The sequence below is a fragment of the Bos mutus genome, chromosome X (assembly GCF_027580195.1).
Source record: "Bos mutus isolate GX-2022 chromosome X, NWIPB_WYAK_1.1, whole genome shotgun sequence".
Lineage (NCBI taxonomy): Eukaryota > Metazoa > Chordata > Mammalia > Artiodactyla > Bovidae > Bos > Bos mutus.
Window position 1 is genome coordinate 131,859,377 of NC_091646.1, and position 288,358 is coordinate 132,147,734.

At 48.3% G+C, this 288,358-nt stretch overlaps 3 protein-coding genes and 1 non-coding gene across 7 annotated transcripts; 3 read left to right on the forward strand and 1 right to left on the reverse strand.

Annotated features, from left to right (window-relative positions):
• The first annotated feature begins 20,566 nt into the window (after positions 1 to 20,566).
• ZBED1 (zinc finger BED-type containing 1) lies at positions 20,567 to 39,106 on the forward strand. The gene is made up of 2 exons (XM_070366092.1): positions 20,567 to 20,699; positions 34,889 to 39,106. Exon 2 carries the CDS (start codon positions 34,899 to 34,901, stop codon positions 37,020 to 37,022), a length of 2,124 nt encoding a protein of 707 aa, XP_070222193.1. The 5' UTR covers positions 20,567 to 20,699; positions 34,889 to 34,898; the 3' UTR covers positions 37,023 to 39,106.
• Positions 20,567 to 168,040, forward strand: DHRSX (dehydrogenase/reductase X-linked). Of its 3 annotated transcripts, none has more exons than XM_070366094.1 (8): positions 20,567 to 20,699; positions 63,403 to 63,510; positions 70,463 to 70,531; positions 128,534 to 128,635; positions 141,224 to 141,431; positions 150,724 to 150,931; positions 164,596 to 164,839; positions 167,558 to 168,040. In XM_070366094.1, the coding sequence occupies exons 1-7, from the start codon at positions 20,591 to 20,593 to the stop codon at positions 164,818 to 164,820; spliced, it is 1,029 nt and encodes a 342-aa protein (XP_070222195.1). In that variant the 5' UTR covers positions 20,567 to 20,590; the 3' UTR covers positions 164,821 to 164,839; positions 167,558 to 168,040. The 3 variants fall into 3 exon arrangements, with proteins under 3 accessions (XP_070222195.1, XP_070222197.1, XP_070222194.1); XM_070366096.1 differs by lacking the exon at positions 167,558 to 168,040 and adding an exon at positions 166,418 to 167,537; XM_070366093.1 differs by lacking the exon at positions 167,558 to 168,040 and having other exon boundaries at positions 164,596 to 165,085.
• On the reverse strand, positions 26,899 to 27,027 carry LOC138986574 (small nucleolar RNA U109). The gene has a single exon (XR_011463386.1). It is a non-coding gene; the product is annotated as a small nucleolar RNA U109 (small nucleolar RNA).
• Positions 168,041 to 170,764: 2,724 nt separating the features above from the next.
• Positions 170,765 to 270,927, forward strand: LOC138986416 (uncharacterized). Of its 2 annotated transcripts, XR_011463269.1 has the most exons (7): positions 170,765 to 173,502; positions 206,080 to 206,169; positions 209,043 to 209,470; positions 239,772 to 239,856; positions 246,378 to 246,490; positions 261,215 to 266,533; positions 269,913 to 270,927. XR_011463269.1 is itself a non-coding variant. In XM_070366097.1 (6 exons), exon 6 carries the CDS (start codon positions 264,926 to 264,928, stop codon positions 265,712 to 265,714), a length of 789 nt encoding a protein of 262 aa, XP_070222198.1. In that variant the 5' UTR covers positions 170,765 to 173,502; positions 206,080 to 206,169; positions 209,043 to 209,470; positions 239,772 to 239,856; positions 246,378 to 246,490; positions 261,215 to 264,925; the 3' UTR covers positions 265,715 to 269,891. The 2 variants fall into 2 exon arrangements, 1 of the variants encoding a protein (XP_070222198.1); XM_070366097.1 differs by lacking the exon at positions 269,913 to 270,927 and having other exon boundaries at positions 261,215 to 269,891.
• The last annotated feature ends 17,431 nt before the right edge of the window (positions 270,928 to 288,358 follow it).

The window sequence follows — 288,358 nt, forward strand, 5'->3', positions numbered from 1 at the left end:
ACTGCAGGGAAAACAGATCCGCAACCATGAAGACAGAGTCCCGGGAAATGTGCGTTTTTCCCCCAAGGAGTTTATTAGCAATACATGATTCAAATGGATAAATTATTTTCCAGACATATCTGGAAGCCTGTATCCAGTGTGGTTCAAGGGCGTAAGGAAAGCAGATTGTAACGGGTTCTGGGGATCAGAAAGATACACACTTGTTTCAGTTTCTATTTAATTTACTTTAAGCCAGAGACGTCCATGCTGATCTAAAGCCTCATTCCTCAATTCTAATTAAAGGGAGGAGTAACTAATTCAAAGCAGTGACTAAAAATGCGCCTGCCTTTTAGAATGGACGCGTAGGATCCTCGGACTCGGACCTACAACACAAATTACATTTTAGGCGCTGTTATCGGAGTTTGAATTCCATGACTGATTGTCTGAACCAGACAACCTGAGAGATGAGGGGAAGAGGGCATGCAAATTAAGTAAGTGTGCAGAGTGGGTTGGGTATTTAGCGCTGCGTTTGCACTTGGCAATTTTTATCCTCCTCATCCAGCTCCTTAGGATTTATGTCTAGAAAATATGCAAGACAGTGAAACCAAATTTTCTGAATATTCTGTACAAGCGGTGGAGAGCCTGCATCATACAGCCTGTTTCGGGTGACTTGCAATCGACTTGATACAAAATTTCTCACAATAAAGAAGAAAAAAAATCAGTGTAGCACAAGCTACAGCCTCAACACCAAATACATTAGGGGTAAACGAGATTGAATCAGGGAGGGTTTATTTCTAAGTGTTCTGGCGGGAGGTGAAATGTAAAAAGGATCCTTTTACACTTGGCACTTACGTATGTCAACCCCGATCTCCCACTTTGTCCCACCCTTCCCTGTGAGAACGTAAGCATAGGAAGCTCAGCTCAGTTCTCTGAGATGACCTAGAGGGGTGGGTGAAGAAGAACTAAAGAGCCTCGTGATGAAAGTGAAAGAGGAGAGTGAAAAAGTTGGCTTAAAGCTCAACATTCAGAAAAGAAAGATCATGGCATCTGGTCCCATCACTTCATGGCAAATAGATGGAGAAACGGTGGAAACAGTGGCTGACTTTATTTTTAGGGAGCTCCAAAATCACTGCAGATGGTGATTGCAGCCATGAATTTAAGAGACGCTTACTCCTTGGAAGAAAAGTTATGACCAACCTAGACAGCGTATTCAAAAGCAGAGATATTACTTTGCCAACAAAGGTCCGTCTAGTCAAGGTATGCTTTTTCCAGTGGTCATGTATGGATGTGAGAGTTGGACTATAAAGAAAGCTGAGCACTGAAGAACTGATGCTTTTGAACTGTGGTGTTGGAGAAGACTCTTGAGAGTCCCTTGGACTGCAAGGAGATCCAACCAGTCCATCCTAAAGGAGATCAGTCCTGGGTGTTCATTGGAAGGACTGATGTTGAAGCTGAAACTCCAATCCTTTGGCCACCTGATGCGAAGAGCTGACTCACTGGAAAAGATCCTGATGCTGGGAAAGATTGAAGGTAGGAGGAGAAGGGGATGACAGAGGATGAGATGGTTGGATGGCATCACTGACTCAATGGACGTGAGTTTGAGCAAGCTCCGGGAGTTGGTGATAGACAGGGAGGCCTGGCGTGCTGCGATTCATGGGGTTGCAAAGAGTCGGACATGACTGATCGACTCAAGAGGGAGGGGGGAGACCTGATTCACTTCATCGTGCAGCAGAAACTAGCCCAACATTGTAAAGTTACTATGCATGTGTGTGTCTCACTCGTTCAGTCGTGTCTGACTCTTTACCTCCCCGCCCCTGGACTGTAGCCCACCAGGCCCCTCTGTCCCTGGGATTCCCCAGGCAAGAATACTGGTGTGGGTTGCCATTTCCTCTTCCAAGGGAATCTTCCCAACCCAAGGATCAAACCTGGGTCTCCTGCTCTGCAGGCAGACTCTTAACCAGCTGAGCCACCAGGGAAGCCCAAGAATACTGGAGTGGGTAGCCTATCCATTCTCCAGGGGATCTTCCCGACCCAGGAATCAAATCCTGCATTGCAAGCAGATTCTTTACCAGCTGAGCTACCAGGGAATGAGCTACTCCAATAAATGCTCCGATAAAAAAAAATAATAATAAAATAGAAAATGTCTTTATGGCTCCCAAACAGCCGCTAAGCTAAGAACACCTTTCACGTTCCTAAATGGCTTCATTTTCTTTTTTAAAAAGTTTTTTTTACATTTTAAAAAATTCCTTCTTTCAGTTTTACTGAGAGAACGGACATACACCACCGGCGGAGCTGAAGGCGTACGGCATAGCGATGTGACTCACATCAAATTGTTTAGTGAAGACTCCTCTTTTCATACAGATGATTCAAATTCTCCAGATGAAAGAAATAGAAAAAACACCTTTCCGTCCGTCCTTGCAATGGGCTCCAGCTGCCTGGCCCGAGAGGTCACCCCACACGTCCCCACCCTGGGGCAGCCAGCCAGCTACGAATGACCCATTGTGCAAAAGAGCAGCTCGGCCGTGCAAACCAGGCTCCGGAACACCCGCGGGATCATGCTGCAGAAATCATGGTTTTTTGTTTTTTGCTGGACTGTCCCTCCCACCCTGCTCTCCGTGAAACTCCCAGCAACCCAGAGGTCAGGGGACATGAAAGCCATCAAGGAAGGCATGTGACCAGCCTCTGCAGTGAGGGGCGCTTTGCACCTGCATTGCAGACAACGCCGAATGCAGTAGCAGTTTCCAGTCTGAAGCTGCAGCGCGTGTCCACACAGCTCTGCTGACTCCTGACCTGCAGAAGGAGCCCTCGATCTGGGGCTCGGGTGAGCCGAGCTGTCACTTGACTGAATCCCTTAACACCTACGGATATAGCCTTGCAGTCTGTGTGTGTGTGTGCTGTTGTTCAGTTGCTCAGTCGTGTCCGACTGTTTGCAACCCCACGGACTGCAGCACTCCAGGCCTCCCTGTCCATCACCAACTCCTGGAGTTTACTCACACTCATGTCCATTGAGTCTGTGATGCCATCCAACCATCTCATCCTCTGTTGTCCCCTTCTCCTTCTGACCTCAATCTTTCCCAGCATCAGAGTTTTTTTTCCAATGAATCAGTTCTTCGCATCAGGTGGCCAAAGGATTGGAGTTTCAGCTCCATCATGCGTCCTTCCAATGAACACCCAGGACTGATTTCTTTTAGGATGGACTGGTTGGAGCTCCTTGCAGTCCAAGGACCTCTCAAAAGTCTTATCCAACAGCACAGTTCAAAAGCATCAATTCTTCAGTGCTCAGCTTTCTTCACAGTCCAACTCTCACATATATACATGACCACAGGAAAAACCATAATCTTGACTAGACGGACCTTTGTTGGCAAAGTAGTGTCTCTGCTTTTTAATATGCTGCCTAGGTTGGTCATAACTTTCCTTCCAAGGAGCAAGCTTCTTTTAATTTCGTGGCTGCAGTCACCATCCGCAGTGACTTTGGAGGTGAAAAAGAGGTGAGCTGAGCTGTTGCTTTATCGAATCCCTTAACACCTACGGATACAGCACCAAGCTCTGTGTGAGTGCGTGTGTGTGTGTGTGCCTGGACAGTATTTTTCCACTTGCGAAACAGACCATCTCTGCTGCATAATCTTTTTAAGCTAACGACAGGGGAAAAAAAAAAAAATTCCTAGCCGTGAAATGTTAATGGGATGCCAAACTCAATTTTCCTGCTCCAGAGAAATCTGTGTCTTCCTGGGCACAGAGGGAAGAGGAGTTGGCAGAGACTTAGTGCCCCAGGCAGGACACTCAATTATTAAGGCCGGGTCAGGACACCCCATGACACCCACATCTTGAGGGATGTCTGGCTATTGGCAAACAGAGTGCGAAAACTCAGAGACAGGGCTCGTTTCATGACAGTCATTTGTATGGTGGTTTTTTTTTCAAGTTATTCAGACACTAAGCTGCCCTGATGGCTCAGATGGTAAAAAATCTGCCTGCAATGCAGGAGACCTGGGTTCGATCCCTGCTTTGGGAAGATCCCCTGCAGAAGGGATAGGCTACCCACTCCAGTGTTCTTGGGCTTCCCTGGTGGCTCAGCTGGTAAAGAATGCGCCTGCAAGGCGGGAGACCAGGGTTCAATCCCTGGGTTGGGAAGATCCCCTGGAGGAGGGAAAGGCTCCCCATTCCAGTATTCAGGCCTGGAGAGTCCCATGGACAGAGGAGCCTGGTGGGCTACAGTCCGTGAGGTCACAGAGAGTTGGACACGACTGAGTGAGTAAGACAACAAACATCATTTTATTTCTTAACATTATTTGTATGTCTGAATTGTCTTTTTTTTTAATTTATTGATATTGATTGGAGGGTAATTACTTTCCTAAATTGTGATGGTTTTTGCCAACATCAGTATGAGTCGCCCACAGGTGTACAAGTGTCCCGTGCATCCTGAATCGCTACCCAGATTTTCCCTCTAAGCTGTCACACAGTGGGGACTTCAGGTGCCTTTGCTTCATCAAACTCACCCTGGCCATCTACTTTGCATACTGTAATGTCCTGAGAGTCATTTTAAAAAGAGACAGACTTCCATGCCACAAGGCACAGCCAGATAATAATCATAATAACAGAAGAACATAAATAAATCAATAATAAATCAAATCAAACCAAGTAATAAAAAAAAATTAAAATACTAGTGCAGGGCTTCCCTGGTGGTTCAGTGGTTAAGAATCCGCCTGCTACCGCAGGAGACATGGGTCCAATCCATGGAGACGTGGGTTCAGTCCAGGAAGGTTCCACGTGCTGTGAGGCAACTGAGCCCGGGGTCCCGAAACAAGAGAACCCGTTGCAGCTTGAAGACTGTACACCGAAACTGCAGAGTAGCACCCCCTCATGCAGCTAGAAAAAGCCCGTAGACAGCAGGAAAGACCCAGGCCAGAGCGCTGGGGTGGGTGGCCTTTCCCTTCTCCGGGTGACCTTCCCAACCCAGGGATCGAACCCAGGTCTCCCACATGGCAGGCGGATTCCCCACCAGCTGAGCCACCAGGGAAGCCCAAGAATACTGGAGGGGGTAGCCTATCCCTTCTCCAGGGGATCTTCCCAACCCAGGGATTGAACCCAGGTCTGCCGCATTGCAGGAGGATTCTTTACCAACTGGGCTATGAGTGAAGCCCCCAAGAAAGGCCCAGTGCAGCCCACAAACAAATAAACAAATAAATAAAAGAAATAAACTTGCTTTATCTTTCAAGAATTAACAGCTGTCTCTTAAGACCCAATCCATGATGACTATCGTTTAATAGCCCATGAGGTTGATTCTATCCATATTCATGAACTGGTAAGGCAGGCTGGTCAAACACTCCAGGGCAGGTGTGCGCAAAGTAATTTCAGGCGTGTCCGACTCTTTGCGACCCCATGGGCTGTAGCCCTCCAGGCCCCTCTGTCCATGGGATGCTTCAGGCAAGAATACTGGAGTGGGTTGCCATGCCCTCCTCCAGGGCATCTTCCCGACCCAGGGATGGAACCTGCATCTCTTACACCTCACGCCTTGGGAGGCGGGTTCTTTACCACCCGGGCAGGTGCAGTAGAGAAGAAAAAAAGAGACAGCAGCCCATTGTTATGTATGCCTCTTCCTTTTCACAAACGAATCAGTAAGGGAAAAATAAAAAGAATTGCCCGAGTGTAAAAATAAACGAGAAGGCCCGCACACCTGTGCCTTGTGTGCATTCAGATCAAATATTTACACAGAGGTAAGCTGAATTTCTAAGTCCACGTGCATGGCACTGTTTTCTGTTTAAAAATATTTTTTTTAAAAAAAGGGCTGACTCGAAGGCGTCACAGCCCAAAACAAAAAAAAAAGAGGCAGTGTGGAAAGTTGCAAGTGGAACAGAAGAACAGGTCTTAGACGCCATCAGAGGCAGACACGCCAGACGCAAAGGCGGAACCCTCCTCTGGGAACCGGCAGCGAAGAGTCCTAGGCCAACCTCTGCGGACACAGCGGGGTGTGTACGACGTTGCAAGAAGAGATTCAGCACTGGAGGAGGCTGGGGAAAGTGGGGCTTCAAAGGGATGGATGTTCATGAAATAAAAATCTGTAGGGCTTCCTAGGCAGCTCAGATGGTAAAGAATACGCCTGCAATGAGAGAGACCCAGGTTCCATCCCTGAGGCGAGAAGATCCCCTGGAGGAGGGCATGGCAACCCACTCCAGTATTCTGGCCTGGAGCATCCATGTACACAGAAGCCTGGTGGGCTACAGTCCAGGGGGTCTCAAAGAGTCGGACCCGACTGAGCGACTGAGCACACACGCAGACTGTGAGGCGAATTGAATAGGAGAAAACTGGATAAGACGAAAAGCAAAAACAAAGCCCGAGGTGTCAAAGCTGCCACTACAGGGGGAGATCAAGAAATTTTAAATCATACATGGTCAGTGCAGGAATTACTCTTTATAAACTTTTTTTTTAAAAGAGGAGAAGGCAATTACATACAAAAATTCCTCTTATTTGAAGGGAAAGACATGAACGTCTTGCAGCAGAGTTTCATGGTTTTTGAATTGCACTTTAGTTTATGCCAAGCTGTATATTATGAAGGTTTTAAAAACTGAACTATTATCGCATTAGAAAGGGAACACGAGGGGCCTCAGTGGTCCGGTGGCTAAGACTGTGCTTCCAGTGCAGGGGCCCAGGTTCGATCCCTGGTTGGGGAACTAGGCCTACGTGCCCTAACTAACACCCAGTGAAGCCAAATAAAGAAACGTAAATATTAAAAATAAATAAAGGTGACATGCTGTGTGACCTTCTGAGACTGGTTTCTTTCACTTCACTTGGTGCTTTTCGGCTTCTTCTGTGTGGCGGAGTGTGTCAGGGGCTTGTTCCTTTATTTTTAAATTAATTTATATTTTAAAAATTACACCTTCATAGACTGGAAAAAAAATTTTTTTTAATAAAGGTAATACACTATTAAAGTACTGATGGGTAGTAGACCTGCAGGGACCTGATTCAGTTAGTAAAATAAAATGCGTTATAATTAGCTTTTCAAATAGTATCTCGTTCTAATGAAGCACACTGATTTATTTCCTAAGGAGCTAAGTCAGAGCATCTAAAATCTCTCGCTTCTTGTAAATCACAAAAATGGGCAGAAGACCTAAATAGACATTTTGCCAAAGAAGACACACAGATGGCTAAGAGGCACATGAGAAGACGCTCAGCATCACTCATTATAGTTGGTATATGTGCGGGTGGAGAGGGAGGGGTGTGTAGGTGCAGGTGGACACGTAGGGGTGCGTAGGTGCGGGTGGACACGTAGGGGTGTGTAGGTGCAGGTGGACAGCTAGGGGTGTGTAGGTGCAGGTGGACACGTAGGGGTGCGTAGGTGTGGGTGGACACATAGGGGTGCATAGGTGCGGGTGGACAGGTAGGGGTGTGTAGGTGCGGGTGGACACGTAGGGGTGTGTAGGTGCAGGTGGACAGCTAGGGGTGTGTAGGTGCAGGTGGACACGTAGGGGTGCGTAGGTGTGGGTGGACACGTAGGGGTGTGTAGGTGTGGGTGGACACATAGGGGTGCGTAGGTGCGGGTGGACAGGTAGGGGTGCGTAGGTGCGGGTGGACACGTAGGGGTGTGTAGGTGCAGGTGGACAGGTAGGGGTGCGTAGGTGCAGGTGGACAGGTAGGGGTGTCCAGATGTCGGCATAGATGTGTGACTAGACACACCTCTCGAGAGCAAAGACTGAAAATAAGCAGAGTGGAGAGGAGGGGTCAGCCAGCCCGCTGGGCAGGGCAGGCCCCGCTTCGCTGTGAGGGTGGGCTAGACGGCTCCTCGGTGGGGCCTGGAGGGTCTCTTGGCCCGTGGGGCAGACGGGAGGGGGCTCCCACTGGGGGTCCTCCAGACCAGAGGAGTCCTGGGCTGTGGGAGTCACGGCTGCAGGGGGGAGGGGCTGACCTGGAGGTCGGACGACCTGGGTCCCGGATACCCTATTACCCATCAGAGCCCAGGACGCCAGAGGGTTTCGTCATTTTCTTCCACTCCCTCCTGTCCATCCTGAGCTGCTGAATCTTAAACACCTGGGGTCGGTGGGGGGAACGTGGTCTCATCTGCACCTGGATGCCTGCCACTGGGTTGGAAGCCAGGGACCCAGGAGTGCCTGGTCCCTTGTGTGGAGGTGCCCACAGCCTCGGAAGACGACCACCCCAGTCTCTAGATCCAGCCTTGGCCGGGTGAGCGATGCCCTCCTCTCTGCTCCTTCGGTCCTCGCCTGGGGGACCCCCTACCCCCACTCAAGCCTACAGTCTTCGGTTCTTCCGCCACCAGCATCTTTCCAAAATGCCCACCCAGGACGCAGCACATCGCCCTGCAAAGGTGAGGCTTCCTCAAGGCCCTTGGATCACAACAGGCCGACGGATCCGCTGTGATGACTCAGCAGCGTCCTCCCCGGGAGAGCCGGGAGATGAGTAATTGGCCCAGGAGATGCTCTGTTTCGAAAATCAAGGGTGGCTTTCAAGACAGACTTGCCTTTTTTTTTTGCCTCCCTCTCTTTTCTTTCACAGAAGGAGCTACACCAACAGAGCGCAGCTTTCAGGATGTCAAAATATTTTTTGTAGCTTTCCTAGGAGCCAGGGAACCTTTTTTGAAAAATCTTTAGCTGGGGTTCTGCCACCTTGGCTAGTACACTTCCGCGATTTCTTCATCGCTGTCTCTCGTTTCGAGAGCCTGAAAATGCTTCAGAGAGCCAGGACTGAGACTACCCAGTTACACTGAAGTCTGTTTGCAGTTGTCTAACCCTTTTTAATTTTTTTTTTTTCAAATATACCTTTTCAAATCAGGAGATTTCAATGCACAAAGCCAAGGGTGAAAGATCGAGTATGGACTTGCAGCTTTCAGCGGGAGCCGGGGCGTGGAAAGACTACCGATTTGGCAGTCAGATGTGTTATATAAATCACTTTCATCTGTCTCCGTAAAAACAGGAAATCGGCTCAGATGAATAATTTATTTGTTCAATTAAAAAGATTGGCCCCTTCACACACATGCCCTGGAGACCAAGCTCAAATAATTAACACGGCAATAAAAAGTCAGATATCATGAGAAGAAAAAATAAAAGAGTGGTTTACATACACACAGACTCCACTGACGGAATTTTAGATTCTCAGTCAACAAGCTTCCTGCTTCTTAAGGGTGATATTGGTCCACACTTCAAGGCTGAATGAGGACCATGTCTCTCAATGACTCCTGGATTTTTAATTTCCATGCACGTTGCTTTCAAATTCTGCATTTTCCCCAGGAAAGAGGATCTAGAGGAAATCAACCCTGAATATTCACTGGAAGGACTGATGCTGAAGCTGAAGCTCCAATACTTTGGCCACCTGATTCGAAGAGCTGACTCACTGGAAAAGACCCTGATGCTGGGAAAGATTGAAGGAGGGAGGACATGACTTAGCAGCTAAAAAACAACTATATATATATATATATACACTATATATATAGTAGTTCAAGGAGCTCTGCTCAATATAATGTCACAACCTAACCAGGAAAATAATTTGAAAAAGAATGGATACATATATACATATAAAGCGAGTGAAGTGAAGTTGCTCCGTCGTGTCTGACTCTTTGTGGCCCCGTGGCCCCCGTGTAGCCTACCAGGCTCCTCCATCCATGGGATTTTCCAGGCAAGAATATAAGGGATACATATATACATATACTTTGCTGTATACCTGATAACCTTGTTAATCAACTATATGTGCCGATATAAAATAAAAAATTTAAAAATCATAATAATAAAACTTAAAAAATGCATTCAGCATTGTGTTTTATAACTGTGTTGCTGTAAATACGAATATCATCCGGGCTGGATTCCATTCACATCTTTTCCTTTTCATTGTAAAAGAGATGAAAACAGGACTCCCCCGGCGGTCGAGTGGTTAAGACGCTGCATTATGAACGTATGGAACAGGACCTCAATCCCTGGTCTCAAAACTACAAGGTCCCGAGTGCCATGCGGCCAAAAATTAAAAGTAAGTAAACGAAAGAAGCGAAAGCGTTTTCACGGGCCCCTGAAGCTTTCACAGACGCTAGGAACAGCAAGCGCTTGCTGAAATTTACTTCATTGTGCTTTGCACACATTGCACTTTTTACAAAAGCATTGTCGCAACCCTGCCTTCTCACATAACGATCAGCATTTTGTAGCCACAACGTATGTTTTTTTTAAATTGAGGTAGACACATTATTTTGATAAGACTCAATGCTTACTGTACGCTTAACCCACTACAATCCAACATGTACCTAACTTTATTCAAAATAGGCAAATTTCAAAATATTCAAAGCGATACATTTATTTTTAATCGGAGGGTAATTGCGTTGCAGTATTGTGTTGGTCTCTGCCATACATGCAGGTGAATCGGCCACAGGTAACACACGTCCCCTTCCTCTTGAACCCCCCCTCCACCTCCCACCCCATCCCACTCAGCTAGGCAGTCACAGAGCCCCGGGTTTGAGCTCCCTCGAACGTGACTTTTATACACACTGGGAAGCCAAAGGTTTTGTGTAACTCTCTTTCTTGTCAGTGCTGTTTCTAGGAAATATTATTTTTACTTTTTAAATTTCTTAGTCAATATTTAAAGGTTTTGCTCCAGTGTTTAAAGGTTTGCGGTTATTACAAAGTTGTAATACAAAGTTGCCTTGGCGGTAGAATGTATCCTTGTGATTTTTACTTAGTTTTATGCATAACAGCTTGTCCCTCTTAAGAACCCCATCCCTATCTTGCCTCTCCCACTGGCCGCCTTCCCTACTGGTCACCACGAGTTTCTTCTCTGTATCTGTGAGTCTGATTCTGTTTTGTCATATTCATTAGTTTTTAACAAGCAACTCAGTTACACACACACACACACACACGCTTTTCCAGGTTATTACAAGATATTGAATATAGCTCCTTGTGAGGTACAGTAGGTCCTGGGTGGTTATCCATTTTATATATAAAGTGAAAGTTGACCAGCTGTGTCCGACTCTTTGCGACCCCATGGACTATACAGCCCATGGAATTCTCCAGACCAGAATACTGGAGTGGGTAGCCGTTCCCTTCTCCAGGGGATCTGTCCAACCCAGGGATCAAACCCGCGTCTCTTATGTCTCCAAGACATCGGCAGGCAGGTTACTTACCACTAGGGTGACCTGGGCATCCACATTGCTCCAAATGATGTAATTTCCTCATTTTTCACGGCCGAGTGATAGTCCATTGTATCTGTGTAGCACTTCTTCTTTACTCATTTCTCTGTCCGTGGACACTTAGGTTGCTTCCATATCCTGACTATGGTAAGTACTGCCTTGTAGAAGAAAATGTGAAAAATGCCAGCCGTTCTCTTGAAAAGAAACCCCTGCAAAGTGGACCAGACGTGGGTGTGAGTTGAGACAGAAGATTAACCTACACCAAACCTGTCCACAGAGCCTTCAGATCCTCAGGCTACAGAGGCTACTCGGAAAGGACTTTAAAAAAAGAAATAGTCCAGATGTTATTTCCAGCTATCAATGCCTCGGCCGTTTCAGTCGAAAGTGGGACAGGCGCTATATATAAACACATCAACAAATGAAAATCCTTTTGTGACTTTAACCGCCTCAGGAAAAACACCTCGGCTTCGAGCTGGATATCTGGCATCAGGTTAGAGACGGCGGGGCGGAATCTTCTTTTCATGCTCGCGTTGAAAACACAGCTCTCAGACAGTGTGAAGCTTCCGGAAAAGGTGAGAGCGTGTTTAATTTCGCTGAAGATGAAGACCCTGCTCTGAGGAATAGCAAACTCAGAGCCAAAAAAATACAGAATCACTGGATCCTTGAGTGTGTGTGTGGTGTGTGTGTGTGTATGTGTGGTGTGTGTGTGTGTGTATGTGTGCTCACTCTGTTGTGTTGCCCTTTGGAGGTGAGATACGAAATGCTAAAATGCAATATATCTATATTTTTAAAGTGAAGTCGCTCAGTCGGCTCTGACTCTTTGTGACCCCAGGGACTGTAGCCCTCCAGGCTCCTCTGTCCATGGGATTCTCCAGGCAAGAATACTGGAGGGGGTTGCCATTTCCTTCTCCAGGGGATCTTCCCGACCCAGGGGTTGAACCCACATCTCCTGCATTGCAGATAGATTTTTTTTACCCTGTGAACTAACAGGGAAGCCCATATTTTTAAAAGCTTTCCTGTGCATACATTTGAAACTAATGTAATATTTTAAATCAGCCATACCTCAATAAAAACAACATCTGTAAAAAGATGCGGTGGGGATTCCCAGGCGGCACGGTGGTTAGGAATCCACCTGCCAATGCAGAAGACACAGTTTTGATCCCTGAGTTAGGGAATACCCCCTAGAAAAGGAAATGGCAACCCACTCCAGTATTCTTGCCCAGAGAGTCCCATGGACAGAGGAGCCTGGTGGGTCACAGTCCATGGGGTGACAAAGAGTCAGACAGAACTTATCGACTAAACAGCAGTATATATATTTTAAAATTTTACTCTATGTCCACCTGAAACCAATATAATATTCTGGATCAAATTTTATTAAATAAAATTGCAATTTTGTAAATCAACCATACCTGAATAAAAACAACCCTTGTAAAAAGTATAACATCACCTATTGAGAAACAATACCAAAAAAAAAGTTTTATTGTGATAATATATGTGGTGTTATAAACATACATATTATATACACTATAAATATATCTACATTATATTTATTATATGTATATTATAAATGTATATTATAAATATATTTACATTATATTATATATTATATATTTATAGCAATATATTTATAACATTATGCATATTATCACAATAATTTTTATTTATATATACAATCAAGAAAAATAATTTTGTGATTTTAACCACTTAAAAATTTTTTTTATGTGCACCATTTTTAAAGTCTTTATTGAACTTGTTACAATATTGCTTCTGTTTAATGTTTTGGTATTTTGGCCACGACGTGTGTGGGATCTTCGCTCCCCGACCAGAGATCGAACCTGCAAGCCCCTGCCCTGGAGGGTGAAGTCTCAACCACCAGACCACCAGGGACATCCCCATTTTAACCATTTTAAAGTGCAACATTCAGTGGCAGGAAGGACTCTTAATCTATTGTACAACCACCCTTGCTATCTGTTTCCAAGTATTTTTTTTTTTTTTTTGTAGGAATCCAAAGAGGAAAAATGCTTACTTTCTAAAAATGTGTTTGGACAAAGGCCTTGAGAACAGATGCCAGTGTATCTTTCTAAAAATGATGAAATCGTCAGAGTCAACTGGAGTCCATGGCATTTGGGAACAAATGAGCTTAGATGCTGAAGCTGAAACTCCAGTCCTTTGGCCACCTGATGCGAAGAGCTGACTAATTGGAAAAGACCCTGATGCTGGGAAAGATTGAAGGCAGGAGGAGAAGGGGACGACAGAGGATGAGATGGTTGGATGGCATCACTGACTCGATGGACATGGGTTTGAGTAAACTCCGGGAGATGGTGAAGAACAGGGAAGCCTGGCGTGTGACCATGGGGTCCCACAGAGTGGGGCACGACTGAGCGCCTGAACTGAACTGAACTGAGCTTTGTTCTGCTGATCATTGTTCTGGGATCCAGCAGAAACTCTGGGTCCATTTGGCACTAAGTCATCCTTGATGAAGGAAGGAAGGACCGTGTAAAAGTTCAGTAACGATCAAGATCATGGCTCCTGAGATTTGAACCATCAGATTCCTCAAAAACGCGTTCAATGATCCCCACGACGCTCTTTATTATTGCCTTTAAATAGCTGAGACCCCCATGTGTCCTGGGACATGCAGACCAAGGATGGGTCTAGTAATACTCCCCAGGGACCTCCGATGCTACCCAGAAATGGTTCGCTTACCCCTTCCTCTCCTGTGCATCTCAGCAGAGACTCTGTTGGCTGCCCACATGTTTTCTCAACGGCATAACCACCCTTACATTTTTTTTTTTTTAGCAAAGAACACGGCTTAGATTATTTAAAAAAAAAAAAAAATGTCCACTAACAAGCAGATTTGTTAAGTCTTCCTACACGTGTGTGGGCTTCCCTGCTGACTCAGTGGTAAAGAATCTGCCTGCAATGCAGGAGATGGAGGAGATAAGGGTTCAGTCCCTGGGGTGGGGAAGACTCCCTGGAGGAAGGCATGGCAGCCCACTGCAGTATCCTTGCCTGGAGAATCCCACGACAGAGGAGCCTGGCGGGCTGCAGTCCATGGGGTCACAAAGAGTCGGACACGCCTGAGCGACCAAAACGCCGTCTATACGCTGAACATATAAGTATGTAAAGGAATATCTTCCCAGCATTTTACTTTTCTGAACTTTTTTTTTTTATGGCTTTTAAAGGGACAGCAGGATCACAATAAAAATCCTCATCCTTGGGGTCTTCCCTGGCGGTCCGCTGGTTAGGAGTCTGCTCTGTCAGTGTGGTGGACCTGATTCAATCCCTGTCCAGGGAACTGACAAGCCTTTAAGTGCAGACAGGGGGGAAAAAAAAAGTCAGTCTGTTACCATAAACCCAGCTGCAGTAGAAAGGGGCTTGTTAGGAATCATACGGCTTCCATTTAAAAAAAAAAAAAGAGAGAGAAGCCAAACTTGAACTTTGGATAAAACACACGTGAAACCATCTCTGGCGATTGAACACGTGGCAGAGACCCCGGACGTGGTGTCTGGGGGCATCCGAGGCTACAAGGAAACTCGGGGAACAGCCCACTCTGGGGAAGGAGCCCAGCCAGCTAGCTGCACCTGCCTTCTTTGTCCTGCGGGACACAATAGCAGGAGATAAAACAGGGCAGCAAATTTAGAAGCGGAATTTAAAGACGCCCTCTCATGCACCTTCCCCCTAGAGATATACAATACTGCGTTGCACGCCCACAAAGGGCATTGACAATCCTCACAGCTGCTTCTAGAAAGAGGTACCGCAAAATGCCAAAAAAAAAAAAAAAAAACAAACCAAAATAAAAAACAAACCACCAAACATCTTGACGACGCCCCTAGTCTGAAGTGTTCTAAGCAGTTTTCTAAGCAGTTCCTTGGGAACACAGTCAGCACAGCGTCCCCGTGGGAAACACCAGGATACTCTCTGTGTTCAGAAGAGAACCTTGATGCTCCTCCGGACATCTGACAGTGTCCTCCTAACACCAGCTAGGGACAGATTTGGCCACCTGATGGCAAAGAGCCAGCTCACTGGAAAAGACCTTGACGCTGGGAAAGATTGAAGGCGGGAGGAGAAGGGGGCAACAGAGGATGAGATGGTTGGATGGCATCACCGACTCGATGGGCATGAGTTTGAGCAAGCTCCGGGAGTTGGTGATGGACAGGGACTGCAAAGAATCAGACACGACTGAGTGGCTGAACAACAACGAAAAAGGGATAAAGTAGGTGATTAAATAGTTAATCCCACAAGGGTATTGTAAGTAGGAAAAATATGTGAGACCTCTGTGAGTTAATTGGAGGAGGGCATGGCAACCCATCCAGTATTCTCGCCTGGAGCAACCCATGGACAGAGGAGCCTGGTGGGCTACAGTCCGTGGGGTCTCAGAGAGTCCGACATGACTGAGGGGAAACGCCTCATCTGTAGGAACGATCACTCAAGCCAGCAGGTTTGCTGAATCAGAAAACCAAGAAGAAAACACAAGACCTGCCTGTGAACGATAAAACAATGATGATGTGAGCCCTATACCCTATCCGGTGAGTTCAGTGGGTTAATGACCCTTCAGACGTGCCCTCTGCACGCATGAAAGACAATTATCTGTGGACTAGCTGAACCACACAGGCACAGGAAAACCCCCCTGCTCAACGTGCAGGAGGAGCTGATGATGGAAGCGCCATGTCCACTCGAGAAAGACAGAGAAGATCTTCTTTCCTTTTCCTACTTTTCCTTCGATTCTAAAACTGTAGCCCAGTAAGGGGCTTCCCAGGTGGCCCAGTGGTAAAGAATCCGCCTGCCAATGCAGGATACGCAAGAGATGCAGGTTCGATCCCTGGGTCGGGAAGATCCCCTGGGGAGGAGGGCATGGCAACCCACTCCAGTATTCTTGCCTGGAGAATCCCAGGAACAGAGGAGCCTGGCGGGCTACAGTCCACGGGGTCGTAGAGTCGGAAACAACTGAACGACTAAGTATACGGCTCAGTAAGTTCGCAGGGTCCGGCACCCTGTAAAACCCACCTGCTTGTTAGACTCACAGCTTCCTATTCTAATAAATCATTTTGTATCCATCACTTTGCTCTCACCGAATTCTTCTCTGGGGTGACGTTAAGGACTGTGGTTCCAGAGCTCTTTGGAGACCCCCAGAATAACAGCTAACACTTTCATTAGGAAAAGAGTGTTTCCCTGGGACCCTCTCGCCTCTCAAGGTAGCAGGTCCCAAGAAAGACAACCAGGTGTGACTTTCTTTGTCCTGGGTTACTGATTATCCTGTTGCCGTTTAGTCGCTCAGTAGTGTCTGACTCTCTGCGACCCCATGGACTGTAGCCCACCAGGCTCCTCTGTCCGTGGGATTCTCCAGGCAAGAATACTGAAGTGGGTTGCCATTCCCTTCTCCAGGGGATCTTCCTGACGCAGGGATCAAACCTGCATCTCCTGCACGGGCCGGCGGACTTTTTTTTTTTTTTTTTTACCACTGAGCCACCAGGGAGCCCAAGGGACCTTGCAGATATAATTAAGGTTGAAAAGTGAAAGTCGCTCAGTCGTGTCCGACTCTTTGCAACCCCATGAATTGCAGCATGCCAGGCATCCCTGTCTATCACCAACTCCCAGAGTTCACTCAAACTCATGTCCATCAAGTCGGTGATGCCATCCAGCCATCTCATCCTCTGTCATCCCCTTCTCCTCCCGCCCCCAATCCCTCCCAGCATCAGAGTCTTTTCCAATGAGTCAACTCTTCGAATGAGGTGGCCAAAATACTGGAGTTTCAGCTTTAGCATCATTCCTTCCAAAGAACACCCAGGACTGATCTTTAGAATGGACTGGTTGGATCTCCTTGCAGTCCAAGGGACTCTCAAGAGTCTTCTCCAGCACCACAGTTCAAAAGCATCCATTCTTCGGTGCTCAGCTTTCTTCACAGTCCAACTCTCACATCCATACATGACCACAGGAAAAACCATAGCCTTGACTAGACGGACCTTTATTGGCAAAGTAATGTCTCTGCTTTTCAATATGCTATCTAGGTTGGTCATAACCCTCCTTCCAAGGAATAAGCATCTTTTAATTTCATGGCTGCAGTCACCATCTGCAGTGATTTTGGAGCCCCCCAAAATAAAGTCTGACACTGTTTCCACTGTTTCCCCATCTATTTCCCATGAAGTGACGGGACCAGATGCCATGATCTTCGTTTTCTGAATGTTGAGCTTTAAGCCAACTTTTTCACTCTCCTCTTTCACTTTCATCAAGAGGCTTTTTAGTTCCTCTTCACTTTCTGCCATAAGGGTATGACACCCTTATGCATATCTGAGGTTATTGATATTTCTCCCAGCAATCTTGATTCCAGCTTGTGCTTCTTCCAGTCCAGCGTTTCTCATGATGTACTCTGCATAGAAGTTAAATAAGCAGGGTGACAATATACAGACTTGACGTACTCCTTTTCCTATTTGGAACCAGTCTGTTGTTCCATGTCCAGTTCTAACTGTTGCTTCCTGACCTGCATACAGGTTTCTCAAGAGGCAGGTCATGTGGTCTGGTATTCCCATCTCTTTCAGAATTTTCCACAGTTTATTGTGATCCGCACAGTCAAAGGCTTTGGCATAGTCAGTAAAGCAGAAATAGATGTTTTTCTGGAACTCTCTTGCTTTTTCCATGATCCAGCGGATGTTGGCAATTTGATCTCTGGTTCCTCTGCCTTTTCTAAAACCAGCTTGAACATCAGGAAGTTAACAGTTCACATATTGCTGAAGCCTGGCTTGGAGAATTTTGAGCATTACTTTACTAGTGTGTGAGATGAGTGCAATTGTGTGGTATTTTGAGCATTCTTTGGCATTGCCTTTCTTTGGGTTTGGAATGAAAACTGACCTTTTCCAGTCCTGTGGCCACTGCTGAGTTTTCAAAATTTGCTGGCATATTGAGTGAAGAAGCACTTTCACAGCATCATCTTTCAGGATTTGGAATAGCTCAACTGGAATTCCATCACCTCCACTAGCTTTGTTCGTAGTGATGCTTTCTAAGGCCCATTTGATTTCAGTCCATGGAATTAATCCTCCAGGCCAGAATACTGGAGTGGGTAGCCTTTACCTTTTCTCCGGGGGGAATCTTCCCAACCCAGGGATCGAACACAGGTCTCCTGCACTGCAGGTGGATTCTTTACCCGCTGAGGCACCAGGGAAGCCCGAGAATACTGGAGTGGGTAGCCGATCCCTTCTCCAGGTTATGGAGCTTAAAATAGGGAGATGATCCTGGATTAGCCTGGTGAGTCCACTCTAATCCCATGAGCCTTCAAAAGCAGAGAACGTTGTTGGGCTGGAACAGCAGAGAAGGGAAGGCAGGAGGTGCTAGAGATGCCGAGGGTGGGATGGATGCCCTTCCCTCCCCACCACTGACCACCAGTTCAGAAGCGGGGAATTCAGCCTTACAGCCCCAAGGAAGTGGGGGTCCTGCCATCCACCAACCCAAACAAGCTGAGAAACAGGCTCTTCCATGTCACTGCCAGGGGAGCCCAGTGGGTAGATGGCTCTGCCTTGACCGTGTTAGACCTCGAGCCTGGGATCACAGGAGAGACTTCTCACCCACAGGGCAGTGAGATGGATCAGATATTGGTGATGCTGCCCTGGGTACACGTGGGGTCACCTATTGTTGTTCAGTCACTCAGTCGTGTTCGGCTCTTTGCGACCCCATGGACTGCAGCACGCCAGGCCTTCTGTGTTCATCACCATCTCCCGGAGCTTGCAAAAACTCATGCCCGTCAAGTCGGTGATGCCATGCAACCATCTCAGCCTCTGGGGCTGCCAGGTTAGGATTTCTGCAACGTTCTGGGTAGGGGTCTGTGTGAGGTCTCCTTGGGGGTCTGGGTTAGGGGGAGTTATCGAGAGTGGGGTCCCAGCTGTGATCTGGGTGGGGTTCCCCGGCTCCTGGAGAGTCCCAGCTGGGAGTCCACGTCCAGTCTGGGTGGACTGGGAGGGGGTCCCACCATCTGGGCAGGATCCTCCAGTCTGTGGGAGGTTCAGTGCTCTAGGCTGGAAGGTGGGCGTTGAGAGTGGGGGTGGTTAGTGTATCAGGAGTCCATGGTCAGAATGGATGGTTTGTGGTCCAGGTTAGGCTCTCAGGGTCTGTGAGCCAGGAGAGGGGCCCTGGGGCAGGAGTCCAAGGTAGGGGTTGGGTCCACCTCTGGGTGGCAGGTCGTGCAGTCAGATGGAGTCCTGGGGGTCTGAGTGTGGTCCCAGGGGTGAAAGGGCTTTGGGACCTCAGGGGCTGTGTCCCTGGGGACTGTGGTCCAGACAGGGGATGTGTGTGTGTGTGTGTGTGTGTGTGTGTGTGTGTGTGTGTGTGTGTGTCCCTGGGGACTGGTCCAGACAGGGGACGTGTGTGTGTGAGTGTGTGTGTCCCTGGGGACTGTGGTGCAGACAGAGGGTGTGTGTGTGTGTGTGTGTGTGTGTGTGTGCTTGGGGACTGTGGGGACTGTGGTCTAGACAGAGGGTGTGTTTGTGTGCATGTCCCTGGGGACTGGTCCAGAGGACTTGTGTGTGTGTGTGTGTGTGTGTGTGTGTGTGTGTGTGTGTGTGTGTGTGCGTGTCCCTGGGGACTGTGGTCCAGACAGATAGGGGACCTTGGTGTATGTGTGTGTCCTTGGGGACTATGGTCCAGACAGAGGGTGTGTGTGTGTGTGGTGTGTGTGTGTGTGTGTGTGTGTGTGTGTGTGCGCGTGACTGGGGACTGTGATCTAGACAGTGGACATGTATGAGGCAGTCTCTGGCCTGGACTGGGGTCCTTGGGTTCTATGATTGGAGAGGGGTCCCAGGGTCCGGTCAGGGGTCCCTGGAGTCTATGATCTGGGAGTGGGGGTCCCTGGGTCTGGGAAGGGGTCCTTGGGATCCATGATCCTGGGGGCTGTGGTGGTCCTGGCGTCCAGGTGGGGGGTCCCTGGGGTCTATGATGGGGGGGGGATGTCCCCGGTTCTGGGAGGGGGTCCCTGGGGTCCATGATCCTGGGGGCTGTGGTGCTCCTAGAGTCCGGGTGGGGGTCCCTGGGGTCTATGATCCGCGGGGGGATCCCGGGGTCTGGTCAGGGGTCCTTTGGGTCTATGATCCACGGCGGGAGGGGGGGTGGTTCCGGGGTCCCCGTTCGTGGCGGGGGTGCTCGCCCCCAGGGGTCGGACGGGGGTCCGGGAGGGGCTGGGGGCACGCGCGCGCGGGGCGGGAGTCCGGGGCACGCGCAGGAGGCGCTGGGGGCGCGCGCAGGAAGCGCTGGGAGAGCGCGCGCGGGGCACGAGTCGGGGGCGCGCGCGCGCGAGGCGGGAGTCGGGGCGCGCGCAGGAGGGGCTGGGGCACGCGCGGGGCGGGAGTCGGGGGCGCGCGGGGCGGGCGGGGCGCGGGCGCGCGCTCGGGGCGGGAGTCGGGCGCGCGCGCGGGGGCGGGCGCGGGCGCGGCGCGGGGCGGGCCGCCGCGGGCGCATTTCCGCCGTCCGGCCCGGGGCTCCGAGTCCGGCGGGCGGCGCGGAAGCGGCGGCGGAGGGGCAGCCATGTCGCCTTTGTCCGCGGCGCGGGCGGCCCTGCGGGTGTACGCGGTGGGCGCGGCGCTGATCGTGGCGCAGCTGCTGCGCCGCTGCGTCCGGGGCTTCGTGGAGCCAGGTCAGCGGCCGGGGAGGGGCGCGGGGAGGCGGCGAGGGGCCGGGGCCGGGCGGGGCTGCGGCGTGGGGCTGGCTGGGGACCGCGCCGCCGGGCCCGGGGCGCGCCCTCCGCCCGTGGAGAGGACCCCAGGTTTGGGGCGGAGCTGGGAAGGGGCGCGGGGAGGCGGGCGCGTCGGGCGCTCCCGGAAGCAGGGCCGGGCGGCCTTGGCGGTGGGAGGAGGCGCGCCGTCCCCACCGCCCCGCCCGCTCCGCGCGCCCCGGGGCCGGGGTAGCCAGGGGGTCCCGCGCGCCCTGGCCTGGGGGTCGCAGGTTCGTACGCGCCGCGTCGGGCGCTCCCGGAAGCCGGGCCGGGCGGCCTGGGGGGTTGGCTTGGGGGAAGGCGCGCCCTCCCCAGCGCCCCGGGGGCTGGGGTCTCTCCAGGGGACCCGTGCGCTCCCCAACCACGGCGGCAGCCCCCCCGGGTCCCTGCGCTCTGCAGACCCGCGTCCCGGAGGGAGGCGGAGGGCGCCCGCCATCCCGGCCCCGCGCAGGCTCCAGTAGAACGGGGCCTGCCCGGGTTTGCAGGGACCGGGGAGCTGGGGCGGGGGCGGGGGCGCGCCGAGGGGCCGGCGGCGGCTTCTAGGGCTTCTAGGAGCCCTAGAGAGGAGAGCTCCCGTTTAGGGGCCGCCGGTTTCTCTGGCCTGCACCACCTGCGCGGAGCCTCGGGGCCCAAACTTGGCGGTGCGGGGACCCATTCGCGTCTTCACGCATATTAGGGACCCCCCGCCCCCCGACTCCCTTTCCCACCAATCTGGGGGGCTCTCTGGCTGTGTGGCCACCTCGGTGTTCTCAGGACTTCGATCGAGGAAACCGGTGTTGTTTCTGTCTGCTCTTGACTTGCAGGATATCAAAATAACTCTAGGGTCTGTGAGCCGTAAATGACATATCAATTTTTTTAGGTGAAAACAAAGTATTCTCTGGGAAGCGTGGTGCCCTGTTACCTTGTAACGACTCTGTTTATCGTCTGGCGTAAGAGAGATTCTTAAGTCCAACTGTTTTTTCGGGGTGTTGGCATAGCACCCCCACACCCCCTCCCCCCGGGCAGCCTGTGGGTAACGCCCCTGACCACCCCCGGGAGATTGGGCTGGAGAAACAGACAGGCTGTTACTAGGCTTGTGCAAATGCCTTCCCGTGCCTCCAGCACCCCCAGGAAGGCCCTGCAGGGCCCAGGCCTTGCACACCTGCAGCTCTGAGCACAAGGACTTCTTTTTCTCCCCTCCCTGGGTCTTCACCCAGGGAGATACATCTTCCCAGGTTTATGTGAGCTAAGCATTTAGTTTTCTGATCAACTGCATTTTGGTGCTTTTTTAAAAAGCACATCAAGCGTGACCGGAAAAGACTGCAGTGGAAGGCAGAGGACAGCTTTGACGTCTGGGCTGACTTGTCTACAGTGAAGGACTGTGCAGAGCTGTCCCGTGTTCGCCCCAAACTGGCCCGAAATTGCAGTGCACCCAGGGGTGGAGAAGGCAATGGCACCCCACTCCAGTACTCTTGCCTGGAAAATCCCATGGACGGAGGAGCCTGGTGGGCTGCAGTCCATGGGGTCACTAAGAGTCGGACACGACTGAGCGGCTTCACTTTCACTTTTCACTTGCATGCTTTGGAGAAGGAAATGGCAACCCGCTCCAGTGTTCTTGCCTGGAGAATCCCAGGGACGGGGGAGCCTGGTGGGCTGCCGTCTGTGGGGTCGCACAGAGTCGGACACGACTGAAGCGACTTAGCAGTAGCAGGGGAGGTTGTGGGCTTCCCTGGTGACTCAGACAGTGAACAATCTGCTTGCAGTGCAGGAGGGAAGATCCCCTGGAGAAGGGAATGGCCACCCACTCCAGTATTCTTGCCTGGAGAATCCCACAGACTGAGGATCCTGGCGGGCCAGACATTGAACTTTGCCCAGGTATGCAGCTAAATAAACTAACCCAGAGGCCCAGTTCAGATGCAGAGTAGCTGGGATTTTTTGTTTTGTTTTGTCTTTATTGAATTGGTCACAGTGTTGCTTCTGTTTTTGTTTCTGGGTTTTTTGTTCACTGAGTCATAACGGATCTTAGCAACCCCACCCAGGATTGAACCCGGTATCGAAATGGCCAAGTTGTACCCATTGGACCTCCAGGGGAGTCCTGGTTTTTTGCCTTTAGACATCAGATGTTTTCTTTTTTAATAGTATGTATGGGCTATATAAATATGTACAAAGTATAAAATAATTAATGTGGAAATGTTACAGGGAGAAAGTCACCAATTCTAACTCCATGTTGGAAGCTGTTTCTTTGACTTGCTTTTTGTTATTATAAAGAAAAAAAAAGAAAGTCGCTCAGTCCTGTCTGACTCTTTGCGACCCCACAGACTGTAGCCCACCAGGCCCCTCTGCCCATGGGATTTTCTAGGCAAGAATACTGGAGTGGTTGCCATTCCCTTCTCCAGGGCATCTTCTTGACCCAGGGATCAAACCCAGGTCCCCTGCATTGCAGGGAGATTCTTTACCGTCTGAGCCACCAGGGAAGCCCCTTTATTATTATAATCGTACTCAGTGGCTTGCCTGGAGGACCCTGCCTCTCTGACTGTCAAGTAAAGTGCCTTTTTGGGGCTTCCCTGGTGGCTCAGCTGATAAAGAATCCACCTGCAGAGCTGGAGAGCTGGGTTCCATCCCTGGGTTGGGAAGATCTCCTGGAGAAGGGAAAGGCTACCCACTCCAGTATTCTGGCCTGCAGAATTCCATGGACTGTATAGTCCATGGGGTCGCAAAGAGTCCTAAACGAATGAGCGACTTTCACTTAAAGTGCATTTATTTAGCTCTGGAGAGAGAGTTTGTCCCTGCCCACCTGTGAATAGATGAGTTTAACACAGCGCTTAGGAAGGCTGGACATTTCGTGGGAGATGTTTAGCAAGAGTGCAGACCCTTTCACGTGACTTCCGCACTGTCTCTCCCTCTGGATGCAGCCTTTTGACTTCAGTTCCACATGGCTTCTTCCTCTCAGATCTATATAAGAACCTGGCATCCAGACCCCAGTAAGATACTTGCTTTGAGGTGCTAGCCTGCCATCTTCTCGGTCTGCAGGCTCCCTGATTAAAGTCTCTTTCTTGCCTCAACAGTTTGTCTCTTGGATTCGTGGCCTGTGGTGTGGAGAGTGGAGCAAGCATGGTCTCAGTGACAGAAACACTTTCTTATTTACATATTTTAAAGTGATAACAACAAACCACAGCAATGATTGCTAAAGTGTGTTTGGTTGTGAAAGGTCTTTTTTTTTTTAATATTGTTAATTGAATGATAATTGCTTTACAGTGTTGTGTTGGGTTTTGATGTAAAACAGTGTGAATCAGCTGTAGTTCAGTGCAGTCGCTCAGTCGTGTCCAACTGTTTGCGACCCCATGGACCGCAGCACACCAGGCCTCCCTGTCCATCACCAACTCCCGGAGCTTGCTCAAACTCATGTCCATCGAGTCAGTGATGCCATCCAACCATCGCATCCTCTGTCATCCCCTTCTCCTCCTGCCCCCAATCCCTCCCAGCATCAGGGTCTTTTCCAGTGAGTCAGTTCTTCGCATCGGGTGGCCAGAGTATTGGAGTTTCAGCTTCAGCATCAGTCTTTGCAGTGAACATTGAGGACTGATTTCCTTTAGGATGGACTGCTTGGATCTTGCAGTCCAAGGGACTCTCAAGTCTTCTCCAACACCACGGTTCAAAAGCATCCATTCTTTGGCGCTCAGCTTTACGGTCCAGCTCTCACATCCATACATGACGACTGGAAAAACCATAGCCTTGACTAGACGGACCTTTGTTGGCCAAGTAATATCTGTGCTTTTTAATACACTGTCTAGGTTGGTCATAACTTTTCTTCCAAAGAGTAAGCATCTTTTAATGTCACAGCTGCAGTCACCATCTGCAGTGATTTTGGAGCCCAGGAAAATAAAGTCAGCCACTGTTTCCACGGTTTCCCCATCTATTTGCCATGAAGTGATGGGACCGGATGCCATGGTCTTAGTTTTTCTGAGTGTTGAGTTTTAAGCCAGCTTGAATCAGCTATAGGTTTACATACATCTGCTCCCTCTTGAGCCTCCCTCCACCCCCATCCACCCCTCTAGGTCATCACATAGCCCTGAGCTGAGCTCCCTGTGCTACAGGGCAGCTTCCCACTAGCTGTCTGTTTTACGCATGGTCGTGTGTGTATATATAACAACGCCACTCTCTCAATTCGTCCCACCGTCTCCTTCCCCCACTATATGTTCACAAGCCCATTCTCTGTCCCTGTGTCTCGGTTCCTGCTCTGGTCTCTGATCACCCACCCGGAGAAGTCAGATCACACATCAGACTTAAAACTTCTTTGCTTACGCTCATTGCTAATGTTTGCACGTCAGGTGTTGAGTATCGGGTGAATCTGTCTGTGGATCATCTCAGCTCCTCAACGGTGGCTTGCTTGGGCAAATGTGGAGTTTTCTGGAGGTGAGCTGTTTCTCGTCTTTTTCGTGGGGGAAAACTCGCAGCACATATTCATTGCACTTGAATCACTTCTCCCGGTGTGACTGCGATAAGATGGAGGTTTCTCTCCCACGTTTATGACCCTCCCTTTGGAATTGTGCATGACCCTGTACATTTTATCCACTGGGGCAGGCGTGCCGTGTGCGTGCCCGTGGGTTCTGTGAAAAGGATGGAAGAAGATGCTTCAAAAAGGAGCTGAGTCCTGAAGGGGACGCTTTCTTAAAATGTATTGCTACAGACAAGAGCGTGAGAAACTCACGGCAGTTGGAGGTCTGTGCGTGGCTAGAGACCTATGTGGGCAAATGAAGAATTCCTCTAGTAGAGGAATTAGAAGAATTCCTCTAATACAGTCTGACTTCCACATTCTCTATCGTCATTGTCTGTTCCAACTTGTTCAGTTGCTAAGTCATGTTCAGTCTGCAGTCCCATGGACCACAGCACACCAGACCTCCCTGTCCATCACCAACTCCGGGAGTTTATTCAAACTCTTGTCCATTGAGTCCGTGATGCCATCCAACCATCTCATCCTCTGTCGTCCCCTTCTCCTCCCGCCTTCAATCTTTCCCAGCATCAGGGTCTTTTCCAATGAGTCAGCTCTTCCCATTAGATGGCCAAAGTATTGGAGTTTCAGCTTCAACATCAATCCTTCCAATGAACACTCAGGATTGATTTCCTTTAGGATGGACTGGTTGGATCTCCCTGCTGTCCAAGGGACTCTCAAGAGTCCTCTCCAACACCATAGTTCAAAAGCATCAATTCTTTAGTCAAACCATTGCTTTGACCAGACTCACCTTTGTCAGCAAAGTGACGTCTCTGCTTTTTAATACACAGTCTGGGTTTGTCTTAGCTTTTCTTTCAAGGAGCAAGAGTCTCTTAATTTCATGGCTGCAGTCACCGTTTGTGGTGATTTTGGAGCCCAAGAAAATAAAGGTACCATGCAGATTTTCCCGTAAGAATTCTGTTTCAGGGACCCCCTTGGGGGCCCCATGGTTAAGGCTTCTTGCTTCCACTGCAGGGGGCTCAGGTTCCATCTGTGGTTGGGGAACTCTGGTCTTCCATGCCTCAGACATGGCCCCCCCAATTTTTTTTTTTTTTTAAAACTTGATGAAGAAAAAAAAAATCCATGATGAACAATAACCACAAAAATTAAAAAAAAAAAAAGCTCTGTTGCAAATAGGAGTCAGGCCTTCTGATCTGGAAAATGGACTTTGGTCTGGAAAATGGACTTCTGCTGATGGACTGACAGTCCAGCTCAAGAACAGAGGTCAGCTGGCCCATTTACAAAGCCATTTTAGGGCGGATTCTAGTTTTCAAACTGTAGGATTTTTTAAAAAGTCTGTCAAGAGGAAGTAACATCTGGCTGGTTTTGTGTACATATGAATAGTTGGGAGCTGTCACTCCAGGGAGGCAAAACCATAGTTCGGTTGACCTTTGGCTCTTTTTAGTCTTAAAAAGAAATGAGGACTCCCCCTTCCCCCAAGGCTTTGGTTTGTGTGGCTTTTTCTTGTCTGTATTGATCCTATTCAGTTCCATGTTAATAAAGTAAAAACTTAAAATTTTTTTTCGATGATGTTGAGAAATTCTTGTCACAGTTGCTTAGCTGTGGTCATGGTATTGTGGTTATGTTTTTTATCTTTTATCGGGAAATACAGTTTTCTCCCAGGGAGGGGCCACGGTTTTGTTTTTTTTTTTGAAATGTAAGAGAAAGATAGAACTACTCAACAGCTATTGTAACATTGCCAGCCCTGAGAACTCCTTTATTATTCTAGCACATTATAGATTCCATCTTGCAAAGGAATGAGGAGCCGACATTCACATGCAAGAAATGAAAAAAGAACTTTAAATGGTCAACACGGAAATCTACAACGTGAATTTCAGATCACATTAACGAGACACTTACATGTGATTCCCAGTAACGTTTCTTTGCTATTGTTGCTGAGTCATAACCAAGTCTTTGTGACCCCGTGGAGTGTAGCCCGCCAGGCTCCTCTGTCCATGGGATTCTCCAGGCAAGAATCCTGGAGTGGGCTGCCGTTTCCTCCTCCAGGGGATCTTCCTGACCCAGGGATCCATCCCACATCTCCTGCATATTAGCAGGTGGGTTCGTTACCACTGAGCCACCTGCGAAGCCCAACACTTTAATTTTTCTTCCTTTTACCCATCGAAAAATAACAAACCGCTTACATGTTATTCCCAGTAACACTTTTTTTTTTTACCCAGCGAAAAATCAGAAGCCACTTACGTGTGATCCCTAGTAACATTTTTTTCCACCCAACAAAAAGACAACTATATTCTCCCCAAACAAATACCAAATCAGGGAGCATAGTGGCTGTTTTTGGTCCTTGCCGGCTCCTGGAAGTCCCAGTGGAGCAGAGTGATGCTGGCCCTCCACTTGCTGACTTCATCCTTTTTCTTGGGACACGGTCATTATGTTTGTGGATGATCTGGCTGGTGCCACTGCTGTGAGCAAAGGCAAGACCTCCCCAGGCCCCAGGTAGCATCTTGGCGATGGTTTCCCCCCGAGAGATGCTAGGGTTGCCCACTTGGCGTGGAGGCTGCTTGGACAGAACCTTCATTCCTGACTCTGAAAGCGGCCGTGGACCATGCAAGTCTTGCTGTGACCCGCCGTGGTTAGTGTATACGCTCCAACCCATCACACGCGACTGGACAGCTCCAGAGAAAAGAATGGAATTGGAATACGCGCTAACGCCATATGCAGACATAAACTCTAGGGGCTTCGCTGATGGGCCAGTGCTTAAGAATCTGCCTTGCCACTCGGGGGGACACCAGTCCGATCCCTGCTCTGGGGATCACTCTACGTAGCATGTCAGCCCACGTGCCGCAGCTGGACAGCAGCTGCCACTCACGACTGGAAAAAGCTTTCATGTGGCAGTGAAGACCCAGGGCAGCCAGAAAAAAGCACAAAACCCCCAAAACTCAAAACAGATTAAAGACCTAAACGTAAGACTCTGGAAACCATGAGACTCGTAGGAGAAAACACAGGAAGAGAGTAATTTGACTTAATTCTTAGCAGTAGCTTTTTGGTCCTGTGTCTTGCGGCAAGGGAAATAAAAGCAGAAATAACCAAATGGGACCGAATTAAACTGGGACAAAACAGAAGGACAGCCAGTGGAAAGGGAGAAAGTGTTTACAAATAATGTGACCGATGATGGGCTTCCCAGGTGGCTCAGGGGTAAAGAATCTGTCTGCAGTGCAGGAGATACAGGAGACCTGGGTTCGATCCCTGGGTTGGGAAGATTCCCCTGGAGGAGGAAATAGCAACCCACTCCAGTCTTCTTGCCTGGAGAATCCCCATGGACAGAGGAGCCTGGCGGGCTACAGTCCGTGGGGTTGCAGAGAGTTGGACATGACTGAAGCGACTTAGCATGCAACCCAATTAAAAATAGCCAGAGGACCTCAGTGGACATTTTGAGTTGACATTTCTTCCAAGAAGACAGACAGGTGGCCAACAGATAAACTTGAAAAGATGCTCAGCCTGGTTGACCTCAGAGAAAGGCCAGTTAAAAGCAGAGTGGAAAAACAAACAAATAAACTGCCTTCCTGTGTCCCCGTCTCCTTAGGGGGCCTCGGGAAATCCTGCCATCATTTGTCCATTGGTTGTGAAACTGCAAGGGGGAGACTCCCCACGGGCGGTGCCTCCTTAAGCTGTGGCTTTGTCACGATGCTTCCTGCAGGACCACAGACCTCAGGCTGCCTTCAGCCCAACAGCACCGATCGTTCATCGTGGTTGGCATCACGACGACCATGTAGTAGGAAACTCTGATGAGACTGAATTGCGTTGCCCATGTAGGACGGAAGAGCTCCATGCCAGAGCCCAGCTGTGGTGCCTGCTTCGAGGTTCCCCTCGCTTTAGGGGACGGCCTTTCCCATGCCCAGGCACCCCCCCACTCCTAGTCCATCTGCAGGAGCTGTGATCCTGGGGTCCCTTCTTTCTCGACACATCCTGGCCTTGTTGGATCGCCACCCCCGGGGCCCCACCTCTGAGCCCTCTGGCCCGAGCAAAGCATTTGAAATCACACGAAGGCATCCTGTCTCTTCCTGGGGACCAGGCGTCTGAGGTCCAGGGGTCCCAGGGCTGGGCTCCCTGCGGAGGCTCCAGGGGAGGGTCCTTCCCGCCTCTCCCAGCTTCTGGGGGCTCCAGGCATCCGTCCCTGGGCTGGTGGCCGCCTCCCTCCCGTCTCTGCCCCTGTCTCCACGTGGCTGCTCCTCTGCATCCATGTCTCCCTCTTCTGTGTCTTATAAGGACCCTGTCCCTGGGTTTAGGGCCACCCCCATCCAGGAGGACCTCATCTCAGACCTTCACTCCATCATGTCTGCAGAGAACTTATTTCCATGTAATGTCCTCTTCTGAGGTTTTGGGAGGACATGAATTTTCAGTGGAGGGTGATTTTCAGCCCACTGTCGTTACTGAGTTTTGAATATTTGCCCCCACACTCAGAAAATGCCTGGTGGCTGCAGTGTGTGATTTAACTGTGAGTGCTGTACAGTAGGCTGAGCAAAGTCCGGGAGACGGGGAAGGACAGGGAAGCCTGGCGTGCTGCGGTCTATGCGGTCGCAGAGAGTCGGACACGAATGAGCGACCAAACGACAACAGGAGATTGAAGGCTTGCAGGTTTAACAGACACGTTTTTAAATTTGTTTTAATTAAAGAATTTTTTTAACAAATTGATGTTTGATTTACAGGGCTGTGTTAGTTTCAGGCGCACAGCAAAGTGATTCAGTTGGGCACACACATATATATTCATATTCTTTTCCATTACAGCAAGATGATAGTGTATTATATAGTTATCTGGGTATATAATCGTATAATGAATGTAGTTTCCTGTTATATACAGTAACTAGGTCCCTGTCGGTCATCTAGTTTATATATAGTCAGAAAGTGAGAGTCGCTCAGTCGTGTCTGACTCTTTGCGACCCGGATTCTCCAGGCCAGAATACTGGAGTGGGTAACCTTTCCTTTCTCCAGGGGAATCTTCCCAACCCAGGGGTTGAACCCAGGTCTCCCACACTGCAGGCAGATTCTTTACCAGCTGAGCCCCCAGGGAAGCCCAAGAATACTGGAGTGGGTAGCCTATCCCTTCTCCAGGGGATCTTCCAACTCGGGGATTGCACCCAGGTCTCCCACATTGCAGGTGGATTCTTTACCAGCTGAGCCACCAGGGAAGCCCAAGAATACTGGAGTGGGGAGCATATCCCTTCTCCAGGGGATCTTCCCAACCCAGGAACTGAAATGAGGTCTCCCACATTGCAGGCAGATTCTTTACCAGCTGAGCCACCAGGGAAGCCCATAATGAATATAGTTTCCTATTACATATGGTACATAGGTCCTTGTTAGTTATCTATTTTATATATAGTCGTGTGTATCTGTTAATCCCAAACTCCTAATATATCTCTCATCCTTCCGCTTTGGTAGCCATACGTTTTCTATGTCTGTGAGTAACAGACACCTTCAATTCTTTTCTTGATATAGTCTTTTTTTGTTTGTATGCTCTTGGACTGCATGCAGGATCCTAGTTCCGCATGCAGGGATCCACCTGTGCCCCCTGCCATGCATAAAATAGCTGTGGAGCTGCCATCTATAAAGTAGGTGACTAACAAGTTCCCCCTGGGAGCATGGAGCCTTAACCACTGGCCGACCAGGGAGGTCCCTCCCCTGACACCTCTTAAGAAAACTCAGCTAGCCTTTCGGGTGTCCTGGCCCTCTGACTGGCAGCTCCACGGAGCTGAACGTGTGAGCATCGCCAGCAGTGGGAGCCTGGGGGCTGAGCTCTGAGAATCCAGGGACGCTGCACCACGGCTGGTTGGCTTCTCAGTGTCCAGATATTTGTGGCCACGAGGCGGGGGGCATGCTGAGACATTCCAGGGATGGAGAATTCCCTTCCTGCCCCAGTCTGGCATCCATTCCCAGATGCTCCTGGGGAGAAAAATAGAGCCTGTGAAGTACCAGAGTCCTCTTTCTAATTTTTTCATGAGTTATCATTGATGTCGTTGTTGTTCGGTAATGCCTGACTCTTTGCGACCTCATAGACTGCAGCACACCAGGCTTCTCCATCCTTCACCATCTCCTGGAGCTTGCTTAAACTTATGTCCATTGAGTCGGTGATGCCATCCCACCATCTCATCCTCTGTCGTCCCCTTCTCCTCCTGCCCTCAGTCTTTCCCAGCATTAGGAACGATTTTCCAATGAGGCAGTTCTCTAGATCTGTGAGTCTGCTTCTGTTTTGTTGTCTTCACTAGTTTCGTATACGTGTGTGTGTGTGTATATATATATACATGTATGTATTTGGCTGCTTTGTGTCTTCGTTGGAATATGCAGCGTCTTCAGCTGTGACATGTGGGATCTGGTTCCCTGACCAAGGATGGAAGCCAGGCCCCCTGCATTGGAAGCTGGGAGTCTCAGCCACTGGGACCACCAGCAAAGTCTCCATATGCACTGGTTTTAAATAATATTTTTTATTGGATCGCCATTTGTCATCCACTTTCTTAACTTCACTCAGTACGATTATCTCTAGGTCCGTCCATGTCGCAGCAGGGGGTATCAGTTAATTCCTTTCCGTGGCTGAGTAGTCCTCCGTGGTGTACACGTACCACCTCTTTATCCATTCCTCTGTTGACGGACACTTAGGTTGCTTCCGTGTCTTGGCTGTTTTGAATAGTGTTGGAATGAACGCTGAAGTGCACGTATCTTTTTGAATTGTCGTTTTGTCTGCATATTATGCCCAGGAATGGGACGGCAGGATCGTATGGTAGCTGATTTTAGTTTCTCAAAGAACGTCCGTACTGTTCTCCATAGTGGCTGCATCAGTTCACATCCCCACCAACAGTGTAGGAAGGGGTCCCTTTTCTCCACATCCTTGTCAACATTTGTTACTTGTGGTTTTTTTTTTTTTCATGAAAGCCATTGTGACAGGGTGTGAGGTGATACCTCATTGTGGGCAAAAAGGCATCACTGAAAATTTTGTTTGTATGCTCTTGGACTGCATGCAGGATCCTAGTTCCGCATGCAGGGATCCACCTGTGCCCCCTGCCATGCATAAAATAGCTGTGGAGCTGCCATCTATAAAGTAGGTGACTAACAAGTTCCCCCTGGGAGCATGGAGCCTTAACCACTGGCCGACCAGGGAGGTCCCTCCCCTGACACCTCTTAAGAAAACTCAGCTAGCCTTTCGGGTGTCCTGGCCCTCTGACTGGCAGCTCCACGGAGCTGAACGTGTGAGCATCGCCAGCAGTGGGAGCCTGGGGGCTGAGCTCTGAGAATCCAGGGACGCTGCACCACGGCTGGTTGGCTTCTCAGTGTCCAGATATTTGTGGCCACGAGGCGGGGGGCATGCTGAGACATTCCAGGGATGGAGAATTCCCTTCCTGCCCCAGTCTGGCATCCATTCCCAGATGCTCCTGGGGAGAAAAATAGAGCCTGTGAAGTACCAGAGTCCTCTTTCTAATTTTTTCATGAGTTATCATTGATGTCGTTGTTGTTCGGTAATGCCTGACTCTTTGCGACCTCATAGACTGCAGCACACCAGGCTTCTCCATCCTTCACCATCTCCTGGAGCTTGCTTAAACTTATGTCCATTGAGTCGGTGATGCCATCCCACCATCTCATCCTCTGTCGTCCCCTTCTCCTCCTGCCTCAGTCTTTCCCAGCATTAGGAACGATTTTCCAATGAGGCAGTTCTCTAGATCTGTGAGTCTGCTTCTGTTTTGTTGTCTTCACTAGTTTCGTATACGTGTGTGTGTGTGTATATATATATACATGTATGTATTTGGCTGCTTTGTGTCTTCGTTGGAATATGCAGCGTCTTCAGCTGTGACATGTGGGATCTGGTTCCTGACCAAGGATGGAAGCCAGGCCCCCTGCATTGGAAGCTGGGAGTCTCAGCCACTGGGACCACCAGCAAAGTCTCCATATGCACTGGTTTTAAATAATATTTTTATTGGATCGCCATTTGTCATCCACTTTCTTAACTTCACTCAGTACGATTATCTCTAGGTCCGTCCATGTCGCAGCAGGGTATCAGTTAATTCCTTTCCGTGGCTGAGTAGTCCTCCGTGGTGTACACGTACCACCTCTTTATCCATTCCTCTGTTGACGGACACTTAGGTTGCTTCCGTGTCTTGGCTGTTTTGAATAGTGTTGGAATGAACGCTGAAGTGCACGTATCTTTTTGAATTGTCGTTTTGTCTGCATATTATGCCCAGGAATGGGACGGCAGGATCGTATGGTAGCTGATTTTAGTTTCTCAAAGAACGTCCGTACTGTTCTCCATAGTGGCTGCATCAGTTCACATCCCCACCAACAGTGTAGGAAGGGGTCCCTTTTCTCCACATCCTTGTCAACATTTGTTACTTGTGGTTTTTTTTTTTCATGAAAGCCATTGTGACAGGAGTGAGGTGATACCTCATTGTGGGCAAAAAGGCATCACTGAAAAACGTAAAATTTGAAAAAAACACTTGAATGCTGGTCGGCCAGCCTAGTATCTGCTTGTGCATGCTCAGTCACTCAGTCGTGTCTGACTCTTTGTGACCCCGTGGACATCAGCTTGCCAAACTCCTCTGTCCATGGGGATTGTCCAGGCCAGAATACTGGAGTGGGTTGCCATGCCCCGCTCCCCAGGGTGTCTTCCCAACCCAGGGATTGAAGCCAGGTCTCCTGCATTGCAGGCCGATTCTTTACTATCTGAGCCACCAGGGAAGCCCAAGAATACTGGAGTGGGTAACCTATTGCTTCTCCAGGGGATCTTCCCGACCCAGGGGTCTCCTGCATTGCAGGCAGGTTCTTTACTAGCTGAGCTACCAGGGAACCTCAAGAATACCGGAGTGGGTAGCCTGTCCCTTCTCTATGGGATCTTCCCGACCAAGGCATCCAATCAGGATTCTCCCACATTGCAAGCGGATTCTTTACCATCTAAGCCACAGGGAAGCCCAAGAATACTGGAGTGGGTAGCCTGTCCCTTCTCCAGGGGATCTTCCCCACCTGCATTGCAGGCAGGTTCTTTACCAGCTGAGCTACCAGGGAAGCTCAAGCATACTGCAGTGGGTAGCCTATCCCTTCTCTAGGGGATCTTCCAAACCCAGGCATGCAGCCAGGGGTCTCCTGCATTGCAGGCGGATTCTTTACCAGGTGAGCCACAAGGGCCGCACAGGCCTGCTTGAGAACCCCCACATGTGCTGCTCTTATCTGAGCCAGTTTTCTTGGTGGCCTTTGACACGCCTGCATCCTGACCAGGAGTCTTTAGGAGTGGGGGACGTGGGTCCTCTTGGCCTGGCAAGGGGGTGTTTGGGAACCGTGGGGTCTGCTGGGGAACAGACCCACCTGCTTGCCTGCTTATTTGCGGGGCTGGTTTATTTCCCAGAACAGGATGTAATACACCAGCTCAGGTGATGAAAGAGCTGTCATGAGGATTCCAAAGAGGATGGAAACACTTAAAAAAAAAAAAAAGGCAATCAATAAATGCATGTCTCCGAGGCACCTGGATGGAACAGCTGCTCGCTTTTCAGACTGAGCCCTTGCTGCTTTGCCACCAGCTGGAGCGGCGGCCTCGGGGTGGTCCCCACCTCCGTGCGCCCTCGTTTCCAGAGCCACCCCGCTCCCCCCGCCCGCCGGCTGGCCGGGCGGAGCCGGGCCGTCTTCTCACGCTCTCTGTTCTGCTGCTTCTCGGCAGGTCGTCCCGAATGAGCGGAGGCCCAGCCGGGGGCGGCGCGATGGAGTGCAAGAGCCTGGAGGGCGGGCAGAGCGACCTCAAGCTGGTGGCGCACCCGCGCGCCAAGAGCAAAGTGTGGCGCTACTTCGGCTTCGACACGAACGCCGAGGGCTGCATCCTGCAGTGGAAGAAAATCTACTGTCGCATCTGCATGGCCCAGATCGCCTACTCGGGCAACACCTCCAACCTGTCCTACCACCTGGAGAAGAACCACCCCGACGAGTTCTGCGAGTTCGTCAAGAGCAACACGGAACAGATGCGCGAGGCCTTCGCCAGCGCCTTCTCCAAGCTGAAGCCGGACCCCGCGCAGCCCGGCGGCACGCCCGAGCCGCTGGCCGCCAAGGCCGGCACGCACGGCCACGAGAGCCGCAAGCAGCAGGAGCTGACCACCGCCGTCATGGGCCTCATCTGCGAGGGCCTCTACCCGGCCTCCATTGTGGACGAGCCCACGTTCAGGGCGCTGCTGAAGGCCGCTGAGCCGCGCTACGAGCTGCCGAGCCGCAAGTTCTTCTGCGGCAAGGCCATCCCCGAGCGCTACGGCACCGTGCGCGAGGCGGTGCTCAAGGAGCTGGCGGACGCCGCCTGGTGCGGCGTCTCCACCGACCTGTGGCGCAGCCAGACCCAGAACCGCACCTACGTGACGCTGTCGGCGCACTTCCTGGGCCGCGCGGCCCCCCACGGGCTGGCGGTGGGCTCCCGCTGCCTCAAGACCTTCGAGGTGCCCGAGGAGAACGCTGCCGAGACCATCACGCGCGTCCTCTACGAAGCGTTCATCGAGTGGGGCGTCCACACCAAGGTCTTCGGCGCCACCACGGACCGTAGCAAGGACTTGGCCCAGGCCTGCTCGCTGCTCGACATCCCGGTGCACATGCCGTGCCTGGGCCATACCTTCGACGTGGCCATCCGCCAGGCCTTCCGGCTGCCCAAGCTCGGCGCGCTGCTGGGCCGCTGCGCCAAGCTGGTGGCATACTTCCAGCAGTCATCCGTGGCCATGGTCATGCTCCACGAAAAGCAGAGACAGCAGAACGCGGCCCCCTGCATGCTGGTGAGCAACCGCGTGGCCTGGTGGGGCAGCACGCTGGGCATGCTGCAGCGGCTCAAGGAGCAGCAGTTTGCCATCGCTGGGGTCCTGCTGGAAGACACCAACAACCACCACCTCATGCTGGAGGCCGCCGAGTGGGCCACCATCGAGGGCCTGGTGGAGCTGCTGCAGCCCTTCAAGCAGGTGGCCGAGATGCTGTCGGCCTCCAAGTACCCCACCATCAGCATGGTCAAGCCGCTGCTGCACATGCTGCTGAACACGACTCTCAACCCCAAGGAGACGGACCCCAAGGAGATCAGCATGGCCAAGGAGGTGATCGCCAAGGAGCTCGCCAAGACCTACCAGGAGAGCCCCGAGATCGACCTGTTCCTCAACGTGGCCACCTTCCTGGACCCGCGCTACAAGAGGCTACCGTTCCTCTCCACTTTCGAGCGGCAGCAGGTGGAGAACCGCGTGCTGGAGGAGGCCAAGGGCCTCCTGGAGAAGGTCAAAGAGGGCGCCTACCGCGCTTCCGAGGACAAGGCGGCCGCGCCGCCCGAGGAGCCGCCGCCGGCCAAGAAGCCGGCGCCCTCGCCCACCCCGCCCCCAGCCAGCGTCATCAACGACATGCTGGCTGAGATCTTCTGCCCCACCGGGGGCGTGGAGGATCAGGAGGAGTGGCATGCCCAGGTGGTGGAGGAGCTCAGCAACTTCAAGTCGCAGAAGCCCCTGGGGCTCAACGAGGACCCGCTCAAGTGGTGGTCGGACCGCCTGGCGCTGTTCCCCGTGCTGCCCAAGGTGCTCCAGAAGTACTGGGCCGTGGCGGCCACGCGTGTCGGCCCCGAGCGCCTCTTCGGCTCATGCGCCACCGTGGTGAGCGCCAAGCGCAACCGCCTGGCCCCCGCGCACGTGGACGAGCAGGTCTTCCTGTACGAGAACGCGCGCGGCGGCGCCGACGCCGAGCTGGAGGACGAAGACGAGGGCGAGTGGGGCCTGGACCACGAGCAGGCCTTCGCGCCCGGCGAGGCGGCCCACGCCGGCTTCTTCGGCGTCAGGGACGGCAGCTTCGTGTAGCCGGGGCTGGGGCTGGCGGGCACCGGCAGGGCGGGGGCGGGTGCACAGCCGGCGCTGGGGGGCGGTACCCTTCTGGATGCTCGGCTGTTGGGACTAACGGCCCCGCCACCCCAGCGCGGATGGGCGCACTGCTGCTGGGAATGCGGGAATCGAGCAGAAGACACGGATCTTTGTGGGTGCGTGTGTGTGTGTGTGTGTGAGCCCCAGAGGGGAGACGCGGACTCTGGGTGTCTCAGACAAGAGAGACGGACTCTGGGTGGCCCCAGAGGACTGAGATGGACGCTGCATGGTCCACAGAGAAGAGAGACGGACTCTGGGTGGTCCACAGAGAAGAGACACGAGGCTCTTGAGTGGTGCAAACCTGGTGAAAACAAGTGTTTCCTCTCCGGGGGGCGGCGGCTGTGGTGGGGAACCCCCTTGTATTCCAGGAACGGGGAAAGAAATGACTTGTAAAAACCGGAGGCGTCCGCCCATCGGATTACCAATCCTCAACGCCCCTGATGCTAGCATGGCCGGCGGGGGTGTTCTGACTCCCTCTGCTAATTCCGTACCTACAGTGTCCATGTCCTCATGCCAGGGAGGGTTTGGGGTGAATCAGAAACAAATGGAAATCAGGGGGCCGCTGAGGACAAAAGCCCCTTCCGTGTTCCCCAAAGCCCACCTCCCCGTGAGCACCATTTGCACGCCCCACCCCCGCCCGGGGCACCATCCGCGGCTGTTAGCCCCTTCGGTCCGTAAAGGAATACGACCACCTTGTCAATTACCAGGGAACCTGGAGACACGCTTTAGCCACCCGCCCTGTTTTCAAGGCGTGATGCAACATGTTACCCTTGAGCCCGTAGTGCCATCGCTTATAAAAAAGCCGAAGAAGAAATATTGGGTGTGGTTTGTTTTCTGCCACCCACGAGTGTTGTTTTTTTTTTTTCCTCCCCGCCCTTTCCCGAATTCACGGTCCTTGCCAGGTTCTCTAGCTCTTGTGTTCTCCAGGTGGTGGTCGTGCGTCCCAATGCTTCAAAGACGCTTCCCAGGGGCCTCCGTGGTAAAGAACCTGCCTGCCAAGGCAGGAGACCTGGCTTCAATCCCTGGGTTGGGAAGATCCGCTGCAGGAGGGAATGGCAGCCCACTCCAATATTCTTGCCTGGAGAATCCCATGGACAGAGGAGCCTGGTGGGGCTACAGTCCACGGGGTTGCAGAGAGAGATGACTGAGCAGCTCTACAACAACAATAGCCAGTTAACAATGTTGGACAGTTTTAGGTGGACAGCAAAGAGACTCAGCCACACATACACATGTATCCATTCTCCCCCAAACTCCCCTCCCAGCCAGGCTGCCACATGACATTGAGCAGAGTTCCCTGTGCTGTCCAGCAGGTCCTTGCTGGTTCTCCACGTTAAACAGAGCAGTGTGTCCATGTCCATCCCAGACTCCCTGACTATCCCTTCCCTCATCCTTACCCCTGTAATAAGGTTATTACAGAGGATTGAGCAGAGTTCCCTGTGCTGTCCAGCAGGTCCTGGCTGGTTCTCCATGTTAAACACAGCAGTGTGTCCATGTCCGTCCTGAGTGACCATGGACCATGTGTACCACCAGGGCATCCAGGGTTTTTCCATCTCCTCCTATCTTTCCCTGCTCCCTCCCTCGCTCTCCTTTCTTTTAAGAAAGCAAGCTACCCCAGAAACAGCCTCGGAGGTTAGCATCCGTCGTCTTTTTCCTTTTCTGTGTTTTATGGGTTGCCTCTATTCCAGGGTGGCTCAGGGATGCCACATCTACACAGACGTTTTGAGCTTAACTAGGCCATTTTTCAGTCGTGAAAACCTGCCACTTTCAGAGCTTTCTCCATTGAACACAAAAGTGGAACGTGTCTGTAAACGTCTCAGATAAGAGGTCATTGCCGGCATCCAGAACTTCTCGTAAAGACACGGCCGCTAACTGTCACGCACGTGTCTTATCTGGGTCTGCCCGGGACTCTGCTTCCAGGAAATGGAGTGTGTTTTGCGCTCAGGTCTTGTCGTCAAAATCCTGATTCTCTGCTTCATCTAAGTGGTGTTTGTTCCATGCTCAGTAAAGTCACAATGACGTCACGATTCTCAGATGTTCCTTTTTTTTTTCCTTGTGTGCGGAAGGGTACTGTTCCCTTTATTCCGAGCAGCCCCTAGGAGGATGGCAGGACTGGGCTGAAAGGAAGCATGGATGATGGTTGTACATGTTTGTTTTGAGTGAAGGGGCTGAGGATGTGCTCCCGGCCCCTGGTCGTGGGATGTCGGGCTGATTTGCGGGTGGACAACCTGGGTGGTGGTAGCCGGGGAGCCCTGGGAGCTGTGTCTTGAAGCCCTTGTAATGCGAGGTGGTCACAACAGTTGTGATCTGGAGGGGAGAGGGCGGGAAGCCTTCCCTGAGTGGTCCTCCGGCCGGGGATCAGTGGAGTCCTGTGGTAGCATCTTACTGTGGCCAGCCTCTGGACAGAGAACAGGGGAGCTGTCCATCCAGCTTCCCGAGGACCGCCTCAGCTCATCACGCCTGCTTTCTCTTCCCGTCCTTCCCCCCAGGGGGGTGTGACTTGCGGGGGGTGGGAAGGGGCGGGCATTCATGTTTTGAGTCTTGATCAAATCTCCATGCTCCCTTGATCCCTATCGATGTCATTTTGGGTCCGAGGGACATGGCTGCTTCTCACCGAGGCTCGGGGAAGCAAACAGCCGAGCGTGTGGAGAACAGGGTCAGTTTTCACAGCTTTGTGCTGCTTTTCGGATGGGCTTCCCTGGTGGCTCAGCTCGTAAAGAATCCGCCCATAATGCAGGAGACCTGAGTTCAATCCCTGGGTTGGGAAGCTCCCCTGGAGAAAGGAAGGTCTACCTACTGCAGTATTCTGGCCTGGAGAATCCCACAGACTGTATAGTCCTTGGAGTCCTAAAGAGTCGGACACATTGTATACTACTAATGTAGTAGTTTGTATATCTTAATCCCCTCCCCTCATCCTGACCCTCCAGGGTACCCTTCCTCCAGTGGTAATCACTAGTTACTTCTCTCCATCTGGGAGTCTATTTCTTTGTGATATATTTATTCATTAAATGTTTTAGATTCTGGATACAGGTGGTAACATGCTATTTCTCTGTTTGTGATTTATTTCACTTGATGTAACACCCTCTGAGTCCATGTGTGTTGTCACAGGTCGCAAAAGATTTGTTCTTGTTTATGGCCGAGTAATATTCCATTGTGTGTGTTTGTGTGTGTGTGTGTGTGTGTGTGTGTGTGTGTACTCAAATTATTTATGTGTAATTCTTCAAATACAGTGAAGTGCTACATCATTCTGTGATGCTTTCTGATTCAGTTTAACATGTACCTACTTTGGCCACCTCATGCAAAGAGCTGACTCATTGCAAAAGACCGTGATGTTGGGAGGGACTGGGGGCAGGAGGAGAAGGGGACGACAGAGGATGAGATGGCTGGATGGCATCACCGGCTCGATGGATGTGAGTCTGAGGTGAACTCCGGGAGTTGGTGATGGACAGGGAGGCCTGGCGTGCTGCGATTCATGGGGTCGCAAAGAGTCGGACACGACTGAGCGACTGAACTGAACTGACCTATCGTCTATCCATATGTCCATATTCCTTTTTCATATTCCTTCCCACTGTAGGTTATCGCAAGATACTGAATCTAGTCCCCTGTGCTATATGGTAGCTCCTTGTTTCTTATTTTGTATACAGTAGTATGTATCTGTTAGTCCCAAATTCCTCATGTGTCCCTGCTCCCCTGTCCCCTGGGAACCAAAAGTTTGTTTCCTACATCTATTTCTGTCTTGTAACTCAGTTCATTTGTATCGTTTTTTAGACTTCACGTGTAAATGATCCCATATGGTATTTGTCTTTCTGATCTAGTTCACTCAATGTGATCGTCTCTAGGTTCGTCCTTCTTGCCTACAAGCGTGTATTATTTCATGCCTTTTCACGGCTGAGTAATGTTCCATTGCACATAATAAGTACCGCCTCTTTTTTATCCCTTCCTCTACGGATGGACATTGCTTCCATGTCTTGGCTATTGTGATGAGTGCTTCAGTGAACATTGGGACGCATGTATCTTTTAGAATTATAGTTTTCTCCAGATATATACGCCCAGGAGTGGGATTGCAGGACCATACGGTAGCTCTATTTTTAGGGTTTTTTTTGAGGAACTCGCGTACTGTTCTCTGTGGTGGCCGAATCCATTTACATTCCCGTCAACTAGTGTGAGAGGGTCTTCCTCTTCTTTTTGATCGTGTTTCTGTTGTTGAGAAACATGAAATGCATTGATAAACATACTCGCCATCTGACCAAGAAGGGTGGTAAGCCCCAAGGCCCGGAGCTTCCCCATCCTCCCCCAGCACGAGCTTTTTCTGCCGTTTTTCCTTCTTTTCTGGGACAAAAATCTGAGTCCGTGCAGTTCATCTGGTTGGAGAAGCAGCCTGCGTCTGTGTCCAGACACATCTTGTTTCTGCATCTGTATAGCCTGCTCCCTTTGACCGTTGATTCTGTCCTGTACGCCGATGCTTAACCATCTGGCCGGGGGCCGTCTATGGGCTCCTAGAAGTAGTAATAGCATCAGTTGCTCAGTTGTGTCCAACTGCCTGCAACCCCATGGACTGTAGCCCGCCAGGCTTGTCTGTCCATGGCATTCTGCAGGCAAGAACACTGCAGCGGGTTGGCATGCCCTTCTCCAAGGGGAATCTTCCCGACCCAGGGATCCAACCCAGGCCTCCTGTGTTGTAAGCAGATTCTTTTACCATTGGAGCCACCAGAAAGGTCCCGTGGCTTGTAAGCACAGCTCAGTCAAAAAGCCACTGGGCTGAGCCCACGTCAGTTGAGGTCTGATTCAGGTCCCTCCAACGTCCTTTCCCTCAAGTTGAGCCGAGCTCACCAGGTTATGCGTTCTCTGTCGGCAGTCTTTCCAAGCGAGGGGAGAGCTTTCCCTTCCAGTTGCTTTGGGCAGCAAGGCTGTAACTGTCACTGAACCAAACCTGAGTCTTTTCCCCCTACATGTGGTTAAGTGAGTCTGCAGAGCCCAGGTCATAGTGAAGAAAGTGTAGTGTTTATTGGAGGCCCCAGGCAAGGAGGATGGTCAGTGTACGCTCAAAAGACTGTGAACTCCCTGCTGGATTTTGGCAAAGCGTTTTAAATTTTTTTAATTTAAATTTATTTATTAATGTCTGGCTGCACTGCGTCATCTTTGCTGCACAGAGGGTGCTTCTGTGGGCTGTGAGCGGGCTCTGCTCTACCCGTGGTTTGGAGGCTTCTCACTGCTGTGGCTTCTCTTTGAAAGGTTGCTGCTGAGCTGTGAAAGACGCCGGGATTCTTGGCCTCTGGAGGAGACAAATTCAATCCGGGCCCAGTGACTAGGCTTGATTGCTCAGAGCTTTTGTGTAATATAGTTTTATTAAAGTATAAAGAGAGAGAGAAAGCATCTGACATAGACATCAGAAGGGGGCAGAGAGAGTGCCCCCCTGCTAGTCTCTAGCTGGATCTTATACAGCTACTAGCAGTCTGCTAATTAGAGAAAGGAGCTGTCTCAAAACTCAGAGAGTGGCACCAGGCCCCTCACCCGCAACCCACATTTTGAGGTAACATTGGGACCAGGTGAGTCATCCCGGGCCATTAAACGGTTGACCTGAATCATGAAGAAGGGCAGGTTTCCAAGCAAATAGATAGTTTCATTAACATAGATTAGGAGGACAATGTGTGAATAAAACATACTGGTTTGCTGAGCCCTTATCGGTTCTGAATCCTAGGCAGAACCGACCTGAATAAATCAGAGTCTAATAATTCATTCACATAGCTTAAGAGAAACATTTCCCTAAGAAAATGCATTGGTTAGCTCAAGGTTTGAGAAAAGTTAAGTTCAGGTGGAACCAGGTGTCATCGTGGCAACACCGAATTTTAAAAGAAACCTTTTAATTTTGTACAGAGAAGGGAAAAAAATAATCTGACACATGTAGTTTGTTTGCTCCTGCCACTTAAGAGAGAGAGAAAAAAACACCCAACACTTGCAGCCTATTTCCTCCGTCTGGAGACCCCTGGCCGTCCTGCCAGTTACCCTCTTCTCTTGTGGGCTGCGGGCTCTAGGGTGTGTGGCCTTCAGTAGTCGCAGCCCCTGGGCTCAGCAGTTGTGGCCCATAGGCTTTAGTTGCTCCAAGGGATCCTCCCGGGTCAGAGATCAAACCCGTTGTCTCTTGCATTTTTATGGCAGGTGGCCTCTTTACTGCTGAGCCACCAGGGACGCCCCAGGAAAGCATCTTGAAAGGCCAGGTGGTGGAGGGACGTTCTGGGTTCTGTAGTTGGCTCGTGCATGGGGCCTCTGACTGAGGGTGAGGTGACAGGGTGGGGTCACAGGGGTTGACATTACCCACCCTCGGGCACTTGTAGCTCTGAGGGCTCGTGATCATCAAATAGGTAACGTCTTCCTCTCTGATGGGAGTTTAAGCATCTGTGTGTGAGTCGCTCAGTCGTGTCCGACTCTCTGCGATCCCATGGACTATAGCCAGCCAGGCTCCTCGTTCCAGGGGATTGTCCAGACCAGGATACTGGAGTGGGTCGCCATTCCCTTCTCCAGGGGATCTTCGCAGCCCAGGGATAGAACCCACGTTTCCTGCATCGGCAGACAGGTTCTTTACCACTGAGCCATCAGCAAAGCCCATTTCAGCAGTTACTTCTTCCTTGATTGTTTCTTTGAGTTCCAAATGATGCTGGGACTTCCCTAACTCAGGCTACCTTCGGAGTTCCGCTCTCACCTCCACTCGGGAAGGAGGGCAGTGCTGGGCGGATTTGGAAAGAGACCCTGATGGTCTCGGTCTCGCCCGCCCTGTGAGCAGGACCTGAACCTCTGAGAAGGTGGGGAGTCTACAAGCTTCTGAAATCACTACAGCCATTGCTCTGACAGCTTGTGTTCCTGGGTTCCCGGAGCAGGGCGGACCAACCCTGACGCTTAACTAGAATCCTTCTCCTTGGGAATGTGCAGCCCTGTGGGTCCCTATCCTATAAATTATACAGAATTCAGACACAATGCTGCATGTTCTGCAGCTGTTACGGACATACAAGCCCTTCTGTGCCTCATCCTGCAAACGCGTGGCTGGGAGCTGTACATGGTGGGGTGCCGTTGGCCACCTTCTGAGCTCTGGCGGCTGCCACCCTGTGGTCCCACGTGAGTGAGAGGCGTCTCCTGCTTGCTGTCTCGTGATGCTTCCAGGTGGTGCTAGTGGTAAAGAACCTGCCTGCCAATGCAGGAGACTTAAACACGGGTTCGATCCCTGGGTGGGGAAGATCCCCTGGAGGAGGGCATGGCAACCCACTCCAGTGTTCTTGCCTGGAGAATCCCATGGACAGAGGAGACTGGTGGGCTACAGTCAAAGGAGTTGCAAACAGTCAGACTAAGTGATTAACACATTTTCATTCACATTTGGAGGCCAGAAATTGCTGATGGCTGGGACATTTCTTATTTATTGCTGTGACAGGAGATATTTTCATTTCATGATACAAATATATAAAATATAATTATCAGTTCAGTTCAGTTGCTCAGTCGTGTCCAACTCTTTGCAACCCTGTGAGCTGTGGCACGCCAGGGTTCCCTGTCCATCACCAACTCCTGGAGCTTGCTCAAAAGAACATAATTATAAACATATATAAATGTAAGTGTACATATTTATACATATGAATATGTGCACTTTTATATTCTATGTCTTTTTTATAGTCAATTATTTATCATCTATGTATTACATATCTGTCTATGCACTTTTTTATCATCTCAGTTCAGTTCAGTCGCTCAGTCGTGTCTGACTCTCTGCAACCCCATGAATTGCAGCACGCCAGGCCTCCCTGTCCATCACCAACTCCCGGAGTTCACTCAGACTCACGTCCATGGTGTCTGTGATGCCATCCAGCCATCTCATCCTCTGTCGTCCCCTTCTCCTCTTGCTTATCAGCTACTTACTAGTAAATCTATGCATCTATTATCTTTCATCTATTCATTGGAAGGAGTGATGTTGAAGCTGAAACTCCAATCCTTTGGCCACCTCATGCGAAGAGCTGACTCATTGGAAAAGACCCTGATGCTGGGAAAGATTGAGGGCAGGAGGAGAAGGGGACAACAGAGAATGAGATGGTTGGATTGCATCACTGCCTCGATGGACATGAGTTTGAGCAAGCTCCAGGAGTTGGTGATGGACAGGGAGGCCTAGCGTGCTGCGGTCCACGGAGTTACAGAGTCAGACACGAGTGAGCCACTGAACTGAACTGAACTGATGCATATATCTCTTTTCTATTTATTGAACATCTATTTACCTTTTTATCATTTGTATCTGATATCTTTATCATCTGTGTATTTTTGTGTCTATGTATCTGTGATTGAACATCTATTGACCTTTTATCACTTGTATCTAATATCTGTATCATCTGTGTATTTTTGTGTCTGCATCTGTGATCTGTCAGTTACTCATCTCTCTCTTGGTGTCTATCATCTTTCTATGTATCTGTTACTAGTCATCTGTATTGTTATTGCTGTTTATTCACTCAGTCGTGTCTGACTCTCTGACCCCATGGACTGCAGCATGCCAGGCTTCCGTATCCTTGACCATCTTCTGGAGTTTGCTCAGACTCACGTCCATGGAGTCGGTGATGCCATCCAATGCCAATATATCATTTATATATTTATTGTTAATTCATCTTTTATGTGTATCTGTGTATTTTCTTCCTTGATGGCTTTCCTGGTGGCTCAGATGGTAAAGAATCTGCCTACCACGCAGGAGATCCAGGTTCAATCTCTGGGTCAGGGAAGATCCCCTGGGGAAGGGAATGGCTACCCACTGCAGTATTCTGGCCTGGAATTTCTGGACAGAGGAGCCTGGCGGGCTACAGCCCATGGGGTTGCACAGAGGTGGGCATGACTGACAGACTAACACACACATAACCACTCTTTTTGTTAAAATTCTTTTCCTGTATAGGTTTTTACAGAGTATGAATAGAGTTCCCTGTGCTATACAGTAGGTCCTTATTAGCTATTCATTATATGTAGCTGCTTTAGAATAGCAAATGGTAACCCACTGTAGAAATGTTGCCTGGGAAATCCCATGGACAGAGGAGTCTGGTGGGCTACAGTCCATGGGGTCGCAAAGAGTCGGACACAGCTGAGCAACCAACACACAGATGTAGTTTGTGTTGTCATCTCTATATTTATTTCCCTCCATCCCTCTATCTGTCTTTACCTACCTGTCTGTCCCTCTGTCTCTGAGTTTGTCCATCTTTCCATCTGTGGATGGACATCTGTCTATATCTGTCTATCCATTCATCTGTCTCTCTGTCTCACATCTCCACCATCCATCCATCCATCCTGTATTTGAATGGTTAAACTGAAGGCATGTTGAGCAGCTTTGATTTTCTCTGCAGGAAATTGAATGAAGCCATACGTTTCTCCTTAAAGGGAAGCTGTCGTTGGTTCGCTTGTCATGGGTTTACACATTTCCCTGCTGCGTAAGACGGTTTGGCAGGATCCATGGGGTTCCTGTAGTGCACTCTGCTTGTGTGCCTGGGAACCGCTGAGCACTCGACATTTCAAGCTTCTCACCCAGAGGAGTTGGGGGGTGGGTGTCGACCCCTCTGAGCTCAGTGCCCGGTCCCCTGTCTCCTAGGCTGGTGTGGCATCCCCTCTTTCACACGGACTTGGCCAGAGAGCAGGGAGCACCCCTCAGGGCCAAGACAACAGACCCTGGAGCCGGTAGTCCAAAGTGGACGCTAAGGCAGGGCTCTGTACAGTGGGGTTGAGTGGACATGGGCCTGCCTGGGGGAGCCTGGGGTCTCAGATGAGGACCCCATTCCTGGGCTGTGGGTGGTGAAGCTCAGATGCGGGTCTCCAGGTGGGGTTCAGATGATGAGGGTCTCCAGGTGGGGCTCAGATGATGAGGGTCTCCAGGTGGGCTCAGATGATGAGGGTCTCCAGGTGGGGCTCAGATGATGGGGGTCTCCAGGTGGGCTCAGATGATGAGGGTCTCCAGGTGGGCTCAGATGATGAGGGTCTCCAGGTGGGGCTCAGATGATGAGGGTCTCCAGGCGGGGCTCAGATGGGGGTCTCCAGGTGGGAGTCAGATGATGAGGGTCTTCAGGTGGGGCTCAGATGACGAGGGTCTCCAGGTGAGGCTCAGATGATGGGGGTCTCCAGGTGGGGCTCAGATGATGGGGGTCTCCAGGCGGGGCTCAGATGATGAGGGTCTCCAGGCGGGGCTCAGATGATGGGGGTCTCCAGGTGGGCTCAGATGATGAAGGTCTCCAGGTGGGACTCAGATGATGGGGGTCTCCAGGTGGGCTCAGATGATGAGGGTCTCCAGGTGGGCTCAGATGATGAGGGTCTCCAGGCAGGGCTCAGATGATGGGGGTCTCCAGGTGGGCTCAGATGATGAGGGTCTCCAGGTGGGACTCAGATGATGAGGGTCTCCAGGCGGGGCTCAGATGGGGGTCTCCAGGTGGGAGTCAGATGATGAGGGTCTTCAGGTGGGGCTCAGATGACAAGGGTCTCCAGGTGAGGCTCAGATGATGGGGGTCTCCAGGTGGGGCTCAGGTGACAGAGAGTCTCCAGAGGGGCTCAGATGATGAGGGTGTCAGGTGGGACTCATATGATGAAGGTCTCCAGGTGGGAGTCAGATGATGAGAGTCTCCAGGTGGGGCTCAGATGACGGAGAGTCTCCTGGGCTGTGGGTGGTGAAGTTCAGATGGGGGTCTCCGGGGGGGCTCATATGGTGGGGGTCTCCAGGGGGTGCTCAGATGATGAGGGTCTCAGGGTGGCGCTCAGATGATGAGGGTTTCCAGGGGGGCTCAGATGATGAAGGTCTTCAGGTGAGGCTCAGATGATGAAGGTCTACAGGTGGGGCTCAGATGATGAGGATCTCTGGGGGAGCTCAGATGATGAAGGTCTTCAGGTGAGGCTCGGAGAGGATGGTCTCTGCATGGTGCTCAGATGATGAGGTTCTCCAGGTTGTTCCCAGATCAGGGTCTCAGATGATGAGGGTGTCAGATGATGAGGGTCTCCAGATGGGACTCAAATGATGGGGATCTCCAGGTGGGGCTCAGATGATGAGGGTCTCCAGGTGGGGCTCAGATGATGGGGGTCTCCAGGTGGGGCTCAGATGATGGGGGTCTCCAGGTGGGGCTCGGATGATGAGGGTCTTCAGGTGGGACTCAGATGATGGAGGTCTCCAGGTGGGGCTCAGATGATGGGGGTCTCCAGGTGGGGCTCAGATGATGAGGGTCTCCAGGTGGGCTCAGATGATGAGGGTCTCCAGGTGGGGCTCAGATGATGAGGGTCTCCAGGTGGGACTCAGATGATGGGGGTCTCTAGGTGGGGCTCAGATGATGAGGGTCTCCAGGTGGGGCTCAGATGACGAGGGTCTCCAGGTGGGGCTCAGATGATGAGAGATCTCCAGGGGGGGCTCAGATGGTGGGAGTCTCCAGGTGGGGCTCAGATGGTGGGGGTCTCCAGGGGGGCTCAGATGGTGTGGGTCTCCAGGTGGGGCTCAGAGAGGATGGTCTCTGCATGGTGCTCAGATGATGGCCTCTCCAGGTTGTTCCCAGATCAGGGTCTCAGATGATGAGGGTGTCAGATAATGAGGGTCTTCAGGTGGGACTCAAATGATGGGGGTCTCCAGGTTGTTCCCAGATCAGGGTCTCCAGGTGGCAGAGTGTCATGTGTGAGGACCAGCTCTGGGAAGCAGTAACTGGGTCACCTCCTTTTCTGCTCGCGTCTAGGATCTCACGCCTGGGTCCTCGGTGGCCAGACCCAGGGGTGTGGTCAGACCTGCCCAGGCTGCCGCAGCGTGCTTGGCCTCGGGAAGGAACCCGGCCTGGGATCCCAGAGAGGGTGTGGGTGTGGTGCCCGAGCCAGCAGCGAGGCTGTGTGCCTGGCGTCTCGCAGGACGGACGTCCCTGGGAAGCTGGTGGTATCCCTGCCTGGTTTTGACCTGATCACCCTAGTGGGGGGTTGGTGTGTATCGGGGCTGGGAAGGTGGGATAACGGGAGGAGCACAGCCACAGTCAGGGGTGACGGCAAGTAGGTAGGGATCTGCTGACGGCTCAAGAGAAGCCCTACCAGGTAGCCCCCAGCCTTGGCTTTCCTCCTTCACCTCCAGCCTTCCGAGGTCCACACCTCCAGCTGAGACGGTGTGAGCTTGCTGTGGACTGAGTCTCTGTATCCCCCTGGAATTCATATGTGGAAACCCTGGCCCCCGAAGGGGATGTGCTGGGATGTGGAGGGGCATCTTTGGGAGGTGATGAGGGTTAGATGAAGCCATGAGGGTGGGGTCCCCATGATGGGATGAGTGGCCTTGTGAGAGGGGGGAAGAGAAATCAGAGCTGTCTCTCCATCACACGAGGATACAGCAAGTGTGCAGGTGTATGGACCAGGAGGAGAGCTTTGCCTCCTGGCAACGAATCTATTCTCACTGTGATCTCAGACCCACAGCGGGCAGGACTCTGAGAATCACGCCTGTGGTTTAAAGCACCTAGTTTCGGTAACTTTGTTATAGCAACCAGCATTTGCCTTGTTGCAAGAAACCACCTCCCCCAAAAAAAAAAAAAAACCAGAAGCAGTATTGTAACAAATTCAATAAACACTATAAAAATGGCCCCACATTAAAAAATTGAAGTTAGTAGACTTTGAGTTAACTGAATTATCTGCCATAATGTGGGTGGGCCTCATCTTATCAGTTGACGATGTCAATTTGAAAAAGACTGCGGTTCCCTAAGTGAAAGTGAAAGTGAAGTCCCTCAGTCGTGTCTGACTCTTTGCGACCCCATGAATCACAGCACACCAGGCCTCCCTGTCCATCACCAACTCCCAGAGTTCACTCAAACTCATGTGCATTGAGTCGGTGATGCCAGCCAGCCATCTCATCCTCTGTCGTCCCCTTCTCCTCCTGCCCCCAATCCCTCCCAGCATCAGGGTCTTTTCCAATGAGTCAACTCTTTGCATCAGGTGGCCAAAGTACTGGAGTTTCAGCTTCAGCATCAGTCCTTCCAATGAACACCCAGGACTGGTCTCCTTTAGAATGGACTGGTTGGCTCTCCTTGCAGTCCAAGGGACTCTCGAGAGTCTTCTCCAACACCACAGTTCCAAAGCATCCATTTTTGGTGCTCAGCGTTCTTTAGGGCCCAGCTCTCACGTCCAGACATGTCTGTGTCTCTCTCTGTCTTGCTCTCTGTGTGTGCTCTTGATGTGTGTCTCTGGAGAGACCTGTAAGCACTACATACTTTATGTGCATAGGTTGTACTACAAGAAAGCCAATTAGGGATGCCAGTATTACAGAAGCTGAGTCCCTGTCAGCTGTGAATGCGTGTGTGTTCAGTCGCTCAGTCGTGTCCGACTCTACAACCCCATGAATCACAGAACCCCAGGCCTCCGTGTCCATCAGCAACTCCCGGAGTTCACCCAAACTCACGTCCATCGCGTCGGTGATGCCATCCAGCCATCTCATCCTGTGTCACCCCCTTCTCCTCCCGCCTTCCATCTTTCCCAGCATCAGGGTCTTTTCCAATGAGTCGGCTCTTTGCATCCAGTGGCCAAAGTATTGCAACTTCAGCTTCAACTTCAGTCCTTCCAATGAATGTGCAGTGTTGACTTCCGTTAGGATTACTGGCAAATAATCCACCCATTAAATCGCATAGTTCAGTAAAATTTTCTGGGGCCCTGCCATCTGGTCCTTCAGCTTATGGTTGTGTTCCCCCCAAAGCAAGTTTCCTGATCACTTGGAATATCCTGTGGACTTGGGCTTATTTAGGGTTTAAAAAATATGCCTGCGATGTATTCATTACAAAAGAATTCTGAAGAGTGTTCTTGCCTGTGAAAACCATTCCTTTGGTGTTATGTGGCATACGGCTAGGGAGGTTGCAGAATTTTCCTGTAGACACCGCCACTGACACTGTTTTTCTCTTGTCCTCTCTTCTTTTGGAAGGTGGGGGTGGAGATCAACGAGCCTTGTCCTCGGGGTGACCAGGGAGACGTGGGTCTGTTGGCAAAATTCACTGGAAAATGTGATACGTTTAACACATTGAGACTATCATTCCTCAGACCACTGCTCACAGCACTGAGTAATTTAAATTGTTTTTTTAATATTCAATTTAATGTTATTATTTTTTAAATTGGGGTATACTTGCTTCAGTACCTTGTGTTAATGTCTGCTATACAATGAACCGAAATTTACCTCAAAACGACCATGAGGTACCACTGGTCAGAATGGCCATCGTCAAAATAATCTACACCCAATAAATGCTGGAGAGGGTGTGGAGAAAAGGGAGCCCTCCTCCACCGTTGGTGGCAATGTCCATTGATGTAGGCTCAAGAGCATGGAGGTTCCTTAGAAAGCTAAACACATTATTACCGTGTGATTCCGCAGTCTCACTCCTAGGCACACAGCCAGACAAAACCCTCATTTAAAAAGATACACGTGCCCCAGTGCTCACAGCAGCGCTGCGTTACAATAGCCAGGATGTAGAAGCAGCGTAGACGGCCGTCAACAGATGAATGGAAAAGAATGTGGTATATACATACAGTGGAATATTACTCACTCACGAGAAAGGACGAAATCAGGGCATGGGTAGAGATGTTTGAGGACAAAGGAACTTTTTAACATAAGGTCCGGACAACTCGGTGGGCTGTTTCCTTTTCTGCCAGCCTCCTTTGAGGGTTGATGGATAGATGATGTGATCTAACCGTGCCCTAAGCCTTCCCATCTCTGCCCCCGCTTTGCTGTCCCGCCTTAAGGCCTGGAGATCAGTCTGTCCCCAGAATGAATGACTGTCGTGTTCCTCTTCCGTGGTCACAAGACGGGTCACAGGCGGGTACAGTGTCCGAACTGGACACTTTATCCTTCAAGTCCGCTTCTCACGGTGTGTCTATCAGAAGATTCTCACTAGTGAGATGTGTAAGCTTCTTAATTGTCGTGGTTTACCGACACAGCCTTTCTCAGTGATGCTGTGTTTCGGGAAAACAGAATCCTGCAGCCAGTTGAGTTAGAAGGGCAGACATGCATCACTTTAACATTATTTCCTCTCAATTTTGAGGACTCTTGAGACAGGACTGGCAGCCCACTCCAGTATTCCTGCCCGGAGAGTCCCCACGGACAGAGGAGCCTGGTGGGCTACAGTCTATGGGGTTGCAAAGAGTCAGACATGACTGAGTGGCCAAGCACACCATACCCACATGCATAGTAAAGTAGACAGTGTTGGTAACAGCAGCAGGAAAGGGTGGGTAATGTAGGTTATTATTCATCTTTGAGAAGAATGCCAGAGCTTCCAAGTACCCACTCACCCCCATTATTCATGATTAAACACGCGTCTCCCCCATTTTAAACCGAGACTGTGTTCACCATACAGTGCACCCTTTCTATGGCGCAATTCGGGGCTTCTTAGGGTATTTGCAGAGTTGGACAAGCACCACCCCTACGTCATTTTTGAACTTCTTTTTATCAGCTCCTTCCCACGTGGCTCAGTGGTAAGGAATCCTCCTGGCAATGCAGGAGACGCAGGTTCGACCCCTGGGTCGGGAAGATTCCCCTGGAGGAGGAAATGGCCACCCACTGCAGTGTCATTGCCTGGAAAGTCTCATGGACGGAGGAACCTGGTGGGGCTACAGTCCACGGGGTCGCAAAAGAGTCGGAAATGACTTAGCAACTAAACACCAGCAACCACAAAAAGATTCCTGTACGTATTAGCTGTATGTTCCTCACTCTTCTCCCTCCTCTCCAGCCCCTGGAAACCACCAGTGTGCACTCTGTCTCCATATGTTTGCCTATTTCTGCATTTTGTATAAATTGGATCATGAAATATATGGCCTTTCACGTGTGATTTCTGTCTCTGAACATCGTGTGTTCGGGGTCTCCATCTACATTGTAGCCTGTGTCAGAGCTTCACTCCTTTTCATGGCTGCGTCATATTCCACCGTGTGGGTGGACCTCATGCTGTTTAACCATCCATCCACCCATCCATCCATCCATCATATACTATCTTATCATCCATCCATCTATCCATCCATCCATCCACCCATCCATCCATCCATCATATACTATCTTATCATCCATCCATCTATCCATCCATCCATCCACTCATCCATCAACCAACCATCCATCCATCATCCATCCACCCATCCACCCATCATCCATCCATCATACAGCATGCATGCATGCATCCATCCACATATCCATTGATCCATCCATCGTCCATGTACCCATCCATCCATCCATCCATCGATCTGTCCATCCACCCACCCATCTATCATCCATACATCCATCTATCATCCACCCATCCATCCATCACCCCTCATCCATCCATCATCCATCCATCTACTCATCCATCATCCATCTATCCATCATTCGTACACCCATCATCCACCCACTCATCCATCCATCCATCATCCATCCGTCTATCCATCCATCAATCCATCATCCATCTACCCATCTATCCATCATCCACCATCCACCCATCCACCCATCATCCACCCACCCATCCACCCACCCATCCATCCATCATCCATCCATCCATCCATCATCCATGCATCATCCATCATTCCTCCGTCCACCCACCCATCCATCCAACATCCATCCACCCACCCAGCCATCCATCCAACATCCATCCATCAATCCATCAACACTTGGGCTGTTCTCACTTTTCTGGCTATTGTGAATCAAGCTCCTCTGAATCAAGCTTCATCATGCGTGTGTGAGCGGATGCATGGTTTCATTTCTCTGGGATAGACTGATACCTCGGTGTGGCACAGCTGGGCTCTTGTATCTCCATGTTTAACCTCTTGAAGAGCCACTGTCAGACTCTTTGCCAAAGTGGCCACTCCAGCTTACGTTCGCGTCAACCTTGCGTTGGTTCTGATTTCTGTACCTCCTCGCTAACTTTATAGTTTCTTCCTTTCTCCCTCCCTTTCTTTGTCTCTCCTTTCTGTCCTCCTGTCTCCCTTTCTTATTTTACCTCTTTCTCCATTTTCTCCTTCTTTTTTCCTCTTTCTTTTTCCTCTCTCCCCTCCCGTCCTCCACTCTCCCTCCTCCCTTTAACATAGCCGCCATCCACACAGCTGTGAACCACTGACTCACTGTGGCTTCGATTTCTCTTTCCCTGATGCTCTCCTAGCAGACTTCTGTTGTTTCCCAGGAGAGCACAGGAGCAAAGATTTAAGGGGTGAAGCAGTGAATAGGCGACCCACATGCTCTCACAGAGAATTCACAGCAGCTTACACGTGTCTGCAGAAGATAGGAAACGCGGAACATAAATCAAAGTCCAGGAACCTCATAGATAACAGAGGGGAGACAGTGTTGCCACTGTGCTGGGCTTTCAAAACCCCTGTACCTGGCGCCCACTCCTGTCTCATGACAGTGAGGAGCCTCGGCCGGGCGTCCAGCCGCCGGTATCTGATAAAAAAGGGACCAGACATGCAGTAGGCCCCCAATTCTAAAAGTGGCCACAAGGCTCGGGTCCTTTCAACATAGCTGGACAGGGGCCAAGATGGCAGAGTTCTTGGTTTTGAGGTTGTTTTTTTTTTTTTTTAAATTTCATGTATTTCGTGTGTATTTATTTTTGACAGCACTGGGTCTTTGTCGCTACACGTGGGCTTTTTCTCTAGTTGAGGCGAGCGGGGGCCTCACTGTGGGGGCTTCTCTTGTTGCCGAGCCCGGGCTCCAGGGCACGCAAGCTTCAGTAGTTTGGCTCCCAGGCTCTAGATCTCAGGCCTTAGGAGTTGTGGCTCACTAGGCTTAGTTACTCCCTGGCATGTGGGATCCTCGTGGACCAGAGACTGAACCCGTGTCTCCTGCATTGCAAGGCGGATTCTTTACTGCTGAGCCACCAGGGAAGCCGCGTTTTGCTTTATACTGTCAGTTCAGTTCAGTCGTTGAGTCATGTCCGACTCTCTGCGACTCCATGGATCACAGCACGCCAGGCCTCCCTGTCCATCACCATCTCCCAGAGCTTGCTCAAACTCATGTCCATCGAGTTGGTGATGCCATCCAACCATCTCATCCTCTGTCGTCCCCTTCTCCTCCTGCCTTCAATCTTTCCTAGCATCAGGGTCTTTTCCAGTGAATCAGCTCTTCACATCAGGTGGCCAAAGGATTGGAGTTTCAGCTTCAGCATCAGTCCTTCCAGTGAATATTCAGGACTGATTTCCTTTAGGATGGACGGGTTGGATCTCCTTGCTTTATACTTTAAGAAGGCTATATTCTTTTTTTTTTTTTTGAAGGCATGAGTTTAGGCTTTTTACAAAAAGTTCCTGGGACTTCCCTGGCGGGCGGACCAGCCGTTAGGACTTGGTGTTCTCACTGCCGGGACCCCGGGTTCGATCCCTGGTTGGGGAACTGCAGGCTGGGTGTAGTGGCCAAAATGCACATATAAATAAAAGCAGCTAGTTTGAGATAGTTTTAGATTCAGGTACAGTTATAAAGAATTCAATGGAGCAACAGTGTTCCTGCTTTTCTGCAAGAGGAACCCTCTTGTATCATGACGGTTACAGGTACCATATCCCAGACCAGCAGGCTGACTTTGACGCAATGCAGTGCTTTCAGCCGCATCTCCTGCCCTAACTTGTGTTCGCTCCTGTGTCTGTGTGATCCTTGCGATTTATGTGTGCGTGAGGGTTTGAAAATTCCCCATCATGGTTCTCAGTGGTAAAGAATCTCCCTGCAGTGCAGGAACCCCACGTTTGATCCCTGGGTTGGAAAAGACCCCCTGGAGGAGGGCATGGCAACCCACTCCAGGATTCTTGCCTGGAGAACCCCATAGACAGAGGAGCCTGATGGGCTACAGCCCACGGGGTCACAGAGAGTCAGACCGGACTGAGCCAGTTCCAACATCCTTGTCTACATCTGTGTCTTTTTCGGTCTCGGTGAATTTCTTGTTCGTTTCCTTCTTTTCTCTTTTCCCGAGAGTTGTTAAATGGTTTCAGATTATTTTGCAAGAACTCTTTGTAGACAAAGAACGTGACCTTCTTCCCACATGGCACCGTTTCTGTTTTTCCTTTTGCTGTCTTCTGAGGCAGTTTTGGTTCCCTGGGATGAAGCAGTCTTTTCGTGGTCCGAGTATTTCCTGCACAGTGTCTGTGTCTTGCTTAGAAAAGCCGTCCTTGCTTTCCTGGTTGTTTTTTGTTTTTTTTTTTTCTCATCATTCGCGAAAAAACAACCAGCATCACCACATCTTCTGCTGTTTTTATGAGTGAATTACACACACACCTTCCTCTTCTGTTACTGGATACAAGTCTGTCTGCTCAGTGCACAGTGAAGATGAACAAGCCGAAATGTTGCGAGTTTGGAGCAGAGAAAGCTTTACTGCAGGCTCATGCAAGGAGTCAGGTGTCTTGTGTCCTCAAATGCTGAACCTCCTGAATGTTTCAGCAAGTCTTGTTAAGGGCCAGGTGAGGGAGGGGATGAGGTTAGTGGTTGCAAACTTCTTGGTTCAGCAATCCGTGTCCATTGTGATGCTCATCTTAACCTCCAACAACCCAAGTGTTTTTCTCTGTTCTGCAACCTCCTATCTCCCTGTGAATGGAAGTGTCCTCCCCTTAAAGGTCAGAGCCTTGAGAATGGACTGTCGTGTCTGTTTATAATGTTACTCTAAACCTCCAAGCAGACAAAGGTTATTCTCTATTCTGCAACTTTTTAGATCTCTCTGTGAATGGAAAAGGGTTATACTCCTAAAGATCTGACACTGAGAATGTTTTTGGTGTTAGAATCCGACAGGACTGAGGGACTGAACTGATGACCCTCCAAGAAGACAAATGTTATTTTCCATTCTGCAACTTTTTATCTATGAATGTGATACCCTTAAAGGTCAGAACCTAACAATGAACTATCCTGTCTACAATGTTACTATAAATCTCCAACCAAACAAAGGTTATTCTCTCTTCTGCAACTTTTTAAATCTCTCTGTGAGTGGAAAAGGGTCACACCCTTAAAGATCAGAACCAGAGAGTGAACTGTCCCTATTTCAGGCTATGGGCAACATTTGTAACGCAAAGCAAAAGAGGACAAAGGTTAAAGTAAAAGAAAGATCCAATAGGGATGATTTTGAGCAAGTTCCAGGAGGAGGTGGTGAAGGATAGGGAAGCCTGGCGTGCTGCAGTCCACGGGGTCGCAAAGAGTCGGACACGACCGAGCGACACCAAGAGACGGAGTCAGATTTGTTCTTCCCCGTGACTTTAGGGGCGGCTCTCACGTGTCGCGAGCTCGGCGTACGGAGCCCTGTCATGCTGCTATTTTCCCAAGCTGCTGCCCATCCCCGAGCCGTGAGGTCAGCCCTCCGAGTTAGACAGAAGCATGACCGCGGAGCGTCTAAACATAGCTGGCAAGGGAGCGCTCGGCGTGCTCTGCAAATGCTATGCCTTCGCCAACCGTTCGTTTGCCAAGATCTGAACTGCCTTTTTTTTTTTTTAATTGCTTTTTATTGATTGATTTACTTTTGGCTGTGCTGGGTCTTGGTTGCTACACGTGGGCTTTCTCTCGTTGCAGAGAGAGGGGGCTGGTGTCTAGTTGGAGTGTGTGGACTTATCATTGCGGTGACTTCCTGGTTTGTGGAACACGGGCTTCAGGAGTTGTGGGTTCCGGGTCCTGGAGCACAGTTGTTGCCCCCGTGGCATGTGAGATCGTCCCCAGGTCAGGGCTGGAACCCGTGTCTCCTGCCTTGGCCCGGCCAGTCCTTTACCTCTGAGCCAGCTGGGAACCCACGGTTGCCTTTCTTCATGAGCGCCTGGCTGTCCAGACCCAAACCCTGGGGCAAGCAGTTGTCTTTTGCAGTGTCGGACCAGGAGGCTGCAAAACTGAATGGTTTTAGAATTAGAGGAGCAGGTGAGAGCTTTGACAGGGCGGCTGGTACGCTTCCGTCCGGGATGGGCAGCTGGCGCCGTTGGGGTCAGGTTAGCATCCTGAATTTACACAGCCCTGGAGACGTAAGACTCGGGTGTGATCCCTGCGTCGGGAAGCTGTCCTGGAGGAGGGCATGGCAACCCAGTCCAGGATTCTGGCCTGGAGAATCTCACGGACAGAGGAGCCTGGCGGGCTACCATCCACGGGGTCACAAGAGTCAGACACAAACCTACAGAAACCCATGGACAGAGGAGCCTGGTGGGCTGCCATCCATGGGGTCATAAGAGTTGGACACAAACCTAGAGAAACCCATGGACAGAGGAGCCTGGCCGGCTACAGTCCACGGGGTCGCATAGAATCAGACACGACTGAGCGACTAAACAGAATACCACATGCTCCACTATTATGAATAGACCCTTACATCAACTCTCAATGGGTCAAAGACCTCAAAAAGGGAGTTTAAAAATACAAAGCTCTTGCAAGAATGTGTAGGGTTTAATCTTTGTAAATTCATGACGGTCCGTGGGGTCACAGAGAGTCAGACACGACTTGGAGAGCGAACGACTACAACGGCAGCTGGCTGATACATGGTTTCTGCGTGGAGACGCAGTGCTGTTGCAAAGAGCTCTGAGTTGCCACCTGACCTGGCCTCTTCACAGCCGATTCCTAGAAGTGACTTTGCAAGATCAAACGATACAATCACATGTAATTGGGGTAGATATTACAGAGTTTTCCCCGACGGGGACTGAGCCGTTTTGCACTCCTATCCACTTTGTGGGTCAGAGCGTTGTCCCCGTGGCCACACCGGAGAACGTGATGTTGAAGTCTTTGAACTCTCACCAACCTGCTGGGTCAGATGGTACCTTGCAGTTTTCATTAGCTATTAACATGTCCCTCACTGGGTGTAAAGTTGGACCTGTGATTTGAAGGGCCATTTCAGTATTTTTTTGTTTTTTATTTTTTAGGCATTTAGAATTTTTAAAATATATTTTTATTGTTTTAAAGCCTTTACTGTATTTGTTTTGGGCTTCCCTGATATCTCAGTTGGTAAAGAATCCTCCTGCAATGCAGGAGACCCCGGTTCGATTCCTGGGTTGGGAAGATCCCCTGGAAAAGGCTACCCACTCCAGTATTCTTGGGCTTCCCTGGTGGCTCAGATGGTAAAGAATCTGCCTGCAATGAGGGAGACCTGGGTTCGATCCCTGGGGTTGGGAAGATTCCCGTGGAGAAGGGAAAGGCTACTCACTCCAGTATTCTGACCTGCAGAATTCAGTGGACTGTATAGTCAGTCCATGGGGTTGCAAAGAGTCAGACACGACTGAGTGACTTTCACTTCACTTCATTGTGTTTGTTATAATACTGTTTCTGTCTTAAGCTTTTTTTTAAGTGTTTACTGATTTTGTTACAGTATTGTTTCTGGGGCTTTCCCGATGGCTCAAGCATTAAAGAATATGTCTGCAGTGCACGAGATGTAAGAGACGCGGGTTTGATCCCTGGGTCAGGAAGATCTGGAGGAGGCAACCCACTCCAGTATTCTTGCCTGGAGAATCCCATGGACAGAGGAGCCTGGTGGCTGCAGTCCATGGGGGGGTGGTCACAAGTTTTTGTTTTTAAATCTTTGTTGAATTTGTTGCAGTATTGTTTCTAATTTAAGTTTTGATGTCTTGACCCTAAGTGCCGAGGACCAGCCCCGGCTGATCCAGGGTATTCGAAGGAGAGACGGCATAGGCGAGGATCAGGATACAATAGCTTAATTAAATATTAATAAAAGATATAAAGAGTAATAGAATAAGGATAGCTCAGTAGGAAAATTCAGTGGAGAAAAGAGGCTGAGTAGCTTGGTTTACGCGGGAGACCAATAAAACTTCAAAACAAGAAGTTTGCACCACTTACGTAGGCCGCAGGCGTCCTTCCGTTCTCCCGAGGAGAGGAGACACTGAGGCCTCCCGTTGGATCTTAGAAGCCCAGGCATAATTAGTAAGCATGGTGGGTTCCGCGCTCCCAGATGGAGACTCAACCAGAGTGAGAGAGAGAGCGACATGGGGAGACCAGTCTTTCGAGAAACTGATCCCAATTCTTTATTTTCCATGGTCTACTTTTATACACTGAGATGTTATGCAAAGTCACGCTGGGGTCAGCAGTCCTGACTTTTATCAAAGTCAGGTGCTTCATACAAATGTATACAGAGGTCTTAGGGTGTTACATCATCTTCTGGCCAGGGGGCCTGCTGACAATTCTGACCCTCTCCTTGGACAGCGGTCAGTCAAGCAGGACACTTATTTCTCCAGGGCTGATTATTCTCAAAACAGACGCCACCCAAATAAAGTTACATTCCTACAGGGTGAGGGTGTAGTGGGTCTTAGTTAAGGAAAGAATTTACTTAGCCTAAGGTCTAACGTGATTAATATCAAAGGTTAATACTTATTCCTTGTATATATTCATTAATGTGTGTAAGGGCAGGGGATATGGAGACTTAGCAACAAAACATTGGCTCAACAAATGAAAAACCCTTCACCAATACAATTTCTAATCAGCCCATTATACTTATACTAATAGTTTTCTAACTTTTCTAAGGAACCTGTTTTTAGAAGGTTTAAAGCATCTCGTGCCTCTCACGGTTGGGAGGCTGTGAGCAATCACATGTGGCCGGACGAGCCTGTCAGGCAGGCTAGAGAACCTTCAGAGGAGTTTGTAGGTTAAAACACTCTTGTCACACCCAAGAGTTTTTATTGACTGGAGCTCTAGGTTAACTCCTTCTCCGAAAGAGGTGGTGGGGGACAGCCCCCGTAAAGTCAGAGGTGTAGGTAAGAGCACAAAGTAGTAAAGCAGGCAGGCTCTGGTTATGGGGGTAGATGCTTGAGGATTTCCAGGGGGACTCCTGAGGCTCGATCCTGCCTTTGCGTATGTCGAGCCTCCTTCTTCATGACCTTTGTCACGGGCGGAGTACCTCACTCTGGCCCCCAACACCTAAGGTGGGAACTTAGCCCCTGACCAGGGATCAAACCCACAACCCCTGTATTGGAAGGCGAAGTCTTAATCAGTGCACCACCAGGGAAGTTTCTTAAATATGTTTTTATGTCAACAGACGCTTTTGTCCTTCTTCTCTGTAGAGACTTTTATTTCTTGGCTTTTCAGAACTCTTTGCATTTTAGGAAAATACTTCTTTGAATGCAACGAGGGTTGCAGACTTTGTCCCAGTTCATCGTTTCTGTCTGATTTTGCTTATGGTGTTTTTGTACACATTTATTTAAAATAATTAATTTTAGGGGGCCCTGCTGCCAGGCATGTGGGATCTTAGTTCCCTGAGCAAGGATTGAACCTTTGTTCCCTGGAATGGAAACACAGATTCTTAAGCCCTTGGTATTTTTTTTTTTTTTTTTTGGTCAACAATGTACATTTTTTTTTTTTTTTTTTTGGAGTGAAATTGGTGTTTTGCCTTAGAATTAGCAAACAGTTTCCTGGTCTGAGGTTAAAGGTACATTTTTGCGTTCTTTGAATATTTTCAGTGTTTAGTATTTTTCGTCTTGGAGTCTATTTAGATGTGTCTTAGGAGTTATGGATCTAATTTTATGTTTTCAAAGCCTCTATTTCGATGTCCTAACAGTATTTATTATGGCTTCTCTGGTGGATCAGTGGTAAAGAATCTGCCTACAATACAGGAGACACAGGTTTGACCCCTGGGTTGGGAAGATCCCCTGGAGGAGGAAATGGCAACCGACTCCGGTACTCTTGCCTGGAGAATCCCGTGGACGGAGGAGCCTGGTGGGCTACCGTCCATGGGGTCGCAAAGAGTCGGACATGAGATAGTGACGAACACACAGAGAAATGGAGTATAGCTTTTAGAAACGGTGACTCTGTTGTATCGCTGAAACTTATAAAAATATCGTAAATCAAGTGTACTTTGCTGAAGAAAAGGAATTTTGTAACATAAAATACAGGAGACAGGGAAGATACCAAATTCATGTTTGCTACGTTGATCCTAAAGGAAATCAGTGAGACCAGCCCATCCTAGAGGAGATCAGTCCTGGGTGTTCATTGGCAGGACTGATGCTGAAGGTGAAGCTCCAGTACTTTGGCCCCCTGATGCGAAGAGCTGACTCATTTGAAAAGACCCTGATGCTGGGAAAGATTGAAGGCGGGAGGAGAAGGGGACGACACAGGATGAGATGGTTGGATGGCTTCAGCGACTCAATGGACATGGGTTTGGGTGGACTCCGGGAGTTGGTGATGGACAGGGAGGCCTGGCGTGCTGCGGTCCATGGCATCGCAAAAAGTCAGACACGACTGAGTGACTGAACTGAACTGACCGGCGTTGATCCTATAGTAAACCTCCTAGGACCAGCCACTTCCTACACATAGCAACTCACTCACCTAGAAGCCTACCGCTCAGATGCAAAGTGACCCGTCCATCCAGGTCTCAGCCCTGTGCCTTCCTGGCAGGGGCTCCCAGACTCTGGGCCTCCATCCACCTGTACCCACCCCCCTCCCGTGGACTGTAGCCCTCCAGGCTCCTCTGTCCACGGGATTCTCCAGGCAAGAATCCTGGAGTGGGTTGCCATGCCCTCCTCCAGAGGATCTTCCCGACCCAGGGATCAAACCCGGGTCTCCTGCATTGCAGGCAGATTCTTTACCATCTGAGCCACTAGGGAAGCCACATATATATAATCCACACACACACACACATACACACATATACACACACACACATCTTGTTACATATCCTTTTCCGTGATGGTTATTACAGGGTATTGAATACTGTCCCCTGCTCTGTATAGTAGGAACTTGTTGCCCCATCCGATATATAACAGTTTGCATTCTCTAACCCCAAGCGACCAGCCCTTCCCTCCCCCGCCCCGTCTCCCCATCTAGACCACCCCACGTGTGTTCTCTCTGCCCGTGAATCGGACACAGCAAGCTTTAGGTCGAAACATCAACCGCTGTGTGTAAGACCTCCAGTTCACAACACAGACAGCCTGGCCCGAGAGGACTCATCCAGGACTCGCCACCCAGGGTCCTGGGCTATACCCCTCGTCTCACCCTTTCTGCGCATCACGTTGGCAGTGTTCATTCTTGCGGAGGTGTCTGTGGGGGTTGAGCAAGGCTTTGTGAGGTGTGTACACCAGGCTGTCACAGTGCAAGTGTGCTCTGCCGTGCAGTCGTGTCCGACTCTTTGTAGACCCCGTGCACTGTAGCCCACCAGGCTCCTCTGTCTGTGGGATTCTCCAGGCAAGAATGCTGCAGTGGGCTGCCATTTCCTCCTCCAGGGGGTCTGGAGTCAGAGATAGAATCTGTGTCGACGGCTGCTTTACCCCTAGGGCCCCCTGGCAAGCCCAGGCAGTCATCAGTCAGGGCGACGGTCTTGTGTTACCCTCTCCCATCCTGAGCCTGTAGATAACTCACAGGAACAAAACCACACGTATCAAACCACAGCTCCTGTTGGCATCCCGCCCTCTTTTGTGACTTCATTAGGACCGACACGTCCTCTGCTTCTAACCCTTGTTTTCTTTTTCTTTCTTTCTTCTTCCGCAGTCTTCTCTCCGCAACCCGAACGTGTTGCCATAGTGACCGGAGGGACCGATGGCATCGGATACTCGACCGCCAAGTACCTGGCGAAGCTGGGCATGCACGTCATCATAGGTGATGTTTCCTTTGTTCAGGACCTTACGTGTTAGGGTGACTGGGAGACACGCTGTCGTCTGCCTCTGTGTGAGGCAGATATTGGTGTGGTTACAGATCCAGGGGGGTTTCCCAGGAGGCCCGGTGTTAAGAGAATCCGCCTGCCAGTGTAGGAGACACAAGAGACCTGGGTTTGATCCCTGGGTTGGGAAGATGCCCCGGAGGAGGGCACGGCAACCCACTCCAGTGTTCTTGCCTGGAGAATCCCACGGACAGAGGAGCCTGGTGGGCTGCAGCCTCTGGGGTCTCGAAGAGTCCGACACGAGTTAGTGACCGAACAACGTATTCCACTATGGGCTTCCCAAGTGACTCAGTGGTAGAGCACCGTCCCGCCAATGCAAGAGACCTGGGTTCGATCCCTGGGTTGAGAAGACCCCTGGGAGGAGGAAATTACAACCCACTATTGTCGACTGGGAAACCCCATGGACAGAGGAGCCTGGTGGGCTTCGGTCCAGGGGGTTACCAAGAGTTGGACCCGACTTAGCAACTAAACAATGGAGCCAGCAGGTGCAGAAGGCGTCAACGGTCAACCTGAAAACCTGAAACAGACAGCAGATTGTGATACTCTTTCTTTCTTTTTGGACAGGAGGCTAGCTTCTCCTTTAATGTGGATCATATATTTTTTTTACCTGTGTGACTCACTGCAGTAAATGACAATAAGTGTGGGTTAGCCTCCCAGACCTGTCATAACAAATTACAGCACAGACTGGATAGATGAAACGGCGCACGTTCACCCTCCCGCAGTCCTGGAGGCTGGAGTCTGAGAGCCAGGTGTGGGCAGGCCTGGTTCCTCCCGAGGCCTCTCTGCTGGGTGCGTAGACGGCCATCTCCTCCCCGAGTCCTCACGTGGCCGTCCCTGTGTGTGTCTCTGTGCCCTGACCCCTTCTTACGAGGACCCCAGTCCTACGGGATCAGGACTCACCCTACTGATCCTGTTTCAGCGTCATCCCCTCTTCAAAGACTCTCATCTCCTAATACAGCCTGATTCTCAGGTCCTGGGGGTGAGGACTTCAATATGTGCCTTTGGGATGTCACGGAATCAGTTCCTAGCCGATTTCAAGCATCTTCTGTTAGCTGCCCAGTGAAGACGCTCTCAATTTTCCCTTCTTTCTGAAGCTTTCTAGTGGCTTATGAAAGTGAACGGGAAGTCGCTCAGTCGTGTCCGACTCTTTGCGACCCTGTGGACTGTAGCCTACCAAGCTCCTCCGTCCATGGGATTCTTCAGGCAAGAATACTGGAGTGGGTTGCCGTTTCCTTCTCCAGGGGATCTTCCCAACCCAGGGATCGAACCGGGTTTCCCACACTGGAGGCAGACGCTTTAACCTCTGAGCCGCCAGGGAAGCCCATAAAGCCCTAGTGGCTTATCAGATCAGATCAGATTAGTTGGTCCCTAAATCAACTTTGGAAATGAAGGGACTTTCTTCTGCTAGGAAAGTGGAGACACTTCAAGTCAACTCAATTTACATTTGTGAATATTGCAGCTGTTTAAATCAGCTGGAAGAAAAGATACAGGGAGATGAGCTTTGAAAAAAACAAAACAAAATATAATATTGATCACATTTTCCCGGACATCCTCTGCATGTAATTAATCCTTTTTATCCTGTCCGTTTTGATAAAAATTGTACTATAGGTCTGGTTTTACCTCTTTCAACTGTTGCTGTTCACTCATGTCTGACTCTTTGCAACCCCACGGACTGCAGCAAAGCAACTCCTTCCCTGTCCTTCACCATCTGTTGGAGCTTGCTCAAACTCATGTCCATCGAGTCGGTGATGCCATCCAACCATCTCACCCTCTGCCGTCCCCTTCTCCTCCCACCTTCAATCTTTCCCAGCATCAGAGTCTTTTCAGATGAGTCAGCTCTTTGCATCAGGTGGTGAAAGGACTGGAGTTTCAGCTTCAGCATCAGTCCTTCCAATGAACATTCAGGACTGATCTCCTTTAGGATGGACTAGCGATGACCAGGGCTTGTGTTCCAATAAAAGTTATTTTTTTTTTACAGCAGGAAATGAACCAGGTTAAGCTTCAGGCCCATTGTTCACTGGCCCTAATTTGGGTCAAAATCTTTTTTTTTTTCCCCTAACAAGTGGTACTCTCCTTCCTTCCTGCTGCTGCTGCTGCTGCTAAGTCGCTTCAGTCGTGTCTGACTCTGTGCGACCCCATAGATGGCAGCCCACCAGGCTCCCCCGTCCCTGGGATTCTCCAGGCAAGAACACTGGAGTGGGTTGCCATTTCCTTCTCCAATGCATGAAAGTGAAAAGAGAAAGTGAAGTTGCTCAGTCGAGTCCAACTCTTAGCGACCCCATGGACTGCAGCCCACCAGGCTCCTCCGTTCCTAACAAGTGGTACTTTCCTTCCTTCCTGCAGACCTTTACAATCTGGTGAGCAGGGTTCATCCTTCCCAGAGCAAATCTGAACGTGGGAGTTTGCCCTTCCCCCATGACTTGGTGCCGTTGAACCCTTGCTTTGTTTTATACAAAACAACCTCCATGGAACAGAGCTTGATGGCAAGGCAGACCCACCGTGTCTGTGACCTGCTTCCTTTAGGGGAGTGTTTCCGGATATGCCAGTGGATCCCCAGTAGATGTAGACGCAACATTAGCAACCGTCTAAGGTCAGGCATGGGCTTCCCTGGTGGCTCAGACCGTAGAGAACCCGCCTGCAATGCAGGAGACCCACGTTCGATCCGTGGGTCGGGAAGATCCCCTGAAGAAGGGCGTGGCAACCCACTCCAGTATTCTCGCCTGGAGAATCCCATGGACAGAGGAGCCTGGAGGGCTACAGTCCACAGGGTCGCAGAGAGTCAGACACGACTGAAGCGTGTTAATGCATACACATACATAGCTGATACACAGTGTTGTCTTAGATTCAGCTGAACAGCAGGCATAGAGTTGTATTTGTGCATTTGTGTCTTCTTTCATCAAACTCTTCTCCCAGGATAAGCTATTGCAAGATACTGCATTTAGTTACCTGTGCCATGCAGTGGGTCCTTGCTGTATATCTGCTTTAAATATAGTCATGTGTCTATGTTTGTCACAAACTCTTAATTTACCCCTCCTGAGCGTTCCCCTTTGCTAACCATAAGTTTGTTCTTTATGTCTGAATCTATTTCTGTTTTGCAAATAAGTTCGTTTGTATCGTGTTTTGATTTTTTTCTTTACATTTTTTTAGCACCAAAAATATTTTTTATTGGGGTTCAGCGGATTAACAATGTTGTGATAGTCTCAGGCGGACAGCAAAGGGACTCAGCTGTACATATATGTATACACGTTCTTCCCCAAACTCCCCTCCCATCCCGGCTGCCACGTGACACTGAGCAGAGTGCCCTGTGCTGTCCAGCAGGTCCTCGCTGGTTCTCCATGTGAAATACAGCAGTGTGTCCATGTCCATCCCACACTCCCTGACTATCGCTTCCCCCCTCCTTCCCCCTGGTGACCATAAGGTTATTACAGAGGATTGAGCAGAGTTCCCTGTGCTGTCCAGCAGGTCCTTTCTGGTTCTCCAAGTTAAACACAGCAGTGTGTCTGTGTCCATCCCAGACTCCCTGACTATCCCTTCCACCAGGGAACTATAAGGTTATTACAGAGTATTGAGCAGAGCTCCCTGTGCTGAACAGCAGGTCCTTGCTGGCTATCTGTTTTATATATCGCAGTTAATATATACCGATTCCAAGCTGCTAGTTTCTCTCTCCCAACCCCGTTCCCTTTTGGTAACAGTGAGTGTGTTTTCTACATCTTTCAGTGCGTGTCTCTTTTGTGAATGAGTCCCTTTGTATCTTTTGTGTTTTTTAGCTTGTACGTACAGCCAGGGGCATACGCTGCCTGCCGTGGCTGCCTGATCTCTGAGTGAGCTCTCCGTTGCCGGGGGCACGTGCGTTGCCCTGGGTCTAGTCTGCGCTGCGGGTTCACTGCCTGCCCCCTCCCCACCCCAGGTCTCTCAGGACCCCCTGTGTGTTTTTTAGGAACTCGGGGCTTCTTTCTTGCTTCACTGGAGCCTCCGCTCTACCAGCTCTCAATGCCAATGTGGCCGGACCCCGCCAGGCAGCCTGGCAGCAGATGGCATTTTAATAGCACGTCTCACTATGATGGTTTACTTTTTTCTTTTCCCGTCCATTCCTTCTGATTTTTGCTTTATTTGTCTTCGTTTCTTTGCCGTTAAGGTGTCTAAATGGTTTATGATGTCTGTCTTCCTTATGTTGTCTCTTGTATTGTTAAAAATATTCATCTTTGTTTCATTTAAAATAAATACACTTAAAAAAAAATTCTCACCGATTTCGGAAGCAAGCTCATACATGCCCACATCCCCACTCAGCCGTGAATTCTCTTTCTCGGAGGTGGCGGTCTTTGATGTGTCCAGTGTTTAGAGATGGAAGACATGCGTTCTTTCCCTTCGTGCCCCTGGCCCCCCGCTTGCAGGAAGAATCTCTGAGCAAACCAGTCATAACCACACAACAATGATTTCTTTAAGGCGGCTGAGGTGCAAATCACTTTTGCAGCTGCGTCATCTTGATGTCCGCGGCTTTGAACTTCTCTAAGGGCGGCAGCAGTTTCTAAATCCCTTTCGTTCACCTCCCCCAAAGGTGTCCTCTGCCACTGTTCACTTCTCTGTCTCCAGCTGGAGCTAAAACTATTTCTGTTTTCTCTGAGTTCACCACCCTGACGCTGGGAAAGATTGAGGGCAGGAAGAGAAGGGGGTGACAGAGGATGAGATGGTTGGATGGCATCGCCGACCCAAGGGATGGGAATTTGCAGAAACTCTGGTGCCGAGGTCCAGCCCCGGCTGATCCAGAGAGTTCGAAGCGGGGATGGCGTCGGCGAGGATCAGGATACAATAGCTTCAATTAGATATTAAATAGAGATATAAAGAGTAATAGAATGAGGATAGCTCAGCAGGAAAATTCAGAGGAGAAAAGAGGATGAGTAGCTTGGTTTACGCGGGAGACCAATAAAACTTCAAGACAAGAAGCTTGCACCACTTACGTAGGCCACAGGTGTCCTAACATTCTCCCGAAGGAGAGGAGACACTGAGGCCTCCCCGGTTGGATCTTAGAAGCCCAGGCATAATTAGTAAGCATGGTGGGTTCCGTGCTCCAGATGGAGACTCAGCCAGAGTGAGAGACATGGGGAGACCAGTCTTTCCAGGAACTGATCCCAATTCTTTATTTTCCATGGTCTACTTTTATACACTGAGATGTTATGCAAAAGTCACGCGGGGTCAGCAGTCCTGACTTTTATCAAAGTCAGGTGCTTCATACAAATGTATACAGAGGTCTTAGGGGTGTTACATCATCTTCTGGCCAGGGGGGCCTGCTGACAATTTATGACCCTCTCCTTGTGACAGAGGTCAGTCAACCAGGACACTTATTTCTCCAGGGGTGATTATTCTTAAAAAAGACTCCACCTTCCAAAGGTACCAGATAAAGTTAGATTCCTTTAGGGTGAGGGTGTAGTGGGTTTTAATTAAGGAAAGAATTTACTTAGCATAAGGTCTAACGTGATTAATATCAAAGGTTAATACTTATTTCTTCTATATATTCATTAATGTGTGTAAAGGCAGGGGATGTGGAGACTTAGCAACAAACATTGGCTCAACAAGTGAAAAACCCTTCACCAATACAATTTCTAATCAGCCCACTATACTTATGCTAATAGTTTTCTAACTTCTTTAAAGAACCTGTTTTTAGAAGGTTTAAAGCATCTCGTGCCTCTCATGGTTGGGAGGCTGTGAGCAATCACATGTGGCCGGACAAGCCTGTCAGGCAGGCTAGAGAAACTTCAGAGGAGTTTGTAGGTTAAAACACTCTTGTCATGCCCAGGAATAATTATTAACTGGAGCTCTAAGTTAACTCCTTCTCCGAAAGAGGTGGTGGGGGACAGCCCCCCGTAAAGTCAGAGGTGTAGGTGAGAGCACAAAGTAGTAAAGCAGGCAGGCTCTGGTTATGGGGTAGATGCTCGAGGATTTCCAGGGGGACTCCTGGGGCTCGATCCCGCCTTTGCATATGTCGAGCCTCCTTCCTCACGACCTTTGCCACGGGTGGAGGTCCTCACGCTGGCTCCCAACACTCTGGGAGATGCTGAAGGACAGGGAAGCCTGGCGGGGCTACAGTCCACAGGGTCGCAGAGAGTCGGACACGACAGAGCGACTAACCCTTTCCTTTGATCTGTTTTGTGTATTTTTCTGGTTGGCCGTGCAGTGGCTTGCGGGGTCTTAGATTCCCCCCAGCAGGGATTGAACCCAGGCAGCGAACGTGTGGAGTCCTTGCCACTGGGCTGCACGCATTCCCTCATGATGCTTTTCACAGCTCCAGCCACCCGTGAGTGGAGGGGTTCCCTGGACCACAAGGGTTTTGAAAGTTCTATGTCCTGTGGGACATGTCCTTCGACAATTTCAGGCCCATAGTCTTCTTGGCTTCAACGTGGTTCTCATGCCATAAGCTGACACGCGTGTGTGGAATCAATGAAAAGTAGGATGCCCCAGAAATGCATACCGGTGTGTGTGTGTGTGTGTGTGTGTGTGTGCTCAGTCACTCAGTCGTGTCAGATTCTCTGCAACCCCGTGGACCATAGCCCGCCCAGCTCCTCTGTCCATTGGATTCTCCAGGCAAGGACACTGGAGTGGGTTGCCTCACCCTTCTCCGGGGCATCTTTGCAGGCGGATGGCATTGCAAGCGGATTCTTTGAGCCACCAGGGAAGTCCCCCAGACAAGCATGCTTTTGGCCAATGCAGGCTGGAGAAAGCGTATCTTCAGCAGATACATTGAATCAGCCACAGTTGCTCTGAGCTGTTGGCCGAGTCCCAACAGCAGAAATGGAAGCAGACACTTGGTAGGCTTCTCTGTTCACCGTCTCGAGGAAACGTTGTTCCACGTGGAGTGGTTTTCTTCCTCTGAGTCGTGTGTCTTTCTTTCCCTTCTAGCTGGAAATAACGACAGCAAAGCCCAGGAGGCCGTGAGGAGGATAAAAGAGGACACGCTCAACAACCAAGGTACCTGACTGATCTCCCCCAGACAGATGGCACTTCTGCTTTGCTCTGGGTCCGGGTTCCTGGTGGGGCTCATGGAAGCAGCTTCGGGGAGGGGGCCATGTCTCTGCTCTGGAGCGTCTCTCTGAGGGCCTCTGGTCCTCCTTGGCCGGTGCAAGGCGGCAGCAAGCACGGTACCCCCCATGAGGGAGAGTGTTCCTGGTGAGATCGGGCCGTGTTTTCATTCCTTGTCCATCCCCAGGGTCCTCCGAGGCCCGTGTCCACTCAGGACTCTTTGGATGTGCCTAATGGCAGGTGCATCTGCCTCCTTCCGCTTCTTGTTTTTTTTTAATAATGTTATTTATTTATTCATGTGTTTTGGCCATGCTGGGTCTTTGCTGCTGCTCCGGGTTTTTCTCTGGTTGTGGCGGGTGGGGGCTCCTGTCTAGTTGCCGAGTTCCAGCTTCTTCTGCGCTGCCTTCTGTTGTTTTGGAGCTCAGGTTCTAGAAGTTGTGGTTCACGGGCTTAGTTGTCTCCCACGGCACGTGGGATCGTCCCGGATGAGGGATTGAACCTCTGTCCCCCGCATTAGAAAAGACCCTGATGCTGGGAGAGACTGAAGGCCCGAGGAGAAGGGGGCGACAGAGGATGACATGGCTGGATGGCATCACCAACTCGATGGACGTGAGTTTGAGTGAACTCCGGGAGTTGGTGATGGCCAGGGAGGCCTGGCGTGCTGCAGTCCATGGGGTCGCAGAGAGTCAGGCACGACTGAGTGGCTGAACAACAACAGCTTACCAGAAAAAAGAAAAAAGACAAACCCATGCCACCCCAAAATGCCAATAAACCCCCAACGTGAGGTAAACAAGCAGCAAGATGCCACTAAGAATGTTCAAAGGAATCCAAACGGAAGTAGGTATGGAAAGTGAAAGTGAAAGTCGGTCAGTTGTGTCCGACTCTTTGTGACCCCATGCTCTGTATGGGATTCTCCAGGCCAGAATACTGGAGTGGGTAGCCTCTCCCTTCTCCGGGGCATCTTCTCAACCCAGGGATTGAAGCCAGGTCTCCCGCATTGCAGAAGGATTCTTTACCAACTGAGCCACCAGGGAAGCCCAACAATCCTGGAGTGGGTACCCTATCCCTTCTCCAGGGCATCTTCTTGACCCAGGAATCGAACCAGGGTCTCCTGCATTGCAGGAGGATTCTTTACCAACTGAGCTTTGAGGGAAGCCTAAATGGATATTGGTCGTCAGTAATTACATGCTAATAAAACCTCTCTTATTTGGACCAAATAGTCATGCTGCTGCTAAGTCGTTTCAGTCGTGTCCGACTCTGTGCGACCCCATAGACGGCAGCCCACCAGGCTCCCCCGTCCCTGGGATTCTCCAGGCAAGAACACTGGAGTGGGTTGCCATTTCCTTCTCCAATGCATGAAAGTGAAAAGTGAAAGTGAAGTCGCTCAGTCGTGTCCGACTCTTAGAGACCTCATGGACTGCAGCCTACGAGGCTCCTCCACCCATGGGATTTTTCCAGGCAAGAGTACTGGAGTGGGGTGCCATTGCCTTCTCCAAATAGTCATGCTCATTTAACAACAACAACAAAAAAACCCACGCCACACCACAATACCAATGAAAAAAACCCAACTCCACAAAACAAACAGGAAAATGACTTAACAATGTTCAAATGAACCCAAGTGGAAATAGATACTGGTTTTGAGTAATTACATGCTGAGAAAAGCTCTCTCATTTGGAGCAAACAGTCGTGCTAATTTACCAAGGAAAAAAAAAAAAAAGAGCCACCCCTAAAATACCAATAAAACCCCTAGCGCTAGAAAACAAACAGCAAAATGGTTTGCTACTATTCAGGCGGACTCAAATGGAAATAGATAAGTGACATAGTCTTCCAAGCAAACCCAGGAAGGTCGGCTTTGCTTTTGCGCATTTCACTGGTGACTCACACAAGCCACGGTGGAATTCCCTGGTCGCGAATCCCAGGAAATGTGGTTTCTGAGCTTTGTTTTGTTTTTTTAATATTTCTTGTTTGTCCCTGTGGATCTTAGTTGGGGCCCACGGGATCTTGGACCCTCGCTGAAGCGTGCGGGAGCTTTTCTTGCAGCGTGTGGGATTCTAGTTCCCTGACCAGGGATGGAACCCGGGCCCCCAGCTTGGGGAGTGGGGAGCTCGGACTCTCAGCTGCTGGGGCACCAGGGAATTCCCCTGTCCTTTGATTTGAAAGGGAAGAAGGCGTCCCTTGCTTTCCATCACAGTTCTGCATGTTTCACCATCAAGAGGGTCTTCCCGATCAATTTCACACCTTTCCTCATATTCTCTCTTAAAAATGTTTTAGAATTAAAGATTATCATGTTAGTTTCAGCAATACAACCCAGCGACTCAGTGATACATATACATGTATTTCTTTTCAGGTTCTTGCCCCATGTTGGTTTCTGAGAGAATGTTGAGTAGAATTCCCTGTGCTATGTAATAGGTCCTGGCTGTGTATCTCTTCTCTATATAGTCGTGTATGGGCTTTCTAGGCGGTGCTAATGATAACCCGCCTGCAATGCAGGAGACGCAGGTTTGATCCCTGGGTCGGGAAGATCGCCTGGAGTAGGGAAATGGCAACCCACTCCAGTATTCTGGCCTTGGAGAATCCCATGGACAGAGGAGCCCGGTGGGCCACAGTCCATGGGGCTGCAAAGAATCAGACGCGACTTAGTGACTAAGCAACATTGAGAGCTCAGAAGGCCAAAGACAGCTTCTGAAAGGCAGGAGGAGGAGTCCAAAGGGTTTGAATGCAGGTCCCCGGAAAAGGTCTCCAGGAATCTGGTTCTGAGTGGACCCCCTCCGGTTCTCCTCTGCTGTGTGTTCCACATGGAGCGATTCTTCTGGGCCATGGTTCGCCCGCTGGGTGAAGCCGGCCGGCCGGAAGGGGTCTGGCAAGGATGCCACGTGCTCAGAGGCAGGCGTTGCCACACCTCCGTCTTGGAGCTCCAGGTGCGGTGCTCTCTCTGTCTGGGCAACGGGCCGCCCACCTGTGCGTGTCCTGAACCGCCCTCCTCGCCTGCAATCTGCCTTCTAGGACTCGCTGGCTTACACTCGGGAGAGGTTTCAGCTCTCCCCTTGTTCCAGCCTCATATTGGCATCAGTCCTCCGCTCCGTGCCTGCGGATAAGCGGGGGCGTGAACAGGGAGGGCAGGCCATGGGGTTTCCAGGGTTGGTGCATCGCTGCCTTGGCCATCTGCCTGATCCTTGTCCTAGGCGTGGGCACGTGCCTGTCAGACGCCTGCCCTGACGTGCCCTCGGAGGGTTCTCGTTTCAAGTGCTTGATTGACGTGCCTTTAAAGGCATCCACATTGGAGACCTTCTGAAGGAGTCCACGTGGCAGCCTTGGATGGCAAGCCATATCTAAATGATGCCCGTCATGGGTTTTCTGGGCTGGACTTATCCTTGGAAACCCTCCCTACAGAAAGATGTCTCCCGTTCAGAGCAAATTGCACAATCACCTGCTCATAAAATGGTACTCGAGATTATGTTAAGATTCCTTTAGGAGTTGTTCAGTCGCTAATCGTGTCTGGCTCTTTGCAGCCCTGTGGACTGCAGCATGCCAGGCCTCCCTGTCCATCACCATCTCCCAGAACTTGTTCAAATTGATATACATCGAGTCAGTGATGCCATCCAACCATCTCATCCTCTGTCACCCCCTTCTCCTCCCACCTTCAATCTTTTCCAGCATCAGGGTCTTTTGCAATGAGTCAGCTCTTCGCATCAGGTAGCCAAATATTGGAGTTTCAGCTTCAGCATCAGTCCTTCCAACGAATATTCAGGACTAACCCTAACTGGTTTGATCTCCTGTCAGTCCAAGGGACTCTCAACACTCTTCTCCAACACCACAGTTCAAAAGCATCAGTTCTTCAGCGCTCAGCAAATTCTGGGTGTGTGCAGGAGGCTGATGCATTTGAGTGGATCCTAAGCTCCAGAGACGGAAATGGCAACCTGCTCCAGTATTCTTACCTGGAGAACCCCACAGACAGAGGAGCCTGATGGGCTACATGGGGTTACAGTCCATAGGGTTGCCAAGAGCTGAGCGACTAACTGCTAAATTCATAGAGACACCGTTATGGGTTACATGGTGGTGGTGGGTCCCTTCAAAAAATATCATCCATGGATGAGACAGTAAATGAAACATGGGTCCATGCGTACAAGGGAATCAGCCATAACGAGGAAGGGAATTCTGACACCTGCTTCTGCGTGGGTGAAGCTCGAAGTCATGATGATGAATGAACTAAGCCAGACCCAGAGGACAAGTCCTGTAGGATTTCCACTGTTAGGACATCCCTAGAGGAGCCTGGAAAATCCCATAGGCGGAGGAGCCTGGTAGGCTGCCGTCCATGATGGGGTCACGGGGAGTCAGACACAACTGAGTGACTTCACTTTTCACTTTCATGCATTGGAGAAGGAAATGGCAACCCACTCCAGTGTTCTTGCCTGGAGAATCCCAGAGATGGGGGAGCCTGGTGGGCTGCTATCTGTGGGGTCGCACAGAATCGGACATGACTGACGTGACTTAGCAGCAGCAGCAGCAGCAGAGAAGCGTGGGAGTTCGAGTGGTAAAAGAGACGTGGGTTTGATGCCTGGGTGGGGAAGATGCCCTGGATGAGGGCATGGCACCCTACTCCAGTATTCTTGCCTGGAGAATCCCATGGACAGAGGAGCCTTGCAGGCTACATTCTGTGGGGTCACAAAGAGTCAGACACGGCTGAGAGACTTCATTTTCACTTTCACCGAATTTACAGTCTTTACCTTTTACTTGGATTTAATTTAATTTCCGTAACCACACAGCCTTTAACAATATGAGGTATCAAGTTTTAGGAAAGCCCATTCTTTTTCCAGAAGATTGCCAAAAAAAAAAAAAAAAAAAAGAAAGAACATTCGAATAAGAAACAGAAGTGCTTGCCTAATCTAAGAGGGTAAGGAAAATGAAAGTTTTAGGTGCTCAGTCGTGTCTGACTCTTTCTGACCCCATGGACTGAGGATGATGGTGCTGATGAAAGAGTGGCCATGATGGGGATGATGGGATGACGGGGATGATGGGGGTGGGGATGCGCTGAGGATGGTGGAGCTGAGGATGGTGCTGATGGTGCTGATGACAGAATGTCAGTGATGACGACGATGGTGCTGTTGCTGCTGCTGGTGGCGGTGGGGATAGCGGTAATGATGACATGGTGATGCTGATATAAATGATGATCATTACGGCTCTCTTGTCCACCGCAGTTATTATCACGTAAAATCAGTTAATTCTGGAGGTGATGCCCAGAGACATTAATGGGCTCCCCGGGGATGCCAGGGTAGCTGCTGATTCTATCTGATTTGTGTCTGCCCTCCACAATTTGCTTTTTCCGCTACGTTATGCCAGAGACTCATTATTTCAGTGGATTCACGGTGTCCTGTGTGGTGACATGCTTAATTTAATTGTCAGAAGCGACATCAGCAGGAGCTGATTGGAGCTGTCTGTTTGACCTTGCAGACAGCACTTCCTTAATTTTCGGGTCTTCTCTCCTGAGCTGAAATTTTGCAACTTTTGTTCAACTGCGAGAACCAGCTTTTCCTCTGATACCCCCCAGAATGAATGAATTCATGTTCGTCTTCTGTTCGTTGAAACCTTTGTCCCTGGATGAAGAGCTTGCTGCTGAGAAATTTGATCTCGTCTCACCTTCATGGCGTTTCAGCCTTGCTTTTGCATAAAGCATTTATCAGACTTATTTCTAGTCAACTGTGGCCGTTGGATATGGTTTGTGTTGATTAAAATACGCCTTTCAGGATAATATAAAAGTAGAAACTCCTCCTTTACTTCTCAATTTTCTTATTTTACAGCTGCAATTGTAACCTTATCCTTCCGTCCATCTCAAGGCTGGAATTTGCAGGGTATAAAAAGCTTCTTTTGAAAGCCCTTTCTCGATGAAATCAATTGCACCCCAGATAACTTCTTCATGTAGATACGTGGTTACTGAGACAGGACATTTCCTCCCAGGAAATGTAAGGCAGAAAAAAAGAATCAATTTCTTCTTTAGTCTGTTCCCTAAAGAACCATCTGAAGGTTGCAGAGACAAATTCAGGGAGGGATGGTCGCTCTTCTCTTTTTATTCTTTTCTGAGTCCTATTTTGTCCAAATCTGAACGACATGAATTCTGATAAGAAAATACCTCTTGTCTGGCGTCCCTTCCCAGCTACGTGGAGAGTGTTCGACAGGGAAAGAAACTTTGTCCACGTTTCTAGTACACGTGGGCTTCTTAGGAGAAAAGAAAGTGAAGTCGCTCTGTCGTGTCTGACTCTTTGCGACCCCATGGACTGTAGCCCCCACCAGGCTCCTCCGTGTATGGGATTTTCCAGGCAAGAATACTGGAGTGGATTGCCATTCCCTTCTCCAGGGGGTCTTCCCCACCCAGGGATCGAACCCGGGTCTGCCACGTTGCAGGCAGACTCTTTACCAACTGAGCCACCAGGGAATCCCATCTTCTTAGGAGGCTCGGTGGCAAGGACTTCCCTGCCAATGCAGGAGACACAGGTTCCATCCCTGGGTCGGAAAGATCCCCTGGAGGAGGGAATATAAATCGACGCCAGTCTTCTCTCCTGGGGTCGCAAAGAGTCGGACGCGACTGAGCGACTTTGCTCGCGTGCATCCTGGGGCGAGCACCTCTTCAGTGGTAGCTTGATTCAGGGTTATCGCTGCCGTGGTACGGGCAGAGCTAACGACTGACGCATTCTCGGGAGAAATCGTGAGGTCAGCTTTTCAAAGGAGACGTCTTGCCCTCCTGAATTGTCTTCCTTGTCATCGGAGACTCTTCTCTGCTGTCCCGCTGTCCCGGGAGTCTCAGGAAGCCGGTCCCATCCGACGGTGTCCTTCCTACTCTCCCTCCATGGCTGACCCCACCCTGCAGCCCACAGACCCGACACCCGCTTGCGTTCAGTGGCCGTGCTCAGCCAGACAGAGACCATGGCTGATGGAACTTGAGAACAGTTCTCCAGGGCTTAGAGGTTGTGTTTATGAATTAAAAAAAAATTTTTTTTAAAGCCTGCTAGATATGCAGAGTACATCATGAGAAACGCTGGGCTGGAAGAAGCACAAGTTGGAATCAAGATTGCTGGGAGAAATATTAATAACCTCAGATATGCAGATGACACCACCCTTACGGTAGAAAGTGAAGAGGAACTAAAAAGCCTCTTGGTGAAAGTGAAAGAGGAGAGTGAAAATGTTGGCTTAAAGCTCAACATTCAGAAAATGAAGATCATGGCATCTGGTCCCATCACTTCATGGCAAATAGATGGGGAAACAGTGGAAACAGTGTCAGACTTTATTTTTTTGGGCTCCAAATTTTTTCACACTCAATACTAGGTTAATGAAGAGACCTACGTTAAGGAAACTTAAGTGTTTGTTTTTTTTCCCAGAGAGACATCAAAGTGAATCCGTTTACCGCAGACTAGGACTTGAGCCCACGTGGCTAGGACTCAAACCTAGCCCAAACCCCCGGTTACCTGCTTTTGGGAGCTAATGCAGCTCAGGTTCTTGATATCTCATCACAGAAAGAATTCAGGGAGAGACAAAGTGGTCTGTAAGAAGTGGATTTACTCAGATGCAGAGAGAAGTGCACTGCACAGAGTGTGGACCGTTGCAGAGGGCGAGTGCAGCAATATATACTTTTTTATTGTATATTTATTTTACTGTCTGCTGTGCTGGGTCTTCACTGTTGCATGGGCTGCTCTCTAGCCGTGGCGCACGGCTTCTCACTGCCTGTTGAGGGTGTCAGGAGTTGTGGCTCCCCGGCTGAAGAGCACAGACTCACTTGTTGTGGTACACGGCCTTAGTCGCCCTGCTTCCTGTGGGATCTTCCCGGATCGGGCACTGATCCAGCGTCTCCTGCATTGGCAGGTGGATACGCAACCGCTGAGGCACCAGGGAAGCCCCTTGAATGTTTTAATTCGGCCCGCTGAGCCCAGAGGGCCCATGGACAACCTTTTTCTACATCCTCTGGGCCACGTTTCGCCTTTGAAGGCAATGCTTTGAAGGCAATGTGGCCGTACAGAAACGTGGTTATGCTTCCCCATCAGACTGACTTGCCCAAATGGACTTACTTATAAAACAGAAACAGAGTCACAGACTTAGAGAAGGATTTTATGGTTGTCGAGGGGAAGGATGGGAGCAGGGATAGTCAGGGAGTCTGGGATGGACATGGACACACTGCTGTGTTTAACATGGAGAACCAGCAAGGAGCTGCTGGACAGTGCAGGGAACTCTGCTCCATGTCACGTAGCAGCCTGGCTGGGAGGGGAGTTTGTGGGAGAAGGGATCCTCATATATGGACGGCTGAGTCCCCTGCTGCCCGGAGCAGGAGCTCCGCCCCTGCAAAGGTCATGAGGAAGGAGGCTGGGCATACGCAAAGGCGGGATTGAGCCTCAGGAGTCCCCCTGGAAATTCTCGAGCATCTACCCCCAAAACCAGAGTCTGCCTACTTTCTGCTTTGTGCTCTCACCTACACCTCTGACTTTACGGGGGGCTGTCCCCCACCACCTCTCTCTGAAAAAAGAGTTAACTTACAGCTCCAGTTAATAAAGTTCCTGGGTGTGATAGTGTTTCAACCTACAAACTCCTTTGGAAGTCTTCTAGCCTGCCTGAATAGGTTTTTCTGGCCACATGTGATTGCTCAGAGCCTCCCAACTGTGAGAGGCATGAGATGTTCTAAACTGTCTAAATACAGATTCCTTTGAGCAGTTAAAAGATTGATTAGAAATTGTATTGGTGAAGGGTTTGTCACTTGTTGGGCCAATGTTTGCTGCTGAGTCTCCATATCTCTTACCTGCTGTGTCCCTGGCAGTGTATTGATTAATATAATTGGTGTAAGTAGTAGCTTTAATGTTTGTAACCTTGGACCCTTGAGTTAATTCTTTTTCTTGTTATAGCCCACCACACCTTTGCCCTATAGGAATGCAACTTTAATGCTTTTGGAGGGTGGCGCCTGACTTTAGAATAATCACCTTTAGAGAAAAATAAGTTTCTTAAAATGTTAACAGGCCTCCGGGCCAGAAGATGATGCAAATCACCTAAGCTTTTGCATATGATAAGCTTGCAGGAAGAAAGCCTGGCTTGCTGCATGACTCTACCCCTTCCCCCCATTATCCTCTATGCATAACTTAAGGTATAAAAACTACTTTGAAAAATAAAGTGCAGGCCTTGTTCACCGAAACTTGGTCTCCCCATGTCGTTCTTTCTCTTACCTTCTGGCTGAATTATTCAGCCTCTTTTCTCATATCCTTATTTCAGCCTCTTTTCTCCACTGAATTCCGTCACTGAGCTATCCTTATTCTATTACTCTTTATATCCTCAATTAACGTTTAAATAAGCTGTTGTTTCCTAATTGCCGATGCCGTCTCCCCTTCGAAACCCCTGACTCGACCCGGGCTGGACCCCGGCACCCTGCTGTCCCCCTGAAACCATCACGACAGTGTTCATCGCCTGTTCCGTTCAGTTGCTCAGTCGTGTCCAACTCTTTGAGACCCCGTGGACTGCAGCACGCAGGCTTCCCGGCCCAGGCTACACTCCAGTACAAAGTAAAACGTTGAAAATAAGGAGAAGACTGGCTCGTTCACGGCACTGGGCAGGTGTCACCCGCCGGCCACCAACTCCAGGTTTACGCAGTCAGATGCTTAACCGAGTCGTGCACCCGTCAGGCGGGAACTTGACAGAGGTCCTGTCACCCTGCACGTCTGGCCTGCCTCCCTCCGGCCGTGGGGACCTGTAGACCTGGGCTTTGTCTTGGGTACCACAGAGATGCTCTCTGACTCACCCCTCACATCCGCAGAACGGGAAGTGCCGTGGTGGGAACGACATTGATGCGGGTTTTGCTTTCATTTATTACTCGCCAGATCCTTCACATCCATTCTTTGCCTGCTATTCCTGTGGCTTTTATTTATTTTATTTAAAGCATGTGTTTATGGGAGGATAATTGCTGTACAATAGTGTCATGGTTTCTGCCATACAGCAACATGAATCAGCTATAGTTCAGTGCAGTCGCTCAGTCGTGTCCGACTCTTTGCAACCCCGTGGACTGCAGCACGCCAGGCCTCCCTGTCCATCTCCAACTCCAGGAGCTTACTCAAACTCACGTCCATTGAGTCAGTGATGCCATCCAGCCATCTCATCCTCTGTCGTCCCCTTCTCCTTCCGCCCTCAATCTTTCCCAGCATCAGGGTCTTTTCCCATGAGTCAGTTCTCAACATCAGATGGCCAAAGGATTGTACCTTCCCAAATTCCGTATGCCGTTGATTCTGGGCACTGATACAAACTTCATGGAGACACAGCCTGTGTCTGTCACCAGGTACGCGGGGCAACACGGCTCCTCTGCCTCCGCCAGTGACGGAGAACTGTTTTTTCAGATTTACAGATAATTCTCTCCCTGCCTTCCCCTCCTTCTGCCTTCGGCAGTGAGCTCACATATTCTGATGATGTTTTTGTAAAATAACAGACTTAATTTTCATTACGGTTGAAGAAATTTTTGTTTTAGAATGTTATCAGCGCGAAAATTGAAAATTCAATTTAATGGAAGTGTGTCTGTGCGTCTGTATCTGTGAGTTTCTGTGTGTATGTATCTATATATTTCTCTTTTTACTTGTGTCTATCTATAGATTATAATATCTATTCAAGCTAAATAGGTGTCTATTAAGTATAAATAGGTATTTAAATTGTATCTATACATGGTACTTGTAGATATCTATTTGTAAACAGATGCAGTGATTATTCTGTGTATATTTTTATTCTAACATTTTTTTTGAACATTTGTATTTTATATTACAGTATAGCTGATTCACTTGTAGCTCAGCTGGTAAAGAATCCTCCTGTAATGCAGGAGACCTGGGTTCGATCCCTGGGTTGGGAAGATCCCCTGGAGAAGGGAAAGGCTCCCCACTCCAGCATTCTGTCCATGGGGTCCCAAAGAGTCACACACAACTGAGCAGCTTTCACTTCCATAGCTGATTCACAATATTGTGTTATTTTCAGGTATATAGCGGAGTGATTCAGTTATACTGAATGCATGAATCTGAATGTATGTATCTATTCTTTTTTCAAATTCTTTTCCCATTTAGGGTATTACAGGATTTTTTTTTTTTTCAGTGTTAATTCTATCACAGAATATTGACTAGAGTTAACCGGTGCTATACAGGAGGTCTTTGTTGATTATCTGTTTTATATATTGTAGATTCTGTATTTTATCCCAACCTCCTAATTTATGCCTTCCCATTTTCCCCTTTGCTAACCTTAAGTTTGTTTTCTAAGTCTGTGACTATGCTTTTTTTTTTGTAAATAAGTTCATTTGGGTAATATTTTAAAAACCGACATTTAAGTAATAGTATATGACGTTTGTCTTTCTCTGACTTCCTTCGCTCAGTATGATAATATCCAGGTTCATCTCTGTTGCTGCAAATGGCATCATGTGGCTGTTTCTGATGGATAATATTCCCTTGTACATGTGCACCATGGCTTCCCTATCCAGTCATCTGTGGATGGACACTTAGGTCGCTTTATTTGAGTTGTTTAGGTTCTTAGCTTTGCCCGGTTTGTACAGAGAAGCTGAAGAAGGAGAACGGTGGTTTGGATGAGCTTTCTTGAACAGACACGGAGGCCGAGGTGGTTAAGACAGAGAGTGACTTGTTGATCGTGGCCGTGTAGTTGCTCAGGCATGTGTGACAGTCTTTCAGCTGCGTGGACTGTAGCCCGCCAGGCTCCTCTGTCCGTGGGATTTTCCAGGCCAGAATACTGGAGTGGGCTGCCATTTCCTCCTCCAGGGGGTCTTCCCGACCCAGGGATTTGAACTCGGATTCCCTGCATCGGCAGGTGGGTTTTTCATCACTGAGCCCCCGAGAAAGCTGAGGGGTGAGTACCCTTACCTGCAGCCCGTCTTCGTGCCTGGTTGATCGGTGGTTTGGAAAGCTGGGTTTTCACCCGTTTTTCCCTGGACACAGAAATCCGCCTACATCCATCCCACGTCCTGCCACCTACACGGCCTCTGTGTATCTTGATGATTTTCCAGAACAAGAACAGTTAATCTGTTCAAATTCCCCTCTAGCATCTCACTTACCCGAGTCAATCACAGCCGCCTCTGCACGAAACCTGGAAAGGTGATTTCAGGACGAACATGCTGGGAGATCTGATCACTCATGCCTGCCAGAGTTCTCTATGGTTTCGCTGCGAGATCTTCATTCTCTTCTGTTTCATCTGATTTTTTTGTATCTCGTCTTATTTCTTTTCTTTAAAGGAAGGATAGCTGGTTTACAATGCTGTGTTAGCTTCGGGTGTATGGCAAAGGGACTCTTATATGTATGCATAGATTCTTTCTCAGACTCTTTTACATTGCAGGTTATTTCAGGATATTGAATATTCTTCTTTGTGCTATACAGGAGGACCTTGCTGCTCATCTGTCTCATATATTTCTTGTTGTTCAGTGGCTCAGTCGTGTTCGATTCTTTGTGACCCCATGGACTGCAGCACACCAGGCCTCCCTGTCCATCACCAACTCCCGGAGTTCACTCAAACTCATGTCCATCGAGTCAGTGATGCCATCCAGCCATCTCATCCTCTGTCGTCCCCTTCTCCTCCTGCCTGCAATCCCTCCCAGCATCAGAGTCTTTTCCATTGAGTCAACTCTTCACATGAGGTGGCCAAGGGATTGGAGTTTCAGCTTCAACATCAGTCCTTCCAATGAACACCCAGGACTGGTCTCCTTTAGGATGGACTGGTTGGATCTCCTTGCAGTCCAAGGGATTCTCAAGAGTCTTCTCCAACACCACAGTTCAAAAGCATCAATTCTTCTGTGCTCAGCCTTCTTGATGGTCCATGACTACTGGAAAAAACCATATCTTTGACTGTATAGACCTTGGTTGGCAAATTGATGTCTCTGCTGTTTAATATGCTGTCTGTGTTTGTTATAGCTTTCCTTCCAAGGAGCAAGTATCCTTTAATTTCATGGCTGCAGTCACCATCTGCAGTGATTTTGGAGCCCCCCAAAATGAAGTCTGTCACTGATTCCATTGTTTCCCCATCTATCTGCCGTGCAGTGATGGGACCAGATGCCACGATCTTAGTTTTTTGAATGATGAATTTTAAACGAGCTTTTTCAGTCTCCTCTTTCACCTTCATCAAGAAGCTCTTTAGTTCCTCTTCACTTTCTGCCATTAGAGTCATATCTGCTGCTGCTGCCAAGTCGCTTCCGTCGTGTCCGACTCTGTGCGACCCCATAGACGGCAGCCCAGCAGGCTTCCCTGTCCCTGGGATTCTCCAGGCAAGAACACTGGAGTGGGTTGCCATTTATCTAGAAAGGCACTAAATCCCTTCATGGTGACGTCAGCTACTCAGTTACTAGCAGGAAACCTTTTGTAAAGTCAGTGCTTGATGGCATGAATGCGTCCTTCACCAAAATCTTATATCCTGACCTTGCCTCCCCCGCCTCTCTGGAGCCATCTCTCAGAGCTATGTGAGGTGCTGTCTCCTGGGCTACAGTCCTTGTTTTTCCCCCAAATAAAAGGTAACGCACATTGTGCGTTTTTTTTTTAGTTGAGATAATAATATTCGAAACAACGCCTATGACAAGTGTCACGTGCTTGAGACCTCCCCAAACCATCTCCCTTAAGCCTGGTCCATGGAAAAATCCTCATCCACGAAACCAGGAAGGTTGGGGGCCGCTGGATTCGAAGGGACATCCACCTGTGATTTCAAAACCAAGAGGAAACACAGCCTTTGCGGTCGTGGGTTCCAGCCTGTCTCGCTTGGATGGGATCACGCTGTGCTTTCTCAGTTAATTAGCCTCATAATGGGTCTATGTGCTTTTATTCTGCAAATATTCCTCTGGATTCATATAGCTTTGCAATGCCGGTTTCTCTAAAGTTGATTTAAGGAAGTGCCTGGAGGTGGTTGGGCTTCCCAAGTGGCTCAGTGGTGAAGAATCCACCTGCCAATGCAAGAGAGGCAGGAGACACAGGTTCCATCCCTGGGTCGGGAAGATCCCCTGGAGGAGGGCATGGCAACCCGCTCCGATATTCTTGCCTGGAGCATCCCATGGGCAGAGGAGCCTGGTGGGCTACAGTCCACGGGGTGGCAGAGTTTTGGACATGAGTTAGCGACGCAGGACACACGCGGGGTGGAGGTGGCCGGCATCGTTTTTATTCAGCCCAAGGGGGCTTTTCTGTCTTGCAAGATTCTGCTTTGTATTCTTCTGCTCACCGATGGGGGTGGTATCAGAGGTTGCCTCTGACAGCCGGATGGGGAACGTCAAAGCTTGTTCTAAGAAACAGCACAGGCTAGCAGATTGCCCCCCGCCGCCCCGCCCCCTGGTACCAGTTCCTGTGTCGCTCTCTTTATGCTTGGAAATAAATTCCTAGTCCTGGAAAGTGTTCTCCGAGGTGCCGTTCCACACAGTCCTGCGTCATCCCGTTGGTCTCTTTATGATGGTCTTTCAAGGAGGTTGGCAGCGTTCCAGGGTTATTCCAGCAGGCTCAGATATTTTTTTTTTTCCCTTTGTAAATGTTTGATGCTTTCAAACTGTGTTGCTGGAGAAGACTCTTGAGAGTCCTCTGAAGTGCAAGGAGATCCAACCAGCCCATCCTAAAAGAAATCAGTCCTGAGTGTTCATTGGAAGGACTGGTGCTGAAGCTGAAGCTCCAATCCTTTGGCCACATGATGGGAAGAGCTGATTCATTGGAAAAGACCCTGATGCTGGGAAAGATTGAAGGCGGGAGGACAAGGGGACGACAGAGGATGAGATGGTTGGATGGCATCACTGACTCGATGGATGTGAGTTTGAATAAGTTCTGGGAGATAGTGAAGGACAGGGAGGCCTGGCATGCTGCAGTCCATGGGGTAGAAAAGAGTCCGTTTATGCGATACAGTTAAGACTTATAAGATACAATTAAAGAAATTCAACTAGGTGAAGCAATATCATTGTAGTGATCCTCTGTTGATGGGATTAACTTGATGGCATGGCAGCTCGCCTCAAGAAGTCAGAATAGTTCCAATGACCAGAGACTCCGTAAGAGCTCTGCTGACTAAGTGAATACTGAGTGCGAAAATCTGAAACATGTCCGAATAATTGCTTACAATTTTTGAAATAAGCTCTGCCTTGTTACTGAAATTTCTCCCATTTCTAATTCTGCCAGAAAGAAAATTAACATCAGCAACTTCCATTTATTAAGTCTCTACAAGGTGTCAGGTGCTGTTCTGATAGTCTTCTATGCGTCAGTTTATTTTTTTAAATTATTGATTTTATATTGGAGTAGCGTTGATTAACAGTGTGGTGAAGTGACTCAGTTACACATATGCACGGACCTATTCTTTTTCAAATTCTTTTCCCGTTTTGCTTATTACAGAGTATTGAGCAGAGTTCCCTGTGCTGTCCAGCAGGTCCTTGCTGGTTCTCCATGTTAAACACAGCAGTGTGTCCATGTCCATCCCAGACTCCCTGACTATCCCTTCTCCTATCCTTCCCCCTGGTGACCATAAGGTTATTACAGAGTATTGAGCAGAGTTCCCTGTGCTGGACAGCAGGTCCTTGCTGGTTCTCCATGTTAAACACAGCCGTGTGTCCATGTCCATCCCAGACTCCCTGACTATCCGTTCCCCCATCCTTCCCCATGGGAACCATAATGCTATTACAGAGTATTCAGCAGAGTTCCCTGGGCTGTCCAGCAGGTCCTTGTTGGTTGTCCATAGTGTTTTGGTTTTTTTTGGTCTGACTGCAAGGCATGTGGGATCTTAGTTCCCCAACCAAGGGTCAAACCCCCGTCACCTGCATTGGGAACGTGGAGTGTTAACCAGTAGGCGACAAGGGCAGTCCCTGGTGATGTGTTTTACATACAGTATTAGTGGTGTTTATATTGCTTTTTTTGCAGCATCTTAAAAAAGTGATACATATAACCATGTGTGCAAAACAGAAACTCACTCACAGACATCGAAAAGAAACCTGTGATTAGCAGGGGGCAAGGGGTGGGGAGGGGTGAACATTGAAAGCTGGAGGTTGACATATGAGAGATTTTTTATTTACTATTAACCTATAGTTGATTTTACAGTGTTGTTAGTTTCAGCTGTACAGCAAAGAGATTCATTTATACGTTTATATAGGCATATTCTTTTCCATTATAGGTTGTTAAAGTGAAAGGGTCTGTCATTTCCAGCTCTTTGCAACCCCATGGACTATAGCCCACCAAGCTCCTCTGTCCCTGGGATTCTCCAGGCAAGGGTACTGGCCTGGGTTGCCATGCCCTCCTCCAGGGGATCTTCCCGACTCGGGGATCGAACCTGCGTCTCCTGCATTGCAGGCGGATTCTTTATCGACTGAGCTAGCAGAGAAGAACCAGGGTGGACATTAGACAGCTCTCGTCGGCAGTTATGGGGTGCAAGCCTTTCTCCATGGCCACCATATATATAGTCAACACAGCATCTTGTTTACATGGCAGACACCAGCCTTGCAGCTGACTCTGGGCTGGCATCCTTCCTTCTGACAATTCCCTTCAGTGCCTTGGTTAGTGTTAAGAGCAGACACACACACACACACACAATACCCTTTAGTGCCTTGGTTAATGTTAAGACCATGCACACACGCTCACACACACACACACACACACACACACACTCTACAGCTTACTAAGCCTCCAATACACACTGCCTTCAGCCCCGCAGCTCCATAGAATCTCGGCGTTGGCATGAGTCACCTAATTCCATCTTTCCACCTGGTTTACCGGCGCCTGTGTAGAAGCAGCCAGGACTCTTTTTTTCTACAAGAAAAAAATGAGATCCTGGGAAAATTGCCCTTTTTATTTGTGTTTTCGTGACAACACTGTAACGACAGTCACAGCCCTGGGCAGCTCAGTAAAAGAATAAAATAACAAAACTACAGTGAGGCCAATTCTGTGTCCGGGGAACCCTGGGGATTCTTTGAAAAGCCACGGAGCCCTGTGCTTCCTGAACCAAGATGAACTAACCGAAAATCAAACAGACAGACAAAGATTGCACAATAGCCGAGGCCGGTCCCTGCGGGGGTGGGAGGGTGGCACGGAAAAGAAAGTAGGGACGTTGCTGGGGTTTTCCAGACAAATAGAAATAGATGGAGAGAAGCGGGATGCGATTATGGGAAATGGCAGGCGCTCTGCGGGAGAAATAGCTTTCATTTATTGTATTATTTTTTTCCCTCCCCTCATGCAGTCTCTCAAACTGGAAGCCCAGAAATGCATTTTAGAAGTATAACGTGCCCAGACCACATGGGCTTCCCTGGTTACTCAGAGAGTAAACAATCACCTGCCGTGTGGGAGACCCGGGTTCGATCCCTGGGTCGGGAAGACCCCCTGGAGGAGGGCATGGCTACCCACTCCAGTATTCCTGCCTGGAGAATCCCATGGACAGAGGAGCCTGGCGGGCTACAGTCCAGGGGGTCGCCAAGACTCAAACACTGACACTTTCATTTTAATAACCTATGATGGAAAAGAATATGGAAAAGAGTATGTATATATGTGTGTATAAACGAACCTCTTTGCTGGAGCCCTGAAGCTAGCAACCCTGCTAAATCAACTATAGGTGGATAGGAAAAAAAATTCTCTTGTATGTCAACCGCAGACTTCCACTGTGTCCCCCCAACCCCTCTCCCCTTTGGGAACTGTGCTGATGACGGTAACGATCAGAGGGTGTTGGAAAGCACCTGTAGAAATAGGAGGAAGGATGGCTCTCATCTTAGGGACCGCAGGGTGCAGTCGTGCAGCAGAATCTTCGCAAGGGCAGTGTTGGCGTGGGAATGTGAGAGCCGCCCGCGTCTCCCCTTGCGAGCAGCTGGTTTCCAGATGGGTTGTTCTGCCTTCTGATGCCAAGTCAGCCGTCCAGCGGCCTGGGGGCTGCGGGGGTGGACAGGACAGGAGCTGAACAAACGGCCAGCCAGTCCAGACAGCAGGCATTTGGTTGGGCTAGGTCTGTGTGTGTGCACACGCTCCAGCTCAGCCTTTGGGAGCCTGAGACCAGGGAGTGAAGGGTCTGCATGTGTGTGGCCTTGTTCTCCAAAACCAAGGGGCTTCCCTGGTGGCTCAGATGCTAAAGAATCTGCCTGCAATGCAGGAGACAGACCCGGGTTCCATCCCTGTGGTTGGGAAGATCCCCTAGAGGAGGGCAGGGCAACCCACTCCCGTATCCTTGCCTGGAGAATCCCACGGACAGAGGAGCCTGGCGGGCTGCGGTCCACGGGGTCGCAAAGAGATGGACACGACTCAGCAACTAATGCCCAGCACTCTGAACCTTGGCTGAGGGATGCAGGGAGTAAGTGATGGAGGGACAGAGGTTCTCTGAAGCACAGCGGTTTCTGGAACACACAAAGAGATGCGGGTATTTGGCTGTAGTTTTCCAGCAGCATAGAGTGTTATGGATTGCGTGTGTGTGCATCACCAATGTTCATAGCTGGAAACTGTGACCCTTCCAGTTGGTGTTAGGACCTTTGTCAGGGGCGGTGGTGGTGATTAGGGTTAGACGAGACAGTGGAGGTAGGGTCCCTAGAGCTGATGGCGAGCTGCTGCTGCTAAGGCTCTAGTGTTCCCTAGAATGGGAGTCGGACACGACTGAGCGACTGAAAAACAAATGCTTCTGTGAATTTACACACAGACCTTGATTTATTGCTGCCTTTTTTTTTTTTTTAGTAAATTGAAGTTTTCTAAAAATGAACCTTTTGTTAAAATGGTTTAATAAAAACTGAAAGTGGAAATCTTTATAAAAGTGAAATGAAACCATAGTAAAATGAAATTCTTCTAAAGGGCAGTTCATTTCCTCATTTCTTTTTTTTTTCTTTCTTTGCCTCTCCTGTATAATCTTTTGGCTCAAACTCACCACCCTCTGCTTGCAATTCTCAGGGAGGCAACGTTCGCCCTCAGACGGGATTCATTTTTCTCGTTCTAAACAAATTTAACCACCGTCTCTTCAGCTGGAACGCTGGAGGATTTAGGAACGGCTGACTCAGATTCTGATAAACTCATCGGAAAGTGAAATGTTCCCCACTCAGGAGGTTGGTGGAGTCTCTCGAAGGTGATGGTGGGTTATGCCTCAACAGAGGGCAGTTAGACCCGGTGCAGAGCGGAAAGCTTCCGTGGGGTTTTCGTTTATACAGAGGCAACATGCCTGTCAAATTATTCTTTTTTTTTTTTTTTTGGAAAATTTCTTTTATGGAAGTAGAGTTGATTTACGGTGCTGTGTTAATTTCGGCAGTACACCAACGTGATTCAGTTATATATATTTATATTCTTTTTGTATTCCCTTCCATGGTGGTGTATCACAGGATAGCGAACAGTTTCCCGTGCAAACCAGGAGGACCTTGTTCATCCATCCTATACATTATAGTTTCGTTTCCATTTCATGAGTAACTAAAAAACAAAAAAAGGAAGACGGAGCAGAATATCCTAACGTGGATTGCCTCAAGGTCCTAGTCCTGAACCTCTCCCACTTGGCAGCCAGCCGGCTGCTCTCTGTGTCTGCGAGTCAGTCTGTTTTCATAGAGTCATTCGTTTGCATTATGTTTTAGCTTCCACATATAAGCGATGTATCTGTCTTTCTCGGTCTGACTTCTCAAATTACCCTTAGAGACTGAAGGCAGACCTTGGTAATAATGCCATGGGGTTCGGTTTCCAGACCTCCACAATGAAGGAGACATCGCAATAAATTGATGTTGTTCGGTCGCTCGGTCGTGTCTGCCTCTTTGCGACCCTGTGGACCGTAGCACGCCAGGCCTCCCCGTCCTTGACTGTAAATGGAATCACACAAATGTTTTGGCTTCCCAGTGACTTTAAGAGTTATGTTTGCAGTAGACTGTGGTCTGTTAAGTGGATGATGAAGCCTCCCCGGTGGGTCAGTGGTAAAGAATCTGCCATGCAGGAGACCTGGGTTTCATCCCTGGGTCAGGAAGATCCCCTGGAGGAGGGCATGGCCACCCACTCCAGTGTTCTTCCCTGGAGAATCCCATGGACAGAGGAGCCTGGTGGGCTACAGTCCACGGGGTCGCAGAGAGGCGGACATGACAGAAGCAACTTAGCATGCAGGCATGCAAGTGTATCATGCCATCATATCACAGCAACCAACATTCATTCATTCATTCAGAATACTTTGTGGCTGAAAAATGGCTCACCATCGTCGAGCCTTCAGGGAGTCATAGTCGTGACATCAAGGGTCACAGACACCGTCACAAATTGAGTCAGGATGAAAAAGTTTCAGATATTTCGAGCATGACCAAAATGGGACCCAGAGACAGGAAGTGAGCAGATGCCGTTGAAAACACAGCATGCATAGACGTCTGGCTCAATGCAGGGTTGCCCCGAGCCTTCAGGTTTTTCTAAAAAAGAAATCACAGCATTTTCGAAGCCCAGTAAAACGAGCTGTGCCTGCAAATTCCCATCAAGCGTTTGATCCGGACAAATTAGCCTGTTCATTTTGTAGCAGCGATTTGAATTTCAATGTGCTTTTAAAATAATTCTATTATAAAATACTTCATGCATACAAAAGATGGGGTCGCCAGGAGTCGGAGGCGGCTGAAGCAGCTGAGCGTACACAGGTACAAAAGACACAGAGAAGCGTATAAAGAAAGGCTGGGGACCCGACATGCAGGTTTATCAAATATCCACATTTTGCCACATAAATTTCAGATCCTTTGTGTGTATGTGTGTGTCTGAGAAATGAAACATTTCAGAAACCATTCTGCTACTATATATATCCCTCTTGGGGATTCTATTATTACACGGAAAAAAAAAAAAAAACCCTGCTAGGAAATCAACCCTGAATATTCAATGGAAAGATTGATGCTTAAGCTGGAACTCCAATACTCTGGCCACCTGATTCGAAGAGCTGACTCATTGGAAAAGACCCTGACGCTGGGAAAGATTGAAGGCGGGAGGAGAAGGGGACGACAGAGGATGAGATGGTTGGATGGCATCACCGACTCGATGGACATGGGCCAACTCCAGGAGATGGTGAAGGACAGGGAAGCCTGGTGAGCTGCAGTCCGTGGGGTTGCAAAGAGTTAGACATGACTGAGTGACTGGACAACGACAAATAAGACCAATTTCAAATAAGACCAAACAACGATAAGACCAACTTCAAAAGTACTTTTGCATGCCTTAAAAGCTTTTCATCTCCCGTTCATTGAGAGCCTAGAAGAGAAAGGTGTCACTTTCCAGTTCTTACTTTCCATTTCCCCGCTGGTGCTTCCATTTAAAACTCATTATCTAAGGAGGTAGCATCTCTCCGCCAAAGGAAGCTGTGCTGTGAAAACTGGGCTCCCGCTGTCAGCGGTTTCTGGGTGTCTCTAGGGCGAGTCCTGTCATCCCCTCCTGGGTCACCTTGATGCAGAGTTCGGGCACAGCCTAGGAGTCTTTGAAAGCGGCCCCATTTGAACCAGAAGCGGGGTCACGAGCCTCTTCAGCAAAGCTCCGATCTCAGCTCTTTTGGGTACTGTTTTACTCTGAGTCCCTCTGTACTTTGCCACGCGGTACAAAAGATAAGACGGGTTCTCTCGTTTGCTCAGACGGTAAAGAATCTGCCTGCAGTGCAGGAGTGAGTGAGTGAGTGTTTGCTCGGTCGTGTCCGACTCTTTGCGACCCCTTGGACTGTAGCCCACGAGGCTCCTCTGTCCGTGGGATTCTCCGGGCAAAGAACGGATTTTTTTTTTTTTTTCGTAATAATATAATCACCAAGAGCCATTTGGAGGCTCTGCCAAACTCCGGCTGATGGCGATGGACAGGGAAGCCTGGTGTGCTGCAATCCGTGGGGTCGCCAGGAGTCGGACGCGACTGAGCGTTTGAACAACCCCAGCAAACGATGGGGGTAAAAAATCAGACGTGAAAATGACCCAGGATGTTGGCAAAGACCCGTGGGATCGCGTGATGACACTCCAGATTCCCCTCCTATGTAGAGAATACTTATAATCTCCTTATGGCACGTAGAAATACAGTTTTAGGGCATTATCGTATGTTTTCATGTATGTGTTTATTTATGCGGCCGTGCTGGGTCTTGGATGCGGCGTGCAAGCGCTTTCGTCGTGGCCCGTGACGGCTTCTGGTTGCGTTCACTTACTGGCGGCTGCGCTGGGCGCTCACGGCCGCCCGCGAGCTCTCTGTCGTCGAGGCGGGCTGCTCTCACCAGCAGGGCCCAGCTTCTCATCGCGGGGGCTTGTTGAGTTGCAGAGCGCGGGCTCGCGGGCTCGCGGGCTCACGGGCTTATACTTTCTGCCTCGCCCCTTTAGTTGCTCTTTGCCGCATTTGATCTGCTCGGACTGTGAATGGAGACCCTGTGCCTCCTGCCTTTTGAGGCGGGATTCTTACCCACCAGACCCCCAGGGAAGCCCCCCGTGTGGACTCTTCGTTGCAGCATGTGGGGTATAGTTCCCTGACCAGGCATCGAACCCAGGGCCCCCTGCTTTGGGAGCCTGGAGTCTTCACCACTGGACCACCAGGAAATCCCTTCCTCGCGTGTAGGATTCATGCTTTCCTGGTCTACGGTCGGTGACGGCAGGCACGCGAGATGCCCTGGAGATTCCAAGGGGATAGTCAGCTGGTCTGTGATGCTGAGGACAGCGTTGGGTGAAGAGACCCCGATCCAGGGAGGATGCTGGTAGATGGGAGGGCTGTCATGGGACCCCCAGCCTTCCTCGTAGGCTTGGCTATTGGGGCAACCAGGTCCACCCACTTCCCACCTCGGACCTGACCCTCTAGAATGGTCCCGGGAGCTCACGATTCCTTAAATCACTCTGGGTTCAGGATCACGCCTGCTGGGATTTTTCTGTTTGCACCCAGTTTGTGGAAATCCTAGGTCTGTCCTAAGAGCTTGGTGGCCCTCAGGATTCTCTGAAGTGTGGAGGAGGGTGGAAGGTTGCCTGTCTCAGGAGTGTTATGGGAACCAGCTCTTAGGCGGAAGGAAGGACATGTCCGTGGAACGTGGGGTAGTGGCCCTGCGTGGTCTCGAGCGGGGTCCACTGTCTTTCCCTCTGCGATGCTATTTCCATGGACACGTGATTCATTCTGCAGACTTCTCTGTACCAGTCAATCCAAGATGGGCAGAATAATGAAATTCTACTGAGGGCTTCCCAGGTGGCGCTCATGCTAAAAATTTCACCTGCCAATTGAGGAGACGCGGATTCAATCCCTCCATTAGGAAGGTCCCCTGGAGGAGGGCATGGCAACCCACTCCAGTGTCCTTGCCTGGGTAATCCCCATGGACAGAGGAGCCTGGAGGGCTACAGCCCACGGGGTGGCAGAGAGTCAGACACGACTGAGCGCCTGAGCACGTTGATGGCTCCAGTTGCCGCATTGCAGCTGGCCATCATGCAAAGACCCCTGTTGCTTTGAAGGTGGGGAGGGGGAAGATACTGCCAAAGATAATCTGCAGTTGTCTAGGAAAGCTCTCCAAACAGCCCTCCGTTTTCCAGCGACACGTCTCTGTGAGCTTGCATTTTCTTCGATAGAAACGCCATATGGCCACAGATGGAATGCAGACATCGATAGGAGGATTGGGCTGTCTTCCTCGTAAGCCAGACTTTGGCAAAAACGTCAAGACATTTGCAGAAATGTCGTGTGGGTTAGTTACTCAGTCGTCATGTCCCACTCTTTGCAGCCCGTGGACTGCAGTCCCGCCAGGCTCCTCTGTCCACGGGATTCTCCAGGCGAGAATACTGGAGTGGGTTGCCGTGCCCTTCAACAGGGGATCTTCCCCACCCAGGGATCGAACCCACATCTCCCGCACTGTAGGCAGATTCTTTGCCATCTGAGCCCCCAGGGGAGCCCTGAGTGCTTTTCGAAAGTGCATCAATTCGTAAAGTCCACATGCTAGTCTTGAGTGAGTTTAAAAATGAGCTTGGCTAGGAGACCTTGGGCGTCTCCTGTAGACCCATCGCCTTGTTTGAAGTGCTACCAGCTAGTCAGAGGCGCCGGAGTGGCTGTCTGCTTTCCAGCTTTGGCTCAGTCAGCCCACCTCTGGGGTCCTTGTCTGCTGGAGCTCTTGCAGACCATGCTCTGGACTTGTATGCAGTGGGAGAAAATGTGGACCTGACTCTTGAGAGTCAAGTCTGAGGGTCACCCCCATCCTGAAACGTCTCTGATGAGGGCTTGGGTCCAGAAAACCCATTGGGTGTCCTGTGGGATTTGGAGAGGGCAGACTTGGACATGCATGCAGGGAAGCAGTCCAGGGGTTCAAGGAAAGATGCAGGGTCCTTGGGTTCTGAGTCAGCAAGGGCTCAGCTGATGGAGAATGATGGTGCGTCTCAATGAGGAGATGCAAGTACCAGCTGATGGTGACTTTGCAGTATCAGCACCTGCTGTTCGTTCATTGCAGAGCTCCCAGGGTGCCCCGGGCGTATCTCAGGATGTTGCCGATGCTTGGGGAATTTGCGGAATTGCAATCCGTCATGGTGCTCAGGAGGGTTGACAAGGTCACTTGGGTGGCTGACAGACAGAGGCTGCACCTCCCTTTCAGACAAGAGCAGAGTAAGTAAGGGATTCAGCTGATCTTGCTAGCAAGATTGCTCTCATTTTTATTTTTAAAACAACAAGGAGACTTACTGTTTGAGATCAGTCCTTTGGCCACCTGATACGAACAGCTGACTCACTGGAAAAGACCCTGATGCTGGGAAAGATTGAGGGCAGGAGGAGAAGGGGACGACAGAGGATGAGACGGTTGGATGGCATCACCAACTCAATGGACATTTTTGTCGCTCAGTCGTGTCTGACTCTCTGTCACCCCCATGGACTGTAGCCCACCAGGCTCCTCTGTCCATTGGATTCTCCAGGCAAAAATACTGGAGTGGGTTGCCACGCCTTCCTGGGGAATCTTCCCGACCCAGGGATTGAACCCTGGTCTGCAGTCTCCTGCATTGCAGGTAGATCCTTTACCACCTGAGCCACCAGGAAAGCCCCAGTGGGCATGAGTTTGCGTCACATCCGAGAGATCCTGAAGGACAGGGAAGCCCGGCGTGCTGCAGTCCATGGGGTCGCGTGCAAAGAATTGGACACAACTTGGAGACTGAAGAACAGCTAAAAGTCCTTGGTGGTGGGTGAGCTGTGTGCCTTTGCAGCTTGAGGTGCCCACCGAAAACCCCTTTGCCCAAACTTATACAGGGCGCATGAGTCATAATGGTAGGTGTTTCTGAGGCAAACATAACTCTCTGGTTTGCATGGCTGGTCCAGCTGAGATCCTGATTGCTTGAGACGAAGGGTTTCTCAACCTTGCCGCTATTGACAGGTCCGAAGGGTGGAGATCAAAACGTAAATTGGGGAAGTGTGTCCAGCAAGTAGAAGGCATGGAGGAAGGAAGATGGATGAAGAAGGCAGGCTGTGGTTCTGGACCACTGATAGGAATTTAGAACTGACTGTTCACATAACACGGGCTTCCTGGGTGGTGCAGTGGTAATGAATCTGCCTGCGATATGGGAGACGTGGGCTCCGTCCCTGGGTGGGGAAGATCCCCTGGAGGAGGAAATGGCAACCCACTCCAGTGTTCTCGCCTGGACAATCCCCATGGACAGAGGAGCCTGGTGGGCTACAGTCCACGGGGTCGCAGAGAGTTGGACATGACTGACACGCTAGCGTGTGGAAAACAGGGATAAGGAGAGTGGAAAGGAAGGTTGGATGTCAAATATGAGAGCGATGGCTGTGGTTAGGGGACCAAGTGGCGTGGGGTTTAGTGTTGGAAGGAAGAGGCACGGGTGGAAGTCACGAAGGAAAGGAGGGAGGGTCTCCCCAGGCGCCAGCAGTTGGGGAAGTGCTGAGAAGCTCGGACTGGGTTAACTCAGCCGTCTAAACTTGAGTTCGAAGCTAAATATGGACATAGACTCGCTGACCTCTCGGCAGGGTTGTGAGGTGACCTTGAACCTGAGAACCTCATGGACTTCTCTCACATCCTTTCTCCTTGGAAACGGAGGAGGTGCTTTCTCGAGAGGTGCCACGGAGGGTGATGTGGACAGAGGTGAGGGAGATGTTTCCACGCACAGCCTCTCCCCGCAGAATCCATCCTCAGCCCTGGGTCCACCTCCCGGGGCTGCAGTGAACAAGGAGCGGGCGGACTGCCCGAGGTCGGGGCGCTGTCTTTGCACACAGAGCGGAAGCGCAGGCCTCGCTGGGGGCTGGGGATGGAGGTTTGCTGTGCTGCCATGCCCTGCCGGCTGTGTGTGCCCCCCAGGGCACAGGTGTCCACAGACACCAGGGTCCCCCAGACACGAGTGTCCACAGACACGAGTGTCCCCCAGATATGAGTGCACCCCAGAGTTAAGTGTCCCCCCAGACACAAATGCTCCCAGACACAAGTGTCCCCAGACACCAGAGACCCCAGACACAAGTGTCCCCCAGACACAAATGCTCCCAGACACAAATGTCCCCCCGGACACCAGTGCCCTCAGACACAAGTGTCCCCCAGACACCAGTGCCCCCAGATACCAGTGCCCCCAGATACCAGTGTCCTCCAGACACCAGTGCCCCCAGATACCAGTGCCCCCAGATACCAGTGTCCTCCAGACACCAGTGCCCCCAGATACCAGTGCCCCCAGATACCAGTGTCCCCCAGACACAAGTGCCCCAGATACCAGTGTCCCCCAGAGTTAAGTGTCCCCCCAGACACAAATGCTCCCAGACACAAGTGTCCCCAGACACCAGAGACCCCAGACACAAGTGTCCCCCAGACACAAATGCTCCCAGACACAAATGTCCCCCCGGACACCAGTGCCCTCAGACACAAGTGTCCCCCAGACACCAGTGCCCCAGATACCAGTGCCCCCAGATACCAGTGTCCTCCAGACACCAGTGCCCCCAGATACCAGTGCCCCCAGATACCAGTGTCCCCCAGACACAAGTGCCCCAGATACCAGTGTCCCCCAGACACAGCTGCCCCCCAGACACAAGTGTCCACAGACCCAATACCCCACCAGACAGTACAATGTGTGTGAAGTCAACTGCATCATGACATTTCGGATTTTATTTGCTCACATTCTCAGTGTTCTCACCAAGAAAAAGGGAAAGCACGAGGGCTTCCCTGGAGGCTCAGATGGTAAAGAAGCCGACTGCAGTGCAGCAGACCTGGGTTCCGTCCCTGGGTCGGGAGGATTCCCTGGAGGAGGAAATGGAAATCCACTCCACTGTTCTTGCCTGGAGAATCCCATGGACAGAGAAGCCTCGTTGGCTACACTCCTGGGGTCGCAGAGAGTCGGACATGACTGAGCGAATAAGCAGGAGCAGGGGGCAATAGAAAATTGGATCTGCTTCCTCGTGGTATTTATGTAAATGACATTGCTGGGGTTGAGTCTCTCTCCCCTCTTATTTCTTTCACTGTTTGTGCTGTGATAAGCTTGTTCTAGGGAGCGTCTCTTCTCTTTCTACAACATCTTCACTGCAGAAAAGTACGTAACCTTGGAAGAGGAACACAGTTGGGGTTATAAGCTTCCCAGACAGAAGCCCCACGCTGTTTGAGAGTGAAAAGTGAAAGTGAAAGTCAGTCATGTCCAACTCTTTGTGACCCCGTGGACTGTAGCCCACCAGGCTCCTCTGTCCATGGGATTCTCCAGGCAAGAATACTGGAGTGGGTTGCCACGCCTTCCTCCAGAGGATCTTCCTGCCCCAGGGATCGAACCCAGGTCTCCTGCAATGCAGGTGGATTCTGTACTGTCTGAGCCATGACAAGGGGTATTTGGGGGGAAAAAAAAAAGAAAAATGAACTTTCCTGCTGAGCAGTTTCCCCGGTTGTGTGCATAATCTCTGGGGTTTGCTGTAAAGACAGAGGTTGGAGTTTGGTATGATGAGGCATTGCCCCATGGCGTCCTGGGCAGGTTGGTGTCTGAGCATCGAGAGTGTGCTGTTTGAGTTCAGTGAAATCCCAGCAAAGGGACTGAACATTCTGTGTGCATGTGGATTTGAGTGTGAATGGAGAGGAAGAGAGCTTTCAGGAGTCCCCAAGCTGAAGGAGATTGTCAAAGCGATCACAGAAGCTGGTTCTTCTACAAGTTAAACAAGTGAGTTAACACATCAACAGAAGAGTTGAACATATGTTACCATTTGAGCATCTCTTGGTATTTACACAAGAGAACTGAAAACAGGTGTCCACAGGAAAACTTGTGCCTGACTGTTCATAGCAGTGCTGCTCACAATCGCCTAAAGATGGAAGCAATTCGAGCATCCATCCAGGGATGGGTGGATACACAGAATGTGGTCCCCACAGTGGAATGAAAAGGAGTGAAGCTCTGACACAGGCTACGATGTGGGTGGACCCTGAACACGTGATGCTCAGAGAGAGAGGCAGACAGAGAAGGACACATGGTGTGTGACTGCATTGATGGGAAACGTCCAGAATAGGCAAATCCACAGAGACAGGAAGTGGGTTCGTGGTTGCCAGGGACTGGAGGAGGCAAGTGGATGAGTACATGGATGGATGAATGGATGGATGGGTGTATGGCTGGGTGGGTGGATGGATGGATGGATGAGTGGATACTGGGTGGGTGGGTGGATGGATGGATGGATGAGTGGGTGGATGGGTGGATGGTGGATAGACGGATGAATAATGGATAAATGGATGGATAGATGGATATATGAGTGAATGGATGGATGGGTAGATGGATGGATGGATGGATGGGTGGATGGTTGGATGGATGGATGGGTGGGTGGATGGATGGATGGGTGGATGGTTGGATGGATGAACGGGTAGATGGATGGAAGGATGGGTAGATAGAAGTATGGATAAATGGATGGGTGGGTGGATGATTGGAAAAGTAGATGGTGGATGGATGGATGGATAAATGGATAGTGGATGGGTGGATGGATGTTGGATACATGCATGGATGGATGAATGGATAGGTGGATGGATGGGTGGGTGGATGATGGATAGTGGATGGATGGATGGGTGGATCAATGTATAGATGGGTGGATGGATGGTGGATGGATGGATAGATGGATGGTTGGGTGGATGGATGGATGAATGGATAGGTGGATGATGGATAGATGCATGGATGGATGAATGGATAGGTGGGTGGATGGATGGAGAAGCAGAATGGAGTCCATACCGTGGAATGAAAGGAGTGAAGCTCTGACATAGCCTACAATGTGGATGGACCTTGAACACATGATGCTCAGAGAGACAAGCAGAAACAAGAGGACACACATTGATTCCATTGACAGGAAATGTCCGGATCAGGCAGCTCCATGGAGACAGATCATTGATGAGTAAGAATGGGGAAAGAGGAAGGAATACAGGGTAATACCCATAGGACTGGTGGTTTCATTTGTAGATGACAGAAATGTTGTGGAGCTATGTTGAAGTGTGGGTTGTACAGAACTGTCATGGTGCTAAATGTCACCAAAGTATTAAAAATGTAACAATTTTTTAAATGATAATTTTTGATGCAGCTTTGTTGAGATATAATCCTATACCATAAACATCAGCCCTTAAAGCATACAATTTAGTTGTCTTCAGTACGTTTACAGAGTTGCATAACCATCAGCACTGTTTGATTTCAGAGTATGTTCATGGCGCTAGAAAGAAACTTGTGTGCTCACCAGCAGTCACTCCGTTAATCTAGACACTCATGATGTTGGCAGCCTTGAATCTGCTTCCTGTCTCTGTGGATTTGCCTGGATGTTTCCTGTCAATGGAAGGGCACGCCGTGTGTCCTTCTGTGTCTGCTGCTCTCACTGACCGTCGTCGTTCAGGGTCCCTCCATGTTGTACCCCGAGTCAGGACTTCACTCCTTTTCACACCTGCGTAATATTCCACTGAGTGGATGGATGCTGTGATTATCCATGATCCATCCATCCACCCATCCATCCTCTGTCATCCATCTATCCATCCATCCACCCAGGCATGCATCTGTCTGTCCACCCACCCATGCACGCATGCATCCATCCACGCATCCATCTATTTATCTATCCATCCATCATCCATTCATCCATCCACCAACCCATCCATCCATCCATCCATCCACTCATCCACCCATCCATTCATCTATCTACACATCCATCCATCCATCCATCCATCACCCATTCATCCATCCACCCACCCATCCATCCATCCATCCATCTATTCATCCATCCATCCATCATCCATCCATCTATCCATCCACCCACCCATGCATGCATGCATCCATCCACGCATCCATCTACTTATCCATCCATCCATCATCCATTCATCCATCCACCCACCCATCCATCCATCCATCCATCCACTCACCCACCCATCCAGCCATCCATCCATCTATTCATCCATCCATCCATCATCCATCCATCTATCCATCCACCCACCCATGCACGGATGCATCCACCCATGCATCCATCTACTTATCCATCCATCCATCATCCATTCATCCATCCACCCACCCATCCATCCATCCATCCATCCACTCACCCACCCATCCAGCCATCCATCCATCTATTCATCCATCCATCCATCATCCATCCATCTATCCATCCACCCACCCATGCACGCATGCATCCACCCATGCATCCATCTACTTATCCATCCATCCATCATCCATTCATCCACCCACCCACCCATCCATCCATCCATCCACTCACCCACCCATCCAGCCATCCATCCATCCACTCATCCATCCATCCATCATCCATTCATCTATCTACACATCCATCCATCCATCCATCATCCATTCATCCATCCACCCACCCATCCACCCACCCATCCAGCCATCCATCCATCTATTCATCCATCCATCCATCATCCATCCATCTATCCATCCACCCACCCATGCATGCATGCATCCATCCACGCATCCATCTACTTATCCATCCATCCATCATCCATTCATCCACCCACCCACCCATCCATCCATCCATCCATCCACTCACCCAGCCATCCATCCATCTATTCATCCATCCATCTATCCACCCACCCATCCATCTATTGACATACATTTGATTAGTTTCCAGTTTAAATAAATCATTTTATAATGGTGAATTTTACATTGTGTACCACTTTATCACACACACACACAAGCTAATAAGTCCCGAGAGCTTCTTACCTCCCAGGCTCTGTTGCTAGTATCTCACGATGGGAGCCATTTCACTCCACAGGTATTCTTTGCGGCAGGCGCATCTGTGATCCATAGTTCACAGATGAGGAAATGAAAGTATTGAGATGCCCAGGAGCCCAGGACGCCCCCAGATAGTCAATGGTGGGGCTGCAGTGAGCATAGACACCTACAGTGTCCCCACAAGACACCCCAGCTCCACCCTAAACAGGACGCACCATGGCTGAGTGCTGTTTTGTAAAACACAGACACTACAGTTGTCATGACGTCAAGAGTAGAGCTCAGTTCAGTTTAGCTGCTCAGTCGTGTTTGACTCTTTGTGACCCCATGGACTGCAGCGCACCAGGCCTCTCTGTCCTTCACCAACTCCCGGAGCTTGCTCAAACTCATGTCCATTGAGTTGGTGATGCCATCCAACCATCTCATCCTCTTTTGCCCTCTTCTCCTCCCGCCTTCAATATTTCCCAGCATCGGGGTCTTTTCCAATGAGTCAGCTCTTCCCATCAGGTGGCCAAAGGATTGGAGTTTCAGCTTCAGCCTCAGTCCTTCCAATGAACATTCAGGACTGATTTCCATGTCCATTGAGTTGGTAATGCCATCCAACCATCTCATCCTCTTTTGCCCTCTTCTCCTCCCGCCTTCAATATTTCCCAGCATCGGGGTCTTTTCCAGTGAGTCAGCTCTTCCCATCAGGTGGCCAAAGGATTGGAGTTTCAGCTTCAGCCTCAGTCCTTCCAATGAACATTCAGGACTGATTTCCTTTAGGATGGGCTGGTGGGATCTCCTTGCAGTCCAAGGGACTCTCAAGAGTCTTCTCCAACACCACAGTTCAAAAGCATCAATTCTTGGTGCTCAGCCTTCTTTATGGTCCAACTCTAATATCCATATGTGACTACTGAGAAAACCATAGCTTTGACTAGACAGACCTTTGTTTGCAAGGTAATGTCTCTGCTTTTTAATATGCTGTCAGAAAGCTTCCATAAATCTCTTACCCTTATCCCTTGGAGGGCAGACAGAATTGAGAACCACAATCACAGAAAACTAATCAAACTGATCACATGGACCACAGCCTTCTGTAACTCAATTGAAACTAGGAGTCATGCCACGTAGGGCCACCCAAGACGGACGGTCATGGTGGAGAGTTCTGACAAAACGTGGTCCACTGGAGAAGGCAATGGCAAACCACTCCAGCATTCTTGCCTTGAGAACCCCATAAACAGTACGAAAAGGCAGAAAGATATGACACTGAAAGATGAACTCCCCAGGTCGGTAGGTGCCCAGTATGCTCCTGGAGAAGAGAACAGACCTGGGTTCCTACAAAGCTGGAGACATACATCGCAACTGCCCAGACTGCGAGCAGACAGGCGGTAGCGATGATGAAATATTCCAGAATGAAGGATGAGTCAGAACCTTGTTGAGTGATTAGGGCGCACACAGCGGGCGGGGGAGGATTGTGGAGACAGATGGCGTGGGAAGTGCTGTACGTTCAGCACGTTGAGTCACGGTCACTGGTGGTGGAGAAGCTTCCGGGAGTTCATGAGCGACACCTGTGTTGAGTGAGGCGTGTTGAGGGTGAGACATTTGCGGTGGAGGAGGTTGGCTGGCAGCACTGTCTCTGTCTCTTATGTTCTCTTGCCTTAGTCATTCTTCGGTGACTTTCTGGCAAGGAGACGTGAGTCCAGAAGTCTGGACACCCCACACTTTTACTTCACATCAGGTGGCCAAAGGATGTGAAATGTCAGCTTCTGCATCAGTGCTTCCAGTGAATATTCAGGACTGATTTCCATTAGAATTCACTGGTTTGATCTCCTTGCCGTCCAAGGGACTGTCAAGAGTTTTCTCCAACACCACAGTTCAAAAGCATCAATTCTTCAGAAGCAGATGTTCCCTATTTGTCTTTTCAAAGTCCTTCCTTCCAGACACCCTTCCCCTGTCTACCCCTAACCTTTCCTTCTTTGACTCTGGGGATGGACTTTGGAAATTCATGCTGATGCAAGCAAGCCACCACAGCGAGTATTCTTAAGCTCTTTCCCAAAGGGCATCGAGAATTTGCCGGGGGTGTGGAGAAAAAGGGCACGCTCTTGCACCGTTGGTGAGAATGTAAATTGATACAGCCACTATGGAAGATGGTATGGAGATTGCTTAAAACACTAGGAATAAAACCACTGTATGACCGAGCAATCCCGCTCCCAGGCATATACCCCGAGGAAACCAAAATTGAAAGAGACACGTGTATCCCATTGTTCGTTGGAGCTCTATTTACGGTAGCTAGAACATGGACGCGACCTAGATGCCCATCGACAGACGAATGGAGAAAGAAGTTGTGGTACAGATACACAATGGAATATTACTCAGCCATGAAAAGGAATGCCTTTGAGTTCTAACAAGGCGGATGAACCTAGAACCTATTATAGAGAGTGAAGTGAGTCAGAAAGAGAAAGATACATACCGTATTCTAACACATCTGTATGGAATCTAGAAAAATGGTACTGAAGAATCTCTTTCCAGGGCAACAGTGGAGAAACAGAGAATAGACTTATGGGCATGGGGAGAGGGGAGGAGACGGTGAGATGTATGGGGAAAGTAACATGGAAACTTCTATCACCATATGTCAAATAGAGAGCCTAGGGGAATTTGCTGTATGGCTTGGGAAACTCAAACAGGGGCTCTGTGACAACCTAGAGGGGTGGGATGGGGAGGGAGATGGGAGGGAGTTTCAAAAGGGAGGGGATATATGTATACCTATGGCTGATTCCTGTTGAGGTTTGACAGAACACAGCAAAATTCTGTAAGGCAATTATCCTTCAATAAAAAATAAATTAAAAAAAAATATGCCGGAATGACCCCCAGTATCCGCACTCCTGTAACCCCGCCCTCTGGGATATGGGATCCCAGGAAGTGTGGCAAACTGGAGCCCGTGTTGTGAATCCGAGATGTCTCCCAGGGAAGGAAATTACGCACTAATTGAAGGAAGACCGAGATGCCCTGAATTCACAAAAATGCAATCCCACCCTGTAATTTAGTTTTGAAGGGAAGAAAATGAAGTGCTTTGCTGCTGGCAAACCATTTCCAGCATCCTGATTAGAGCTGGCGTGTTTGACGAAAATGGTTCTCGCCGTCCCGTCATTCAAAAGTAGGAATCCCAGCTTGTCTCTGTAGTTCAGGAACCGTCCCCTGATCTGCTCAGGAGTGAGCCCGGGACGCTACCAAGAAGACAGGGTGGAATGTGTGGTGTATCCCCAAGGCCACCTCCTCCTTTGGGCTTCCCGTAGGGCTCAGATGATAAAGGATCTGCCTGCCAGTGCAGGAGATGTGGGTTCCATCCCTGGGTCGGGAAGATCCCCCTGGAGGGGGGCATGGCAACCCACTCCAGTCTTCTTGCCTGGAGAATCCCATGGACAGAAGTGCCTGGTGGGTTACAGTCCATGGGTTCACAAAGAATTGGACACGATCTAGCGACTGATATCTCCAGATCCCTGCTGAGATTTGGGCAGTTTTTGTCCCTCATTGAGAATTCAATAAAAATGGAAACATCTTTTAAAGTCCTTGATAAATCACAGATTAGGGTCTTTGTAAGACCTTTGTTAACACTAGCAGACTCTGCAATGCATACATGTCTTCAGCTGTCGTAATCACCTCTGTTAGCGTCTCTAGCGGTCTTCTGAAAAGTTCTCTTAAAATGTGTATGAAAAGGGTCTCTTCTAAGTCATGCATTTGCACCAACTGAAGATAGATTTTCTTCTAGCATGTGGAACTCAGCGGGGAGGGGTTTTAATTACTGGTGTTGTCATTGTAATCACTAAATCCATCCCCAGATTTCAGCTCCATCCTTCTCATAGACAAGCCATGGAGACCAGTATTCCTGACTATAGATATTTCTTGTTTAAAATTAATTTTTAATTGGAGTATAACGGCTCTGCGCTGTGTGCTAAGTTGCTAACTCATGTGCGACCGCATGGACCACAGGGCTCCCTGTCCATCACCAACTCCTGGAGTTTACTCAGACTCGTGTACATTGAGTCAGTGATGCCATCCAGCCATCTCATCCTCTGTCGTCCCCTTCTCCTCTTGCCCTCAATCTTTCCCAGCATCAGGGCCTTATGCAGTGAGTCAGCTCTTTGCATCAGGTGGAATTGGAGCTTCCGCATCAGTCCTTCCAGTGAATATTCAGGACTGATTTCCTTTAGGATGGACTGGTTTGATCTCCTCGCAATCCAAGGGACTCTCAAGAATCTTCTCCAACACCACAGTTCCAAAGACCATGGGAGAGTCTAATATATAACACTTAATGGATGTCATGAGTATATACTCAGACTGCAGAGTTATATGAGGGAAAAAGACCCTGTTTCTTCAACAGACACGTTGTAAGATGGAAATAAAGAGATGGAGTAGCGTTGAGTGCTCAGTCGTGTCCGATCCCTTTCAACCCGCTGGACTGTAGCCCCCAGGATCCTCTGTCCATGGGATTTTCCAGACAAGAATACAGGAGTGGGTTGCCATGCCCTCCTCCAGGGGATCTTCCTCACCTAGGGATCGAACCCAGCTCTCCAGCATTTCAGGCAGAGTCTTTAAAGCTTTTTCCTTTTATACACAGTGATTGATTCCTCTTAATCCTCTAGTGAGGCTGAGTTTTTTTGGTTGGCCTGGGAGTCCCAGGGAGTTTGAGCCACGTGTCTCGTTACAGTTTCTGGGAAACAAACGCTGACCCATTTTTATTTCCTGATTCTTGAAGTTATCTGACGCTATCTCTTGCTCTCCTGCCTGCATGATCTGCCACCTGGATCTTCAAGTATTTGCAGAACCGCTTGCGATTCAAGACTCTTGTTGATGTCTCTTCTCTATTGACTGAAACCTAATAGCAGGGAAGCGGCGTCTTGTCCGTATTTGATTTTCCCTTTGTGAGATGGCCTGCCGTCTGCTCCATGGATGCTTGGAGAACTCAGTCTCTTTTTAATGCACAATCGGTTCACCAGGATGTGGTTGCTAGACGTATGGGCCTTTAAAAATAATGTTTCCAGTCTGTAGTAGCTCTTTTTGTTGCATATTTGAGTCTGTATCACAGGACTTTTTCTTTTACACTGAATCCTTCCCTAGTTTTTCATTCTTCTATCCTGCGGTTCATTTCCTTGGGGTTGCTCATTATCTTAACATTTTAACCATTTGTTGAAAACTGAAGTATACCTAGCCAATGGGGCTTCCCTGTGGCTCAGTTGGTAACGAATCTGCCTGCCAACGCAGAAGACATGGGTTCGATCCCTGGGTTGGAAAGATCCCCTGGAGAAGGAAATGGCAACCCACTCCAGTATTCATGCCTGGAGAATCCCGTGGACGGAGGAGCCTGGTGGACTACAGTCCTCATGGTATCAAAGAGTCAGACTCGACTGAGCAACTTTCAGTATCATTGTCTTAGAGTCACCTTATGAGTTTGTGACTTAGTCACTCATTCATGTCCGACTGTTTGAGATCCTGTGGACTGTAGCCCACCAGGCTCCTCTGTCCATGGGATTCTCCAGGCCAGAATACTGCAGTGGGTTGCCATACCCTCCTCTAGGGGATCTTCCCAGACACACGGATCAAACCTGGGTCTCCTGCATTGCAGGTGGATTCTTTACTGTCTGAGCCACCACGGAAGCAAGAAGTGAAAGTCGCTCAGTCGTGTCTGACTCTTTGTGACCCCATGGATTATACAGTCCATGGAATTCTCCAGGCCAGAATACTGGACTGGGTAGCCTGGAGTGGGTAGATCTTCTCCAGGGGATCTTCCTGACCCTGGCAAGAACATAAGTAGCTGAATAAATAAATTGTTGTAGACAGGGCTTCCCTGGTGGCTCAGATGGTAAAGAATCTGCCTGCAATGCAGGAGATCTGGGTTTGATCCTCGGGTTGGGAAGATCCCCTGGAGAAGGGCATGGTGACCCACTCCAGTATTCTTGCGTGGAGAATCCCCTTAGCGTGCTATACAGTCCTTGGGGTCACAAAGAGTTGGACACGACTGAACCACGAAACACAGGGACGGCTTTGGGTGTTGCAGCAAAACGCAGGCCCTTTGGGGGTCCGCTGTGGTCTGTGTGACCGTGCCACCCACGGAGAAGTCATGATGGCTCCTTTCAGACGGCTGCAGGTTTGTTCTGGCCCAACTCCACGGGACACGTGGTTTTCTCTACGTAAACCATTGCTCACTTTAAAAAATAATTAATTTGGCTTCATGGGTGCTAATTGTATCGTGGAGCATCCTCAGTCTCTGTTTCCAGTACTCTTGCCTGGAAAATCCCATGGATGGAGGAGCCTGGAAGGCTGCCGTCCATGGGGTTGCAATGAGTCGGACATGACTGTGCAACTTCACTTTCAGTTTTCACTTTCATGCATTGGAGAAGGAAATGGCAACCCACTCCAGTGTTCTTGCCTGGAGAATCCCAGGGATGGGGGAGGCTAGTGGGCTGCCGTCTATGGGGTCGCACAGAGTCGGACACGACTGAAGCAACTTAGCAGCAGCAGCAGCAACAGCAACCTCTTAGTTGCAGCATTTGGGATCCAGTTTCCTGACCAGGGAGCGAACCCGCACCCCCTCCATGGGGAGCCGGGAGTCTTAGCCTCTGTACCACCAGGGGAGTCCCTCGCCCGTGGCTTATTATTGTCCACCTGCCACTGGGTCTGTCGAGGACCTGGACGGCCACCGCTGATCGTCAGCATCATTGTACAACCCTCTCCTGGTCCATGTTGAAAGCTGGAGCTTCATGCCTAGGGAATCTTGCGTGGCCATCACCTCCCTGCTTCTGAAGGAGGAGGGAGTATCCCTGAGCCTAGGGAAACATCACATACGCATTAAACATTCATGAGTGAAAAACAGCAGCCGTTGTCCAGACCTTCATTAGACATTCATGCGGGGGAGTCACGCTGCAGCTTCCAAGTGACGTTAAGGCTTTTCTTTCCAGCTCATTGAATGTCACTGAATGTCACCATCTCCAGCTGAAGGCACAAGGACTCTAGACCCCAGTGCTCGAGCATCTCACAGTCTGTTTTAAATTCTCTTAAAATAGTGCATCTCTTTTGCCGGGGAAACCAGTATGCTGCCTGGGAAACCTAGCTCTCCTTTTTGATTTGCCAAAAAAAAAAAATATTAAAAAAATATTAAAAGGAAGATCTCTCTGGTGGTCCAGTGGTTAAGACTCTGTGCTTCCAATGCAGGTGGAATGCGTTCTATTCCCTGTCAGTAAATTAAGATTCCACATGCCCGCCCCCCCCCAGCCAAAATAAAGAAATAGAATAAAACTCCTCTCAGAAAGAATACCGCCCTCCCTCCCAGAATTTTTTAAAAATTGTGTTTCTAAAACAATGTAAAAGTAGATTTTGTGTGGCTCTCATGAGGCTTCCCAGGTTTCACTAGCGGTAAAGAACCCACCTCCCAACGCAGGAGACTTAAGAGACTCGGGTTCAATGCCTGCTCAGTCCCTGGGTCGCACACTCCAGTCTTCTTGCCTGGAGAATCCCAGGGACAGAGGAGCCTGGTGGGCTACAGTCCCTGGGGTCTTGAAGACTGAGACACGACCAAAGCGACTTAGCATGCACGCTTCTTTGCACGTAGTGAATTGAAGATAATTATATCAAATTATCTACAATTAAAAACCTCGTCTCTCGGAATCGAACGACACTGCTTGTGCGTGAGCTTGTGTGTGCATAATGAAGGCTTCGTTTAAGAGCGAGGGTACACTTTGCTTTTGTGGGTTTGCGTAGAAGGAGCTATGGGTCTTCACGTCAGGAGGTATGCGTTTTGGTGGGCATGGTTTGCAATGGGACCCTAAGTACCCAATAGCCAATTAATCTGGGTTTGGTTTTTTAGTTGCTCTGTCATGTCCGACTCTTTGTGACCCCATGGACTGCAGCCCGCCAGACTCCTCTGTCCATGGGATTCTCCAGGCAAGAACACTGGAGTGGGTTGCCATGCCCTCCTCCAGGGCATCTTCCTGACTCAGGGATCAAACCCGGGTCTCCTCGTTTTCAGGCAGAGTCCAGCGTTGCAGGTGGCTTCTTTACTGACTGAGCTATGTGGGAAGCCCCAGCCTATTAATCGAATGGAGTTCAATTTAAGTGACTCTATTAATACTGAACGAAAAAGAGTTATGAGGTCAGTAGATATTGTTGGAAACACTTGCCTTTAAAATGATGTATGGCAGCCTTCCAGATGCTAAGAGGTCTGTGGCAATCTGAGTTAATAGAAAACCCTACAAGTGTGCCTGCTAAGTCACTTCAGTCGTGTCTGACTCTTTGTGACCCCCTGGGCTGTAGCCCGCCAGGCTCCTCTGTCCATGGGATTCTCCAAGCAAGAAGACTGGAGTGGGTCGCCATGCCCTCCTCCAGGGGATCTTCCCGACACAAGGATTGAATCCAGGTCTCCTACACTGCAGGCAGTTTCTTTACGGTCTGAGCCACCAGGGAAGCCCCTATTGAATAATCTGGCTAGAATTTGAAGGAAAAAACTTGACGTACTTTTGCTACCATATGAAATTGGGAGTCTGATGATTTGGGGCTGGACTGGGGTGGGCTGGTACCAGGGGGTGGTCATGTCCCAGAAAGGAGAAGCTGGAGGCCAACAGAGTTTTCGATTCATATTCACAGTGCAGCCATCTCTTCTCTGCTCACGTGAGAAGCTCCAAGTGTCCGGCGGGGTCTGTTTACCCGGAATCCTGGCTGGCACTGGGCGGGTTATCTGCCCACACTATGGCCCAAATCAAGGTCTGATTTGGCCAGTTAGAAACCTAATTTTAAAAGCTCTAGGAAAACATCACTGCACACGTTCTGGCCTGTCTCTTCCCGTCCTGACACGTTTCTCCAGAGCAGTTTTTCCTTCGCATCTTGGGTTTCTCATGACTTACTCACTCCCTGGGGCCTCGAGTTAGCTGTTCAGTCCATCCGTCTGTTCTTTTTCTCCCTGTCCTTCTGCAATGCCTGTCTCACCTCTCTGAGGAGCCCCTCGCCCTCCTATGTAATGAAAACAGGACTTGCACCATGAATGAAGTTGTTCAGTCGTGTCTGACCCTTTGGGGACCCCATGGACTGCAGCATGCCAGGCTTCCATGTCCTCTGCTATGTCCAGGAATTTGCTGAAACCCATGTCCATTGAGTCACAGATGCCATCCAACCATGTCGTCCTCTCCTGCCCCCCTTCTCCTCCCGCCTTCAATCTTTCCCAGCATCAGGGGCTTTTTCAGTGAGTCAACTCTTTGCATCAGGTGGCTGTAGCACTGGAGCTTCAGCATCAGTCCTTTCAATAAAAACCCATGACTGGTTTCCTTTAGGATGGACTGGTTGGATCTCCTTGCAGTCCAAGGGACTCTCAAGAGTCTTCTCCAATAGCACAGTTCAAAAGCATCAACTCTTCGGCACTCAGCCTTCTTTATAGTCCAACTCTCACATCCATGCATAACTGCTGGAAGAAGCATAGCTTTGACTAGAAGGACCTTTGTCATATGAATGAAGTGGTTACTGGGTATGTAGCATATGTTGGATGTGATGCTGAGAACATTGCATGGCTTATCCATACAACATCCCGATGGTAGGTGTGATCCTAAGCTCCATCTCACAGATGAGAAAACCAAGGCTTTCTGAGACGAAGGGGTCCAGCCACCTAGGGTAGAGGCATGGACTGCAAGCCCACTTCTGGCCATCTCTCAAGCCTCTCCTCCCATCTGCTGTGCCCCACTGGCTCCTCCGTCATCAGCTTGACATCCTTTGGGCTCAGTACTTCTGGTACTCGGGCTTACCTGCTCCGCAGCATGTGGGATCTTCCCGGACCAGGGATGGAACCCTTGTCCCCTGCATTGGCAGGAGGATTCTTATCCGCTGGGCCACCAGGCAAGTCCTTCTTACTGTTTTATGTTCTGTTTTGGTTTTGGCTGCAAGGTGTGTAGGATGTTAACTCCCCGATCACGGGTTGAACCCACAACCCCTGCGTTGGAAGGGAAAGTCCTAAGCACTGGACTGCCAGGGAAGTCCCCCATCAGAGACACTTAGAGCGTCCTGGACTATGTCCCTTCCTCCTTTGTCTAGGTGACATCGAAGCTTTCCTTGTCTCCTTTCTGGTTGACCTCCCGATCAACACTTCAGGGAGCAACATGGTGCCCTCTTCGCTGGTTGTATAGACGCTGCCTCTTGCCCTTGGGTTCGCTCTGCCTTTTCTGTCTGTTTTGACTGGGTGTGTCGTTGGCATCAACAAGTGTGTTCTCTCTGTGACAGCAAACTGTGAGCTGATTTTGGTGTGGTCCATAGGTTACTAAGGACATTTAAAAAATTATTTTTATTTGCTTAATTGCAGTTGATTTGCAGTGTTGTGTTAATTTCTGGTGTACAGCAAAGCGATTCAGTCATACACACACACACACATTGTTTTTCATATTCTTTTCCATTATGATTTATCTCAGCTTATTGAATATAGTTCCCTGTTCAGTGCAGTAGTTTTTGTGTTTATCTATTCTGTATATAATCATTTGCCTCTGATAACCCCAAACTCCCAATCCCTCCCTCCTCCGCCCGCCACCTCCTTTTCTGGCAACCACAGGTGTGTTCTGTGTGGCTGTGAGTCTCTGTTTCATCAATAGGTTAATTTGTATCATAGTTTACATCCCATAATTAAATATCCATGTATAAATTTATCACGTGATATTTATCTACATATAAATTCCACATGTAAATTATAACATGATATTTGTCTTCCTCTGTTGCGTTGGCTTTAGCGTGATCATCTCTGGGTCCACCCACGTAGCTACAAATGGCATGGCTTCATCCCTTTTCATGGCTGTGTAGTATTCCATCGCATATGCGTTACCACGTCTTCTTTATCCATTCCTATCACCCATTCCTGTGACCAAGGACATTTTTTATGAGGTGAATCTGAAGTATTTGCTTAGTGGGTTATAAGAATGACACCCCAGAACACACACCACACACACACACACAAAAACTAAAAGATGCTTCCTTGGGGTCTAGAATTTGAAGGTCACTAAAGCGGTTAACTGTGAAGAATTGGTGTCACTGCACTCTGTTTCAATAACAAAAGGGCGATGGTGTCAAATGATTTGTCACATTACAGGCTTCTTTTCAATGATCCAAACAGTAGCCAGGACACTCAAAGCAGGCCAGGTGGAGAATAGTTTTCAGGAGCATCTCTAAGTATTTGTTTAGTCACTACGTCGTGTCCAACTCTTTGCGACCCCGTGGACTGCGGCCCACCAGGCTCCTCTGTCCATGGGATTCTCCAGGCAAGAATACTGGAGTGGGTTGCCATTTCCTTCTCCAGGGGATCTTTCTGATCCAGGGATCGAACCTCAGTCTGCTGCATTGCAGGCAGATTCTTTACCATCTGAGCCAGCAGAGAAGCCAGTAAGAGTACTGAAGTGGGTTGCCATGTCCTTCTCCAGGGGATCTTCCCCACCCAGGGATCGAATATGTGTCTCTTGCATTGATAGGCGGATACTTTACCACATAGCCTCCAGGGAAGCTCGAAGTATTGGGTCTGCCAAAAAGTTACTTCACTTACATCTTACGGAAAACCCCAAACGAACTTCTCCACCAACCCAGTGGTTTTCCAAAGGTAGCGGGGTGTGTCTGTGTATCTCCCTGTCCATCCTGGTAACAGATGGTGACCCTGGCAAGCTGAGGGGGGCACCCACATCCGTAATCCCCAGCCAGTGGTCCGAGCTAGACTCCACAAGCATCACTGTCCCCACTGCTGTCTTGCTGGCCGTAGGTTCGTCTTTGAGTCTCAGGTCAGCCTTAGGGCTGCCGACTGGGGGAGCTGGGTAGAAACCATCATGGCGCTTGAGATGAGAGACCCAAAGACATCATGGGAGCTGGGTGGAAAGCATCATGGCGCTTGGGACGAGAGACCCAAAGGCATCATGGGAGCTGGGTGGAAAGCATCATGGCACTTGAGATGAGAGACCCAAAGGCATCATGGGAGCTGGGTGGAAATCATCATGGCGCTTAGGATGAGAGACCCAAATGCATCATGGGAGCTGTGGTCCATCGGTTGTCTGGTGGTGAATTTTCTTCCGGATTCCTCAATGCCTTCACTGTGAGCCCGTGGTCTTCGGAGGAGCTCATTGTCCTGCGGTATCCGAGGTTGCCTGAGGTGGCTCTGAGTGACCCCCACGTGGTACCTGGACCCCAGTGCCTTAGACAATTCCTGCCCTAGATAGGGGGCCCCAAAAATACCAGGCAGCAGCTTCCCAGGTGGCTCAGCAAGTAAAGAATCCGCCTGCCAATGCAGGAGACGTGGGTTCGATCCCCGGGTTGGGAAGAACCCCTTGGAGGAGGAAATGGCAACCCACTGCAGTATCTTTGTCTGGAGAATCCCATGGACAGAGGAGCCTGGCGGGCTACAGTCCATGGGGTCACAAGAGTCGGACACGACTAAGCGATTAAAGCTTGCATTTTCACTTTGGCTTTTTAAGCCGTTGTGAACATTTTTTGCACTAGTCTTTTTTTATAGATGGATGCTGTCATTTCTCTTCAGTAAATGGAATGGAAAAAATATATATATATATATATATCAGTTCAGTTCTCTTTGCGACCCCCATGAACCGCAGCACGCCAGGCCTCCCTGTCCATGACCAACTCCTGGAGTTCACCCAAACCCATGTCCATTGAGTCGATCATGCCATCCAACCATCTCATCCTCTGTCGTCCCCTTCTCCTCCTGCCTTCAATCTTTCCCAGCATCAGGGTCTTTTCCAGTGAGTCAGCTCTTCATATGTATTTATTTAATTATTTGGCTGCACCGGTCACAAAGTTTGTACGCGTTTCTTTACCCACGACATGGGACTTGTTTAGCTGTAGTATGTGCGATGTAGTTCTCTGACCAGGTATTGAACTTGGGTCCCCTGCATTGGGAGCTCGGAGTCTTAGCCACAGAACCACCGAGAAATTCCCTGAAAAATCCATCTTAATAGGATTTCTTTGCCCCGAAGCCCTTTCAAACATGATTTCCTGGGGTCGTGACTGTAGGAGACAGGAGGCGATGTTTATTCCAATGTTCTTTTTTTTTTTTCTTTTTTCCAAGCGTGCACCTGAGCATTGACAGGGCGGATGGATGTGGCAACACTTGCTTACACCATCAGCGGCAGTCCCCGGGAGGCCCTGCGTGGATCGTCGTTAGGTTGAAATTGCAGGCAGGTGCAGAGGCGGGCTCTAAGGAAAAATAGGATGAGTGGAAGGAGCCGTCAGGGACCGTGGGCACACGGGCAGCTTGCGGGAGAGACCCGAGGCCCTGGGGGAAAAAGGCGGGCAGTGCACCGTCAGCTCCGCCTTGGGTGCGGCACACACGCAGTTACTTAACCCTGCGGCTGGGACCCGTCGTTTACACACAACGGGGACGGCTGCAGGGTCGCGTCCGCTGAACTCGCCGGGACAGCCTAGAGACCCGGCTTGCTCCCACCCTTGTGTTCGAGGCGTGGCTGCAGCTGGGGAGGAGGGGTGCGAGGTCTGTCCTCCCGTCAGACTGACAGAAGCACTTCTAAAAAGGAGCGGCGTAAGTCTGGCGCTGCCCTGCTGGTCAGCACAGAGCTTCATTTGTGGTTGTTCAGAGTCGCTCAGTTGTGTCCGACTCTTCGGACCCCATGGACTGCAGCGCACCAGGCCTCCCTGTCCATCACCAACCCCCGGAGTTTGCTCAAACTCATGTCCATTGAGTCCATGATGCCATCCAACCATCCTCTGTCGCCCCCTTCTCCTCCTGCCCTCAATCTTTCTCAGCATCAAGGTCTTTTCAAATGAGTCAGCTCTTCGCATGAGGAGGCCAAAGTATTGGAGTTTCAGCTTCAGCATCAGTCCTTCCAATGGATATTCAGGACTGATTTCCTTTAGGATGGACTAGTTGGATTTCCTTGCAGTCCAAGGGAATCTCAAGAGTCTTCTCCAACACCACAGTTCAGAAGCATCCATTCTTCGGCGCTCAGCTTTCTTTATAGTCCAACTCTCACATCCATACCTGACGACTGGAAAAACCGTACCTTTGACTGCACAGATAAGTGATGACAAGTCACATTTAGCACCGAGACCTTTCTAAATGCCTTTCTAAAGTGGGTTGCGATTTCCTCCTCTAGGGGATCTTCCCAACCCAGGGATCGAACCTATGTCTCCTGCACTGCAGGTAGATTCTTTACCATCTGAGCCACCAGGGAAGACTTTTATAAAAGGACTTATTGCAAATTAATTTCTAAAAACTAAGACTTTTTTTTTTCCTAAATGAGAGAGCACTTCTTTTCTTTTTCAGATTTTTTTTTTTTTTTGATGTGGTTAAAGAATATTTTTTTGATCTGGACCACTTTTAAAGATTGTTATTGAATTTGTTTCAATATTGCTTCTGTTTTGTGTCTTGATTTTTTTTTTTGGCCAGGAGGCAGGTGGGATCTCAACTCCCTGCCCAGGAATTGAACCTCCTACTCCCTGCAGTGGCAGGTCGAGTCCTAACCGCTGAACCTCCAGGGAGGTCTCAAGAGAACATTTCTTTTCCAGGGTACTGTGTGATGTTGATAGCATCTGAGAAGAAGAAATGAACAAGGCGACCTCTTTTTCTTTTTTTTTGGTTTGTTTTGTTGGTCTGGAGTAAGATGGTAGCTCCATCTTCGAGGTGTTTTGCTAGATAAATGCTTGAAATGGAAATTCAAAACAAAGGGTGGTCAGTGCCTCACGGGGCAAGAAATGCACAAATCCGAGAGATCCGGGTAGGGTTTTCTGCCAGCAGAAGGAATCCGCCCGAGGGAGGAACAAGATGGCAGAGGAGTCGCTGCCCGTGGACTACACGTCTCTCTACGGACACATCAGGGATATGCCTTCAGACACATAAGTGCTTGCAGAACCCCAGCTCAGAGCTGACAGCAGTCAGTCCCTGACACCCGCGGAGGAATCTAGAGACGCACGCAAGACTCCGTAGGACGGAGGAACGGCGGAGCGGGCGGGACAAGAGTGTTAGTGGGACTGGACCCGCCCTCGGCAGCTGGGGGAACCGAAGCAGGGTCCCACCTCCCAACCCATCAGGACGATCGCCTGCGTCAGAGCAGACGGGATCTGCCCGTTTGCTCGGCCAACTTTGTCGACATCTCTTCTGTCCTGCTGTCTTTCTTTATGCCTTTTTTTTTTTTTTTTTTTTAATATTTACTTATTTGGCTGGGCTGGGTCTTCAGTGCAGCACGTGCGATCTTTCGTTTCAGTATGCCAACTCTAGTGCGATCTAGTTCTCCAACCAGGGATGGAACCCAGGCCCCCTGCACTGGGAGTGTGGAGTCTTAGCCACAGGCCCCCCCGGGAGGTCTTCATTGCTGTTACATTGAGGCTGGTGCGACCATAGGTATTCAGTCCCCTCAGGCAAGGAGGACAGTTTGCCCCCTCCAGCCATCGTGGGGGTGCACGCCTCCCCTGGATCTTTTGGACTTCCGAGTGACCACCGTTTGTGGCTAATGAGTACATGCCGGAAGGTCCCTGGGCTGGAGGTCTTAGCTCTCCTGGAGTCTAAAGTTGAAGTCCTTCTGGAGTCTCTAGGCCAGTTATGGAGTTCTTTGAATATCCTGATATAAATACATGTATATATTTGTTATTTCAATGAATGTCCTGAAATGTGTATTTTTTTGCTTTTCAATTCCGGTCAGTTGTGTCCGACTCTTTGCGACCCCATGGACTGCAGCATGCCAGACCTCCCTGTCCATCACCAACTCCCGGAGCTTGCTCAAACTCATGTCCATCGAGTCAGTGACGCCATCCAACAATCTCAGCTCTGTTTTCGCTTTTCGAATACTCATAAGTCTGGAAGTTCCCTGGAGGTCCAGAGGTTAAAACTCCTTGCTCCCAGTGCCGACGGCATGGGTTTGATCCCCACTGGTTGGAGAACTAAACTCTCACACTTCAAGGCAAAAAAAAAAAATTCATTACTCTAACAAAATAATCTCTTTTAGTTTTTCAAGTGTTGGTGGTGGTGGTTATGGTTCGAGTCAACAAAGTCGTGTCTAAATCGTGTCTGGCTCTTTGAGTCGCCATGGACTGTAGCCTCACCAGGCTCCTCTATCCGTGGGATTCTCCAGGCTGGGTTGCCATTTCCTCCTCCCTCTTCCCGACCCAGGGATCGAATCCAGGGAACCCCAGGGTCTCCTGACTTCCAGGCAGATCCTTTACCATCTGAGCCACCTGGGAAGCTCTGAGTGTTTGTGACTCGGTCGTAAGAAAGGGTTCGGTCTCACTGATGCACTGTCTTCTTTGTGTCTTAATCTCCGAGGAGAGGAAAGCAGGGCTTCTGTGAGTAAGCACGCTTGGACGACAGGACTGTGTTCCGTGTGGCCCAGCGCAGGAGGCCTTGTTTACTGAACAATGTATGTGTCACCGTATGTCCGGACTTGTCTGTCATCTGTGGGCATGTCTCTGTGATGTTATGCAGAAGGAAACTGTCTCTTAAAAAAACAACCCCCAAAACAGTGAGGGCAAAGAAAGAATTGTGGAAGGCAACTGTCTGCCTATAAAAAAAAAAAAAAATCCACTGTTTGAATATTGTAATTATCCTCCAATTAAAATAATTAATTAAAGGGCTTCCCTAGTGGCTCAGCTGGTAAAGAATCCACCTCAATGCGGGAGACCTGGGTTTGATCCCTGGGTTTGGAAAATGTCCCTGGAGAAGGGAAAGGCTACCCATTTCAGTATTCTGGCCTGGAAAATTCCATGGACTGTGGGATCGCAAAGAGCCGGAGACGTTTCTTTTTTTTTTTTAAAGTCTGTTTAAAAGCAGAACCGCAGATATCCAGAGAAGATGAAAGCACATTTTTCCGTCTTGACGCTGCTTGTTCTTTGGGGAGGTTTAACAGCCTTGATGAACAGGTTCTGCCAAATCCGTAATGTGTTCTTTACAACCGCAGGAGGGAAATGGTGCAGAAAATCACTGTGACATCCCCAGGAAGATGATAGTCATTACCGAGAGGATGCTGAGACCTCGGTCGTGACTGCAGCTTCGGGCTCTGCTCATGGAGGCGGGGGGAGGCGTCCGATGAGGACTGGGGCGCTGGGGGGGCGGGGTTTGGAGCAGGATAAAGCGGGGGCATTCCCTCTTTCCCTCCACGGGACACATACTGGCTGAAGAGACAAGAACTGTGCTCACTTCCTTCAAGAAATGGTCTTGTTGCTTTTCAGTTGCTCAGTCATGCCCAACTCTTTGTGACCCCATGGACTGCAGCATGCCAGGCTTCCCTGTTCATCACCAACTCCCGGAGTTTACTCAAACCCATGTCCATCGAGTCGGTGATGCCATCCAACCATCTCATCCTCTGTCATCCCCTTCTCCTCCTGCCCTCAATCTTTCCCAGCATCAGGGTCTTTTCTGATGAGTCAGTCCTTCACATCAGGTGGCCGAATATTGGAGCTTCAGCTTTAGCATCAGTCCTTCCAATGAATATCCAGGACTGATTTCCTTTAGGATGGACTGGTTGGATCTCCTTGCAGTCCAAGGGACTCTCAAGAGTCTTCTCCAACACCACAGTTCAAAAGCATCAATTCTTCGGCGCTCAGCTTTGTTAATAGTCCAGCTCTCACATCCATACCTGACTACTGGAAAAACCATAGCCTTGACTAGATGGACCTTAGTTACTAAAGTGATGTCTCTGCTTTTCAATATGCTGTCTAGGTTGGTCACAGCTTTCCTTCCAAGGAGCAAGTGTCTCTTAGTATCATGGCTTCAGTCACCATCTGCAGTGATTTTGGAGCCCGAGAAAAGTCTTGAGATACTGCCAGAAGAGAAAATTGCAGGCTAACATCTTTGATGAGTATTGTTGTTATTTTTCAGTCGCTCAGTCGTATCTGACTCTTTGCGACTCCATGGAATGCAGCACGCCAATCCTCCCTGTCCTTCACCAACTCCCAGAGCTTGCTCAAACTCATTACGTTGAGTCGGTGATGCCATCCGAATCTTCTGCCTCCTCCTGCCTTCTGTCTTTCCCAGCATCAGGGTCTTTCCCCATCAAACCTATATTTTTGACAAGTATAGATGCAAAAATTCTCAACCAGATACCAGCACACTGAATCCAAGATCACATCAAAAAGATGGTGTACCACTGCTGTGCTGGATTCATGCCAGAGTCACAGAGATGCTTCAACATACGCAAACCAATCAGACTGTCGATTAAAGAAAGTGCAGTCACCTCCTGAAAGCAGAGAGGTGTTTTATTGGGTGGGCATGTTGAGGACTCTGAGCCCGGGAACAGCATCTCGGTAGCTCTGAGAAATCTGCTCCAAGGAGGCGGGAGGGGGAGTCAGGCTGTATACAAGTTTGCAACAAAGGGAGCAGGTGGTCTGAAGAGCAAAGATCAGATATCAGTGAAGGAATTGAGCATTCTAGGTAGGGGAGGATGCAAGCCTCTGGGCTCACTGAATTCACTCCTTTCCTATGCACCTCGGTTGTCTGGGGTCAAACTCATTTCGTTGTTCACCTTAAGGAGAGATAGATGTCTGATTCTTGCGTCCTCGCGGCCCTCGGCAGTCACTGTCGGGGGAGGGAGCACCTTCTGGATCACAGCTTCGGGAGCCCTCCTTCATGTCTGGAGGCCAGACCTCGCTGCTGACGGCTTTGACATTTCTCGTTTATTGATACGGCTGGAGACATTTTCATTTGACAACATCCGCGGAGGAAAAGAGAATCACAGGACCGTTAAAAAAAAAAAAGTAATTTAATTTTTACTAGTTTATTTGATAAAACGAAAACAAGGTGAATGAACAGACAGAAAACACTGGCACCCTCCTCCGCAATCACCATCATCAAAATGTGAGCGGATGAAAAGAATTCTTCTGTATTAAAAAGAATCCAAGCCCAGGGGGTTCCTGTTCGCAGTAGAACCACAGTAATGACACATTTCCCTCTCGTGTCTCCTGTCTTCTTTCTTCTCTGTCTCCTTTCCTTGCTTCCCTGTCTCCCTTCCTTGCTTCCTTTTTTTTTTTGAAAACCAATATTCTGTACAATAGAATGGACAGACTTCCCTGGCGCTCCAGTTGTTAAGACTCTGTGCTTCCCCTGCAGGCGCCCGGGTTTGATCCCTGGTCAGATAACTAAACTTGTGCAAGCCACGCGGCATGGCCAAAATATAAAGTTATATTTAAAAAAAATGAATGCAACAACAGCATTGTAAATCAAGTATACCCCAATAAAATTTTTTTTAAAAATAAAAAAAGAACAGTGAGTAACACATGCCTTGGGTGTCTCCTGTCGGTTACTGGAGGAACGAGTGTAGCCGGAGACAAAACGAACCAGAAACCTCCCTGTTCTTGTGTGTTACTCACTCAGTCGTGTCCGACTCTCTGCGACCCCATGGACTGCAGCCCACCAGGCTCCTCTGTCCATGGGATTCTCCAGGCAAGAATACCAGAGTGGGTTGCCATGTCCTTCTCCAGTTCCTGTTCTTGGGTAATGTAGAAACATGAAAACCTTTTATTGAGTCGGTCCCAACTCCAGTTTTTAGGAGATCCACGCAAGAACTTTCCAAAAGTGCAGCTGTGGTAGGCCACAGACACTGTTTATGAGGCCACAGAGTTCTACAGTTTTGCTTGATGCCCAAAGCATTTTTTATAAATACTGAGCTATTTAGAGGGCTTCATTCCAGTCTTTTCCCAGGTCGGTTATCACAGCATGTTCAGTAGAGTTTCCTGTGCTATACAAGAAGTCCTTGTTGGTTATCTAGTATATTTAATTTAGAGGACGATGTATGTTGTTCACGGGATTCTTGAGTGAAGGCGAGAGGAGAAGGGGACGGCAGAGGATGAGATGGTTGGATGGCATCACCGACTTGATGGACATGAATCTGAGCAAGCTCCAGGAGCTGGTGATGGACAGGGATGCCTGGCGTCCTGCAGTCCATGGGGTCGCAAAGAGTTGGAGTGAACTGAGTGATTAAACAACAATATTAGTGTGCATCCCAAATGCCTAGTTTATCCCATCTCCACTTTCTCCTTTGGTAACCATAAGTTTGTCTTCTATATCTGTGAGTCTGTCTCTGTTTTGAAAATAAGTTCATTTGTATATTTCAGAAAAGCAGATGCCACATATAAGTGATATCATATGGTGTTTGTCTTTCTCTGTCTGTGTGTCTTACTATGATCATCTCTGGGTACATCCGTGTTGCTGCAACTGGCATTATTTCATTCTTTTTTATGGCTGTGTAATATTCCACCGCTGGCTTCCCAGGTGGCTCAGTGATAAAGAGTCTGCCTCCCCATGCAAGAGATGCAGGTTGGATCCCTGGGTTGAGAAGATCCCCTGGAGTATGAAATGGCAACCCACTCCAGTGTTCTGGCCTGGAGAATCCCATGAATAGAATAGCCTGGCGGGCTACAGTTCATAGGGTCAGAGGTGGCTCCCCACTCCAGCGTTCTTGCCTGGAAAATCCCACGGACGGAGGAGCCTGGTTGAAAGGCTGCAGTCCATGGGGTCGCTAAGAGTCAGGCACGACTGAGCGACTTCCCTTTCCCTTTTCACTTTCATGCATGGGAGAAGGACATGGCAACCCGCTCCAGTGTTCGTGCCTGGAGAATCCCAGGGACGGGGGAGCCTGGTGGGCTGCCGTCTCTGGGGCCGCACAGAGTCGGACACGACTGAAGCGACTCAGCAGCAGCGGCAGCAGCGAGTAGAGAAGAGCAGTACCGCATTTTATTTATGTACCACGTCTTCTTCGCGTACTCATCTGACGACGGGTTGTTTCACGTCTCGACTATTGTACACAGCGCTGCCATGGACTCTGGGATGCGCGTTTCCTTTTGCGTTTTCTCCGGATAAACACCCAGGAGTGGGATTACAGGGTCATCCGGGTCACTCTATTTTTAGCCTCTTACGGAACCTCCACGCTGTTCTCCGTAGTGGATGCGCCCACGTGAATCCCACCCGCGGCGTAGGCGGCTTCCCTTCTCTCCACCCTCTTCCCGCCTTTGTTTTGTGTTACCTTTTTGAGCATAGCGCTCTGACAGGTGCGAGGTGATACGTCAAGGCAGTTAAATTTGCATTTCTCCCGTGATTCCGTTCGCAAGCTCCCCGGGGTTGATGGTGGGGCCATGCTGACTTCATCTGGGTGGCGTCATCCATACACAGTGGGGGGAACACATTAAACCCACGCTAATTAGGGGCTCTGATCATCTGGGCTGGGCGGAAGCTTCTTTTGGCCCTGCCCTGTTGATGGAAGAAGTAAATAAGATCCCCAGGAGAACCATTTACCTCCCGGGAGTAGGAATTGCTTTTGAAGCTCTTTAAACATCACTGTTTCCAAGCATGACTCTGATTGCTTCCCAACCGGCTGGCTTCTGAGTCAGTCCAATGACACTCTTTTCTCTTTAGTTGCGAAGTGCTTTGGGGACATCTGTTAGGTGCCTTGGGGTCAGTTAGCGTCCGTCGAGAATGTTCTCGTTTTAATTTCATCTTCCAAACACCCTTGGGGGTCAGAAACATTTGAATGGTCTGTAATCTGAAAGTTGCACAGATGTTAGCAACTTTTACCAAAGTTTTTTTTTTTACCTCTGCTGTTGGCTTTTTGGGTGATGGTGGTTGTTTAATTGGTGAGTCGTGTTTGAGTCTCTGTGACCCCATGGACTGTAGCCCACCGGGCTCCTCTGTCCATGGGATTCTCCAGGCAAGAATACTGGTGTAAGTTGCCATTCTCTCCTCCAGGGGATCTTCCCCACCCAGCGATCGAACCCACATCTCCTGCATTGGCATGCGGATTCCTTACCCCCCAGCCACATGCAAAGCCCACGGTGGAATTCTATATGTGTGCTCAGTCACTCAGTCGTGCATGACTCTCTGCGACCCCAGTGAGCTGTAGCCGTCCAGGCTCCTCTGTCCATGGGATTCTCCAGGCAAGGATACTGGAGTGGGTTGCCATTTTGGTGGTGGTGGTGGTTTTATGCTTGAGGCTCTAGGGCTTGAGCTTTACTGTAACACCTTCCTGAGATGGCTCTGCGGTGGGGGTGAGGAAGTGGGAGCCTTAGGTCGACACGTGTGTCCTGACCATATCGCTCTGCAGTGAGGGGTCTGTGTGATTCTGAGGACCTGGTCGTTGCTTGATAGGGATAAGCTTGAGGCTCAGGTGGGCACAGAGGGACGTTGTAAGAGAGGTTTTCCCAGGTGGCTCAGTGGTAAAGAACCTGCCTGCCAATGCAGGAGACTCAGGAGACCTGCGTTCGATCCCTGGGTGGGGAAGATCCCCTGGAGGAGGGCATGGCAGCCCACTCCAGTCTTCTTGCCTGGAGAATCCCATGGACAGAGGAGCCTGGCAGGCTACAGTCCACGGGGTCGCCAAGAGTCAGACACGACTGAGTAACACATTCACTTGCACTTTTCACTGTTCTTTTTGTCCCAGTGGAAACGTTTTAATTTGCCTTTTCATTCATGGTTTTCTTTTTTCATCTGTAGTTATTAATGTGAGCTCTCTCTTCCCATTCTGGTGTTTTTTTTTTTTCATTGTCTTCCCCTCCCCCCATTTTTAAAGTCTTTATTGAATTTGTTACAATACTCCTTCTGCTTTATGTTTTCATTTCTTCCGTCGCGAGGCATATGGGATCTTGGCTCCCCAAGCAGGGGTCGAAGCTGCGCCTCTTGCATTGGAAGGCGAAGTCTTAACGACTGAACAGCAGTGAGATCCTCTGATGTGATTTCTTGGCAGCTTTTTGTATCAGAAACATGCACACGTCATAAGGAGAATCAGTTCAGGCTCCCCTCCACCCCCTGTGTTCTAAGTTAGTCAGTTTAGAGCTGGGGTTGTCTGGTTTTTGAAAGTAGGAAAGGATTTGATAAAATACCGTCTGATGCCCTCCCCTGTTTTTTCTGAGTGTCTTTCCTTCATGAATTTTTTTCCTATTTATCCCATATTTGTTGGCCTGATTAGTCCTAATTTGCTTGATTAGATCGTAACAGACAGTCCTTTTCCCGATTAAAGTACTCATTTCCTTGAGATGTTCCTATTTTACTTGTAAATCGAGCCTATTATTCATTCGGTTAGAAGTACACACCTATCACTTTAAAATCTTCTTCATATCATAGACTCGTCCCTGTGTGCTAATTTGTATTCCCAACCTTGTCAGATGTATTATCCACAGTCTTCTCTGGGTCCTTGTTTTTTGTTTTTTTTTTTTTAATCTGTCGATTCCTCAGATGCTCAAAGATATACATGGCGTTCTCCCAGAACCATTTCGGTTCTGCCCACCTCTTCCTGCGTTTCTAATGGGTTTTGCCAAAGAGCCTGTGATGTTGCGTTGTTAGAAATCTTCTGATGAAGAAATGGCAGCAGAGGATTTCGCTGCTTAACTATAACCATCATGGCTTCAACATTTTTTATTGATCTTTGTTGGGATATAGTAGCTTCACAATGTTCTGTGGGCTTCTGCTGTGCAGCAAGGTGTCAGCCGTATGTATACACAGAGCGTCCCTTTCTGGCTTCCCTTCCCATTTAGGTCTTTACGGAGCACTGAGTAGACTTCCCTGAGGTATACAGTCGTGCTTGTTACTTATCTATTTCACACAGAGTATTTCACACAGAGTGCAGATGTGTCAATCCGAATCTCGCAAGTTCTTCCCACCTTCTCTCCCCACCTTGGTGTCCACACACGTGTTCTCTACGTCTGTGTCATGCCTTCGAGTTGCCTGAACACTGGACCCACAGGTAACGATCCGCATTGTCCCATTGGTATTTTAGCCCTGAACCACTTCCTCCTTGTCTCAAAAGGGCCAGCCCTGCGTGGTGTTTCCTTGTTAGCCTGACACGTTTCAGCCTTTTAACTTTTAATCCCTGCCTTAAAAAACTCCATCGTGAGTTTACAGAAGAATCCTCCTGTGTCCTGCCTTCAATGTGGTCTCCCAGTGGGAGGCCACCATCTTGGTTTTGTATCATGACCAGCCCCTTATCATTCAGTCTCACTCTTTCCTGCATCAGGATCAGACCCTTGACTTAACTCTTAACTCTTTCAAACTCCACCCCCTACCTGTTATCTGAGTTTCTGGCTATTTTTTGCTACCCAGACAACTGGTATACCTTCTGTGTTCCAGCCGCCTGCATGACAGATGTTCTATTTCTTGTCCCCTAGGGGACGGAGGAGCCTGGTGGGCTACAGTCCATGAGGTCGCTTAGAGTCAGACACGAGTGAGCGACTTCACTTTCACTTTTCACTTTCATGCATCGGAGAAGGAAATGGCAACCTGCTCCAGTGTTCTTGCCTGGAGAATCCCAGAGACAGAGGAGCCTGGTAGGATGCCATCTATGGGGTCGCATAGATTCGGACACGACTGAAGTGACTTAGCAGCAGCAGCAGCAGCATCAGGGGGTGCCCTGAATATTCTCAGAGCATGGCAGCCTTCGTTTCTCTATAATCATGTAGCTAGAAATGAAAGGTTAGGTTAAAGGCACCCCAGGTCAAGTGAAAAATGTCAGCTACAGGGCTTCCCTGGTTGTCCAGTGGTTAAGACTCTGAGTGTCCAATGCAGGGGGGCTTGGGTTCAGCCCCTGGTGGGGGAGCTAGATGCCCCATGCCCACGACTTAAAGATCCTGTGTGCTGCAAGAAAGACCCACAGTAACCAAATAAATAATTGGAGGAGGAAATGGCAACCCACTCCAGTCTCCTTGCCTGGAGCATCCCATGGACAGAGGAGCCTGGTAGGCTACAGTCCGTGGGGTCGAAAAGAGTCGGACACGACTGAGCGGCTTCACTTTCAACCAAATAAACAAAAAGGCAAAAATATTGTTTAACTGTCACCGGTTGTCTCCGCCAAGAGCCCTGCTGCGTCAGTTACTCCAGCGCCTCTCACTGTGTCCATCGCTGCGGGTATGCAACCCCTAGCTGCATGTTAGGTGAAGCCCTAACGCCCGTGAGTGCCTTGCCCTCTCAGTGGTCAGTCCTGCTGCCTCTGCTGGATGGAGGCGGGGGTCACACTGTGTAACCTGTCTTCTGTACTGCTCTTCTCAAAGACGGAGCTCTTCAAGCATTCTGCTCTGCGGGGAGCAGTCTGCCCTCCCCAGCAGCAGGACTTGATTTAGGGGCTCCTCTTCCTCACTGGAAAAGACCCCGATGCTGGGAAAGATTGCAGGCGGGAGGAGAAGGGGATGACAGAGGATGCGATGGTTGGATGGCATCACCGACGCGATGGACATGAGTACGAGCAAGCTCCGGGAGACAGTGGAGGACAGGGAGGCCTGGCGTGCTGCAGTCCATGGGGTCGCAGAGAGTCGGACACGACTGAGCGACTGAATGACAGACCCCCTGTGCAGTATCCCCCGCTCCTTCCAGTGATGCTGTTGTAGAGGTGAGAGACAGGGGCAGCTCCCGAGTGGATGTGGAAACTGGTGCTGATGACGAGACTGGGCGTAAGGAATTTCCGGGCATTCCTGTGGTTAGGACTTGGCGCATTCACTGCCAGGGCCCTCATTCGATTCCTGGTTGAGGAACTAAGATCTTGCAAGCTGTGCAGCACGGCGATAAAAAATGAAAAGATTCGAACCAGCGGGTAGAAAGCAAGCAAGATGCAGTGACCCGCTCACAGGGCAGTGCTCTCAGCACGAGGCATCAGTGCTTGTGTTGCTTATGAATTATGGCCCTTCTGGGGCTTCCCACAAGGCGCTAGTGGTAAAGAACCTGCCTGCCAAAGCAGCACACTCAGGAGACTCGAATTTGATCCCCGAGTCAGGAAGATCCCCTGGGGGAGGGCATGGCACGCCACTCCAGTACTCTTGCCCGGAGAATCCCATGGACGGAGGAGCCTGGCGGGCCTCAATCCACGGGGTTGCAGAGAGTTGGACAGGACTGGAAGCTGAGTGTGTGGGTCCACGCATCCTTTTTTTTTTTTTACCATCGGTTGTAGTTATTAGCAATCGTGTGGGTTTTCCTCTTTTTTTTTTTTTTTTTTTAACATTCTTGGGAGTGTTTCAGGGGGAAATTAGAACAGCGTGTTGGGAATTCCTGTGCAGATGGCACCGACTTCTAGAGCAGAAATTCCCAACTCCCTGCGGCAAAGCTCCGTCTTCCCCAATCTGCCACAGCCTGCTGCCATGGAGAACAGAATCAAAAGAGCAAAAAAAAAAAAAAAAAAAAAAAAAAAAATGCATTTAAGAAACATGCAAGGGACTTCTGCTTTATAAGACAAGGGGTATGGGTTTCATCCCTGGTTGGGGAGGTAAGATCCCACATGCCTCTTGGCCAAAAAGCCAAAGCATAAACCAGAAACAGTATTGTAACGAGGTCATAAAGATTTTAAAAGATGGCCCACATTTTTAAAAAATGTTAAAAAAGGAAACATGCAAAAGATAAGTGCCTAATGTTGCTTTTTTTTTTTTTTAAACCCCTGGGCTCAGCCGACATACAGCAACTATTGATTTTTATTTGTTTTTTAAATTTCTAAATGCATACAGTAAAGAGTCTGCCTGCAGTGCAGGAGATGGGTCCTGCTCTTTGCAACCCCATGGACTGTAGCTCACCAGGCTTCCTCTGTCCATGGGGATTCTCCAGGCAAGAGTACTGGAGTGGGTTGCCATGCCCTTCTCCAGGTGGTCTTCCAGACTCAGGGATCAAACCGGGGTCTCCTGGAGCATCCCCATGGAGAGAGGAAGCCTGGTGAGCTACAGTCCACGGGGTCGCATAGAGCAGGACAGGACTGAGTGGCTAACACTTCAACTTTTCAAATGCATCCTCACCTTCCCAGGGTGTATTCGGCAGAGGGGTCACCCACGATTCGCAGGACGATGACCGTGCTGAGTAACTGATCCTGGACTACGCCCACCCCTTACGCAGGCTCCCTTTGTTATTTTTTTTTAGGGAAAGCATTGAAAACGCGCACTCCCTTGTTCTCAGGGGCTGGGTGACGTGGCACACACAGCTTCCTCTGTCTGTACTCCAGAGTATCCTAACATGTCCCTCCCGAGTGAACGCTGATGGACTGTATCGTGTGTGGTGCATTGAAAGCTGACCTCGCTTCTTTGTCCTCCTCCAGTGGAGTTTCTGTATTGCGACCTGGCGTCCATGAGGTCTATCCGGGAGTTCGTCCAGACGTTCAGAATGAAGAAACTGCCCCTCCACGTCCTGGTGAATAACGGTGAGTGATGCAAGGCTGTTCTTCGCGTCTGCAGCTCTGTGTCTTCCCTGCAAATAGAGTCATCGGTACCGTTTTTATAGAGCCCATATATATGTGTTCATATATGATGTTTATTTCACTCCTCAGACCTTCCTTTACTCTGTGTAACAGACTCTAGGTTCGTCCACATCCCTACAGCTGAGTCCGTTTCACTCCTTTTCGTGACTGAGTGATATGTCTTCACTCTGAATAAGAGGCTGATGCTCGAGAGGGTGGAATGGTGTGGGGTGGGGGGAGGCTCAGGAGGGCTGAATGTATATTTATGGCTGGCTGATTCACGGTGTTTACAGAAAAAAAACAGCATTGTAAAGTCATTTTCCCTCAAGTAAACAATAAATGTTTTTGCCAACAAAGGTCCGTGTACTCGAAGCTATGGTTTTTCCAGTGGTCATGTATGGATGTGAGAGTTGGACTGTAAAGAAAGCTGAGCTCAGGAGAATTGATGCTTTTGAACTGTGGTGTTGGAGAAGACTCTTGAGAGTCCCTTGGACTGCAAGGAGATCCAACCAGTCCATCCTAAAGGAAATCAGTCCTGAATATTCATTGGAAGGACGGATGCTGAAGCTGAAGCTCAATGCTTTGGCCACCTAATGGGAAGAACGGACTCATTGGAAAAGACCCTGATGCTGGGAGAGACTGAAGGTGGGAGGACAAGGGGGCGACAGAGGATGAGATGGTTGGATGGCATCACCGACTCGATGGACGTGAGTTTGAGCAAGCTCCAGGAGTTGGTGACAGACAGGGAAGCCTGGTGTGCTGAAGTCCATGGGGTCGAAAAGAATCAGGAACTACTGAGCAACTGAACTGAACTGAAACAGTAAATTGGAAAAATAATGGTGAGGTCTGGTGAACTCCAGAGGTTAATTCGGGCACAGACAGGAGCTCTGGCAGTCCTTGGGGAAAGCGGGATTACCATGGAAATATAGTTTCAGTTATTGCTGAAGCTGTGTTCCACTGATGTGTTTGGCCTTCGCTATCAGGATAATCGATTTTAGGGTGTTGCTTTAAAATGAGGTAAAGTGTGCTCAGGGCTTCCCTGGTGACTCAGACGGTAAAGAATCTGCATGCAGTGCAGGAGACGTGGGTTCAATCCCTGGGTTGGGAAGATGCCCTGGAGAAGGAGATGGCAACCCACTCCAGTGTTCTTGCCTGGAGAATGCCACGGACAGTCACGTCTGACTCTTTGCGAGCCTGTGGACCGCAGCACGCCAGGCTTCCCTATCTTCCACTACCTTCCTTCCTGTCGCCCCTAGGAGCATGGTGATGGTATATGATCCTTTTAATGTGTTCTTGGATTCTGTTCACTACAGTTTTATGGAGGAATTTTGCATTGAGGTTCATCAGTGACACTGGCCTATAATTTTCTTTTTTTGTGAGGTCTTTGTCTGGTTTTGGTATCAGCGTGATGGTGGCCTCGTAGAATGAGTTTGGAAGTGTTCCCTCTTTCCCTTTTAAGTATAGCAGTATGTGCATGTCCATCCCAAACTTCCTAACTATCCTTTTCGCACATCCTTCCTCCCAGTAACCATAAATTTTTTCTTTAAGCCTGTGTGTGTGTGTGTGTGTGTGTGTGTGTGTGTTAATTGGTCAGTCGTGTGCGACTCTTTGTGGCCCCATGGACTGCAGCCCACCAGGCTCCTCTGTCCAGGGAATTCTCCAGGCAAGAACCCTGGAGTGTGTTGCCATTTCCTCCTCCTCTATACCCGTGAGTCAGTTTCTGCTTCATGACTAAGTTCAATTGTATCATTTCTCTTTAGACTCTGCATATAAGGGATATCATATGCTGTTTCTCCTTCTCTGTCTGACTAACTTCACCCAGTATGACGATCTGGAGGTTAATGCTTGTTACTTCCAATGGCTTTCTTTCATCCTTTTTTTCACGGCTGAATACTCCTCCAATGCACATATGTACCCCATGCCGATGGACATTTAGGTCAAACCACAACTCTAAAGGGAACGATACTGGGAATATTCTGAGTCAGCAGCTGCAAACCCATTTCCTGAGTTCTGGGACCAAGGCCCTGTCCATGGTACTGATGGTGTTCAATAGAATCCGCTGAGTTAACCAAAGCTATTTGCCCGGGACCCTCCTCTGGGATAGCAACTCCTCCTCACAAGGCGATTGGTTCAAAGGAGTTGGATTCAGACTCCCCTGGTGGTCCAGTGGTTACCAATCCCCCTCACCCCGAACCCAGTGCTGAGCACGCAGGTTTGATCCCTGCTCTGGGAAAAATTTCACACACCCTGGAGCCACTAAGCCCGTGTGCTACCAGTACTGAAGCCCTTATTCCCTAGAGCCTGTGATCCGCAATAAGCCTGAGAGTTGCAGAGAGTAATCCCCGCTCAGTGTAGCGAGAGAGAGCCAAGCAGCAGCAAAAACCCTGTGCAGCAAAAAATAAATGAAATTTTTAAAAAGGTGGATGGAGCTTGTGTTTGTAGGACCAACTCCTGTTAAACCACCCCAGGCATCAGGTCTCATGGAGAACACCCCCAGCCGCGTCCCACAGGAAAGCTTTCCGAGGGTCATGGCTAGCTGGTGGTCCTCGCTAGCTTTGCATATTTAAAATTTATTGATTTATTTTTATTACCATTCTTGATGGAGATCACTTTTCTAGTCTTTCTTGAATTTGTTACAGTGTTGCTTCTGCAGTATCTGTCAGAGCAAAGTTTCATGTTCTAAAGAAAGCAGTCATGTTCTGAAGCTGTAAATTATGTCCATGACAGTTGGTGAAGTGAAAGTCATTCAGTCGTGTCCGACTCTTTGTGACCCCCATGGACTATACAGTCCGTGGAATTCTCCAGGCCAGAATACTCGAGTGGGTAACCTTTCCCTTCTCCAGGGGGATCTTCCCAAGACAGGGATCGAACCCAGGTCTCTCACATTGCAGGTGGATTTTTTTACTAGCTGAGCTACCAGGGAAGCCCAAGAATACTGGAGTGGGTATCCTTTCCCTTCTCCAGGGGAATCTTTCCAACCCAGGGATCGAACCCAGGTCTCCTGCATTGCAGGCAGATTCTTTACAAACTGAGCCACCAGGGAAGCCCACAGTGCAAGGAAAGTCCCTAAAATTTATTATTAAAGAGAGCAATCAGGATTTTGCAGATGTTCGGCATTCCAGTCGGGGAATATTTGTGCACACAAATGGCAGGAGACTGCCTCTCTCCGCTGGTGGGGGAACTCGTGATCGAGGCTGGGGCTTCGTCCACCCCGAGAATGATTAATAGTGGACGTCCTGCAGAGCCGGTCAATATTTATCATTTATTCCCGTCCAAATTTGATGGATCTCGTTTCCCATCCTTGTGCCGGAACTTGGACAGGTTTGTGTTCACTGCTCAGAATTTATGCTTTGTCCTTGCAGGAATACATCCCATCACTCTCCCAGATGAATCTCCCAACATCAAGGATTACTAAAAACTGTGTGTTCCCCCCGCCAAATAAATGTGTCAGTGGTAACCCTGAGAAAGACAGAGATGGCTTGCCTGGCCAGATACACAGTAACCCAGTTTTCACTGTTGATCTTCATTAGTTTAGGAACTCATAGCATAAATCAGCTCATGGACCAAGGACCGTTAGAGCTGGCCTTCCGGGCACTGGCCCCAGGGGGCCTCGGTGTCCAGAGCAGTCAGGAAAGCGGGGACTGGGGTCCGATTATTGAGGAGCAAGTGCCCAAATGTTGTCATTGTTCAGTCGCTCAGTCGTGTCTGACTCTGTGTGACCCCATGGACTGCAGCATGTCAGGCTTCCCTGTCCTTCACCACCTCCCAGAGTTTGCTCAAACTCGTGTCCGTTGAGTCGGTGATGCCATCCAACCATGTCATCCTCTGTCGTCCCCTTCTCCTCCTGCCTTCAATCTTTCCCAGCATCAGGGTCTTTTCCAATGAGTCAGCTCTTCTCATCAGGTGGCCAAAGGATTGGAGCTTCAGCATCAGTCCTTCCAAAGAATATTCAGGACTGATTTCCTTTAGGATGGACTGGTGGGATCTTTCAGCTTTGGTAATCATCATCTTGTTCTCTACATCTGTGACTTTATTTTGTAAATAGGTTTGTTTGACTGTGTTTTTAGATTCCATGTATAACTGATACCACAGGATATTTGTCTTCCTCTGTCTGACTTACTTCAGTTAATACGATAATCTCTAAGTCCGTGTTGCTACAAAAAGCATATGTCATTCTTTTTCATGGCCGAGTAATATTCCACTGTATATATGTACCACACCTTCTTTATCCATTTTTCTGCAACATTTAGGTTGCATCCACATCTCGGCTCTTGTAAATTGTGCAATGCAAAAGCTGTTCACAAGGCTGGGTGTTTCCGATCCTGCCGACCCCAGGCATCCTGGATGTACGTACATCAGAGGCTGTGAGGTGCTTCCAGCCAAGAATAGCTGCTGGTTGGAGAAGCACGTCTGCCCTGCTCCTGGGGCATGGGGCAGGCATGGTGGTCTTCCCTCCGTGGTGACAGGCAGATGATGTTATGGGGAGCACGGTGGATGCACTGAGCCGTGGACCCCTCCACACGGTGCTCTCATTAATGATTTCCCCATTGACTTAAGGTAGATTCTGATCACCGTCGTTTGCTCTTTGAACGTCTACATTTTCCCTGGTCCATGGTGAGACTGTGTGTCTACTACCCCCAACCCTGGGGTCACTCAGCCGCCCACCCCCTGGGTCCTGCTTGTGTGACGAGGATCTGGGGTCACGGTCACCCCCCTGGTCCTGACTCGCGTCACACGCTTTCTCTCCATTTATAGCGTTTGTGTGTGTGTGTGTGTGTGTGTGTGTGTGAAGTCGCTCAGTCGTGTCTGACTCTGTGTGACCCCACGGACTGTAGCCCTCCAGGCTCCTCTGTCCGTGGGATTCTCCAGGCAAGGATACTGGAGTGGGTTGCCATTTCCTTCTCCAGGGCATCTTCCTGATCCAGGGATCAGACCGGCGTCTTTTACACCTCCTGCACTGGCAGGCGGGTTCCTGACTCCTGAACCACCTGGAAAGCCCAGCGGCAACTCACTTAATCATGGGTTTAGTCATGAGTGGGGACCCTGGGAGTTTTGAACCCAGCATCCAGGGTGCTGCCGTCCACACCTGGCTCCCCCAGTAGATGAATCCCCAGATGATCCCATGCGTCTGGCACGCGGTGGGGTGTGGGGCTGTAGGCACAACAGCGATGCCCGGGCCACCGCTGTAAAAATATATTTACGCCCACCATGCTCTTGCCCAGGGCTTGCTCAGATGACCCTTGAAGATTTCCCAGGTCACCTTGAACTCCCCCTGCACCCGGAGCTTCCTCGCTGTCGACTGGAGTCAGAGAGTTTCTGCTCGAATCTGTCAGCGGAGTTTGTGTGTGGAGACCATCCGAGCTGGCACAGCCCTCGGGCTGCACGGGACCTGTCTCGTCCGTGATCGCTGGGAAATGCATAATCCGAACGGACTGAGTGAATAGGTCCAGCCTTAAAGAGATGGCTCAGGGGGTTGTCCTTCAGCTCAGATCACCGAGCACCTGACCGCAAGTGCCCCAGCCAAAAAAAAAAAAAACACGAATGAGTCCAGTGGGTCTGTCCAGTAGCGTTAGCTCCAGAGCCCATCAGCTGGGCTGAGGTCTGGCCGTCCACACTCTCCTGGGTGGTTTCTCTGCTGCCAGTATCCGAGAAATCAAAGACCATTTTCCCCTCAGCTTCGTCAACAGGGATGGAACCCAGACCCCCTGCATTGCAAGCGCAGACTCCTAACCACTGGACCACGGTGGAAGTCCCCCAAGAGCATCTTGAGGATGTGAGAAGCAGCACCAGCTTTTTTATAACCTGGTCCTCAACTCCACAGGCTGAAGCACTGGAGATACCTTCAAATTCAACCCGCAATTCCTGCCGACCCCCGTGTCCCCTTCAGCGCCCCTGTTCCACGACGTGGCGTGTTTTCCGATGGATGCGGATACAGCAAAGGGCTTCCCTGGTGGCTCCGTGGGCAAGAATCCACCTGCCAAGCAGGAGATGCAGGTTCGATCCCTGGGTCGGGAAGATCCCCCGGAGGAGGAAATGGCAACCCACTCCAGAATTCTTGCCTGGAGAATCCCATGGACAGAGGAGCCTGGCGGGCTGCAATCCGTGGGGGTCACAAAGAGTCAGACACGAATGAGTGGCTAAGCACAGCACAGCACAACTGGTTCATAAATACCTGCTTTCTTGTTAATAATCATCTTTTATGAAGTACAATGGGTGTACAGTGTTATATGTTGCAGGTATACAGTATGAAATGAAACTCGTGGTCCCTCAACTGTGTCTGACTCTTTCTGACCCCAGGGACTGCAGCCCTCCAGGCTCCTCTGTCCATGGGATTCCCCAGGCAAGAACACTGGGGTGGGTTGCCATTTCCTCCTCCAGGGGATCTTCCTGACCCAGGGATTGTACCCGGCTGTCCTGCATTGCAGGCCGACTCTTTACCAGCTGACCCACAATGTAGAGGGTAGTGATTCACAATTGGTAAACTTGTAGTCCATGGATAGTTATTATGAAATGTTGGCTGTGTTCCCTGTGCTGTAAAATATATCCTTGTACTTTATTTTATACTAATGTGAAATGAAGTGAAAGTCGCTCAGCTGTGTCCGACTCTCTGCGACCCCATGGACCGTACAGTCCATGAAATTCTCCAGGCCAGAAGACTGGAGTGGGTAGCCTTTCCCTTCTGCAGGGAGATCTTCCTAACCCCGTGGTTGAACCCAGGTCTCTTGCTTTGCAGGCCGATTCTTTACCAGCTGAGCCACCAGGGAAGCCCAAGAATACTGGAGTGGGTAGCCTATCCCTTTTCCAGCAGATTTTCCCGACCCAGGAATTAAACTGGGGTCTCCTGCGTTGCAGGTGGGTTCTGTACCAGCTGAGCCACCAGGGAAGCCCAAGAATACTGGAGTGGGTAGCCTATCCCTTCTCCAGCGGATTTTCCCGACCCAGGAATTGAACTGGGGTCTCCTGCATTGCAGGCGGGTTCTTTACCAGCTGAGCTATGAGGGAATTTTATACTAATACATACTGGTTTGTACCTCTTAACCCTCTCCCCCCTCTTGCCCCCACCCCTTCCTTCTCTTCTGCTGGTCACCACCAGTTTGCTCCTTGTACATCTGAGTCTGTTTCTTTGTGGTTATATTCACTACTTTGTGGTATTTTTAAGATTCCACGTACAAGTGATATGATGCAGTGTTTTATCTTTCCCTGACTTATTTCTGGTAGCGTAATACCTTCAAGTCCATCTGTGTTTCAGCAAATGGGATTATTTCATTCCTTTTTTTGTGACTGAGTGATATTCCATTTGACTGAGTAATATTCTGAGTAATGGGCTTCCCTGGTGGCTCAACTGGTAAAGAATCCGCCTGCAATGCGGGAGACCAGGGTTCCGTCCCTGTGTTGGAAAGATCCCCTAGAGAAGGGAAAGGGCTACCCACTCTAGTATTCTGGCCTGGAGAATCTCATGGACTGCATAGCCCATGGGGTCGCAGAGAGTCGGACACGACTGAGCGACTTTCACTCACTCACTCAATATCCTGTTGTATCTATGTCCACATCTTCTATATCCATTCATCTGTCGATAAGACACTGAGGTTGCTTCCCTGTCTTGTCTGCAGTGAGCATTGGGGTGCATGTGTCTTTTGAAATGGTTTTCTCTAGATATATGCCCAGGTGTGGGAATGCTGGATTAGAGATGGAGATTTTAGATTTGACATATAAGTGATACTAAGCGGTATTTGTCTTTCTGTTTATACCTTAGTTAGCTTAGTATGATCATCTCTGGGTCCAGCCATGTCTCTGCAAATGGCGTTATTTCATTCTTTTTCATGGCTGAGTAATATTCCATTATATATATATATGTGTGTGTGTGTATGTATGTATGTATGTGTATATAATGGTCTCCCACATTGCAGGCGGATTCTTTACCAGCTGAGCCACCAGGGAAGCCCATGGAATATATGGAATATTACTCAGTCAAATGGAATATCACTCAGTCATAAAAAAGGAATGAGGGAACACACACACACACACACACACACACACACACCACATCTTCCATATCCATTCAGTGTCAATGGACACTTAGGTTATTTCCACGTCTTGTCTGTTGTGATTAACACTGCTAGCAACCTGCTCCAGTATTCGTGGCTGGAAAACCCCATGGACAAAAAGAACTTGGTGGGCTACAGTCCACGGGGCCTCAGAGAATTGGACACGAGTGAGCAAGCAAGCATACAGATATATTGAAATAACTACAGTCCTTTGCCTGCATTTTGGACCACTGTCCCTCTGGTCCTCCCGTGGGGTTGTACCCAGAGCTGCTGTTATCTGAACGTGCCACAAGGGTCTCACGTCCAGAGTGGCTTTCTCCTGTGGTATGAAGTTGTCGTCATTGTTCACTCACTCAGTCGTGTCCGACTCTTTGCGACCCCATGGACTGCAGCACGCCAGGCCTCCCTGTCCATCAGCAACTTCTGGAGCTTGCTCAAACTCATGTCCATCGAGCTGGTGATGCCATCCAACCATCTCATCCTCTGTCGGCCCCTTCTCCTCCTGCCTTCAATCATTCCCAGCATCAGGGTCTTTTCAAATGACTCAGTTCTTTGCATCAGGTGGCCAAAGTATTGGAGCTTCAGCTTCAGCATCAGTCCTTCCAGTGAATACTCAGGGTTGATTTCCTTTAGGATGGACTGGTATGCTCTCTTTGCAGTCCAAGGGACTCTCAAGAGTCTTCTCCAGGCATGAAGTTAGTCCTGCCTGGCTCCTGGCCTCCGCTGGGCTGGTTGACGAGATCCCCACGTGTGGTCTCTGCGCCAGAACAGAGGTCTTAGGAGTGCCAGCCTTCTCTCGGGAGGCTAGCTCTGCCCCGAGAGACAGAATTCTGAAAGCTGGGGTCTTTTCTGAACATGCCCTCGGATGCTCTACGACCTTGTCACCACCGCCAAGTTCCACTCATGACAGCAGAGTTCAGGAGGCCACCGCGACTCAGGAAATGTGCTGCAGACTCTGTCTCCCGAGGGAACACGTGTCCAGACACTGAGCAGGCTGGCTGTCCCTCTGCCTGGAGCCCTGGGTCCTTTCCCGACCAGCCTCATGTGTGCTCTACGACCTTGTCACCACCGCCAAGTTCCACTCATGACAGCAGAGTTCAGGAGGCCACCGCGACTCAGGAAATGTGCTGCAGACTCTGTCTCCCGAGGGAACGCATCTCCAGACACTGAGCAGGCTGGCTGTCCCTCTGCCTGGAGCCCTGGGTCCTTTCCCGACCAGCCTCATGTGAGCCTCGTGCCCCTGGAATGTACGCTGAGTACCCTCCCTTCTGCGGGCATGCACACAGCTTATTGAACGCAGCTTCGTCCCATCCACCTTCGACATCCAGGGAACTTATCTCCAGGGAACTGTCCACATTGTCTCCAAGATGCCTCTTGACCACCTCTGCCTGGATTCTTCCAGACAGCTTCTGAAGGGCATCCCCGACACACTCTTCAGAAACGTTCTTATCACACACCTTACTTTTCATCACATGTAAAACAGATATCCAGTGCGAGTTTGGTGTATTCTTAACAATTTTTTTGTTGGGCTATAATTGATTTTCCAACGTTGTGTTTGTTTCTGCCATAGAATGAAGTGAACCAGCCGTGTGCTGGCTTTAGTCGCTCAGTCGTGTCCGACTCTTTGCGACCCCGTGGACTGCAGCCCGCCAGGCTCCTCTGTCCATGGCATTCTCCAGGAAAGGATACTGGAGTGGGTAGCCTTTCCCTTCTCCAGGCGCATCTTTCCAAACCAGGGATGGAACCCAGGTCGCCTGCATTGCAGGCAGATTCTTTACCAGCTGAGCCCCCAGGGAAGCCCAAATGAGCTAGACTATGCATATATCCCCTCCCTCGTGAGCCTCCCTCCCAGCCCCCACCCACCCCTCTAGGTCATCACAGAGCCCCAAGCTGAGCTCCCTGGGCTATACAGAGCTTCCCACTAGCTGTCTGCTTCACACGTGGTTGTGTGTATATCAGTCCTTTACGCCGGCCCTTTTCTCTTCTATTCTTCCCACCCTCTCCTTCCCCAAGCGTCCCCCAAACTGTTCTCTGCGTCTGCATCTCTATTACTGCCCTGAAATTAGGTTCCTCTGAACCGTTTTTCTAGATTCCGCATATATGCGTGAATGTAGGGTACTTGTTTTCGTGACTTACTTCGCTTTGTATGACAGACTCTAGGTCCATCCACATCTCTGCAACTGACACAATTTTATTCCTTTTTATGGCCGAGTAAACCCACTCCAGTACTCTTGCCTGGAAAATCCCATGGACAGAGGAGCCTGGTAGGCTGCTGTCTATGGGGTCGCATAGAGTCTGACACGACTGAGCGACTTCACTTTCACTTTTCACCTTTCATGCATTGGAGAAGGAAATGGCAACCCACTCCAGTGCTCTTGCCTGGAGAATCCCAGGGAGGAAGGAGGCTGGTGGGCTGCCGTCTATGGGGTCGCACAGAGTCGGACACGACTGAAGCGCCTTAGCAGCAGCAGAATATTCCATGGTGGGCTTTCCAGGTGGCTTGCTGGATTATGAATCTGCCTTTGATGCAGGAGACCCCGGTTCGATCCCTCAGTCTGTAAGATCCCCTGGAGGAGGGCATGACAACCCACTCCCGTACTCTTGCCTGGAGAATCCCATGGACAGAGGAGCCTGGTGGGGCTACAGTCCATGGGGTTGCAAAGAGTTGGACACGACTGAGAGACACATTCATTAGACATTCTATTGTATATATGTTACTTTTTATAGACTATGGTTTAATACAGGACAACATTTTAAAACATCTTTGAGCTTAACATCATATAATAACAGCAAACTCAGTTGATATGTGAAACTCGTAGCAAAGTTTCTCATTTCAGAACCACACACGTCTAGACCCCTGACCACTGTGCAGAAAATGTCTCTAGTTGAGGAAACCTGTTCTGTTTATATAGAGGTTTTGGGAAGAAAGACGATGAGTGGGTGTAGTCTTAAAATAATGGATATTGGTTCTATGTAATTTACTGGTGTGAACTTTCCCAACCCCTTGACTTTTTTTTTTTTTTATATTTAAAAGGCATTTTATTTTAAGGGGCTTCTCAGGGCTCCCCCTGTGGCTCAGCTGGTAAAGAATCTGCCTGCAATGCAGGAGACCTGGGTTCGATCCCTGGGTTGGGAAGGTCCCCTGGAGAAGGGAAAGGCTCCCCACTCCTGTATTCTGGCCTGGAGAATCCCACTGACTGTATAATCCATGGGGTCGTAAAGTCAGAGACAACTGATCGGCATTCACTTTCACTTGTCACCTTCAGGTGGTAAAGATTCTGCCTGCCAATGCAGGAGATGAAGGTTCAATCCCTTGGTTGGCAAGATTCCCCTGGAGAAGGGAATGGCAACCCACTCCCGTACTCTTGCCTGGAGAAATCCCATGGACAGAGGAGCCTGGTGGGCTGCAGTGAAATAGTCAGAGATGACTGAGCAACTGAGCACAGTTTAAAGCACATTTTATTTTAACTATAGCTATACGTATACATCAGCCCCAAACTCACAATCTATTGGGTTGGCCAAAACATTCTTTTGAAATTTTCTGGAAGATCTTACAGGAAATGTAAACAGTCTCTTTGGAAACCCAATATTTTGTTCATTGGATTTTAGGTGCTATATGAGTGTTCCCCAGCCTGTTTGGCACCAGGGACAGATTTCACAGAGGCCAATTTTCCGGAGACTGAAGGTAGAGGGGAGTGGTGAGGGTTTCGGGAAGACCCAAGTGCAGTTGCATTGATTGAGCACCTTATTGCTGTTCTTCGGTGGCTATGTTGTATCCGACACTGCAACCCCATGAGCCGCAGCACGCCAGGCCTCCCTGTCCATCAACAACTCCTGGAGTTTACTCAAAGCCATGTCCATTGAGTCGGCGATGCCATCCCAGCATCTCATCCTCTGTCACACTTTCTCTTCCCACCTTCAATCTTTCCCAGCATCAGGGTCTTTTCCAGTGAGTCACCTCTTCACATGAGGTGGCCACAGTATTGGAGCTTCAGCTTCAGTCCTTCCAATGAATCTTCAGGACTGATCTCCTTTAGGATGGACTGGTTGGATCTCCTTGCAGTCCAAGCGACTCCCAAGAGTCTTCTCCAACACCACAGTTCAAAAGCATCCATTCTTCGGTGCTCAGCTTTCTTTATAGTCCAAACCTCACATCCATAATGACCACAGGAAAAACCATAGCCTTGACTAGACGGACCTTTGTCTGCAAAGCAATGTCTCTGCTTTTCAAAATGCCGTCTAAGTTGGCCATAACTTTCCTTCCAAGGAGCAAGCGTCTTTTAGTTTTGTGGCTGCAGTCACCGTCCTTGGTGATTTTGGAGCCCAAGGAAAAAAAGTCTGTCACCGCTTCCACTTTGCTCTCATCTATTTGCCGTGGACAGGGCTGGACACTGAGGCAGGAAGGGGTGCTGGCTTCCCCATTGTCTGGGGGACAGCGTAGAATCTCATCTCTCCCCACCCCGCCCCCACTCCTTTCTGACTGTCCTGAGGCCCCCTTTGTCCCCAGCTGGTGTGATGATGGTGCCCCAGAGGACCACGGAGGACGGCTTTGAGGAGCACTTTGGCGTCAACTATCTGGGGCACTTCCTGCTGACCAACCTCCTCCTGGACACCCTGCGGGAGTCGGGCGCCCCTGGCCGCAGCGCCCGGGTGGTGACCGTGTCCTCGGCCACTCACTACGTGGGGGAGCTGAACCTGGACGACCTCCAGAGCAGGTGAGTCGGGGAGGCAAGGGACGTCACTTGTCCCAGGCGACGTCACTTCCCACCTCCTGGTCTGCAGCTCAGCCTCTCTCGTGGCAAAAATCTGCAGTGACCAACAGAGGCAGACCTGGGAGAGGCTGTGCGTTTTGGTTCCAGACTGCAGTGATAAAGCACATATCACGTGAAAGCGAGGCGCACAAATTGGCTTTTCTTTCTACTACATCTGAAAGGGATGCTTACTCTAGCCTGTAATTTCTTAGATGTGCAATAAATAGCATTGTGACTAAAATAACAGGGTGCAGACCTTCATTTAAAAAAATCCTTTATTGCTGAAGAATGCCAACCGTCCCCTGAGCCTTGAGTGTTCAGTTCAGTCGCTCAGTCGTGTCCGACTCTGTGCGATCCCGTGGACTGCAGCACGCCAGGCCTCCCTGTCCATCACCAACTCCCGGAGCGTGCTCAAACTCATGTCCGTCGAGTCCGTGATGCCATCCAACCGTCTCATCTCAGCGACCTGTAATCTGTAAGAGTTCTTGTGTGGTCAGTACTTCTCTAGTGGCCTATTTTATGCATAGTATCAACCGTGCATGTGTATCAATCTCTGTCTCTCAATTCATCCCACCCGGACATCCCCCTTTGGTGTCCATATGTTTGTCCTCTAGGTCTGCGTGTCTTTCTGTTTTGCAAATAAGAGCGTCTATACCATTTCTCTCCCTGGAGAAGGGAATGGCAACCTGCTCAAGTACTCTTGCCCGGAGAATCCCATGGACGGGGGAACCTGGCGGGCTGCAGTCCGTGGGGTCGCAAAAAGTCGGACATGACTTAGCTACTGAAAACCTACCGTTTCTCTACGTTTCGTCTAAGTGTTAATACACGGTATTTGTTTTTCTCTTTCTGACTTCACTCTGCATGAAAGTCACAGCCTTTTTGCAGTAGTCACATCACAGGTCACTCATCACAGCTCAGCGTGACAAATATGATCCTCATGCAAAGGTTTAAAAGACTGTGAGAAAGCAGACCTTTAATTTAGATTCAGCTGGAAATATGCCCCTGAAGAAATGATAATACGAATCTCCTGGCAGCCTACATTTTTTATATTACTTGTTTCCATCTCGTGTACATTCACAAAACGAAGCTCAACATTCAGAAAACGAAGATCATGGCATCCGGTCCCATCACTTCATGGAAAATAGATGGGGAAACAGTGGAAAAAGTGTCAGACTTTATTTTTCTGGGGCTCCAAAATCACTGCAGATGGTGACTGCAGCCATGAAATTAAAAGACGCTTACTCCTTGGAAGGAAAGTTATGACCAACCTAGATAGCATATTGAAAAGCAGAGACATTACTTTGCCAACAAAGGTCCGTCTAGTCAAGGCTATGGTTTTTCCTGTGGTCATGTATGGATGTGAGAGTTGGACTGTGAAGAAGGCTGAGCACCGAAGAATTGATGCTTTTGAACTGTGGTGTTGGAGAAGACTCTTGAGAGTCCCTTGGACTGCAAGGAGATCCAACTAGTCCATTCTGAAGGAGATCAGCCCTGGGATTTCTTTGGAAGGAATGATGCTAAGGCTGAAACTCCAGGACTTTGGCCACCTCATGCAAAGAGTTGACTCATTGGAAAAGACTCTGATGCTGGGAGGGATAGGGGGCAGGAGGAGAAGGGGACGACAGAGGATGAGATGGCTGGATGGCATCACTGACTCGATGGACGTGAGTCTGAGTGAACTCTGGGAGTTGGTGATGGACAGGGAGGCCTGGTGTGCTGCGATTCATGGGGTCACAAAGAGTTGGACACGACTGAGCAACTGATCTAATCTGATCTCTGATCTCGTGTACACCTTGCTTATAACCTAGCAACTCACAGCTGTTAAATGTCATGTCAGAACTTGAGAGCACCATTTTCAACTGGCCCTTCACTTCTATTTGGGATTAGGGCACTGAAATAAAAATTCTGTCAAATTTAAAAAAAGGATACGGCAAGAATGACAGAAATGTGACACAGAGATATCAGGGGGACACACGCTGTTTTTAAACACGGCGCCAGTAGATTTACTCAACACGGAGCTCACCCAGACCGTCAGTGTGCACCAAAACCCAATATCGCTGACCTGCAGGAAAATGAGATCTGCCCAGGTTAGGAACTGTTTGCTGTTTTGCGGTCACACATGTAAGCACTGTCTGCATATCAGACTATTTATATTTACGCTTTGAGGCAAACCCTATTACATTCTTCAACACGTGAGAAAACCGTGCAGCATAGTTCAAATTTAGTCTATGAGGCATAGCTGATGTACAGTGTTGTAATTTCCACCTTGGAGCAAAGTGCCGTCTGTATACATGTATGTCCGTTCTCTTTTTTTTTTATTCTTTTCCGTGATGGCTTATCAGGGCTTCCCTGGTAGCTCAGCTGGGAAAGAATCCGCCTGCAGCACAGGAGACCCCAGTTCGGTGCCTGGGTCTGGGAAGATCCTCTGGAGCAGGGAAAGGCTTCGACATACACATATTATATGTTATTATATATAATCATATATGGTATACATTTAATATATGGAGCTTCCCTGGTGGCTCAGATGGTAAAGAATCTGCCTACGATATGAGAGACTGGGTTCGATCCCTGGGTTGGGAAGAGCCTCTGGAGGAGGGAAATGGCAACCCAGCCAGTATTATATCATTATATATGACATATATTAATTTATATATACAACAATATTTATATAAGTATATAGCTAATATATAGCTAGTCTTAATACAGTTATATTTACTATATTTATGTAATAACATGTAAATGTAATATTGTATAATATTGCATATATTATATAATATATTAAACATATAATTGTTAAATATATTGAATATATAACTTTTAAACTTGAACAGTTAAACTTATTTAACTTAAATAATTGTGTTAATATTTATATAATTGTATGTATAAGCATAATTATACTTGCATAGTCACATATATTATCATATTTATATCATCATTTGCATGTGTGTTAGTTGGTCAGGACTCTGCAACCTGATGGACCGTAGCCACCAGGCTCCTCCATCCGTCACGATTCTCCAGGCAAGAATACTGGAGTGGGTATTAATTTCCCATTTCCATATTAATATATAGTATATATATATTTTCCATTTCCATATAATATATAGTATATATATATAAATATATAGTATATATACATTTCCCATTTCCATATTAATATATAGTATATAAATTTACCATTTCCGATATATAATGGGAAATATATTTCCCATTTCTGTATTAATATATAGTATATATATAATAATTTCCATATTAATATATAGTATATAAATTTAAAGATTATATTGTATTTATTGTCTAACATTGGCTATATTCCTCGTGCTGTAAAACATATCCTTGTTCCTTATTTAACTTTGTTACTTTCTGGACACGCCCTGCTGCATGCAGGGATCTTAGTTCCCTGACCAGGGATCAAACTCACGTCCGTTACGCTGGGAGGTAAAGTCTTAATGACTGGAACACCACGGAAGTCCTCTGGTCCCGTTTCTGCAGCTTATTTTATGCTGTTGATGTTGTTTAGTGGCTCAGTCGTGTCCGACTCTCTATGACCCCAAGGAGTGTAGCCCACCAGGCTCCTCTGTCCATGGAATTCTCCAGGCAAGAAAACTGGAGTGGGTTGCAGTTCGCTCCTCCAGGGGAGCTTCCGGACTCAGGGATCGAACCCATGCCTCCTGCATCACAGGCAGATTCTTTACCACTGAGCCACGGGGGAAGCCCTTTAGACAGTACCTATTTTTTCTCTGATGAGAACTTGAAAAACTCTTTTTTTTTTTTTTTTTTAGTGCAAATGTATGATCTACTGCATTCCTAGTGTCTTGCTAGCAATGAATGCCCTTCCTCACTGTGTCCACTTAGCACCTGGTCTCTGGTAACTCAGTGTCCTTACTGCGGTGGGCTTAGATTGGCTCTGAGTTCAGTGCCAGACCCAGACCAAATATATAACACTCAGCCTTGTAAACACCACTTACATGAAACGCAGGTATCAAAGCCCAGTGTCCTCTTCTCAACCGAGAAAACCACACTGCTGCAATTTAGGATAAGATTTCCCGGGGTTGTCAGAGGTTACCGTGCTGGGTGGGGGTAGTCAGCCCAGAGGGCTGTGCCATGGCCTTCCGGAACATCTTTAAAAAAAATAAAAATTAAAAAAAAAAAAAAAAAAAAGATTTCCCATCTCTAAGGAATGCTTTCCTAGGTTGTTCATCAAGAACCAACCCTTTAGAGAATTATCGCGTCTTTGCTTCAGTACACAGATTTGCGAGTATTGTGTTTAAAATACAATCCTTTGCCTTTCCTTCTCTTGGCTTTAAGATAGAGAAAGTGACAGGGATCTGAACATGCCAACTCATATGTGCCACTTTGATATACACATTATTTTGAGCTGAAGGCCATTGCGAAGCGACAGATGCAGAAAGATGCCTTTCTGGAACTTCCCTTATTGAACTAAAAACAGAAACTTATGAGAAGTGAGGACTTCCCAAGTCTTTGGCATTTCTTTTCTATGAAATCCCCCATACCTGTGAAATTAGAAGTGAAATTCATGTGTTTCCCTTGTTAATCTGACCGTTGTTGCTTTAATTTGCATGCCTTCGTTACAGAACATAAAAGTATGGAAGAAACATTTTTTTTTTTTCCAACAAAAAGGCTACCACAGTAATATCTCTACTTCTGTTTTCGATTGGCCTTCAAATTATTTATGAGGTAGTTATATTAATAAGTTACTGTTTACTGAAAACAAAGGTGTATTTATGGTTTCAGTTTAAGGTTTTGAGACCGTGTATTACAAAGGGCACTTAGTAAAAGCCTCATGTTTCGGAGCAAGTTGTGTAGACATTGTATGAATATCTTCTGCTTTAGTGTGTGGGTTGACTTTTCCTTTTGGCTGCCTGCTGGCTGTTAACCTTGTAATCATCTCTTCATTGTTTTCAATACCTAGGGCGTCTGCTGTCCCTCGGGGCTTTACTTAGAAACTCTAATGGGAATCCTGTTCTCTAGTATCTCAGCTCTGATTCTTCTCCATTTCCACTGTGGATGTTTCTTTATCTTTCAAAGCACGAGGGAACCACTCCTGAAATTACTTGTACTCTTTGTTTTTCTTCTTTTTTTAAAAAATAACTCCTTTAGAGAAAAGTATTGACTTTTTCCATTGTCTCTTGTCCGTGCTATTGTAGACAACCATAACTCTTAAACTCATAAACTCTTAAACCATAGCTCATAAACTCAAAGTTTTAGCATATTTATTTTTTCACTGGAGTATGAATGCCTTATAAAGTTGTGTTTCTGCTGTGCAATGAAGTGAATCAGCTATGTGCATACGTATAATCCCTTCCCTCCTGACGTTCCTTTGCACCCCTCATCCCACCCCATTAGGTCATCTCAGACCACAACGCTGAGCTCCCCGTGCTGCACAGCAGCTCCCCACTAGCTAGCTATGTTACGCGTGGTGGTGGATAGATGTAAGTGCTACTCTCTCAGTTCGTCCCACCCTCTGCTCTCCCCACCAGACACCATGTCTGCATGTCTGTCTCTACATCAGTTTCTGTATTCCTGCCCTGCACATGGGTTCCTCGGTACCAACTTTCCAAATTCCCTGCTACTGCTGCTGCTGCTAAGTCGCTTCAGTCGTGTCCGACTCTGTGCGACCCCAGAGACGGCAGCCCACCAGGCTCCCCCGTCCCTGGGATTCTCCAGGCAAGAACACTGGAGTGGGTTGCCATTTCCTTCTCCAATGAATGAAAGTGAAAAGTGAAAGGGAAGTCGCTCAGTCGTGTCTGACTCCTAGCGACCCCACGGACTGCAGCCGACCAGGCTCCTCCGTCCGTGGGATTTGCCAGGCAAGAGTGCTGGAGTGGGTTGCCATTGCCTTCTCCATCCAAATTCCCTATACATGCATTAATATACAGTAATTGTCTTTCCCTTTCTGAGTCACTGCAATCTGTGTGACAGATACTCTGGGTCCATCCACATTGTGAGAAATGACCCAATGTCTTCCCTTCTTTATGGCTTAGTAATATTCCACGTACGTATTACGGCATTCTCTTTATCCATTCACCTGCTGATGGACGTCTAGGTTGCTTCCAGGTCCCGGCTACTGTCAATAGAGCTGCAGTGAACATTGGTATTCTCGTGCATTTTTGAAGTGTGCTTTTTCTCAGGACATATACTCAGGAGTGGGGTTGCTAGTCATAGCTTGGTTTTATTTTTCATTTTTTTAAAGAACCTGCATAGTAGTCTCCATAGAGGTAAGCCATAATTCTGTCAATGGATCAGTTTTCCTTTAAGGAAGCTGGACATTTCCGGCGTCTTCTCTTCTTTCTCAACTTGACGACTGTCCTTCTCTCCCAAACAGCCCTGTTGATTCAGGAGCAAACGGATGTGTGTGCTGTAGAAACAGTCAAATGCCAACAGCAAAGTTGAGCCTTTACCTCCCTGTACTTCATAACCCCCTCATTCCTGGAGCTTTCTCCTCCCCTGCTGGGAAGAGAGAGGAACAACTTGCCAGAAACAGGCATCTTAACTATAATTGGGGGGTTGTCGTGGATCCGGGGGAGGGCATTTGTGCTTGCAACTCTGCTGTATTATCGTCTCCGTTACTCCCTCCAACAAAAGATGTGTTTGGAGTTCCTCTGGCAAATGCTCTGCCAAAGCTCGTCCTGCGTCACCCTTGACCGACCTGCCCTTTTACTCATCGCTGAGACAAAGGACTCGGGGCTTATTCTCCAGCTTAAATTGCAGGGCGCCCCTGGCAGAACCTCAGAGTCTGCAGGTGGCCTCTTGTGACAAGCGGCTGGCTGCCCGCGACGCCGTGGGAGCCTGCTGACAAGGAAGAAAGTTGCTGCCCGGGGAGACGGCAGGAGGTGGGACGGAGTCCCCGAGGGTGTTGGCGTGGTTGTCACATTCTGACAGCCGAGAGCCCACGTGTGCAATTTACAAAACAGCTTGAGGTGGTTTTTTTTTTTTTTTTTTTCCAGAAAGCCTCACTAGTCAATGACACTTACGTGACTTCATTTCTCAGTCTTATCATTGCTTGTCCTGTTTTCTACATCTAAGTATTTCCCTTTTCTCATTTTTTTCCCTCTTGTGTGCTTTTCCTCGGTCATGTTTCCCGATTTTGCTTTTCTGAATCATTGAGTCCATTTAGTTCATTTAATGCAATTTTCAATTCCTGTTTAGTAAGAGCCTTTGTGAGTAAGAGGCATTGAACTCCAGCGAGTGCTTTTTTTTTTTTTTTTGCTTCTCATGTCAGGATGGATTTCTTTCTTTTTCATCTTTGACTGCCTTAAGTTCCCACAAGGGTGAATTCCGTGGATGGATTTTCTCCGAATGTTAAGAGTCACCACTGGAGTTGAAAATGGAGAATAATGTAGAATCTGGGGCACGTTGAACCAGAAGAAGAAACACGAGTGGGGCTGCGTTCACATCCACAAAATTACAGGAAAAGAACTCCGGACGGGAAGACAATGACCGATCCCCCATGAATCAGACGTCAAGTATTTTGCCAGGAAGACTTCCTTGATTTTCTTTATGTTTCAGACTTGTTATTTTTTTTCCACGTGGGCCATTTCTGAAGTAGGTATTGAATGTGTTACAATGTAGCTTCTGTTGTTTCCTGTGAATAGTTGAATTCTCACGTTTTAATGTAACTTTCACAATTTCAAGTGCTAGCTTTTCAAGCACAAATCACTTGGGTTTTTTATTTATAGATTTATTGTTGATGAAAAAAAAAAAAGGATAAAAGCCTCAAAACTGGTCTTTGTTATTTATTCTTAAAATTTAAAATTTAAATTTTAAAGAATTTAAAATTTAAAAATTTCACTGGAATGTAATTGCTTTACACTATTGTCTCTTATGTATTGGTTTTTTTACCGTGAGGCATGTGGGATCTTGTCTCCCTGACCAGGGATCAAACACATAGCCCCTGCGTTGGCAGGTAGATTCTTAGCCACTGGACTGCCAGGAAAGTCCCCAGTAGAGATATTAACGAGCTCTTCATTTTACGCAGGCTATGTAGCTATGCATAAATTTACTAGCTAAAAGACTCTGATGCTGGGAGGGGCTGGGGGCAGGAGGAGAAGGGGATGACAGAGGATGAGATGGCTGGATGGCATCACCGACCTAACGGACGTGAGTTCGAGTAGACTGCGGGAGTTGGTGATGGACAGGGAGGCCTGGCGTGCTGCGATTCACGGGGTCGCAAAGAGTCAGACACGACTGAGCGTCTGGACTGAACTGAACTGAAGACACCACAGTTAGTTTGCCTGGAGTGATATTTTCTCTGCAGTGAATTCTCTTCTACATTCCAGGAACGCTACTTTCTGGGAAAGGATAGGTATAAGGGACCAACCATTATGGTTTTATTTATTTAAATAATTTTTTTTTTTGATGGGGACTGTTTTTAAAGTCTTTATTGAATTTCTTATTAATGCCATATTACTTGTTTTATGCTTTGGTATTTTGGCCACAAGGCATGTGGGATCTTAGCTCCCTGACCAGGGATCAAACCCACACCTCTTGCATTGGAAGGTGAAGGAGTCTTAACCACTGGACTGTCAGAGGAAAGCCCTGTGGTTTTCATTAAGTGGTGCCCACGTCCAACCTCATAACATAGTCTCTGATGGTAGGAAGCCAAAAAAGGAGTGGACGGTGGTGGTTATCGTGCGCTAGAGGAGTACATCCGTCATAGCATCTTCCCCAAGCGTTGAACATTCCAAGGAGAAAAAAAAAAAAAATGGTCACAGGTGTGGAGCCCTGCTCCAGAATCACAGGACAGACGTCTCTATAGATGACCAAGCCCTCTAGCAACTGCTGCCCCGAGCCTCTGGATCTAAAGCAGCCAGGTCCCTGACCCTATATTAGGTGAAATCTCCATCCTAGTAATCACCCTGTAGCATCCCAGGAGATCGCCACACTGCAGGTAACACACATGGGCTCCCCTGGTGACTCATTCGGTAAAGAATCTGCCTGCAGTGCAGGAGACCTGGGTTCCATCCCTGGGTCTGGAAGATCCCCTGGAGGAGGGCATGGCAACCCACTCCAGTCTTCTCACCTGGAGAATCCCACGGACGGAGGAGCCTGGTGGGGTGCAGTCCACAGGGTTGCAAAGAGTCGGACACGACTGAGCGACTCAGCACAGCCCGCTTGATCTCGGGCATGTCTCTAGACGCCGTCAACCCGTGCCTGGCGCTGTCGTCCACGGCTGGGCGAGGGCAGCGTCGACATCCAGATGCCCGAGTCTCACGGCCTCTCCTCTTTGCTCTTGCAGTACCTACTACTCAGCGCACGCAGCCTACGCCCAGAGCAAGCTGGCCCTGGTGCTGTTCACCTACCATCTGCAGGCGCTGCTGACTGCCCAGGGCATGCCCGTGACCGCCAGCGTGGCCGACCCCGGCGTGGTGGACACCGACCTCTACAGATACGTCTTCTGGGGCACCCGGCTTGTCAAGAAGCTCCTGGGCTGGTGGGTCTTCAAGGTAAAGGCCCCGACGCTGGGGGTGTTGCTACGGTCCGCGGGCAGATCTGACTTTACCCTCCTCGATGCTGCTGTGTTACCGTTTCCAGGCTCCACGTCTTCTTTCTCCGTTCATTTGTTGATGGATACTGAGGTTGCTTCCATGTCTCAGTGATTGTAAATATTGCTGCGATGAACCCTGGGGGGCACATGTCTTTTCTAATTATCATTTTCTCCAGGTATATCCCCCAGTAGTGGGATCACAGGATCGTATGAAACAGATCGTATCTGTTTCTGGTTTTTTGAGAACATTCCATACCGTTTTCCATAATGCCTACCCAAGTATACATTCCCACCAAAACTGCTGTGAAGGTTGAGTTGCAGGTATCTTTTCTAAGCATGGCTTTCTTCAGATATATTCCTAGCAGTAAGATTGCAGGGTCAGATGGTAGATCTATTTTTAGGTTTTTTTTTTTTTAAGGAATTTCCATACCATTCTGGTAAAGAATCAGCTCGTAAAGAATCCGCCTGCAATGCAGGAGACCTGGGTTAGATTCCTGGGTCAGGAAGAGCCCCTGGAGAAGGGAAAGGCTACCCATTCAACTATTCTGGCCTGGAGAATTCCATGGACTGTATATTCCTGGGGTCACAAAGAGTCAGACACAGCTGAGTGACTTTTGCTTTATTTCTGTCTGACCGATGTGAGGAGTCCCCTCATTGGAGTTTTCATTTGCATTTCTTTAATAACCAGCAACATTGAGCATCTTTTCATGGACCCGAGGGCCGTCTGTATGTCTTTCTTTGGAGAGATGTCTGTTGGGATCTTTGTGTGATTTTCTCTTTAGGATAAATTCTCGAGAAGGAGTTTGTTTAGCTAGAGGATGAGCTCTGTGTGTTAGAGGCTCAGTCGTGTCTGACTCTTTGCAACCCCATGGACTGTAGCCTGCCAGGCTCCTCTGTCCATGGGATTTTCCAGGCAGGAATATTGGAGGCGGTTGCCATTTCCTCCTCCAGGGGATCTTCCCTACCCCGGGGATCGAACCTGGGTCTCCTGCATGGCAGGCAGATTCTCTACCAAGTGAGCCACCAAGCCCCTAGGCTTCAGGACACAGACATGGAAAATGTGGACCCCAACCTCCCACAACACACGTGTGCTGATGTAGAACGGTGTCCCTAGCCCAAATGCAGTTCGTGTAAGTCTGCATTTTGTTGCTGTTACCCGTCAGATTGTCTTTGCTGCACGGTCATCTGGCTTCTTGCTGGAATTACATCGCTCCTCTAGCCGTAATCTTTTCCGTGGGAGGTGCTGACTGCCCGATGGGAGTCGGGTAAATCACCCACCTCCACAGTCTTGGCAGGTGTGCAGAATTCATTTCGTCGTCTCTGTGGGATCTCGGAGATTAGCAACCGTGATGGCCAGAGCTCTGGAGGGGCGGGGTGGACGCCGTCAACAGCCGTGATTGTCGCCAGTTCTCCGCCTCCGGGTTCCCCTTGGTCCGGAATTCCGGGACCACCCACGGAACCCAGATTCTGGCAGATGTGAACAAGCAGAGGCGACTGTCCCCAGCAAGCAGCCAACACCAGCTGTGATCACATCTCCGTCACCGGGACATCAAAACCCACCTCTCCTGTATCACCTGGTTCCCCTCTCTGGTTTCATTTAAAATCTCATTTCCTCTTGTGAATGAGACGTGGGTGCTGTGTTATGTTGCTCAGCTGTGTCGGACTCTTCGTGACTCTGTGGACTGTAGCCCGCCAGGCTCTGTCCATGTGGATTCTCCAGGCAAAAATACTGGAGTGGGTTGCCATGTCCTTCTCCAAGGGATCTTCCCGACCCAGGGATCGAACCTGGGTCTCTCGCACTGCAGGCGGAGTCTTTACCACTGAGCCACCAGGGAAGCCCCAGTCTCTGGTATTACCCTTTGTCAACAACACACTGGCAGTTGCCATGGGCATCTTGTGTCCACCTCTGCAAGGATTCAGTCAAGCTCTGATACAGCTCCACACCTTCCACATTCCCTGAAGGGGGCTCAGCGTGGACAGCAGACAGGAGACATCTGTGCTCCATGAAGGACCGACAGGACAGGTCTTCAGATGGCCAGGTATTTTCAGGAGCCCATTTCATGAGCCCGATTATTTCATCTCTCCATATCTAGAAAATCACCAAAAGTCCTGATGGTGATGACTGCTCCCCGTGACCAGCAGAAACCTTTCGTAGAATAATACGTGTTTGACTGCACGCACTTCCCCTTCAACAAAATCACTTATATACCGACCTTCCCCCTCTTGGCTCTTTGGAGCAGTCTCTCAGAGCTATCTGAAGGGCTGTCTGCTGGTCTGCAGTCCTCATTTTGACCGAAAGAAAGCTTAACTACCAGTTCTCACATTGTGCATTAATTTTTTTTTTTTGAATTGAGCGCTTCTTGACTGACCAGATTATATTTCTAAACCACCTTTTAGATGATTTTTACAAATACGGAAAAAAAAACATTTTAGGATGAAGAGGTCTCCTTCTGTTTAATCATTTGCTCGTACTTCTGTGTTCAGGTGATGGTTAGGTTTTTACAACTTGTATCTTATTGTTGTTCAGTCGCTCAGTCGTGTCTGACTCTTTGTGACCCCATGGACTGCAGCACGCCAGGCCTCCCTGTCCATCAGCAACTCCCAGAGTTCACTCAGACTCACGTCCATCGAGTCAGTGATGCCATCCAGCCATCTCATCCTCTGTTGTCCCCTTCTCCTCCCGCCTACAATCTTTCCCAGCATCAGGCTCTTTTCAAATGAGTCAGCTCTTCGCATCAGGTGGCCAAAGGATTGGAGTTTCAGCTTCAGCATCAGTCCTTCCAGTGAATATTTAGGACTGATTTCCTTTAGAATGGACTGGTTGGATCTCCTTGCGGTCCAAGAAACTCTCAAGAGTCTTCTGCAACACCACACTTCAAAAGCATCAATTCTTGGGCGCTCAGCTTTCTTTATAGTCCAACTCTCACATCCATACATGACTACGGGAAAAACCATAGTCTTGACTATAGTACACTATACTTATATGACTATAAAATGCTGTAATATGTTATATGACTATATAAGTATCAGTATGCTAACTTATAAGTATATATGACTGGATGCTTATATGATTATAGTAATACAGTAATATGTATATAGTCATATAATAATATGATTATACTATAATCATCTCACCTGAACAAATCTAACAGGAGGGGGAATTTTTAACTTTAGAGAGCGTTGAGATTTCAGATGCTGCTGTTTTCTGTCTGAAAGCAAGTAGTCTTTCATTTTGCTCACATCTTTCTTGATGGTTGCGATCTTGTGGTCTATGATAAGAAGTGTGTTTGTTTTTTTTTTTCTTTGTCCCCTTTTCTGGCTCAGAGCTCCTAAAACCCTTGGAATTTCCCAAGTGCTGAGATCCCGAAAGGCTCCCCTTGCTGTGTAAATGTGTGACCTTTGGAACTTGCCCTAGGGTGGGGAGGGGCTGGTTGCCAGCGCAACCAACTGGCCATTAAGGGGTGGGACTTTTCAGTCTTAACCTTCTGACCTCAAGGGAGAGAGGGGCTGGAGGCTGAATTCATCACCAATGCCCGGTGTTTTGGGGCTTCCCCAGGTGGCTCTGCCTTTAGTGCAGCAGACGGGGGTTCATCCCTGAATCTGGAAGATCCTTTGGAGGAGGGCATGGCAACCCACTCCAGTGTTCTTGCCTGGAGAATCCCATGGACAGAGGAGCCTTGCGGGCTACAGTCCATGGGGTCGCAAAGAGTCAGACAGGGCTGAATCGACTCAGCACGCGTGCATTCACACACTTAGATCTGTCTCTTGGGGGAGGTCACACTTTATCTCACTACATGTGGTATTAAATGTTGAGAGCTGCCCACGTTGATGTATGTCAAAGTGCATCATTGACTCCTGTCCTTGTGAACTCATCCACCCGCACATATGACGCGGTTCAGATCCTTTCTCTGGGGTAAGACTACGTGGGTTCTTTCTGGTTTTTTGCTGTTCCCTGCAGGTTCGGTCTTCCGCAGACCGCCATTTCTCACTTTCTGTTGGGAACATCAAAGGCAGGGGCATTATGACTAGAAGGGCCTCCTATGTCAACGCTGCCTGGGAATTCCATTTGGTTTTAAAAGACAGGTTTTCCAGTGTACAGTCTCAGTGCTGAGAATTCAACATGATTTTGTTTTTCATTTGCTCAATCGTGTCCGACTCTCTGCGACCCCATGGACTGCAGCACGCCAGGCTTCCGTGTCCTTCACCGTCCTTCACCAACGCGCAGAGCTTTCTCAAACTCATGTCCGTTTAAAGTCAGTGATGCCATCCAACCGTCTCATCCTCTGTCGCCCCTTCTCCTGCCTTCAATCTTTCCCAGCATCAGGGTCTTTTCCAATGAGTCAGTTCTTTGCATCAGGTGGCCAAAGGGTTGGAGTTTCACCTTCAACATCAGTCCTTCCAACGAATATTCAGGACTGATTTCCTCTAGGATGGACTGGTTGGATCTCCTTGCAGTCTAAGGGACTCTCAAGAGTCTTCTCCTTGAGAAGACACCACAGTTCAAAAGCATCCTTTCTTCGGTGCTCAGCTTTCTTTATAGTCCAACTCTCACATCCATACATTAGAAATAACCATAGCCTTGACTAGATGGACCTTTGTTGGCAAAGTAATGTCTCTGTTTTTAATATGCTGCCTAAGTTGGTCATAGGTTTCCTTCCAAGGAGCAAGCGTCTTTTAATTTTATGGCTGCAGTCACCATCTGCAGGGGTTTTGGAGCCCAAGGAAATAAAATCTGTCACTGTTTCCAGATGGTTTGCATCTTCTTTATGCACATTAAGCGTTGGACTGTGGAGTCTTTGCCAACTTGAGTGAACTGCTGGACGCTTGCATCCTGGAGCAGGAAGTGGGGTTTGCTGTGTTTTAATTAGCATTTTCCAAAGTATCCTGTGGTTCAACAGTCTCCGTGGGATTACTTGGCATGTGAACGTTGCCTTTTTGGAAATGTCTGGTTGTCTCATTTCCCCTTTTCTGTAGGCGGTGTTAGCTTTTGTTGTTGTTCAGTCACTGAGCCATGTCCGACTCATCGTGACCCTAAGGAATGGCAGCACACCAGGCTTCCCTGTCCTTCACTGTCTCCCGGACTTTGCTCAAACTCAGGTCCAGTGAGTTGGTGATGTTTAGCCTTTCTCTTCTTTTTTTTTTTATACAATTTTATGTATTTTTTAAAATTTTGGAGCTGTAAGTTGATTTACAGCGTTGAGTTAGTTTCAGGAGTACGACAAGGTGAACCATTTGTGAATATGCGTGTGTCCACTCTCTGTTTAGCTTGTTTGGCCATCTAGATCGTTGCAGAATAGCGAGTGGGGTTCCCTGTGCCATACAGTGGGTCCTTTATCCATTCATCTGCTGATGGATATCCATGTTGGTGCAAATGGCATGATCTTGTTCTTTTTCGCGGCTGACTAATATTCCACTTGTATGCATGCACCACATCTTTATCCATTCATCTGCTGATATCCAGGTCGTCTCCATGGATGTGGCTGTTGTAAATATTAGGCTTTCTCTTTTGGACTCACGCCTGTGTGTTCATTCTGACTGCTGATTTGTGTCTTTTACGTAGGTTGCCAATACTCTTTTCCACTGTATTTTATGTTTCAAGAAGATACAAAGAAGTAACATTGGACAGTCATAACCAATGATATTAGAACACAGGAGGAAAATATTTTGGAGATGGAGAAACCGAAAAATAGATATACTAATATTTATCTGTATCTGTATCTAGAGACACATGCATAAATATACATATGTACATGGAAAAGGGCCTTCGCAGGTGGCACAGTGGTTAAAAAATCCACCAGCCAATGCACGAGACTTGGGTTTGATCCCTAAGTTGGGGAGATCCCCTGGAGAAGGAAATGGCAACCCACTCCAGTGTTCTTGCCTGGAGAATCCCATGGACAGATGAGCCTGGTGGGCTGTGGTCCATACAGTCTCAAAGAGTCAGATACGACTAAAGCCACTTAGCACATGGACATATGTATATATTTAAGGTTCCCTGGTGGCTCAGATGGTAAAGAATCTGCCTGCAGTGCAAGAGACGCAGATTCAAACTGTGTGTCACAAAGATCCCCAGGAGAGGGAAATGGCAACCCACTCTATTATTCCCGCCTGGAGAATCCCGTGGACAGAGGAGCCTGGTAGGCCACAGTCTGTGGGGTCACATAGAGAGTCAGACACAGCTGGGCACGCACGCAACCATACATTATACGAATTACTTCCTTAGATGGATGTGTGTGTATGTGACTTGTGTGAATTCTCACAAGGGTGTGCCCTTGATCCCTGGGCGGTGGGGGGAGTCTGTAGGATTAATGTGTCTTTGTGTCCCTTTACATCATTTAGTGACATTCTTTTTAGTCAGTCCCCTGCGTACAAACGAGTTCCATTCCAGGAGCACGTGCGTAAGTCCTGTTTGTGAGTCCGACAGAGTTAGCCTGGGTACCCAACTAACCCAATCGGCTGTACAGTTCTGTACTGTCTTAGGTGTATAGTACTTTTCTCACAAAGAATGCACAAAAAGCAAACACAAGATAAACATTTTCAATCTCCCAGTGCAGTACCGTGACAAGTACAGTCGTCCAGGGCAACGGCTGGCATCGACGGAATCAGGCCAGAAGAGTTACTGACTGAGCAGGCAGAGGCGGTGGGAGACGGCAGAGCTGAAGAATTGTCAGCAATAGTAGACGGAGGGCGAGCTGTGGTGTCAGTCATGTTGATGGAACGCACCTTCACATCTTTGCGAGTTTGCAACTTGCGAGTTTGCGTGTAGAGGACTTCCTGGTACACCACTCTGAAACCTCTATCCTGCACCTTACCAAAAACCATGGACTTGATTCCAAGTTCAGAGCCAGTTTCCGGAGCACGGCAGTTTTTCCCTTGAGAAAAAAAATTACAGGTTGATACATTTATGAAGATGAGATGTTTAAAAAAAAACAACAGTTTTCTTTATTTATTGGCCACACTGGGTCTTCATTCCTGTGTGGACTTTTCTGCAGCTGCACAGAGCGGGGTAGCTCTCTAGTTGCGGTTCTTGAGGACTTCTCAAGGTGGTATCTTCTGTTACTGCCGAGCACAGGCTCTGAGACACAGGTTCAGTAGTTGCGGTGTCTTAGTCGCTCTGTGGCATGCGGGATCTTCCCAGACCGGGGATGGAACATGAATATCCTGCATTGGCAGGTGGATTATTTACCACCGAGACACCAGGGTAGCCCTTAAATGGTTCTTTCCATGAGCAAATCGAGACCGTTCCATCAATCAGTGCCTGCAGCTGGGTGACGTCTCACACACGCCCTCTGCACACAGCTCTGAAGACATTTAATAAAGCATGGAGGAGGCATGTCCCATGACTGTACCAGGCAGGAACTCCCCTGCTCCTGACTCTGTTGCTTCCTCAGCCATTCTCTCGAGCCCTAAGAGGAGGAATATGGTGGTGATGATCTGCTCTTGTGTTGAGGGCAGAACGCAGACAGTGCAGCCCTCGGAGCTGAGCTGAAGGTTTAGCTTGGACCACAAAGGAGGCTGAGTGCCAAAGATTTGACACTTTTGAGCTGTGGTGCTGGAGAAGACGCTTGAGAGTCCCTTGGATGGCAAGGAGATCCAACCAGTCCATCCTAAAGGAAATCAAGCATGAATGTTCACTGGAAGGACTGATGCTGAAGCTCCAATACTTTGGCCACCTCATGTGAAGAGCCAACTCATTGGAAAAGACCCTGATGCTGGGAAGGATCGAAGGCGGGAGGAGAAGGGGGCAACAGAGGATGAGGTGGTTGGATGGCATCATCAACTCAATGGACAGGAGTAAACTCCGGGAGACCGTGAAGGACAGGGAAGCCTGGCGTGCTGCAGCCCATGGGGTCACAAAGAGTCGGAAACAACTGAGTGACTGAAGAACAATCCAAGGGTCCAAGGAGCCTGAGTTAGGCTCGGACCATTGGTGATGCAGAAACAGCTCAAGATGGGGGTGGTCATACTGTCACTGCCCGCTTCTCACTGGGTCCCCATCCGAACCCCAGACCCCTTCAAAGTGACCTCAGCTCCCCCTTTCTCAAGTCTCCTCAGGACACCTGGTTCCAGCTCCAGACTGGACACGGGAGCTTGTCATTGGCCCAAGCCCAAGCTTGTCATTGCCCACTTGCAGTGAGTGTCTTAGATTTTGGGGGCTGCATCCTATCCAGGGATGCCAGATGCTCGATGTCAACAGTGATGTAGAATCAGAAGCTTCCAGCCTCTGGACCATCCCATGGACCACAGTCTACAGAGCATCCCAAGGGCCACAGCCCACGGAGCATCCATGGAGCACAGCCCACGGAGCGTCCCATGGACCAGAGGGCATGATCCACAGGGGGTGAACCCAGGGTCTGGTTAGAGGCCATTGAAAGTGTGGAGAGAGACAGAAGGAGATTGTTTTGAGGACAACTCCAGGACTTCCCTGGTGGCCCAGTGGCTAAGATTCCACACTCCTAGTGCAGGGGCCCTGGGTTCAATCCCTGGTCAGGCAATTATATTTCACATACCACAGCCTAATTCATGTGCCAAAACAAAAGATGCCCCGTGCCACAAGAAAGACCTGGTGCAGATAAATATAAATGTATGTGTGTCCGACTCTTCACTACCCCGTGGACTGTAGCCCGCCAGGCTCCTCTGTCCATGGGATTCTCCAGGCAAGAATACAGGAGTGGGTTGCCATTTCTTTCTCAAGGGCATCTTCCTGACCCAGGGATTGAGCCCACGTCTCCTGCATTGGCAGGTGGAATCTTTAGCCCTGAGCCATGGGGAAGGCCAAATATATAAGTATGAAGAAAAAAAAAAGACCATTCCAGAGAGCACATCACAATGTCTTGACTCATTGACCTCGGAAGGTGAAACAAGGAAGTCTCAGGAGGCATTTGGGGTTTCTGATGCAGGAACACCAGGCTGCACATTGATGCCTGTCTGGGAAATGGGGTACCAGGCAGGTGAGAAGGAAAGATGGTTTGACCCTGAGGTGTGTCCGTGGGGTCTCTGCCTCCAGTGCCAGCTGGGCTGCTGAGAGTGTGTGTCCACAACTCAGAGGAACACACAGAAAGTGCAGTTTTCAGGGATTCTGGCAGAGACGCAAGGGACTTGTCAGGCCATGAGCTTGGGGGACATGCCCATCCTGATTCAGGAGGACGGTGGGGAGGGTTGGGGTCTCCGGAAGAACCAAGATCTGGCCACCTGTGCACCCTGCTGCTCCCTTGCCCTCCCTCTACTCTGCCCCTCACCTTTGTAATTTCTTAATTCTGGATAATGACATCTCCTAAGATTGTTGTGAGCGGCGCTGACATAATATGTGGGAAAGCGTTTCCAATGCTGCAGAGGGCTGTGTAATTATGTAATTATAACACATTCATCTTTCTCTGCAGCACACAGCTCCCAGCTCTGTTGAGCACAGTTTCAATCCCACTCTCTGCTCTCTTTGCTTTTTATTTTGGTTTCTTTTTTCCATGCGTGTGTACCCAGCCATCGACCCAATGCCCCTTCCTGTTGTGGGAGCTCTTATCTAAACTATCTTTCTTGGTATTCGGGGCCACAAAAATATTGTTGTTCTCATACAGTTGCTCAGTCACGTCTGGCTCTTGATGACCCCATGGGCTGCAGCATGCCAGGCTTTCCTGTCCTTCACCATCTCCTGGAGTTTGCTGAAATTCATGTCCATTGAATCGGTGATGCCATCCAACCATCTCATCCTCTGTCGCCCCCTTCTCCTCCTGCCTTCAATCTTTCCCCAGCATCAGGGTCTTTTCTAATGAGTCCGTTCTTCGCATCCGGTGGCCAAAGTATTGGAGTTTCAGCTTCAGCATCAGTCCTTCCAATGAATATTCAGGACTGATTTCCTTTAGGAGAGACTGGTTGGATTTCTTTGCAGTCCAAGGGGCTCTCAAGAGTCTTCTGCAGCTCCAGCACTACAATTCAAAAGTATTAACTCGTCAGCGTTCTGCCTTCTTTATGTTGACACTGGTGGCTCTCAGCGTCTCAGACCTCCTTCCTTTCAGGCAGGCATGATGTCTCACGATCCTCATGGCTGAGACTTAGGACTGTGACGTCAGACGCGGGGAAGAAGAAATGCATAAAACCGTCCGTTTCATGAGCTGTCAAAACATTTGGGAATTAAAACATTACAAATGAAATCTCATTTCCTTCCTCTCTGTCATCTGCCTGAGGCCTGGAAATGTTCTGTAGGTGATCGAGGGCGGCTGTTTTTAGCCCGGCATCTATCATGTGCTTAAGTGGGATAAGTGGATGTGATTAATCCTCCACGAGATGTGTGCGTGCCGAGAATGGCTCCTTTTCAAAAAAATGTCCCTTTTCTATGTCAGAGGACTCTCTGGATGGTCAAGACCACCTTGGGTGAATGTTGTGTGTGTGCGTGCAAGGGTATGCATGTGTGTGTGTGAACGTGTGTACATGAGGACATCAGTTCAGTTCAGTCGCTCAGTCGTGTCCGACTCTTTGCAACCCCATGAATTGCAGCACGCCAGGCCTCCCTGTCCATCACCAACTCCCAGAGATATATGTGTGTAAATGTGAATGTGTATGTCTGTATGTAAATACTTGTGTGTTTTGTGTGTGTGTGCATATGAATAGTTGTATGTGTGTGAAAATGCATGTGTGTGCCTGGGGGAATGTGTGTGTGCATTGAATATATATCTGTGTGCATGTGAATATTTGTATTTGTGAATCTAAGTGCCTGTGTGTGCCTGGGGATATGTGTGTGTGTGTGAAGGTATGCATGTGAATGTGTGTGTGTGTGCATGTGAATATTTGTGTATCCATACAAATGCGTGTGTCTGCCTGGGTGTATGTATGTGCAGACTTGTGAATGTGTGCGCCTGGATGTGTTTGCATGCATATAAGTGCATTTGTGTGCATGGGTGTGTGTGCCTGTGAGTCTGTGTGCATCTGTGTAAATGCATGTGTGTGCCTGAGGGTATGTGTATCCATGTGAATGTCTGTGCCTGGGTGTGTGTGCCTGTGCTCATAAATGCATTTGTGTGCATGGGTGTGTGTGCTCTGAGTGTGTGTGCCTGTGAATATTTGTGTGTGCATGTGAATACATGTGTGTACTTGGGTGTGTGTGCATTGAGTATATCTGTGCATGTGTATATTTGTGCGTCCGTATGCATTTGTGTGCATGTGAGTGTGTGCATGTGAATATATGTGTGTGTAAATGCATGTATGTGCCTGGTGGTATATGTGTGTGCATGTGAATATTTGTGTATCCATATAGATGCATTTGTGTGCATGGGGGTGTGTGAGTGTGTGAGCATGTGAATATCGGTGTGTGCATGGGGGTGTGTGTGCCCGTGAATGTCTGTGCCTGGGTATATGTGAGTGTGTATGCATGAGGGTGCAGTGTGTTTGTGCTTGGGAGTCACATCACCAGACAGAATCCCACGACATCTCGTCCCTCCGGACCGTACCTGAGTTTCTGGCAAAGTGTGCATCCCAAGTTCATGTCCAGGACACCACAGGCACCATCTCTTAAAACAGCCATCCTTGTGTTCCGTTGGACACGCCAATCACAAGGACTGTTACCCGGATAAGAGGATTTTCGAGGTGTAGGGGAAGTGGACCCCTTCCTCCGCAGACAATGCCCGCTGGAAGACCCAAAGGAGGCAGCCTCTAAAGACAAGAGTGGACGCCTCTCAAGACAGTGGAGCCCTGTGGCTACATTAAGGAGGGTCTTTCCCGTGGGGGTGACTCACTCCAGGGGCGAGACAAAGTGAGGGTTCTGGGCACAGACCCCTGGGATCTCAGCCCGGAGAATGACCGACTTAGGAAGCAGGCTCACTCCACGAGCTGATTTAACCATGTTTTTGCCACAGAAGTGCAGCTCTCCACGTCAATCCATCTGACCAAGAACAACAGGATATTTGTCACCATGACTACCCAGGAGATGTTCTGAGCCTATCTCCATCTAGAAAATGTGACCATGGGCTTGTCTCCTGGCCTGAATCTGTTTCTGGGCATGCTTCCAGAGACAGACTCATGCAGGCACAGGAGAAGGACCAGGGTAGGGGGACTTGAGTGGATTTCCAGAAGTTTATTTAAAATGACAAGCTCCAGAACGACCGTTATCTCGACAATAAGATAAGGGAGTTTCCTTGATTCCTAGGTGGCTCAGCGGTAAAGAATCTGCCTTCTAACATAGGAGATGGAGGTTCTATCCCTGAGTCGGGAAGGTCCCCTGGATAAGAAAATAGCAGCCCACTCCCGTATTCTTGCCTGGAGAATCCCCGTGGACAGAGGAGCCTGGTGGGCTACAGTCCCCGACCCGTTTCCCCTTTGGGAGCCATAAATTTGTTTTCTGTGTCCATGAGTCTAGGTACGTTTTGTAAACCAGTACATTTGTATCGTCTCTGTTAGATCCCACATATAAGTAACGTCATCCCGTATCTGCTTTTCTCTGACTTATGTTTCTAAGCGTGATATTGTCTGGGTGCATCCATGTTGCTGCAGATGGCATCATTTCCTCCTTTTTGATGCCTGAGTGGTGTTCCATTGTATATGTGGAGACACACACACACACACACATCAAATCTTCTAATCCAGTGATCACGCCCAGGCACCAGCCCTAAGCCCAGAAGCTCAGCATGTGTTACATTCCAACCTTCTGCCTCCCACCCAGCGTCCACTTTTCTCCTGTCACCCTAATGCCTTTCAAGCTCCTTTTCAGACTTTCCGGTTCTTGTGCCGTATCTCCTCCCCTGCTTGGAAAGCGAGAACGTCTCTGCCGTCTGGACGTTTCCTCTAAAATTGCTAGATAGCACGTGTTCAACCCCGAGGCTGAACCGCCATCTGCTTTGACCCAGTGAGCTGGTATTCTGGTTTCATAGAGCCTGCCCTGCATGGCAGGAATTAACCCAACCTTGTAAATCAACTCTGCACGGATGCTAAGTCACTTCAGGTGGGTCCAACTCCTTACGACCCCACGGACTGTAACCTCCCAGGCTCCTCTGTCCGTGGAATTCTCCAGGCAAGGACACGGGACTTGGTACAGCCCACTGGAGTGGGTAGCCATGCCCTTCTGCAGGGGATCTTCCCAACCCAGGGATCGAACCTGCATCTCTTCTAGTCTCCCACAATCGCCGGCACGTTCTTTACCACTAGTACTGCCTGGGAAGCCTCGTAAATCAACTATATGTCAATAAAATGAATTAAAAAAAAAATAAAAGACTGGAGACCTGAGTATTTAAACTCAGGGTCTGTGCCCAGAACCTGCACTTTGTCTCAGCCCTGGAGTGAGTCACCTTCATTAAAAAAAAGACCTTCTCATTGTAGCCACAGGGCTCCGCTCTCTTGAGATGTATCCAGCCTTCTCTTTAGAGGCTGCTTCCTTTGGGTCGTCCAGAGGAATGGGGGCCCTTTGTGCATGTGTGTGGGGATGCATGAGAGCGATGTGGATGTGCAACCCACAAGGGTGCACCATTGCGAGGTCTTGGAGTGCCAGCTCCCCTAGCCTTGGCCAGCCAGGCTTGAGTTGATGAGTCCATGGGCCCCCGGTAAGGGGCCCTGTGTCTCCTTCTCGACATCTGCGGGCTCCCGAGACCCCCGTGTACCTGCTCTGACAGTTAGCATCTTCCTCTGCGTTCCTTCCTCCTGCAGACCCCAGATGAGGGAGCCTGGACTTCCGTCTACGCTGCGGTCACCCCGGCCCTGGAAGGTCTCGGTGGCCGCTATCTCTACAACGAGAAGGAGACCCGGTCTCTGGAGGCCACGTACGACCCAGAGCTTCAGCGGCAGCTCTGGGCCAGAAGCTGCCAGCTGACGGGCATTGCTGATGTGACCTGGGAGACCTTCAGCGGGAGCGGTCTGCCGGGAAGAGCATGATCTGATGGGGAACACCACGGTCAGTGCCGCCCTCGCAGGTCTGTTTGTACTGAACCGCGTCTCTCCATCACCCTCATCCCCCCGACCCTCCGGGCTCTGTATCCCCCCAGGGTCTCCCGTCGGGACCTGGGTGGGAACTCACGGGAAACAGGGAATGCTGAGTGGACCCCTGAGCTGGTGTGGTTCTCAGCCATGAATCCTGTGATCCCCCACTACGTGTCCAATTGTACTGGGTGCTCTGAATCATTAAATCCTGCAAGCCTCATGGGCGGTGTCCCTTCCTTAAAGCGCAGAGGCACTGTGGGACCCTGGGGTAGATAGACACGTTTTGGGTGAAACACACACTTTCAAGGGAAATCTGGAAGCTTTGAGGATGTCCTGCATTCCTGTCTCTCTCACACACGAATCGTGCCAGAGATGCATCTGTGATTCCTGGCTCCCAGAAAGGCAGACGCTTTGAGCCTTCCTTCTTTACTGCCTTGATCAAGGGTCATGTGACCCTGCACCGTCTTCAGGAGGACCGGCTCCTAGGGGCTAATATGTGGCCCCCAAGGCTCCCACCAGGGGTCTCACCCCACAACTCATGGAAGGACCATCTCCTGAGAGGTAGGTAATTCTGTAGGACACGTGATGCCAGGGGAGCCCGGGACACAGTCCCCATGGGGCTCTCTAGGATGCAGATGTGGACAGGACGTGGGCGTCTGGACCACCTCCACCACCTTTTCGGGTCTCGGTCATAGAACAGCAGCTTTGCTGTCCACTCACCCTTCAGTGGGCACACGAAACCTCTCTCCTGCTCTCGGCCCTTCTGTTCGTCATCTGTCAATATGGGCATGTCCTTCTCCTGGAGTATGGGTTATACCGCAGGACGTGGGTTATCCTTCAAGCCAGAATATGGTTGTCATTTCTTAGTCGCTCAGTCATGTCTGACTCTTTGCGACCCCCTGAACTGTAGCCCCCCAGGCTCCTCTGTCCATGGGTAGTCTCCAGGCAAGAATACTGGAGTGGGTTGCCATTTCCTTCTCCAGGGGGCCTTCCCGGCACAGGGACTGAACCCAGTCTCTTGTGTCTCTCGCATCGGCAGGCAGATTCTTTCCCACTTTGCCACCTGGGAACGTGCAGATGTGTTCATATTTGGGACAAGAATCACTGCCAATAATAATGGAGGTCTTCAGATAGGACGTTGTTCTTGCTTACCAATGTGCTCGTGAGGTTGTTTATCAGAGATAGGTGGAGGGAGATTTGGTTACGGAAGAGGAGGGGTTATGGGACTATGGAGGCAGAGACGGGAGGGAGGCGGCCACCAGCCCCAGGACGGACACCTGGAGCCCCCAGAAGCTGGGAGAGGCGGGGAGGACCCTCTCCTGGAGACTCCGGAGGGAGCTCAGCCCTGGGACCCCTTGACCTCAGACGTCTGGTCTCCAGGACTGGGGGACGATGGATGGTTGGTTGTCAGGACTGGGAGAGGATTGATTCCTAAGGTTTTAAGCCAATCAATGAGAAGCCTGCGTTAGCCTGAAAATGTTCCTGAAGGATAGTGGGTTCTGATGGGTGGAGCCTAGAAGTGGGGCCTTATGTGAATATACGTTCTCTGCAGATGTGGTGAAGTGAAGGGTCTGAGATGAGGTCCTCTTGAACGGGGGTGGCCCTAAACCCAGGGACAGGGTCCTTATAAGACACAGAAGAGGAGAGACATGGATGCAGAGGAGAAGCCACGTGGAGACGGAGGCAGAGACGGGAAGGAGGCGGCCACCAGCCCAGGGACGGACGCCCAGAGCCTCCAGAAGCCAGAAGAGGCGGGGAGGACCCTCCCTTGGAGCCTCTGCAGGGGGCTCAGCCCTGCATCTGCAGAAGTGAGAGATAATGGTCTTCCCTGCTGGTGGTCCAGTGGTTCAGACTCCAGGCTTCCAGTGCCAGGGATGTGGGTTTGATACCTGATCAGGGAACTAAGATCCCACATGCTACATGGTGCAGCCAAAAGAAAAATTATTTTAATGTGAAATAAATAAATTATAAGAAAACTGAGAATAAATTTCCGTTTTTTAAACAACACCGAAAGGCTTCCTTGGTGGCTCAGAAGCTGTCTGCCATTGTAGGAGACCGGGGTTCAGTCCCTGAGTCAGGAAGATCCCCCGGAGAAGGGCATGGCAATCCACTCTAGTCTTCTTACCTGGAAAATCCCATGAACAGAGGAGCCTGGCGGGCTACAGTCCATGGGGTTGCAAAAAGCCAGACACAGCAGCTAAAAAGACAAACAGAACACCAATATCACGATCATGATTTGATACGAGAAACTTACACAGTTGTTGACCCGTATGAACATCTCATACAGGGTGGTGGACTCTTGCCTGGACCCATGCCCACCAGTCAGGTCAATGAAGGCTCCATCCTGTCTCTGAGAACGACTCTTGGGTTCTCAGAGTCTAGCGTGGAGAGTTCGGACATGTGGGATCCTAACAAAATGACTGTATGTGTTTCCTGCCAGACTGCACCCTGGATTTCAAGACCAGTGACCGCTGGTTAGCTAGCCATATTCCCTCGACAGATGGAATCCTAAGGAGGCCCCAGACCTGACATCGGGCTTCCAGCACACTAGGCTTGGGGTTGCAACCAGCAGGTCTTCCAGAGTTGGGTTTATACTTCATGAGTATAAGATGATAGAGCGTGCTTCCAGAATGGAGTGTTTATTTTTTTAAACATTTTCTTTAACTATACTTAATTTGCAATATTGTGTTAGTTTTCAGGTAGACAGCAAAGTATTTCAGTTATAAATACCTTGGGTGAGCCAGAACGTTTGTTTGAGGTTCCATAAGATGTTATGGTTGGATGGCATCACCAGCTGGTTGGATGGCATCATTGACTCGACGGACATGAGTTTGAGCAAGCTCCCGGAGTTGGTGATGGACAGGGAAGTGCTGCAGTCCATGGGGTCACAGATTCGGACACGACTGAGTGAATGAACTGAACTGAAGACGTCATGAAAAAACCCAAGGGAACTTTTTGCCCAACCCTATATATACACACATATTCTTTTTCAGATTCTTTTCCGTTACTGGTTAGTACGAGATATTGAATCTAACTCCCTGTGCTGTACACATACAGTAGTCTGCATGTGTTAATTCCAAATCCCTAATGTATTCCTTCCCCACCTTCTCCTCTCTGCCAACCACAAGTCTGATCTCCATATCTGTGAGTCTCCTTCTGTTTTGTAAATAAATTCATTTGTATCATTTTTTGGTTTTTTAGATTTCACATATAAGTGAGTATCATATGGTACTTGTCTTTCTGGGTCTGATTTCCTTCACTTAGTGTGATAATCTCTGGGTTCATCCGTGTTGCTGTCGATGTCATTATTTTATTCCTTTTCATGGCTGAGCATTATTCCATTGTGTGTGTGCACCACATCTTTCTGACCCATTCACCTGTCGATGGGCGCTTAGGTTGCTTCCATGTTTTGACTGTTGTAAATAGTGCTGGTGTGATCAGTGGGTTCCGTGTATCTTTTCAAGTTGGAGTTTTCCCTCTTCTGCGTATAACAACCAGAAGTGGAATTGCTAGATCATACGGCAACTCTTCTTTTTAATTTTTTGCGAAACCTCCATCCTGTTCTCCATAGAGTGTGCACCATTTACATTCTCACCAGCAGTGAAGGAGGGTTCATTTTGCTGGGACAAAGTGTTTGTCCAACGGTCACTTAATGAAACCATGAAGGAACAGCACAACTCTCACTTGGGAATACTCAAGACAACCAAGAATGGATTCTCTCTCAGTCTCCTGCCTCTGGGGCAGGGCGCGCTTCTCGGCAAAGGTGTTCAACCTGAAACAAATCTGCTTCTAAGCAAAGATGCCGAAGCTGTGTCTTGGCATCTAATACCTGCTTCTTCAGCGTGGATGGGGCTGCAGGGACACTGCCCAAACTTTATTTCTGGTGATGGGTCTTCTGGGCACATGGTGTTGGGTGTTGTGGCAATGCCATTCACCTGGTGGCACTGCACAGGAGGAAGCTCTCACAGGGGTCCCCGGCACAGCTTTGAGTCACAGGACACAGCTGTCCTGACACTGTCCCCAGAAACTCACCACATCCTCATCACACACATGGCCCCTGGTGTAGGAGCACCACCATGGATGGTACCCTCCCAGGACGTGTGCGTTTGCATTCCCCTGTCTGCTTGTCGCCATCTGCCTGGAGAATGGCGTGCTCATGGGGGCTTTGCTTCCACCTCTCCTCGGTAGCTCTGCTTCTCTTTAGAAGCAAAAGACAGGAAAAAATTCTAGAGATTTGTGTTCTAAGATATAGTGCAAGAGCCTTTCATGGACATCATTTACTCATCGGTTCATCTGTTCATTCATTCAGCTCTCTGTTCTAAAAGAGTATCAGGTACCTGGATGTTATGGTTTAGGTAGATAGATGGATAGGTAGGTAGATAGATGTATATTAGGCATGATATTCAGACAGATGGATAGGTAGATAGATGCTGGCTAGATGATATTTAGGTAGACATATAGAATGATAGATGGAAAGAGATGGATAGAAAGATAGATACATTATAGAGATAGGTAGACTGATACACCAATTGATTGATAGATATCCAGGATAGATAGATATGCTAGATGGATGGATAGATATGATAGATATTCAGGACTTATGATGGAGATGATGGATGGATGGATGGATGGATGGTTAGATAAGATGGCTGGGTAGATAGAATGGATGGATAGGTATTCTGGATTGATGATAGGTGTAATGGATGGATAGATATGATGGTTGGATAGACAGAGAGATAGGATAGATATTCAGGATTGATGGACATGATGGGTAGATGGATGGATAGATAGATGTGATGGTTGGATAGATATGTGGATAGAATGCATGGATAAATAGATATTAGGATCATACGTATGATGGATGGATGGGTAGATATGATGGCTGGGTAGATATATGAATAGAACAGATGGATAAATAAATATTCAGGATTGATGATAGGTATGATGGATACATGGATGGATGGATGGGTAGATATGATGGTTGGGTAGACAGATATGATATTCAGGACTGATGATAGACATGGATGGATGGATGGACATACAGATAGGATGGATGGATAGATATTCAGTATTGATGATAGACAGCTGTGATGAATGGATGGATGGATGGATGGATAGATATGATGGATTGACAGATATGATGGATGGCTGGATAGGTAGATATGATGATGGATAGATAGATATAGAGAATGGATGGATAGATATTCAGGATTGATGATAGATGTGATGGATGGATGGATGGATAGGTATGATGGTTGCACAGACAGATAGATATGATAGATATTCAAGATTGATGATAGACATGATGGGTGGATGGATGTATGGATGGACAGACAGACAGAGAGATAGGATGGATGGATAGACAGATATTCAGGGTTGATGATAGATGTGATGGATGGGTGGATGGATAGATATGCTGGATGGATGATACAGATGATGGATGGGTGAGTGGATAGGTAGATATGATGGATGGATGGATAGATATTCATGAGTGATGATATTCAGATAGATAGCATTCCAGGAGAGCCAACTTTTTACGTAAATGACCAGTTAATATATATCTTCCTATGGCAGGGCTATATGTTTTCTCTTACAACTATTCAGCTCTTCCATACAACACACAAGGAGCTACAGACACAATGCTAACATGTGTGGCTGTGTTCTAATAAAACTTTATTTACAAAAAGGGAGGACGGTCAGACTTATCCAAGGTCCATAGTATGTGGACACCGGGTGTCGTCTCCCTGTGTGCCGTGGGGAGAATTGTAAATCCATCAAGTGGGTGGGAAATTGCCCCCAAAAGACTCAATGTCTGACCTCGTTTCAAGGTCCTGGTGGCCCTTGGATGGAACCCTGAGGTGTGTCTAACTCCAGAGACCATGTTTTCATTACAGATGAACAGGATGCAACGGATTCGGTGTCGTCGGGACCAGGAGGCGTTAGTGTAAACGAGCAGGAGACGAGGACGTGTGCATTTGAGGTCCTCACCGTCTCGCCCATGTGCGGCTGTGGTTGGCAGAGATGAGACATCAGCTCACAGGACTATCCACGTGGTGGCCCAAAAGGAAGACGCCAGAGACTTCTGTAGGTGCCCTGACTCTGCAGGACGTCTCCTTGGATAAGAGACATCCCGACACCCTTCCCATGAGAGCCGTGGTGTGACAAGGAGTCTTCCGGGGACGGGGACTGGCACCAGGAAGAGAGCAGGCAGAGGTCATAGAGACAGTGGAAGCCAAGGGTCAGAGATCCCTGACCTCCTTCCTCCCTGCTGCAGAATGACAACCACCATGTGAACCCACAAGACGATTGGTGGGTCCCAGTGACTCATCGCTTGGATCTCTGTGATGGGGGCCCATGGTCCCCGTGGACGACCCTGCTGATTCACCCAGCTCACTCTTGTGCTGTCTACACGAGGGTCCTGGGACAGCTGTAACTAAGGACCCCAAATGCGTGGCTAAAAACAACAGACATCCATCCTCCCCTAGCCCTGGAGATGGTCCTCAAATTGTCATGGTGTCCCAAGGCTGAGCTCCATCCAGAGGCTCCAGGGGAGGGTCCTCCCGGCCTCTTCCAGCTTCTGGGGGCTCCAGGCATCCGTCCCTGGGCTGGTGGCCGCCTCCCTCCCGTCTCTGCCTCCGTCTCCACGTGACTTCTCCTCTGTGTCCGTGTCTCTCCTCTTCTGTGTCTTATAAAGACCCTGTCTCTGGGTTTAGGGCCACCTCCATCCAGGAGGAACCTCATCTCAGACCCTTCACTTCTATCTGGATAGTCAAGAATGATCTCTTCAGCTCAAGATCCCTCATTAGTTACATCTGCCAAGACCCTTTTGCCAACAGTCCTATCCACCAATAATAGGGATTAAGACATGCTCATAATTTTTGGTAGACAGTATTCAATCCACTACATCCTACATGAACCAGAAAGCTTGAAAACTCAGAAAACATTTGTTCATTCTCTGATGACCTGGAAAACCATGGAGATCACAGTTTCCTGTATACATATGTAGAGTTACTTTCTTGGTTGACTGACCCGTGTAGCTACACAGGACCCTGGGTTCAGAAGAACGTCTATTGCCTTAATGCTCTGTGGCCACCATCTTGAAGTTCTTAATGAAGTGAAAACAAGGAATACACAGTTTCATTTTGCACCAGAACTGCAAATGCTATAGCCTTCTTTGCTCACATTCCTTCCAACCTCAAGAAAGAGAAACAAGTCTACAGCCGATAAGGACACCCCCACCCCCAGCGCATCCTCTCCGCCATCAAAGCATCCATGTGCTCGAGCCTGTCGCGGGTGGTGAAGACCATCCCCAAGGTCCAGCCCTGAATACTCATTGGAAGGACTGAAGCTGAAGCTCCAATACTTTGGCCACCTGATGTGAAGAACCAACTCATTGGAAAAGACCTGATGCTGGGAAAGATTGAGGGCAGGAGGAGAAGAGGGTGACAGAGGATGAGAGGGCTTGGATGGCATCACCGATTTGGTGGACATGAACTTGGGCAAGCTCCAGGAGACAGCGAGGGATAAGGAAGCCTAGCATGTTGCAGTCCATGGAGTCACAAAGAGTCGGACATGACTTGGAGACTGAATGATGATAAGGTCCGGTAAGGCTAGTGGGTTTTGGGTGCACACTAGGGGAGCCTCTGAAAACAATTAATGCTCAGCCGCGCCTTCAACAGAATTCCCAAACTCATCCCTCGGAGCATCAGCATTTATTAGACCTCCTCAAGCCATCGTCTTGCTCAGACAAGTTTGAGACCCACAGAGATGCAGCTTTCAGCCCTGAACGCTGGCACCTCCCAGAACTGCTCAGATATTCTGCTAAGTCCTATAGCCATGACTGTCCTGTTTGAGAACTAGGATTACTTCCTGTGTTGAAACCAAGATGGAGACATGCCTCATCTAATATTTCCAAACAGCCAGAATGATGTTCCAAGAAGTAGAATCTTGACTTATAGGAAGACCCCAGCCTTTGAGGTTTGTGTGTCACCAGAGAGTCATTGCATGGCTTGAGGCACCAGCTACTCTTCCCCATCGTTACAAAGGTGGTTCCTAAGTACAGGCTCAGGATGGGGAAGTTGGCCAAGCTGCCATCCTTTGTCATTGAGAGAACAAGCTTGCTGAGTTCTTGTTCTTGCTGAGTCTCTTGAGAATCCCTGGGACATTCCATAATCCTTGAGCAAAGAGAGGCTCCAAGGTCAAGTGGAACGTTGCAGGACCCTGGCCTCAGATGGCCCCGTCTCATCTCATGACTGCCTTTATGTCATTCATCCACTGGGTGGGCGGGTGTGCGTGCTCAGTCGCTCAGTCGTGTCTGACTCTTTGCAACCCTGTGGACTGTAGCCCTCCAGGCTCCTCTGTCCATGGGATTCTCCAGGCAAGAATGGATATCCAGGAGTGTGGATAGCCAGTCCCTTCTTCAGGGATCTTCCTGACCCTAGGATATCTAACCCACGTCTCCTGCATTGGCAGGCAGATTCTATACCCCTGAGCCACCCGGGAAGCCCTTGTTCACCAGGGGAGAGAGAGAACTTGGTTCTGGAGAAGTTACCGTGTTCCCTCCACACCTGACTGTGGAACATTCCTCAGAGCTCGGAGACACTGTCCAGCACCTGGAGAGGTCCTGTGCACCATTGGGTGAGTACGGCTGAATCCGAGGCATCATGAGCACTGGGATTCTGGATTTGAGCCTGGCAGTGATGTTCGGGGAGCCTGGGAGGGGGTGGTGTGGACACGCACAGGGATGGAGGACCTTTTGCCCCTGGGCAAAATGATTCAGTAGGTGGACCCACAGTGTGTGCATTCATCAGTAAGGCTGCTTGTTCGTCCCTTCCATGTAGCATCAGTGAGTTCTGCTCACCAATGGGAATATCCGCCTCATCCATCCATCCATGCATCCATACATCCATCATCTGTCTCTCAATACGTCCACCCATCCATCCATCTATGTGTCCATTCATCCATCCAGCCTTTCATCTGTCCATCCTTCATCTATCCATCTACCTATCCATCCATCTCTCTCCATTCACCCATCTGTCCATCCACCCATCCATCCATCCATCATCTATTTCTCCATCCATCCACCTATCCATCCATCAATCCGTCCATCATCTATCTCTCCATCCATCCACCCATCCATCCATCCACCCACCCACCTATCCATCCATGCATCCACCCATCTATCCATCCATCCATCCACCCATCTACCCATCCATCCGTCCATCATCCATCCATCTACCCATCATCTATCTCTCCATCCATCAATCCATCCATCATCTATCTCTCCATCCATCCACCCATCCATCCATCCATCTATCCATTCACCCACCCACCTATCCATCCATCCATCCACCCATCTATCCATCCATCCATCCATCCATCATCTATCTCTCCATCCATCCACCCATCCATCCATCCATCCACCCATTATCTATCTCTCCTTCCATCAATCCATCCATCCACCCATCCATCCATCCACCCACCCACCTATCCATCCATCCATCCACCCATCTATCCATCCAACCATCCATCAATCCTTCCATCCATCATGTATCTCTCCATCCATTCACCCATCCATCCATCCATCCACCCATCATCTATCTCTCCATCCATCCATCCGTCCATCATCTATCTCTCCATCCATCCACCCATCCATCCGCCCATCCATCCACCCATCCATCTATCCATCTACTCACCCATCTATCCACACATTCATCCATCCACCCACCCATCTATCCACCCATCTATCCACCATCCACCCATCCATCCATCCATCCACCCATCTATCCATCTACCCATCCATCCATCTATGTGTCCATTCATCCATCCAACCTTTCATCTATCCATCCTTCATCTAATCATCTACCCATCCATCCATCTCTCTCCATTCATCCATCTGTCCATCCACCCATCCATCCACCCATCATCTATCTCTCCATCCATCCTCCCATCTATCCATCCATCCATCATCTATCTCTCCATCCATCCACCTATCCATCTATCCATCCACCCACCCACCTATCCATCCATCCATCCACCCATCCATCCATTCATCCACCCATCTATCCATCTACCTGTCCATCCATCTTTGTGTCCATTCATCCATCCAACCTTTCATCTATCCATCCTTCATCTATCCATCTAACCATCCATCCATCCATCTCTCTCCATTCATCCATCTGTCCATCCACCCATCCATCCATCCACCCATCATCTATCTCTCCATCCATCTACCCATCCATCCATCCATCCATCCATCCATCGTCTATCTCTCCATCCATCCACCCATCCATCCATCCATCAATCCATCCATCATCTATCTCTCCATCCATCCACCCATCCATCTATCCATCTATCCATCCACCCACCCACCTATCCATCCATCCATCCACCCATCCATCCATCCATGCATCAATTCATCCATCCATCATCTATCTCTCCATCCATCCATCCACCCATCCACCCACCCACCTATCCATCCATCCTTCCATCCATCCATCTGTCCTCCCATCTATCCATCTACCAGTCCATCCATCTATGTGTCCATTCACCCATCCATCCTTTCACCTATTCATCCGTCCATGCTTTCATCCATCCATCCATCCAGCATCCTTCCATGTTTTCATCCATCCATCCTTCATCCATCCACCCCCGCATCCATCCATCCATAAATCAACTGCTGATCTATCCATCCATCCACTCACACATCCATCCATCCATCCATCCATCCTTCCAGCAACCGTGTGTAGAGTAGGGCTACCCAGCCAGGCTCTGAGCAAACACTGGATGGAGCTCCCTGTTGAGTGCCACAGAGCTCTTGTCCTAAAGGAGCTAGCCATCTAGGGTGGGATGAGTAATAGCCCCAAGGATATAAAGTCCCAATGCCCAGAAACCGGGGATGTACTGGATGTGATAAGAGGCACTTTTCATGGAAGTGAGCTCTGCAAATGCAGGTCTGTGTCAAATGTGACCCAGTTCCTCTGTCTTGATACCAACTGAATGTTGAGGGTGTCTATTTCATAAACACCTCTCACCTTGGCTTTGAGGAAATACAACCATAGGAGTTGCACCAGGCTCCCTCCAAGGCTGGAGGGTTCGGGAGGCTGATTGAGGAAGCTTCTCTGAAGACCCACAGGATGGGTCAGGGAGGTAGCGCCATGCCTGTTTTCTCAAGTGGCCTGGTCCTCAGGATGGGTCAGGTCTCACAATGAGTGCCATCATTAAGCTTTTTGGTGTCTGTCTTGCTGACTCTTCTTCCATCAACTGATGCTGCTAACATGTGCCCTGTCTATACCCGGGTTTGCCGAATGGACAGCGAGACCTATGCATTCTGTCTGAGGGACACTTAGGGGCAAATCCATGCCAGGCATGGTTTTCCATCCAGGCTCTATAGTCACTAAATTTGTCATTTAAGAAACCTGTTGAAGTTGTGTGTGTGGTGTTGTCTGGGTACCGCTATCCTACGGGTTTGTTTAACAAAGGCCACAAGAGCATAAACATTGTCCCAGACATAACAATGTCCTGGGTCTCTGCATGTGTGGTAGGGGAGTATGCATGCGTAGTAAAAAGCTTGAGAACTCTCCAGTCTCTGAGGCTCTCTTCAATGAAGCGAGTCATGGCACAGAACTATAACTCAACTTAGCAACCTTTGTTTTTAGGGCTTCCCTGATAGCTCAGTTGGTTAAGAATCCACCTGCAATGCAGGAGACCCCAGGTTTGATTCCTGGGTTGGGAAGATACCTGGAGAAGGGATAGGCTACCCACTCCAGTATTCTTAGGCTTCCCTGGTGGCTGAGCTGGTAAAGAATCTGCCTGTGATGCGGAGTTCGATCCCTGGGTTGGGAAGATCTGCTGGAGAAGGGAAAGGCTACCCACTCCAGTATTCTGGCCTGGAGAATGCCATGGACTGTATAGTCCATGAGGTCGCAAAGAGTCAGACATGACTGAGCGACTTTCACTTTCAACGAAGCATTTTCTGAGGTTCACTAACTTCTAGCACTCTTTGAGTTTATTGCTGACTTACAACTTCTGGTGATATCAACTGCATCTATTTCTTCCCTTTTTTCTTTATAATTCTTAGCCTTCCTCCTAGGAGGTCATGTCGAACTTCCCGTGTTTGACACCTGCCCTTAATTTTTGACTTTCCATATTTCTGGTCACAGTGTCCTCATTTCTGACACTTGGGTGGATCTCACAGATGCAGTCTTATTTGCATGGCTCCTCTTAACCCTCATGGGTAACTGAAATGGGTTTATAATCATTTTACTGTCGTGAGTTCAGGAATGCATTTACCCAGAATGGGCTTAAATTGTCCTTCAAAGGCCTTCGGGACTTCTGGTCTACCACGCTGCCAGATGTGTAGATGCATTGAGAATTTTTCATTCAAGGATATCCTGAGGGGAAGAAACCATAAAATGGTCACTTGTGGACTTCCTAGTGGCTCAGTGGTAAAAATCTGCCTGCCAATGTGGGAGACCTGGGTTCCATCCCTGGGTCAGAAAGAGATCCCCTGGAAAAGGGAATGGCAACCCACTCCAGTATTCTTACCTGGAGGATCCCATGGACAGAGGAGCCTGGTGGGCTGCAGTCCATGGGGTCGCAAGAGTCGAGCACGATGGAGTGACTGAGCATGCAAGGTGTCCTTGGCAAACACAAGCAGGCTTTAATGCTCCCTTGTAGAGGAAACCCTGCTTCCTTTCAAAACTCCATCTCTGAAGGGGAGGAAGGAGCAAAAATAGGAAGAGTTCCAACAACCTTCGTAATAGAAACAGACCCTGTTGCTCGGTCGCTTCAGTCATGTCTGACTCTCTGCGACCTCGTGGACTGTAGCCCACCAGGCTGCTCTGTCCGTGGGATTCTCCAGGCGAGAACACTGGAGTGGGTTGCTATTTCCTCCTCTAGGGGATCTTCCCGACCCGGAGATTGAACCCTCTTCTCCTGCATTGACAGGCAGGTTGGTTAACATGCTGAGCCACCTGGGAAGCCCAGACCCAACGGGGTTCTATTATTTCCTGCCAGTCTTTGAAATTCTTTCCATGCAGGGTTTTACAAGTACCAAAGCAGGATGAAATGCAGCAATCTATTTCCGAGATGGTGAAGGACCTCAGAGGCATTGCTTGAGTGATGGTGTGCTGGCCGTGGGGCTGGAAGGAGTTATGAAACTGTCCACGGTGATTCAGAGAACACCAGAAGCTGTCAGAAGCATGGGATTCGCTTTCGGGACCTGCCTGGGGTGTTGGGGAAAACGGCAAGTGGTCACGTTAGAGATGCAGAATTATTTCTCGAGGGAAATGACCAAAAGCATCGCCAGGCGGTGCAGGGGGCAACTCTCCGCTTGGAAAGTGGTGGCCGGAGCCCCAGTGGGTCACACCGGCGAATGGACGTGTCTGAGAGGTTCGCGAATCTGCAGAGGGACGTCAGGACACGGCCCGGAAACAGGACCAAGTGGCCACATGCCTGCACTTCGGATTTCTCACAATCCTGGAGAATCCTGGAGAATACTCCAGTACTGGGGTGGGTTGCCATTTATGTCTCCAGGGGATCTTCCTGACCCAGGAACGGAACCTGCATCTCCTGGGCTTCCCAGGTGGCGCTAGTAGAAGGAAGGATGAAAACACAAAACAAAAATAGGCACTAGGTGATGGTAGATAAGAGGTCGGTGATGGGTACGCAGACAGACAGACAGACTGCGTCTCTTAAGCTAAGTCAAGGTTTCTCAGCCTCAGCCCTACCGACGTCTGGGGCTGGACTCTGCTGTGGGGTGTCCTGGGCACCGTGGGGATGGGGCAGCGTCCCTGGTCACCCCCCACCGCACGTCGGGAGCCCCACCACCGTGGTAACACCCCAGATGCTGGGTGTCTGTGTTCCAACGTCCCCAGACATTGCCAGGGTCCCCTGGAGACCAGGGTCCTTTGTGGATCCCGAGGCCCCGCTCCAAAGACTAAACCGTTCAAAGCCGCGTGCAACTAGCTTTTAGAACAGCAGAACTGGGATGCACATTAAAATTCCAAGTGAGTTATCCGTGTGTTCCAGACGAAACTTTTTAAAAAAGTAATAAATAACAGAGCTGCTGAGATCCACCAAGCCCTTGAGCTCTGTTGTTTACTTCTCAGGCAGAGGTGTCCCCGGCTACCCTTTCTCAGAGCACTCAGGGTCTGGGAGGGGGGAGAAGCTGGTGGACGTGTGTCTCAGAACATCCGTTCCCCCCAACACCTGCCTGCCCGCCTGCCTGGTCCAGGGGCCCCTCCCCAGATGCAGCCTCAGCAGCTGGACGGAGCTGGTACCCAGCCCAATGGCGTGGACAGAGACTGGGGATGTTAAGAAGATCCAAGCAAGGAGTCTTGCCAGTGCCAAGCAGCAGTGACATGCTTGCCTTCTCTGGGATCGCGGGGTCGTGGTACCACTTCCAGCTCCGCTCTGGACCTGTGTGGGCAGGAGGGGAGGAGGAAAAGGGAAGGAGACAGAGAGAAGCAGAGAGAGACAGAGAGAAACAGAGAGAGAGAGAAGCAGAAAGAGATGGAAGCCGACAGAGAGAGAGACAAACAGTTCATTTTAGTTCAGTTCACTCGCTCAGTGGTGTCCGACTCTTTGCAACCCCATGGCCTGCAGCACGCCAGGCCTCCCTGTCCATCGCCACCTCCCGGAGTTTGCTCAAACTCATGTCCATCGAGTCGGTGATGCCATCCAACCATCTCATCCTTTGTCATCCCCTTCTCCTCCTGCCCTCAATCTTTCCCAGCATCAGGGTCTTTTCAAATGAGCCAGCTCTTTGCATCAGGTGGCCAGAGTATTGGAGTTTCATCTTCAGCATCAGTCCTTCCCATGAATACCTAGGACTGGTCTCCTTTAGGATGGACTGGTTGGATCTCCTTGAAGTCCAAGAGACTGTCAAGAGCCTTCTCCAACACCACAGTTCAAAAGCATCCATTCTTGGGCACTCAGCTTTCTTTACAGTCCAACTCTCACATCCGTACGTGACTCCTGGAAAAACTATAGCTTTGAGTAGATGGACCTTTGTTGAGAGAAGGAGACAGAGAGGTAAAGATGGATGCAGAAAGAGAGAGAAGCAGAGAGAGGTGGGTTTCTCTGCAAGGCACCCCGTGTAGGTCCAAGTAAACAGACAAGCAGCTCATGGTCAGAAGACCTGAACACCCGGTAGAGTTCATTTCAGGTTCATTTCAAGGTCCCTGAAGACCTTCTGGGAATCGCTTTTTTTTAAAGACAGAGTGTGGCAGACGGTCCCAGGGTGTGTGATCAACTGCTGACCATCTTCTGATTGGCTGGTGGTGATGTCATGGGGAGTCAGCATGACCCACCTTCTGCTTCCAGCCGTCTGGGGTCCCCGTGGTGGTGGGCGGGGCACACGGTTAACTTTTTCCACCTCCTAGGGGCTTCAGTGTCTGCAATACAGCTCAAAGGACACAGCTCAGAATATTACCTCCAGCCCTTGAGGAGGAACTGGAGGTCCTTGGCTTTGCTTAATGGCTAAGCTGATTGCCCTTGGTCTCCGTTGCCTCTTTCCCCCTCCTCCAGCCCTTGAGGAGGAGCTGGAGGCCCTTGGCTGTGTTTAGTGGCTGAGCTGATTGCCCTTGGCCTTCTTTGACTGTTTCCCTTTGTTTCTGCTTTTGCTCACTTCTCTGATTCTCTTTGGCACTCAGCGAAGTCCTAGGAGGCAAAAGCTTTCTTCTCAACAAAGGCAGGAGGAGAACATGAGGCAGTGGGTGTTCTGCCCAGGGAAGGACCCGCAGAGTCGGCTCATTTACAACGTTATTAATAAGAATTGTAGACATTCTAGAAATGAAGCGAAAGCTACCCCACGTCCCCTTTCATTCTCATGCACGCTCAGTAACTCAGTCGTCTCTGAGTCTTTTGCAAACCCGTGGACTGCAGCCCACCAGGCTCCTCTGTCCGTGGGATTCTCCAGGCAAGAATACTGGAGCAGGTTGCCATGCCCTCCTCCAGGGGATCTCCCCTACCCAGGGATCAAACCCATGTCTGCTGCGTCTCCTGCATTGGCAGGGGAGTTCTTTACCACTAACAGCACAGGCTTTTTTTTTTTTCTCTCCGCAGCATCTGATGAATCTCAAATGTTTTCAGCCTAAAATAATTCTCAAGCCATTTCTAATCCCCACGGAGTAAAAAATGATAGCAAAATAAGAGACGAGAACTCAAGCTAGTGAAATTGAAAGTGGCTCAGCTGTGTCTCACTCTTTGAGACCCCATGGACTGTATATCCATGGGATTCTCCAGGCCAGAATACTGGAGTGGGTAGCCTTTCCCTTCTCCAGCAGATCTTCCCAACCCAGGTCTTCCGCATTGAAGGCAGACTTTTTACCAGCTGAGCCACCAGGGAAGCCCAAGAATACTGGAGCAGGTAGCCTATCCCTTCTCCAGCATATCTTCCCAACCCAGGAATCGAACCAGGGTCTCCTGCATTGCAGGCACATTCTTTATCAACTGAGCTGTCAGGGAAGCCAACAAGTCAGCAAGACATGTGTTGAAGTAGGTTGATGCTGTCGACCAAAAAATACAGTCACCACCTGGTATCAGAGGTGTTTTATTGGGTGGGCGTGTTGAGGACTCGGAGCCCGGGAGACAGCATCTCAGTAGCTCTGAGAAAACCACTCCAAGGAGGCAGGAGGGGGAGTCAGGCTGTATACAAGTTTGCAACAAAGGGAGTAGGCGGTCTGCACAGCAAAGATCAGATATCAGTGAAGGAATTGAGGATTCTATGTAAGGGAAGGTGCACCCTGTCCTTTCAAATGCACCTCGGCTGTCTGGGGCCTGAGCCTGTTCCCTTGTTTACCTTCAGGAAAGGTGGAGGTCACGGTTGGCTGATTCTTGTATTCTCCCAGCTCCTCTGCAATCACTGTGGGAGTGGTGGATCCAAATTTTGCCAGTCTCATGGCCCAGACAGTAAAGAATCCGCCTCCCATGCAGGAGACCCGGGTTTGATCCCAGGGTTGGGAAGATCCCCTGGAGAAGGAAATGGCAACCCATTCCAGTATTCTTGCCTGAAGAATCCCATGGATGGAGGAGCCTGGTGGGCTACAGTCCACGGGGTCACAGAGGGTCTGACATGACTGAGCTACATTCACTCAACGTTCACATTTGGAGGCTGGAAGTCACTGGTGGCTGTGACATTTCTTGCTTATTGTTACGCCGGAGATATTATCATTTCAGACTACTCCAGGGGATCTTTGGTCAGGAAGATCCCCTGGAGGAGGGCATGGCAACCCACTCCAGTGTTGTTGCCTGGAGAATCCCATGGACAAGGAGCCTGGTGGGCTACAGTCCCTGGGGCTGCAAAAGAGTCAGACTTAGCAACTTAAACAACAGGAGGTGTTCCCTACCCAGGGATTGAACCCAGGTCTCCCGCATTGCAGGCAGATTCTTTATTGCCTGAGCCACCATGGAAGCCCAAGAATACTGGAGTGAATACCCTTTCCCTACTCCAGGGGATCTTCCCAACCCAGGTATCAAATCTAGGTCTCCCGCATTGCAGGCAGATTCTTTACTGTCTGAGCCACCAGGGAAGCCCTGTAATTATAAAGCTTTTTTAAAATTTAGTATTTATTAAGGTTTTTAAAAAGTTTTAATATGTCTTTATTTTGGGCTGCCCTGGGTCTCGGTTGTGGCGCGCGGGATCTTTTGTTGCTTGGCGGGCAGGCTCTATTGCCCTGAGGCATATGAGATCTTAGTTCCCTGACCAGGTATCTAACCCTTGTCCCCTGCAGTGGAAGGCGGATTCCTAAGCACTGGGCCACCAGTGAAGCCTCAGTCATAAAGGTTTTGATCTGAGGGACGGAGAGGATCAGATAGGCAGGGAGGCAAGCAAGCACGTGACAGAAGAGAGGATTCAAGATGGTACCCTCCTTTTTGGAGGAAGAAGCCAGGAACCACAGATGCAACTCCAGAAGCCAAGAGAGACCCAGAAATAGATTCCTCCCCGCCAAGTCCTGCCGACACCTCTATCTTAGCCCCGCGTGACCTGTTTCAGACGTCTCGCACACAGAATCGTAAGACAGCCACCGTGTCTTGTGTCGGCATCATCGGTTCCAGCAGGCCCCCAGCACTCACTGACCCCGTGCCATGCCCATCTTTGCTGAGCATGGAGAAGCAGTCGTCCGTCTCTCCTGATGCTAGACAGCTCCTACGACTTCTGAACTTCTTGCTCTTTCTTCCTGAAGCCCAGCATTGAAATCAGTCAAAACACACACAGGTTCATCCACCTCACTAGAGCTGATGCAAGCCCGTTCCTTTTTCATGGCTGAGTAATATTCCATTGTATACATCTGCCGCAGCTTCTTTATCCATTCCTCGGTCAGCGGACATCTGCATTGCTTCCATGTCCTTTATGCTTGTTTCGTCGCTCGTCGTGTCCAACTCCTTGTACCTCCACGGACTCCAGCACACCAGGCTTCCCTGTCCTTCACCAGCTCCCGGAGTTTGCTCAAACTCATGTCCTTTGAGCCAGTGATGCCATCCAGCCATCTCGTCCTCTGTTGCCCCCTTCTCCTTTTGCCCTCCATCTTTCCCTGCATCAGGGTCTTTTCCATGTCCTACCTACTGTGAATAGCGATGTGGTGGACATTGGGCTGCAGGTGTCTTTTTGAATTATGGTTTCCCCAGGGTATATATATGCCCAGTAGTGGGATTGCTGGGTCATATGGTCATTTTATTACTAGTTTTTGAAGGAATATCTCTACTGTTCTGCATAGTGATTGAACCAATTTGCATTCACACCCAGAGTGTAGGAGGGTGCCCCTTTCTCCACACCCTCTCCAGCATTTATTGTTTGTAGGCTTTTCGATGATGGCTATTCTGATTTTATGAGCAGATAGCTCATTGAGGCTTTGATTTGCATTTCTCGAATAATGAGCGATGCTGGGGGATGATGTGGGGAGTGGAGGGGGCATGGTTCAAGAGGGAGGGGGTTTATGTATGCCTTCCGCAGACTCACATTGGTGTGCAGCAGAAACCAACACAACATTGCAAAGCAATTCTCCTCCAGTTAAAACACACACACACACAGAGTCAACTGCAACCTTTATTTAATTGGTCATTGCAAATTGGTCCCTCTCTGTCTGTCTCTCTCTCTCTTTTTTTTTTTTTGCCTCCTCTGAAGCTCCCTTTGCTGAGCTGGTCTCTCCCTCTCTTCGCAATCAAGTCCTCTGTCTCCACTTCAGCTATTCATTTCAAATTCCTACCCGTTTAATAACAGCTGCACCGGGATCTCTGCCCCTCCCTTGGGAATTAATTTAGTTACCTTCACAAGGAGACTTCGCTTCCGACTTTAAAGTACCCGACGGCGAGGGGGGTGGAGAGGGTTAGCCTGCGGTCAAGGGCATAGCCGCCTGCCGAGCACTCCGAGTGCCCCCCCCCCCCGCCCCGGCTCCAGGGCTGTGCCTCAGACCACATTAGTAATTGATGCTTTGAGCCAGCATCCCCGGGCGGAGATGCCAGCCGGTCCTTCAGAAATTCTGCAAGTCATCCTGGGTCCGTGTGTTTGTCCGTGTGAAGGATGAACTAGAGCACAGAGAAGGAAAAGGAAAAAAAAGATGCTTTCCTTGGAATGAGACAGAAGGGTTGTAGATGAGGGAGCTGTAGGTGGAAGCTTGCCCACGTGTGGGTACCCCTGTGCAGCTTTATCATCTTTTTCTGTCTGCACCACCGGCTTTTCCGTGTTGGGTCTCTTGGCTGCCTTGTGGGGACGTGCGTGCAATGGCACCTCAGTTGTGTCCGACTCTGTGACCCCATGGACTGTAGCTTGCCAGCCTCCTCTGTCTGTGGGATTCTCCAGGGAAGAATACTGGAGTGGGTTGCCATTTCCTTAGGGGAACTCTTAAGATCTCTGTCTCTCTCTGATGTTTCCCTCTCAACCCCAGGGAATAGAGGCTTCTTACATCCTGAGGTCATCTGCGAGATGAATTTTTAAATGGTTGCTGGTTGGTTGGTCAGTTGCTCAGTCGTGTCCGGCTCTTTGTGGCCCCATGGACTGCAGCATGCCAGGCCTCCCTGTCCTTCACCATCTCCCAGAGTCTGCTCAAACTCATGTCCATCGAGTCGGTGATGCTGTCCAACCATATCCTCTGCCGCCCTCTTCTCCTTTTGCCTGAAGCCTTTCTCAGCATCAGGGGAATGGAGGCATTTTGGTAAAAGTCAGGGTCCTGCAAAGACCCTGTTGGGTGAGACATGACCGTGAGCCAGCCCCAGGAACCTGGCAAACAGTGTGTTCCCTGGAGGGCTGAGTGATGCTAAGGAAGCGAGACCGACAGGCAGATTCCAAGGTGGTTCTGTGCAGGAGCCCGGATTGTCAGTGGGTTGTCTGCCCGCCTGCTGCTTCTGCATCAGAAATTGCGTCTTTTAAAATGGCTTCATCTTCTACACCTGGGTTTCTCAACCTCACCCCCCTCTCATCTGCAGCTGGATGACCCTGGGCTGCGGGTTGTCTCGTGCACTTGGGGAGGGGAGCAGCAGCCCTGGTCTCCACCCACCACGTGCCGTGGACAACACCCACCCCACCCCAACTGTGATAACCAGAACAGTCTCTGAATGATGTCATATGTCCCCTGTTGGCAAAGTCATCCCTGGTTGAGAACCCCAGCTAGAGATAGAAAGATAGGTGGATAGATAGATGGATGGATGGGTGGATGGATAGATGGATATAGGTAGATGGATGGATGGATTAGATAGATGGATAGCTGGATGGATGGATGGATAGATGGATATACATAGATGGATGGATTAGATGGATGGATGGATGGGTGGGTGGATGGATATAGATAGATGGATCGATGGATAGATGGTTATAGATGGATGGATAGATGGGTGGATGGGTGGATGGAGGGATAGACGGATGGATGGATGGATGGATATAGATAGATGGATGGATAGATGGATTAGATAGATAGATAACTGGATGGATGGATGGATAGATGGATATATATAGATGGATGGATCAGATGGATGGATGGATGGATGGGTGGGTGGATGGATATAGATAGATGGATTGATGGATAGATGGTTATAGATGGATGGATGGATGGATGGATAGATGGGTGGATGGGTGGATGGAGGGATAGATGGATGGATGGATGGATGGATAGATGGATATAGATGGATGGATAAATAAATGGATGGATTAGATAAAAGGATAGATGAATGGATGGATGGATTAGATAGATGGATGGGTAGATGTATAGATAGATGATAAACAGATGGATGGATGGACAGATGGATATACATAGATGAATGGATGGATTAGATAGATAGATAACTGGATGGATGGATGGATAGATGGATATATATAGATGGATGGATCAGATGGATGGATGGATAGATGGGTGGATGGGTGGGTGGATGGAGGGATGGATGGATGGATGGATGGATAAATAGATGGATGGATTAGATAAAAGGATAGATGAATGGATGGATGGATTAGACGGATGGATGGATGGATATAGATAGATGGATGGATGGATTAGATAGATAGATAACTGGATGGATGGATGGATAGATGGATATATATAGATGGATGGATCAGATGGATGGATGGATAGATGGGTGGATGGGTGGGTGGATGGAGGGATGGATGGATGGATGGATAGATGGATTAGATAAAAGGATAGATGAATGGATGGATGGATTAGACTGATGGATGGATGGATAGATGGATATAGATAGATGGATAAATGGGTAGATGGATATAAATAGATGGATAGATGGATGGATGGATTAGATGGCTGGATAGATGTGTGGGTGGATGGATATAGATAGATGGATTGATGGATAGATGGTTATAGATGGATGGATGGATGGGTGGATGGAGGGACAGATGGATGCATGGATGGATAGATGGATATAGATGGATGGATAAATAGATGGATGGATTAGATAAAAGGATAGATGAATGGATGGATTAGACTGATGGATGGATGGATTAGATGGATGGATGGGTAGATGTATAGATAGATGAATAGACAGATGGATGGACAGATAGTTGGCTACAAAGTTTGTTCAGGTTTTTCTGTAAGATTATAGATAGATTGATAGGTGATTAGAGAAATGAATATAGATAGGTAGGTAGATGGAAACATTGATAGATACGTGATAGATAAATATATCGATAGATTAGATGATAGATAAGTGAATGGAAAATATAGAGATAGATAGACATAGATATGTAGATAATGTAGATATATAGATAATAGATACGGTGAAGATGTTTGGTAGATACAATGGATGGATGGACAATTAGATGGGTGGATGGATACATACACAGATGGTAGACAGATGAATAGATCTTAGATAAATGCTAGATGGATAAAGATGCATAAATTATAGATAAATAGATAAGGTGAATCGATGATTGATGGATACAATGGATGGATGGGCAGTTAGATGGATGGCTGGGTGATGGACAAATGAATAGATAAATGGTAGATGGATAGATAAATTGGATAACAGATAAATGAAAAGACAAATCATAGATAGACAGACGGCTTCCCTGGTGGCTCAGCTGGTAAAGAATCCACCTGCAGTGCGGGAGACCTGGCTTCACTCCCTGGGTCAGGAAGATCCCCTGGAGAAGGGAATGTCTGCTCACTCCAGTGTTCTGCCCTAGAGAATCCCATGACAGAGGAGCAGGGTGGGCTCTAATCCATGGGGTCACACAGATAGATCGATAGATAATTTAAGTATCTGACTCACATTATCGTGGTTGCTGCAAGTCCGGCAGATGTGTACTTTTCTTTTTTTTTTTTTTTTTTTTAATCTCTCTGCTTACTGTGGTTGTCTGAGAAGTCATTAAAAGAAGAATTTCTATATTGCGAGTAAACGCTACTTCAATTTAAAAAATAATGCGATGCAAACTAGTATATACGGGACGGAGAAGGAAATGGCAACCCACTCCAGTGTTCTTGCCTGGACAATCCCACGGACAGAGGAGCCTGGCGGGCTACAGTTCACAGAGTCGCAAGAGTCAGACACGACTTAGCGACTAAACCACAACCACCACCACTATATACGATGGTTAAACAACAAGGTTCTACTGTGGAGCCCAGGGAACTGCATTCAGTATCCTGTGATGAACCACAATGGAAAAGAATATGAAAAAGCAGTGAAGGTGTTAGTCGTATCCAACTCTTTGCAACTGCATGAATTGTAGTCTGCCAGGCTCCTCTGCCAGTGGGATTTCCTAGGCAAGCATACTGGAGTGGGTTGCCATTTCCTTCTCCGGGCGATGTATATATATATATATTTCCCCACCCCCCCATGGACTTCTCTGAAAAAGGAAATATATATATATATATTTATGTATATGTATTTCCAATATACATAAGTTGAAATATACGAATGTATTCCAGTCCTTCCAATACACACACAACTCAGTCACTTTGCTTATTAACAGAAATTAACAACAATACAACGGCCACCCACTCCAGTACTCTTGCCTGGAAAATCCCAGGGACGGAGGAGCCTGGTAGGCTGCAGTCCATGGGGTCGCGAAGAGTCGGACACAACTGAGCAACTTCACTTTCATTTTCCCTTTCGTGCATTGGAGAAGGAAACGGCAACCCACTCCAGTGTTCTTGCCTGGAGAATCCCAGGGACGGGGGAGCCCGGTGGGCTGCCGTCTATGGGGTCGCACAGAGTCGGACACGACTGAAGTGGCTTAGCAGCAGCCGCAACAAGAATGCAGATCAACTATACGTCAATAAAATTTTTTAGAAAAATAATGATTTAAAAAGGAGAATTTCTGAAATGATCCCTGACTTTGAATAAAGGCTTTCTTATGCCTTGTTTTTTTGATTTTTGAAAACATTGAAACCCGTTCACTGTCACCCAGTGTTCCCCGTCTACAGGGAAATCAGATGACGTTCTATGTAAAGGAACTTATTTGCAAAACGGAAACAGACTTGCAGGCACAGAAAACAGCCTCATGGTTAGCAAATGGGAAACCTGGGGGGAGGAATAGACAAGGAGTTTGGGGTTAACATGTGCACACCACTCCATACAAGATAGATCATTAACAAGGACCTACTCCATCTAGTCAAGGCTATGGTTTTTCCTGTGGTCATGTATGGATGTGAGAGTTGGACTGTGAAGAAAGCTGAGCGCAGAGGAATTGATGCTTTTGAATTGTGGTGTTGGAGAAGACTCTTGAGAGTCCCTTGGACTGCAAGGAGATCCAACCAGTCCATCCTAAAGGAGATGAGCCCTGGGATTTCTTTGGAAGGAATGATGCTGAAGCTGAAACTCCAGTACTTTGGCCACCTCATGTGAAGAGTTGACTCATTGCAAAAGACTCTGATGCTGGGAGGGATTGAGGGCAGGAGGAGAACGGGATGACAGAGGATGAGATGGCTGGATGGCATCACTGACTCGATGGACGTGAGTCTGAGTGAACTCCGGGAGTTGGTGATGGACAGGGAGGCCTGGCGTGCTGCGATTCATGGGGTCGCAAAGAGTCGGACAGGACTGAGCAACTGAACTGAACTGAACTGAACTGTGTACCACAGGGAACCCTGCTCAGTATTATGTAACAACCTAAATGGGAAAAGAATTTGAAAAAGAATAGATACACGTGTAACTGAATGACTTTGCTCTATACCTAAAACTATGGAAACATTGTACATCAACTGCGATCTTCAAGTGTTAGCTGCTTAATCGCATCCGCCTCTCTGTGACCCCGTGGACTGTAGCCCACTAGGCTCCTCTGTCCATGGGATTCTCCAGGCAAGAAGACTGGGGTGGGTTGCCATGCCCTCCTCCAGGGAATCTTCTCAAACGATGGACGGAACCTGCATCTCCTGCATTGCAGGCAGATTCTTTACTGACTGAGCCCCCAGGGATGCCAATATCAACCTTACTCCAATATAAAATAAAAACTAAAGAAAAAATTTTTAAGTTAAAAAATAATAATAAACAAGATGGATAGCATCTGGTTGTACCCACACGGTCTTAGGAACTTGGACACAAATTGAACAGCCCTGTTCGGGGGGAAATAGAATATTATAAATATGCCAACAGTCTCTGGGTCTGTGAAGCAGCTTTCTGCCAGGCAGTTTCCAAGAAAAGGGGTTTTATGTCCACAGTGAAACGAGCCAGCCCGGTTATCTCCAAACAGAAATGTCCTGAAATCATTCATCTGTGTACATGGTTCCCTTAGAGAGATGGATTTTATATTCTTGTGGAAAAACTGTAATTTTTCTGTGCTACGCAGCCTAAGTCCCAGAGCCTTGGTTGACACCTCAGAGATGAAATCAGAAGCACGGTGACATTCTAGGATATTTACCCGCGAACTTGCTTCTGTGCCCTTTACAGTGGAGGTTCCTGGGGGACATTCGTTTCTAGGGGTGGAGACCTTCTCTGACAGCACACTGCTTTGTGCAATCAACGGGCTTTTGTTCGTGCACTTTACAGGAAAAAGTGTGTAAGCGGTGTTCAGTAGTAGAGAACTGACCCTATTTGAGCTAGAGTAAGTTGGAAAAAATTTACTGCAATGTATATGTTGTCGTCCACTTGCTCAGTCACGTCCGACGCTTTGAGACCCCATGGACTGCAGCACGCCAGGCTTCCCTGTCCATCACCAAGTCCCAGAGTCTACCCAAAATCATGTCCATCGAGACAGTGATGCCATCCAACCATCTCATCCTCTGTCACCCCCTTCTCCTCCCGCCTTCAATCTTTCCCAGCATCAGGGTCTTTTCCAATGAGTCAACTCTTCGCATGAGGTGGCCAAAGGATTGGAGTTTCAGCTTCAATATCAATCCTTCCAATGAACACCCAGGACTGATCTCCTTTAGGATGGCCTGGTTGGATCTCCTTGCACTCCACGGGACACTCAAGAGTCTTCTCCAACTCCACAGTTCAAAAGCATCAATTCTTTGCTGCTCAGCTTTCTTCACAGTCCAACTCTCACATCCATACATGACTCCTGGAAAAACCATATCCTTGACTAGACGGACCTTTGTCGGCAAAGCAAAAACAGACATACGCAAAACCCAGAGGGGAAGATCAGAACAGCACAGCCTGTGTTTTGCAGAGTCCTGTCTCACTGAGCATCCCTCACTCTTACGTTAAAGGCAGAAAACGGAAAAGGGTTTTTACTCCACATTCAGTAATCGGATTTGTGAACTCAGAAATTCCACATCGGAATAGAAGCAGTTCATCCGCTCTGAACTTGGCACCTCTCAGCCCCCACGTGTCTGCAGCCCGGGCGGCTGCACAGCTCTGCTTCTTGACATCTCGTCTCTCATCCCCTCACCCCAGGCTCTTCAACAAAACTTTCATTTTTCAAGGTCAGAATTCTTTCCTCAAAGCAGTGCACGGATTTCTCCATCTCTGCAGAGCGTGGAGGTTCAACTGTGCTGTGCTGTGCTTAGAAGCTCAGTTGTGCCTGACTCTTTGCGACCCCAATGGACTTATAGCCCACCAGGCTCCTCTGTCCATGCGATTCTCCAGGCAAGGAAACTGGAGCGGGTTGCATTTCCTTCTCCGGAATCTTCCCACCTCAGGGATTGAAGCCAGGTCTCCTGCATTGCAGGTGGATTCTTTACAAACTGAGCTACCAGGGAAGCCCCAGAGGTTCAACTAGAAAATGGCTGGATTCCTGTCCATCTGTGGAGTCCTTTAACTGTATCTACTCAGATGTGTCTGAGCGTGCTCACTCGTGTCCAACTCTTTGCAACCCAATGGACTGTAGCCCGCCAGGCTCCTCTGTCCATGAGATTCTGCAGACAAGAATACCGAAGTGGGTTGCCATTCCTCCTCCAGGGGATCTTCCCAACCCAGGGACTGATCCTAGCATCTCTTGATTTGGTAGGCACATTCTTTACCGATGAGCCTCCTGGGAATATCTTCTCAGAGCTGAGGAGCCAAAAAAAAAAAAAAAAAGACTCCACGTGGGACTTCCCTGGAAGCCCAGTGGTTAGGACTCTACAAGTTCATTTGCCAAGGGCTCTGGTTCAATCCCTGGTCTGGGAAGCAAGATCCCACAAGCCACATGTTATGACCAATAAATAAATAAATGATATTTGAAAACCCAGCAAACCAAAGAGCAGCACTCCATGTGAGTCCATTGCGTAAATTGTTCAGAAACCTCAGGACCCCCAGAGGCAGAGCGAGTTGACAGTCCCTAAGCAGTCAGGACCCAGAAATGGGAAGGGAGCCCCGGAAAGTGAACAGGAAGGCAAGGAACACAGAATTCATTCACCTGAGAGGTGAGGAGGAGACAGATGTAAGCTAGGCAGAAATCACACTTGAGTGAAATACGAAAACGCATCCCACTGCCTCATTTGGCATCTTTAAAAAGTTTTTTTTGAATTTTTATATTGGAGTGTATAGTTGATGAGGGCTTCCCTGGGGGCTCAGACAGAAAAGAATCTGCCTGCAGTGCGGGAGACATGGGTTCCGTCCCTGGGTTGGGAAGATCCCCTGGAGAAGAGATAGGCTACCCACTCTAGTATTCTTGGGCGTCTCTCTCAGGTGGTAAAGAATTTGCTTGCAATTTGGGAGACATGGGTTCGATCCCTGGGTGGGGAAGATCCCTTGGAGAAGGAAATGGCAACCCACTCCAGTACTCTGGACTGGAGAATCCCCATGGACAGAGGAGCCTGGTGGGCTGCAGTCCATGGGGTCTCAAAGAGTCAGACACGACTGAGCGTCTGAGCACACACACAGTTGACCAACAATGTTGTTAGTTCCAGGTGTATAGCAAAGCGAGTCAGTTACATACATAGGTTACTACTGAGCCCCGAGTCTTCTGCTGTGCAGTAGGTCCTTGCCCTTTATCTACTATATACCCAGAAGTCTGTGCATTTTCATCCCAAGCTCCTAACTTACCTTTCTTCCTTTCCCCACTTGGTCATCATAAATTTGTTCTCTGTGTCTAGGAGTCTACTTCTGTTTCACGATTAAGTTCATTTGTATCCTTTTTTTTTTTTTTTTTTAGATTCCCCATATAAGTGGTATCATATGATATTTATCTTTCTCTGTCCGACTTACCTCACTTAGGATGACAACCTCTAGGTCCGTCTGTGTTGCCGGAGTTCGTGTTTTATCTCATTCTTTTTCACGGCTCAGTAATATTCCGTTGTGTATATGTTCCACGTCTTCTTTACCCATTCTTCTGCTGATGGACATTTAGGTGGGTTCCACGTCCTGGCTATTGTAAATAGCACTGCAGTGAACTCTGGGGTGCACGCATCTTTCGGGGGCCATGTTTCTCTCTGGATATATTCCCTGGGAGTGGGATTGCTGGGTCATAGGGTTGCTCTATTTTTTAATTTTTTAAGGACCCTCCGTGATGTTGTCTACAGTAGGTGCGCCGATTTCCATTCCCACCAGTAATGCCGCAGGGTCCCCTTGTCTCCACACCCTCTCCAGCACTTACGGTTTGTACACTTTTTGGTGATGGCCATTCTGATTGTTGTGAGTTGATACCTCTCTGTAGTCTGGATTGGCATTTTTCTTTTTTTTTTTAACTTTACAATATTGTATTGGTTTTGCCATATATCAAAATGAATCTGGCACAGGTATACATGTGTTCCCCATCCTGAACCCTCCGCCCTCCTCCCTCCCCATACCATCCCTCTGGGTCGTCCCAGTGCACCAGCCCCAAGCATCCAGTATCATGTATCGAACCTGGACTGGCGACTCGCTTCATATATGATATTATACATGTTTCAATGCCATTCTCCCAAATCATCCCACCCTCTCCCTCTCCCACAGAGTCCAAAAGACTGTTCTATACATCAGCGTCTCTTTTGCCATCTCGTACACAGGGTTATCGTTACCATCTTTCTAAGTTCCATATATATGCGTTAGTATACTGTATTTATGTTTTTCCTTCTGGCTTACTTCACTCTGTATAATAGGCTCCAGTTTCATCCACCTCATTAGAACTGATTCAAATGTATTCTTTTTAATGGCTGAGTAATACTCCATTGTGTATATGTACCACAGGTTTCTTATCCATTCCTCTGCTGATGGACATCTAGGTTGCTTCCATGTCCTGGCTATTATAAACAGTGCTGTGATGAACATTGGGGTACACGTGTCTCTTTCAATTCTGGTTTCCTCGGTGTGTATGCCCTGCAGTGGGATTGCTGGGTCATAAGGCAGTTCTATTTCCAGTTTTTTAAGGAATCTCCACACTGTTCTCCATAGTGGCTGTACTAGTTTGCATTCCCACCAACAGTGTAAGAGGGTTCCCTTGTCTCCACACCCTCTACAGCATTTATTGCTTGTAGACTTTTGGATCGCAGCCATTCTGACTGGCGTGAAATGGTACCTCATTGTGGTTTTGATTTGCATTCCTCTGATAATGAGTGATGTTGAGCATCTTTTCATGTGTTTGTTAGCCATCTGTATGTCTTCTTTGGAGAAACGTCTGTTTAGTTCTTTGGCCCATTTTTTGATTGGGTCATTTATTTTTCTGGAATTGAGCTGTAAGAGCTGCTTGTATATCATGAGCGATGTTGAGCATCTTTTCATGTGTCTGTTGTCCGTCTCTGTATGTCTTGTTTGGAGAAACATCTGTTTAAATCTTCTGTCCATTTGGCGTCTTGCCGGCATTTTCTAGATAGACTTTTCTTCCATGATCCTACAAACAGAGCTACATTCTTGGCCTTCCTCACGAATGGAGTGGGCTTCCCTGGTGGCTCAGTTGAAAAAGAATGTGCCTTGCAATGCAAGAGAGCCAGGTTCGATCCCTGGGTCAGGAAGATCCCCTGGAGAAGGGCATGGCAACCCAGTCCAGTATTCTTGCCAGGAGAAACCCATGGACAGAGGAGCGTAGCAGGCTAAAGTCCATGGGGTTGCAGACCGTTGGACATGACTGGAGATGTTCCTGAAGCTTACTTTTTCTTGCGTGTGGAAAAATTTGCAGCGACTTACCTGGTGGTCCAGTGAATAATACATCCCCTTGCAATGCAGGGGATGTCGATTCAATCCCAGGTCAGGGAACTCAGATCCTTCATGTTGGGCAGACAAAAAAAAAAAAAAACAGCAAGATTTGCACAAATGTCTATGGAGGGAACGGATCGGCCAAAGCTCAGAGCCGTGATGTATCCTGTTTGGTTGCCAGCCTCTGGCATGGACAGGAATCTCGCAGTCACAAGCAATTAATTCTTGCCGGGACTGGCCCAAGGTTAATTTTAATGTCCTCCATGCTCTCTTGCCAGATCAGATGCGTCTGCCTCCTTCAGGCTCTGCCTTATGGTTCTTGGCAGGACCTGGCTACATGGAGGCTGGCACGCTCAGCCCGTTAATCATCCTTGGCAGCCGGGTTCTTGTGGCTGATGGATATGGACCCCCGCCCCATTCCCCGGGGAGACCCGAGGATGCTGAGTGAAGCTGACACGTTGTGGTTGCCATGGAAGCTCGGAAGGCTCTCTCGTGCCCCCATGCTGATGGCGGGAGTCAAGAGACACTCGAGACACACACATTAAAAAAGAAAACAGCATTTGATCTGCAGCAACATGGATGGACGTGGAAATCGTCACGCTGAGGGAACTAGGGTAGAGAAAGAAAGACAAACACCGTATCGGTCAGTTAGTTCAGTCGTGTCTGAGTCTTTGTGACCCCGTGGACGGCAGCACGCCACGCCTGCCCATCCATCACCGACTCCCAGAGCTCCTATGACTTATATGCAGAATCTAAAAAGAAATGGTACAAAGGAGCTTATTTATAAAACAGAAACAGACTCACAGACTTAGAGAAAGAACTTGTGGTTCCTAATGGGGATGGGTGGGAGGAAGTATAGTTCAGGAGTCTGGGGTGGACTAGTTGATGTTCCTCAGTGTTGCTCAGCTAAGCCATATCCGACTCCTTGTGACCCCCATGCACTGCAGCACACCAGGCTTCGCTGTCCATCACCATCTCCTGGAGCTTGCTCAAACCCCTGTCCACTGAGTCGGTGAGGCCATCCAACCATCTCATCCTCTGTCGTCCCCTTCTCCTCCCGCCTTCAGTCTTTCCCAGCATCCGGGTCTTTTCTAGTACAACGGCTCTTCACATCAGGTGGCCAAAGGATTGGAGTTTGGCATCAGTCCTTCCGATGAATATTCAGGACTGATTTCCTTTATCACTGACTAGTTGAATCTCCTTGCAGTCCAAGGGACTCTCAAGAGTCTTCTCCAACACCATAGTTCCAAAGCATCAGTTCTTTGGCACTCAGCCTTCTTCACGGTCCAGCTCTCACATCCATACATGACCACTGGAAAAACTGTAACTTTGACTAGACAGACCTTTGTTGGCAAAGTGATGTCTCTGCTTTTTAATATGCTGTCTAGCTTTGTCATAGCTTTTCTTCCAAGGAGCAAGCGTCTTTTGATTTCATGGCTGCAGGCACTGTCCATAGTGATTTGGGAGCCCCCAAAAATAAAGCTGTCACTGCTTTTACTGCTTCTGCATCTATTTGCCATGAAGTGATGGGACTGGATGCCACGATCTTAGGTTTTTTAATGTTGAATTTCAAGCCAGCTTTTTCATTCTCCTCTTTCACTCTCATCAAGAGGCTCTTTAATTCCTGTTACCTTTTTGCCGTGACAGTGGTGTACATGATGTGCTGTGCAGTATTCAGTCACTCAGTCGTGTCCAACTCTTTGCAACCCCATGGACCGTAGCCGGCCAGGCTCCTCTGTCCATGGAGTTCTCCAGGCAACAGTACTGGAGCGGGTTGCCATGCCCTCCTGCAGGGATCTTCCCAACCAAGGGATCAAACCCAGGTCTCCCGCATTGCAGGTGGATTCTTTACCAGCTGAGCCACCATGGAAGCCCAAGAATACTGGAATGGGTAGCCTATCCCTTCTCCAGGGAATCTTCCCAACCCAGGAATCAAACCAGGGTCTGCTGCATTGCAGGCAGATTTTTTACCAGCTGAGCTGTCAGGAAGCCCAGTATGTACTATGCTATATATTAATATATATAATATGTATAAACTGTACAAAAAAGAGCTTCACGACCCAGATAATCACGATGGTGTGATCACTGACCTAGAGCCAGACATCCTGGAATGTGAAGTCAAGTGGGCCTTAGACAGCATCACTACGAACAAAGCTAGTGGAGGTGATGGAATTCCAGTTGAGCTATTCCAAATCCTGAAAGATGATGCTGTGAAAGTGCTGCACTCAATATGCCAGCAAATCTGGAAAACTCAGCAGTGGCCACAGGACTGGAAAAGGTCAGTTTTCATTCCAATCCCAAAGAAAGGCAGTGCCAAAGAATGCTCAAACTACCACACAATTGCACTCATCTCACACACTAGTAAAGTAATGCTCAAAATTCTCCAAGCCAGGCTTCAGCAATATGTGAACCGTGAACTTCCAGATGTTCTAGCTGGTTTTAGAAAAGGCAGAGGAACCAGAGATCAAATTGCCAACATCCGCTGGATCATGGAAAAAGCAAGAGAGTTCCAGAAAAACATCTATTTCTGCTTTATTGACTATGCCAAAGCCTTTGACTGTGTGGATCACAATAAACTGTGGAAAATTCTGAAAGAGATGGAAATACCAGACCACTTGATCTGCCTCTTGAGAAATTTGTATGCAGGTCAGGAAGCAACAGTTAGAACTGGACATGGAACAACAGACTGGTTCCAAATAGGAAAAGGAGGACGTCAAGGCTGTATATTGTCACCCTGTTTATTTAACTTATATGCAGAGTACATCATGAGAAACACTGGGCTGGAAGAAGCACAAGCTGGAATCAAGATTGCTGGGAGAAATATCAATAACCTCAGATATGCAGATGACACCACTCTTATGGCAGAAAGTGAAGAGGAACTAAAAAGCCTCTTGATGAAGGTGAAAGTGGAGAGTGAAAAAGTTGGCTTAACGCTCAACATTCAGAAAATGAAGATCATGGCATCTGGTCCCACCACTTCATGGGAAATAGATGGGGAAACAGTGGAAACAGTGTCAGACTTTATTTTGGGGGGCTCCAAAATCACTGCAGATGGTGACTGCAGCCATGAAATTAAAAGATGCTTACTCCTTGGAAGGAAAGTTATGACCAACCTAGATAGCATATTCAAAAGCAGAGATATTGCTTTGCCAACAAAGGTCCGTCTAGTCAAGGCTATGGTTTTCCCAGTGGTCATGTATGGATGTGAGAGTTAGACTATAAAGAAAGCTGAGCGCCGAAGAATTGATGCTTTTGGATTGTGGTGTTGGAGAAGACTCTTGAGAGTCCCTTGGACTGCAAGGAGATCCAACCAGTGCATTCTGAAGGAGATCAGCCCTGGGATTTCTTTGGAAGGAATGATGCTAAAGCTGAAACACCAGTACTTTGGCCACCTGATGCGAAGAGTTGACTCATTGGAAAAGACTCTGATGCTGGGAGGGATTGGGGGCAGGAGGAGAAGGGGACGACAGAGGATGAGATGGCTGGACGGCATCACTGACTCGATGGACATGAGTCTGAGTTAACTCTGGGAGTTGGTGATGGACAGGGAGGCCTGGCGTGCTGCGATTCATGGGGTCGTAAAGAGTCGGACACAACGGAACGACTGATCTGATCTGATATATTAATATAAGATTTATATTCTATACTATTATATATGTATATAATATAGGTATTATAGATACTATTATAGATATTATTGATACACTCTTTGTACATATACAAATACTAATATATATGATGTTATGAATGCTTTTTTGTCCTTAATGCCATTTGTTACTTGCTTAATTTTTAAACAGACTCTATGTTTTAGAGCTGTTTTTGGTTCACAGCAAATTTGAAGACACCTCCCATGTACAAGGGGCTGCTCTGGTGTCTCAGCTGGTAAAGAATCCACCTGCAGTGCAGGAGACCTGGGTTCGATCCCTGGGTTGGGAAGATCCCCTGGAGAAGGGAAAGGCTACCCAGTCTGGTATTCTGGCCTGGAGAATCCCACGGACTGTGTAGTCCATGGGGTCGCAAAACGACTGAGCGACTTTCACTTTCAACAAAGCATATACTGTCTCTTCCATTATAAACACAGCCCACACCAAAAGGCTAGATTTGTTATAATTGGTGGTTTTTAGAAACATTTATTTTTGTCTGTGCTGAGTCCTTGGTGCTGTGTGCGGGCTTTCTCTGGCTGTGGTGAGCGGGGCCTCCTCTCTGGCTTTGGTGCACAAGCCTCTCGTTTTGGTAGCTTCTGTTCTTGCAGACCCAGGCTCTAGAGCTCAGGTCAACAGCTGTGGCTGGTGGGCTCAGCTGCCCCCACCGCATGTGGGATCTTCCCACACCACGGATCGAACCTGCATCCCTTGCATTGCAAGGCGGATTCTTAACCACTGGAGCACCACGGAAGCCCCTATCAACGGATGATTCTACTTTGGTTCTGCATGTATTAATGATAGCTTACAGTGAATGGTATTGGATTCGTGATCTCTGAAGAACAAGATTTAGCTTCGGGATCAGGGACCAGGCTTGATCACTCAAGGGCTCTTGTGCGGCAGAAGTTTTATTACAGTGAAAAGGGTCAGAGAAAGCATCTGACAGAGACATCAGAAGGAAGACAGAGCGTGCCCCCTCCCTAATCTAAGCAAGGGAGCTATACACTTTTCGAATTGGTTATATAATAAATCAAAAGCATGTCTCAAGGTTGTAAAGATCTTACTAGACCCAGTCCCACAATTTACATTTTAAGATAGCAGGGTTAGAACTTAACAGTAGAAAGATCTTACCAGACCCACTCCCATAATATACATTTTAAGATATCAGGTTTAGTCAGAAGGAGAAACTGTCCTCAAGCAGGATACATTGTTTTTATATAATCCCCAGTACAGAGTTTAAGCTGAGTTTTTTGTTGTATAATCATCAAAGAAAAAAAAAAAAACTTATGTGACTAAGACTACAGAAGTTCAGTTCAGTCCAGTCGCTCAATCGTGTCTGATTCCTTGCGACCCCATAGACTGCAGCACACCGGGCCTCCCTGTCCATCACCAACTCCCGGAGTTTACTCAAACTCATGTCCATTGAGTTGGTGATGCCAAGGAATGTAGGCTAAGGAATGCAGAGAGAAAAACACGTTTGTCCTTTCCTCCTCTTTGAGAATTCCAGACCCCTGTCTCTTTTTCAAGATCCCCAGGCCCCTCCCTCCTCCTCCGCCTCCTCCTCCTCCTCCTCCTCCTCCTCCTCCTCCTCCTCTGGGAGTCCGGACTTCTCATCAACCTGCCTAGGAATTGACCCTCTCGTTAACATGAGACTCTGAGGATGGTGAGTTGTGTCCGCCACCTACCAGCACCCATCAGATGCCTGTTCCATTGTCCAGTACACACTCTGGGCAGGGTTCACTGAAGCTGACGGCTTCTTCTCACATTAGCTCAGTCTCTCTACACACCCGGGAAAATACGATTAACTGGATTCCCGCTTATTAAATCTCAGTCATGTTTCCATCTGCCTGCAGTAGAACTGAGCCAGGTTCCATTAATCAGACTTTTGGGTGTTCCCCAGCTCTGCAATTAAGCAGTTCTGGGCAGACTCTTGGTTTGCATTCAACAGATGGCTGGTTGCATCCCTGGAGTAAGAGATGAGCATAGATTTCAGGGTTTTTTTGTAAATTGGAGTACAATTAATTTACAATGTTGTGTTAGTTTCTGCTGTAGGGCAAAGTGATTCAGCGATCAGTTCAGTTCAGTCGCTCAGTCGTGTCCGACTCTTTGCATCCCCATGGACTGCAAAACGCCAGGCCTCCCTGTCCATCACCAACTCCTGATCTTGGTCAAACTCCTGTCCATCGAGTCAATGATGCCATCCAACCATCTCGTCCTCTGTCATCCCCTTCTCCTCCCGCCTTCAATCTTTCCCAGCATCAGGGTCTTTTCCAGTGAGTCAGTTCTTCCCAAAGGATTGCAGTTTCAGCTTCAGTATCAGTCCTTCCAATGAATATTCAGGACTGATCTCCTTCAGAATGGACAGGTTGGATCTCCTTGCAGTCCAAGGGACTCTCAAGAGTCTTCTCCAACACTACAGTTCAAGAGCACCAATTCTTTAGCGCTCAGCTTTCTTTACAGTCCAACTCTCACATCCATACATGAGCACTGGAAAAACCATAGCCTTGACTAGATGAACTTTTGTTGGCAACGTAAAGCCTCTGCTTTTGAATACGCTGTCTAGGTTGGTGATATCTTTTCTTCCAAGGAGCAAGCATCTTTTAATTTCACGGCTGCAGTCGCCATCTGCAGTGATTTTGGATACGTCTGTGAGAGTTGGACTATTTTAACAGAAAGCCTTCCTCAGTGATTCAGCCGTACGTATACACATACCCTCTCCCTCTTGAGCCTCCCTCCCGCCCCTCCATCCCACTCCACTACGCCATCACAGAGCACCGACGAAACTCTGATGTCCCTGCTTTAATTCTCAGGCAGCCTTACTCTTTGTGCCGTCAAGGTTGTACAGCGAAGATGGCTTGCGATAGCCCCATCTGAAACACCGTTTTTAGAAGGAAGCATGGGAGAAGCTACTAATGTTTCTCACGTCCTTTCCTAGATTGATGGAGGTTTTTCACACTCTCCCTAGACTGTGTTGTTGTTCAGTCACTAAGTCGTGTCCAGCTCTTTTGTGACTGTATGGACTGTAGCCCGCCAGGCTCCTCTGTCCCTGGGATTCTCCAGGCAGGAATACTGGAATGGGTTGCCATTTCCTTCTCCAGGAGATCTTCCCGACCCAGGGATCAAACCTGCATCTCCTGCATGGGTAGGCAGGTTCTTAACCAGTGAGCCACCTGGGAAGCCCACCCCCAACCCCTGACCATGTGTGCATACTCAGTCACTCAGTTGTGTCCAGCTCTTTGTGACCCCATAGTCTGCAGCCCGCCAGGCTCCTCTGACCATGGGATTCTCCAGGCATGAATACTGGAGTGGATAGGCATTTCCTTCTCCAGGGGATCTTCCTGACCCAGAAATCGAGCCCTCATCTCCTTTTTGGCAGGCAGATTCTTTACCCGCTGAGCCACCTGGGAAGTGAGAAACAGTTTATTTCCTTGTCTCCGTCTACGTAAATATTTATGGACAAAGAGAGTCAGCCAGACATGTCTCTTCTCCCTTTCTGACCTTGCCCTTATCCAAGCCTGACAGTTCACAGTTATTCATTCCAAAGAGCTTTGGATCACAGAGATTGCATCCTAACAGCTCAAATCACAGAGCTAATTTTTCCCCTCAGTAAGTATCTCTCTGAGTTTTCACTGTCTCCCGGAGTTTGCTCGAACTCATGTCTATTGAATCAGTGACGCCGTCCAACCATCTCATCCTCTGTTGTCCTCTTCTCCACTTGTCCTCAGTCTTTCCCAGCCTCAGGGTCTTTTCCAATGAGTCCTGGAAAAACCGCGAGTGAGTTTGAAAGCTCCCCATGGAGGAAGCCCTTTCTGAAGCAGCACCTTTGTGGAGAAGGTCAAATGTTGTCCGCATTCCCATGAGGCTGCCCGAGAAGGAGGTGCCTTGGTGCCGATCGCTGGAGGCTGGGTTGAGCCCGACGACGCGGTCCATCCCGGTCCTTGTCATCCTTTGTTCCTCTGCAGCGAGAGATTGCTACAGCCTAGGCTTTGACTCGCTCAAGCTCATCTCCTTCCCCTGTGTCTCCAGGCTCTTTCTTCTTGGAGCCTCAGCCTTGACTGGGAGCCTGGAGTTCTGCTGACGACTGCGTCTTTATGCCTTTGAGGCCCCAAGGCTGGGGAATTTCCTCATATATCATGTTTTCTTGTTAAATGGATGGATGGATGGATGGATGGATTAGTAGATGGATGTCCAAGTGGATGGATGATGGATCAGTGGGTGGATGGTTGGGTGAATGAATAGATAGATGTGTGGTGAATGGATATGTAGATGGGTGGATGGCAAATGGACAGATGGGTGGATGGATGGTTAGATGGATTTGTGGATGGATGTGTAAGTGAATGGATGATGAATGGATGGATGGATGAATGGTTGGATAAATAGATGAATGGATGATGAGTGGTTGGGTGGGTGGATGGATGGTTAGGTGGATTTGTGGATGGGTGCATAAGTTAATGGATGATGAATGGATGCATGGATGAATGAACAGATGGATAAATAGATGAATGGATGGTGAGTAGCTGGGTGGGTGGATGGATGGATGGTTAGATGCTTAGATGGGTTTGTGGATGGATGCATAAGTGAATGGATGATGAATGGATGGATAAATAGATGAATGGATGGTGAGTAGCTGGGTGGGTGGATGGATGGTTAGATGCTTAGATGGGTTTGTGGATGAATGCATAAGTGAGTGGATGAATGAATGGATGGATAAATAGATGAATGGATGGTGAGTGGTTGGGTAGGTGGATGGATGGATGGTTAGATGCTTAGATGGGTTTGTGGATGGATGCATAAGTGAATGGATTAATGAATGGATGGATAAATAGATGAATGGATGCTGAGTGGGTGGGTGGGTGGATGGATGGATGGTTAGATGCTTAGATGGGTTTGTAGATGGATGCATAAGTGAATGGATGATGAATAGATGCATGGATGAATGAATGCAAGGATAAATAGATGAATGGATGATGAGTGGTTGGGTGGGTGGATGGATGGGTGGATGGATGGTTAGATGTATTTCTGGATGGATGCATAAGTGAATGGATGGTGAATGGATGGATGGATGAATGCATGGATGGATAGGTAGACAAATGGATGGTAAGTGGTTGGGTGGGTGGATGGATGGGTGGATGGATGGTTAGATGGATTTCTGGATGGATGCATAAGTGAATGGATGGTGAATGGATGGATGGATGAATGGATGGATAAATAGATGAATGGATGGTGAGTGGTTGGGTGGATGGATGGATGGATGGTTAGATGTTTGGATGGATTTGTGGCTGCTGCTAAGGCGCTTCAGTCGTGTCTGACTCTGTGTGACCCCAGAGATGGCAGCCCACCAGGCTCCGCTGTCCCTGGGATTCTCCAGGCAAGAACACTGGAGTAGTGGATGGATGCATAAGTGAATGGATGAATGAATGATGGATAAATAGATGAATGGATGGATACGTAGATGAATGGATGGTGAGTGGATGGGTGGGTGGATGCATAAATGAATGGATAATGAATGAATGGATGAATGAAGGCATGGATGAATGGACAGATGGATAAATAGATGAATGGATGGATACATAGATGAATGGATGGTGAGGGGATGGTTGGGTGAGTGGATGGATGGATGGATGGATTTGTGGATGGATGCATAAGTGAATGATGGTGAATGAATGGATGGATGAATGAATGGATGGATAAATAGATGAGTGGATAGTGAGGGGTTGGATGGGTGGATGGATGGTTAGGTGGATTTGTGGATGGCTGCATAAGTTAATGGATGATGAATGGATGCATGGATGAATGAACGGATGGATAAATAGATGAAGGGATGGTGAGTAGCTGGGTGGGTGGATTGATGGATGGTTAGATGCTTTGATGGGTTTGTGGATGGCTGCATAAGTGAATGATGATGAATGAATATATGGATGAATGAATGGATGGATAAATAGATGAATGATAGTGAGTGGTTGGATGGGTGGGTGGATGGTTAGATGGATTTGTGAATGGCTGCATAAGTGAATGGACGGTGAATGGATGGTGAATGCATGGATAAATAGATGAATGGATGGTGAGTGGTTGGGTAGGTGGATGGATGGATGGTTAGAGGCTTAGATGGATTTGTGGATGGGTGCATAAGTGAATGGATGAGGAATGAATGGATAAATAGATGAATGGATGGTGAGTGGTTGGGTAGGTGGATGGATGGATGGTTAGAGGCTTAGATGGATTTGTGGATGGGTGCATAAGTGAATGGATGAGGAATGAATGGATAAATAGATGAATGGATGGTGAGTGGTTGGGTAGGTGGATGGTTGGATGGTTAGAGGCTTAGATGGATTTGTGGATGGGTGCATAAGTGAATGGATGAGGAATGAATGTATAAATAGATGAATGGATGGCGAGTGGTTGGGTGTGTGGATGGTGGCTCATTCCAATGGCACAAGCCTCTCGCCTCATTTTCCAAAGTTTTCCTCTCTGAGGTTTTCACCAGGCTCCATCCGCCTTGAACAGGCAGCTGGCCATGTCACCTTGGCAGTCTGGGCCATTCGTCTGCTTGAATAGCTGTTCGGACCCATGGAGTCTCCAGCTGGCCTTGTTGATCCCTTGCTGTACTTCCAGATTCACTAACATTTGGGTCTTGGGGTCTAGCTTGGCCAACAGTACCCTGCCCAGCCCTCATTAATGAGGCCACAGTGCAACCATCCACCACAGCAGCTCAAATACTGACATATTTGGAGTCTTTGATTTTCTGTTGTGCCTCCATGGGTCCCATGGGCAAGGGAAAACTTCAGTCCCCTATAGCCATGTCTGATCTGAGCAACCATATCTAATCTAAGCAACCACGTTTGATCTGAGCAACCGTGTCTGATCTGAGCAGCCATGTCTTATCTGAGCAACCATGTCTGATCTAAGCAACAGCACTGTTTTTAAGTTTCTCTTCCAACACTTTTCCCCAGCACGTTTTCCTCGCACAGTTTGGGTGGACCCTTTCTCTGACTTCTATTTGAGTTCAGTGTCACACAGGCACACCCTACTTCTGGAGTGGGGAGCCTTTCCCTTCTCCAGGGGATCTTCCCAACCTGGGGATCGAAGCCAGGTCTCCCACATTGCAGGCGGGTTCTTTACCAGCTGAGCCATCAGGAAAGCCCAAGAAGACTAGAATGGATAGCCTATCCCTTCTCCAGGGGATCTTGCTGATCCAGAAATCAAACCTGGGTCTCCTGGATTGCAGGTGGATTCTTTACCAGCTGAGCTACCAGGGAAGCCCTACTTCTAAAGCTACTGTTTAAAAATCAGTGCATGGGGCCACAAGAGTGTTTTACCTTCAATGTGGACACATCAGAGATGGCTCATGCCTGTCATTTTTCTCAGAAGAGCAACATAACAGAAATGAACATTTCTCTGCCTCTGCTTATTCAGGACAGTCAGTTCCTCCAGAGAGAAACCAGTATCTGTTGAAGGGAATGTAAAGGACAGAAAGAGACCTTATTGTCTTCAATTTCTCTTAATTGATTCCTAAGGAACCACACTGTGACACACGACAAATGAGGGTAGGGAGGTGAAACTGCACAGAAATCATGTAGGAGGCTCAAGCCAGACCAATTTGTTTTGAGGCCACTTAGAGGCTGTCTCACAAGGACATGCGATCATCACTTTTCCTTGTTTTCAGGCCACCAAGGATGCTCCACCGCCCGGAGGAAAACATCCGTCAGATGAGTGTCCTTCTGGGATGAAGAAAAGAGGAAGACAGTCCTTTCAGGTCAGTTGAATAGGCTCTGACGACTCGCCATGGGGATTCAGAACCTCGTGGATAATGGTGGTGGTGCTGATGGTGGTGGTGATGGGGATGGGGATAAGAGGATGAAGGTGATAGTGGTGATGACACACAGTGGTGATGATGTCAGGTGATGGTGATGATAATAGTGATGTTGCTGATGACAGGATGAGCGTGATGGTGTTGATGATACGATAATGGTGATGCTGTCCTGTGATAATGACGATGGTGATCTTGGGGATGATGGGATGAAGGTGATAGTGTTGATGATACGATAATGGTCATGATGTCATCTGGTAGTGATGATGATGATGCTGGTGATGAAGGGATGAAGGTCATGGTGTTGATGATGATCTGATAATGGTGATGGATGTCCTGTGATAGTGACGATGGTCTTGGTGATGAAGGGATGAAGGTGATGGTGCGGATGATGACATGATGGTGGTGACGTTAGTGATGATGGTGTTGACGGTGACTTGATGATGGTGTGACGATGATGGTGATGGTGGCGATGATGATGGGATGGTGATAACAGCATGAAGACGATGATGTTTCTCACACAATAATGGCCGCGATGTTCACATGATGGTGATGATGATGATGCTTTTGCTAATAAGCTATGAGGCTCAGAACATCAGATCATACACAGTTGAGTTTGGGTTTTCATCAAGGATCTCCTTGGTCTTATTTAACATGACTTAAGGCTATCTTTAGTTGTAGCATGTGGGGGTCTTTAATTATGGAAGCTGACTCTCAGTTGCAGCATGTGGGATCCGGTTCCCTGACCTGGGATCAAACCTGGGCCCTCTGCGTGGGGAGCAGGGAGTCTTAGTCACTGGACCACCAGGGAAATCCCCCCCCAAAATAAAAAAAGTAAAAAGTAAATTCTGGCTACTTCCAGTTTCCCACCTTACATTCACTCTTGCTTTTTTATTTCTAAGTATTTATTTTAGCCCTAGTACTTGTGTTAATTTTGTGTCTACTTGTCTTGACCATCGTGTCTGGCTATGTGGTCAGACATTATTCTGGATGTTTCTATGGGGGTGTTTAATGGACGAGATTAACCTTTAAATTGTTAGACTTTGAGTAGAGCAGATTGCCCCTCCATAACATGGGTGGGCCTGGTCAAATCGGTTGAAGGCATGAATAGAAGAAAAGAGTGCTCTCCCCAGAGAAACGTGGAATTTGTAAGCAGACGTCCTTTGGACTTGACCTGAAATGTCATCTCCTTCCTGGGTCTCCAGCTTGCTGATCTACCCTGCAGATTTTGGACTTGCCAGCTTCTGTAACTGCATGTAATTGCATGAGTCAATTCCTTAAAAAAATCTCTCTCTATACACACACACACACACACACATATATATGTTGTTGTTGTTCAGTCGCCCAGTCATGTCTGACTCTTTGCAACCCCATGGACTGCGGCACACCAGGCTTCCCAGTCCTTCACCATCTCCCAGAGTTTGCCCAAGTCCATGTCCATTGGTTGGTGATGCCATCCAGCCATATCCTCTGTCGCCCTCTTCTCCTTCTGCCTTCAATCTTGCTGAGCATCAGGGTCTTTATACAGGGGCTTCCCAGGTTGTAAAGAACACGCCCACCAATACAGGAGATATAAGAGATGTAGGTTTGATCCCTGGGTAGGAAAGATCCCCCTGAAGGAGGCCATGGGAACCCACTCCAGTATTCTTGGCTGAAGAATCCCACACACAGAGGAGTCCAGTGGGCTACAAAGGGTTGCAAAGAGTCAAAAACAGCTGAAGCAACTTAGCATGCACACATGCATATGTAAACACACACAAACACATATATACACACATGTACACACACACACGTATACATGCATGTACATATTTACACACGTACAAATCCTCCATATACACTTATGTATATATACATATACTGTATAGACACATATACACACACACATGACATACTGCACACACACATATACACACACACATATATGCATGTACTGTATATAAACATATATACATATACTGTGAACACATATGCATATATACACACACATATACACACATGGGCTGTATATGCACGTGCATGTGTACATATATACACACACGCTATACACACACACACACACACCGTGTGTACACATATGCGTGTACATACATGCACATGTATGTTGTGTGTGCACGTACATATGTACACATGTGTGCACACTATGCACGCATATATGTATACATACATATAGTGTGTGCACGTATGCTGTATGTGCGTGTGCGTATGTACATATATACACGAATCCTATATATACACATATACACGCATACATACATACACCGTATACGCGTATACATGTACTGCATATTCATGTATACTTACATATACTGTATACACACACACATGTACATTATGTGCACACATATACATAGGTATACTATATACACACATATGTACCCATGCACATTCTGTTCATTCCTTTTCTCTGGAGAACTCTAATACGATCACTGCAACATGAATATTAAAATAAAACATCTCCCACGCACAATCTAATTGCCCCGCCATTCTGAGTCTTTTGTTTAGTAATTATGATGTGCAAATGTGTTTGTAATTATAGCGTTCTAATATTTAATTTGATATTCATTCGTGAAAATTTTGCGTATGGCTTTGCCCATTAGTTGTGCTGACAGCCTAGCGTCTTATCCAATGCAACGTGCTCTGTATCCAGCCGCCTATAAAAACGTGCTGTGGTCGCCACCTTTGTGCTTTCCTCCTCCTCATAATTGTATTATTTGCTCAGAATAAACCCGATTGACAGGACTTGTTGGTCACACGGTATGGACATTTTGCATTTTGTTGACACCAACTGTCTTTTTCCCTTTCTTTTCCGCTGCTAGAAATCAAGCTATGCCTTTGGAAGTGGAGTTGCCCCGTTACATCTCGAGTTAAGTGTCAGTCGCTCACTCGTTTCTGAGTCTTTGCGACTCCATGGACCGTAGCCCACCGGGCTCCTCTGTCTATGGGATTGTCCAGGCGAGAACACTGGAGTGGGTAGCTATTCGCTCCTCTAGGGGATCTTCCCGACCCAGGGATCAAACCCAGGTCTCCTGCATTATATGCAGATTCCTTACCATCTGAGCCACCAGGGAAGCCCTTAAATTACAAGGCACCAGTTAAATTTGCATTTGTTTAGTTTTTATATTTTATTAAAAAAAATTTGTTTATTTATTTGGCTGTGCTGGAGTTAATTGCAGCACATGGACTCTTAAGTTGCGCCGTGCGGGATCCCGTTCCCTGACCAGGAATCAAGCTCGAGGACTACAAGGTAAGTCTCTGAACTTTTTATATAAATAACAGTTTTTTTAGTATAAGTACATATCAAATATTGGATAATAAACAATACTTGCTGCTGCTGCTGCTGCTAAGTCGCTTCAGTCGTGTCCGACTCTGTGCGACCGCATAGACGGCAGCCCACCAGGCTCCCCCGTCCCTGGGATTCTCCAGGCAAGAACACTGGAGTGGGTTGCCATTTCCTTCTCCAATGCATCAAAGTGAAAAGTGAAAGGGAAGTCGCTCAGTCGTGTCCGACTCTGTGCGACCCCAGGGACTGCAGCCCACCAGGCTCCTCTGCCCATGGGATTTTCCAGGCAAGAGTACTCCCATACAATATTTCAGACAAGTAGTTTATCTAGTAAAAGTATGTCCCATGCTATGGTTGTGACTTACTTATACCAAAGAACATATATTTGTTTTTTTAATCCGAAATTCAAATGTAACTGTGAGTCCTGTGTTTCAATTTGCTAAAGCCGGCAACCCTGTTTGAAACATTTGTCTAAGACCTAGGACCAGGCTGATGAAGCTGTTACAATCAGAATATTCCATACTGCTCAGCACTTTGCAATCTGACCTTTGATGGAATCTTTGGAGTGAGTGAACTCAAGGGCTAGCATTTTTTGAGCGCCGCTGAGAACCCCTTGCGGAGAGGGCAATAGCAACCCACTCCAGTGTTCTTGCCTGGAGAATCCCAGGGACGGGGGAGCCTGGTGGGCTGCCGTCTATGGGGTCGCACAGAGTCGGGCACGACTGAAGCAACTTAGCAGCAACAGCAGCAGAGAACCCCTTGAGGAAGCATAGACCAATAACTCGGGAACATATATTGAGTGTGGGTGTGTATCAAGCTAGGAGAGAGCCAACCAAGACTGCTTAGCTTAAAATTAACAAGTATAGCTATACTTAACATGGAGAACCAGCAAGGACCTGCTGGACACCTCAGGGAACTCTGCTCAATACTCTGTAATAACCGTATGGTCACCAGGGGGAAGGATGGGGGAAGGGGTAGTCAGGGAGTCTGGGCTGGACATGGACACACGGCTGTATTGAACATGGAGAACCAGCAAGGACCTGCTGGACAGCACAGGGCACTCTGCTCAGTGTCAGGTGGCAGCCTGGATGGGAGGGGAGTTTGGGGGAGAATGGATACTTGTAAGTCCAGCTAGATTCCTATATCTGCTTCTGTGTTCAGTCTCTTGTGTTCTCATCCACCATATAGCTGCTGGAAAACTCCCCTGGACTCTTGTAAGAGACTATATAGCTGCTGGAAAACTCCCCTGGACTCTTGTAAGAGACTAAAGGTGAAAAAGACACATATCCTCTCAGTATTATTCAGTTCAGTTCAGTTCAGTCGTGTCTGACTCTCTGCGACCCCATGAACCACAGCACGCCAGGCCTCCCTGTCCATCACCAACTCCCCAGTCCACCCAAACCCATGTCCGTTGAGTCGGTGATGCCATCCAGCCATCTCATCCTCTGTCGCCCCCTTCTCCTCCTGCCTTCAATCTCCCCCAGCATCAGGGTCTTTTCCAGTGAGTCGGTTCTTTGCATCAGGTGGCCAGAGTATTGGAGGGAAATGTCTCACTAGACTCCTAACCTTAACAAGGACATGAAAACCTTTGTCTTCTGTTCCGGGAGATATCAGAGGATACATCCAAAGTGTGGCTCAAGTCTGACCAGTTCTCCGACTATTCTCTGAAGAAAAAGTGGCTTCAGGGCTCTTCGTGTTTATGCTGCCTTCGAGATCCTGGCGTGACGCTCTGTTATCCCGTCAGTCTTGAGATGCTTGTAGTGAGAGTCTTTACAAATACAAGCATCCAGCATTTTTCAGTGTCTTTCAGCAGGAATGGTGGGTCAAGTGAGTTAACCTTCCATGTTACCAGAAATAGCAAGCATATTAAACGAGTGCAGCATGACAGATTAAGAAGACAAGAAGACAATCGGAATTAAGGATTTAAGTTATGTAACAGAAGGAAAATTTCACGGGTGTGTAACAAAGTCCATATCCATAAAACAGAAATGACCTTTCAAACTGTCAGTTCCATCTTGCTATATTCCACATATACGCATTAATATCCAGTCCTTGTTTTATCTTTCTGACTTACGTCAGTCTCTATAATACGGTTCATTTGCAGAGGAATGGGGATCCAGACTTGTGGGCACAGTGGGAGGAGGAGACTGTGAAAGTGAAACTCACTCAGTCGTGTCTGACTCTTTGTGACCCCATGGACTATACAGTCCTTGGAATTCTCCAGACCAGAAAACTGGAGTGGGTAGCCTTTCCCTTCTCCAGGGGAATCTTCGCAACCCAGGGATCGAACCCAGTTCTCCCAGCATTGCAAGTGGATTCTTTACCAGCTGAGCCACTAGGGAAGCCTTAGAATACTGGAGTAGATAGCCTATCCCTTCTCCAGGGGATCTTCCTGACCCAGGAATCGAACCAGGGTCTCCCGCATTGCAGGCGGATTCTTTACCAGCTGAGCTACGGGACAGAAGGAGAGAGAAGCATGGATACATATACGCTGCTGTATATAAGAATAGATGCCGGTGAGCGTCTGCTCTGTGACTCAGGGAACTCACACCAGTGATCTGAGACAACCTGGAGCATTGGGGTGGGGAGGGAGGTGGGAGGGAGGTTCAAGAGGGAGGGGAACATGCGTATATTTATGGCTGATTCGTGCTGGTGCATGGCAGAGACCAACACGGTATTATAAAGCCATTACCCTGCAGTTAAAAATAGATAAATCAACTATTAGCTCAGAAAGGAAAAAAAATTCCAAGTGGTATAAATAGGTCAACCATATTCGGGGCCATACTGTCATGAAGACAACATTTGAAAACAAGAATATTCACAAAGAAACGTGATCGTCCAACTGGAACGTTTTTACTGAAGTGCAGTTGATGGTCAATGCTGTGCCAAGGTCCGCTGTAGAGCAAAGCCCTTCCGTTGTACACACATCTATACATTCTTTTTTAAAACATTGCTTCCCATGCTGGTTTATGCCAGGATATCGACTCTAGCTCCCTGAGCTCTGCAGTAGGACCTTGGTGTTTTATCCATCCTGTATACAATTGTTGGCATCAGCTAACTCCAAACTCCCATCCATCCTTCCTTCACTGCTGTCTCCTCTGGCAACCAGAAATCTATTCTCTGCATCTGTAAATCTATTTCTGTTTGTGTGTGTGTGTGTGTGCTCAGTCATGTCTGACTCGTCGCGACCCCATGGGCTGTACCCCACCCGGCTCCTCTGTCTGCAATTCTCCAGGCAAGAAGACTGCACTGGCTTGTCATTTCTTTCTCTAGCGGATCTTCCTAACGCAGGGATCCATCCTGGGTCTCTTGCATTGTGTAGGTAACTTTATTTATAAAATATTTTTAGATTCTGCAAGTAAGGGATATCATGTGGCATTTATCTTTCTCTGTCTGACTTACTTCAGTTAGTAAGATCATCTCTGTGACTTCACAGGTGGCTCAGTGGTAAAGCATCTGCCTGAAATGTAGGAGACCCAGGTTCAACCCCCGGGTCAGGAAGGTTCCCTGGAGAAGGGGATGGCAACCCACTCTGGTATTCTTCCCTGGAGAATTCCATGAACACAGGAGCCTGGTGGGCTACAGTCCATGCATTTGCAAAGTGGGGTTGCAAAGAGTCGAACGTGATAGAGTGACTAACACTTTCACTCTCAAGATCATCTCTAGGTCCGTCCACGTAGTTGCAGATGGCACTGTTCCAACCTTCCTTATGGCCGAGTAATATTCCACACTCTGTAGGTAGCACGTCTTCTTTATCTATTCATCTGTCGACGAACACTTAGGTTGCTTTCATATCTCAGCTGTTGTGAACAGCACTGCTGGGACCACTGGGGCGCGTGTATCTTTATGAATTATGGTTTCCTCTGGGAATATGCCCGGGAGTGGGATTACTGGGTCGTATGTTAGCTCTATCTTTGTTTTCTGAGGAGCCACGATACTGCTCTCCACAGTGGCTGCACCAGCTTACCTCCCCACCAACAGCGTACGGGAGTTTTCCGTAACTATTCCATAAGCGTCTGTCACTCTGTTTTGTAGACAAGTTCATTTGTACACTTTTTGAAGATTCTACACAAGAGCAATGTCATACACTTGTCATTCTTGATCTGACTGACTTGGTACGACACTGCCCAGGTCCATGCTGTGCGCCATTGGCTCATTCTTTGTGATGACCGAGTAATATTCCGTTGCATTATACCACCTCTTCTTTATCCATTCATCTCTCACTGGCCACTTACATTGTTTCTGAGTCTTGGCTATTGTCCATAGTTCTGCTATGAATATATTTTTGAAGTATAGTTTCCAACCGGAATAGTTTTAAACTCTCTTTTACATATCTTTTTGGAAGAAGAAGATTTAAACTCATCACCATTTCAGAACTCTGTGGGTATGGCAAAAAGTACTCTTGGAGTGGGGTGGGGTGAGGGGACTGACCTTTTCTGGAATGAGTTTACTTTTAAAATAATGAATTAAGCATTCAGTTGGGAAGTGGATAAAGAGAAGCATCCATCACGAGAAAGTAATAAATGAAACTTTTCAGTTACTGACGGAGGAATTGAATAACTGAGATCATGGATCTATATAGAAAGTGAAGTGCAAGTCGCTCAGTTGTGTCCCACTCTTTGCAACCCCGTGGACTATACAGTCCATGGAATTCTCCAGGCCAGAATACTGGAGTGGGTAGCCAGTTCCCTTCTCCAGCGGATCTTCCAAACCCAGGGATTGAACCCAGGTCTCCCACATTGCAGGCAGATTCTTTACCAGCTGAGCCACCAGGGAAGCCCAAGAATACTGGAGTGGGTAGTCTATCCCTTCTCCAGCGGATCTTCCCAACCCAGGAATCAAACCAGGGTCCTCTGCATTGCAGGTGGATTCTTTACCAGCTGAGCCACCAGGGAAGACCAAGAATACTGGACTGGGTAGCCATTCCCTTCTCCAGCAGATCCTCCAAACCCAGGGATTGAACCCAGGTCTCCTGCATTGCAGGCGGATTCTTTACCAGCTGAGCCACCAGGGACGCCCAAGAATACTGCAGTGGGTAGCCATTCCCTTCTCCAGAGGATCTTCCAAACCCAAAGATTGAACCCAGGTCTCCCACATTGCAGGCAGATTCTCTACCAGCTGAGCCACCAGGGAAGCCCAAGAATACTGGAGTGGGTAGCCTATCCCTTCTCTAGCGGATCTTCCCAACCCAGGAATCGAACCAGGATCTCCTGCATCGCAGGTGGATTCTTTACCATCAGAGCCACTTAGACTTACACTGCTACAAAGCGTATGAAAAAGAACATTAAAGTGCACATACCCCAAATCAACCCCCAATCAACCCCAAAACAGTACACACATCACAAAAATCAGTGTGACTGACAGAGGTTTATACAGATATTTTTGAAAAATAGAATAAAAAGGCGTGCTTCTAGGGAAAATATGCATTACCACAGCTAGAAAAACAAAGTAAGCGTCCGTATATCAGCTTTAAGGAAGAAGCTGAGTAAGAGCTATCGGCATAAGAATGTTCAAGGTCACAGAATTCCGAACCGAGTTCTCTGAAACCTGCGAGTCATTCTCGAGGTGTTTATATTATTCAGAGACTGCGTTGAGGAGGAATGCTTCCGAGTAATTTTGTGAGCGACGTCTCAGAATCATTCTGAAATTTGATTTAAAAAGCACACTGAGATCTATAGGCTGTCGTGTGAAATAGACAGCTGGTGGGAAGCTGCTCCGTAGCACAGGGAGCTCGGCTCGGGGCTCTGTGATGACCTAGAGGGCTGGGTGGGGGGACGGAGGCTCCAGAGGGAGGGGATCTATGTAGACATATGGCTGGTTCAGCTGCTGTACAGCAGACACTAACAGCATCGTAGAGCAGTTATACCCCAATACAAATGTATCTTTAAATTTTAAAAAAGGGAAAAAAAAGTAGTCCAAGGCAAAGAGACTCCAAAGTGATATGAATATGGTTGCAAATAACGTGAAAATCAATGCAGCAGATAGCAGGGTTCACTACATCAGAAGAAGAATACACACGGAAAGGCGAGGTTAATGTTAGGCACTGCGGTGCCGTGCCAAATCATTTCAGCCGTGTCCGACTCTTTGCGACCCCATGGACTCTAGTTCACAGGCTCCTCTGTCCACGGGATTCTGCAGACAAGAACACTGGAGTGGGTTGCCATGGCCCTCCCCCAGGGGATTGTCATGACTTAGGGATCAAACCCGGGTCTCTTGCATTGCAGGCAGCTTCTTTACCATCTGAGCCACCTGGGAAAGCTACTTATAGCCTTTGCAAAGAAAGCTGAGTGCCAAAGAATGTATACTTTTGAACTATGGTGCTGGAGAAGACTCTTGAGAGTCTCGTGGACAGCAAAGAGATCAAACCAGACCATCCTAAAGGAAATTAACCCAAATACTCACTGGGAGGACTTATGCTGAAGCTGAAGCTCCAATACTGTGGCCACCTGATGAGAAGAGCTGACTCATTGGAAAAGACCCTGATGCTGGGAACGATTGAAGGTGGGAGGAGAAGGGGACGACAGAGGATTGAGATGGTTGGATGGCATCACTGACTCAATGGACATGAGTTTGAGCAAGCTCCGGGAGACAGTGAAGGACAGGGAAGCCTGGCATCCTGCAGTCCATGGGGTTGCAAAGAATCACACACAAGTCAGTGACTGAACAACAAATGTTCTCAATGGACACATTTTCTTATTAATTTCAAGTGAAACCCGTAGCCCGATCAGCGTATCCAAGAACTGCTCAGCCTGCAGGGACCAAACCGCTTTTACACATTTTTCAGGGCTCTTGTATTAAAGGAGAGCCTGGAAGTAAGAAGGTCCACCTCCCTGCCATCAATTAACCCAGAGACCAAAATCCCCATCGCTCGGAAATAATAAGAGGTGGCCGTGCAAACAGGTATGTGTCTGGACGTGTAATCAACGCCCAGCTTTTCTTGTTTTGTGTCTTTTCCTTTTTTTTGGTGGAGGGGGTGGTGTAGATTTTGCGTCTCGTCGTGACTGCCGCAACAGTGCAGCAGCAGTGTGAATCCAGGCGTTCTCCGCGCTAGATGGAGAGAAAACTGCATGTTCTGTGACACGTGCCATCAGGCCCCTACTATTTCCACTGAGCCCGTGGCTAATTATTGTCTGCCATGAACCTTTGGGTTAATTTATGCACGCCTATCCCTCATCTCCCAGAAGCAAAAAAAAAAAAAAAAAAGAGCACAACACCGGGCCTGCGGAAACCCGTAATTTTAGCTGTGGGTCGACGCCTCCCCGATGAGACAAAGCCCTTGCGAGTTGAGTCTCATCATCCGCGCAAGTGTGGAGGTTGGAGACGAAGCATTTGGTTCTGAGTTTGTTCTCCATGCCCGGCCGGACATGTGCGTGCAGGAATCTCGATGTTTGTTGCCATGGGTGTTCGTTTCCCCAAGGTGGTACCCAGGGCACATCTCCAAGGAAACTTACCCTAGTTTTTTGTTCTAAAAATAAACTCTTTCTTTGCATTTATCATCTTAAAATATGAGGCTTGTCTTAATATCATCTTAAAAGTATCTTAAAATCATCTTAAAGTCATCTTAATATCATCTTAAAACATGAGGCTTTATGAGGATTCTCTCCTAAAGATAATTCATGGCTGTATTTTGCTCACTGTTGCTTCCTTGGTGATTTTTTATTTGTTTTGTTGGTGGGGGGAAGGATTCGATTAGATTTGCTCAATCTGTCTGATTTTGCTGGTTTCACGCATCGACCGCTGGCTCTTGTCTGGAGGTTTCAGATCCCAACTTCATCCCTGGCCACCGTCAGAAAGAATTCTGTGTCCATTTTCTCCTTTCCTCAGTAACCTGAGTAAAGCTGGTCTGGGCGTGTGTCCAGTGAGCTTTGCGGACAGGAAAGCACTTTCCACATCGCCTCCTTTGGATGGAAGTGAAGATGCATGAAGATCACTGGGAAGCAAGGCTAACTTGTTAAAAGAGAGAAGACCTTTGATGATGCCAGCAACCCTTTGATCTCATCCAGCAGAGATGCTCACGGGCAATAACAAACATCCGTCTTGTCAAAGCTATGGTTTTCCCAGTAGTCATGTATGGATGTGAGAGTTGGACAATAAAGAATAGTAGGTGCTGAAGAATGGATACTTTCGAACTGTGGTGTTGGAGAAGACTCTTGAGAGTTCCTTGCACTGCAAGGAGATCCAACCAGTCCATCCTAAAGGAAATCAGTCCTGAGTGTTCATTGGAAGGACTGATGCTAAAGCTGAAGCTCCAATCCTCTGGAGCTTGATTCAAAGAGGTAACTAATTGGAAAAGACCTTGAGGCTGAAAAAGATTGAAGGCGGGAGGAGAAGGGGATGACAGAGGATGAGATGGTTGGATGGCATCACTGACTTGATGGACATGAGTTTGAGTAAACTCCGGGAGTTGGTGATGGACAGGGAGGCCTGGTGGTTCAGACCATAAAGGATCCCCCTGCAATGCAGGAGACCCGGGTTCAATCCCTGGGTCGGGAAGATCCCCTGGAGGAGGGCATGGCAACCCTCTCCAGTATTCTTGCCTGGAGAATCCCCATGGGCAGAGGAGCCTGGCGGGCTACAGTCCATGGGGTCTCAGAGTTGGACACGATTGAGCGACTAAGCACAGTGTGTATCTTTTAATCCCAAACTGCTAATTTTCCCCTCCTCTGCCCTTTCCCCTTTGGTCACCATAAGTTTGTTTTCTGTCTCTGTGAGTGTCTTTCTGTTTCACAAATAAGTTCATTGGTATCATTAAAAAACAAATTTATTGGAGTATAGATGTTTTACAGTGCCGTGTTACTTTCTGCCGTCAACAAAGTGAATCCGCTGTACGGACACACCGACCCCCTCCTTTTTGGATTGCCTTCCCATTTAGATCGTCCATTCGTATCCTCTTCTAAAAGTAGATTCCACGTATCGGTGACATCACGTGGTATTTCTCCTTCTCTCTGTGGCTTACTTCATTTAGTGTGATCGTTTCTAGGTGCAACCATGCTGCCGCCAATGGCATGCTTTCAGTCTTTTCGTGGCCGCGTAGTATTCCGTTGTGTAAATGTACCACATCTTCTTTATCCGTTCTTCTGTTGGTGGACACGTAGGTTGCTTCCACGTCCTGGCTGCAGTGAACACTGGGGTGCACGTATCCTTCCGGCTCATGATTTTCTCCGGGTGGGTGTATGCCCAGGAGTGGGATTGCAGAGTCACGTCATAGTCCTGTTTTTGGTTTTTTAAGGAATCTCCATACCGTTCTCCATAATGGTTTCCCGATTTCCATTCCCACCAACAGTGTAGGAGCGTTCCCTTTTCTCCACACCCTCTCCAGCATTCACTGTTTGTAGATTTTTTTGATGATGGCCATGCTGGCTGGTGTGAGGTGATAACCTCATTGGAGTTTTGATTTGTGTTTCTCTAATGTTCACTGGTGTTCAACATCTCATGTGTCTCTTGGCCATCTGTGTGTCTTCTTTGAAGAAATGTCTATTTAGGTTTTCTGCATGTTTTTTGACTGCATGGTTTGTTTTGATGTTGCTCAGCAGAAATGAACACGATATTGTAAACCAACTATACTTCAATTAAAAAAAATGTATCTCAGTCAGTAAAGAATCTTCCTGCAATGCAGGACACGTGGCTTCGATCCCTGGGTTGGGAAGATCCCCTGGAGGAGGGCATGGCCACCCAGTGTAATATCCTTGCCTGGAGAATCCCAGGGAAGAGGAGCCTGGCGGGCTACAGTCCATGGGGTGGCAAAGAGTCGGACACAACTTAGCAACTAAACCACCAAACATGAAAATATGTTTCTATTTACATAGATTCCAATCTTATTCTTAGAGTGAGTTTGTTTTTTTTTTCCCCTGGTAGGTTAAGAGGTTTCTTATAAAATAACTCAGTCTTTGCTAAATTTGCAACTGAATTCACTCATCAGAGAAAGCTCAAGGCAGTGACTTCTGTTCTACCCGGAAGACTTAGAAAACCTGTTTGTTTGTTTTTTTTAATTCTTATTATTTAATTTTTTTTTGCTCTTGGTTCTCTAATATGTCCAAAGCTAATTTTTTTTTCGATGTCTTGGAGATATTTCTGTTATATGTCTTTGTTTCATCACCAACATTCTTAGAGTCTGATCTTAACCGTGAGTGTTAGAAAGTTCCCATGATAATACTGTTCATCAGATGTGTTCCCACTGACTCAGTTTGTCACAGCATGGTTTATTTTTTTTTCTTATTATTATTTCAGTATAAATGACAAACAATGTCCCATCCTATTTTAATTACGGAGCACTGCATAGAGGCTGTGGGACACTGTGCAATCTATGCCCGTTGTCTTTTTTTTTTCCCCATCACAGTCCTGAGCTGTAAAAATCCAGAATGGCTTATGCAATGTGCAGTGGGGTTTTGGGAGTCGTGATTGATACTTTTTTGTGTGTGCAACAGAATAGATAAAGGAAGGTTGGATTATAACCCAAAGTATAAAACAAATAACCATTCATTTCTGTGGACATAAATAAGTGATTAGATAAATCCATAATGGGGAGGATAGATAAATCTTCCTTGAAGGAGAAGAAACTCAGATAGGTAATTTACGTAGACAGTCAACCCTCCGGGACATGGAGCATAAATTTCCAGGTCCATCACTGACTTGATGGGCTTGAGTTTGAGCAAACTCCGGGAGTTGGTGATGGACAGGGAAGCCTGGTGTGCTGCAGTCCAGGGGGTCGCAGAGAGTCGGACACGACTGAGCGACTGAAGAACAACACCGAGACCTGTTCCTCCAGGTTCCCTGGGCCACAGAGCGCCTCGCTGTCCACCGTGAACTCCTTCTTGGGGTGTCGAAGGTCAGAAGCTGCAGCAGCTCGGGGTTCAGTCTCCCGAGAGGCAGACAGCAAATGCCCTTGTTGTCATTCAGTCGCTGGCAAACGCCGTTCACTGCAGCCAAGGACAGGGCCATCTGAATTTGTTCATTCCTGCTTGCTGGAGAGACAACAGAAAATACATTTGCTTTTGAAAAAAAAAAATAATTCTAGGCTCTGGGTTTTATGAGATGACCCCAGGGAGAGTTTTAGAATCTCGCTTGACCCCAAGAAGCAGTCGTTCTGAAACTGGGCTGCAGGCTTTAGAATCCAGAGAGCTTGCAAAAATCCCAATACCTGTATTATCTTCCCTGGCCATTGAATTAAAATCTCTTGAGGGTTAGGGCAAAGGGAAGTGTTTTGGGTTCCCCAGGGACTCTGGTGCAGGGATCCCCAACCTCCAGGCTGGGGACAAATATGTCCTGTCAGATGAGCAGCGACATTAGATTAGCAATAAAGTGCAAAATAATGTAGTGTGCTTGAATCATCCCGAAACTATCCCCACCCCACCCCCACCACCACCTAAAGGAAATCATTCTTGAATATTCACTGGAAGGACTGATGCTGAAGCTGAAACTTTGGCCACCTGATGCGAAGAACTGAGTCCTTAGAAAAGACCCTGATGCTGGGAAAGATTGAAGGCAGGAGGAGAAGGAGATGACAGAGGATGAGATGGTTGGATGGCATCACCAACTCCATGGACACGACTTTAGGCAAGCTCTGGGAGTTGGTGATGGACAGGGAGGCCTGGCGTGCTGCAGCCCACGGGGTCGCAGAGTCGGACACGACTGAGCGACTGAACTGAAATCACCCCGGCCATGGACTGTGGAAAAATGGTCTCCCGTGAAAGTGGACTCTAGGGCTGAAAAGTTTGGGATGCGATGCTCTAGTGAACAGGAAAATTTTAGTCTCTCTGTAAAAAGCATTGTGTGCAAAAACAGTGTATTTCTAGAAGTGACTATGCCATCCTTGAAAAATATTTATGACAAAGAATTCTGAGTCTTAACCACTTTGGAGTGTTTCATAACAAAAGAGAAAGTCTGACTCATGCTTGGCGTTGGCTGAGGTGAGACACAGTTCATGTTTTATTCACCTTCTAGGCTGTTTCTACTACCTAGGATTTTTAAGACGAAAGTATCTGTAATGTTAGTGGTATCTCCTATTACCCAATATTATTGCATTCTTTCCCTACCCGAAGTTTCCTGTCCTGTGAATATGTTTTTGTCCATCACGTGTTATTTTTATTCACCATGAAAAAGTTAATCTAAAAAAAAAATTTTTTTTTTAAGTTTCAGTTTGGGAGGATGAAAAATGTTCTGAACACGAACACCAAGAACGCTTCTGCAACAGTGGGAAGGTACTTGATGTCACTGCATTCTCCGCTTGAAAAATGGTCTCACAAGATTACAGAGAGAATTAAATTAGTTAAATCGTTTTTTAAAAGGAAGCTGAAATATAAAAAGAAACAGTTAACCCGGCCTCATGCCGTCTGTTGCTTTGCCAGAAGCGTGGAGCCCCAGTTGTCCGGGGGGGCTTCCCAAGTGGCTCAGTGGTAAAGAACTGTCCTGCCGATGCAGGAGGCTCAGGTTCAATCGCTCCGTCAGGAAGATTCCCTGGAGGAGGGCATGGTGACCCACTGTAGTGTTCTTGCCTGGAGAATCCCATGGACAGAGGAGCCTGGCGGGTTACAGTCCACGGGGTCGCAAAGACTCGGACATGCCTGAGCGACCAAGCACCCATGCGTGCACCCCAAATTACTCAAGCAGAATCCACATTTTAGCAACATCTCCAAGACATGCATACAGGCACGCTTAAGGGTCAATTGCCCTGATGCTGCTGCTGCTGCTAAGTCGCTTCAGTCATGTCCGACTCTGTGCGACCCCATAGACATCAGCCCACCAGGCTCCCCCATCCCTGGGATTCTCCAGGCAAGAACACTGGAGTGGGTTGCCATTTCCTTCTCCAATGCGTCAAAGTGAAAAGTGAAAGTGAAGTCGCTCAGTCGTGTCCGACTCTGTGCGACCCCATAGACAGCAGCCCAACAGGCTCCCCCCGTCCCTTGGATTCTCCAAACAAGAACACTGGAGTGGGTTGCCATTTCCTTCTCCAATGCATGAAAGTGAAAAGTCAAAGGGAAGTCGCTCAGTCGTGTCCGACTCTTAGCGACCCCATGGACTGCAGCCTACCAGGCTCCTCCATCCATGGGATTTTCCAGGCAAGAGTACTGGAGTGGGGTGCCATTGCCTTCTCCGAATTGCCCTGATAGCTAGCACCTATTTAAGAAGAGTGCAATGCTGTTTATTGAGAATAAAGAAAAGGAGGAAGGGAAGGGAAAAAGAATGGCAGATCTGACAAGAACCAGAAGCATGACCGCATGCAGCCTCTACATTTTATGGATAACAGGATGGTGAATGAAACCTCAGAAATGGGTTAGCAGTCTACTCCGCCAGGCAAGCTGAGATCAGTGTGTATACATTTGGGCCCAGGGCTGCCTTTAAGCTAGGGTGAATGTGACATGTGACCAAGTGAAACTCACACATCCTTGAGGAATAACACATATCCCCAGGTTCAGCCTCCAAACATCACGTCTTGCTGAGGAAGCATCACGTGCAATTTGCCGACAAAGAGCCAAAGCAGACTTTATGGATTTGATTAGAAACCCGCTGGAAATATCACCCACGATCCAACATTTTCAATGCATTCAGAGGCGTTCCTAAAACTTAACTGTTTTCTTCCAGATCTGTTATTGGTGTTGTCCAGTGGCTCAGTCGTGTCCGACTCTGTGCGACCCCATGGACTGCAGCACGCCAGGCTTCCCTGTCCATCACCAACTCCTGGAGTTTGCTCAAACTCATGTCCATTGAGTTGGTGATGCCCTCTAACCGTCTTATCGTCTGCCACCTTCTTCTCCTTTTGCCTGTTAGGATACTAACATAAATCTTCAAATGGCAACCCACCCCAGTGTTCTTGCCTGGAGAATCCCATGGACAGAGGAGCCTGATGGGCTACTGTCCATGGGGTTGCAGAGAGTCGGGCATGACTGAGCAACTAACACACACACACACACACACAAACACAGGCTCTGTGGGCAGAAGGCGTGGTTTTTGATAACTCACACAGTTTCAAACCTAAAAAGACAGTAATAAAAAGAGAAGAAGGAAAAGACACTGGACTTTGAGTCTTACTCACTGAGGCATGGTCTTTGCACACCATCAACTTTCCACGCCACTGACTTTCTCTAGACGTTCTGAACTGGATACACTTTAGGAGTGTATTCAACAAAGAAATGTAGCAGAAGCATCCTGCAAAATAACAGAGCCTCTGTGCCGCTATGTACATGAATGTGGGCGTCTGTATGTATATGTCTGTGTATTCCCGTTGCATGATAACTGCTACAGTGTAACTCAGCACATGAGGGTCTCCTGCTGAATAAACTAAGAAGTACAGAGCCTGGCATTTGCCCAAGATTCCATCCATTGGGAATCTCGAGCCCTGATGCTGGAGAAGACTCTTGAGAGTCCCTTGGGCTGCAAGGAGATCCATCCAGTCCATCCTAAAGGAAATCAGTCCTGACTGTTCATTGGAAGGACTGATGCTGAAGCTGAAACTGCAATCCTTTGGCCAGTTGATGGGAAGAGCTGGCTCATTGGAAAAACCCTGATGCTGGGAGAGATTGAAGGTGGGAGGAGAAGGAGACGTCAGAGGATGAGACGGTTGGATGGCATCACTGACTCGATGGACATGAATTTGAGTAAACTCTGGGAGGTGGTGATGGACAGGGAGGCCTGGCGTGTTGCAGTCCATGGGGTCACCAAGAGTCAGACTCGACTGAGCAACTGAACTGACTGACTGAAGATCTGGGGAGAAAATGATAGAAGAATTTGCCACAGTTCAAAAGCATCAATTCTTTGGTGCTCAGCTTTTTTTATAGTCCAAGTCTCGCATCCATACATGACCACTGGAAAAACCATAGCCTTGACTAGACGGACCTTTGTCGGCAAAGTAATGTCTCTGCTTTTGAATATGCTGTCTGGGTTGGTCATAACTTTTCTTCCAAGGAGCAAGTGTCTTTTAATTTCATGGCTGCAGTCACCATCTGTGGTGATGTTGGAGCCCAAAAACATAATCCCGGATCTTAGCAAAACATTTTTTAATTTAAACATCGCTTTATCTGAAGTTACTGGATTTAGGCAGTTTGAACATTCTTTTCAATATAAGATTAGCCACAAAGGAAACAAAAAAATCCTCATATATCACGCCTAGTTGTTCACGGATAAGCCTTCAAGATGCTTTTTTTTGAGTGGACAGATTTGAGAAATGGAGGAGAATATAAAAATAATGGACGTGCCTCAAACAATCTGAGTCATGGAGAGTTTGCCAAAATCTTGGTTGTGAAATTTTTAACTTTGCTTTCTTGGACTAATCTGTATATTGGTTTTAATTCCATATACAGATTTTCCTTTAATGAGTGGGTTGACTTGAATATGACACAGTTGCGCTTGCTAAAAGTTGGCTTAATTCTCAACATGCAAAATATTAAGATCAAGATATCCAGTCACATCACTTCACGGCAAATAGATGGGGTAACAATAGAAAAAGTGACTGATTTTACTTCCTTGGGCTCCAAAATCACTGCAGATGGTGACTGCAGCCATGAAATTAAAAGACACTTGCTCCTTGGAAGAAAAGCTATAACAGACCTAGACAGCATATTAAAAAGCAGAGACGTTACTTTGCCAACAAAGGTCCGTCTAGTCAAGGCTGTGGTTTTTCCAGTGGTCATGTATGGATGTGAGAGTTGATCTGTGAAGAAAACTGAGCACTGAAGAATTGATGCTTTTGAAGTGTGGTGTTGGAGAAGACTCTTGAGAGTTTCTTGGACTGCAAGGAGATCCAACCAGACCATCCTAAAGGGGATCAGTCCTGGGTGTTCATTGGAAGGATTGATGCTGAAGCTGAAACTCCAATCCTTTGGCCACCTGTTGCGAAGAACTGACTCATTGGAAAAGACCCTGATGCTGGGAAAATTCAGGGCAGGAGGAGAAGGGGATGACAGAGGATGAGATGGTTGGATGGCATCACCGTCTCCATGGACATGAGTTTGGGCAAGCTCCAGGAGATGGTGATGGACAGGGAGGCCTGGCGTGCTGCAGTCCAGCAGAGGTCGCAGAGTCGGACACAACTGAGTGACTGAACAACAGCATACATCCTTAGGAGAGGGGGGAAAACCAACATTGCTTTACCTAGCCAGATTTGCTCATTTGTTTGGCAAAGTTAGATTTGGTTCCGGGATCTCCGATGCGAACGAAAGCTCTCTCTTTGTTGCCGTCTTGGCTCTGCAGTCTGCATTTTGTATCATTCAGAGTCAGATACCACATTTCCATGATCTCATCTTCCGTTGACATCTTCCAAAACCTTCAGCTCATCAGAGGCCGCCAATTATCTGTAATGACACTCCCCAGCAGCACTACACAGTATGTGCAACTTAGCGGAGATGATCGATGATAGAGAAATGCCGGCCGACTTCCAGGAAAGGATCTCCCTGGCACAGCAAGGCTGTTGTCGTACCCCAGGGCTCATCTGGGCAGCGCATGCTGCCCTCCCCTGCGTTCCCCATAACCCCCGGTGCTTCCCACCCCCCCAGCAGTTCGCACCCCCTCACCCCTGCATCAGCGATAATAACGGAGCTCATCCATGCCTGCAGTTGCTGGTCCTCAGGAAGAAACGCCCGCCCTCCCCCCTGGCAAATGCATTTCCGAATTTTAAACACCCACTGATGTTGGAACAGCAGCCTCTGTTCCCCTTCCCTCGTCACCCGGATGTCACTGCCATTTGCCAGCAGCCCAGAGTGCCAGTGTATCCGACGCCAAGTCCAAGTCTCTCCAGGCCCTCGGATGCAGGCCAAGGCTGTGCTGTGGAAGTGGCCACCGTGTGGCTCTGTGTGTGATTGCAATCGGGGGTACATCCTTGTTGTTCAGTCCCTCAGTCGTGTCCGACTCTTTGTGACCCCGTGGACCACAGAACGCCAGGCCTCCCTGTCCATCACCAACTCCCAGAGTTTGCTCAAACTCATGTCCATTGAGTCAGTGATGCCATCCAGCCATCTCATCCTCTGTCATCCCCTTCTCCTCCTGCCCTCAATCTTTCCCAGCTTCAGGGTCTTTTCCAGTGCATCGGCTCTTTGCATCAGGTGGCCAAAGGATTGGAGTTTCCGCTTCAACATCAGTCCTTCCAATGAACACCCAGGACTGATCTCCTTTAGGTGGTGGATGGCTGGATGGATGGACAGATAGATACATATGGATGGATGGAGGGGTGGGGGGATGGATAGATAGACATGATTAATAGATATGATGGATGGATGGATGGAGGGGTGGGTGGGTAGATGGATGGATTGATAGATATGACAAGTAGGTAGATCTGATAGCTAGCTAGATACGGAATAGATAAGGGGCTTCCCTATTTAAAAAAGTATGTAGTCTGAGTTCTGAATGAGAAGAAAGAGTCAAGTGAGGGCAGACAATTGAAGTGAAGGATGAGGGACTCTTCCAGAAAGAATGTGCTGGATAAAGGGGAAAGTGAAGTCGCTCAGTCGTGTCCGACTCTTTGCAACCCCATGGACTGTAGCCTACCAGGCTCCTCTGTCCATGGGATTTTCCAGGCAATAGTACTGGAGTGGATTGCCGTTTCCTTCTCCAGGGGAGCTTCCCGACCCAGGGATCGAACCCGGGTCTCCCGCACTGCACACAGATGCTTTACTGTCTGAGCCACCAGGGAAGTCTTCTGTCAAAGCTGAGACGCCCACCGGCATCTGGAGGGCTTCTTAGCTGCGGAACGTTCATCAACACGCCCTGTTCTGTGTGTACACACCGTGGCGTGTCATTCAGGACTTAAACAGAGACTTCGCAGGCAGCCCGGTGGCCACGGCTCCACGCTTCCACTGCAGGAGCCACGGAATCCATGCCGGGCTGGGGAACAGAAAATAACACAACCCGGAACAGACAGAAACCATCAAGCACTCAGCTAAAGTCAGAGGGGACTTGGACGGGAGGACCCATGAGGGTCAGGAGACAGCGGTCTCCGCATTTTGCTGTGAGGATGTTGGGAAACCACGGTGGGCATGTGTGACCCTTCCCCCTGAGTCCCATAGCTGGACGGGGGAGCTCACAGGAGACCCTCCCCACCCAGGACTGGGACCCCCAAGGACCAGGTTTAAAAGTGAAGGGGAATCGTGTAATAGCCTATAATGGAAACGACCGTAGAAACAAACAGATGTGCACATATATGTATAACTGAGGGCTTTCCTGTTGGCTCAGTGGATAAAGAATCGACCTGCTGATGCAGGAGACGTGGGTTCAATCCGTGGGTCAGGAAGATCCCCTGGAGTTGGGAAATGGCAACCCACTCAAGTATCCTTGCCTGGAGAATCCCATGGACAGAGGAGACTGGTGGGCTACAGTCCATGGCGGGTCACAAAAGAGTCGGACACGACCTAGTGACTAAAACAGTAACATGTATAACTGAATCGCTTTGCTGGACGCCTGAAACCATCACAACATTTAAATCAGCTGTATGTGAGCATCCCTGTGTGCTCGTCTGCATGTTTTATAGGTTGTGTGGGAGTGAGAGAGAAGACAGAAGCAAAGAGGAGAAAAAGGGCAAACAGAGACACTCACACGTTAGTATAAATTCCAGGGAAGAATCGAGAACCTCCCCGGAAGGATAAGGAGACGGAAGCACTAAGAAAGAACAGACTGACAACCGGGCCGTGGCCACGGGCTTGCTGAAGGGCTCCCAAGTGCTTCCTGAATTCCTGCAGCTCCCCAGTCAGCCGTGAGCTATCGATGAGGGACGGCGCGTCCGGGTGGCTCAGAGGATAAAGAATCCGCCTGCCGATGCAGGAGACACGGGTTTGACCCCTGGGTGGGGAAGATCCCCTGGAGGAGGGCATGGCAACCCACTCCAGTTTTCTGGCCTGGAGAATCCCATGGACAGTATAGTTGCAAAGAGTCGGACAGGACTGCGAGACTTCCAGGTTTCCATAGCCAATTTCAAACCATCCCCGAAACTTAGTGATGGCTTCAGGTGCACAGCAAAGGGACTCAGGCATATGCATGTAACCACTGTTCCCCAAACTCCCCTCCCAGCCAGGCTGCCACGTGACATGGAGCAGAGTGCCCTGTGCTGTCCAGCAGGTCCTTGTTGATTCTCCATTTTGAATACAGCAGGCTGTATATGACAAAAGTGTTTTTAAAAAATTAACTCAAAATGCAGTAAAAGCTTCAGCACTCCATATGAAAACTGAAAACACATTAAAAGAGTTTCTTGACACGGGCAGCAGCAATGACTTCACAGAACGGATATGAAAACTTTAGCAACAGAAGCAAATAAATACACAAATGGGTTTGCACCAATTAAAAAAAAAAACAACACGACTTCTGCATAGCAAGGGAAACAATGAATACAGCAAAGAGACATTTTCTGTATCTCTGCAGAATGGGTGAAAAAATATTTGCACACTGTATATCTCATAATATAGACCATTGGGGCAAGAGGACTCACCCGTTAAAAACTTCACTGACTGTACAGTGGATTGGGACGTTCTGCTTTTATTCCGGAGTTCTGGATTTCTGGTTCATCTCTTCAGATCCAACAATGTGTCTTAATTATGCAAATAAGTTAACGGAATGTTACTTCTTAGTGAAAGATGCAAGCTGTATTATTATGGGATTTGTGGTTTCCTGGGAGTATAAACATGGCTCTAACAAATTGCCTGAATTTCTTCTTTTTTGTTTTTCAAATGGTTGATGGGATTTCATTCATTCTCGGAAGGGCCCTTCATATCTATGCTCCTATGTGGAAAAATCCAAATATTCTTTGTTCTCTATGTAATACACAGCCCTCTTGAAGCTAATATGCTGCCTCCTCCGAGCTATGCAGCTCAGATTCTGTTCTGGAGAGCTGTCTAGGGCTCTTCAGGGTTTTTCTGCGTTTCATCTCATTTCCTTTTAAAATCTGCACACAAGTTTGTGCCGGCCTGCACCACATTCACACTCAGGGAACTTGCAGTAGGCAGTTGGCACGCTGTTCTGGTTGTAAATGAGGTTGGTGGACACAGGGTTCATTTTCCGGGAGCTGTGGGGCTCAGTTCTGCATTTGCACCCACCCAGAACAGCACTAGACAGTTGTAAACAGCCGCTCCCCATCACCCTGGTGTCACATGGAGGGGAAGCTCCCCGCTGACAGCCAACATGAGTCTGAGTGCAGTAGAAAAACAGGAGATGAGGCCCATTTCCAGGTCATTAAATCCGTGCAGAAAACTCCTACACCAAGTCTTAGTCAGTCGTGTCTGACTCTTTGTGACCCCATGAACTGCAGCCCACCAGGCTCTTCTGTCCAGGGGATTCTCCAGGCAAGAATACTGGAGTGGGTTGCCATGCCCTTCTCCAATCCCTAATTGAAGCTGAAAAGTCCATTTGGGTTGTAATCAAACCAGGCTGGCATTTCCTGTCAACTTGCGTATTGAGGAATACACCATAAAGTATTGTTGTATTAATAAAATTGATTAGCAATTAATTATTAATTTAAAATTAATAAATAAAACATTGTTGTATTAATATCAGGTACAAATATATTGTTGGGGTTTCCCAGGTGGCGATAGTGGTAAGGAACCTGCATGCAAATACAGGAGATCTTAAGAGACTACGGGTTTGATTCCTGGTCAGGAAGATCCCCTGGAGAAGGACATGGCAACCCACTCGAATATTCTTGCCTGGAGAATTCCATATTACAAGTCATTATAATAATTATACTTTGTTGGCAAAGTAATGTGTCTGCTTTTTAATAAGCTGTCTAAGTTGGTCATAGCTTTTCTTCCAAGGAGCAAGCATCTTTTAATTTCATGGCTGCAATCACCATCTGCAGTGATTTTGGAGCCCCCCAAAATAAAGTCTGCAACTGTTTGCACTGTTTCCACATCTATTTGCCATGAAGTGATGGGACCAGATGCCATGATCTTAGTTTTCTGAATGTTGAGCTTTAAGCCAGCTTTTTCACTCTCCTCTTTCACTTTCGTCAAGAGGCTCTTTAGTTCTTCTTCACTTTCTGCCATAAGCATGGTGTCATCTGCATATCTGAGGTCATTGATATTTTCCCGGCAATCTTGATTCCAGCTTGTGCTTCCTCCAGCCCAGCGTTTCTCATGATGTACTCTGCATATAAGTTAAATAAGCAGGGTGACAGTATACAGCCTTGACGTCCTCCTTTTCCTATTTGGAACCAGTCTGTTGTTCCATGTCCAGTTCTAACTGTTGCTTCCTGACCTGCATACAGATTTCACAAGAGGCAGGTCAGGTGGTCTGGTATTCCTACCTCTTTAAGAATATTCCACAGTTTGTGGTGATCCACACGGTCAAAGGCTTTGGCATAGTCAATAATGCAGAAACAGACAGGTGTTAGCTCTTCTCTAAGTGCTTGATAGAATTTGCCTCTGAAGCCATCAGGCCCTGTACCTTTGTTGCAAGGTTTTTGTTTTTTTTTCTTTTCTTTTAGAACAGTTATAATTTCATTTCTTGGGATTGGTGTGTTCGTACAAGCTGTATCTGTCTGAGAATCGCTCCATTTCTTACAGTTGTGCATTGTATCGGTGTACACTTGATTGCAGTCGTCTGTTAGGATTCTTGGTATTTCTGTGGTGTCAGCTGTAACTTCTCCTTCTGCACTTCTAACTTTGTTGATTTGAATCTTCTCCCTTTATTTTCTTGATGAGTCTGGATAAAGGGTTTATTAATCCTGTTTATCTTCTCAAAGAACCAGCTTTTCCTCCCATCGATCTTTGCTCTTGTTTCCTTTGGCTCTATTTCATTTATTTCTATTCTGGGCTTTATGATTTCTTCCCTCTACTAACTTTGGATTTTGTTTGTTCTTCACTTTCTAGTAGCTTTAGGTTTGCGGTTAGATTGTTTATGTGAGGCTTTCCCTGTTCCTCGAGGTGAGACTGAATTGCTATAAACTTACACTTAGAGCTGCTTGTGCTGCATCCCATAGGTTTTGGGTCATCATGGTTTTGTTGTCATTTGTTTCTAGGTATTTTTTAAATTTCCTCTGATTTCTTCAATGATCTTTTTGTTATTAAGTATTATTTAGCCTCCATGTGTTTCTGTTTTTTATAATTTCCCCCCTGTAATTGATTTCTAATCTCATAGGATTGTGGTTGGAAAAAATGCTTGATGTGATTTCAGTTTTCTTAAATTTACCAAGGCTTGATTTGTGACCTAAGATGCCATCTATCCTGCAGAATGTTCTCTGTGCACTTGAGAAGGAAATATATTCTGCTGCTTTCGGGTGGAATGTCTATAAATATCAATTAATCTGTCTGTGGAGAACTAAATGGCAACCCACTCCAGTATTCTTGCCTGGGACGTCCCATGGACAGAGAAACCTGGTGGGTTACAGTCCATGGAGTCGCAAAGAGCTGGACATGACTGACTGACTCACGTTGACTAAATCTGTCACGTCTGTTGCGTCATTTAAAGCTTGTATTTCTCTATTTTCTGCCTGAATGATGAGTTCATTGGTGTAAATGGGATGTTAAAGTCCCCCCACTATAATTGTGTTACTGTTGACGTCCCCTTTTATGGCTGTTAGCATGTGCTTTTTGTATTGAATATATGTTAATATGTTGGGTCCATAAATATTTATAACTATTATATCTTCTTCTTAGAATAACCCCTTGTTCTTTATGTAGTGCCCTTCCTTCTCTTTTGTAATCGGGTTGATTTTAAAGTCTACTTTATCTGATACGAGTATTGCTACTGCAGCTTTCTTTTGATTTCCATTTGTATGGAATATCTTTTCCATCTCCTCACTTTTGGTCTGTAGTTCTGAGATGAGTCTCTTGTAGGAAGCATATATGTTTTGTATCCATTTTTTGTATCCATTCAGCCAGTCTAGTGTCTAGGCTGGGGCATTTAATCCATTTACCTTTAAGGTAATCCCTTATGATTATACAGTGGAAGTGAGAAATATATTTAAGGGCCTAGATCTGATAGATAGAGTGCCTGATGAACTATGGAATGAGGTTCGTGACATTGTACAGGAGACAGGAATCAAGACCATCCCCATAGAAAAGAAATGCAAAAAAGCAAAATGGCTGTCTGGGGAGGCCTTACAAATAGCTGTGAAAAGAAGAGAAGCGAAAAGCAAAGGAGAAAAGGAAAGATATAAACATCTGAATGCAGAGTTCCAAAGAATAGCAAGAAGAGATAAGAAAGCCTTCTTCAGCGATCAATGCAAAGAAATAGAGGAAAACAACAGAATGGGAAAGACTAGAGATCTCTTCAAGAAAATCAGAGATACCAAAGGAACATTTCATGCAAAGATGGGCTCGATAAAGGACAGAAATGGTATGGACCTAACAGAAGCAGAAGATATTAAGAAGAGATGGCAAGAATACACAGAAGAACTGTACAAAAAAAAAAGATCTTCACGACCCAGATAATCACGATGGTGTGATCACTGACCTAGAGCCAGACATCCTGGAATGTGAAGTCAAGTGGGCCTTAGAAAGCATCACTACAAACAAAGCTAGTGGAGGTGGTGGAATTCCAGTTGAGCTATTCCAAATCCTGAAAGATGATGCTGTGAAAGTGCTGCACTCAATATGCCAGCAAATTTGGACAACTCAGCAGTGGCCATAGGACTGGAAAAGGTCAGTTTTCATTCCAATCCCAAAGAAAGGCAACGCCAAAGAATGCTCAAACTACCACACAATTGCACTCATCTCACATGCTAGTAAAGTAATGCTCAAAATTCTCCAAGCCAGGCTTCAGCAATATGTGAACCGTGAACTTCCTGATGTTCAAGCTGGTTTTAGAAAAGGCAGAGGAACCAGAGATCAAATTGCCAACATCCGCTGGATCATGGAAAAAGCAAGAGAGTTCCAGAAAAACATCTATTTCTGCTTTATTGACTATGCCAAAGCCTTTGACTGTGTGGATCACAATAAACTGTGGAAAATTCAGGAAGCAACAGTTAGAACTGGACATGGAACAACAGACTGGTTCCAAATAGGAAAAAGAGTTCGTCAAGGCTGTATATTGTCACCCTGTTTATTTAACTTATATGCAGAGTACATCATGAGAAACGCTGGACTGGAAGAAACACAAACTGGAATCAAGATTGCCGGGAGAAATATCAATAACCTCAGATATGCAGATGACACCACCCTTATGGCAGAAAGTGAAGAGGAACTCAAAAGCCTCTTGATGAAAGTGAAAGTGGAGAGTGAAAAAGTTGGCTTAAAGCTCAACATTCAGAAAACTAAGATCATGGCATCCGGTCCCACCACTTCATGGGAAATAGATGGGGAAACAGTGGAAACAGTGTCAGACTTTATTTTTCTGGGCTCCAAAATCACTGCAGATGGTGACTGCAGCCATGAAATTAAAAGATGCTTACTCCTTGGAAGGAAAGTTATGACCAACCTAGATAGCATATTCAAAAGCAGAGACATTACTTTGCCAACAAAGGTTTGTCTAGTCAAGGCTATGGTTTTTCCTGTGGTCATGTATGGATGTGAGAGTTGGACTTTGAAGAAGGCTGAGCACCGAAGAATTGATGCTTTTGAAGTGTGGTGTTGGAGAAGACTCTTGAGAGTCCCTTGGACTGCAAGGAGATCCAACCAGTCCATTCTGAAGGAGATCAGACCTGGGATTTCTTTGGAAGGACTGATGCTAAAGCTGAAACTCCAGTACTTTGGCCACCTCATGCGAAGAGTTGACTCATTGGAAAAGACTCTGATGCTGGGAGGGATTGGAGATAGGAGGAGAAGGGGAGGACAGAGGATGAGATGGCTGGATGGCATCACTGACTCGATGGATGTGAGTCTGGGTGAACTCCGGGAGTTGGTGATGCACAGGGAGGCCTGGCGTGCTGTGATTCATGGGGTCGTAAAGGGTCGGACACAACTGAGGGACTGATCTGATCTGATGTACTTATTGCTGTTTTCTTAATTGTTTTGTGCTTATTTTTGTAGATCTTTTTCTTGTATTTTCTGCATAGAGAACTTCTTCCAGCATCTGTTGTTTTATAAAACATTCTTGGGCTTCTCTTGCAGCTCAGCTGGTAGAGAATCCTCCTGCAATGCAGGAGACCTGGGTTAGACCCCTGGGTTGGGAAGATCCCCTGCAGAAGGGAAAGGCTACCCACTCCAGTATTCTGGCCTGGAGACTCTACCTACAGTCCATGGGGTTGCAAAGAGTTTTATAAAGCTGGTTTGGTGGTGCTGAATTATCTTAGCATTTGCTTGTCTGTAAAGCTCTTGGACAGGTTCAAGATGGCGAACAGGGGGAGCTCTTGGACGGGTTCAAGATGGCGCACCGGGTGAGCTCTGTCGTGGGTGTTGGCTGGTCGTCACCCTTTTCTCTGAGATGCATTGACCAAGTTTTCCTAAAGGTGGATCTTCTGCCTTTTGGGGGCATTTAAATTGGAGCTGTTTTCCAATACTTGCAGGAGTAGCTTGCTCTTTCCCTGCTGTGTCTTTGAACTTTGCCTGTTACTGTTGGAGATACACCCACACATATATAAACACACACACGCACATATACATACACATATACATGTATATATACACACACACATACTCACATATACATATATATGTATGCCTGTCCCCTTAGCAATATCTGGATATGCACATGGGCTTCCTTGGTGGCTCAGCTAGTGAAGAATCCGCCTGCAATGCGGGAGGCCTGGGTTGGATCCCTGGGTTGGGAAGATCGCCTGGAGAAGGGAAAGGCTCCCCACTCCAGTATTCTGGCCTGGAGAATCCCATGGACTCTGTATAGTCCACGGGGTCGCAGAGAGTTTTATAAAGCTGCTTTGGTGCTGCTGAATTCTCTGAGCGTTTGCTGGTCCGGGAAGCTTTTTGTTTCTCTGTGGACTCTGACTTAGAGACCCTTGCTGGGTAGAGTCATCTTGCTTGTTGGTTACTCCCTTTCATCAGTTTAAATGCTTCCTGCCAGTCGCTTCTAGCCTACAGTTTCTGCTGAAAAATCAGCTGGTAAACTTATGGAGATCGCTTTGTATGTGGTTGTTTTTCCCTTGCTGCTTTTAATATTTTTTTTCTTTGAATTTCATTTTTGTTAGTTCGATTAATATGTGTCTGAGCGTTTTTTTCTTTGGGTTTATGCTCTGTGGGCCTCTCAGCACTTCCTGGACTTGTGTAGCTGTTTCCTCTCTCATGTTAGGGAAGCTTTCAACCATAATCTCTTCAAGTATGTTCTCAGACCCTTTCTCTCCTCCTTCTGGGACCCCTATCATTTGAGTGTTGGTGCGTTTGAATGTCGTCCTGGGCGTCTCTGAGGCTCTCCTCATTTCTCTTCATTCTTTTTTCTGTATTCTGCTCCTCAGAAGAATGTTCCGAGGACAAGAATATTCTCCTGAGAGGAATACAGAATCTTTCTCTCTTCCAGCTCACTTACCTGTTCTTCTGCTTCAGTTATTCCGCTGTAGGTTCCTTTCAGTATATTTTTTTCATTGCAGTTATTGTGCTGTTCATCACTGTTTTTCTCTTTTTCTTCTAGGTCCTTGTGAGACATTTCTTATATGTTCTCCAAAACCCCTCCGTTCTATTTGTGAGATTTTGGTTAATTCAGTAAGCAGTACTGTGAATGCTTTTTCAGGTAGAAAATTAGCTATTTTCTCTTCATGGATTTGGTCTTGTAGGTTTTGACCATGTTCTTTCATCTTAACATATTTCTCTGTCATTCCGTCTTGGTGTACATCGTTCTGTCTTGCTGGTTGTCTGTCCTGAGGCGTCCAGTGGTGTAGCTTGTGGGCAGTTGGGTGCAGCTGGGCCTCTGTGCTGAGATGAGGCCCTGTGAGGAGATACGAACTCCACGTTCTCCTTTTGAGCCATATCGACTCCATCCCAAAACAGAGAGCGTACTGAGCCTCCAGTAAAACAAAAAGCAGGGTCTTATAGAAAGATTTGCACACCTGTGTTCATAGCGCCGTTCACAACTGCTGAAGTGTGCCAATAAACCAAGATTCCAAGGAGGGATGAATTTATAAGGAAAAGGTGGTCCACCCATAAAGGGAATATTACTCAGCCTTTAAACAGGCTTTCCTGGTGGCTCAGATGATAAAAAATTTGCTTGCAATGTGGGAGACCCAGCCACCCACTCCAGTATTCTTGCCTGGAGAATCCCATGGATAGAGGAGCCTGGCGGGTTACATACAGTCTGTGGGACTGGAAAGAGTCAGACACAAGTGAGCGGGTTTTACGTTTAAAGAGGAAGGAAATTCCGGCAGAGGCTAACGATGTGGAGGAACCTCGAGAACTTTGTGATTGTTCAGTCGCTCAGTCGTGTCCAGCCCAGCGACTCCACGGACTGCAGCCCGCCAGGCTCCTCTGTCCACGGGATTCTCCTGGCGAGAATACTGGAGCGGGTGCCCATGCCCTCCTCCAGGGGGTCTTTCCGACCCAGGGATCCACCCCTCACCTCCCGCATTGGCAGGCGTGTTGTTTACTGCTGAGCCATCTCGGAATTATGCTCAGTGAAATAAACCAGACGCAGGAGGGCACATACTATATGGTTCCACTCGTGTGCTCCCTGGAGAAGTCAGATTTAAAGGACAGGAAGATGCTGGTTGACGGGGGCTATGGGGCTACAGTTTAACCGCAACCCTTTCCATTTTCCGAGAACAGTGAGTCCTGGAGATGGGTGGTGCTGTGAGTTCCAGAACCCTGTGAATGTACTTAATGCTACTGAACTGTATGTTTTTAAATGGTGAAAATTATATATTTTATTTTATGAATGGTTCACCACAGTAAGTTGTGTGTGTGTGTGTGTGTGTGTGTGTGTTTTACAGAAGTGGGGAGGGGACTCAAAATGGCTCAATAAAGCTGTCCAAGTTCTTCGGAGCTCACTGGCTAGTTCCTAGAAGGCAGAGACTCAGTCTTTCCTAGAAAAGTCAGCCTTAAGTGACCCCATGTTCCTCAGAGCCTCCGTGAGGCTGCCCAGCAGGTGGGCAGAAGCCAGTACAGCCAGCTTCCACTGAGTGACGTACAGCTTGCCAAGCTGTGACGGGTAAATGAGGATTTCTGTGTGCCAGTCGGCCAAATGCATTGACGGGCTCTTGTTTCCTCTCGGGAGAAAGCAGAGAAAATGGCCTCGTAATTGGAAGAGTATGTTTTGGGGGGAACAGGGCAGATGGTCGGGACTCAATTCTTGAGCCCACAGTGGGGAGAAACCGAGGAGATATGCTTTTCTAAACGTAACACAGACTCGTGTTGTGTTATAAGGGATATTTTGAAAACTCCTAGTCTGGGGAGGAAAAAAAATAAAGAGTCTTTGAGAGCCGATGGACTATAGCCCACCAGGCTGGTCTGTCCATTGGATTCTCCAGGCAAGAGTCCTGGAGTGAGTTGCGAAGCATGCCCTTGTCCAGGGGATATTTCTGATCCAGGGATTGAGCCTGGGACTCCTGCCCTTCAGACAGATTCCTTGCCCCCCCCTGAGCCACCAGGCAAGCACTGTTTTGCAAACATAGAGCAATCCAATGTCATGAAAATTCGACTGCTCTGTGCAACCTTGCCTCCCCAATTGAGTATGTGGAACCCCTTTACAGACCAGGCAGGATATCCCTGTGAGTGGACCGGAAATTGCCCAGGAAATCTGATGAGGCCCCTGTCAGATCTCAGGTGTGTTCACCAGGAGGCATGCTGCGGCCCTGGAGGCAGAGGCTGTGTAGGAGGGAGCAGTGGGAGGCAGGATTCTGAAGCGGCCTCAAGATGTCTGTTCCCCAGTGCACACGCCCTGTATAATCTCCTCCTTTGAAGTGTGAGCACGGCGGATGTCAGCCCCCACCCCCCGCCCCGTGACCATGTTGCAGTGGGTGAAGTTGAGCCCATCAAAAGGAGAGGGGTGGTGGTGGGCCTGACCTCATCAGAAATGCCCTTTAAAGGATGATGGCTTTTTTTTTTTTTTTAATGCTTTGTCTGTTGTTTTTATTTTTTTTATTAATTGAGGTAGAGTTGATTGACAGTGTGGTATTAGTTCCAGGTGTACGGTAAAGGGATTTAGCTTTATATACATATACATACATATACACACGCATGCCTGCTAAGTCACCGTCAGTTGTGTCCAGGGCTTTGCGGCCCCATGGACCGTAGCCCGCCAGATTCCTTTGTGCATCTATTCTCCAGGCAAGAACCCTGGAGTGGGCTGCCATCCCTTCACCAGGGGCTCTTCCCCACCCCAGGGATCAGACCTGCATCTCTCATGCCTGTGTGTATACACACAGACACATATATACATACAATGTGTATCCTAAGAGTCTTTTCCCTTATAGCTTGTTACAGAATATTGACTCGATACTGTGCCATTCAGTAGGTCCTTCTTGCTTATCTATTTTATATACAGTAGTCTGTATGCTAATCCCAAAGTCCTAATTTATTCCCTCCCCTGCTTCCCCTTTGGTAACCCTGCTGCTGCTGCTGCTGCTAAGTCGCTTCAGTCGTGTCCGACTATCAGACCCCATAGACGGCAGCCCACCAAGGTCCGTGGTAACCCTCAGTTTGTTTTTTAGTCAGTGGATCTATTTCTGTTTTGTACATAAGTTCATGTGGTATCACTTACATGTGGGACCTAAAATGACAAAAAATGAACTTATGTACAAAACAGAAATAGATCCACATGTAAGTGATACCACATGATATTTGTCTTTTGCTGTGTGGCTTACTTCACTCAGTATGACACTGTCTAAGGTATCCGTATTGTTCCAAATGGCACTATTTCATGTTTTTCTTATGGCTAAATAATACACCACTGTCTGTCTGTCTCTATGCTTATATTTATACACACACACTCGGGGCTTCCCAGGTGGCTCAGTGATAAAGAATCTGCCTGCCAGTGCAGAAGCCACAGGAAAAATGGGTTCGATCCCTGGATCAGGAAGATCCCCTGGAGGAGGAAATGGCAACTCACTCCAGGATTCTTGCCTAGGAAATCCCATGGACGGAGGAGCCTAGTGGGCTACAGTCCATGGGGTCCCAGAGAGTCGGACACGACTGAGTGACTCAGCACAGACACACACAGACACACACACACAGCACATTTATAAGAAGGTAAATTCTGCCAACTAGAAGGAACTTGCCATTTCCTTCTCCAGGGGATGTTCCCCACCCAGGGATTGAACCCACGTCTCTTATACCTCCTATAAATATATACATACACACACACACACACACACCACATTTAAAAGAAGGTGAATTCTGCCAGCTAGAAGGCAGAATTCTCTTCCAAGTGGAAGAGAAGCTCGACCTTCAGGGGAAAATATGGATCTTAACAGCTGGTTAAAATATCGAACACGATCGACTCTGCTAACTCTACTATTGCATTTCAACCCAATGGTCCGTAGGTGAAACACGGAATACTCTGACCCTGGAAACCTGTCTGAATCAGGCAGCACGTGTCTGTGTGCAGCTGAAATAACAGGACAGCAGGTGAGTGCAGAAGCAGGATCACTTCCCCCACCCTGGGTATGGGTCTCTTGAGGCTGCAGAAAGCGGTTCAGGGTTAAGCACCGCTGAGGTCTCTGGTGTGTCTCAGAGCCAGGGTATTTCACAGTGGAGGCTGCCTCTTCAATATTCAGATACGGCAGTTCACATGCAGGGAGATTCCCTGAATGAACCCACGTGGCGATTAGACAACTTCAGCAAGTCCACCTTCACACGGGCGGGGTCTGCCGGTGAGGGGAACATCCTGTTGCTTGACCTGGTCCATTCACCTCATCCTCACTTCTTTTCTCGATGTAACAGAAGCATCAGGCACCAGTGGTCACCAGCACATGTGTGGCATTATTTTAACAGGTTTAGAAAAAGCCCCTTTGTGTGGAGGTGGGGGGTTTCCCTGATAGTTCAACTGGTAAGGAATCCGCCTGCAATGCAGGAGGCCTCAGTTCGATTCCTGAGTCGGGAAGATTCCCCTGGAGAAGGGACAGGCAACCCACTCCTGTATTCTTGGGCTTCCCTGGTGGCTCAGCTGGTAAAGAATCTGCCTGCAACGCAGCAGACCTAGGTTCGATCCCTGGGTTGGGAAGATCCCTTTGGAGAAGGGCATGGGTATCCACTCTAGTATTGCTACCTGGAGAATTCCATGGACAGAGGAGCCCGGCAGCCTAGTCCGTGGGGTTGCAAAAGAGTCAGACATGAGGTAGCGACTAAACAGTGGGAACAAATTGGGATGAACAGTCCCAATCCCATTTTCCGAACAAAAGCTGGTCAGAAAACCGGAGTCATCCACCGTAACCCATCCGTGACTAACGTCATTGGTGATGGAAGACCGCTCTGCATAGAAAAAGAGGGTTAGTTCCCCAAAACAAAGGCAACTGTGTGGACTTTGGAAGAGGCAAGACCAGCAAAAGTCCACCAGACTCGGTGCCTTAGCTCCAGATGCTGTAACAAAACGTCAGAGACCAGGCTAAATGACAGGAATTCATTCTCTCACAGTTCTGGAAGCTCTGGAAGTTCGAGATCACAGCGTGGGCTGATAAAGTCCCGACGCAGGCTCTCTTCCTGGTAGACACGTGGCTGCCTTCTCAGAACATCCTCACGTGGTGCAGAGAAGAGAGATGTGGTCTCTTTCTCTCCTTATGTGTGTGTATGTGTGAAGTCTCTCTGTTGTGTTAGACTCTTAAGACCCACTGGACTGTAGCCCACCAGGCTCCTCTGTTCATGGGATTCTCCAGGCACGAATACTGGACTGGGTTTGCCATGTCCTTCTCCAAGGCGATCATGGGAGCCCCACCCTCAAGAGGTCATCTACATCTCATCACCGCCCAGCTTCTAACACCATTGCACTGAGGGTCAAGGCCTTCAACGTACGAATTTTAGGTGAGGGACACCGTTCGGTCCGTACAATGCAGCCTTTCCTATCCTTGTAAATAGCATCGTTCAGCTGGTCAAAACAAGACGGAAGCTTGATTCTTCCTTCTCCACCAGACTCAATACGTTTCCAAGCCTTGCCAGTTCTGACCATCACATACAGTTGCTGTGTGTCCACTTGTCACCACCCTGGCAGCCACGAGCTGAGACCCAGCCGCCATCGTGCATGTGGACCAGAGCCTTAAGTGTCCTAGGCATCCTAACTTTTGTTGTTGGTCAGTGGCTAAGTCGTGTCCGACTCTTTGTGACCCCATGGACCACAGCACGCCAGGCTTCCCAGTCCTTCACAATCTCCTGGAGCTTGCTCAAAGTCATGTCCATCGAGTCGGTGATGCCATCCAACCATCTCATCCTCTGTCGTCCCTGTCTCCTCCCGCCTTCAATCTTTCCCAGCATCAGGGTCTTTTCCAATGAGTCAGTTCTTTGCATCAGGTGGACAGAGTATTGGAGTTTCAGCCTCAGCATCAGTCCTTCTAATGAATATTCAGAACCGATTTCCTTTAGGATGGACTGGTTGGATCTCCTTGCAGTCCAAGGGACTCTCAAGAGTCTTCTCCAACACCACAGTTCAAAACCATCCATTTTTCGGCACTCAGCTTTCTTCACAGTCCAACTCTCACATCCATACATGACCACTGGAAAAACCATAGCTCTGACTACATGGACCTTTGTTGCCAAAGTAATGTCTCTGCTTTTTAAAATGCTATCTAGGTTGTCATAGCTTTTCATCCAAGGAGTAAGTGTTTTTTAATTTCATGGGTGCACTCAGCATCTGCAGTAATTTTGGAGCCAAAGAAAATAAAGTCGGTCACTGTTTCCATTGTTTCCCCATCTATACACAAGCGTGTGTAAAATCGACAGCTAGTGGGAAGGTGCTGCGTAGCTCGGGGAGCTCAGCTCGCTGCTCTGTGATGACCTAGAGGGGTGGACGGGGCGGGGGGAGGCTTAGGAGGGAGGGGTATCTGTACACGTACGGCTGTTCACTTCATTGTTCAGCAAAAGCCAACACATTGTAAAGCAATTATTCTCCAATAAAAAAAAATTTTTTTTAAAGATGAATATCACCCCCTTAGGTTGCCCCTGACCTTTCCATTCACAGGGACCTTTCTCACCATCTTTTTAATTCCTTAATACACACATCACATTCTTTAGCCTTTAATGTCTTTTTGTTGTTGTTTAGTTGCTGAGGTGTGTCCGACTCTTCTGCGACCCTGTGGACTGTAGCCCCACCAGGCTCCTCTGTCCATGGGATTCTCCAGGCAAGGATACTGCAGTGGGTTGCCATGCCCTCCTCCAGGGGATCTTCCCCACCCAGGGGTCAAACCCGGGTCTCTTACACTGGCAGGGGAATTCTTCACTGCTGAGCTGCCAGGGAAGCCCCTTATTATTGTTATTCACTGCTGATTCCTCCTATTGCAATAGAGGGTCCCTGGGAGCAGGAACTGTCCCTGCTGGGAGTCTGTCTGCACTTCCCAGGACCTGCGTCTCAAGTGAGCAGTTTGTTAGATGGATGAGGGAGGGGGTGACGAGGGGGAGGGGGTGACCGGTCTCACCTGCCTCCCGTCTCTATCAGCAGAATCTCGCCCTCTCCCACCCACAACCAGGATGTCTTCCTTCTGCTCCTCTCCCTGAGTAACAGTCCATCCCCCAAGGCTGATTTCATAGAGCAAATTTTAATCCAGACGGTAACTCCCTCCTTCACATTCAATCTCCAATTAAAATCTCTAATAAGGGTTTCAAAGATGGAGAAGTCAATGTCATCCATGCCTTCAATAAATGATCTAGGCAGCACTCTGATACCAAAATTACAGAAGACATTTTGCTATACATATTGCTAAGTAGGAAAGCAAAAAGAAGTGTCAGTCACTCAGTCATCTCTGACTCTTGAGACCCCATGGACTGTAGCCCACCAGGCTCCTCTGTCCATGGGATGCTCCAGGCAGGAATACTGGAGTAGGTAGCCATTCCGTTCTCCTCGGGATCTTCCTGACCCAAAACCAAATAAAATACAAACAAGAATAATTGAAAAAGAAGGAAAAAAGGAGGAAGGGGTAAATTCGGAGTTTGGGATTGACATATACACACTGCTGCTGCTGCTGCTAAGTCACTTCAGTCGTGTCCGACTCTGGGTGACCCCATAGATGGCAGCCCACCAGGCTCCCTGTCCCTGGGATTCTCCAGGCAAGAACATGAGTGGGTTGCCATTTCCTCCTCCAATGCATGAAAGTGAAAAGTGAAAGTTAAGTCGCTCAGTCGCGTCCAACTCCTAGTGACCCTATGGACTGCAGCCTACCAGGCTCCTCCATCCATGGGGTTTCCCAGGCAAGAGTACTGGCATGGGGTGCCATTGCCTTCTCCGATATACACACTACTGTATGTAAGATAGATAATACACACCGATAAATATAGGGGCTTCCCTGGTTGCTCAGATGATACATCTGCCTGCAATGCAGGAGACTCAGGTTCAGTCCCTGGGTTGGGAAGATCCCCTGGAGAAGGGAATGGCAACCCACTCCAGTATTGCTGCCTGGAGAATACCATGGACAGAGGAACCTTGAATGGCTACTGTCCATGGGGTCACAAAGGTTGGACACTACTGACCAAATAACAAGGTCTTTTTATATAGAACAAGAAATTATATTCAGTGTCTTGTAATAATGTATAAGGGAAAAGAATCTGAAAAATATATGTGTAATAGAGTCACTTTGCTATAAATCCAAAACCAACACAACACTGTAAGCTGAGTATATTCCAACTATGAGAAGAAAAGATTTTCGTAACAAAAATATGATTTAAAAACCTTTGGGATTCAGAGAAAATTGGGGTATTTGATCCCGAGAAATAAGCAGAGATGCAATAGTGTGCACGAAATAGATATACGTAACCTCAGAGTTTAAAGTGTGAATGCAGGCAGTTTGTATGGTGAGAAATCAATTTTTGGTGAAATAGAAAACTGAGGCGGAAAAAAAAAAATGTTTCCAGCATGTAGCGGAGAGTTGAAAATGCTTATGGGGATAAAACATCAACTTAGAGACACTGAGAACACTCACCAAAGCCAAACTGGAAACAGGATTTCCTACAAAGGAATATGAGCTATATCAACCAGAAACACTAACTATAGAAATGATGAAACATGAACGTTGCAAGCCAAGAAATAGAAAAACGACTACATGCTGAGTTCTCAGTGAAAATTTGAAAGAAAACCAATTCTACACGTGTTCTGGTAGCACTGTCCAAACGCTTAAAAAAAAAAAAAAAAAAAAACCCTCTACAAGTGCTCATGGAAAGAAAAGAGTAGCAGAAGAACCAATATTGGTTTGGCTTCATTTCATCTCAGCTGCAAGAAATGACACAATGATATTGGACTGCCAAGCATTGATGAGGGGGAAAAAAATCATTATTAAAGATTCCACAGTGAAGGTACTGTAGAATTATCTTTTACTTCCAAAGTAGTGTTCAAATAAATTTCAGTACAGTTCATACAATTCACAGTATTGTACTCACTATCACTGTGGATGGTGACTGCAGCCATGAAATTAAGACGCTTGCTCCTTGGAAGGAAAGCGAAGACAAACCTAGACAGCATGTTAAAAAGCAGACACCTCACTTTGCTAACAAACGTCCGTATAATCAAAGCCGTGGTTTTCCCAGTGGTCATGTATGAACGTGAGAGTTGGACCATAAAGAAGACTGAGTGCCAAAGAATTGATGCTTTTGAACTGCTGGAGAAGACTCTTGAGAGTCCCTTGGACTGCAAGGAGATCCAATCAGTCCATCCTAAAGGAAATCAGTCCTGAATATTCATTGGAAGGACTGATGTTGAAGCTGAAGCTCCAATCCTTTGGCCACCTGAGGTGAAGAGCCAGCTCTTTGGAAAAGACCCTGATGCTGGGAGAGATTGAAGGCGGGAGGAGAAGGGGGTGACAGAGGATGAGATGGTTGGATGGCATCACTGTCTCGATGGACATGATTTTGGGTAGACTCTGGGACTTGGTGATGGACAGGGAAGCCTGGCGTGCTGCAGTCCATGGGGTTGCAAAGAGTCGGATATAACTTAGTGAATGAACAGCAGTGTATTGCAGTCAGCAACCATCCAGTGCTACAGACTTGGGGTGTAGAGAGGCAACCAGTTTCTAAATAAACGAATATACAGCCAAATAGATTTATGCCCTAAATCAAACATTCTTTGCATTATGCAAATTTTTTGCCTACAGAGCAGTTAGAAAGAGTAAAGAGGGTTTGGTTCTTAATCCACACTTCAAAAAATATCAAAAAAACAGGAAGCAAAACAGATTATGATTTACTAAATTTTTGCAATAATCAGGTCACAGCCAAGTCATCCTTGCCTTCAGATCCTTCAAGCCCTGGAACGCGGATAAAATGTCTTTAATAGGATTTTCTAATAATGACAAAGTAGTTTGCGTATTCTTCTCTGAGGGACAAAAATCAAAAAAAGTTGATCATTATGTGTTTGATACTTTCCTCTGTAAATTAGTGGCCTTGAAAAGTGGGATGGAACTTCCCAGTTGGCTCAGTGGTAAAGAGTCTACCTGCTAAGTAGGAGATGGGGATTCTATTCCTGGGTCAGGAAGACCCCAGGAGAAAGAAATGGCAACCCAGTCCAGTATTCTTGCCTGGAGAATCCCACGGACAGAGGAGCCTGGCGGGCTGCAGTGCATGGGATTGTGAAGACTCGGGCACAACTTGATGACTAAAAACAACAGAAAGGGGGGCAGGTCTTCTCACATGAAAATGTGGAATTGAAATCCATTTTAAGAATGAAAGTATTAGGAGACTTCCTTGGTGCTCCAGTGGGTAACGCTCCGCACTCCCAGTACAGGGAGCCCAGGTTTTATCCCTAGTCAGGGGGTTATATTCCACATGCTGCAAATAAGACATAGCACAACCAAATAAATAAGTAAAATCATCATCATCATCATCATCATCATCATCATTACAGTATTTGCTAAAATCCCCTTAACTGGCATGTGCTACAAAAATAAAAAAAAATTACAGTTTGGGAAAGAGTTCCAACCATCCATGCCTCTACTGAAATGTTTTTATCCTTTTCATAATTTCAGAAACTCGGGAGAGTCCCTTGACTTTACGGACAGCCCTTGTGGATAGGCCGAAAATGGAAGTGGAGTGATCCAAATCGGCAAGTGACTAAATTCGCACGCCATCTCTAGAATCGGTGAATCAGCTCCTGCTGAGTGTGCTTGTCCATGTGACTAAACATTTGTGTGCATTCCATGAACTACTTTGTGGGAAGACATGATTCTTTATATATATATTTTTTTTTTTTTTTGTGATGAGAACTCAGGATTTCCTCTCTCAAGAACTTTTTTAAAAATAATTTTTATGTATTTTTGGCCGTGCTGAGTCTCTCCTGCTCTGCCGGCTTTTCTCTAGTTGCAAAGGAGAGTGGTGGCTACGCTGTAGTTGCCGTGTACGGCCTTCTCGTTGCAGTGGCTTCTGTTGTTGTGAGCCACTAGCACACGTGGGCTTCTGTGGTTGGGGCGCACAGGCTTAGCTGCCCTGTGGCATGTGGGATCTTCCCAGACCAGGGATGGGACCTGTGTCCCCTGCATTGGCAAGCAGAGTCTTCACCACTGGACCATCAGGGAAGTCCCTGGCCATTAATTATACCTGAGAACATTGAAGCAGAATGCCTGAGGCAGGTGTCCCGCAGGTCATGCAGTTCATAGGTGTGGAAGAGTCCGCATGCTTATCCAGACCATGTCTGGATGACTCTGTATCAGTTTGTCTCAATATCTGATCGGCTCATCCAGACCGTGTCTGGATGACTCTGTATCAGTTTGTCTCAATATCTGATCGGCTCATCCAGACCGTGTCTGGATGACTCTGTATCAGTTTGTCTCAATATCTGATCGGCTCATCCAGACCGTGTCTGGATGACTCTGTATCAGTTTGTCTCAATATCTGATCGGCTCATCCAGACCGTGTCTGGATGACTCTGTATCAGTTTGTCTCAATATCTGATCGCTCGCCCAGACCGTGTCTGGATGACTCTGTATCAGTTTGTCTCAATATCTGATCGGCTCATCCAGACCGTGTCTGGATGACTCTGTATCAGTTTGTCTCAATATCTGATCGGCTCATCCAGACCGTGTCTGGATGACTCTGTATCAGTTTGTCTCAATATCTGATCGGCTCATCCAGACCGTGTCTGGATGACTCTGTATCAGTTTGTCTCAATATCTGATCGGGTTCCTCGTTCTCCACCAACCCCAAATGGTATCTCGTCACCCTGCCCAGCCCTCAGCGGGAAACCTGTGAGGTCAGTTGAGGCACAATCCCCAACCAGTGATTTTTCCATTCACTGACCCCCAATTGCTCGTTGGCTATAAATGCTCTCTTGCCCGTGCCAACTTGGGAGGTGAGTCTGGATCCATCAAAAGTCTCTTTTGCACTATTGTGATGCATGCTAAGTCGATTCAGTCATGTCCGAGTCTTTGTGACCCTGTGGAATGTAGCCCACCAGGCTCCTCTGTCTATGGAGTTTTCTAGGCAAGAATATTGGAGTGGGTTGTCGTGCCCTCCTCCAGGGGATCTTCCCCACCCAGGGATTGAACCTACTATTTTCTGCATCTCCTTCATTGGCAGATAGATTCTTTAGCACTGAGCTTCCAGGGAAGCCCAAATTGTAGTAAATCTGACAGTTATCATGGTAATTATAATACTACTACTTATAGTAATTGCAGTTGTAGCACTAGTAATAATTATAGTAGTGTTTGTAGTTGTAGTAACTGTTATAATTGCACTCCTGGTAAGTGTGATGGTTGCAGTAGTGGTTGTAGTGGTACAGTCGTAACAATTGTTGTTGAAGGAGTAATAATTGCAGTAGTGGTTGTAATAGACGTTTTTGTCGCAGTAGCCATTGCTGTCGTTACGAGAGTAACAGGAGTTGCGATAGTTATAGCTGTAGCAGCGCTAATTGTGACAGCAGTAGGTGTAGCAGTAGCAAAAGTCTATTATCACAGCAATTGTGATAATCACAGTAGTATCTGGGGTAGCAGTTGTTATAGTTGTGCCAATTTTGCGGTAGCCATAGCACAGCAGTAATTTTGGTGGCCATCGTTGTTTTAGTCACCACAAATGCTGTGCTTGTAGTGGTGATAGTAACAGTTGTACTAGTACTAATTGCTATAGTTAGTGTAGCGGCAGTAATCCTTGTAGAAGCAGCAATAGTCGTTAGAGCGGTCAATATTACTGTAGCAGGAGTAACCATAATAGTTGGAGCAGTAATTGCAGTAGTCCTGATTTCTGTAGTCATTGTAGCCGTGCTCACAATCGTAGCAGCAGTAACGTTGTTAGTAGTGGTCATAGTGGTAGATGTTACAGTTGTCATGGAAAGCCCAGTACGTGTAGTAGTAACTGTATTAGTACTCACGCTGTCACTTCCCTGGTGGCTCAGACAGTAAAAGCGTCTGCCTACAAAGCGTGAGACCCAGGTTCGATCCCTGGGTCGGGAAGATCCTCTGCAGAAGGAAATGGCCACCCACTCCAGTATTCTTGCCTGGGAAATCCCATGGATGGAGGAGCCTGGCAGGGGTCTACAGTCCACGGGGTCGCAAAGAGTCGGACACGACTGAGCCACTTCACAACAACAACAAATGCTGTCACAGTTGCAGCACGAGGAATGTTTTTAGTAGCTTTTATAAGCACGTTAGTTATCGTAATGGTTACAACTGTAGGAGCAAACGCAATAGTTGTGGTAGTGGTTGTAATAGTGGTTTCTGTAGCAATTGACGCAGTTGTGGTTGTAATAGGAAGTGGGGATAGTAACAGTGGGAGCCGTGCTAATTGTTGTAGCTTTAGGTGTAGCAGTGGCAAAAAGTAGAGTAGTTGTGAAAGTCACGTCTACTACAGTAGTGTCTAATACTGATGGTCACCGTAGTATCATTTGCTGTAGCATAAGTTGTAGCAGTAGCAATAATTGTAGTTCTCATTGTCGTCATTGGAATTGCTGTACTTGGAATGATAGTAGTAGCAGTTGTAGTAGTACAAATTATGCAGTCACTATAGTAGTAGTAATCATCACAGAGGCAGCAGCGGTAGCAGCAATTGATGTAGCAGTAAGTATCACAGTTGTGGTAGTAAGATTTGTAATAGTAAGTATAGTGGGGCTCTTGGCCATGCTCATTGCAGCAGTAGTACTGGGTGGACCAGGAGCAGTAGCAGTTGCTGTAAATGTTACAGTTGTCGTAGTAAAGCTAATCATTATAGTAGTAATCACACTAGGACTGGTTGGCATAGTTGTAACAGTCGTTACTATGATACCAGTCATAGCAGTGGTCGTCATGACAACTGTTACCATTGTAGTCGGAAAGCTAAGAGTTGTAGTAGTCATTGCACTAGTACCAGCTGGCGTAGTCGAGTAGTTACTATGATACCAGTCACAGCAGTAGCTGTCATGGGAAATGTTACAGGTGTAGGCATAAAGCTGACAGTTAGAGTGGTAATTTCACTAGGCCTAGTTGGCAGTCGTTGTAACAGTAGTCACTATGATACCACTCATAGCACTGGTCGTCATGGTAACTGTTACGGTTGTAGTCGTCAAGCTGACGGTTGTAGTAGTCATTGCTCTAGTACCAGTTGGCATAGTCGTTGTTACAGTAGTCACTATGATACCAGCCACAGCAGTAGTCGTCATGGTAACTGTTACCGTTATAGTCGTAAAGCTGACAGTTGTAGTAGTAACTGTACTAGTACTAGTTGGCATAGTCATTGTAGCAGTGGTCACTCTTGTACTGGCCATAGCACTAGTCGTCACGGTAACTGTTACCGTTGTAGTCGTCAAGCTGACCGTTGTAGAAGTGACTGCTCTGGCACCAGCTGCAGTAGTCTCTGTGCTCGTACAGTGGTTTCCACGCCAGTATCACTGACAACAGTCCTCCATGTAAACCATACTGAGGGTGGGGTCTGGCTGTAGGAAGTTTCCCCGCACAAGCTCAGTGGACCCTCACGATGACTGTGTGACCCGTCGCCTCCTCTGAGCGGCTTCGGGACCTGTCCACGCTCGCACAGCTCATACCCCGCAGAGGCTCACCCCTGCATCATCTGTGCTTTGCCAGACTTACCAGAGATAAGGAACAAAAACACACTTTCCACAAAATAAACAGAAAAACCCAAAGCCACACAAAAGGAGGGGATATTCTTCCTGTCCTCAAAGAATTCTCCTGGAAACACAACACTGTAAAGCAGTTGTCCTCCAATTAAAAACAAATTAAAAAAAAAAAATCCAACCCTGAGGTCCATCATGTCCCGGAACAACAAGCCAAGAGGTCACCTCCAAAGACATGCACCTTCGAGATGATGCACGTGGGTCTATATTTAGAGCTTGTCCAGGAGAAAAGTCTAGAGTTTTTCTTTGCCATGGAAGAGATACTCGAAGGGAAGGCTTGTGACAAACCATTGAGAAGACGGTTTAAACACAGGGCACCTTGCCACCAAACTCCATTTCTCATTAGGACCGGACTCTTATCCAGATGGGACTCGCACAGCTTGGCAATTTCTTCCTTCACCCCTGCACGGCTGTCCTGACCACAGTGACTGCAGTTACGGAGCCCCGGGGAGCTTTTTGGCCTGATGATGCTTTAAAGCCGAGGTCCCCAACCTTTTTTTGGCGTCAGGGACCAGTTTCACAGCAGAGGAACGTTTCCGCAGATCGGGGAGTTGGGGGATGGTTTTGGGATTCAAGCACATGGCATTTCTTCCATGCACTGTATTTCTGTTGTTAGGACGTCAGCTCAGAGCATCAGGCATTGGATCCTGGAGGCCGGGGACTCCAGTAGTCACAGCATCTCTGGGATCAGAGCTCGTCTTCAGAACTTAACGGAAAACCCACTTGCATCCCCATTTGGTACCCGGCGTGTACAACCAGCCCAGGGGTGGAATTCCCAGTCCCACCCGTGCAGGCTGGCACACGGCAGCCCCATCGCTTTGTGCCCAGCGCTGTCTCTTCTGTGGGGCCGCCTCCCTGACAGAGCTTGCATCTTCTTAGTGCAGGTCATTATGACTTAGATCCTGTCTCTGGTTTCCACCGGGATGGCAGGTGCTGTGACCTTCACGGGACTTTGGGGAGCACCATTTTCAGGCAAGCCAAGCTGTGCTTTTTTCTGTTTGTTTTGTAAAATAGATACATATTATTGAAGTGTAGTTGACTTACAATGATTCAGGTGCCCAGCCAGGTGATTCAGTTGTACAAATACACACATATATTATTTTTGAAATTATTTTCCATCATAAGTTATTATAAGATATCGCCTATAGTTCCCTGTGCTATACACTAAACCTCTGTTGCTTGCTGCAAAGCTATTGTTTAATGAGAAATCTGGCATTCTATTCATACTAAATCAAATGAGTGGAATCAAAATGTCTTGAGTTTTTAGTTAGGCAAAAATTTATAAGTTTTCTAAAACATATCAGTTCAGTTCAGTTCAATCGCTCAGTCGTGTCCGACTCTTTGTGACCCCATGAATCGCAGCACACATATTATACATATTTATCTGTAATATGCAAAAGCTTTTCTACTACCCTTGATAAAGGCTTGAGTTCAGTTCAGTCACTCAGTCGTGTCTGACTCTTTGTGACCCCATGGACTGCAGCACACCAGGCTTCCCTGTCCATCACCAACTCCCAGAGTTTACTCAAACTCATGTCCATTGAGTCAGTGATGCCATCCAACCATCTCATTCTCTGCCGTCCCCTTCTCCTCCTGCCTTCAATCTTTCCCAGCATCAGGGTCTTTTCAAATGAGGCAGTTCTTCCCATCAGATGGCCAAAGTAGTGGAACTTCAGCTTCAGCATCAGTCCTTCCAATGAATATTCAGGACTGATTTGCTTTAGGATGGACTGGTTGGATCTCCGTGCAGTCCAAGGGACTCTCAAGAGTCTTCTCCAACACCACACTTAGAAAGCATCAATTCTTGGGCACTCAGCCTTGTTTATGGTCCAACTCTCACATCCGTGCATGAGCACTGGAAAAACCATAGCTTTCACTAGATGGACCTCTCGTCACCAAAGTGAGGTCTCTTGTATAACACATACAGACATATAGAAACATACGTGCCCATCACCACAGGTACCCACAGACATAGACACATTATGAATGCACTTTATGTCTATTCAGCTTTATTAAAAGCATAACTATTGGGGCTTCCCCTGTGGTCCAGTGGTTAAGAATCTGCCTTGCAATGCAGGGGACACAGATTTCCACCCCTGGTCCAGTTAGATCCCGCCTGCCACAATGCAGCTAAGCTCATTCAGAACTACTAAAGCCCACACGGCTGGAGCCCATGCTTCACAGCAAGTTACCGCCATGAGACGTCCATGCCCCTCAGCTGGAGAGTAGCCCTCTCCCTTTTCTGCAACGAGAGACAGCCCCTGTGCAGAAATAAAGACCCACCACAGCCAAAAATTAAACAATAAAATAAATCTTTTCTTAAAAAGGCATAACCATTACAGTCAGTAGAAGTATATTTTGCATCTGCTCATTGGACAACCTGTCTTGATGTCTTCTGAAATCACTGGACAACCTGTTTCACATTTTGAAATATTGATGCTATTTCATTATATATACATGTTTCCCCAGACACGTAGGATCAGAAAGCTTGTCCCTTTGTGTTCCAACGTAGGCAAAGTGGGGACATTCAGAAGACAATGATCAGTTATCGCATGCTCCCCATAGGACCATGACTCAGCGGTAAAAGAATCTGCTTGCCATGCAGGAGACTGCCTGCAATTCAGGAGACATGAGTTCGATCCCTGGGTCAGGAAGATCCCCTGGAGAAGGAAATGGCCACTCACTCCAGTACTGTGGCCGGGATAATTCCCTGGACAGAGGAGCCTGGTGGGCTACAGCCCATGAGGTCACAAGGGTCAAACACGAGTCAGCGACTAAACCGCCACCACCCCCAAAGGACAAGATTCTTGCATTTGGTACCATCACTAATGTAATGTCTTTCTCTTCCTTTGCCCTGGACCCCCGTCCACAGCCCCCTGGGATGAGAGACAGATGCCTTTAGGCATCACACATTCAGAATGAACTTGACTCAAACATCCAGGCTGCCCATGACTTCTCGAGTTGAAACACGAAATTAACCCACATGGGTCTTCTACAATTTCCTTTTTCCCTCTAATCGGTGAGAAAGCTGGGTTCTTGGAAAAAGTGAGACAAGTCAGACATTAAGGATAAGGAGAAAACATCGGCGGGCATTCTTTTTCTTTGTTGGTGGTTTACTCGCTAAGTCGTGTCCAAACTCTTGTGATCCCATGGACTGTAGCCCACCAGGCTCCTCTGTCCATGAGATTCTGCAGGCAGGAATGCTGGAATGGGTTGCTGTTCCCTCCTCCAGGGGATCTTCCCTCCTCCAGAGCATCTTGCTGACTTAGGGATCAAACCGAGATCTCCCCATTGTGGGCAGCTTCTTTATCATCTGAGCCCCCAGAGAGAAGGCAGATTCCTCACTGCTGGGCCACCAGGGACGTCCCAGGCATTCTATTTAGGGTTTGTTTTTTTTTTTCCTGTCCTGAAAAGGCTAGTGAATCTTCGGTGGGTTGATTTTGTTCTCATCTTTTGCTTGCTTTAAAATTCTGGAAAAATGAATTATCAGTCAATGGATTTTTATGTTTGAAATAAGGGTCCAGGTGTCTACAAGATCACTCCCCTGCACTCAGAGGTCAGGAGAGGCCGTCTGGAGACATCTAACGTAACACGTGATGGGGACATGGACATAGCCAGCCACGAGCTGGAGGGTATTCCAAGGAGGAATACCGGTCCCCTCTGTTAAGAATCTGAAGAAGTTCAGACTGGTTCAGGGTGGATTCATGGAAGAATCTGGGGTTTGGGAGGAAGGGGTGTGGGAAGAGTAATAGCTGGGGAAAGAGAGACAGGAAATTCGGGCAAAAGGCAGGCATTCGGTCACCCAGTGGCTGATTGCCCGTGTTAAGCTGGAAAATCCTTTAGTCCTAACTTGCCAAGTGACAGATGTTGAGTTTCTGGCTGTACCTGGGAGTGGTTCTGGGCTGGAATCCTGACAGTTGGGTCACCTGTCACCCCTTCAGGTATACTGCCTCATGTCAGCCTGTGGTAGATGCGGGTGTTATGTCTGCCAGGGTTCTGCAGGGAAACACAGTCAGTAGGATCCATCCATTCACCCATCTATCTATCCATCCATCGTATCTTCTTATCTACCTGTGTGTCCATCCACCCGTCCATCCGTCAGTCATATCTATCCATCCATCATATCTATCTATCCATCCATCCATCATATCAATCCATCCATCCATCCCTCAGTCATATCTGTCCATGCATCCATCATATGTATCCATCCATCCATCATCTCTATCCATCCATGCATGCATTGTATTATCTCTATCTATCCATCTATCTATCATATCTCTATCCATCATCCATCAATCATATCTGTCTGCGCCTATCCATCCATCCTTAATATTTATTTGTCTGTCTATCCATCTATCTATCAGTGATATCTGTCTGTATATCTATCCATCCATCAATCATATCTATTTGGCTACCCATCCATCCATTGTATCTGTCTATCTATCCATCCATCCATCCATCCATCATATCTATCTATCCATCCATCCATCATATCCATCTATCCATCCATCCATCATATCTATCCATCCATCCATCCGTCATACCTGTCTATCCATCCATCCATCCATCCCACATATCTATCCATCCATCCATCCATCATATGTATATATCCATCCATCATATCCATCTATCCATCCATCCATCATATCTGTCTGCCCATCTATCCATCCATGTCTATTATCTACCTGTCAATCATCTATGTATCATCCATCTATGTATTAACTGTCTACATCTATCTCTATTATCCGTCAATTGTCTATTCATCTATATCAATATGTATAATTTTATCTGTATATATAGTATCTACCTATTAACCATCTATCTGTATCTGTACCTATACCTATATCTGTCATCCATCCATCCATCCATCTGCCTATCATCTATCTATCTCTGTCAACCTATCTGTCTATGTCTATTATCTGTCTCCATATCTATCAATCATCTGTCCATCTATATCAATACCTCCATCTGTTTACCTATCTGTATCTATTATCTACCTACCATCAGTCATCTGTCTATATCTTTACCTATTGTTGTTCATTTTCTGAGTCGCATCCAACTCTTTGCGACCCCATGGACCGCAGCACGCCAGGCCTCCCTGTCCATTACCAACTCCCAGAGCCTGCTCAAACTCACGTCCATCAAGTCGGTGATGCAATCCAACCATCTCATCCTCTGTCATCCCCTTCTCCTCCTGCCTTCAACCTTTCCCAGCACCAGAGTCTTTTCTAATGAATTAACTCTTTGCATCAGGTGGCTCAAGGATTGGAGCTTCAGATTTATCATCAGTCCTTCCAGTGAATATTCAGGCTTAATTTCCAAAGAAAGCTTTATTTTTAAGGAATTAGCTCATGCAGTCGTGGGAGCTGACAAGTCCATCACCTTCAGGGTAGACCAGCAGGCTGAAGACCCCAGGAAAGAGCTGATGTTGCAGCTGAAGAAGCCCAGAGACCATCTGCTGGCAGAATTCCTTTTTTTGCTCAGGGCAGATCAACCCTTAGGCTATTGATGCCTTCAACTGACTAGACGAGGCCCACCCACATCAAGGAGGGCAGTCTGCTTTACTCAGAGCTCACTGAGTAAAATATTCATCTTGTACCAAAAAAAAACAAAAAACAAAAAACCTCACAGAAACATCCAGAATTATGTTTGATTGCCTCTGGGGACTGCAGCTCAGCCACATTTACCAATAAAACCAGCCATCACAGGCCATTCACACAGCCTGAATCTACGCCCAATTCAGGGAAAGAAAGAGAGAGAGACCCATGATAGAATGACTAAAGTCTTACCTGGGGATAGGAGCTAACACCTCTCAAACAGAAACTTCACAGCTGTGCCTTCCTCACTCGACAGGGTCTGCCTCACTGACTAAAGTTTCCTTGCCAAGCTAAATGTTAGGTAGAATTTCCCCACCTTTCTGCCTCATCTACCTGGCATTTTCGAGCTGCTTCAAGGTATACCCCTCACTGCCTGTTGTTTATCCTCATGGACGCAGGGTTCAGCCTTCCTTACAAAGTCTGAAAAAATATGATGACATCCTGGTGCATTTCGGGGCACAAATACTTTTCATCAGTTGGTTATTTTTGGACAATCAGGGCAAAAGATATGAGAGACTTTGAGGCTTCTCACACTTGACTGGGTACTTGATTCCCTGGGAACCTTGTGAAAATACAGATTGTAATCCAGCAGGTCTGGGTGGAACTGAGGTTTTCACATTTTAAACGAGCTCTCGGGTGAAACCATTGATGGTGGTCCATGAACCGCAGTGATACCATCAACGTATAGACCTTTGGGTTCCCATGTGGCTCAGCAGTAAAGAATCCGCCTGCCAAGCAGGAGGTGTGCATTCACTCTGCGTCAGGAAGCAGGAGATATGGGTTCAATCTCTGGGTCAGGAAGATCCCCGAGAAGGAAATGGCAACCCCCTCCAGTATTCTTGCCCGGAGAATCCTATGGACAGAGGAGCCCGGTGGGCTGCAATCCCTGGGGTCACAGTCAGACACGACTTAGTAACTAAGCAACAACAAACAGATCTTCACATTTAGAAAGGGATGTGAAAGTCACTGAGTCGTGTCCAACTCTTTTTGAACCCCAGTCCATGGGATTCTCCAAGCCACAGTACTGGAGTGGGCAGCCATTCCCTTCTCCAGGCGATCTTCCCAACCCAGGGACCGAACCCGGGTCTCCCACATTGCAGGTGGATTCTTTACCAGCTGAGCCACCGGGAAGCCCAGACACATTTAGAAAACCAGGACCCAAACTGGGCACAAACAAGTCTCTTGATTTCTTGTTTCTATGAGACCTCATCACCTGAGCTTCTGTAAGTCTTTAGGTATCATCAAAGCAAGGTGTTGGCCCTACACCCGGAGGCCTGGTACTCGGGAAGGTTGCGGTCAGCCACGGCGAGTCTCTGGGATGTTAGCTTCCTGTCATGAGCCAAGAAGCTCATTCACCACATGAGATAATGTTGTGACCCGTGGGTGCTGACTCCCAAGGCTTCGACAAAATTATTCACTCCTATTCAAATGCTGGTAGCTCAGACAGTAAAGAATCCGCCTGCAATGCAGGAGACCCAGGTTCAATCCCTGGGTCAGGAAGATCCCCTGGAAGAGGTCATAGCAACCCAATCCAGTATCCTTGCCCACAGACAGAGGAGCATGGCGGGGCTACAGTCCACGGGGTTGCAAAGAGTCAGACGTGACTGAGCAACTCACGCTTTCACGCTATTCAATCGTACTCATATTTGCCGGGGTCCAGCCCCGGTGGAGTCAGGGGTTTCGAAGGGGAGATGGCATCGGCGATCAGGAAACAACAGCTTATTTAAAGGTTAATTAAAGATATAAAGAGTAATAGAATAAGGATAGCTCAGTGAGGAAATTCAGTGGAAAAAAGAGGCTGAATAATTCAGCCAGAAGGTGAGAGAAGAAACGACATGGGGGTGAACAAGGCCTGCACTTTATTTTCCAAAGTAGTTTTTATACCTTAAGTTGTGCATAGAGGATAATGGGGGAAGGGGTAGAGTCATGCAGTAAGCCAGGCTTTCTTCCTGCAAACTTATCATATGCAAAAGTTTAGGTGATTTGCGTCATCTTCTGGCCAAGAGGCCTGTTAACATTTTAAGACCCTTTCTTCAGAAAACTTATTTTTCTCTAAAGGTGATTAGTCAAGCGCCACCCTCCAAAAGCATTAGATAAAGTTGCATTCCTACAGAGCAAAGGTGTGGTGGGCTATAACAAGAAAAAGAATTAACTCAAGGGTCCCAGGTTACAAACATTAAAGCTACTATTTACACCAATTATATTAATCAATACACTGCCAGGGACACAGCAGGTAAGAGATATGGAGACTCAGCAGCAAACATTGGCCCAAAAAGTGAAAATCCCTTCACCAATACAATTTCTAATCAATCTTTTAACTACTCAAAGGAATCTGTGTTTAGACAGTTTAGAACATCTCATGCCTCTCACAGTTGGGAGGCTCTGAGCAATCACATGTGGCTGGAAAAACCTATTCAGGCAGGCTAGAGGACTTCCAAAGGAGTTTGTAGGTTGAAACACTGTCACACCCAGGAATTATTAACTGGAGCTGTAAGCTAACTCTTTTTTCAGAGAGAGGTAGTGGGGGACAGCCCCCCGTAAAGTCAGAGGTGTAGGTGAGAGCACAAAGCAGAAGGTAGGCAGACTCTGGTTTTGGGGGTAGATGCTCCAGAATTTCCAGGGGGACTCCTGAGGCTCGATCCCGCCTTTGCATATGCCGAGCCTCCTTCCTCATGACCTTTGCCACGGGTGGAGCTCCTGCTCCCGGCACATATTGCAGCGTAAAAAGCCAGGAGCAAGGTAGCCAGGAGGGGCACTCAGCTTAGGTAGACAGATTCCCACCGACTCTCAAGGTCCAGGTACACAGAACCCCTCATAGCACCCAGCTTCCACTCCAGTCCATTGACAACCAACCAGAGGGCTCCAGCATGTCCTCCACTCCTGTTTCTGCAGAACGATTTCTGTATTGCATTCCTTTCTTTGCGGGGCTGCGTTGGGTCTTCACTGCTGAGTGCGGGCTTTCTCTCATTGGTGTTGAGCGTGGGCTTCTCTCTAGTTGTCTTGCACGGGCTTTTCATTGTGGTGGCTTCTCCTGTTTGCAGCTTTTTCGGGCCTCTAGAGCACAGGCTCAGTAGTTGTGGCACACGGGCTTAGTTGCTCCGAGGCCTGTGGGATCTTCCCGGACCAGTGATTGAAGCCGGGTCCCTTCCCTGCATTGGCAGACAGGTTCTTATCCACTCCACCACCAGGGAAGCCTACAGAACGATTTCAGTTGCATTGGTTTTGAAGAGGGTGGTGCATGGAAGAGCAAAGCAGGAGGCTTCGCTCTGTGCACAGACAAAGGCCACCTGCCTTTTCAGTAAAGAAAGGAAGCTGCAGGGGTCAGACTCTCAGCCACTGCAGCCGCCCCCAAGGGTGCACCCTCGGGGGACTCAGGGTGGAGAAAAACAGGAGACTGGCCCCAGAGCGCTGAGGTGCCCATCAAAGGAATGATTTCAATGAGCCCAGACTCTTGCAGCTTCCTAGACACAGAAAAGCCCTAAACCCATTCACTTGAGATGTTGCTATTTTGTGACGTGCATAGTAATCTTTTGATTTCAATTACATGCGTTTTAGGTTTGCCTGTTTTTGCAAAAATTCGTATACATCCTGGCCCCTCCCATACCTCTTTGGGACAGACCCTCCAAGCTCTCTGAGAGGCTGTTTCCTAGGCTATAGTCCTCAGTAAAGTCACCAAAGGAGATCAAACCAGTGCATTGTAAAGGAAATCCATCATGAATATTCATTGGAAGGACTGATGCTGAAACTCCAATCCTTTGCCCACCTGATGCAAAGAGCCGACTCACTAGAAAAGACCCTGATGCTGGGAAAGATTGAAGGCGGGAGGAGAAGGGGACGACAGGATGAGATGGTTGGATGGCATCACAGACTCGATGGACCTGAGTTTGAACAAACCCCGGGAGATGGTGAAGGACAGGGAAGCCTGGCAAGAGTCAGATACGATTTGGCGACTGAACTGCAACAACAAAGTCATTAAATAAAACAGATTTTTCTACTTTTGAGTTGTGCGTTCTGTTTTTTCAATTGACTGCGGATGGCACAGAGCCATGACCAAATTCAAAGGAGGAAAAACAACTGACATGTATAATTATGTATATTGAATACATTTGGTTACATTTATATAAAAACATATAAATATATATATATATGATTTTAGAAACTAAGAGAGAATAAATATATATGACTTCACACATTGCTCCAAAACTGAGATAGAATCAATTCCTGCTGTTTTGTCTTCCATAACATGTCAGATCTTAGTTCCCCAAAGTCGCACTCCCCCTGCATTGAAAGGCAAACTGTTAACTCCTGGACCATCAGGAAGTGTCAATTCCTGCTGTTTTAAACTACCAGCTTTGGGGTGTTTTATTACAACAGCCCCTGGAAACAAACACCCCACCTAGACATCTTAGCAGAGAGAAATCTCACAGAAATACACGCATAAGCTATGAGTTCCCCAATGGCTCAGCGGTAAAGAACCTGTCTGTCAATGCAGGAGACACGTATTCGATCCCTGGGTTGGGAAGATCCCCTGCAGGAGGGCATGGCAACCCACTCCAGTATTCTTGCCTGGAGAATCCCACGGACAGAGGAGCCTGGCAGGCTGAAGTCCATCGGGTCGCAAAGACTTGGACACGACTAAGCAACAACTCAGGCGTAGCTGCCTAATAGAATATACGTTGGTGATTTAAGTGCTTGTGAGGAGAAACAGAACAGTCCGAATACAGATTTCTCTGTGTTTCCTGGGAGCTGCTTGCAGCAGGAGGCGAGGGGGACGGGCGTGTCCCGGCAGGTTTGCTTTGGAAGCCTTTCGGGCGTGGTTTCCAAACCTCTCCAAGAAAGCCTAACCCGGACTTCGAAGCTGGCGGGGAAATGGTGCTGTGATTCCAGATGGCTCCAGAGCGGTGCAAGCCGCACATGTTAACTGTTAAGTCTAAGGAAACGGGGAGCCCTTACCTGGATCCCACTGGACCCATGCCCAAAAGACGGCTGGAGGGTGCTTACCACACAAAGCAAGGGGAGAAGCCCGCATACCCTGCAGCAGGCACACGCCTCTTTTTCTTTTGCGTTCTATGCTCATTCACTAATATTCCTCTTAGGAAGTGTCAACTGAAACAAACAAAAAAAGCACAGCCGGAGAGTTGTGACTTAACATTTTCCTTGTTCTGTCCTTCAGTTGTATCCGACTCTTTGTGACCCCGTGGACTCCAGCACACCAGGCCACCCTGTCCATCACCAACTCCCGGAGTTTACTGAAACTCGTGTCCATCGAGTCGGTGATACCATCCAGCCATCTCATCCTCTGTCGTCGCCTTCTCCTCCTGCCTTCAATCTTTCCCAGCAGCAGGGTCTTTTCCAATGAGTCAGCTCTTCGCATCAGGGGGCCAAAGTATTGGAGTTTCAGCTTCAGCATCAGTCCTTCCAATGAATATGCAGGCTTGATGTCTTTAGGATGGACTGGTTGGATCTCCTAGCTGTCCACGAGACCCTCAAGAGCCTTCTCCAGCACCACTGTTTACATACCATCTTTTCTAATCGATTTATCACTTGTCCTTTTGAACGTAAAGCGTTCCTCACTGTGACAGCTGCAGGCATTTGGGACCGCAGTTGGCGGGCGGTCTCAGGGGCTCTCCGTGAGAATGAAGGTGGTTCTCTCACCAGATGGTGTGGTAGGACCCGAGTTCTGTTCAGAGCAGCTTACGATATGCCTCGTCAGTAGAAGCCTGCAAGAGCTTCTTGAACTGAATTCCTGTGTCGAGTCCAGATTTGATCTGTGCGTGCTAAGTCGCTTCAGTCGTGTCCGACTCAGTGGGACCCCATAGAGGGTAGCCCCACCAGGCTCCTCCATCCAGAGTGTCTCCAGGCAAGAATACTGGAGTGGGTTGCCATGCTCTCCTCCAGGGGATCTTCCCGACCCAGGGATGGAACCTGGGTCTCCAGCATTGGCAGGCAAATTCTTCACCGTCGGAACCACGTGGGAAGCCCTGCCAATGCACACGGAGTATAAGTACCCCACCTCCCACACCTGTCCCCAGATCACCCTGGGAAATCATTTACACTGTTTCTCATAGCATCACCACGATATTACCCTCCCCAGTCACCTTGACAGGGCTGGCTCGGTAATTCCTCCCGCTCCTTGGCCAGTTTCTGTCCTTGTGTGACCTCCCTGGACTTTGCCCAAATTTTCCCAAGTTCACGCCCATCGAGTCTGTGATGCCATCCAACCATCTCATCCTCTGTCGCCCCCTTCTCCTGCCTGTAATCTTTCCCAGCATCAGGGTCTTTTCCAGTGAGTCAGGTGTGATATTTGGGCTAACTCCGGGAGATGGCAAAGGGACAGGGAAGCCTGGTGTGCTTCGCCCTCGGCGGTCGCGAAGAGTCGATCACGACTTGCTGACCGAACAGCAAACGACCTCCATACCTACTCTGCTAGAGCCCCCTGTCCCAGCCTGCGTGCAGCTCACAACCCAGGCTGAGTTTCTGGAAGCAGGACGGTGGAGACGGGATGCGTCAACCTGCTGTGTCGAGAACAGTCTATGATGATGCTGGAGACGAGGATGGCCCGTGTTGCGTACAGAGGACGTCTGAGCAGAGAGGCTGGTACTTTGAGCATCCCGGAGATGGAGGCGGGTAGGGAGAAGCACCCTCTCTGGGGCTTTGATGAGCCACACGCATACACGGAAGGAGTATGTGTGCTTGTCTGGCCTTCTCCTCCCCCCCCCGGAGCTTCTCCGGTTCCCGATGACTCCGTGTCTTCTCACTTTGCCATCTCCGCTTCTCCGCCTTGACACCCGTCACCGCGGTCTGGCTCACTGACACCATCTCACCATTGAAGGCTTTTGTGGAGCGTGGCGGAGGCGTCAGACACTCAGCCAGGCACCGGGCAGACAGAAATGAGCCCTTGCCGGAGCCCCAAGGTGTGATGAACAGATGCCAGAGATCATCAGGATATGCGGCAAAATGGTACCAAGTCTGTCTCCTGTGAGCGTGAGTTTGGGGAAACAGAACTTGTCAGTCTTTACTGAGGAGTGGGGTTTGTTTTTGTTTTTTTGAACTTTTTATTTTGTATTGGGGGAGAAGGAAATGGGTAGCCACCGCAGTATTCTGGCCTGGAGAATCCCATGGATGGAGGAGCCTGGTGGGCTACAGTCCATGGGGTCGCAAAGAGTCAGACACGACTGAGCGACTAACACTCTCAGTGTCACACTTCCATCCTCCCCCAAACTCCCCTCCATCCAGGCTGCCACGTGACACTGAGCAGAGTTCCCGCTGCTGGACAGTAGGTCCTTGCTGGTTCTCCGTGTTAAACACAGCAGTGTGTCCATGTCCATCCCAGACTCCCTGACTATCCCTTCCCCCATCCTTCCCCCTGGTGACCATAAGGTTATTACAGAGTATTGAGCAGAGTTCCCTGTGCTGTCCAGCAGGTCCTTGCTGGTTCTCCATGTGAAATACAGCAGTGTGTCCATGTCCATCCCACACTCCCTATCCATTTACCGTGTCTTTCCCCGCTGGCAACCCTAAGTTCGTTCTCTAATAAGTCTGTGAGTCTCTTTTATGTTTTGTAAGTTTATTTGTGTCATTTATTTTTAGAGTCCGCATATAAGGGATGTTATGTGATATTTCTCCTCTGTCTGACTTTATGAGTAGTTTTTTTTTAATTTTTAATTTTACAATAAGGGCTTTATAGTATCGTGATGGTTTTTGCCATACGTCAGCATGAATCGGCCATAGGCATACACATGTCCCCTCCCTCCTAACTTCCCCCATCTCCCTCCCCACCCCACCCTTCCAGGTTGTCTGAGAGCACCGGCTTTGGGTGCCCCGCTTCATATATCAAACTCCCACTGGCCCAATTGAAGTATGGTTGACTTACAATATTGTATGAGTCTCAGGTGTGCAGCAAAATGATTTAGTTACACATGAATCAGCTCAGTCCAGTCGCTCAGTTGTGTCCGACTCTCTGCGACCCCATAGACCACAGCACGCCAGGCCTCCCTGTCCATCACCAACTCTCGGAGTTTGCTCCAACTCATGTCCATCAAGTCGGTAATGCCATCCAACCGTCTCATCCTCTGTCATCCCCTTCTCCTCCCGCCTTCAGTCTATACATGAATATATACGTATGTTTTTTGGTTCTTTTCCATTATTGATTATTAATAAAGTTCCCTGTGCTTTACTAGTAGGTCGTTGTTTATTTTACATACACTAGTGTGTATCTGCTAAATCCAACCTCCTAAAGTCACCCCCTCCTGCCCCTCTGGGGACCATAAGTTTGGTTTCTATGTCTGTGAGTCCGTTTGTGTTTTGTAAGTCAGCTCACTTGTACTACTTTTTAGAGTCTACATATAAGTGATACATTTGCCTTCCTCTGACTCACTTCAGTCAGTGGGATCATCCCTGGGTGCAGGCATGCTGCTGCAAATGGCATGGCTTCCTTCCCTTTTTTATGGCTGCGTAATATTCCATTGCGTATATGTACCACATCTCCTTGATCCATCGTCTGTCGCTGGACACTTGGGTTGCTTCCACGTCCTGGCTGTTGTAAATAGTGCTGCAGTGAGCAGTGGGGTGCGTGCATCGTTTTGAATTAGCGTTTCCTCTGCATGTGTGTCCAGGAGCGGACTTGCTTGATGGATTTTTAGTGTTTGGAAGAACCTCTGTACTCTTCTGCATAGTGGCTGTGCCGTGTTCATCACCATCATCAACGTTTACAACCATTACCACCTTCATCACCATCACCAGCCTCACCGGCATCAGTATTATCACCATTACATTCACCACCACCATCCTTATCACCGCCGTCATCCTCACCACCATCGTCGTCAGCGTCACCGCCATGACGCCCACCATCATGACGTCATGACGTCACGACGTCTGTGTCGTCATGACGCTCGTCGTCGTCATGACGCTCACCATCTTCATCCCCATCAGCCTGCCCATCCGCGCCGTCACGGCCGTCATCACGAGGTTCGCCATCAGTGAGGCCACCGTCGCCTCCGTCAGCATCGTCACCTCCGTGATGACTCACATCATGATCGCCACCGTCACCAGCAGGCTCACCGCCGCCCTCCACGTTGCCACCAGCACCGCGCTCACCGTCGTCCCCCCCGTCACGCTCACTGTCGTCCCCACCACCATCGTCAGCATCATCACATCCACCGTCACCTCCTCCACGGTCATCAGCAGCACCACCGACACCATCATGGTGTTACAGAAGTTGAGCCTCGCTCACGGTCACGGAGCTGACACCGTCACTCACACACAGACCTTCCAACGCAAGGGTCTCTCTTCCCATCCGCGTACCACGTGCCAGAAGCCGTCCTTCAAAGACAGACGCAGCGTGCCCTTTCCTCTCCTCGTCTTCTCCCTACTTGCCCCTGGAATGGGGAACCACCCCCTGGACCACAAGGATACGGACCATAACTCAGGGTGTGGGAGCAGGGAAATGCAAGAACCCTGCTTTCTGAGGACTGACACGAGCCCTGGACCGCCCCTCGGGGTGACCTTTACATGCGACAACGTCACATTCCCCCCATTTTCCAGCACTGCTGTTTTCAGCCTTCTCCTCCTGCCAGCCCGAATCCTGCTGCAGCCTTCAAGCTCCACAGACCCTGTAAACCACCCCCCGGTCCCCCTCCGCATTCCTGCACACACGCCCAACCCTCCATCCTAACTACTCTGCAGGCAGCTCAGCCATTTTCGTAATCTGATTTGCTTTTGATCGATGTCGGGAAGAATAAAAGCAGGGGGTTCCCAGGGCAGACCTGGACCAGAACCATCAAAGTGCATCAGGTGAAATCGCTGAGGATACATGTTTGAAAAGTGTTGGCTCATCGTGAGAGATGTCTGGGACAGCTCTTAACACGATTTTGTAAAAACCCAATATATTCTAAACTGCACCTCTTTCCACCTCTGGCGCAGATCCAGCCAGCAAATAAGGGAGGTCTTTCCTCTTTGATCCTTCATCCCAAATTGATCATCACCGATAAATGAGATCAAAGCTTCCAGACCCTCATGTCTTAGAGCCTTCTGGGAAAGTGAGTGTTGAGCCATCATCAGAGTACAGCTGGATGTCGGCGTGGACAGCTCAGTGTCACAGGGGCATCACTGCCTTTCAGCCTTGCCCTGCCAGGATTTCACAGTCCTTGCATGTGGCTTGGGAGACACAGCTCTAGGAGGAACAGTGATCCTAGGAGTGAGTCTAGCATCGCGGGGCATTTTTCTGACACAACGAGATGCTGATTGTCAGAGATAGTAAGGCTCAGGGCTCGAGAGTGGTTTCTGTCCCAGAGACAAGCTTTTTTTTTTTTTTTTTTTTGAACTATACAGCAAAGAATCTGCCTGCAATACAGTAGACGCCGGTTCAATCCCTGGGTCTGGAAGACCCCCTGGAGGAGGGCAACTCACTCCAGTTTTCTTCCCTGGAGAGTCCCATGGACAGAGGAGCCTGGTGGGCTATACATTCCATGGGGTCACAAAGAGAGACAACTGAGTTAGTAAGCCTTTTACCTTTCAGGGCTCAGGGCTGGACGGTGGTGTCTGTCCCAGGGAGAGGTTCTTTTTTTCAACCGAAGTATAGTTGATTTGCAATCGTGTGTTAGCTCCATGTGTCCAGCAGAGGGACTCAGTTATTGTTTGCAGATTATTTTCCTTACATGTTTTTATAAAATACTGTTGTTGTTCCCTGTGGCTTCCCTGGTGATGCTAGTGGTAAAGAACCAGGCTGCCAGTGCAGGAGACATAACAGACTCAGGTTTGATCCCTGGGTCGGGAAGATCCCCTGGAGGAGGGCATGGCAACCCACTCCAGTATTCTTGCCTGGGGAATCCCATGGACAGAGGAGCCTGGCGGGCTGCAGTCCATGGGGTCACAAAAGAGATGGACACGACTTAGCTACTGAAGCAACAAACATTTTTGCTCACTGTCAGTGGGTGGGATCTTAGTTCCCTGCCCAGGGATGGAACCCCAGCGCCCTGAAGTAGATGTGCAGAGTCTTAACCACTGGACCCCTAGGAACCCCAGTCGGTCCTTGTTGATTGCATATTTCGTATACAGCAGTGTTCCTTCCACTATATTAAGTCTCTGTTCATCCCCAGATCCTGATTTACCTCTTCCTCAGCCCTTTCCCCTTTGGTAATCATATTTGTTCTCTATATCTACGAGCTTGCTTCTGTTTGGTAGATTTGTCTTATTTTAGATTCTACATGAGTGATAATGTGTATTTGTCTTTCTCTGTCTGACTTACTTCACTTACTGTGACTCTGTCTAGGCTCATCTACATCGCTGCAAGTGGCACCATTTAGTCCTTTTTTATGACTGTGTAATATTCCACTCTGTATATATGTACCGCATTTTCTTTATCCGTTCCTCTACTGGTGTACACTTAGGTCACTTCTATGTCCTGGCTGTTGCAAATAGTGCTGCTGTGGAAACAGGGGTGCATGTGTCTTTTTGAACCATAGTTTTCTCCACAAATATGCCCAGAAGTGGGATTGCTGGGCCATATTGTAGCTCCGTTTTTAGTTTTTGGAGGAACCTTCATGGTTTTCTCCATCATGGCTGCACCAGTTTAGATTCGCACAACACTGCAGGAGGACTGCCTTCTCCCCACACCCTGGGAGGGACCATCTTGATATCACCAAGGCGAGCTGCAGTCTATCTGTGACCCAGAACACGGCCCTGAAATTCTGAGAAAGCCCAGAGCTGATGTTGTTGGGGAAACAAAACCCTCAGTTTGTAGGATGTTTATGCAAAATGCCAGCTGGGAAATACATGGAAACAGTTCTGTCACTGACCTTCCAGTGGCCAGGACGGCTCATCAGAAATGCTTGGAGAGCTGGCTCTGCATTGACTCCTAGCAAGGGCTGTGTGCAAAGCCGGCTCAGTGTTGACCAGAAAGAGACATCTGGGTCTTTCTGCCAAAAATTCAAATTAGTCTTGCAAACAGCAAGGATTTAATCCCGCCCAAAGAAAATGGGATTAAGGGAATAGCATTGCAGAAAATGCTACTGGAAAAAATTTCAGAAGATGGAGCACAATCCTTGTATTTATTTTTTATGTGCATGTTTTATTTTATATTAGGGTACAGCTGATTTAAAAAATGTTGTGACAGTTGCAAGTAGACAGCAAAGGGACTCAGCCATATGTATACATGGATCCATTCTGCCCAAACTGCCCTCCCATCCAAGCTGCCACATGACATTGAGCAGAGTTCCCTGTGCTGTCCAGCAGGTCTTTGCTGGTTCTCCATGCTAAACACAGCAGTGTGTCCATGTCCATCCCAAACTCCCTAACTATCCCTTCCCCCATCCTTCCCCCCTGGGAACCATAAAGTGATTACAGAGGATTGAGCAGAGTTCCCTGTGCTGTCCAGCAGGTCCTTTCTGGTTCTCCATGTTAAATACAGCCGTGTGTCCATGTCCATCCCAAACTCCATGACTATCCCTTCCCCACATCCTTACCCCCACATGTTCATTTTCTACGTCTGTGAGTCTGTTTCTTTTTTGTAAGTTCATCTGTATTATTTGTTCTTGGTGATGGCTTAGTTGATAAGTTGTGATCAGCTCTTTTCGACCCCATGAATTGTCGCCCGCCGGGCTCCTCTGCCCATGGGGTTCTCCAGGCAAGCATACTGGAGTGGGTTGCCATTCCCTTCTCCATTTCTTCTTAGACTCCCCGTATAAGTGATGTCACGCAATACTTCCGCTTCTCTCTGACTTATTGGACCTCACTTCATATGATCATCTCTGGTTCCATCCACATCGCTGCAACGGGCATTCATTCCTTTTCATGGCTGCGTAATATTCCACTGTGTCAATGTACCACATCTTCTTTCTCCATTCCTCTGTTGATGGACACTTGGGTTGCTTCCATGTCCTGGCTGCTATGAACACTAGGGTGCATGTGTCTTTTCAAATTATGATTCTTCTCTGGGTACTTGCCCAGGAGTCGGATGGCTGGCTCACACAGTAGTTCTGTCTTCAGTTTTTTAAGGAACCTCCATCGTGTTCTCCATAGTGGCTGCAACCAATTTACAACCCCTCCAACAGTGTAGGAGGCATTCCCTCTTTTCACTTGAATGTATTGTTTGCCCCACATACAGCTGCTCTGGGGGTTCGGGCTTCAACATATGAACTTTGAAGGGACCTGGACCGATGGACGTGAGTTTGAGCAAGCTCCGGGAGTTGGGGATGGACCAGGAGGCCTGGCGTGCTGCGGTCCATGGGGTTGCAGAGAGTCAGACACAACTGAGCTACTGGACTGAACTGAACTGAAGCTGTCTGTAGCAGCAGGCTTGAGAGAGCCATGCAGGACTGTCAGAGCCCAGCACTCGAAGCTCAGCTCCGACCTCATTCCGTGACTCAGTGGGAAGCTCGCCCACCCCGCTGGGAACCTGCTGTCTCTAGGAGCCAACCCAGCCCCTCCCCAAGTCTGCAGAGCCTTCATGCCTTTCAGGTCCACTGCCCTGCTGTGTCCCTCAGCCCCAGTCCCCAGCCTCGCCACCCAGATCCCAGCTGCCAGGACCTGGCGTTGACTTTAAAAAAAAACAAGTGCAACGTGAGAGCTGTGAGTTAAGTTTGACTTGGGTACGAAATGAGGACTGCAGCTGTGGAGACAACACCTCAGACAGCTCTGAGAAACTGCTCCAAAGAGGCAGGGAGGGGTAAAGTTAATACAGATGTGATTTTGGTAAACGAGGGTGGTTTAGTCACTCTGTCATATCTGACTCTTTGCGACCCCCTGGACTGCAGCCCACCAGGCTCCTCTGTCCATGGGATTCTCCAGGCAAGAAGACTGGAGTGGGTTGCCATGCCCTCCTCCAGGGGAATCTTCCCGACCCAGGGATTGAACTCGTGTCTCCTTCATTGCAGGTGGATTCTCTACCGTCTGAGCCACCAGGGAAGCCAAATGGGGAGTTTGTGCAATCAAAGGGGTAATATTTTGCAAAAAGGTTTCTGCTGATCTCATCGACTGTCGGGAGCCAGCGTGAGGACCTCCACCCGTGGCAAAGGTCATGAGGAAGGAGGCTCGACATACGCAAAGGTGGGATCGAGCCTCAGGAGTCCCCTTGGAAATTTTTGAGCACCTACCCCCAAAACCAGAGTCTGCCTACTTTACTACTTTGTGCTCTCACCTACACCTCTGACTTTCCGGGGGGCTGTCCCCCACCACCTCTTTCGGAGAAGGAGTTAACTTAGAGCTCCAGTTAATCAAAACTTCTGGGCATGACAAGAGTGTTTTAACCTACAAACTTCTCTGAAGGTTCTCTAGCCTTCCTGACAGGCTTGTCCGGCCACATGTGATTGTTCACAGCCTCTCAACCATGAGAGGCACGAGATGTTTTAAACCTTTTAAAAATAGGTTTTTTAGAGAAGTTAGAAAACTATTAGTATAAGTATAGTGGGCTGATTAAAAATTGTATTGGTGAAGGATTTTTTATTTGTTGAGCCAATGTTTACTGTTAAGTCTCTACATCCCCTGTTTTTATACACATTAATGAATATATGGAAAAAATAAGTATTAATCTTTGATATTAATCACGTTGGACCTTAGGCTAAGCAAATTTTTTCTTTAAATAAAACCCACTACACCCCCACCTTATAGGAATGTAACTTAATCTGGTACCTTCGGAAGGTGGCGTCTGTTTTAAAAATAATCACCCCTGGAAAAATAAGTGTTTTGGTTGACTGACCACTGTCACAAGGAGAGGGTCATAAATTGTCAGCAGGCCCCCTGGCCAGAAGATGATGTAACACCCCTAAGACCTCTGTATACATTTGTATGAAGCACCTGACTTTGATAAGTCAGGACTGTTGACCCCACATGACTTTTGTATAACATCTCAGTGTATAAAAACAGACCCTGAAAAAATAAAAAATGGAATCAGTTCCTCAAAAGACTGGTCTCCCCATGTCGTTTTTTCTCTCACCTTTTGGCTGAATCTCCATCTGAAACGTGGAGGCTCGTCAAGCCTACTAATTACGTCTGGGCTTCTAAGATCTGACCGAGGAGGCCTTAGTGTCTCCTCTCCTTTGGGAGAACGGGAGGACGCCTGCGGCCTACGTAGGTGGCGTAAATTCTTTGCCTTAGAATTTTATTAGCTTTCCACATAAAGCAAGTTATTCGGCCTCTTTTCTCCACTGAATTTTCCTACTGAGCTATCTTTATTCCATTACTCTTTATATCTCTAATTAATATTTAATTAAAGCTATTGTATCCTGATCGCGGGAGCCGTCTCTCCTTCGAATTTCCCTGGATCCACCGGGGCTGGACCCCGACAGTGGTGCCTGAACAGGGACTTCTTCTAGTCCCGAGGAATAGTTATCACTATGAATGGTTTCAGGGCTTCTCTAGGTAGGAGGAGATATGAGAACTGGCTTCGGAAAGAATGGGCTCCTGAAAGTATCTATCTGAGGACCTGGCCTTCTGCGGTCCGCCCTGAGGTCCCTTCAGGGGATGTGGAAGGTCAACAGCTGCAGCAACACTTGGTCTAATCCTTGTGAAGTTAGACGGCCAGCATCTGTGGTAAGGGGCAGTTTGTACTTGACTCTGGCTTTGGTGACTGGGCTTCCTCAGTGGCTCAGTCGGTAAAGAATCTGCCTGCAGTGTGAGAGACCCAGGTTCAATTCCTGGTCCTGGAAGATGCCCTGGAGGAGGAAACGGCAACCCACTTTAGTATCCTTGCCTGAAGAATCCCCATGGACAGAGGGGCCTGGCGGGCTGCAGTCCATGGGGTCTGAAAAGAGGCAGACACGAGTGAGTGACAATCAACTTGGTGACTGAAGCCACCTCCGGTTCCTTAAGCCCACTGGCCACCGTGGAAGCAGGAGGTCAGTGCAGATTGGAATCCAGGCCCACCAGCCCCCCAGGGGAGGTGGACGAGGAGTCCCCTGGCCCCATGGCCAGCTGCTCCCACTGGCTTTACAGAACGCTGCGTTTCCTGAGCAGTAAAGTCTAACCCGCCCCACTGAGCTGCCTGGGCTGTCTGCAGCCCCCTCCCCAAATACCCGCTGAATCCCAGCCCACATTCTGCCTCCTGGGAAACCTCCCAGCCCAAGACCATCCATAGAGCTCCTAGAAAAATCAAACGTGCCCTGGACAGATACCCAAGAGGAGAAAAAAAAAAAAAAGGCAAGCACACTGGGACGTCAAACTCCATCCACTCAGCACCCATGAGCAAAGGCAGCTGTATTAAGAAAAGTGTACAGAAAGAAGAAGTTGCCTCCACGTCACAGCTGTTGCAAACAGAGGTGCATTGAACGTTGCAGGCCGTGTCTCTTTTTTCGGCTTCCTTGGTGGCTCCAATGGTAAAGAATCTCCCTGCAATGATAGAAGGCCTGGGTTCGATCCCCTGGTCGGGAAGATCCCCTGGAGGAGGGCATGGCAACCCAGTCCAGTATGATTGCCTTGGGGAATCTCCATGCACAGAGCAGTCCAGTGGGGGCTACAGTCGGGGGGGGTCTCACAGAGTCAGACATGACTGAGCTCAAGCACAGATGTGTCTTTTTCAATTCTGGTGGATTCGGAGGAGAGACTGTGATGGTTTGAGAGCGTGGCATTGAAACAGATACATTACCATGTGTTAACAAAAACCAACTGTGAGATTGCCCTGTGAGTGAATTTCCCCGGCCTCTCCTTGTGTTTTTTATCTTGTTCAAAGGAAATGCAGGTAAGTCTTGAGCTGGGGGTGATTTTCTCTTCTTTTGGGGGTAACTCTGTAATTGCTTATTATTTATTAATATGTGATATTAATAATTATATTAATAATAAATGTAATAAATATTATTATATGACTATCACTGTCCACAGGAATACAGGATGCAAAACGTCTAATTCGGTCCCTTAAAAATCATTTTAGTATCTATTTCTGTTTGCTTTATTTATTGGGGGATGATTATAAATTTTAGCATCATTTACTCATTTTTATTGATTTATCTTTTAATTAAAAAATGTGTATCTGGTCTTATTTATATTCTACTACAGTGAAGAAAGCATATACATTTTACAGATAAGAAATATGACAATACTTTTTCTTTGTAAGCGTGCATTTCTGATTCTGTTCCTTTAACTTAATTATACATTAGGTTTTTCTGTCTATCCTGTTATATTTTTAAAAGTGTTGCCTTAGCTACTGTGATCACGTGTTTATTGAAGCCTAAACGGATTGAGCAGATTTGCTGCTTCTCAACCCTTTCAAAATATTTTTTTGAGTAAAAAATTAGTATTTGGTTTTATTTACATGCTATTATAATGAGGGAAGCATATACATTTTACAAATAAGAGATATGCAGTTTTTCTTTGTAAGCATGAATTTCTTATTCTGTTTATTTCACTTAATAATGTGTAAGGATTTTACTTCATGCTGTTATGTTTTAAAAATGTGGCCTGAGCTACTGTGATGACTTATATATTGAGCCCTAAACAGGTCACGTAGGTTTCCAAGTTTTCAGCTTCATATGAATGAAATGATGTCGCGCAGTTCCCTCAGTCTCCCCTCTTCTGTTAATATGTGTTAGTTTCTGCTGTACAGCAAAATGTGACTCGGCCATACGGTGTACATATATCCCTCCATCTGGCATTTTAATTATTTTTAATTATTTAAAAATCGTTCTACAGTATTTTTCTCATTATAATAATTTTTCAAAGTCATTTTATCACTTAAACATTTCTTTTCATCTTTACTGTATTATCATTTCAGATTACTTTTTAAACATCATTTTGTCACATTTGTCATTTTTATCGTATTAAATTTATTTTTAAAGCCTATTTCTATCAAAATCTTTTTACAGTCTTTTTCTCATTATAATCGTTTTCAGTCATTTTATCACTTAAAAATCCTTTAAATCTTTGTATTGTCATTTCAAATCATTTTTAAAAAATAATTTTATCAACATTTGTCATTTTTATCATATTAAATCTTTATTTTTTAAATACTCATTTATTTCTAATTTTTTTTTGCCAACCACGTGGCTTGTGGGGTCTTGCTTCCCCTACCGGGGATAAAACCCCTGGCAACTACAGTGAAAGCTCAGAGTGCTAACCACCTGAACGCCAGGGAAGACCCCATTCCTATTTTTAAATCATTTTTATGTCTTATATATTATTTTTAAACTTTTTTTGTTTTTTTTTTCACTTTAAATCATTACCATTTTAATGTCATTTTAGTGTCTTTTGTCATCTTACTAATTTTTGAATGATTCTGATTTTTAAATCATATTTGGCAACAGCTAATTGTTTGTTTCATCTTTTTGTATTGAATTTTTATCATTCCAGTTCACAGTCTAACCATATTTTTTGTCATTTTTATCATTTTGAGTCACAGTAATATTTTAAAATTGTTCTTTTTTAAACAATTAATTTCTTTAATTGGAGGCAGTTACTTTACAATATTGTATTGGTTTTGCCATACATTGACATGAATCCGCCACGGGTGTACACGTGTTCCCCATCCTGAACCCTCCTCCCTCCTCCCTCCCCATCCCATCCCTCTGGGTCATCCCAGTGCTCCAGCCCCGAGCACCTTGTCTCATGCGTCGAACCTGGACTGGCGATTCGTTTCACATATGATAATATACAAGTTTCAATGCCATTCTCCCAAATCATCCCACCCTCTCCCTCTCCCACAGAGTCCAAAAGACTGTTCTATACATCTGTGTCTCTTTTGTGGTCTCGCATACAGGGTCATCATTACCATCTTTCTAAATTCCATATATATGTGTTAGTATACTGTATTGGTGTTTTTCTTTCTGGCTTACTTCACTCTGTATAATAGGTTCCAGTTTCATCCACCTCATTAGAACTAATTCAAATGTATTCTTTTCAATGGCTGAGTAATACTCCATTGTGTATATGCACCACAGCTTATCCATTCATCTGCTGATGGACATCTAGGTTGCTTCCATGTCCTGGCTATTATAAACAGTGCTGCGATGAACATTGGGGTACACGTGTCTCTTTCCCTTCTGGTTTCCTCAGTGTGTATGCCCAGCAGTGGGATTGCTGGATCATAAGGCAGTTCTATTTCCAGTTTTGCAAGGAATCTCCACACTTCTCCATAGTGGCTGTACTAGTTTGCATTCCCACCACCAGTGTAAGAGGGTTCCCTTTTCTCCACACCCTCTCCAGCATTTATTGCTTGTAGACTTTTGGATAGCAGCCATTCTGACTGGTGTGAAATGGTACCTCATTGTGGTTTTGATTTGTATTTCTCTGATAATGAGTAATGTTGAGCATCTTTTCATGTGTTTGTTAGCCATCTGTATGTCTTCTTTGGAGAAATGTCTGTTTAGTTCTTTGGCCCGTTTTTTGATTGGGTCATTTATTTTTCTGGAATTGAGCTGCAGCAGCTGCTTGTATATTTTTGAGATTAATTCTTCATCAGTTGCTTCATTTGCTATTATTTCCTCCTTTTCTGAAGGCTGTCTTTTCACCTGGCTTATAGTTTCCTTCGTTGGGCAAAAGTTTTTAAGTTTAATTAGGTCCCATTTGTTTATTTTTGCTTTTATTTCCTTTACTCTGGGAGGTGGGTCATAGAGGATCCTGCTGTGATTTATGTCAGAGAGTGTTTTGCCTATGTTCTCCTCTAGGACTTTTATAGTTTCTGGTCTTACATTTAAATCTTTAATCCATTTTGAGTGTATTTTTGTGTATGGTGTTAGAAAGTTGTTCTTACCCTTACCAGTTCCTTTTATTCTTTTTGTATTTTTAAAATCATTTAAAAATCATCTTACCAATTTGTCATTTTTTATTCCTTCTTGTCCTTTAAGAATCATTTTTGTCGTTTAAAGAGCCTTATCGTTTAAACATCATTGTTATCAGTTTTGCATGTATATCATTTTGCATCATCGTTTGGGAATCGATAACTAAAGTGATGCATCAGTTGACGAGTCAATTTATTGCATCACTCCGTATCATTTGTGCCGAAGTGCAGCATGAGGAGGCTAACAGTGCAGCAGAGAAGGAAGAACAGCCCCCCCACCCCGATTCTTCCCCCTCCTCAAGCCCTGCACGCCCGCCTCCCTGAAATCAAACTTTTATGCCCCTTCCGTCTTGCTTCCTCCTGTCCCCTTGACTCACAGATGCTGCTGCTTGCGCGTGAACCAGGTGAGCGGCCAGCAGAAGGCACGCCGCAGGACAGCCAAGGACACAGCATCGGGGAAGGACCCGGGCTGCTCAGGGCTCACGGGGCCCAGCGCCTGAGGCCCAGCGCCCAGGACCACAGCACGCGCGCGGGTCGGTCCCGGGACGTCCGAGGCTCCGGGGGGCGGGAGGCGGCGGGGGCGGGTTTAGGCGCAGGGAGGTGGGGCCACGGGGGAGACAGCCCCACCTCCATCCTCACCCTCCATCCCCTCACCGTCTCTCTCTGCCTTCCCGCGGGGCTGACGTCCACCGTCGCCCGCCCGAGGTGAGCTCTGTGGGGCAGGGATGGGGGTGAACACGGAAGGCGGAGCAGCTGATGAGAACGCCCGCTTGCTGTCTCCATCGCGCTCTCCACCGCCTGGACTCCCTGTCCACTCTCTGCTCACAGACGGGGGGACTCCTGGTGGACGTTCCTCTGCAGGCCACCCAGAGTCTGGTATTCCTTATTTTACTTTCTTATGGAAGCGCAATTTACAGCGTGGTTAGTTTCAAGTGTACAGCTAAGTACATCAGGAATACAGATACATATATATATTTTTTCAGATTCTTTTTTCCATTATATGTCATGACAAGATACTGAGTGGAGTTCGCTGTGCTATACAGCAGGTCCTTATTGCTTATTGTGTATGTATGTTCTTGTTCAGTGGCTCAGTCGTGTCTGACTCTTTGCGACCCCATGGACTGCAGCACGCCAGGCTTCCCTGTCCATCACCAACTCCTGGAGCTTACTCAAACTCACGTCCATTGCGTCAGTGATGCCATCCAACCAGCTCATCCTCTGTCATCCCCTTCTCCTCCCGCCTTCAGTCTTTCCCAGCATCAGGGTCGTTTCCAAGGAGTCAGTTCTTCGCATCACATGGCCAAAGGATTGGAGTAGAGTGTGTATGTTAATCTCAGACTCCTAAGTTTTCCCTCCCCATTTCCACTTTGGTAACCATGCGTTTGTTTGCTGTTTCACCAAGTCTGTTTCTGCTTCACAAATAAGTTCGTGGGTATTACTTTCCACTTATATTTCCACATATAAGTGGTCTGACATGGTATTTGTCTTTCTCTGTCTGGCTTATGTCACTTAGTGTGACCATCCCTAGGTCCATGGACACGTAAGAATCTGCCCATGAACATTTCTCTGTAATCCACTCCGCTTTCGGTATGTGTATTTACTTTTTCTGTTGAAGCCATGAAATTAAAAGACGCTTACTCCTTGGAAGGAAAGTTATGACCAACCTAGATAGCATATTCAAAAGCAGAGACATTACTTTGCCAACAAAGGTTCGTCTAGTCAAGGCTATGGTTTTTCCTGTGGTCATGTATGGATGTGAGAGTTGGACTGTGAATAAAGCTGAGCGCCGAAGAATGGATGCTTTTGAACTGTGGTGTTGGAGAAGACTCTTGAGAGTCCCTTGGACTGCAGGGAGATCCCACCAGTCCATTCTGAAGGAGAGCAGCCCTGGGATTTCTTTGGAAGGAATGATGCTAAAGCTGAATCTCCAGTACTTTGACCAGCTCTTGCGAAGAGCTGACTCATTGGAAAAGACTCTGATGCTGGGAGGGATTGGGGGCAGGAGGAGAAGGGGACGACAGAGGATGAGATGGCTGGATGGCATCACCAACTCGATGGATGTGAGTCTGAGTGAACTCCAGGAGTTGGTGATGGACAGGGAGGCCTGGCATGCTGCGATTCATGGGGTCGCAAAGAGTCAGACACAACTGAGCGACTGAACTGAACTGAACTGAATATACAGTCCCTGTGCTATGCAGAAAGCCCTTGTTGCTTATCTACTTTACATAGAGTAGTTTGTATCTGTTAACCCCAGCTTCCTAATGTATCCTTCCCGGTTGATAACCATAAGCTTGTTTTCTGTGTCTCTGAGTCTGTTTTGTAAATAAGTTCATTTGTATCATTTTTTTTCAGAGTCTACTTGTAAGTCATATCACATGGTATTAGTCTGTCTGGCTTACTTCAGTTAGTATGACCATCCCTAGGCCCATAGAGACCTAAGAATCTTCTCATGGACATTAATCTGTAATCCACTCAGCGTTTGTTACTTATTTTTAACTTTTTTATTGAACAGAGTCGATTTACAGTGTTGCTGGTTTCAGATGGACAGCCCAGTGATTCAGTTAGACGTATACATATGTATCTAATCTGTCTCAAATTCCTTTCCCATTTAGGTTGTTACATAGCATTGGGCAGAGTGCCGTGAGCTGTACACTAGGTCCTTGTTGGCAATCTGGTATATATATACTAGATTAAATCTGTTAATCCCAAGCTCCTCATTTATCCCTTTAGCAATCATAAGTGTCTTTCCTGTGCCTCTGACTCTTTTTCTGCTATGTGAGTCAATTCCTTGGTCTCATATTTTACATTCCACATGTAAGTAAGAATGTCTCTCATATTCTGCATTCCACACATAAGTAACATCATCACTTTTGTCCTTGTCTTATTCAGTGTGACAGTCTCTAGATCCAGCATGGTGCTGCGAAAGCTATTATGGCCATTCTTTTTATGGCTGAGTAATATTCCATTGTCTTTATGTACCACCTCTCTTGCATTCACCTGCTGATGGGCACGTAGCTTGTTTTGCATGTCCTGGCTATTGTAAATAGCTCTCCTGTGAACAGCTGGGGTGCGTGTATCTGTTTTTGAATCAGTTTCGTCTGGGTCTGTGCCGAGGAGTGGGCTGGCGGGGTCACGTGGTGCCTCTCTGTTTAGTTTTTTTAAGGAACCTCTGTGCTGTCCTCTGCCTCATGGCGGCACCAATTTCCATTCCCACCGACTCTGCAGGAGGGCTCCCTTTGCTCCCGCCCTGGAAGGCACCGTCTTGAGCATCCCCGAGCTGAGCTGCACTCTGTCCATGACCCGGAACTTGTCCCTGGAATTCCGAGAAAGTGCAGAGCTGAGGTTACCAGACAAGCAAAGCCCTTGGGGGTAGGATGCTTATGCCAAAGCTACCTGGGAAGTATGTGAAGATGGTTCTGCCCTTGACCTTCCAAGGAGCCAGGAAGACTCATCAGACATGTAGTAGGAGCTGGGTGTGGGCTGACTTCTGACAGGGCTGTGAGCAAAGCCAGCTCCATCTTTTAAGAAGATATCTGGGTCTCTACGCCAAAAACTCAAATCAGTCTTTCCAAGACCAGGGATTGAATCACTCCCATAGAAAATGAGATTAAGAAGGGAAAAGCATTTCAGAAAATGCTACTGGAAAAAAAGTCCAGAAGGCTCAGCATAATCCTTTGAAAAGATGCTTTTATAGGAGTGTGATGAGGGGCATGTGTGAAAGTGAAAGCCTGAGTCACTGAGTCGTGTCTGAGTCGTTGCGGCCCCATGGACTGTAGCCTGCCGGCTCCTCTGTTTGTGGGATTCTCCAGGCAGGAACATTGGAGTGGGTTGCCATTTTCTAATCTAGGGGATCTTCCCTACCCAGGAATCAAACCTGGGTCTCCTGCATTGCAGGCAGATGCTTTACCATCTGAGCCACCAGTGCGAGAGGTTTATTGTATAATTACAGACCGGGAGCCAGAGAAATCATGAGAGGTAGTAGGGTATGCTCTGGGCGAACTTAAAAGATGCTCTAGGTCTCATCTGGAAAGGAGTTTGACGTTTCTACTTGTTCAAGAGCTGCATTGCAAGCCAGGTAAAGGGATCTACAGTTTTTTGCACGTAACTGTAGTAGTATTTAAAAAAAAAAAAAAAAGAATGCTCTAATTCCAAGAGAAACACATACAACACGTAAAAATGTCAGCCTCCATGTAGTTGCAACGTTATATTAACATCACTGTGCGTTCCCTCCTCGGTCAGTGAGATCCTCCTTTCTCTCCAAGCGTCTCTGACTTCCCAGCAGCTTCATCATCTGAGAACGCACAGGCGTGGGCATTCGTCAGCAGAGGCGGCCCGGACAGACACCCCACGGGGGCACAGGTATCCCAGGTGGGACTGGGTCGGGGGCTGCGAGATGCCACCTGGTCTGTGTGTCCTGACGCGGCGTCAAGAGAGACAGAGAACCAGAGACAGAGGGGCATGGGGAGAGAGAGAGAGAAGTCTGGAGAGAGAGAGAGAGAGTGGAGAGTCAGAGAGAAGCAGAGACAGAGAGAGATGGGAGGAGCGATGGAGACAGTGAGAGAGAGGCAGAGATCAAGAGACAGAGGTGGAGAAACAGAGAGTAAGAGAAGGGGAAATAGACGGAGATGCAGAGAAGAGACGGACGGACAGCGGGTGGGTAGAGCAGTAGAGAGAGACGCAGAGACAGAAAGACAAGCAGAGAGAGAGAGATGCAGAAAAGCAGAGAGAGAAGGAATCAGGGGAACAGGCCTAAATAAATTATGTACAGACACACAGATATATATACAGAGAGAGAGAGAGTCAGACAGAGGAGGAGACGGAGAGAGGCAGAGAGGCGGGGAGAGGAGACAGGCAGAGAGAGAGACAGAGAAGCTGAGAGACAGGCAAGCAGAGAGAGAGATGGAGAAGTCGGAGTGGAGAGACAGAGAGTGACAGAAGGAGCCAGAGGCAGAGACACGGGCAGACGGAGAGTCCCCGAGAGGCGGGGAGAAACCGAGATAAAGAGGCAGCGATGGACACAGAGAGAGAAGCAGAGACAGAGACACAGGGGGAGACGCAGAGAGACTGAGAGAAGCACAGAGACAGCCCAAGAGGGGGAGAGAGCGCGTCAGAGAGACAAAGCGGAGAGACAGGAGGAAAAGGTGGGAGAGACGCAGTCGGATGGAGAAGGAGAGAGAGACCGGAGAACCAGGGAGATGAGAGAGAGACCCAGACAATCAGAGGTGTGAGAAGAGAGGCGGAGAGTCAGGGAGACAAGAGAAAGACAGAGAGAGGCAGAGAGAGAGAAGGAGAGAGACCCGGACAAACAGAGGAGCAGAAAGAGAAATGGAGAGTGAGGGAAATGAGAGAGAGAGACAGAGTCACAAGCGGCAAGGCAGAGACAGGCAGGCATACAGACAGCACACAGAGAGACAGGGAGAGGCAGAGAGAGAGGGGGGTACAGACAGACAGACAGAGAGGGAGGCAGCAGAGTATTCGAGAGAGACAGAGGGCAGAGATGCAGGAGAATGTCAGACGGAAAAGAGAAGCGTAGACAGACGTCAGGGGAGACAGAGAGAGATGCGGAGAGACAGAGAGTGATGGAGACAGAGAAGCAGAGACAGAGACTGACAGAGAGACAGAAAGACAGAAGCAAAAGCAGACACAAGAGACACAGACCACGGAGTGCAGACAGAGACACAGAGAGAGGGAGATGGAAGACTCAGAGAGAGAGACGCAGAGACGGAGAAGACTGAGCATCAGAGAGATCTGGGAGGGGCAGAGACGCAGAGAGGCGAGGAGAGACAGAGACAGCCACGCAGACGGCGGAAAAGAGGCTAGAGGAACAGGAGCAGAGACTCAGAGGCATCGAGACAGAGCGAGGGAATCGGGGGGAGATGGAGCAGAGGGGACAGAGGCGAGCAGAGAGACAGACAGAGAAGCAGAGAGATGGGGCCAGAGACGCAGAAGCAAGGAGACACAGTGGAGAAAGGAGCCATCCACAGACCCAGAGAGAGAGAGATGCAGAGAGGCAGACAGACAGGAGAGCGGAGAGAGCGAGATAAACAGAGAGAGGAGAGACAGACACAGAGATGCAGAGAGAGAGAGATGCGGAGAGGCAGACGGACAGACAGGAGAGCGGAGAGAGCGAGATAAACAGAGAGAGGAGGACAGCCAGACACAGAGACGCAGAGAGGAAAGGCTAGAGGCAGCAGAGACTCAGAGGCATCGAGACCGATGGAGAGAATCGGGGAGAGACAGAGCAGAGGGGAGAGAGGCAAGCGGAGAGACAGAGAGTCAGAGGGACAGAAGGTAAGCGAGATGCAGAGACAGTGAGTCAGATGCCGGCAGAGACAGAGAAGCAGAGAGACAGACAGACGCGTGAACAGAATGACGGAGGCGAGCGGAGAGACAGAGAGTCAGAGGGACCGAGCGAGAGAAGTGTAATCTCGCAAGACAGAGAGGGCCGAAGAGCAGAGCTAAAGACGGGGGGAGACAGACAGGCAGACAGAGAGTTAGAGAAGCAGACAGACAGACGGAAAAGACATGCAGAGAGACAGAGAGTCAGAGAGAGACACAGACAGACAGTGAAGGAAACAGGGGGTCAGAGAGGGAGAAATAGAGATGGACACAGTGAGACAGACAGAGGAGGCAAGAGTCAGACAGAACAGCAGTGAGCGAGATGCAGAGAGAGACACAGAAGCAGAGAGACCGAGGCATGAGCAGAGTGACGGACGGAAGCACAGAGGTAGAGGGACCGTTCTCTGCGGAGAGGGAAGCAGAGACAGAAGCAGAGACACTCACAGGAGAAGAGAGATGGAGAAGCTGAGAGACAGACACACAGTCAGAGACACACAGAGAAACAGGGATCCAGAGAGACACAGTCAGACAGGGAGATACGGAGACCAGCAGACAGACAGAACCTGACAGAGCCGGAGACACATGCAGAGATAAAGAAGCCCACAGACAGAGGGAGGCAAAAGCTGAAACCCAGAGCTCCCCGAGATGGGGAAAAAAAAATGCAGCCACATGGGGACGTGAAACTGCGTCCCCTCAGCACCTGCCAGAGAACGCATCGATTTTTTTTTCCTTTTTACATTTATGTTCTTTATTTTTTTATCGAAGGAAAATTGCTTTACAGAATTTTATTGTTTTCTTTCTTTTTTGCATTTATGTTCTTTTTTAAAAAAAATTATTTTCTGATTGAAGGATAATTGCTTTACAGAATTTTGCTGTTTTTGGTCAAACCTCAACATGAATCAGCCATAGGTAAACATATATCCCCTCCCCTTTGAACCTCCCTCCTATCTCCCGCCCCAAGCCACCCCTCTAGGTTTATACAGAGCCCCTGCTTGACTTTCCTGGGCCCTACAGCAAATTCCTCTTATTTAAAAATAAAAAAAGAACAACCTGATCATTAGCGATCAGAGCTTTGCAACTGGGTTGAGCGCTTAAGAGAACGTTCTGGAAGATGAGGCGTACTCACAGATGGTGTGGAGATGAGAGAGGCCCCAGAGCAGACCCTGCACGGGCTTTGGTTTTGTGACTTAGCTTTGTGTCGAAGGAGTGGATGCGGGAAGGTGTGAGCGACCCCACAAGCTTGCTGGGCGTCTGGTGGAACCAAAGACAGCCATTTGTACAGAGGATCTGCTAAAGCCCCTATGCCCTGAAGAATGTGTTTGTCGGTGGTATTAAAAATAATACAGTTCAGTTCAGTCACTCAGTCATGTCCGACTCTTTGCGACCCCATGGACTGCAGCACGCAGGCCTCCCTGTCCATCACCAGCTTCCGGAGTTTACTCAAACTCATGTCCATTGAGTCGGTGATGCCATCCAACCATCTCATCCTCTGTCGTCCCCTTCTCCTCCTGCCCCCAATCCCTCCCAGCATCAGAGTCTTTTCCAGTGAGTCAACTCTTTGCATCAGGTGCCCAAAGTATTAGGGTTTCAGCTTCAGCATCAGTCCTTCCAATGAATATTCAGCACTGATCTCCTTCAGAATGGACTGGTTAGATCTGCTTGCAGTCCAAGGGACTCTCAAGAGTCTTCTCCAACACCACAGTTCAGAAGCATCAATTCTTCGGCGCTCAGCTTTCTTTATAGTCCCACTCTCATAGCGGTACAAAATGATATAGTCCAGCTCTCACATCCATACAAAGTGATACATACATTTCAAAGTCATCACTCAAATTATAGTGGAAGACGGACAGACTGCGGGAAAAGCACAAGACTAACTTTGTACCTTTTTCATGATCCTGATACAGGTGATAACACTGTTGTTCAGAAAGACCACACTAACGATGGGCATAATGGTTACGTGAAAAAGGCCCTTTCTAAACGAGAGAGGCGGCGCTTCCCTGGCGGTCCAGTGGTGGAGAATCCTCTGGCCAACGTATGGGACACGGGTTCAATCCCCTGGTGGGGAAGATCCCAGGTGCCTCCTGGCCAGAAACCCAGAACATAAAACGGAAGCAACATTGTAACAAATTCAAGAAAAGGCTTTCAAAATGGTTTACATCAAAAAAAAAAAAAAAAAAAAACCTTGAAAAACATAAATAATCCAATTTAAGGTAGGCAAACAATAGGAATGGGCATTTTCCCAGATCAAAGAATAGCCAATAAGCCAATGAGAAGATGTTCACTTCCAAGGAATTGCATAGCCAGCATGAGATAGCCCTCCACACACACTAGAGTGGCCATAATAAAAAAAAGGGATTAACAAGTGTTACGGTGGAGAGAAATTGGAAACCCCATCGTGCTTGTCTGGATATAAAATTGTGCACCACTCTGGAAAACCACTTGGCATAGGTTTTAACGTAGAGTTACCGTGTGACCCAGCAATTCCATGTTTATTTCTGTACCCGAGAAAAAGGAACACGTGTCTACACAAAGACCTGTGCATGGATATTCATAGCCACATGACTCATAATAAAAAACAGAAACGACCCAAATACCCAACCACTGATGAATGGATTAGTAAAAGGTGCTATGATTACCTCGTGAAACACTTTCAATAAAAGGAATGAAATGTCCACATGGCTGTGTTTAACATGGAGAACCAGCAAGGACCTGCTGGACAGCACAGGGAGCTCTGCTCAATGCTCTGTGATAACCTTATGGTTCCCAGGGGGAAGGATGGAGGAAGGGATAGTTAGGTGGTTTGTGATGGACATGGACACACTGCTGTATTTAACATGGGAGATCCATAATTTTGTGAATATACTAAAAACCACTGAATTACTTTTGAAGAAAAGTACACGCACCCACCCCCTAATATTCATAGCAGCATTATTTACAATTAGCAAGACGTGGAAGCAACTTAAGTGCATCAACAGATGAATGGATGAAGATGTGATATGTATATACAATGGAATACTCCTCAGCCATAAAAAAGAATAAGATAATGCCATCAGCAGCGACACAGATGGATCTAGAGTGTCGTACTGCGTGAGTCACAGAAAGATAGACAGCATATGGTATCACTTATGTGGGGAATCTGAAAATGAAGATAAATGACCTTATCTGTGAAACACACACAGACCCACAGAGACAGAAAATTAACTTAAAATTATCAAACGAGAAAGGAGGGGTAAGTCAGGAATTTGTAACACACACACTACTTTGTATAAACTAGACTAATGGCAGGAACCTACTGTACAACCCGGGAAACTCTGTTCAATATCTTGTAATAATTTATCCTGGAAGAGATTCTTTAACAGTTTATACTGGAAGAGATTCTTAAGAAGTACAGAGTTGCCATTTCCTACTCCAGAGACTCTTGTCAAGTCAGGCATTGAACCTTCACCTCCTGCATTGGCAGATGAACGCTTTATCACTGCACTGTCTGGAAAGCCTGCACACACACACACACACACACACACACACACGTGTACATCGAATTAAAAACCAGAGACATCACTTTGCCAGCAAAGGTCCACCTAGTCGAAGCTATGGTTTTTCCAGTAGTCATGTATGGATGTAAGAGTTGGACCATAAAGAAGGCTGAGCACCAAAGAATTCATCCTTTTGAACTGTGCTGCTGGAGAAGACTTGAGAGTCCCTTGGACTGCAAGGAGATCCAACCAGTCCATTCTGAAGGAGATCAGTCCTGAATATTCATTGAAAAGATTGATGCTGAAGCTGAAGCTCCAGTGCTTTGGCCACCTGATGTGAATAGCTGACTCACTGGAAAAGACCGTGATGCTGAGAGAAGAATTGAGGGCAGGAGGAGAAGGGGATGACAGAGAATGAGATGGTTGGATGGCATCACTGACTCAATGGACATGAATTTGAGCAAGCTCTGGGAGATGGTCACGGACAGGGAGGCCTGGCATGCTGCAGTCTGTGGGGTCACAAAGACTCAGACACGACTGAGCGACTGAACAACAACCACTTATATGTGGAATCTTTAAAAAGTTACAAACTAACTAACAAAAGAGAAATAGATCCACAGAGAACAGACACCTTTGCCAAGAAGAAGGTGGGGGAGTGTACTGGGAGGTCTTGATTACACATGCAAGCCACTATACAGAGAATGGATTAAGCACAAGGTCTTTCTGTACAGCACGGGGAACTATATTCAATATCCCATCATAAAGCCTAATGGAAAACAATATGAAAAAGAATATATCCATACCGAAACACGTACGCACATATATAAAACTGAATCGCCTTGCTGTACAGCTGCAACTAACACACTATTATAAATCAACTCCATTCCAATAAAATCATTTTCTTTAAAGGGCATTTGGAAGAAGGAGCTGAGATGTCCCTGTACCAGCGTAATGCCCGTGAGTCGATTAAAAACTCCAGAGACATAAATTGTCTGTTGTTCAGTCACTCCATCGTGCCTGACACTCTGAGGCCTCGTGCACCGCAGCACGCCAGGCCTCCCTGTCCATCACCAACTCCCGGAGCTTGCTCAAACTGACGTCCATCGAGTGGGTGATAACATGCAACCATCTCGGGAGAGAATTAAAAGCCTGCTGCCTGACACCGCACGTCAGACTATGCGACCCCGGATCCTCGAGCTGAGTGAGCACGTTGACGACCTTGAAAGGTCAGCACCATCTGCGTTTTTTTCCCCGGTGTCGTGGACAAGCGCCAGGAGGTCGGTGAAGCTCTCCGTGGAGGCATCCAGCTGCTCTCCCGAGACGGGTGTCATCATCGTTCCCTCGGGAAACGCATGGAGAAGGCGGCCTCCGGGATGCCAGGCACCTTCAGGACCGCGCTCAGCCCGGGGTTCGCCGTGGGGGACTCCCTCCTGCCTGGCCGCGACGCTCCGTTCTGTCTTTGGAGACTCGTGGTTTCTGAGCGCCAGGCACAGCAGGCAGTGACGCACGGTCACGCAAAGAACAGAACGTGCGTGCGTGAGTCCGCACGGATGGAAACGCGAGGCGCGCTGGGATTCTCGCAGAGCTGTGGACGCAGCGGGGGAAGGAGAGGGCGCGAGGAGCTGAGACGCAGCGAGGAGCTGAGACGCAGCGAGGAGCTGAGACCCCGCAGCGAGGAGCTGAGACCCCGCAGCGAGGAGCTGAGACCCCGCAGCGAGGAGCTGAGACGCAGCGAGGAGCTGAGACGCAGCGAGGAGCTGAGAGAGCGGCCGTGACGCCTGTACATCGCCGCGTGTCAAACAGACGGCCAGTGGGAAGCTGCTTCATAGCTCAGGGAGCCCAGCTCTGGGCTCTGTGATGACCTGGGGGTGGAGACAGATGGGTGGCGGGTCAAGACAGAGGGGAAACATGTATACATACGCTGAGCCACGTTGGCTACAGAAGAAAGCAACTCAACCTTGTAAAGCCATTATTTTTGCTCCGTCACTCAGTCGTGTCTGACTCTGCGACCCCCACGGACTGTAGCCCCACCAGGCTCCTCTGCGCATGGGATTCTCCAGGCAACGATGTTAGAGTGGGTGGCTATTTCCTCTTCTAGGGGATCGAACCCCCGTCTCCTGCATTGGCAGGTAGATTACTTACCACTAAGCCGGCAGGAAAACTGAAAGCAGTGACCCTCCAAAGAAAAAATAAAGGAGATGGAGTGAAGAAACACATGGAGAATTTCCATGCAGAAGTCCAGATAATTTATGTAAATCCCAAGGACATAAGGAGATGGGGTGTAGCTCCCGACTTCTGAAGGCTGGGCCGGATCACGTGACTTCCTCGCCAAGGGGGAGAAAGAGACACCCAATGGTGGAGACGCCGGTGGACACACCACGAGCAGATGACCAAGGTCAACATCAGCGGTGATGAGTCACACAGCCAGCTGCATGCTGGACGTGATGTGAGGAGAAGGGGACCTCAGCTCTGTGACCTTCCTCCCCCAAACCCCAAACTCCAGCCCACCCCCGAGAAGAACGTCACACAAACCCAAACGGAGGGGCGTCGGAGAAAATGCTCTTCAGAACAAGGAATGTCAAGGTCATCAAAGGTGAAGACAGTCAGAAACCACCACAACCAGAGGAGTCCAAAGAGACAGGAAAACTGAATATCACAAGGGAGCTGGGATGGGGCTCCTGGCACAGAAAAAAAGGACATTAGGGAAAACGAAGGACGTTTGAATAATGCATGGACTTGAGTGAATGATCGTGTATCCATATTGGTGCATGAATTGTAACAACAGTACCTGGCTCAGATAAGATGT

Bases quoted from the DNA above. Each gene is read 5' to 3' on its own strand.
- DHRSX (XM_070366094.1), top strand. From the start codon at position 20,591: ATGTCGCCTTTGTCCGCGGCGCGGGCGGCCCTGCGGGTGTACGCGGTG. The intron at 128,636-141,223 runs GTGAGTGATGCA...CTTTGTCCCCAG, and splicing joins CCACGTCCTGGTGAATAACG to CTGGTGTGATGATGGTGCCC. The intron at 150,932-164,595 runs GTAAAGGCCCCG...TTCCTCCTGCAG, and splicing joins TGGGCTGGTGGGTCTTCAAG to ACCCCAGATGAGGGAGCCTG.
- ZBED1 (XM_070366092.1), top strand. From the start codon at position 34,899: ATGAGCGGAGGCCCAGCCGGGGGCGGCGCGATGGAGTGCAAGAGCCTG.
- LOC138986416 (XM_070366097.1), top strand. From the start codon at position 264,926: ATGACGCTCGTCGTCGTCATGACGCTCACCATCTTCATCCCCATCAGC.